The sequence below is a fragment of the Aythya ferina genome (genome assembly GCF_964211825.1).
Source record: "Aythya ferina genome assembly, chromosome: 1".
Classification (NCBI taxonomy): Eukaryota; Metazoa; Chordata; class Aves; order Anseriformes; family Anatidae; genus Aythya; species Aythya ferina.
The window spans coordinates 78,674,229-78,962,586 of record NC_140296.1 but is presented as its reverse complement, the minus strand read 5'-3'; the positions used below and the strand labels follow the sequence as shown (position 1 = coordinate 78,962,586).

The 288,358-nt window shown below is 40.5% G+C and overlaps 6 protein-coding genes and 1 long non-coding RNA gene across 32 annotated transcripts; 3 read left to right on the top strand and 4 right to left on the bottom strand.

Moving 5' to 3' along the window:
- Window positions 1-67,148: 67,148 nt before the first annotated feature.
- GEMIN8 (gem nuclear organelle associated protein 8) lies at window positions 67,149-92,528 on the top strand. Of its 3 annotated transcripts, none has more exons than XM_084508143.1 (5): window positions 67,149-67,294; window positions 68,032-68,083; window positions 71,596-71,632; window positions 74,437-74,863; window positions 90,486-92,528. In XM_084508143.1, exons 3-5 carry the CDS (start codon window positions 71,630-71,632, stop codon window positions 90,740-90,742), a joined length of 687 nt encoding a protein of 228 aa, XP_084364269.1. In that variant the 5' UTR covers window positions 67,149-67,294; window positions 68,032-68,083; window positions 71,596-71,629; the 3' UTR covers window positions 90,743-92,528. The 3 variants fall into 3 exon arrangements, with proteins under 3 accessions (XP_084364269.1, XP_084364268.1, XP_084364270.1); XM_084508142.1 differs by having other exon boundaries at window positions 74,431-74,863; XM_084508144.1 differs by lacking the exon at window positions 68,032-68,083 and having other exon boundaries at window positions 67,177-67,294.
- On the bottom strand, window positions 91,436-107,196 carry LOC311431053. 2 transcript variants are annotated; one of them, XR_014689210.1, is made up of 3 exons: window positions 106,797-107,196; window positions 106,303-106,406; window positions 91,436-93,835 (listed from the first exon to the last, which is right to left on the bottom strand). It is a non-coding gene; the product is annotated as an uncharacterized lncRNA (long non-coding RNA). The 2 variants fall into 2 exon arrangements; XR_014689211.1 differs by lacking the exon at window positions 106,303-106,406.
- An 840-nt stretch (window positions 107,197-108,036) lies between these two features.
- On the top strand, window positions 108,037-216,303 carry GPM6B (glycoprotein M6B). Of its 8 annotated transcripts, none has more exons than XM_084508065.1 (8): window positions 108,037-108,370; window positions 191,818-191,937; window positions 202,324-202,510; window positions 205,585-205,741; window positions 208,828-208,999; window positions 210,929-211,002; window positions 211,328-211,393; window positions 213,751-216,303. In XM_084508065.1, the coding sequence occupies exons 1-8, from the start codon at window positions 108,367-108,369 to the stop codon at window positions 213,898-213,900; spliced, it is 930 nt and encodes a 309-aa protein (XP_084364191.1). In that variant the 5' UTR covers window positions 108,037-108,366; the 3' UTR covers window positions 213,901-216,303. The 8 variants fall into 8 exon arrangements, with proteins under 8 accessions (XP_084364191.1, XP_084364188.1, XP_084364190.1 ...); XM_084508061.1 differs by having other exon boundaries at window positions 108,252-108,370; window positions 212,112-216,303; XM_084508066.1 differs by lacking the exon at window positions 108,037-108,370 and adding an exon at window positions 184,787-184,862.
- OFD1 (OFD1 centriole and centriolar satellite protein) lies at window positions 215,368-247,579 on the bottom strand. 4 transcript variants are annotated; one of them, XM_084507934.1, is made up of 22 exons: window positions 247,462-247,579; window positions 244,680-244,880; window positions 243,728-243,796; window positions 243,614-243,641; window positions 242,822-242,929; window positions 241,963-242,099; window positions 239,725-239,898; window positions 237,962-238,068; window positions 236,987-237,106; window positions 234,313-234,386; window positions 233,538-233,629; window positions 233,161-233,350; window positions 232,361-232,491; window positions 231,879-231,990; window positions 229,685-230,296; window positions 228,599-228,731; window positions 224,442-224,542; window positions 220,865-220,984; window positions 219,788-219,939; window positions 218,641-218,811; window positions 217,940-218,010; window positions 215,368-216,934 (listed from the first exon to the last, which is right to left on the bottom strand). In XM_084507934.1, exons 1-22 carry the CDS (start codon window positions 247,555-247,557, stop codon window positions 216,889-216,891), a joined length of 3,045 nt encoding a protein of 1,014 aa, XP_084364060.1. In that variant the 5' UTR covers window positions 247,558-247,579; the 3' UTR covers window positions 215,368-216,888. The 4 variants fall into 4 exon arrangements, with proteins under 4 accessions (XP_084364060.1, XP_084364061.1, XP_084364062.1 ...); XM_084507935.1 differs by having other exon boundaries at window positions 247,415-247,541; XM_084507936.1 differs by lacking the exon at window positions 247,462-247,579 and adding an exon at window positions 245,007-245,291.
- A 61-nt stretch (window positions 247,580-247,640) lies between these two features.
- Window positions 247,641-252,964, top strand: TRAPPC2 (trafficking protein particle complex subunit 2). Of its 2 annotated transcripts, none has more exons than XM_084508203.1 (5): window positions 247,641-247,737; window positions 247,899-248,008; window positions 249,739-249,887; window positions 250,816-250,897; window positions 251,539-252,964. In XM_084508203.1, the coding sequence occupies exons 2-5, from the start codon at window positions 247,916-247,918 to the stop codon at window positions 251,635-251,637; spliced, it is 423 nt and encodes a 140-aa protein (XP_084364329.1). In that variant the 5' UTR covers window positions 247,641-247,737; window positions 247,899-247,915; the 3' UTR covers window positions 251,638-252,964. The 2 variants fall into 2 exon arrangements, with proteins under 2 accessions (XP_084364329.1, XP_084364330.1); XM_084508204.1 differs by having other exon boundaries at window positions 247,652-247,745.
- A 3,596-nt stretch (window positions 252,965-256,560) lies between these two features.
- On the bottom strand, window positions 256,561-268,014 carry RAB9A (RAB9A, member RAS oncogene family). 4 transcript variants are annotated; one of them, XM_084508160.1, is made up of 3 exons: window positions 267,861-268,014; window positions 260,569-260,601; window positions 256,561-257,634 (listed from the first exon to the last, which is right to left on the bottom strand). In XM_084508160.1, exon 3 carries the CDS (start codon window positions 257,598-257,600, stop codon window positions 256,995-256,997), a length of 606 nt encoding a protein of 201 aa, XP_084364286.1. In that variant the 5' UTR covers window positions 257,601-257,634; window positions 260,569-260,601; window positions 267,861-268,014; the 3' UTR covers window positions 256,561-256,994. The 4 variants fall into 4 exon arrangements, with proteins under 4 accessions (XP_084364286.1, XP_084364285.1, XP_084364288.1 ...); XM_084508159.1 differs by lacking the exon at window positions 267,861-268,014 and adding an exon at window positions 264,475-264,585; XM_084508162.1 differs by lacking the exons at window positions 260,569-260,601; window positions 267,861-268,014 and adding an exon at window positions 259,669-260,303.
- A 2,940-nt stretch (window positions 268,015-270,954) lies between these two features.
- TCEANC (transcription elongation factor A N-terminal and central domain containing) lies at window positions 270,955-284,640 on the bottom strand. Of its 9 annotated transcripts, none has more exons than XM_084507991.1 (3): window positions 284,239-284,640; window positions 280,767-280,851; window positions 270,955-272,531 (listed from the first exon to the last, which is right to left on the bottom strand). In XM_084507991.1, exon 3 carries the CDS (start codon window positions 272,521-272,523, stop codon window positions 271,441-271,443), a length of 1,083 nt encoding a protein of 360 aa, XP_084364117.1. In that variant the 5' UTR covers window positions 272,524-272,531; window positions 280,767-280,851; window positions 284,239-284,640; the 3' UTR covers window positions 270,955-271,440. The 9 variants fall into 9 exon arrangements, with proteins under 9 accessions (XP_084364117.1, XP_084364116.1, XP_084364111.1 ...); XM_084507990.1 differs by having other exon boundaries at window positions 280,774-280,851; XM_084507985.1 differs by having other exon boundaries at window positions 280,745-280,851; window positions 284,239-284,638.
- Between the last annotated feature and the right edge of the window lie 3,718 nt (window positions 284,641-288,358).

Below are 288,358 nucleotides of genomic sequence, written 5' to 3'. Positions count from 1 at the left end.
TTTGCCTGTTATGATAGTTGTTGAGTGATGTCCCTGTCCTTGTCTCAGTCCATGAGCTTTTGCTCAGTATTGCCTTCACCTGCTGCTGAGTAGAGGTAGTGAGAGTGCAGCACGGTAGTAGTGTTTTTATATACAGACAAGTTGAGCCTATAGACCTGTAGATTCTTGGCACAACTGGCACTGGTGGTTTTCTTAATAGAAATAAATAAAATAAATAAATATATTATATAAATATAATAAATAAATAAAAATCTTAATAGAAAGAAAGAAAGAAAGAAAGAAAGAAAGAAAGAAAGAAAGAAAGAAAGAAAGAAAGAAAGAAAGAAAGAAAGAAGAAGGAGAAGGAGGAGGAGAAGAAGAAGAAGAAGAAGAAGAAGAAGAAGAAGAAGAAGAAGAAGAAGAAGAAGAAGAAGAAGAAGAAGAAGAAGAAGAAGAAGAAAGTGGCTCTTAATACTCTGAGATTTAATAAAAACAGATAAGTCTACTGCGGAAAATTTGAGTGGTGAAAATTGGTTTTGAAATCCCAACCCCATGGAAATTTACAATTTCCATTAACTTGAGTAAAGTTTCAGTCTCATTACCAGAAGTGAGCTCAGCTCTCTCTCTCTTTGGTTCACCAGAGATGTTTCTTCATCAGAGATGTCCACACTTGCTATGACACAGTGAGCATTTTAACCCCAGAGGCAAGCTCTTTATCCTTGCCCTCAGTAACCACTGCTGGTTGCTGTCAAAGATGCAGCAGAGGACTAGACAGCCCTTTTGTCTGAACGAAACATTCTTATGTTCTTAGAAGATGAAAATGCTGCATGTTCTTTAACACACCATTAACTCACAGGAATAGTTATCTTGCATCAGCGCAGATGGATTACCCTTGTCCAAGAGATTTTAATCACACTACAAAGTCACAATCAATTTAATGGGCCTTCGCTGGTACTTTGCTTATTCATGTGTCTTTTTAGACCTGTGGACATCTCCTGTGGTTCTTAATGATACATTATGCTGAGCTACTCTGCTCTTTTCAGTGAGGACAGTTTGGGAACTTATTTGTCTTTCTGGACTCACAGAGCAAATGGCAAGATGGCATTAGTGGAGCATTAGCTCTTGAAAGTGACTTAGCTAATATAAATGAAAGTGGCATCTGAGCCCAACTGGGCAGATTAATCTAAATATGAAGCATCAGTACACTTAGGTTGGAGCTAAAGATGGGAGAAGGTTGACATCCAACAACTTAAACTTTGCACTGAGGGCTTACAAGGCTCTAAAAGTTGAAAAATATGAACAGAAGAGAATATTTCGCTCTCTGAGAAGGAAACACATGGGTCACAATAAACAAACCCTCAGCCATCGCAGGTACCCACACAATCCAATCTTTTTCCTGCTCTGATCCATCTAAAAAGTATGTAGCTAACCCCCGTCATTCTTGCTGCAAGGCCTCACTGCATCTGATTGCCCTCTGCTTTCCAGCCCACATTTATTCATAGCTCCTGTATACACAGGAATGAAAATGTCAATGCTGAGAGATGTAGCTGCTAGCAGCTTGGAAACAAAAGGTCTTTTGCTTGTATCTGGGGAGTCCTTGGCAGATCCACATCATCATCTGGAAGTAATACATTTCACATATGATATGGATGATAAAATCAGTGATATACCTTGTGCCTGATCTCCAGAGACCTACGTGAAGCTGAAGACTGCATGAGCTGAGGGGTCTTGTTAGAACCATTTAACTGCAGCTGAAACCCAAAGCATGTTTTATCAGAGATTTAATAAAAACAATCACTTACTTAGAGGCTGTCTGTTTTGCATGAAGAGGAAATCATCTGCCAGGACAAGTCTGGTGGTTCTCACTTCAGCTGTGTCTGATGTATTAGGACTGAAGAAAGGGAAAAATGCAGGAGGCTGCACCATGAAGTTTACCACAAATAGCTAAGAAGCAGTGACACAAGCTCTGGAAAATAAAATTGGGTTTGATTTTGAGACAGAGGTGGAGTTACCCTCGTACTGGAACAAAGAACAGAGTTCCACAGGAACATAGTGAAAGTGCTGGGATGTGACCAGGAGGCCCTGGTGCGCATCCAATTCTTAATGGCTGTTGAGTTTGCTACCTTTTACAAGGCACATGGCAGTTCATTCATTTCTTACTCTTTTCACTTCATTTGCCTCGATGGCCCTAACTGCTATTAATAAATAAATAAAAAACTCAAACCAAACATTTACCTTATGTTGCCACCTGATGTGATCTAATGTGACATCCAGTGCCAGCTGCAATCACAACCTATATCCTAAAATAACTTGATAGCATATGTCATGACATGAAATAGGAAACGATGCATGACAAATTAATACCTTAAAAAGCAGCAGCAGCTGGATGTGAAATCCTTTCTTCAATCGTTCTCATAGTGCTCTTGCTGGAATAGTTTTCTGTTCTCAACATCAACAGACACTGCACAACAACTCAATTCCCTTCACAGTACAGCAGAACAGCACAAATCCCATAGCTTTGCTCCACAAATCCAGGTTTCTGGAGCTTTTACTTTTTAATTGGTCCAATACGGTTTGAACCTCTTACTGAGCACTTTCACAGTTCACCCTGTAGTAGGCAGCACCGATAGGACACTTGATTTTGGTACGGACTTTTCAAAGGCCACCAAGTTCAGTGTTTCTGCCTGGTTTCAGGGAGCTGATGTGAAGAACTGCACCTGTATTCTTAGCCCAAGGTATATTTCAGGGGCACTTGAACTTTTGTTTGTTTGTTTTAGATTTTGGAGTTTTGGCTTGCTTAGACTTAGTGTATCAAGGGTACTATTTACATATATTATGTTGTAAAGGGTATACAATACAAGTACAGTGACATTTTACCATTTCACACAAGCCAGCTGAACAGTAAAAAAGGGTGCAAAGGAGCATAACATTATGCTTACTATACACTGAAATCAGCTGCCATAAATTTTTTGGGGGGTGAGATAAAATACTTTATACATGCACCAAAACCAATAACTAATTACATAACCCATTCCCTTTTCAGGATAAAAGCCTTTGTACCATAGCAAAAGTGAACCCACTGCAATGACGTACATGTATATCTCAGCAAGTGGTTTGTGCTAACTTTCTTTGTTTTAGTTCAAATGAACTATGTGAATTTTTTTCCAGCTCAACCACTATAGTTTAATTGTTTAAAACTAAGAGGTCAAAACTGCATTATTTATCCCAAGATATTTTAGAAGCATTTTATGGTGAGATTTTTTATATAAATATGCATATACACATATTCTATTGAATTAATATGAAAAACAAGCATGTATCTGCATGTAAATATCATCACTACAGAAATTTATTTTCTGTTCACTTACTCTTTTTTTCCATCAAATGGGTGTTTCAGATGATCTAGAGTGCAGTCATATACCTATGTTGTCAGAGAGCTTTGAAATTTTGCTATCGGTAACCTCATTGGTTGCCAAGAAGGAATGCATCCAGGTTTACAGTTACATTTATTGCCCACAAGATCTTTAATCTCCTAGGGTGAATTTGAATCTCTCTGATATTTAGAGAACTGAATAAGTCAGTTACATAGGATTACATTCACTTTTATGGACTACCTCAGCTATTTCGTAAACAGATTATTTCCTAGCATTACTTTGTAGAGTCATGAATATTACTCACACTGGCATTACTAATATTATGTTCTCAAATCTCTCTCCTATGTCTGGCACATTTGTATGAGAACCTTGCGTCCAGAAGCGCCATCTGTTCACTGTAAACAAAGTTACGTGTAGAGCATTCAGCCTCTGGAGTTCAGAGCAATAAAGATACCCATATGCTCTAAAACACCAACCTCCAAGTAAGTCCTTCTAAGGCACGCTGTGACTGGCCTTAAACCACATCTGCAAATATATGTATATATATGCTTAGCAAGTTAGCCATGAAGAGAAAGGAGAAAAAGGAACTGCTGTTTTATTCTACAGAAGGTAGTGGGTTTGTGGCTAATAGATTATAAATTAAGCTTTCAAACTCTAAGCATTTTTCCTTATATAGCCCTTGCTGAAAATGGGAAAATCTACCTCATAGTTTTATAGAATTTTACTTTCAGTTTCAGGAAGAGGACCACAGATTCTGTGTCTTTTCCTACAGCACTTGAGAGCTACCGTGCCTTTAAAAGTGAGAACAAAAAATAAACCTTACTGAAAATCAAACCTAAAAAAAAAAAATAAAAGGAGTTGTGTAATACAGGCTTTTTATGAAAATGCTGTACTCTTTGTTCATTACCTGACACTTGAAAAGGCTTCATCCATCAGAGGTCATGCCAAAATACCAAGAAACAAAATGCTACCTAAGTCATCTGCAGAATTGTGAAGATGAATCAGGAATTGGTGGCTTTGTTAAGTACTTCAGAAAATGCTACCACCCAATGTATTGAGCTTTCTTCTTTGTACCTTCAAGAATAACAAATAACCTGTCATGTTAACTCCAGAAATGTAATTAGTATTAATAGCTACATAAAGTAAGCAATTACTTTTAAAGCATGATGGATGAAAGTATAGTTTCCTAACAATAACAGCTGAGGGTTCCTATCTAAAACTACAGCAATTCGTCTTAAATGACTCATGTAATACTACTACTTTTCAACCACTATAGGATACTGATTCAAACCTAGCAATGCCTTTGCTTTCACAGAAATAAAGTCCTCAGAAGCAGTTTTCCAAAACTAATATTCTTAATCCTCCTTATAACGTGAAACAGAATATCCATGCAATCACACAAAAAGTTTGAAATGTATGGATATAATAATACTCAGTCTGTGGAAATCTTTGGTCTCTGCACATATCCCTTCATAAATAGAAATGTTTGTGACAACCTTGGGAAATCTTCTTTCATTTGGGAATTATAGTTTAATTTTAGTATACTTGTCTTGGCAGAGGTCCTGGACAAGGGCTTAAAATTACCCCAAAATTCAGCAAAAATATAACCTTTCTTTGTTTCAAATTTAGAAACATTTGTATTGCATTTTCCAGTGTTTTCAAACTTAGATGTTAAAGCAAAAATTTTTTACTATACTGCATCCAAAATTCATCCATGTCTTCTGTATTATGAAAGAAATGATGGCTTAAAGACATAATGAAATACTTCTTGTAATATTCAGAAGTAGTTTTTGACCAAGTAACAAGATCTGCAATGTATACAGGTATACCCAGCCTAAAACATCCACACACACTGGAATAAATAATTTCATGTTGAGAAAATAACAGAAAAATCTCTCCATGATAAACATGCATAGTGTGGGAATGTACTGTCAGAAGGATCAGTTAGAAGAAAAGAACTAACTGTGGAAAAGAATTGTGAAGTACAATAAATACAAAGCAGTGGATGGAAACTGTGCTGGAAGATAACAGTGATTAACTGGAAAGGGAAGTTTATCTGTTTTATATGGCAGAGAATCTCTATAGGCATTCAGCCACTTATATTCTTTAGATATATGTTCTGTGAGTTTGTTGAGTTCAAATACTCAGAACCTCTGAAAATCTCTAACTGTATGGTTGCATCATTGAATTGCAAAATACACAGAAAAGACATAAAAACTCCTGCAAAGAACCTACCATATAAATAAAATGTTGAATTATCAGTTTTACTATGAGGTGAATACCTGATATCTTAATGACAGCAGCAGTAGATTAAGATTGTGCCCTTATTCTCTTTACCCTGTTGTTCTCTCCAGCTGGTGGACATAGAACCTATATGAACCAAAGGGTGTTGGAAGGTTAACAAATTTCACTGTTTTCCATGCTTTTCATTTAGTGGTTTACATATTTTCCTCCCTTATTTTCAATGATTTTTCATAATAATTTAAATGATTTATTTATATTATTTTATATAATTAATCTAAAACATTCCACATATTTTTATGAAGAGAAGTGAAAAGTGCTTTGGAATAAATTTACAAATAATAAAAGTATGTGTTATATATTGAAGAAAAGAAAGTGAAGGTAAATATAATGAAATATTTCTGAGAATAGTCCTCTTATTTCCCACTTCTTGTGTTTCAGTAACCAAAGACAAGCTTTTGAACACACAGAAAATGTTACAATATACTAGAGAATCAAAGGAAAGAAAATTTAATCATTTTATTATCATAAAAAACGTGCTAATGTTCCCAAAGGGACTCCAAGGAAAAAATAAAAAATCAGCAGAGGGTCCCTATCTCAGTAGAGCACCCTGTGATCTGTTCATGCCTTCTCCCTCCTCTGTGTCAGAACATGTCAAACTGAGTCTTGAAGCCAATAGGGTGTCATCAAGAATAACTTGTATCCTTTGGCTTCAAATATCTGCCTTTGTTGCATGCACATAGCTCACACTTCCCTCAAAGCACACTGCCCAGCTTGTCCCAAGTCTGCAGACTCAAAAGCCTCAGTGTCACATTTTGAAAAGGGGTGCTGCATCTGGGCAGGTCACATTTTCTGTGATCTACTGCATGTGCCATTCATTGGTAAGGCCACAACCATGCCTGATGTTTGCTGTAATGTTCATTGCACTGAGTTAGCTCTATACACAAGCAAGGTTTCATTCTATTGTATGGACAATTGACTGCAAGATTACAAATTGTGCATCTGTAAAGTCACTACAATTTTCCCTCCTGCAAAAACGTATCCCCATGATTGACTATACTAATATGAGAGGTTTCATAGAAACTACTGAAAGTGCTGAGCTAATGCACTCTGAAAATGAGATGTCTTTTATGATGTTGGAAGCTGAAAAAAAAAAAAAAAAAAAAAAAAAAAGTGAACACCATCATTTCTAAAACTTTAAATATTTTGGAATCTCTTCTTAAACCTACCTTTTTTTTCTGAAAGGAAAAAAGAAAGAAGAATTATTTTTTAATGCTTTTGTCCACAAAGAGGACAATTTCATTAAAACCACATGCATAGCAAGGCAGGTCACAATTTTGACCCAGTTTTTTGAACCCAGGAACTCCAGTTCATAATAAAATACATGGATATTTTCAGACAATGTGTGATAACACATTTGTAGCACTAAATTTTACTAGACAGTGAAGGTATTAACTCAAAACTTTGGTGTGAGCACAGAACCTAAACACTGTAAAAAATGCCACATGCTGTCAGACTTCTCTCAGGTGCTCACATATCACAGGCATTATCTGTTACTCTCTTGATTCAGTACTTAACTTTTCCAGTCACAAATTACTGTGAGACTTTACTGTATTTCATGGTAAGCTATTCCAATGTCAAGTTGCTCAGACTCTCACTGATAGCAGATTTGGGTCATGCCCCAAAAAATGCCCTATTGCAACAGCCATCCAACATATTAGCATCAGTTGGAAACACTAATGCAGATTTAGAGGACTCAGAATGCATTAAGAAATATGCATTGAAATAAGTCACGTTATAGAAAACAATAAGCAATGTAATATTTTAGCACAGTGTTTATTCTGGTATGCTATGAACTGTAATTGCTAAAAGAAGTGATGACACAAAGCAAAAGGATTTGGGCTTCGGATCCAGATCTGAATTAATTTGAAACTAAATGTGAAGCCCAGACCGTTTATATTTAGACAGTGTTGAAACCATCCAAGTGTTCTGGAGCTTCTCAATGGAAAATATAGAAGATTCTTGAGATTCCCCAGGGTGGAGGTCTTGTGCAATCCCACGTCTTTGCAAACAAGAAATAGCTGATATTCCTGCTGAGATTTTTGTCTTCCAAATGGAAAAAAAAAAAAAAAAAAAAAAAGAAAGAACAACTCAAGTAATTTCCAGAGTACCTGAAACCATATTCTTTTGAACTGTATGTCTTCCTTTCCCCGGAGAGTATCCTTTTTTTTTTTTGCCTGGAAATTTTGAATTTTATCAAAGCAGATTTTAAAGTCTATATGTATTTGCCTATTTTATATATGTATAGGTTTTAAACATATATATATATATATATATAGGTTTTTACATAGGCTATATAGAGAGATTTAAAATATATATATTATATATAGGTTATATAGATGTATAGGTTTTAATATATATGTGTAAATCTGTATTCTCAATGGAAATGATTGCTGTCACCAGCTGTAGTTGTCTAATGCCATTTTAGACACCCTGGAGTCCCCCATATGTCCTGCTGCTTCCTCAGATAGACAAACACCACAATGTTAAGTGGTCCTAAGCACCTGTGTGAAGGCACCTGATCTTCTTTTTGGATGTCTGATGTGTTGAGTGCCTCCACTCAGGGAATGCTGGAGATGGCTACAGCCCATGTGAGCTATGAGGATATCAGGATTTGTCATGGAAAACAGGTAAATATATCCAATATAGCTCTGTGTGGCTCTGACAAAACTTTCAGGAAACAGTTCATTTATTGTAGATAAGTTGTTTGCAGTATGGCTTTGCTGCAAGGATGGGCATGCTGCACGTGAGCTCTTCAGTCAGTGTGTGACTCCAAGGATCTCTGAAAACTTTATTTCTTGCACATCATTATCAAGCTCAGGTATATAGATTTCTATTAAGAAATTCCCAGAATGGAAGTCTTAGTACATGGGAATAAGTCTACAGAGATTACTTAAATTACCTTTACATATAGCCATTGACAAAAGATTACAAAGAAAGGGACTGAATCTTTGTCATGTGATTTTCAAAACAATTCATTTTATTAGTCGATAAGGAATTTGCTTCCACAGAGCGCTGGTCAAAATTTACATTTAAAAAGGCAATTTAATTATAATGGAAAAAATGGGAGGAGGAATGTGTCAATTAAAAAAAAAAAAATCTGATGAGGAAAAATAAATTAATTTGAATCATTTAAACTTTCTATTACTTTTTGATGTTAGAGCATATTGTTTCAAATATGATTAAAATCAAATTTGCATAGTGTTCATTCACTTCACTTAACTATATAAAATATGCAGACTACCATTCTATTATGTTACAATTATATAACATATTTTCCATTATAATATCTGGATGTTATCAGAATGAAACAAATGGTTCTGAATCATTTTTCACATTCTATGGGAAGCTGATAAGTGATTTTTTGTTTTGATTCTGAATTAAAACAAGTTTGAATCTGTTAAGATTTTCCACAAATGAAAGTTATCATTTTTACTAGCTCCAGGGAGAGGAGAGGAGAGGAGAGGAGAGGAGAGGAGAGGAGAGGAGAGGAGAGGAGAGGAGAGGAGAGGAGAGGAGAGGAGAGGAGAGGAGAGGAGAGGAGAGGAGAGGAGAGGAGAGGAGAGGAGAGGAGAGGAGAGGAGAGGAGAGGATGCTAGTTCTTCAACTATTTTCTGTAAAGTAAAAGCTTTCAAGACTGTGCATACAGTAAGTATGAATTATGGTATTTCCATCAAACTGAAATGTTTGTTCATACAATCCAGGTGAGTGAAAAAACATGACTGAAATATCACTTCTACTTCTGTTTACAGTCTTTCAAGTGCTGTTTATGTTACCGAAGAGCATCTGCTTACATGTGTATATGCATTTCCACTCATGTTTGTTTCTATAATTGCTTCTTGGGTTTTCAAATCTTTTATTATAAATACCTCTTTCTTCAAACTTAATTTCATGCAAGTATATAACATTTGCAAACCTACAGAAGCTTCCAGATAAAAGCAACTGCCTTGGTTTTAGACGTCTTTCATCCTTAGATGTTCTGGGTCTCTCTCTTATATCGAAAAACAAAACAAACAACAACAAAAAAATAACATAGGTCCATGGGGAGAGTAAACAATATCATTCTGTTAATTTTAGAAGATTTTGTGTTATTTCTGTGTGATGGAGAATTAGAGTGAAAACTATGAACTAATCAAATGGGCTTGAACAATACTTCATTTTTTTTTTAAATAAAAATAATGACCACAGTAGACTAAAACAAATCATGCTAATACATAATCATAAGCACTGTTATCCAATCTGATATCTAAACCTTTTCTGTGGAAAATTAATGCCTTCTCTTAAAGGACATTAAGAGGGTAATTGCCTTTGTATAGACACAGAAAAGGCTTTTCTCTTATGAAATAATCTTGAGAGGAAAATACATATTTAGAGAAAGGATATATTTGAGTATCATCCTGAGGTGACTCCAGGTTATTACCCACATACGTGGGTATTACGCATACCTAAACGGGAGAAGCTCTCCTACTCACCATACAGATGCATCCTAGCTGCTCAAAAGAGAAATAAATAAGTGTAACCTCTGAGCTACCACGGGGAGTCAATTGCTCAGACAAGTTAAAAATAGCCTCCTGACTTCTCTCCTGTCAAAGCAGATTTATTTATAAGGAAGTGAGACACAAGCATGTGATGAAACACAGTCTAGCTAATCCTTTTATTTGTTTAGGTAATTCTTTATTTGAACACACTAAATGAATGATCCTAATATGAGGATTTTCCTAAAAGGATTGTTTCCAAGTGATCAGTGTTTAAAAGGATGTCTGTTACTACAGCACCACTAAAGAAAGTTACAGAGAACTTAACCCTGTCAGAAAAAATAGGCATTGCTAACATCCCTGAAAGTAAAGGTGACCTGTGTAAAAAGAAGTTATATTTAATTAATTCCACCTATACCTCTTCACACAACCATGTGTGGTATGTGATATGATATCTCCAAATGACAGGAGCAGAGAATAAAAATGGATAATGAAATTAACATACATGAATTCTAGCTCACCTCCTATATTCCCCATCTAACTTAACAACAGTAATTGACAAAGAAAATTAGTTACATTAGTTGCTTGGCTTCCATGAGATGATAAGCAATGTGTTTACTTATCAAAGTTAGAGGGATTAGGGGATGGTGTCACTGAGTACTAGTGAACATTAGTCCATAATTCTGCATGCAAAAATATTCACAAGGACTTATATGCAGCTGAATACATAAAAGTATATAAAAGTGTATAAGGACTTATATTCAGCTGAATAATAAAACCCTCATCTGAACTATTTTGGGTCTGATTTCAAGCTGAAATGCACACCAGCACAGTCAGTACATTCATTCAGCAAAAATAATGGCTTTGCTGATTTATGGTTCTGCTGATAAAGTAGAGTAAGTACATAGTAAGTAGATAGTAGCCATCTCCTCCTGATAAGAATACAGAAATATGAAGATGCTATTTTGTAAACAGATTATTTTTAAAAAGAGTTTGTACCAAGAAATGGTAAACAATATCTGATTTTTTTAAAAAGCGCTAAACAGAAACATAAAAGGAAGGCTTTTCAAAATAAGAAAAGTCAGAAGAACTTAGACACTTAAATGTCATCAGTCCTCTCTAAACTTGCTATGTGCATGAGCTAAAACAAACAGTCTCACATCTTATAAGATACTTTTACACTCCTTTAAGTTTTGTTTTGGTTTGGTTTTGGCAAGTATTAGTAGTAATTGTACTGGAATCTGTATCCTAATGCAGTTTTCCTTGTGTTCTAGATAATACAGAAAGTTAAATGCCATCCAGTAGCTTCTACAAATAAGTATGCTCAATTTATGAGTGATAAAGTATGTTTCAGCGAGTTCTTATCTGAGGACAATACCTCAAAAAATGTAGCTGAGGCTGTCATCTGCAGCTGTGGCCTGCTCATAGCTTCTTAAAGAAGGAACCCACCATATAAGCTAAGAAAACAGAAAGCGTACTAAAAAAGAGACCTCAGCATCTGTCAGTCCATAACCTGGCTCCATGCTATATCAAGCAGGATCTGAAATGTGACTTCCCAGACTCACTTCTCTGTAATGCAGTAGCCCGTTTAGAAATCAGAGATGTTCTGCTACATTTACAACCTTCTTCAGAGGACAATACATAAAGTTGCAGACCACAAGTACCCTGTTATCCCTGGTCAGCTTTCAGCTAAACTGGCTTCTGTGGCTCCTCCAGCAAAGACCATTCCTGTACTGGGCACTAAGGTAATGCACATGATGGGCTGCTGGCAGAAGGGGTGCTCTGCTGTCCAAAAGGCACAGAAGTCTTCAATTTTTCTGGTCATAAAGTTCTAGGCAGAAAAAATATCCAGAACCAGGACACCATCCATCTAGCACCTACGCAGAGCCAAGAAGCCCACTCACGCTGCAGCAGCAGGCTGAAAGCAGGAGGCAGCCATATAAAACACTGGTCATGCAGCAACCTATAAACAACTAACTCAGCTCTCAAGTTCTTCGCAAACATTTTTTATCCCTATTTAACCCCTCTTCAGCTCCATTTCCCCATGGGTATCCAAAAAGCCAGTGGATGAGATGGAAAATACATTTCTTGCTGGCTCCAGCCTTTGCCAGGAACACAGGTGCTACGTTAGTAGCTCCCTGTAGCTGTTCTTCATGCCTAGCAGCAGCAAACAAATTTTTCTGACAGCAGATTAATTATAGGGAACTCCAAGTAACAGAAAAGGCAGGTGCAAAGTGCCCTGTTTTAACTTTAAGGCTGAAGTATAACCAGTGTTTGCTGGTGTTCCCTTTTCCCTCCCATTGTTAACAGTTTGTTCCAACTGTCTCTTCAGCTAAAGAAGAGAAAATTTCAACCTGATTTTACTCAGCCACTCTAGGAACATATTCCTGCCAGCAGCATTCAGTTAAGGTCTTCTAAAATCATATGAAATCAGTGGGATTTCTTCATACTTCACTAGGAGAGAATTTGGTCACCTCCTTCCTTTCCTCTGGTGACTCTGATGCCTGTTTCAGCAATCGTCGTAACACAGGAGAAGCACCTGTCTGAAAGACTCCGATATAACATGGGCAATTAGGTTTTGTCCTATCGGCAAAAGCTCCATACTGTTTGGCCATTTCCATAAAATTTTCTCAAGTGTTATATTTTGAGCAAACTGACTCAAAATACCATTCCTGCAGGAACCATGGATGGTGGATCTGAAACAGACAGCACTTTGATTTGGTCTGCACAACTTCATAGTGAAATGCTACTGAAGTTGCTATTTAAAACACTTTACTATAAAATGTAACCTCTCTGTAAGACATCTGTAAGGACAGATAAGGTGAGATTATGTCGCCTAACTCCATATATCAACACTAGTTATATTTGGAGCTCTTCATCATCTCTTTCAGATATTTCCTTTAGAGTTGGCAGAACTGCCTGTTTTTCTCCCTTGGATATAGAAGATTAGACAACAAGTGCTGATGTAGATGCCTATGTTTGGTCATCTGAATCCCCCTCAGCCTGCTAAGAGGCAATTTTTAAGGCTATTCCCTTTCAAACAAAGCAAACACTGCTTTTTCTTCTGTAATTAAGAGGAATCAAAATTCAGCCAACTGAGATAATCACTTTTGTTTCTCTTTCTTGCCATGGATGAAACAAGATGTTTCCAAGTCAGTAGTAGAGAAGAGCTGTGAAACAACACAAGGAAGGAAAGGGAAGAGGAGAAAACACTTGAGTAGGACAGAGAGGGATTTCTCTCAGTGTTGATGCTTCAGATACCACGTGGGTTCAGCTCCAGCAGAGGAAGAAGACATATCTTCTAAGTGTACAGAGTGGGGAATTCATATCCAAAATGGAGCTGTCCAGAAAAAAGGTAAAGCATGGATACTGTCAACAGATTTATGTCACTTAGGACACTTGAATCTGACATGAGAACAAATAGCACAAAAATGGGTAGGATAACTTGGAACTGTGCCTCAACTTGTCAGGGGCAGAGTAGCAGCTTTTTGTGTGGTGCTGGAAAACAACTCTGCAGCCCACAGCTCTCAGTACTATCCACTTTATTACCCAGAAAGGTCCAGGAAACCAAAGGGAATTCAGAGAAACAGAATAAAAAGGATTAGAGCTCCAGAGAAAAGGAACAAGAAAGAAAGTATGTAAGCAGCAAATGTGTATTATATCTGACTATATGATTTGGAAGATATCTTGAGGAGAAATGGATTTTTATTTTTTTTTAAGATGGGTGTTTACTGAGAACAGATCAAACAATTTTACATTAAATTGTGTGAAAGACCAAGAGAGCTACAAAAAAGACAAAACTGTTTAAAGAGAGGGTATAGAAAAAGTGGCAAAAAAATGCAAGAGAAGTGTGAAAAAAAAAAATGTCTAAAGCTGACATCTAGTAGGCTAAGTCTCCCAATATGGAGAAAAGTCCCCTCTTTTTTTTTCTTTTTTTTTTTTCTTTTGGAGAAAAGTCCCACTTGAGCTTATTTGATACCAATAAAACACAAGATAACATGTCTTAAAGAATACTTTTCCATGCTGGGAGAAGTATTTATATTTTGATGTTATTATTCTAACTTCTGCGTAGTTTTAGTACATAGTTCAGCCTTTTGCAATTTATCTTTTCAAAAAAAAAAAAAAAAAAAAAAAAAAAGTCACTTAGATCATTTTAATTGAATGCAAAAGGCTGTAGATTCAGAATGTAAAGGCAACTTTTCTGCCTTGTGGATCTACAGGCTAAAATAAAGTTACCTGGTTTTAAAGTGCACAGATTGTCTGCAGTTTCCACCAGCTTCACTGAGAGCAATGCAAAAGGCAGAAGAAAAACAAAATGAAAATGTTTCCTATGGGTTTGTCTCCCATGACACTTAAGGCAGTTGTTTTTTTTCTCCTTGTCTGCTGAATTTTGGCAGCTGCACCACCGGTGTCAGCTCCAACTTGTGCAGCCTCAGGTGGAGGTACCTTGGAAAGCACTCCTGTGACTTCTGCCAGGCCTGAGTCCAGTAGTGGGGACTGCAGAAGGGTGAGATGTACGCAGCTGAGATCACGGGGCTGCCCTGCACAAACGTCCTATGGTGGGAAGCCAGCAGTTCTCAGGTGGATATTGTCCAACGTATTGCGGTGTTTAGTGTGGGTAGGGATAAACAGAAACCTGGCTTTGGTGGGTGGTCTAGGTCAGCTTATACATTGCTTTAGACATCTAGATGAATTCAGTTTTGTAAACCATGAAAGGACTGAACAAACCAGAGAAGCTGAGGTGATTTCCATCTGTTCAGCCACTCCATGACCTCCCAGGGAAAGGAAATGGTGAGCTCCAGAAAGAGGAGCAAGGGGAACCAATATGGGTGAGAGTAATGGCAAAGGGTGAAGTGTTAAGAAATTAAGAAAGATTTCAGCCTGATGTTTAAGTCTGGCAAGGGCTGAGGTTACCCTTGGATCTGTCTCCTGTGCATGTAGGAATAACAGCCTTGCTATTGTGTGTTGGTCTCCTGCTTTTGACACCCCCCACTCCCCATTGTACTTAGTCTTTGTTACCAACCCTGAGACCCAGCCCTCTTGACCCCGAGTTTCTCAGCCCTCTAAGGTCAAATGGGGCTTGGTGAGTCTGAGCTGGGCTGTTTGTTTGCTTTGAACATGTCAGCTCCCTAACCTGATGGTGTTCTTTGTCAGAGCATCTCATTTTCCATAAATCATTCTTTTAAATGCTGGAGTAATCACTCAAAGTTTGGCAGATGACCATTCATGCAGAAAAGCTACACCAGAAGTCCAGGCAACAGATTCATTCTCTGGCATCTTGGCAGAGATAAAGAGACATGGGCTATTTCATAATTAGAATGGTGTTTTTATTTTTTTAGCCACAGATGAATCTTCCCTCTGCAGATGACAGCTACAAAAAGCAGGATTTGTCCATAGCTTGGACATTTCAAGTGTGCATTTTTAATCTGATCTAGTTTTCCTAGATGTTTCCTCCACCAATCATCAAAGCTCAAGTATATGTTTTAGATACCAAAAGTTAGAACAATTTCAAAAAGTCACTACCCAAAATTTCACAACCAATTAGGCAGCATAAACAGCATTACCAGATAACAGCAGTCAATGGCCACAGCCCTGCTTCCTGGTCACTACACTCTTTGTCTCCTGCACACCCAAAGGAGCTTGTCCCCCATCCACTCTGTCCCCACTCCAGTGATTCTTGCCAAATTACCCAAAACAGCACTTCTTCCCTAACAGCCACACTGTGTGAGCTAGAGTCAAGTAACACTGGACGGCTGTTGAGAACCTGGATTAAAAATGAAAACTGTGGGTATAAATTGGTTGTGACAACTGACTCAGAGGGTCTAGCTACGGACTCTGTGCATCGGGAAACTGGTGCCCTAATGAGGTAAGGAAGGACTTCTGAGTCGCTTTTGGCTGCTTTTTCCTCTTGCAGTAGAAGCTCAGTCAGATTTCTTCAGCATCTTACTGCTTTTTTAATGACTATAAATGCTTTCAAGCAATAAAATTATTCCTTTTTCTCCCTGAGACTTCATCTGGAAGTACAGTCTGTTTCTTCTTATCTCATTTAGAGACTGCTCTGCTGATTTATCTAGAATATTTGGAGCATCAGTGGAGCCTACATGGGTTTGGCAAGTGGACAGGCAGGGTTTCGAGGAGGATTTTTAGGATGTGTAAGTTTTTGCAGCTCTTCCTTCTGAGATATCTTTTGTCTGGCACATGATGCAAAGCTTGGTTCTTCACTGGGTGCACAACCTCAGTGAGAAGGACAAGGATCTAAAAGAGGAAATATTCAAGGAATTAAAACACACGCACGTTATCAAGACAATTGAAAATTAACGCTCCCCAAGGTATGTTATTGGGAAGACTGTCAGAGTGAATATAGCTCCAAGGAGCAGCAAAGACGCTCTCCAAGGAAGAATCAGATAAAACAGCTCAGCATGAAAAGCATTCACAAAGGCATCCCTGATCACGACAAGCATTGCACAAGAGAGGGATAAAATCCATGTTATATCCAATGTAAAATCTGCAGTGGGAGCTCAGAAGTTCCTCAGCACTGGAGGATCTTCCCTGAGGAGAGACTTTGCATAAACAGCCACCGTAGAGGAGCTGGAGATGCTGCCTGAGACAGCATGAACAAATTCACTTGAGAGATGCTGTATAAATATTTGAAACAGAAGAGGAATTTAGCATAAGAGCTGCTTCATCCATAAAAGAATACATCATCTCCTCTGGTCATCTCCATCTGATGAAATCAAAACAAGAGTCCACTCAGGAAAAAAACTAGCAGATGGACTTTGGGAGATGAAATACCACCCAAAATCCATTCTTGCTGAATTACTGGTCCAACATTGGACAAAATAAATGAATAAATAAATAAATAAGAATCATTTAAAAAAAAATAAACCACGGAAGTGTAAGGGGGAGATGGCCATTTCCTGGGAGGTTATTTTGCTGAAAGCAGAGGACCCACACAGGAGAAAGACTGCGAGGAAGAGGTAAAATGGGAAAAGCTTTCAGTCCAGCTTCTGGACTGAAAGCCCCTTTCTTCCTCGCAGAAGAGAGGCCAGGGTGAACCAGCACATGTTGACCTTCTGCCAAGTGCCGGGTCCTGCACCTGAGGCGCAATAACCCCAAGCAGAGATACAGGCTGGGAGAGGAATGGTTGGAGAGCTGCCAGGCAGAGAAGGACCTGGGAGTGATGGTGGATAGTCGGCTGAATATGAGCCAGCAGTGTGCTCAGGTGGCCAAGAAGGCCAACAGCATCCTGGCTTGTATCAGAAACAGTGTGGCCAGCAGGGCTAGGGAGGTGATCGTCCCCCTGTACTCGGCTCTGGTGAGGCTGCACCTCGAGTACTGTGTTCAGTTTTGGGCCCCTTGCTACAAGAAGGACATCAAGGTGCTTGAGGGGGTGCAGAGAAGGATGACGAAGCTGGTGAGGGGCCTGGAGAACAAGTCCTACGAGGAGCGGCTGAGGGAGCTGGGATTGTTCAGCCTGGAGAAAAGGAGGCTCAGGGGCAACCTTATTGCTCTCTACAGATACCTTAAAGGAGGCTGTAGCGAGGTGGGGCTTGATCTGTTCTCCCACGTGCCTGGTGACAGGACGAGGGGGAATGGGCTTAAGTTGAGCCAGGGGAGTTTTAGGTTAGATGTTAGGAAGAACTTCTTTACCGAAAGGGTTGTTAGGCATTGGAACAGGCTGCCCAGGGAAGTGGTGGAGTCACCATCCCTGGAAGTCTTCAAAAGACGTTTAGATGTAGAGCTTAGGGATATGGTTTAGTGGGGACTGTTAGCGTTAGGTCAGAGGTTGGACTCGATGATCTTGAGGTCTCTTCCAATCTAGAAATTCTGTGATTCTGTGTGATTCTCATCAGGCCTCCTTTGCTCCTACATCAGGGACAAAGTGTTTGGGTTCATGGGTGAACCCCTGGGGAGGGGAAGGCTTCCTCGCTCACACTCACTAAACACTTTGCAGTCAGAGGGGCAGAGAGCAGGAAGGTGAGTATGGAAGAGGAGCAAGATGAGCACTGAAAGAAGCAACTATGGCACCAGAGAAAAGGAGGGAAGTGGTGTAAATCTGGGTTTTCTCCATTCCTGGGTGACTGTTGGAATAAGGAGCCTAAGAGAAAGTAGCTGGTTCCCAACAACCTGGAGACACCATGGAGAGAGCATCCAGTCCCATCAGCTGAACAGAAAAAGAGGTATTTGAACTAAGGGGTGCAGGGAGAAGGTTGTTTTATGGAGGCAGGGGAACAGTGCCTCACTAATGCAAGCTGTTTAAAATGCTGCATTCCCATTTGGCTTCAGCTCTTCTTCCCGTCTATCCCACTCCTGGGGATTTCTGAAAATTGCTTCATTGGAAGCTGGAAGTCCCCTATGGAGCCAGTTTGCATTTTCTCAGGGCAGAATATTGAAATAACTTCTGTCCTGCATTATTGTAAAGAGTTGATATCACTCAAACCCTTATGAAGCCTAGTCTCTGTTCCTACTGAAGTGAATTAATTTTAATTAAAGAAGCTTAATTAATCAACACATAATGAAACTTAAACAGACTTGCATTTCCCACCTTTATATTGAGATTCAAGACATCGGAACTTTCTCCAACACCAACATTTTAAAACCTGTTAACCTCTTTTAAGACTCCATCCACCCCCAAAAGGGGAGAGACTGCCAGAAGAGGGATGTACTTGCCACAGCACGCCCCATGCAGAGTCCCCATGGGTGCTGTCCCCATGCAGTGCAGCCAGCCCATACCCATGGCCATGGCACCAAGCTCACCAGTGCTGCCTCTAGCAAGGAGCTAAAAGCTGACAACTCTGGCATCCTGTGTGATATGGTACAGGGAAACAACCTGAAGTTGCACCAGTGGTGGTTTAGATTGAATATCAGAAAGAATTTATTCCCAGAATTCACAGTGAGGGTGATCAGGCATACGTATACATATACATCACACATATACATACATCACACGTATTGATCCTCTGTTATTCATGCTATTCCATTATCCATGGCACAATAATCGTGTCCATAAAAATCTTCAAGATTGATAAAGACACTTTGCTTTTACATTTTGAAGATATTTTCCAGTTTTATGTTCACTGGAGAAATGCAATTAGGAATATGTATTTCTCTTTTCACTCAGAACCCTAAAAACTGAACTTTCTGATTTTAGATTTCCATAGTTTTTCATTTTAAGTGGATGTAAAACATAACTGACTTTCCAACTCAAAGGACAGTTCAACACACACTTCTGTCTGAACTTGCAATTTTTGTCCATGCACAAGTAGCACTTATTCCTGAATTTTTTTATAATCATAGAATGGTTTGGGTTGGAAAGGACCATAAAGATCACCTAGTTCCAACACCCCTACCCTGGGCAAGGACACCTTCCACTAGACCAGGCTGCCCAAAGCCCCATCCAGCCTGGCCTTGAACACCTCCAGGTGGGGTCTCACGAGAGCAGAGCAGAGGGGGAGAATCACCTCCCTCACCCTGCTGACCACACTGCTTTTGATGCAGCCCAGGATACGGTTGGCTCTCTGGGCTGCAAGCAGACATTGCTAGCTCATATCAAGCTTCTTATCAACCAACACCCCAAGGTCCTTCTCCTCAGAGCTACTCTCAATCCATTTTCCACCTGCCTTGTACTAGTGCTTGGAATTGCCCTGACCCAGGTGCAGGACCTTGTACTTGGCCTTGTTGAATGTATATGTATATGTATGTGTATGTGTATGTGTATGTGTATATGTATATGTATATGTATATGTATATGTATATGTATATGTATATGTATATGTATATGAAGTACTTGACCCTTATAACAATTCCAAAACACCATAGGCTTCTAACAGCTTTCTGGAGCATCAATACCACCTACAATTTCATGGACAACTAATGTAGTCTCCAGGTATCATATTCTAACAAAGCCAGAATTTGAAAGAACAACTGTGGATCTGGACATATGGCATCAGCTATGCCTCAAAACACTTTCTTTCTCTAAGTGATCTTTTCTTTCAGAGCTTGTATTCCATGACTGCATCATGGAATGAAACAGGTCTTGCTATCTTTGGGAATGCCACACATTTTTGATCATTTCCAAGATCATTAAGCACTGAAGACAGGCACCCAAACTCTGACCCATATGACCCATATGTGTTTTTCCATCACTGTTGCCAAAGAAATGTCTTTTCATAGCCAAGCCGCTCTGGTTTCTTATGCACCTCTCTTGCTTTCTGTGTCTGTGTTTGCCCACAGACAAGAGGGACATGACAAGCTACAACATGTTATTGAAGGTACATGTGCCATTCAGATCTACAAAACACCTCCTTTATACACAGAGAAACATATTATAGAATGTATTACAGTATTTATTATTTTGTCCCTACCATTTCCTCTCATCCTTCCTGGTGAGTGAAACTCTGGCCCTTCACCACAGTTATTTCATTTGTTCTGAGCATGCACAAGGTCGATACTGCTAAAATTCACTACCACAACTGAAAGCAGACAATAAAAACCTCCTTCAGAAAGAGACCTAAGGCTTTTGTATTCAAATAATTTAATTTCAGTAACTGCATTATCATTTCTCTTCATCTACAATCATTTCTTATCCTTTCTCATTTTTGCAACCAAGCCCACATTTATTTCTCTTGTGCCCTTCCCCTGTTAAGTCCCTCAGAACTCCTTCTCAAGTGCTTCTCTTACTCTGTTTACCCTACAGTCATGACTGACACAACTCCACACTGCCCAGCCTCCTTCTCTGAACAGCTATGGTAAGTATAGCTAGGCATGCCTTCTTAACATGCTTCAGGTTTTTTTTGTTGTTGTTCTTGTTATTATATTTTTTTATATTTTTTTTACCTAGAACAGCTGCCAATTTTTCTCTTATAAACTCTTGCAGCATCACAATATCCCCAGTGAAGCCATCTCTCATTGGGATCCATGTTCAGCAACCCTGTTTTCCAGATGTTCTCTTATTTCAAAATCACATGAAATCTCAGTGTCTTTTAAAAACAGTTCTAAGACAGTGCTGGTTACAAGTATCCCAATTCCCAGCAGTTATACATTTTCATGCCTAAGTGTCATTTGCTGAACCTGAAGGTTGGGAGCAATAATTCTCATGTGAGTACCAGCTACTCCCCCAGGACACGAGATAGTGGACCAGAAAGACCTAGAGGCTTGTGCATAAGGCAATTGCTGCTGTCCTTCAGCTAGGTGTTTGTAGTACAGAGACCTGTAGAGATCTTTGAACACTCCCTTCTGATACTTTATCTTTCCAGTGTAAACATCCCTGATGCTCTGTGATGGCCCTCTGGTGCTCTGCAGACTTTAAACTGCAGGATGCTGATCAGGTGAGACGACCACATCTGTACAAGTAAAGAGATACAAAACCAAACCAACCAAACAAACAAAGAAACAAAAAGCACTACTGAAGAAACACAAGAGAAAACAATACTGACCCTTAATTTAAACATATTCCTAGTCTTCCTAGCTATCAAGGTTTTGTCAGTTTACAAAGCAAAGACTTTTGAGGAAGAAAAAAATCCTTCAAATGTGCTTACCAGGAAATTTCCTTCTCTGGGGCCCTTTTCTTCTTAATAAGTTTATTAATATGAGGGGGAAAAAGGTCAGAAATGGTGACAAATGACACTCTCCCTGCAGAAATTTATCTCTGTCATCTCCGGGGACTCTCCATGTGTTCCAAAGCAATAGGCAGTGACATATTTACTTTCTCTTATTGATATTAATGTGAAATTAAATCTTTGAAGTTTTTTCCCCTTTCAGTTGCTGCTTTTTAAACTCAACATATCTTTAGGTGCTGGTGAAACAGCATCTTCTCTACTTGCCACAGAGAAAAATGCCCTAGACTCCTGACTGAGAAAATGCATGTAGAAAAAACAAACAAACAAACAAACAAAAACATCTGAAATCTAGCATTTACTGTACATATTATTATTTAAAGGACACTGGCTTTTTGAAACACAGGTTTTGGTCCTCTACTGAAAGAACTCTATCCTTATTGTAAGGCAAAGACACATTTAACTAACTTAAAATTATGGCAGTTTAAGTATAAAGGAGCTATATACAATATATTGGTAAGAAATAGGCAATTTTTAGATAATAAAATTGTCTGCTTTTCTTATTGCTGCATTTTTATTTTTAAAATAGATTTGATAAAACACTTTATATTTTCCATTATAACTCTTTCTTATTCTACATTTTAAAGAGTTTTGTTACATCGTGATGGAAAACGTGATGCTGTGAGGAATAGATCACTCTGTTTCTCATAGACCTTCTCTAAAATACATAGGCATTTGAAGAATGCACTCTACTCTTTCTCCAAAATTGCATACTTGTTATGTTGACATAGCATTCACTCTTACTGCACTAATGGGTAAACACTGTGCTGCTGCATGGATAGAAGATACAGCTGCATCTACAACACATATATTCTTATGCTAAACCATCCAGTTGGTTCTTTACTTTTCTAGAAACCTGTATGGGTAAGTTAAATCAATACCAACTGTTGTTTTAACTAAATCCAAATTGTATTAGGAACATATTTTCATGACATTCTTTTTTGTCTTTGCTACCATTTTCAAATCTCACAAACTATGAGGAATTGACCAATAAATAAATAAATAAAATAAAAATATAGATTCATTCCAAATTAATATATTTCCACACGGGAAAAAAAAAAAAAAAAAAAAAAAAAAAAAAAAAAAAAAAGTATGTTTATTACATCAGCATCTCCTAACCACATCTCCTAACAAGCAGAGGATTTTAAAAATAATTGTTGTAATATAGCATTTGTTCTACCTGTTGTAAAAGTAAACCAGTACACAGGGTTGGGCTTTAAGATTGCTTACTGTTATACAATTTTTGCAAACAGGTATCTTTAAAGTGTGTTTATACTCTTTGCTAGTAATCATTTACATCCACTTGTATTGGGTTTGTGTGGCAAGGTTTTGGTAGCAGGGGTGCTGGAGGGTTGGCCTCTGTGAGCAGAGTCCAGCAGCTGCCCCATGTCAGACCAAAGCCAGCTCCAGCCAGCTCCAAAATGGACCTGATGCTGGCCAGAGCCATGCCAGGGAGCAATGCTGGGTGGGGCTCTGGGAGAGCAGCCTTAACATTGAAAAAATACCTGCTGCACAGCAGCAGCTGGGAGAGCAAGGAGAGAGAAGCAGCCCTGAAGCCCCCCAGGTCAGTGCAGCAGGAGGGCAGGAGGTGCTCCAGGCAGGCAGCAGCAGTTCCCCTGCGGCCTGTGCAGAGGCCCCTGGTGGAGCAGGCTGTCCCCCTGCAGCCCATGGGTCCCACATGGAGCAGATCTCCACGCTGCAGCCCGTGGAGAAGCCCCCGGTGAAGCAGGTGGATGTCATATTAATCAAAAAATGTCTAGTTAGTATTTCTTACATTGCTGTTTACAAGGTCAATCCCACATCAAATGCTGTAGCATAAACACGAAGAGCTTGTCATGTGCTCTAGTATTAGAATAATTTTATTGTTAATACCATGGCTGGTAAGTATAATGTCAATATCAGTGGAAATGTCCAAACAAGATTCTTTATAGTGACATCAATCCAAACCAACCAACCATGTCCATGCCAGGACCATTTATATTAAAAATCCCGGGTTTCAGAAAGTTTCTCTTTTGGGAAATTATTAAGAGTACTAAAAAGTGATGCTCTTATTACAGCTTTCAGCATTTTTTTTTCTATTTAACCTTCTGTATAAAGACCTTCTTTTTCAATATCTAGCAGGCATCTGAAGACTGTTACACCTCCTTATCAGCCTTTCTGCCATCTTCCTTAGTTGTAATTTCAGGAAAAAAAAAAAAAAAAAAAAAAATGTGGGCCCTTGTCTGAGTGTCTAGGTGGTGAAGTCAGCAGGTGGTAAAGTCACCAGGAGAGTATGAAAACATTTCTTCCAAAGATGAGAAGTTCACAAATAAATAAATTAGCATCTATCACCCATTGCCACCAACTTCACTTACTTTAAACTATCTTCATGCCAGCATCCATTTAACTGTGCTTCACTCAGACCAGATGCATCACTTACATCAATATAGACACTTACACATACTTGATTCTTTTTTCTACATATTTTTATGCATGCATGTACATGTATTTATATATTTGAGAGGTCACATACTCCTTTGCATGTTCCTTACCTGCTGAATGCCCTAACTAGTCACACCCCACTGTGAATGTTTTTTTCTGGGTAGATATTTTTTATAGCAGCCAAGTCCAGACAGAAACCAGACACATCTGTATCCAAATGTAATTTGGGAAAAAACGGAATTCCTATATATCACACCTACTAAGGAGCAGACCAGAGATGTCAATAGGTTTAATCAAGAGCTTGCTTCGTTAGACCTATCTTATTAAATTGGTTCAATCAATTGCAATAGGAGTGCAGGCTTTGCTAAAAGTCTGAGTGATGCTATACATCAATTTTCATACATATCCTTTATATCTGCAATTTTTTCAGTCTAAGATGAGGTGCCTGGACATCTCAGCTCTTCACTGTGCCCTCTGGCAGTCCTGTTTCCAAGGTGAGCATGAAGCAGACATTAAGCACAAAGGAGACCTGAGGCATTACTGAGCAGCCAGGACAGATACCAGAGAATGGCTCTTCAGCAAACACATGCTGGGCACATAAAACCACCAGGTAATAGGATTGTTGCGTGGAAATACCCTGCTCCAATCTCTCAGGCTCACTTAGCTGCAAAATGACAATAACAAGTACAACATTGAGTTGCAGACAGACCAATAGAATAACACATAAAAGCGGTGTTAAACTTAAACCTGGCTCCCAGCCGGAGTTCTGCTGCAGCCTGCCAAGCACAACAGGGAAGAAGGCAACAAGGAGACTAGTCTGGAGATCAGAGCGGAGGTGTCTGCAAAGAACAAAGGATATCCAAATAGTATTTTTGGCTGCAGACAGCGCTGATAAGACAGGCAGCATTTGGAAATAGGCTCACATAAGTAGGAGGAAGAGAAAGAAACTGAAGGTGCCAGAGGAATAGAAAAGAACAAACTGGGGCAAAACAAAGGTAATGAGAAAAGGGCACTCAATGTTTACTGATGAGACATCTTTCAGATTATATCACAGACAAATCAGCAGGCAAAAATCATTGCACAAAAGAGGGCAGACAGTGCTGCAGAGTTCCAGATATCCCAAAGAAAGGGACTGAGGGAACTGAGACATACTTTAGTTTTATGGACCACTGGGACAAATAGCACTGTAATGAAATCCCACACTCTCCACGACATGCAGCTCCCCAAGATGTGTCCAGCCAAGTGGTCACGGACCCCTTTATGAACTAGCTCAAGAGAGCTTGTGTGAAAAAGCACCAAGATGAGGGGGAAAATTCTCCACTCATTATATTTCTCAGAGGAAAGTATTAGGGGATGTTGTCTCTTGCACCATCTAATTTTGGTCTAGACTGACTTGCTGAGGGAAAATAAAGACATGTTTTGAATTTTAAAAAGTCACGAGGAGTAATCAAAGAGGTTTATATAGTTTCTATAAAAAAGAGTTGGCTTAGAGAAAGGAGGCTATAGCCTTAAAGCAATTTAGCTCCACTTCCATCAGGAAAACCCTCACATTTCATTGCAAGCCTTCCACAATTACTTGTCATTCTCTGCTCTTGCCATACTTGTAGACTTTTAACACTTAATCAGATTTAATTTATTAGCAAAGTGAGTTTCAATTGCTACAAAGTAATGAGCAAAGATACACTCTAGCTCTTTATTTAGCTCTTTCCTAGCTAAATCACTTCTTCAGACACCAGCTACTAAAGGATGCATAAACATCTGTGTCATGTACTTTCACGTACCTTATCCAGTTCAGTTCAGTAGGGCAGACATCATGCTCTATACCCTCATGAGAACACTTACTATATGGATAAAATGCTATCAGAAGAAGAGAACCTACTTTGAGAAAACATACTTCTTGCTGTCTCTTTTGAGAGTGTTAAGCAAAATCAAATCTTTGTGTAGAATACAGTCAACAACAATAAATAAATAAATAAATAAATAATAAATTTCTTCTGAAGGTCTTTTCTAGGCCAGGATGGAATTTCCCATCAAAGCATTTCAGTGATACCAGCCTCAGGAACAGCCAGTCACCTGTGTCTTAAGTCATTGCTAAGGACACCAGAGGTCAGAATGTGTTTGGCTTAATTTATGTGAGGCTGGCACATCCTAAATAAGGAACCAAATCTCTGGACTGTTGTCTCTCCTAGAGTACCACCCTAAGCCTTTCCCTATAATGAAGCACTCCAAAGAATGTCTTGCTCTGATGCAGAATGACACACAGTTCCAGAAGTTCAATCGAACTGGAATTCTCTGAGGTCTTGGCCTAAAAAAAAGAGTTCCCCTGCTGAGGTACTGAATAAGCATATTTTTCTAAGCACTCTGGGTAGTGTTCTTTAGTCCTGATTCATAAATTATTGGTGCCTCCCTGTTTTTTTCTAAAGCCTCCTTCAGTGAAAGCCTCAGATCTGTGGCATCAAGTAACATGCAGCTGAATGTTCAGACACAAAATCTTCCCTGTTTATTCTTCAAAAGCGCCACATAAACCAAAGGCAATGAGGAGGGTTGTTGGGTTTGTTTGTTTGTTTTGATACTTCCCAAAAAATATCAGTGAGCTATTTTCTTTATATTCTCTGATAATAACCAAAAAAGAGAAGCATGCAGGTTGAAACTGAAAGCATGCAATCTGCCTGTTGTTCAGTTTCTCTTCTTTCTGGAAATCACTGCATACATAAAGATCCATAACTACGTACACTGTGAAAAGTTGCATTAAACAAAGTATTTCAGCTGCCCAATATAATTTTAAAAAGAAAAAAATCAGCATGCTCTGTCAGCTGGGTCCACTTCATTTGAGATAATCTCATTTTCTTCTTATTCACTGACTTCAGGAATGGCTGTCATAGATGCTCCACTCTCAAGTACTGTGAAGTTCTCTTCACCCTATTAGTCTCTGGGGAAGGATGTTCAAAACAGAAATGCAGTACATATAGCAAGTAGCTTTCAGTATGATTTGATGGGAATTAAACCATTGTGAGGATTCATTAGTTCAGTAAATTGCTGCTGCAGCATCTGTGCTTTCTAGTCACATTACAAAACTGATGCTTTCAATGTGAACCAGGCCAATAAACCATATAAAATATCCTATACCATTTTGGATCTAGACAGAGAACTGCTGTATGCCACAATCAGGCAAACAGAATAGATGAAGTGACCACAGAAGACAAACTCAGCAACTAGAATACACTTAGGCTAATTGGAAAATCTAAGTATCTGCCAATTCATGAACAGCTTGGCCCTTGCTTTTACAAACTCTTTTTCCAAGAGAATAGTGACAACTAACCAAATCTTGTGGTTTGAGCTCAGGAGTCTTATTTCATATTGTTTTGGTGTATGCTCAGCATTAATAAGTCACCATGTGATGTGAAATGTCAGACAACACAATACCGGGATAAACTCACATTGTTTGTTCTGTTACCATCCAGCTTTTATTCAGAACAAAATCAAGTTCTTTGGCTTATTGAGAAACTCAGAAATGATTAACTTTGTTCCTGAATGGTTTCAGATAAGGAAGAAATCAAAAATTACAGCTAAAATGGCATTATTTGCAAGCCATTCTCATAGGCTTGGGTATTTATTCAGGATCTTTAGTTCTGGGAGATGTCAATCCTACAGCTACGCTAATAAAAATCACAATGTACACAAAAATACTAGGATGATATCTATTTCCTTCTGTCATGCCTAAGCAGTTTTGTACTCTAATTAAAGACATTACTTTAAATTTGCCACTAATCCTATGTAAGCACACAATCATTTTTTCCCTGCAGTTACAAGAAAATATATAGCAAAGCTTTTTACATTTATTCTGGACTTTATTTCTAGACCATCACACTAAACTATTATAATCTGCTATTGTTTAAAGCAGTCTACTCTTGGTTCTTGGGTACTTCTCCACAGGAGTCACATTTGCTAGTTATAAGCGTATTAGATTTCCTTTTGCCATTCATGCATTGCAGCTGCTGTGCATTTGTTCTCCGCTGTAGTCCCAAAGGACCTCAGCACCATAACAGGCACACCAGCTACTTTCAGTCTGCAAGTACCTGAGATATGCAACATCATCCAAGTGCCAGGTCAGGACAGATGACACAATTCTTAAGGGAATGATAACAAAACCACATGCAGAGAGGACCTATCAGTTAACCAATGTAATGGACCAAGATGCCTTTTTTTTTTTTTTTGTCATTCTAGCTTAGAGAAATAAGCCTGTCCTTCTCAGAAAAATAGCTGGATTCTAGTTTTGTCTCCTTGAATATGTGACTGTTACTCTTTAATTCATACTTATACTGTCAGGGTGCAATATGTAACAAATATTAGCTTTTAGACAAGGGTCATTCAGTTCATCCTGCAAAAATGCAAATGAACGAAAGTCATGAGCGCAGGCTGCATCTTGCATTATCTTACTGCAGTGTTTAGTTGAATCATGTTTCCTACTGTGTTATGGGTTGTACTGAGAGGCACAAGGTAGTCATGGTATACACAAGGTGTACAACTGAGAGACAAAAGTAGACATCATCTAGTAGGTGTTTAGCAAGGGAAACATCACTATTTCATAGTTGAAAAACTACCTCAAACAGAAGCAGCCTTAATTACATTGCATACACTATACTGTATACACTAGCTAATCAAAAGCCAGATTCAATCAAAGTTTTAAGCTCCTATCTGTCCATTGCAATAGTTGACTAGGAAGATAGGACCCCACATGCCTTATAAAAAGTAAAGGATGAGCTAAAATGTTGCATTACAAATGCAAACTCAGTGTACCAGGGTTCCAGTCTTAGTGATACAGTCTCCCAGACTGAAGGGGTTATAATAAAAAATAGAGGTGCTTGAAATATTTGCAAATACTCCTCTGACTATGCATACTGGTTTGGGAATGCAGTTGTGAATATTTTCATTTCTCTAAGCACAAAATCTTGGAGAAAACAAAGGTCAGCTGCTATATATAGCTGTGCAAGCCCATGATGACCAGTGATTTTTCATCAGTCCCTTGTGCTGCCCTATAAATTTGTTTGTCTCTCCTTTTATACCTGGGCTTTAAGCTTTTTTGGATGAGGACCATTTTTTTGGCCTCTCAGGAAAGCATCAAGCACAATGGGATCTTGGTCCATCACTTAATTTCTGATGCAAATAACAATCTGGCTCTTAGATCTCGGATGAAAGAGTTTCAGAATCCTTTTAAAGGACAAAGGGAATATTGCTATTTCTGTAAGCACAGAAGCAGAACCAAATGGCAAAAAAAGAAGGCCAACAATGCTTTTTGCAGAAGCTTCGGATTATTAAAGGAGAAATCGCTGCCTCATATTACCATTAATTATGTATCTAACTACCAGGAGTCTTTTGTCATAACAGATATCAAAGTGGACCCAGGAGAAATGACCAAACTGATCTTTTGTGAAGCTGGGGTTTTGAAAGCTGTTAAAGGCAATTGGAAACAGGCATTTTACCTAACGTTAGCAATAAAGCTGAAGAAACAATTTCAAAAGAGTCAAAACTACATTAGGGTGGGAAGATTTTCTACACAGAATGATGATATTATTTTTGAGCCATCTGTCAAATCAGACTCAAAAGATTTCCAAACTTGTGTTGCAGGGAGTGGAAATATAATCAGACACTTTATTTTGGCTTTGATGCAAGGCTAACTGTGTTAGGTCATTGTCTCCAAGAGTCATCGTTTCTGCTATCTTACAAATCTAAAAGAGGGAAACAGTAAAAATTTACAGTGAGAGAAAAGCAATAAGAAAAGTGGTAAATTCTCTGTCCTCTGGTAATGCCAACATGTTCTTTGACTTTGCTTTGGAAAATAAAGTGACTCTAAGTCTTAAGTCTCCAAAGTACATTTCTGTTGATCCTTAAGAAATAATAACAAAGTTTTCAGTTGCACATATTCTGCATTTTCTGAATCTTGTAACTACTTATTGTAAGAACAAAAACAATTTGCTTAACACCTGAGTGTTAAACTACAGCCAAACACTTGCTGATAGCAAAAAAAGAAAACACTTTATAGAGGTGGCAGATCTTGCCAGAGACGATGACTCCCTTTGCCCTGGTGCCCTCAGCTTCAGGCAATGGAAAATTGGTAGCTCCTGGCGTGGAAACCAGTTATTGCAGGTAAAACACCCCCTGCTGATGCTCTGAGAAGGGTTAGGAGCTAGAGGCAAGAGAAGGTGGCCTTTCCTTCAACAGGAGATGCAGAAAGCCCTGGTCTGGTGGTGCCTCCTCTAAAACATCTGCTTGCTCTCAGCCTTTCCTTCCCCAGAAGACCAAACGGACTGGAAGGGGAGCAGGTCACCCCCATAATGCAGGAGGGACACTGGTGCCTGACACTACTCAGGAGGGTGGAAGTCCCATATCCCAGGGGGATATAGGAGAAGGGGAAAAGAAACAAAAGACACTTGCCCTCTTCTCTGCTCTCCAAAAGTCCAGCCTTTTCTCCAAATGTCCCGACACCTCTATTGCTCTCCAAGCTGAAGTCATCTGTATGTATGTTTCATTCACTGAGAATTATCTAAGTTTTATAAAACAAGTTGTTTAATCTCTTCTGCAGCCCCAAGGCTGCTAGGACAAAACTCATTGCTTGTCATTGCTCATGTTCCCTGTAATACCCCTGCTCATACTGCCTGTGTCTGAGCTGCACATGTGCCACCCTAGGTATGAATCAGGAGGCACATGGGGCAGGTACCCACACCCAGCAGATCAAGAGCAAGACCCACATGGCCACTGGGAGCTCAGTCCTGACCTTGTATACAGCAGGAGAATGCAGGTCAGAGACCTTACTGTTAAAACACTGCTTGAAATACAATTTTTAGACTAGGCCACCACATTTGCCTTCCCATGACCACAACATATCCATTAGGGTGGATTACCTGGGTGGATTTGCTTGGATGGGGAAGGGAGCAACAGACATAGTGCCCTGCTATGCAGCACAGGCAAAATCTAATTATCTGCTTTTCTGCTTTTAATCTGGCAGTCTCATTCTCTGTCTTTCAATTATTTCCAATAAACCTCAGTGATACTTTTCCTTATTTTTTTCATTATGTTTTTCTTAGACAATAAATGGGTGTCATGTATTTATATTTGCTATCAAGGTAAACAAAGCTATGCTCTGGTTTACAAAGGAAGACAAAATTCTAGAATATCATACATTTTAGGTAGAAAAAAGTTTCTCTTTTCTATTGCTTAAATATTGAAATACATTTTTATTGTGAAATATAATTTTCACTGAGCCCAAATGAAGTGAATCGGCTGTAGCTAAACTAAGAAGGTTCTAGGGAATATGGGATCAAAATTTTCTTAAATTATGAAACCCTTCACTCTGTTTTCATCTGTAGGAATAACTGAGTATATTAGACAGCTTTCAAATGGCTCTAAATTTGTGAAGTCTCCCAGACTGTCGCAAGTTAACATTTGGAATTCATGCTGTGATTTGATTTCATTGTTGAGCATGACTCTTGCCTAACGGTCTGCTCTGCCTTCTGCCTCTGCTTCATTTCTCTCTCTTCCCTTTTTTCAATAGAGGCATAACTTTTTTCCTCAGTATGAATTAAAATTTGAAGCAGGCAAGCCCCTCTTGCTGTTGTTTCCCAATATCTCCATTCCAGAGCTTGCTGCTTGTTCAAAGATATCCTAAAATCTGCCCCATCTAATTAAATATTTTTCCTTCTCCAGAGCACTTTCAAGGAGAATCATGTTTTTGTTTTTCTCTTGTAAGCTGCATTGAATCTGGTTCCCAAGCTCAACACTGCTTCCAGAAGTCTTCATTTTTCCCTTCATGTGGTCCTCTGTCACTGCCACTGCCAAGAGCAGAAGCTCTACAAGACAAGATCCAATCCCACAATAGTTTCTGAAGGTTTCAAACATCAGTGTTACAACAAAAGTAAGGTATATGGCTTCGTTATTCTTCCTGACAAAGGAGGTCAGAAACCCTTACTGTTATCTCCTGATGAACTCAAAGAGAAGGAGTATGGGTTCAAAAGCCTTTCCCTTCTCGAATGAATCCAGGAAAAATACAAGGAAATAACAAAGTGACCTCTTCCATCCATGATTGTTATTTGGACCCATATTTCTTCTGTGGGAATGTAGCAAACTGGAGCTGAGCTTATGTTTGTCATTTAAGGGTTCCACTGGTGTTTTTGATATGAAGCATTTCTCTTGGGTCAGGGCAGAATAAGGTTAGATAGGAATACCTACTTAATGTTCTTCTGTGGTTTGAGAAGATGCACTCCCTCCCACTGTTGAATGTTTTGTAAGTGTAAGCCTAAAAAAAGGATGAAATTCTTATCAAAATGTTTAAAGCCCTAAAATGCATGCTTTTGTGACTCCAGCTGGGAGTAAGCACACAAGCAGAGCAGCTTTCTCTTACTCTGCAGTCTCTGATACAGATCAGAATACAGGAAGATATTAAGTTTGTCCAAGAAACAGCAGGTGCTAAGTCTTCTGTTTTCACAGCTAATGTTACACTTAAAACAGTAGCCCAAAAAGCAAAGCTTGGACATTTGGGTTGCTTCCACATAGAATAAATTAGATTTAATATTAATAAAGAAGAAAAAAATGAAAACTGCATTGCACAGAAATCTTAATCGAAAAAAAAAAAGAAAACAGGACGAAATCCAAGAAAAACTTAGATCTGTGACAATTTGCACAATTTGTAAGAATGTTATGATACCCACTGGAGTATTTAGATCATAAGATGTTTTTCATCTTTAAAGGAAAATAAGTTCTTGAATGTTATATGATGTGCATATATGTACAAGATAAGTGTATGGATAAATACTATGTTTGGAACAGGCTTTGAGAGAGCTATTTTTTATGGATTTTCTACCAAACTGGGTGAAAATGTTTAAAAAATTTTTACAGCTTTAGCATTTTCATTTCCATACATGAACAGGTCCCCTACCCCCCCCCCCCCCCCCCAAAAAAAAAAAAAAAAAAATAGAGCAAAACCTAATGTTTCTATGTGACTCTTACTAAAAGCATAATAGCATGAACAGCTGGAGAAAAAAAAAAAAGTGTTCAAACAAAGTGAATAAGCCAGATATTTCAGGAACAAACAGAACTGCGGACAAAAATGCAATTGTTTATATGAGTTGGATTTCTTTTTCAGGACTGGATTTTTTAACCTCAAGCCACTCTGTTGGCAGAAAGGAGGTCTGGACCCAAAAGTCATGCCAATACTGCTGGATGAAGCATGCCCGAGGCTGCTCCATGACTCTAGGGCCAAGTGTCATGGAACAGCTTGTATTCACACTATTAAAATCTCATACCCAGTAAAATAGGGTGGCTGCAGCTACACTACGTTTGAGAGCAGTCCCTGGCCTAAGCTAACTTCTGAGCTGTTCATGGGAATCATTTGGGAGAGCACTCTTTCGCCAAAAGCAAGCCGGGGGGCATTTCAAAAATTTAACCAAATAAATAATCAAGTCCAGTGAGATGCCCTGGCACTGCTTCATTTATTAGAGCTGACACAGCTGACACAGCCAGCTGCTGATCCCTTAACAGCACCAAGACAGCACAGATGGCCTTGGACCACTCTCCTCTTCAAGCAGGGGTGCCGGGAGCATGCCCAAGCATATGCAGCGCTTCACCAGGGGCCAGAGGAAACCCGTTTGATGCAGAGTGAGCCAGGGCTCGTGCTGGTAGCAAAGCTGCTGCTTTCCAGCATCACTGCTTCCCTCCCCTGTGGGGCTGTGCAAGAAAACAAGCCCCCTTTTGCTTGCTCCCAGGTCCAGGGAGGGATGGAAGCTGCTTTTGTAACCAGCTGGGATGCAGGAGGAGGGACTGGAGTTGGTGGGGGTCCTTTTCCACAGCAGCCAGGAGGGTCCATACTCAGGAGTCAGAGGCAAAGCTTGCAGTGTGGGGAGCTGCTGGGACCTATGTGTACAGGAGCAGAAACAATGAGCAGGCTTACATTTGGGGGAGGGGGGGGATGCACTGTGTACTGTGATTTAAAGTACTTGGTTCTCAAAACAGGTGGCTTGTTTGTTCCTGAGTACTAGTCTAAGTGTCTTTGGTCTGCATTTTTTAAAAATTATCTTCTATTTTATAGAATATTTTCACTACTGGACTATTCCAATCATTAATTTTTAAACAAAATGTCTTGAAAAGCAGCAAGTACTTTTTGTAGGTCACTGGAAAAGCAAACAAACAGGGGGGGAAATACTTTTTCTTTAAGAATGGTCATGTCTTAAGATTTGTAATGAACTAAAACACAAACATTTAAATCACATAAAAAATTCAAAGAAAGCCATGCAAGTCAGCCATGCATAGACTAGCTTCCAGTGTTAGAATCAAAAAATAAGTAGTTTTTGTCTGTCCCTGTGTTTATATCTGGAAGAAAAACAGGCAGTTCTGAGGAATTCAACTGTCATTCCTCATTTGCCTCAAATCACTCTGCTGTGAAGCCTCCATGGATGAGACACATGTCATGGGCTTCAACAGTTTCTCAACTCTCCACTTAAGATTGGCTTTCCAAGCTCCTGGTCACCACTGGTGATATTTGGAAAGTTTGACCCAATCTTCCCATTACAGACCTCTGTCCTTCAGCTGTGTCCCCTGAATGAGTGCATCACACTGGCTGAGACAGGCAGCATGTAGGCAGCTTTGGTTAATGTACTGGGTTTATGTGGCAAGGGTTTGGTAGCAGGAGGGCTGCAGGGGTGGCCTCTGTGAGCAGAGCCCAGCAGCTGCCCCATGTCAGACCAGAGCCAACTCCAGCCAGCTCCAAAAGGGACCTGCTGCTGGCCAGAGCTGAGACAGGGAGCAACACTGTGTGGGCCTCTGGGAGAGCAGATTTAAGGAAGGGTGAAAAAAACTGCTGTGTAACAGCAGCTGGGAGAGTAGAGTGAGAACATGTGAGAGAAGCAGCCCTGCAGCCCCGAAGGTGAGTGCAGCAGGAGGGCAGGAGGTGCTCCAGGCAGGCAGCAGCAGTTCCCCTGCAGCCTGTGGAGAGGCCACTGGTGGAGCAGGCTGTCCCCCTGCAGCCCATGGGTCCCACATGGAGCAGATCTCCACGCTGCAGCCCATGGAGCTGTTTTTTGTTTGTTTTTAGTTTCTCACTGCTCTAGCTTGTTATCAACAGGCAATAAATTACTTTAATCTCCCTATGCTGAGTCTGTTTTGCCTGTGAGGTAACTGATGAGTGCTCTCCCTGTCCTTATCTCAGCCCATGACCTTTTTCGTCATATTTTAACCCCTTGTGCTTTGGAGGAAGGCCAGTGAGAGAGTGGTGTGGTGGTGCTACTGGTGTTAAAGTACTACAGTTACAGGTGCATGGATGTCTTCATGTCCTGGTTTGATTCGGATAGACTTAATTTTTCTTCCAAGTAGCTGGTATGCTGCTATGGTTTTGTCATTAAAATGATGTTAATAACATCAAATATTTTAGTTCTTGCTGAGTAGCACTTACACAGAGCCAAGGTCTTTTCAGCTTCTTGTGCTGCCCTGCCAGCGAGGAGGCTGGGGGTGCACCATGAGCTGGGGGGGAAACAGCCAGGACAGCTGGCCCAAGTACCTCGTGGTGTCAAGTGGAAGAATAAAACTGGGGGGAGCTGGCCAGTGAGGGGCCACTGCCTGGGGAGTAGCTGGGCATCGGTCAGCAGGTGTTGAGCAATTGCATTGTGCAGCACTTGCTTTTTGTATCATTATTATTGTTGTTGTTGTTGTTATCCTTTCCCTTGCTGGCCTATTAAACTGTCTTTATCTCAGCCCATGACTTTTACCTTTTTTCTGATTCTTTCCCACGTCTATCCCAGGGGTGAAGGGAGTGAGCGAACAGCTGTGTGGTGTTTAGCTCCCTGCTGGGTTAAATCTCAACACCTGATAAACATGTGCTGTGAAAAACGATCAGAGTTTGTTTATTTTAAGACTGTTTTTCATTAGTGTTCTTTCATGTTCTCCATCCTCATGTTGTAAGATAGCAAACAGTCAATTAATCCTTGTTCAACTTGTCCATGACACTCAGATTTCATACACGTCTCTCCTCTGTCCCCACATTAGTCATTTCTTTTCCAGGCTGCATATCCTTCTCTATGTAAACCTCTCATACTGAAAAGGTTTTGTGTATCTGGTAATTCTAGTTAATGTTCTCCATAACCCTGCAAGTGGGCCATCCATTCCCTTGAAAAGGATTCCTGGAGATGCCCTGTGCTTTCAGATGGCACTGGACTTCTCTGCTACCTGAGCACACCGTACAGCCTCCTTCTACCTTTTCAGAGGCCAATGTCAGGCAAAAGAGAAAGCCTGGAGTCCTCCCTACAAAGGCCCAAAAGTCACCTGCCCGAGGACAGATTAAACTTGCAGACAGTCTGACCTTATCGTACACTGTGGATGCCAGGTTCCAGGTCTTAACAGTATGCTGAGTTTTCAGGATTAGACACCTTGGCAGAAGTATAATGTAAATATAGACACAAAGTCAGATAATTGCAAAAGTGCTAAGTCAAAGGGACCTGGACGTCATCCCACGCACCTCCCTCTACAAGCAGGACTTTTCATCAACACTCTTTCAGGTCATCCACATCTTAGTTCAGCCTTTTCTTGAAAGCATCCCAGGACTGATATTGCAAAACCTTCCTAGGCACCTGTTCAGTGCCCTGTTCACTGCCCTATTGGTGAAACCACTTTTTCTGATGTCCAGTTTCAATATCCCAGCCACACTTTGTGGCTCTTGCCTCTTCTTATAGCACTGTATACCACCAAAAATAATTTGGCTCCACCACCCTTATAACTTCCCTTCAAGTAGGTGCAGGTCCCTATTAGGTACCCCTTCCACCTCACTTCATGGAGTATGTGGTCCAGCTCACTACTCTCTTGGTGGCTCTTCACTGGACTTTCTTCAATTTGTCTATATTCATCTTGAACTAGAGAGGTCTGAAACAGGCCTAGTGGCAGCCTTACCAACGCCAAGTGGAGGGGGATATTGCTTCCCTTGATCTGTTGGCCACACTCCTCTTGAAGGGGCTCAGCATGTAGTTCACCTTCTTTGCACCTGAGATAGCATTTTTGGTTCATATTCACCCAAGGGTAAATAATCCACCACAAAGCCTCAGATTTTCTCAGCTACAGTCAACTTAATTCTGGTCAGGTAATTCGTCACCCCAGTTTTAGTAAAATATATGGCATTCATTTTCAGGTGTGACGACAGATTTGTAATCTCATGACAATTTAAACAGCCTGTGGCACAGGAACAGAGAAACCTTCACACATACTAATGAAAGAAGGTAGTCCTTACTTCAGAAGAAGAAACTTAGACGACAGGAGGTATTGCATGGAAAATGAAAGTAAATAGTCGAACATGAGCTGACAGTGAGATACTGATGTTTAGTACAAAACGCAGCAGTTTCAGCATCAGCTGCCCATGCCATTATATTTTATTGAAGCCTTCCATGTCTGATCAAAGTAACCGGGGTTATAATCACAGAATCATAGAATCATTCAGGTTGGAAAAGATCTCTAATAGCATCTAGTCCAGCCTTTAACCTACTACTGACAAGTCCACCACCAAACCATGCTATCAATTTCTACACCAACACATTCCTTAAAGACCTCCAGGGATGGTGACTAATGGTGCCATGACAAAACTCCATCGGGTTGCCAGTCTCACATACAATGGTTTTTGTTTGTTTGTTTGTTTGTTTGTTTTAGTTTTTTGTTTGTTTGTGTGTTTTGTTTTTGTTTTTCACAGAGGCTAACAGAAAACAGCATGGCTTAAGAACAGGAAGATAAACACAACAGAAAGTTTTGCCACGGTAAGTCAACTGGAAAGAAGGAAATCCCCAAATACCTGTGGTGCTCAACATGTTCTCTGGAATTCCAGAACAATTTCTGCAACAGCTCCCAGAAATCTCCTAGGCAGGCAACCTGTGCTCAAGTGAGGCAAGAAGGCTGCTAGCTTTCAGCCTGGGGCTGTGTTCTTCAGAGTGCTCTGCCTGGCAGCCTCTGCAGGTACATGGGACTGCATTTTCTTTTTAACCAAGCTCACTGATCATGCCAGGAGCAACAAGTTCCTGAAGTTCCTGCACATCGCCTACAAACCTCCTGTCAACGTTGTCAACATGACCTCAGCAGTAAGAATGAGTGAGGGTGAGAAGGTAAAAAGCTGTAAGAATTTTTGTTAAATATCCATGAAAATTTATTGTGAGTATTTGAAATCCAATAATGTCACTAAAAATCAAGAGTAGTGAATTTTGGAACAATTAATTTTATGATATTTACTGTATATAAAGTAATTCAGAGGATTAGTCTGATCTCTCTCTGTGGCACCAGAGCACAATTCTCCTTTAAAAAAGGCTATATTCATAGGAATCTGAATAAATTCAGGACCATAAACATGTTACTGCATTTGCTGAAAAAGGAACAGCAGCCGAATCCGATCATATCTCCAACACAAAGTGCCTCATAAGCTGTGAAACAGGAAAAGGCAAACTATGCATTTTCCCTTTACTAGCCCAGTCTGCTTTTAGCAATGGTAAAAAATAAAAATATCAAAGAAGAGCATTTTTGGAGACTTAACATACACAGTTTTGTACCATGTGAATCCAAATAGTGCAGCAACTCACTTTTCCTCTCTGTGGACTGAAATCATTCTGTTCCTGCTCCAGTCACAATTAAAAATCCCAGTAGCCATAGCAACCGGACCACTGAATGTCCGAGGCAGGCCATATAAAGGTCTGGGAAACACTTCCAAGCCTGGAGCATATATGATTTAAAAAGGAAGCGTTCTTCCTCACTCCTTGACTACCATCTTCTTGTTGCTGAGGAAAGAGGCAGGACTCCTAACTCCCAATATGATATCTCTGTATATTAACTAGTTAGAATAAAGGCTAAATTCGAAACTAAATCACTCGAGCAGAAATTCAGTACCTAATTTACTCTAATATTAGGCCCTTGGCTCCTATTGTCTTCAGTTCATAAATGCAGATTGGCTGGAGGGACTGCAAAACACAAAGCAATAACATAAAATAAACTATTAAAGCAAAGGACACCGTGTTCCTTCTATTCTCACGAACACCCACACACAAACACCCACGCATGCAAAAGCTCCTCAGGAGTAGGAATCCTGAAATGTGAAAAGTCCAGTATGCAAGAAGGCTGTAAAGCAGATTTATTACTTTTTTTTTTTATCTACATGTCCTTTGTCATTAAGCAGCCTTCCCAGAAAAAAAGGCCATGGCATCTACATGCCTTTTTTTCTGTGCTGGAGAGGTAATTGCTTTTTCAATACATTTCAAGTTACTTGCTATACATTGAGTGACACACTGGACGAGGAATTTTGTGTTCCCACAACAGCAAATTAGAAAGGCAGCTGAACAACTGAGTAAGCACATGGCAATACTTCTCTCCCCTCAAGTTTCAAATTATTGCATAGAAAGCACTAAAAACAATACAAAGTCCAGCTATTGATTTCACCAGAGGCCATATTTCACCCCAAATTCTTCTGCAATAGTTCACATCTAAATTGCTTTTAAAAGAGTTTCAAGTGTCTAGAAACTTAAGCAAGAAAGTTGTTAAAGTTTGATTTTTACAGAAATCCCTTTAAAAAACATTAGACTGTTCTTCCATTTGGAAATAATTTCTTGATTACACTGGAGACCATCATTTTTTATATTTTTCTCCCTAAACACTAGCTCTCCATTTAGGCTTCTGAATTCAGATATCAGTCCCATTCACCAAACACTCATATCAAGCTGGAGACCTGACTCCTGGATAGCATATGCCTTCTAACAGCACATTCCAGTGATACTGTGACCGTGTAAATGGAGAATCATCTGCACCAGCAGAAAAAAAAAAAAAAAAAAAAAAAAAAAAAAAAAAAAGAAGAAGAAAAAAAAAGGCTTCCACCAGTATGATTCTTGCAATTTTTGTTGTTTTGTATTTAAATGAAAACTAACATGTCTAGAAACCACTGGGACTGTATCCTCACCTGCAGTTTTTGGAGAGTTCTCCAGCTGGCTCACCTTTGTAAACACATGGGTATGTTTCCATCTGGAGTTCATGCTCTAACTCACCCTCAAGCCACTGCTGCTCTCTCCAAGAACAACAAAAAAAAATACATTGACTCATCTGACCTGTGAAAAGAAAGGGCAGATAATCCCGGCTACACCATTTGCACAAGAATAAAGTGCTGTTGTTTTAGGAAGCAAAACAAAGTCTCTGGTCCTGGAAAGCTTGAACAGTTCTGAATAAGAGAGAGTGGACTACAGTGCTCCTACTGAAAGGCAGGGGGGCGAATAAACAACAAAGCTTGGAGCTGTCACCTCCATACTGCTTGCTAATGCATAGAACTGGATTCAATCTCGAGCTCGGATTACATCACTCCTCACATTTCATAAAAGATGCTTTACAACAGTGAGATAAAGAAAGTAGAGGAAAGCCAACTAACACCATGTTTATTATGAAGTATGTGGCCTTTCCTAAGGATTCTATGATATCTTCATATGCTCCACTTTACTTTCCCTCCTTGCCCATGCCCTCTTTCCAAAAGGACATGTGGACAGAAAAAAAAAAATAATAATAAAAAAAATAAAAATAAAAATAAAAATAAAAAAATAAAAATAAAAATAAAAATAAAAATAAAAATAAAAATAAAAATAAAAATAAAAATAAAAATAAAAATAAAAATAAAACAGTTTATTTTTGAAGGAGCCAGTTTATCTTTATAACATGCATTGACGATCATATGTACACTAAAAAGAAAACAAAAGGTTAACACCAAAAGCAACCAAAACCACTTCTAAATGTACAAATCTACAGGAGAGGCAAACTTCTGACAGAATAAATCAAAGTAATGCAAAAAGAAAAAGGAATATGCTGAAATCCATACTTCGGTACTCAGATAGAATTCATACAAAATTTAAAGCAAGCTTTGCAAGCAGTACGCTAACTGGTTGTTCAGACTCCACAACTTTCCATAAGTAAAATGACAAATATACAAGATAAACATCCAGATGAAGTACATTGGTTTTCCTGTCTGCAAGTCCAAGTCCAAAACAAATTACTTGCCTTCTGTGCTTGGATGCAGAATTAGAAATAAGTAGAGCTGGTTCACTTCTGGCTCAAGGGATTGGCTCTGAATTGGCTGGCTGAGCTAGACAGCAGCAGTAAGCTTTCTGTGTGTAGAATATAGTCTTAAATTTGGCACTTGTTCTCCCTGCAGTCCCCTTGCACAATGGCATCTATTCAGACCACCTAGTTTAGTTGCCTAACGCAAGTGCTGAACATCTCAAAACTAGATGCCTGACCACAGCAGGCATCAATAATAAAATAATTCAGAGTACTCAGCTTAGGGCTACTTAGCCTCTGGAAAGAGCCAGAACTGCATGAAAGACCCTGAGGAATAATTCAAAGCACTAAGCAAGATGCCAGCTTCCTCCTGCTGCCTGGAAGACCCTGAAAGATGAAGAAATAATCCTGAAGGTTTCCTTGGGAGTGCTGGAGCATCACAAATTGACAACAACTCATGGGAGAGGAGAAGATGGGCTCCCAGCAAGCACTTCTCTGAGAGTTTTCTGTTCAATGTTTGTATCTATGTGATTTTGGAATGGCAAACTGTCACCTGTGGGCCATAGGTAGGTAGTTTAGCACCACCATGCCACTCCATCACTGGCCCTCCTCAAAAGAAAAGGGGGAGAAAGTAAGATCAAAAAAGCTCATGGGCTGAGATAAAGACAGGGAGAGCATTCAGCAGGTATCATAATGGGCAAAACAGACTCAGCATAGGGATATTAATATAATTGATTGTCTATTGATAACAGACTAGAGCAGTGAGAACTGAAAGCAAACTACAAACACCTTTCCCCCATCCACCTTCTACCAATTTCTCCCCCTCAAGTGGCTCAGGGGAACGGGGAATGGGGGTTGTGGTCAGTCCCTGACGCTTCGTCTCCTCCACTCCTTCATGGTCACTCTCTGCCCCCTGCTCTACACGAGCTCCCTCCCGAACTGATCCTGCAGGGGCTGCCCACAGGCAGCAGCTCTCCAAGCACTGCTCCTGTTATAAGTTGCCCCCTGAATTAATTTTCAGAGAGCATTGCATTAATAATAGAAAGGAATTTATTGAGTAAGCAACAGCAAGCAAAACAGCGCTGGGCGGCTGGGGAGTCTTGGCTCCGCCAACGGCGCGCACCTGACCCCCGCCAGGGTCCCTTTTTATATCTTGGTAATTCTGGGATTACACAGCACATCCTGGTATATTCTGCGACTGCGCGCACTGTTGCTAGGGGGTCGTCTCTGTCCCTCTAGTGGTCGTGAAGATGAAGGCCGTAGTCTTCCTCAGCGTTGTGGTTCAACTTCTTTTTTTATTTGGTCATGTTGGCCCAGCATGAGACAGGAAGCCAGGATGTTGATACACTAGTTTAGCAACTTATCAGGAGATGGTTACATGAGCTTTGCAGCAGGGTCTTTGAACAAAAGAGGCAACTGAGATGCAGAAGGAGAGAAGGGGAGGGGGTTCTCTTTTTTGTTACATTAAGCAAAAGAATTTTCATAGTGTCTAGCCAAGCATTATACAGCTCCTTACTTCAGCAGGGAGTTTTCACAACTCCCGTTCCTCAAACAGAACTCCTTGTTTTTATAATACAAAAGACAATGAACAAACATTTATTGTGTATTACAGCTCCCACACGGCTCCGTACCACGGGGTCCATCCATCCCCCAGGAGCAAACTGCTCCAGCACGGGTCCCCCACGGGTGGGCGGCAGCTCCCCCCAGACCCCTGCTCCTGCGTGGGCTCCTCTCCACGGGCTGCAGCTCCAGCCTGGGGCCTGCTCCTGCGGGGGCTCTCCATGGGCCGCAGCCTCCTCCAGGCCACATCCACCTGCTCCACCGGGGGCTCCTCCACCCATGGGGGGGCTGCAGCGTGGAGATCTGCTCCATGTGGGACCCATGGGCTGCAGGGGGACAGCCTGCTCCACCAGGGGCCTCTCCACAGCCCACAGGGGAACTGCTGCTGCCTGCCTGGAGCACCTCCTGCCCTCCTGCTGCACTCACCTGGGGGCTGCAGGGCTGCTTCTCTCACATGTTCTCACCCCTCTTTCCCAGCTACTGTCACATGGTAGTCTTATTTTTTTTTTTTCCCTTTCCTTAACTCTGCTCTCCCAGAGGCCCACCTAGTGTCACTCCCTGGCTCAGCTCTGGCCAGTGGCAGGTTCCTTTTGAAGCCTTCTGGAGCTGGCTCTGCTCTGACCTGGGGCAGCTGCTGGGCGCTGCTCACAGAGGACACCCCTGCAGCACCCCACACACTACTGAAATCTTGCCATGGAAATCCGGTACAGAAGCCGTCACCCAGGGTCAACAGGGAGCTAAGTCCATCATTCTCTTTTCCCAGGAACATGCTATTTGCTGCCTTCTTGGAGGTCATCAAGTAGCGTTCAGTAAAGTAGCCTATATTCCAGCCTTCAGCTGCAAACTAGAAGCTGATGCAATTCTAGCAACACAATGAAACTTTGTTTCATGAAGAATCATAGAATCTTCCAGGTTGGAAAAGACCTTCAGGATCACCAAAGCCAATCACCAGACTGATCTACCAAGTCCCAACAATAAACCTTGTCCTTTAGTGCCACAGAATCACAGGTTCATATTATAGAATGGCTTGGGCTGGAAGGGACCTTAAAGACCACCTGGTTCCAACCCACTGCCATGGGCAGGGACACTTCCCACTAGACCGGGTTACTCAAAGCTCCATCCAACATGAACGCCTCCAGGGAAGGGGCATCCACAGCTTCTCTGGACAAACTGTTCCAGTGCCTCACCACCCTCTGGGTGAAGAGTTTCTTCATAATATCAAATCTAAATATACCCTTTTTTAATCTAAAATAATTCCCCCTTGTCCTATCACTATCTGCTCATGTAAAAAGTTGTTTTCCATATATATATATATATATATATATATATATATATAATATGGTATATATATGTACGTTGCATATGTATTATATACATATAATTGGTATATTTTTATATATTTATTATATATAATTTATATATAACATAATGAAGAATATATATACACAACATAAAATATAAATATTAATCCACTTTATATAGTCTTTTATATGTATATATATAAATATGTGAATAACTTTTTGTATTATAAATTACTTCATTTATTATAAATAGTATTATATTATTGTTAGTGTTATATTAATAGGATCATAAATAGTATTATATTATAAATAATGTTATATATTATATATTAGAAGTATATATAAACTGAGATCTTGTTCATTCAGAAAAAAAAATATAATTCGATATTTTGTCAGGCTTCTCAGCTTTACTCTTTGCAAGAATCCCTTTATCCCCAGAATGGGATGAACAAATTCAATAATAGTGTTCAATAAAAGATAGTGTTTCAAGGAAAATTTCATCAAAAGGTGGAACGATTTAAGGCAATCAGCTAAACTGAACCTCTACTTCCTCTGCTTCCATTTTCAAGTGTGAATATATGTAGTACAAATGTAGAATAAACATAACTCCTGCAGCATCTCCAATCCTGTCTCCTTGGTCTCCAAATTGTTTCAATTCGTGACTTGTATTCCCAGTGCTGCTATTCCAAATCAGTACAACATGCAGGCATTGTACATTAAAGAACTATAAAATGTACACATAAAGTCTATGCATACTTACAGTAAGTCACATAAAGCTAAGCTGGTCCGCTGGATAATAGCCTATAAAACTATCAGTGTGAATTTTACTCTGTTAGGATAGACAAATACAGACTTAGAGCAATTCAACTAGAATCATTGGATACTCTGAGCTTGTACTTGCCACCTAACACTATTCAGAAAGATTTAGCAGTATTTTTCCCATCTGATGAAGTCACAAATATTTTTCAGGTTGTCATCAGTGTGACAGAAAGAGAAGACTATGAGACCCACAACCCTTTTCTTCAAGGTTAACAGCATGCAAGATGTGACTTTACATCCTCTGAGCAATGTCAGTTCTCTTAAATTCACCCCAAGAGTCTTTCCATTGCATCATTTCTAGAACTTGCCTTCATGTTTCTTATTTCCAGTGAAATAGCACTTTCTTCCCCTGTGAAGTTGGTGGGTTGTTGTGGTGGTTTTACCGTGCTGGGCAGCTAAACCCCACAACCGCTCTCTCACTCCCCCTCCTTTAGATGAGGAGGGGGAGAAGTAAAGCAAAGAACAACTCACGGGTTGAGATAAGGATAATTTAATTAAAGGGAAATAATTATAATAATTAAATAAAGACTACTATGAACTAAACAATTTAACTAAGGGGAAATAAAAGGGAAAGGGGGAAAAAGGGAGGAAAACAAACAAACAAAATAAATGAAAGCTATATGGAAGTGCAGAGGAAAGAAATTACTCTCTACTTCCCACAAATGAGCGATGATTGACCACGTCCTTGAAGCAAGGCCTCAACGCACGCAGACGGTGTTCGAAAGGAGGACCGACGTCTTCTCAACGAGAGCCCACCCCTCCTCTCTTCTTCCTGTTTCCACCTTTTATTGCTGAGTGTGACACCACATGGTATGGAATATCCCTTTGATTGGTTTAGGTCAGCTGCCCTAGTGATGTTTCTCTCCTCACTTTTTTGCCCACCCCTTAGGAGGGTTAGAGAAAGGCCCAATGCTGTGCCACTGCTGCTCAGCAGTAGACACAACACTGGTGTGATAACACTGCTGTTCCAGCTACAAGTACAGAGTACGGCACTGTATGGGCTGCTGCCGGGAAAGTTAACATTCCCGCCAGACCCAGTACAGTTGTTTTGTTTTTTTTTGTTTTGTTTTTCAATATTAGCAAAAACATCAGAACATCCGAGGCAGTATTAAAAATGTGGTTGGTGGGGTATTTTATTTTATTCTTACCTTGTTCCCAGGATGCTACGTGCTTGGTGCCAACATTATCAACAAGGAAGTTAAATCCAAATAACCAAATGTCATGAATTCCTGGTTGTTTAGTACAGATATCCTACAGATCTGACCAAAATCATTTGTGGACTTGTATCTCATAGGCAACATAAATAAACCCCACTTTATCAAGAACAATAAATAGATGTCATGAAGAAAACTTTTGCTGGCCCACAATATGGCACCACATCTCATCTGTTTAGAAGAACAAGTTGCCCTGAACACATCAGGCTATAATTCCCTATTCTGGTGCCTGCTGAAAATAAATAAACAAATAAATAAATAAATAAATGCAAATTTAAATTAAATATATATATATATATATATATATATATATATATCCTACCTAGCACTGTCCTGCTGATTTGAGCATGCAGAGGACTGGCCTCGCTACCTCAGACCATGTCTCCTCCTGGTGGCTCCAAGACTTCCACACCAGGAAAGCCACAAACTGAGTGTGGGAAAGCCAGAGCAGGATTTTCAGAAGAAATCTGTCCGGATGGTGGGGGAGCCAGGAATGAGTCTCAGCTCTCCAGCTCTTCCACAAAGAATCCCATAAATAAGTGTTTCAAAATACTTAGACACTGCAGAGATAATTTATCAGAAAGTGAAGCTGTGCAGAGAGTGCTTGCTCATGCAACAGGGAGATTCCCACCTGTTGTGAATGTTCCTCACTTGCACCCTGATACACATGCCAGCTCCATCCAGCCCTGCAGTCAGACAGGACAAAATAGAAAGAGAGACAGACAAGAGATACTGTTATTATCCCTATGCTGAAGGCACTTTACAGGCATTCACTCGCCATCTTGCTATGGAGAAAACATTGACAGATAGATGGAAAGGAATTTTAACATAAATGACTTAACTGAACAACTTTATGGCACTATATGATCTATCACAAAAACATCTTCTGAATTTTCCACTACTTTGCAATTAATTGTTACTCACTAAAGTATTTCAAAAATAAAAATTTACAACATTTTTTTAATTTGTGTTGGATGAACTGACATTAATATACATGCTGTTCTCATGAAATTTAAGCTATTCTTATTCACATTCAAACGGATGTGTGGGAGTTATTTTGGGTATTCTAATAATAAATAAATAAATAAGGAAGAAAGAAAGGTTTCTACCAGTTCTTGAAGTCAATAAGAGCTAAAATGGTAAAAAGACAGGCAGAATTGTGTGAAATCTTCTAGCATTTAATATATTTTTTTAAGGCAAGTGATGATTTTTTTACCCTAAAAAAAAAAACTAGCAAGTTTACTGTAGGGAGAAGGCTACGACTTACAGTAATAAAGTCACAAAATTCAAATTATGGAGCTTGTAAAAAGAGGAAATTACCTTTGAACATTAAGTTACAACTGTAAGATGATTAGCATTTCACATTTATTCCTGCACCATTTATATGGCACCACTGGTGTGTGAAGCAGTATACAACAGCAGAGCTGGGGTAAGATGAAAAACTGGTCATTATGCAGAGTCGGTTGAAATGCATGGGCTGATACTCCAAGCTATAAAATAACGTGGGACATATTCTGGATATAGTTTTTAGCCTCATTTATTTGCATCCTCAGCCATGCCCAGTTTAGGCATACGTCAGCCTTTCATAGGCACTCAATGCATATTTTGTGCCAAGACATACATACCTCAGTGTCAGTATCCTGTGCCTATGATCTCCGCTTGTTCAGAAGTTACCACCAAGGCGTGCAATTCATCCACCTTATGGCTACCTTTCCTCATCAAATTTTTTAATGGGTTTATCATGCAAAAACATTGCTCGGTCTAAAATTAATCTTCAGTACCACAGAAGCCTGAAATGTGATTGTTGTGGGAATTCCTCCAGCTTTGCAGCATTTAAATTCTCAGCCACAATCCCGTGTTAATGTAGAATAGTTATTGTGTCTTGAATAGGTTTGTGCCTACCCAGAACAATGTTAGATTAGAGCGTAACAATTCTGTATCGCCCACCTTCTTGTCACATGCTTTTTTTTTTTTTTTTTTAGCAAAATTAAATCCAGCTTTACCTGGTACATACTAATGAGTCTAAGCTCCTTCCATTTACACGTGGGGAGTTTCCTAAGGCTTATGTTACAGGTTGGAAAGCCTATTGTGTGTTCTGTTTAAATGAAACAATGAAAAAAAAGCAGAGCTGAAAAATTAAGTCCTTAAGTAAAAAAGACAAAACTAAGAAAATTCCTCGGTCCTCCAATTATGAGCTTGCTCATTCAGGCCTTATGCATGGCCAGCAGACTACACACTGATAAAACCAATTTTAGATTATTTAGACTTGAGAAAAAAACTCTGTGAGTTTAGGGAGCCAGCATGAAAATCACTGGCATAATGACAAGATCCAGCAATAAGAAAATTCAATTAAATCATTACACAGAAACATAAGCACTGATGGAATTTTCACAGCTCTAATGAGGCTGGTATGGAGTTCATGACCCATGATGAAGAATGTTTAACAATGATGGGCCACTGAATGCCATTATTTATTTGAAGTTCTAAGAGGGAACCCGTCCTGCATTCTGGATGGGTCTAATCAGCACTAACAAATGATAGCCTAAACAAAAGACATCTCTACCTGTTTCAGCCTCCCCTTTACCAGAGGAGAAAAATGATAAAATGAGTTTTGCAGCATTCTCATAAACTGGGAACTAAGACACTGTTGGTGAATCAAGGCTCAGCTCTATCAGCAGGTCATGATGATGCTTTAAGGGATGTAGAAGAATGATTATTTTCTGATGACAATCTTTAAGAAAGTTGTCAAAATAGAAGAGAACTAGTGAACTGGGATTAGGGTGTACAAGAGAAAGAGCCACGCACATGAGAAAAGAAATGGGGCAAGAAACTCCAGAGTTTAGCAGAAATGCATGACCAAATAAATCCAATATATAACTGATGGTGCATTTAATGGGCTGAAACCCAGAGACTCAGACTTAGACTCAACACTGTCAGGCTCTGTTCTTCACAATGTGCAATTGTTGCAGTGTTACCTGTCATAGTTCTGGACCACTACAGCTAAGACTCCCCAAAATTTCTGGTTGTGGTTTAAAAATGAGTCTGGCTCTCAAGCATCAAGTTATTAGAGAGGACTGTTTAGCAGTGTGGATGTAGGGTGCCTCATGCTGCTCAGTAACAGCAGCAAGCAGCCCACCCAGGCATGTCCAGTTCCCTGGTACAGATATAACCAGAAAGTCCTACCTCTGGTGGTCAAATCACAGCTGCTGTACCTGGCCCCATTCCTGCTGCTGAAGGGAGAGGGCAGAAGGGGATGAAGTTGTGTCCCATGCCAACAGTCAAGAGAGTAAGATACTGGCCTCATTTCTTCTGTGCCCAAATCGTGGAGTTCTGGGAGTGTGGTCAGAGCTATTACAAGAAACAAAATAAAAATATATATATATAAACAAATATATATATATTTTTTCTTTTAAAAAGAAAAATCTGAGAGAGATTATTTGTACAGTCATTTTTTATTTCATTTGTCTGACTTGGATTTCAGATCAGCTCTTTAGAACACAAAGTGCTTTGGACTCCATATGAAGTCCTCCAGTCAGAATATGATTAAGACCAATTTAAACTCCCCCTTGTAGACAAAATCAAATCCAACACCAGGAAGAATCACTTACTTCAGTACTCATGGGAGAAGTGAAACACTATTAAAATAAATGCACAGTGGGTAAACACAGCTCCTCACATTCTCTCTCAAATTGCATTTTTAGAGAAATACTTTATTGAGGTTAATGCCGTTCTCAAAGCTGTTGTGGGGAGCTGGGGAGAAAATTATCCTCAGCTTCCAAAAATAGGCTTTATGGCCTTCAGAGGATCTTTTTTGATTTTTGAATTTTTAGTGTCTCCACCTACATCCCTCTGGCACATGCAGCCAGGACCCTTAGCTGAGTGTTTATTGAACAGGTACATGTTGCCCTGCCACATAAATACTGTTATATTGATATTTCCAATGCTAAATAAGCCTTTCCTTGGCTCTTTAAAATTCGCCATGTAATATAATAGTCTGTGCTTGCAGAAAGGTGTTAACTAAAGAGAAGGAGAGAAAGAAAAAAGAGAGGGAGAAAAATGCTTCTGGCAAATTTTCTCATCATCTTCATATTCCTGTAATTATCAACCCAAAAGATAGCAATAAATAAATAAATAAATAAAAATAATAATAATAATTAAAAAAAAGTCCAGAGCAAAACACTTTATCTAACATGTTGAAATAATAAAGGCCTGACTCTGATATTCACATATTCATGGGTATTGGTAAGAGGAAAGTCAGTTCCTCAGTATTCCACACCCTTCTCATGGCAATGCATAATTCAAAAGAGTTGGGACTTAATGACTTGTGGACATTAGCTTTATTCCCTCCCAGAGCCTGATCTTGCCTCTTTCCAATGTTCCCACTTTCATGTCAGCACTCAGTCATGTTCTTTGCATCAGCATCTCTGTTCTCAAGTGTACCCATGCAGAGGACAGTTTGTGCTCAAGACAGCTTGCTCAGTAGGATGCAGTATATTGTGCTGGACCATGTCGTCTCCTCCCTCTTTAATGAGCAGAGAGAAACATCTGTGGAATAAGCCTGATTTTCTGAGGAGCCAGAAGTAATTACTAAGAAGCAAGGCAAGAACAGAGAAAAAAAAGTGGGATAGGTCCAGGAGGGGACATTGGAGAAAAACAAGCCCTGAGTTGCTGTGCTTTTTATAGATGCTGTAGATGTAGAGGGATTGCCATTTAAATGTTTGCCAAAGTAAATCAAATATTTACAAAGGAAATTGCTTCCTTGGGTGGAAAACTGTAGCTTTTCAGAAGCTGTGATGCGCTTACCTGGAGAAAATGGAGAATTTTCTTTACATAATCACACATTATTTGGAGTTAAATCCATCTGGAGAGCAGTCTCCAGTGGTGTTCCCCAGGGGTTGGTGTTGGGGCCCATCCTCTTTAATATCTTTACTGATGACTTGGACAAGGGAATTGAGTGCACCATCAGTATGTTTGTAGATGACAACAAGCTGGGGGGAAGTGTGGATCTGGAAGGGTAGGAAGGCCCTGCAGAGGGACCTGGACAGGATGGGTCGATGGGCAGAGGCCAACAGGATGAGATTTAACATGGCCAGTTGATACCTAATGTCGCTCAGCTTCCAGCGTACACTTTTAAATGAGCTGTTGCCAAAATTATGGGTAACACCAGTAAAACAGGTTGTGTTGCACAATATTCCAATAGGGGGATTTCTGCTTCATCTTACTGCTCTAGAGCAAATTATTTTGCAAGTGTTTGCTGCAATGCCTAATTATACCTGACTGAAAGACTGAAATAAAATAAAATAAAAATAAAAATTCCTTGCTAGCAAACATAATCATCTACAAAATTCCAATTGCTATGTTTTTTTATCCACAAAAAGGAATCACACCATTTCAGTCTGAATGTCATTACTGAAAAAAATAGTTCTATGGGAGAAATTCCCAGTGTTTGTTTTGAAACAGACAGACTTTATCGATCCTGCCTCAGTAATATCCCTGCTGCAGACAAACTCTTTAGAAACTGGAAGGCATAATACAGAGGGAATCAAAGGATGATTGCATAAACTTATTTTTCCCATTACCCAGACTGAAAGCTGCTCCCAGAGACATTTTATGAAACTTTCCCACCAACCAGTTAGGTGCAGAATCACCTTGTTTTTGTTGGCGGTGGTTTTTTGTTTCTTTCTTTCTTTCTGTCTGTTTGTGAGAGTTTCTGAATTTGACGTAGGAAGGCACACTGGTGTACTTCTTAAAAAAGGCTCAGGTGAAGGGTACTGGAATGTTACCTATACATCACACTGCTTTCAAGAGCTTGAATAGAAAGTTAAATGTTATTAGGCTTTGGAAAAGAAAGGATTTTCTCCAGCTGTCCTCTGATTCCTTGTAGTTCCAGTTCAGCTCATTTATCGTGTTGTGGAACATGGTAATGGAAACTGTTGTTCATGTGAAAGCTCTGTGAACAGCCGGCATATTTTACGACCATTCCTACTTCAGGGTCATACAATAATTTGTGTGAATTACCATCATAGCTGAAAATCTTCTCTTGTCATTATGAGTTGTCAGATGTTTTGGCTTCTGCCTATAATAGCCTACATAAAGCATGCAGGAGCTGCAAAAAGGACTGGACATTTTTGTCACAATTGGAAAAGTACAAAGGGTACAGTTGCGAGATAATCCGTTTAAAGAGATGAAACCACTGCATAAGTTTAGATTTTGTCAAAATGTGTAACAAGAAAATATTTGATGAAAACTAGAAAGCTATTATTTCCATAACCATAGCAATGGCATTAAGTAGCTGGCAACTATACTTTCAAAGTTGTGTAACGTTTTAAATCAGAGTCACATGCGTCTATTCTTGTAATAGCTTGTCTACCCTCCTGTTCCCACGACCTTTATAAACATGATTACTTTCACTCAGCCTGGCACCCCTGCCCCTCCAAGTTGCAGGGTCTGTCCCAGCCCTCCTGAATGTAACAACCTTGACCTCCCTCGGGGCTTCCTGGCACCTCACCTCACCAAACCACAACATCTTCCTACCTGTTAGCCAGCGCTCTCTGCCCATCTACCCCGGCCATAAGCAAAACTACTCCTTCCCAGGTCTGGCTGAGTGGGTCATCCCCACCAGTTCTGGTGCCTCCAGCCATGCCCAGCAGAACTGGGCACCGCTGCCAGCGCCACCCCCCAGCTGCACTGCACCCCTGGTCCTCCTGGCCCAGCCCCTGCCTTGCCCTTGTGCTGCTGGAGTGTCTGCTACCACCTCCCTTGAACCTTTCAGAGCCTGGGCTGAAGAGGTAAGGAATCAGGGCACAGAGTTACTTTTGTGGTTAGTGCCCAGCGATGAAAGTACTATATACGTATATGTAAGTCTACATATGTCTGTGTTGTGCTGCAAAAGTCAAAGTGGTAGCCAGGGGCTCACTACAACATGGAGCATTCCCCATCCCACCCCACAGCCCTGACGCTGCCCAATTCCCACCCCAAGCCACACAGTGTGCTAGCTCAAAGTAAAGATGACGTTCTCCACATGGCTACCAAAGAGGGGTTACCCCAGCATTTGAAAGAGAGAAATTTCAAGAAGAAGAGGCAAAGAACACATCTTACCAATGCTTTTTACACAATGAATAGACATTCTGCACATCATCCCACCCCAGCATTTCCAAAATGGGTAGGCTGGGTCTTTTGATTGAGCATACAGTGTTATCTAGTAATATCCCACACAGCTTCATGCTGATCTATGGCAGTGCAATAACTATTTTTGAAAAGATTGTTTTATTTTCTTTCTAAATAAAAGCTGCATTCACCATGATTTTTAAATGTTTTATGACTTAAAATACTTTATATTGTTACCTCCCAAATAGTGTCATCAAATTTCCTCAAGTGGTGGAGAGGGAAAATATAAAGACCGAAAATTCTGACTGCGCACCAGTAAAGCCCAAATAGTATCGTGCTCCTCCTGTTTTTCTTCTTTAATGAAAGTTGAGGAATGTGCCCCAGTTGTACACATGTGAAATCTGCATCTCATTAGTTGACAACCCTCATAAATGTGTCAAAGACTATAACTTGTACAAATGTGCTATGGAAAGACTTCTATAACCATTACAAGATAATGAAGACATTGAGATCTCAGTTAAATCTATTCTAGGAAGATAAAATGAGCCAAAATTAATCTAAACTAAAAAACTTGAAAGCTACGTGTCTTGAAAGTTTGAAAAATGTAACATCCTACGAGCAATGCCCAGACAATCTAACACAATGAATTTTGAATAGTATTTTGATGCCAAGAAAAGGCACAGAGCTTTACTTCAAAATGAAAAATATCCAATTACAGATTTCTGTAAATTCTTGAGCAATAAGAATGGTAATAAGACAAATGAGAGGGAAGGAATGAAAGGGGAAGGAATTCAGCTCTTAGATCTTTATAATACAAAGCTTTGCCTGCAGTTTTTCTGTTCTTACCAGCATTTTTCTGGGGCTTGCATATTTGCTATTTCTCCTGGTTTTGCTCCTTCACCATGACTACTTTGATAGTTTACTTTCTCTGAATTCCCGAATCCTATTGTCTGGGGTTTAAGTGATTCTGTGAAGATATTATGTGCACTGTACAGCACTTTTTCATCTAGAAAGGTATGCCCCAGTAAAGACTGGGAAGGAATAAAGAACGTGCCTACAGGGCAGTCAGGGCAGCACCCCAGAAGCTTTGTGCCTTTGAAACTCCCCCCAGGGGATGCCAGCTCCCAGCTGCAAGAGATGCTCCAGCAGAAGAGCTGTCTCACTGGGAACAATTTCACACAATGACGAGACACAAGTTTCCTTACACTACCTTCACATCCCAGCACTTCCAGAAACAACGGTGGGGGTCCCTCTAAAAGCAGCAAAGCCTGCTTGGAAAAAGGTGAGATGGCCCACCCCCAGGCTGGACTGAATGTCAGGGGGGCTGTGCCTGGAGGCATGAACGTGCCCTACACATTATCACTGCGCTGCCTGGTTCATGGAGTTCAACCTATGACAGTCACAAGCCCCACCTTCACTGCAGTTGTACCTGCCCCTGATTACGGCATGAAAGTGCATCAAACAGCAGTCTTTCCTCTCAGCAGCAAAGCGACTAGAGGTACCCTGAGGATACACAACTCCTGAAACTGTTTGATACGAAGTTAATGACGGTATGTAGAGCAGACAATGTTCTATTAGCACCCCACAGGGCTGGCACCAGAGTGATGCATCAAAAATTATTTCTGTCCAAGCCAGCAACTGCATGTGGTAAAATGAACTGGTATGAGGATTATCCCCATACTCAAATAACTCAGACCGTGGCACATAGTTGAGGTCTTGGTGCCACATGCACCGAGCATAGCCATCTCCTACTGCTGGCCTACAAACATCGCTGTCATACCACTGCTTTCTCCTCTAATGCTTACACTTACAAATAAACATGCCTCTCCTCTTGCTGCCTCCTACCTGATTCTCTTTGTTAGCTTGAATGTATACTTTCTGAAGTCAGTGAAAGTGTTTCTACTGCAGGAAATGGTCTAAATTCAGACTAACTGTCTGCAAAGTGACTATCTTAGCCAGAGACGAATGCAGTGGAGACAAAGATGCTATGGAAACTACCACAGTCTTAGCTGAGGACAGCTTCCTTATTGTTCACAGTAATGACAGGTCATAGCCATTGTGAAGAAAGGATTAAAAGCTAGCAAGGGGGTTGCAATAGTTCATGAAAATCTCCTCTGAAAACCTAACACCATTAAACCAATAGCAATATGATAAGCCTTGGTAAATCTGTACAAGCTTAGCCAGCCAGAAGGACTCTGAGAAGGATTTTCAGTGTGTGTATTCTCATAAATTAATTGTTGCTTCCTAGGAATAGTATTCCAAAAAGGACAAAAAAGATCTTGACTAAGGAGTTTTATGGTGACCTCATAAACCTCCAAAATAACAATGGCATTATATGAGCTTTTTGTTTTGTTTTGTTTTTCCTTTGGTTAAGTGTGCCACAGAATGGTGATGTGTAAGAATGGAATTATTTTGTCAGGAATAAATCTCTGGAACCACCTCTGGATCTATCCACTTAAGTAGTATTGCATCCATTACAACAGCATTTGAATACCTTCCAGCTACTTGCAACACAAACAACAATCTCCATCTCCTTTCCCACAATAGGATTGCATTCATATTCATGTCTATGCTAGTAAATTGTGGATTTGTATATCTGGTGCATGTCTAGTGAATATCACAGCTTGTCCTGTGTTTCTGGGTAAAACATACAGTAAGTATAATACAAAATAACAAAAGTGAAGTAATCTCTGGTTTGTCTGGCAATATTGTGTGTATGCACATGCCTGGGATATTCAACAAGTAAACATTGAATTTGCTTTTGGAAGTGAGCATTATTTATCACACCAGAATTTCTCTCATTTTGTAGAGGCAGATTATCATCTCTACTCCTGAAGATTTCATGCTACAGTGAGTCAACGCCATGTGCACCTCCCTGTAAGATAAACCCTCCAGGAAATACTGGTAGTGAGATTTTGCTTTTCTCAGTCATTTAATAAAAAGTGCTTCATTATTCATTCTATAGAAGTCTCCCTGGAAATCGCAATCTCTCCTTGAACAGAGAGATGCTTCAGCTGTAAATCATAGGATACCAAACTGGGAAGATAAAAACCACAAAGAACATTTAAATTAACAGAGAACGGATGAACAATTCATAATTAATGATTTGGGAATGAATGCCACCTCAATTTATCATCACGTATTTGCAAAGGCGCTACATGCACTTATATGCCTTTTACTGTCTTTACAGGGCAATTACTGAACACTGGTCCAGTTCATTCCAGTATGACTGATATGGTCAGGTAGTTAGTCCTTCTCTGACCTCTCTGCTAAAAATTGTGCAAAGGATGACATCAGTAATAAATTAAATGCTCATTCTCTTAAAAAGGAAGCAGGAGTTTCAAAGCTTGTGCCTACGAACTCAGTCTGACTGGCTGCAAATTGTTATAAAATGCTTTGTGGAGTCTCTCTGTGCACAGTTTAAAAACAGATTGATACTATGAATTTGTGTTTGTGAAGACTGCAATTTCACTTCATATACAGAGTTTGTCTACTCTCTCTGTTGTTTGTGTTATCTTCTGATTTTATTTTATTTTACTTTATTGTTGGACTAATATTTCCAAGGATGGCGATTCAGGGCTAGCAACTATGCAGCGATGCCATCTTTCTGCCAGCATGTGTCACATAACCTGTAACAGAGACTATTCATCACTACCTTTCTCACTCATAAAATCACACATGCAGTGTCTCAGGAGCACAGCAAGGTCCCCCCTCTCCTGGGGTCACTCTGTGCATATCACCTCTGGCCATGTGGTGTGACTGTGCCTGCATACCAGGCCTCCTAAGTGACTTAACACGTACATTGCCAACCACAGCAAGAAGACCCTGAGCATGTCAGCTGGAATAAATACATTTCAACTGTAGCCCTGTGATAGGAAAAAAAAAAAAAAAAAAAAAAAAAAAAAAAAAAAAAACAAGAAAAAAAAAAAAACAGCTGAGTCTTTAGGAAAGAGAACAGCAGGGAACAGGCTGTGATATCCCAGAGCAATTAGTCCAGCTCACTTTAGGCTCTCTTGCTATCTCCAGGCTACCCCAGGAAAGATGCAGTCAAGATGAACTCCACAGACAGGCTGAACTCTTCTAGTCATTAAATTCTTGTCATCCACCACATGGAAATCTCAAGGGACGAAGAGCTCATTATGACACTGGCCAGCTTTTTTCCTAAACCTAAACTTCACAAGAGAAGTAACTGAGTGGGGGATCATCTAGTCGGACCTTGGATGGCATGTGAAGACTGGTAAAAGGTTTAATTGACATGAAGTACTTTGGTCTAAGGAGAGAGCACAGGTGAGTCCAGGAGATAAGGCAGCAAGGATAGGACCAGGATAGCATGCCAGGATAGAGACATTGCTGGGAGAGGACATATCATTGCTGCAGGAGGAAGGGGCCCAAGGACAGTTCCAGAGCAAGGAGAAAACTGGAGTAGAGGTAGATGTGAATTCGCTCTTGTTCTGATTTCTTGTGCAAGGTACTTGGAACAGTCATCATTTTTTTTGAAATGCTTACCAAGACTGCATCTGCTTGCTTCATCTTTCACATATTTCTTATAAAGCCACCATTCCCTCACAATCAGAGCTCTGAGAAGGAATAAGCAATTGGCATGTAGGGGGTTCCCAGGGTTGTACCAGAATGATAGATGCACAGAATTTGTACCAGAAGTACCCAGAAGTTCCTTTCTGAGAAAGAGGTCCAGTCTCTGCTTATGAAGTTTATCAAAGACAGCAAGGAAACAATAGCAAAATTATTCAGGTGGCAGAAAGCTTAAAAGCATGCAGGATCAAAAGGAGCCAACCCAGCAGCGGGACATGTACCCAGCTTCTTTAAAACCCTTGCTTCACAGTTAAGATCTTTGCACCCTTCAGGATTCTCAGAATTTGTCTGGGACTTCCAGCCAGAGTATCTCAGTCAAATGTAACCTAGCTGTAACGTGACCCAGAAGCAACACTCGTGGAACAATCAAAAGAAAAAATGTTTGCCTGCAATGTTAAAAGGCCAGTTCCTGTACAAAGATTGATTAATTTAAATTTACTTCCGTATTTTATTTAAATTTTCCAAAAAACATCTTGAATTTCCAAAACTAGTCTCTATCAATGTTTGCCATACCCTAAAGTTATCAGTCAACTCATATTAAGTTTGAACCCAGGCAGAACTGAGAAGAGAAAATGAAGTGAAGCCTTCAGAATGAGATGCCCTGTAGAGAGAGATTCGTGTCTCCCAAACCAGCAGTAACTGCATGCTGCATGTAAGCCATTTATCTGGGTTTGCATGCAGCTGGGTTCTCCTGAAGAAGCACATTTTTCTGACTCGGGAATTTTCCATGGAGAAAATCTCCAGAATATGTCCACTTTTCTGGGATTTCTGGACCGGCGTGTGGGAGGAAGTTCCAGAGGTTTTGTACCATGTGCATAACCCAACACAGCCATACCTGCTCAGCAAGATCCAGAACCAGACAGGGCTGCTGGAAAAAATAATATATTTGATGTAGAACAAACCTCATATGTCCAATGTGTCTTGTTTTTTTCTATATATAAGCAAATCCCCATAAACAGTGGATCCTACCATTCTCAATAACAGAGATCTTGCTTCATATTTAACATACGATGTATAAGCACATAATTCTGTCTGATATTTCCAAGATTAAAATTACATTGCTCCAGCCCAAAAGCAGAAATCAGCTTCCTATATATCACCAACAGTCAGATCTTATGGGTGAGAACTGAGAATAAATTGGAGGAGAGGCCTACATGACACCTCCCTCAGTCTTCTCGCAAATTTTATTGAGGAAAGTTGCTTCCCTTCTTATGCCCCCATAGGGAACAAGCTACACTGAGAACATTAACAAATATTTCCATGAAAACTTCAATCAACAAGAGCATTCTTACTGAAATAACATGATGGAGGTAATTACACAGAGAAACTGGGTCCAACTGATGATCAGACAAAATAAACAAGCTGTTGATGCTCAAAATATTCAAAGTTTATGACCCCCCCTAACACTTTTCTCATAATTACTCACTCCTACTGAAACAAACAAGTTATTTGTTTCCCTAAATTTCCAGTCAGTTTGCTTGTCTGTTGTTTTTTTTTTCTTTCTTTTTTTTTTTTTCTTTTTTTATAAATTTAAGTTGGCCAAAATATTTGTGTCTGGAGCATTGCATACCACTGGCAAAGCTAACCAAAAGACTCGCCAAGTAACGTCTGTGGAATTATACAAGCACTGGAATGAAAAATGAAATGCTGATGTTGGTCTATAAACTGGGGTCAGGCTTTCATGGTCAGCAAGAGGTAAACGGTTTGTTTGTTCTCCTGGGGGTGACTATTAAGCCTTGGAGGTTTTGAAAGGAATTAAACACACATCTTTCATTTTCTAAGAAAGTGATGTGCTCAGCGGGCCCTTCTATAATCAGAGGGCGCACATTCATCATGACTTCTCATTGCCACCTAAAAAAAAGAGTGAGACATCATTTTCTGAGAGAATAGCTGCAGGTAAAGATGTCTTCACATCGTGGTTTCCCCACCTTCTTGCCTACCCTTGAATACCCAGCAGAAATACCTAAGCTTATTTCTGAACTCTAAGGTCAATGGGAGCAGCCATTCCAGAGATCTTAGCTCAGAGATCTACGCTCTTCCCTGAGCATAAAGGGAGCATGGGCTCTTCATCTGGAAGCATAAAGTTGGTAGAACGAACCCAGGTCCCAGCACAAATATTTTTCAGATAACTCTTCTGGAGCACCCAGCTCTCCCCCTGGGTTGAACAGAAAACCTCAGACATGGCTTTCAGCTTCGGATCCTGTCTTGTGAATTAAGCATCTCGAAGTCATGCACTTATGTACTTTTCTACTACCTTTTTTTTTTAATTCTTCTCAGTGTTAATCTAGTCCTGAGTCAGTTTTAAGTTTCACAGACTTAATTTGACCCTAAAGAACTAAAAAGCCATGCGTAGTTCCTGGACCAGAAGAGACTTGTGAACAGTTCAGATGTGTTTCTGCCATCAGAGCCATGCCGCTCAGTAGGTTTGTACTGGCTCCACAGCTGGTGGTCATCTAAATCCTTGGCTGCTGAAAGAAGCAGCTGAGACTGACTTCTCAGGGTGGCTGGGTCAATCCACCTGTGCACCGAGCTCAGCTCTGACCCAGGATCGAGCCATTGCCATCTCCTGCCTTTGTATCCAGAACTTTCTGCAGCTCTCTGAGCAGTGCAATAGGCAACTCATCACTCTCAGCTATGTGGAGATTAAGCAATACACTTGCAGGATCAGGCAGCCTCCCCCTATTTGGGACAGGTCACCATCAGCACACACCTAATCTATATTCTGCATGGCTCTTCAGTGCACTTCTCGTCTCAGTTCAAAGCAACTGCAACTAAAGCTTTTATAACAGATGACAGAGACAACACAGAGAAAGCCTTTTGCTTCCTCTAAGCCCTCTTTTAGCAGAAAGATCGGTCAGCAAGCTGTGGTCTGTCTCAGGATGCAGGTGTGGCTATGGATATGATTATTTTCACCTACTGCACTGGGCACAGACATTTGCATTTGTGGAAATTCAAAAGGTCATAGAAACAGCATCAGTGAGGCATCTGCAGTAACAACTGAAAGAGAGCTACAGCTTACAAAGAGACAGCTTTAAGAGTTGTGGGCACAACAGGTAGGTACAAAAAATAAGAGAAATATTAAAAATAAATAAATAAATAAAATGATGGAGGGCAATGCTAATAAATGAAGCAGTTAAAAGGACTGACAAATATGTAACTGAGTGATTTTAACTGAGGCTCAGGTTGGAAATGAGGAGACATTTCTTCTCAGAAAGAGCAGTCAGGCACTGGAATGGGTTGCCCAGGGAGGTGGTGGCATCACTGTCCCTGGGGGTGTTTAAGGAAAGGCTGAACGTGGTGCTTAGGGACATGGTTAAGTGGGACATGGTTTAACCTGTAGTCAATCAAAGTTGACCTTCTATTTGAAAGATGATTTTTAAGCTTATGCAGAAATTAACACAAACAAAATAGTGAACAAACCTGATCCCAAGTCACAGGATTTGCACTCTTTCTATACAAAATGTCTATCAGGTGGAATTTTTATATCCATACGTCTTAGGCAATTCATGATATTTCAGAGATCGATGAAGGAATTCGGTATACAAATAAAAGCGCACACACACACACGCACACACACAAAAAAAAAGTTTGTTTTGGGAAGTCATCTGTATCCCTCATACGCAATGTTTGTCAAAAGAGGGGAAAAAATACTATTAAAATGATGAATGTTGTTTAAACATCATTGGTCAAAAATCATTTAGAAAGTATTATACCACATATTACTGAGTAGATAAAGTATTAGGTTGGGACATTAACTTGACATCATGAGTTTTGTGGGCTACATGCTGATAATTATGGGGTTTACTTCAGTATTCTTATGTGAGTGTTCCATATGCATTTGGGAATCATTTGGGGCTTAGTAATGTTATAAAAGTAGAAGGTGAAGGGTAATCATGAAGCCAGGTATAGTGCTGGCTTGTCCTACATGCAGTTTGACTCGACACTCCTTCTCAGGGCCACATTCAGGCATTAGTAGTTTGTATCAAATACACACTTTGTCAGCCAGGAGAACCGCTGGTGGGGTGGGAGCCACTCTGCCTGCACAGAACGCAGTACCATGAAATCACAGAATGGTTTGGGCTGGAAGGGACCTTAAAGCCCATCAGGTTCCACCCCTGCTGCCCTGGGCAGCGACACCTCCCACTGGACCAGGCTGCCCAAAGCCCCATCCAGCCTGGCCTTGAGCACCTCCAGGGATGGGGCAGCCACAGCTTCTCTGGGCAGCCTGGGACAGGGCCTCACCACCCTCTGAGGGAAGAATTTGTTCCTTATATCCAATCTAAATCTTCCCCCTTTCAGTTTACAGCATAAAACAGACTTGGTGCCTTCTCTCACCACTGTGGTCGCAGCCTTTTGGCTATACAACTCTGCCCTGCTCTGGTCAAGGCACTGAGTCTCTCCTTAGATAAATGAACCAAAACCTGGCCCACATCTTCTGATGGTTTCACTGTCTCCATCCTTACTGTGGCCTCTTCACGTGTTGCCTGCTGACTGCAGGCATTTACACAGAATCACAGAATGGCCAAGGTTGGAAGGGCCCTCTGAAGATCACCTAGCCCGACCACCCTGCTGAGCAGGATCACCCAGAGCACATCGTGCAGGATGACATCCAGGCAGGTTTTGAATATCTCCAGAGAAGGAGACTCCACAACCTCTCTGGGCAACCTGTCCCTGTGCTCTGTCACCCTCACAGTAAAGAAATGCCCCCTCATGTTCAGCCCGAACCTCCTGTGCTGAAGCATGTCTGACATTATTTGAGAGTTTTCTGGGTGAAAAATAAGTGATAACAAATGTGAAATAATTCCCATTTCTTTTTTTTTTTCTATATAACAGAAACAGCACGTTGTCCTTGTACTTCCTAATTAAAAACTTTAGATGCTGCTCTTGTATAATAATGGCAAAATTAACAAAGATATAAAATAGATTCAGTGACTAAAGACCAACAGGATAAAATTAAAAGACAAGAAGACAATGTATCATTATAGTGTTTTATTGTGTGTGTATACTGCATAAAATTAACACATAAAATTCTTATCTAAATCATCATAAGCTGCTATGCCAAATGTTCCACTGTTAAGCCTCTGGAAATAGAAATTAATTGAGCGCTCAACCCTTAGGGTGTTTTTTTTTTCATTTTTCAGGCTCTGAAAATCTAGATGGCACAAGGTCCCTTTGTTAGCCTTCAAGAAAAAGAGGGACTTCGTGCCATCTGAGAGCTAAGAGAAGACAGAATATTTTAGCGAGACAGAGCTACTTGTCAGGCCTATTTGGCAGAATTTTTGCTTCTCCTGAGCAACCAGTTCAGACCCCAGCACTGCTGTTTGAAGCAGAGGTTTGCGCATTACTATTTTACAATGCTGCCATCTATTGGCTTAGGTGGGGGGTTATGTTTTATACACAGAGTTAATAACTTTTTGCATTTTTAAATGCTTTCTCCATGGTTTTTATGTGGCTAAACATACACAGCTGTGATAACAGTACCCCATGAGAATTGCTTCAGGTTTCCTTGAAAGTCACTGGAAGAAATAAAGATTTCTGGGGTGTGTTTCATTCCCAAAGTAGATATCCAACAGACATCAGATATAAACAGTACCCAAAAAGCATTAGAGTGTTCTACCAATGTCCATAATGGGATCTCAAGAGTGACCAGCTCAGGTGTAGACATCACTGTCATGCTGTACATGTAGAAAGACAGCAAAGGGAATAGTAGCCCATAATCCAGTGGGGAAAGTCTTCAGAGGTGCTGCCAAATTTTAATTCATATTATATGAATATAGATGTGAAAATATTTTTATTTTATTTGGCAGTTAGACTGTCTCAATGATGCTTCTGCCTCTCTCCCCTGTCCTGCCTATATAGCCTGTTCCTTTCCCTTCTCAGAAAGTTTGAGCTAAGTAAAAGAAATCTCACATGTAGTTTCCTTCACACAGACACACACCAGAAAGGGGCATCAAATTTTCCTAGAAATGTTAAGAATTTCATATTGAGATTACACAAGAGCTAGACCCAAGTAAGTTTTGTTTTAATCCAGAAATAGAATTTGCATTATAGTTGAAAATCTGCTGCAAATAAAGCAATGTTAAATATGATTTTGTCTTATCAAAGGACAAACAGACAATAATGTAAGTGCTTTAACTGGTTAATGATTAGTCAAGAGCTTTAGGGGTGACTTATTTTGGGTTACCCCTAACTTAGTAGAGCAACACTAAAGCAACAGTTTTTGCAAAGTAATGGTCCGCATATGGATTTGCAGCAGTTTAACCCAACCACATATTTGGGTGTTACAGATGTATACTCCTTGAACAGTTGTGCAAGAAAAAGAGGTCAGCACCTAGCTTCCAACTTCTTATCATCGCCCCCCTGTGCTGGAGACTACCACCCTTTCAGATTTGATGACTACAGTACTCTTATAGTCTTATATAAGTGGTTAAGTATGTTGCAGATTTAAGCTATTTACATTTTTAACAAATCCCAAGTCGCTGTACCCCTTTTTTTCTAAAAGAATTAATTAATTAATTGGTCAGTTAATGAATCGGAGTATCTGGCAAATGTTCTCTAAGATGCTTAAACATGCAAATTGCAAATGCTGCTCCTTATGAGGTAATTGCCCTGCTCTCATAGCTGTTCTACTCTGGCATTTCATTTTCCTGTCAGGCAATCCTAATTTTCAGCCCAGTTCCCAGCTAATGCTCAACCATTGGGGCGACACTGAAAACTGAAAGGAACATAGCCATGGAAGAAAGCTCAAGAGGGTCCTGCTGTGTTGTGCAACACCACTGATAAAACTGTTAAGTATGAGCAAACCTACCCTGTAATGTCTCTGGTCCCAGACCTGGGAGGGAAGAGGTCATGCTGGAGTCAACAGAAGCCACCCTTTCTTCACCTGTGCTAGCTTTGGGAAAGAAACTGCAGGGGTGTGCACTTCATTCTAGACCCAGTTTACATGAAAGTTTACATCTTTCATGTTTCATGGGTGTAAAATAAAAAGATTTAAGAACCAAGAATGAAGAATTAACACAAGATCTTCAATTCTGTTGTGTTGTGTGAGGGACTGTGTAAGGGGGTTGCCTTTTTAAGCAAACCTTTCTGCTAAAGGCTTCCTTCTCTGATAAAAGGCAAACTTTAAATCAATGAAAAATATACACAGGCTTCCAAAGTAAACAGCTCTTAAAACAGCAGATATTTTGTGAAGTGACAGACTCAGAAGCGATCCATTGACAATGAGGTGAAGCAAGAAGAAAGAAATCAGTCTTCAGCAGGCCGATCTCCCACTGCTCACAAAACGTATGTAATTAGAGGTTTATTTAATATGATATCCATGTAGGTCCCATAAGACAGATAACTTTTAAAGTGCTTCCACACAGAATAACTGTGCAGTTGTAAAGATACTTAAGTAAGGTAGGTAGACGGAGTAAGTAAGAAGTGGTGAAATTAAGAGAAAATATGTCTTGTAACAAGTAATACTATCTCCCCCCCAACATAAATAAATAAATAAATAAATAAATAAATAAATAAATAAATAAATGGACTTCTAAACTGAAATATTACAAAACTAAAAGAAGCAATACAATCACTTTTTTTTTTAAATGTACACAGCAGCATTCGTAATATGTTACTTGAAGTCTCTGGTTGAGCTTGACAACCTGAATAAAAACAGCACAGATGCCATATCTTCGTGAAATTTGCCCTGATGATGCCTTTCTTCCACACAACATACAAAAATTCAGCAGTAATACATGCTTTTGCTTAAATGTATGTAACAAGATGGCAGAGTCAAGTACAGCTGGTATGTAACAAGATGGCCAGTGGCAGTGGTGCAAAGTCTAGTTTGTCGAGAGTCCTGGTAGACACAAAGTTGAACATGAGCCAACAATGTGCCCTTGACACTAAGTAGGCTAATGGTATTATGGGCTCTATTAGGCAAAAGATCACCAGTAGGTCAAGAGAGGTGATCCTTCCCCTCTCCTCAGTGTTGATGAGGTGGCACCTGGAACTTCTGAGCTCCACTTCTGAGCTCTCCATTACAAGAAAGACTTCGGCCTACTGGAAGGATTCCAAGTGAGGACCACCAAGATGGTCAAGGTACCTGTAGTACCTCTTCTCCTGGTACCTCCTTTCTTCAGTGTAAGGGCAGTGAGGCACTGGAGCAGATTGCACAGAGAAGAAGGGATGCGCTATCCCTGGAGGTGTTCAAGGCCAGGCTGGATGGGGCCTTGGCCAGCCTGATCTAGTGGGTGGCATCCCTGTCAATGGAAGGGTGTTGAAGTTAGATGAGCCTTAAGGTCCCTTCCAACCCAAGGCATTCTATGAGGAAATGCTAAGAAGGCCTCAGATTGCTCAGCTTGGAGGAGACTCAGGGGGGAGCTTATCAAGGTCTATAAGTACCTGAAGGGAGGGTGCAAAGGAGAAGGAGGCAGACTCTTTTTTCAATATTGCCCAGTGCCAGGACAAGAGGCAACAGGTTCAAACTGGAACACGAGAGGCTCCATATGAACATCAGGAAGTACTTATTTATTGTGAGAGTGACTGAGCGCTGGCATGGGGTCACCTAAAGAGGCTGCAGGGTCTCCCTCCTTGAAGATTGTCAAAAGCCACCTGGGCATCCTGTTCTGGATGTCCCTGCTTGAGCAGGGGGTTGGACCACGTGGCCTGCAGAGGTTTCTACCAGCCTCAGCCATCCTGTGCTTGTGTGATCCTGTGATTTTTACTGCACCCACTGAGCATCCAGTAATTCGCTAAGGGAATTCCTAAGCTGGAAGTGTACCTTTATGACGAATAGATATCCCATATATGACTTCCCCAATATCTTTTTTTACCTAGTTGACTCTCCAAGTTAACCTCAATGTTCTGCAGTCTGCAACTTTCACCCATCAGTTTGCCATGTGCGAAAACATGCACCCCCTGACACAACAGGCTGTGAGCAGGCTGCTGACATGCCATCCTATGAAAATCACAGCATCACAGAATGGTTAGGGTTGGAAGGGACCTTAAAGATCATCCTGTTCCAAGCCCCCTGCCATGGGCAGGGACACTTCCCACCAGCCCAGGTTGCCCAAAGCCCCATCCAGCCTGGCCTTGAGCACCTCCAGGGATGGGGCACCCACAGCTTCTCTGGGCAACCTGTGCCAGTGCCTCACCACCCTCTGAGTGAAGAATTTCTTCTGAATATTTAATCTAAATCTCCCTCTTTTAGTTAAAAACCGTTCCACCATGTCCTATCACTATCTGTTAATGTAAAAAGCCACATTTTTTAAAAGGACGAGGGCAGGAGGCTGCACTGGGACGACCCCATCCCGCAGGGAGTCTGCCGGGGGGCCATGGCCGCCGTCTCTCGGCGGCCCCACAAGATGGCGCCGCGGCCCCAGCGAGGGGTCGAGCGGAAGCCTCCGGAGGAAGCTCTGCTGGCCGCGCCGCGCCGCCCTTGGCTTCCATCGCCCCAGAAGGGAGCGAGGAGACACCGGAGGCGGCTCCCTTGGGCTCCCCTCGCCGCCGGACCCCCGGGGTGCCCGGGTGGGTGCGGGGATGGCGGTGCTGCTGCGCAGGCTGCGGCCGAAGCCTCGCCCCCGCGCCGGGGCTGCCGCGGGAGGGACGGGCTGGGGGAGAGCGGTGGCGTCAGGGGGGGAGCGAGCAGGTCGGGAGGGAATTAGGTTTGCTTTCAGGGCTTGGTGCCTTGTGGGGGGCGGGCGAAGGGTGTTTATTGCACCCGGGTCGCCGTGCGGGGTCGGGGCTTTTCCCTTCCTTGCCTCCGCAAAATGTCGGCCTCAGGGCGGCGGGGTGGGCGCCGCGCCCTGGCAGCCCCTCGGCCCCCTCGTGTGGCAGGGTCGGGGCTGCTCTCGGCCGGGCTTTGGGGAGGGGGTAACGCTGAAAGAGTGATCTTGGGCCCCTCGTGTGTGAGAGCAGGACATGGGGTTTGCGATTAAAAGCTATAAGGTTTCACCCGCTAAGCTGGCAAAGTCTTGTGAAACAAAAGCCAACTGGCACTAGTGGCTACTGCACGGCCTTTAGCGCTTCACTCGACCTCTTACTCTGCCCAAACAGCTTCAGGGTTTGTGTCTTGGGTCTCTAAGAATATTTACCATCTTTTAGGAAACAGCATAGGATTACTCTCTTGGGTAAAAAGTGTCATTATATATACCCTAAAGTTTGATCAGCATGCCTCAATTACAGGTGTAGTGTTTAAACAGCAATAGCCCTTGCAGTGAACATAATTTTGCCTTACGTGTAGTTTGTTTCCCTTCTGTTTGCAGGAAATATCACTGCTGGTGTAAGGACATTGGTGTGAAGGCATCCTAGTGATAGGTAGGTCTTCACAGCTCAGCTGCCTTTCCTGCCTGAGCTATGATTGAATCCTGAGTGCCAGACCGATCTTGTGTTTACGGCCATTCACAAACAAGAATTCAGTGGAAGCTGTTGGGAATTTTTACTGGTTTCGAGGGAAATATTTGTACAGCCAACTGTCTTACCAATCACAGGCTTACGTTTTTATGACTGTAACTAGGGCACTTTGGTATTGAAGTTAACATCATACACCAGCGATGCACAGTATTAATCTGAAGCACAGCACCAAAACACTGTTCAGACAGTTCCCCTCCTGGTGGTAATTCTGTACTAGGAGTAAGCATTAGAAATAAAAAATGAAGTAGGTGTTTGTGGAAAGATGCACACTACTGGTATTGCTAGATGGCTTGCTTTTCTTACTGAACTCATGGAATATTTTCCAAGAGTTTGAAGTCGGTGAGTTTGATGCACAGATTGATGTTTAACACATTAAATTATGAAAATTACAGCCACAGGATGTCATGGAAACCTGAGTTCAGAGAAGTGACATCTTGGCTTTAAATACCAAAACCATTTGGAAGCTTAAAAAGTATCTGAACCACTACTTTCAGAAATCAAGCTAAATGGATAAATGTAGCTGGAAAAGTACTTCCTGTGCGCATTCTCTGTTCTTCTGAGTATCTTTTACTACCTGTTGCCAGAAACTAGCTACTGAGTTAGGGAGATCTCTGGTCTGATTGAAGAAGGCATTTCTCACAGTCTGAAGGAACAGAGACACGAGCAGCAGGGGGCACGAGATGTGATCTGCTGTGTGTCTGTTGTTTTGGGCGCTTCTGATGTAAACAAAGTTTTCTTTTTGAGGAAAGCTTCATATATATTTTTTTGAAGTCTTCATGTTGTGTTTATCAAAAGCTCACCTTTCTTTAATAATATCTTATATTCTTATTTCAATACCATGGAACAGTTTAATTAATTTTCTGCTCATTGGTGTTCTGCATAAAGTCAAAACCTCTTCAATCCCACATTCATAGGTCTTTGAGCTGTACCTGTAGCTAGCAATATGGCAGCCATGTGGCAGCACTATATCCAACACACCAGAAGATGGCTTTGCTCCCATCGTATGTGTTGTATTACCAAGTCTCACAATACGACTCTCACAACTTCTGTTAACTCCAATCAAATTTAATGCTGATATTGCTTTGATCAGATATATTTACTTCCATTAATGCATACTTCCCTGAAGAGGACGGGCATGTTTTGATTAAAGACAATATATCTGTACTTAATTATCAGCGGGGAAATATTCCAAAACTGAGAAAAGGAAGTAATAAAACTTATCAAAAAACTTTTTCATCATTAATAATCAGTATAGACAAACATATCTTCATCATTTTAAACTATACATTTGCTGACACGTTTCATATGTGTAGTTGCTTTCATATTTTATTTTTAAACGTATGAATTACAGAAGTAGAGCTATCACATTTAGTTTCTGCTTGTCATATTTCATATCTTATGTAGTTTGTTTTCAAAGACTAATTCAGCTGGAAACAAACTCATTCTTTAATTTAGAGTTGCAGCTTGCAGCACTGTTACACTGTTTTATATTTCTAGTCATGCTTCATAAATAATTTATGAAAAAAAGTAAAGTTTCTGTGTTTGGCAAAGCAGGCTTTTCGTATTTGGTAAACTAACAGAGTCAAATAATTTCACCAAGGTTTTTCCCTCTTTCCACCTTCCCCTTCAGAGAGTGTATGTACAAGATATGTATTAAAAGTAATGTATCACACTTCACCACTTACTGCTTTAAAAAGTGTATTTACATTAACCTCTGAACCTGATTTTTATTTATTCTGAAGCTAGTTCAAAGAATCTTTTTGCAATATAGGAGGAAATAGAGTGATCATGAATGCATACCTATTTTTTCTGAAGTAGAAAATGGAAGAATTGGCTATCACGGGTTTCAGATGTTAAGCGTGAGGAAAAGACATTTATGGTGACCTTGACAATGTCCAGATGTGTATGGAAAAGGGACAGAAGGTACACATGTAAGTCATGAGAGTGGAGCTAAAAGTTTTGAAGAGAGTTAGGTAGCATGGGAAATGAGGTGTTTGAGATGAACAAAGAGGGACAGCCCACAAAGCTTATATGTAGGTGCAGGTTTTGAGTTACAAGTCACTGCAGTGTTTTACAGCGATCTCAGCTCTGAGTCCTATTCTTCCTCTTCCAAGCAGGCAGGAGGGAATACAATTAATTTACACATTTTGGTTGCCTAATGCCTCAATCCTTTTCTTGTATCAGTCGTTCCATTGATCGCAATGAGACTGCTCATGTATGTAGGGTTTCTTGTCGGTGTAACCGTGGGTTTATGGGTTTGAGCTTGGTGTGTACTGTGCAAAGGACAATAATTTGTCTTTGTGGTAGCTTCATGATTTAAATTTTTTTTTCAATGTAGCTCATCCTCATTTTCCTTTCATTCAGTATAACTTGTCTTAAGAAGCAAAAAGTTGCTGTTTCAACAGGAGCATTAAATGTGACACAGCACAAGTGGTCTATGTCCTGTATTCACATGCATTTTGAAAAATCCTAGTTTTATGCAGGTATAAATCTGCAACAGTTGTAAGTAAGCACTGTCTTGACCATGTCTTAGGAGTGGCAGTGATGGTTTAGTCTGCTGGGTCCGTTACCTTTCACAGGCACTAACATAACATCAATTTCGAGTTGTGGGTAACAGTACTGGGAGAAATGTGGATGAAGCAGCTAATGTAATAAAACAATTCTCAGGTAGCGAGGTAATTTGGAATATTTCTCAGTGATTCATGCTGGCAAATCACATTGAAAATGATGATTATTACAAATCCTGCCGACTGGTTACAGAAATCTTGGTCATGCCCTTGATCTTTCCCATCCTCCCCTTACCCTCGCTTTTCTTTCTTCTGCCAATTGGCCCTATTCCTTTCACTTTTTCCTCACATTTGAAAATGTGATTGCAACCTGACTTGGTTTGTTTCCTTTCTGTGAGGCATCATCAGGTGTCTGAAGAAAAAGAAAGTGAAAGAAAGGATTATATGCAGTTATAAGTGCACCATAAGTTACCAGAAAATGTAGTACTTAAGTAGAGTTAAGATGGGTTTAAGCGTTTTGTGGTAACTGCTATTTCTACAGATGTTCCTGTGCAAATGCTGCTAAAAAGCAAGAACGCTGTGTTTCATTTAAGCTTTTGTTTGCTTGTTTGTTTGTTTTGCATTTAATTTAGAAAATAAAGGTTTAATAAAAAAATAAAAGCATTCAGTCCCAGCATTTAGGCTGTGTTGTGGTAGAAGGCTCCCCTATTCTGGGTTGGGCTTTCTAAGGAATGTTGTTGTTTTTTTTAACTGGCTAATAAAAAACTATGAATAAGAGACTTTGGCTAGCCACAACAGAGAAGAGATATTTAATAGCTATAGGCCAGACTCAAGTTTAACAAAAATATATTCAGTACTTGTGACCTTGCATGCTTCTGTGAATTAAAAAACTGCTATTTTATTTTCTAGTTCACTTTGAGCACCAGAACAAACTCCACGAGAGATGGTAAGCAGTCTATGGGTGTCTGTATGGTAGCTTAGTCGTGTTTTATATATAAAATGCATATAAACACTTCTATTGAACTGTCAATACAGACATGTAAAAATTAGATATGAAAGTACCTAAATTGCTTTGAAATAGAATTCAGATTACAACAGCGAGCGATTTGTCTACTCCTTGTAAGAAAGACTCCAGAGACGTAACAGGAAAATAACAGAAGACTCTGATCATTTGCCTTAGATTTATAGCTTTTGTTTGCTTGAGGAAATCTCTTATTTCCATTTATTCTGCAGCTGAAAAAGCACAGACATAGACCTAAGTTGGACTTTGAAGTGTTCCTTTCCCTTTTCCACCCCACGGTAAAACATTTCTGTAGTTTCTTTTTTAACAGATGGATTTTTAAAATTCAAATGTAAAAGGGTTTTTTTTAAGGGTCACTTTCAACAAAAAAAAAGCCACAAAAAGTATTTGGACAGGCATCAACATCACAGTTCTGTCTACATGAACTGGCTTTTTGTCTTCCTTTCCCCTAAATTAACAACTGGAGCTAGTCAGCCAGCTGGATTCCAGAGCTCTCAGTAAAGTCACCAAGGGTCTTTTTAGAAACATTTAAGAACTGGAGATAATTTTTGAGCTTTAAAAGAATATATTGTCATCTTTGGAATTATATAGAATATGCAGCTTGACAGATCTACAATGTTTAAAAACTGGTTTTGTTTTTTTTTTAAAGTAGTGTACAAAATAAAATGTTCCGAAAGTAACCTGTGAATCTGTCAGACTGGACAACAGAATGTTCTCATCTGGCTGCTGAAGGATGAGGAGTCAGTGTGACATTCTTAAGCAAAATAAGAACGATAAATACATATTTTTTTAAATTGTATATCTAGCTTTTAGGTCATTGGATGATTAAGAGTGAAGAAATTCCATATGGAAGGCAGATGCTTCTGTTGCACCCACTCGTTTTAGGAATAAATCTTCTGAAATGAAGGCTTGCAGCAAAGCAATGTTAGACCAAGAGGAGAATCAGAGCTATGAAGTTTCACGTCCATGAATTGTTGCTTTCCAACAAGATCATTTGTCTGGGCTTTTCACTCAGATAGCTGGACCCTCTATCCCTTCACAAATAGGGTGCAATTTTTGACAAGAAGTTACTAAGGAATGCAAGTTTATTTTTTTTTTTTCTTTATGGACTCTCTTAGCAGGGGATCTTTTGTTCATGAAAGCACTTACCAATGACCTAAAAAGGTAGCATTGATGGACCTCTAGTGGAGTAATGAGCTTGATTTTGAAGGAGAGGGAAGAAAGAAGGGAAACATAGCAGATTATTGGTCATTTTGGTGGGGTTTTTCTTGTACTAATAATTATTTCTCCAAGTTGACTAGCATTTACATTATCGCCTGAGAACCAGAAAATGAAAACAAGTGTAAATAAATGAAATTAACCTTGCTTTGTATTGTTAGCATTAAATGCAAAGTAGTTCTTTGGGGTTTTGTTTGTTTGTTTGTTTCTGTTTTGTTGGGGATGTTTTTTTCCCAGAAGGTAATTCTTTTAAGGCTGTGGAATTGTGTCAGTGCAGATCAAGAAAAGAGATTTAAAGAAAATTTTCTTTCTTGTATGTCTTTTTTTTAAAAAAAAAAAAAAAAAACATTAATAAAGGGCTGTAAATGTCACATTCATTTCTGAAAACCTCTGCTAATCTTGCCATAGGTTGAGCATTTGCCAAGACATGGTTTAATTAAAATTCTCCTGATTTAACAGGCATTCAGTTTTGCAAAGAAAAAAAGATTTTCTGTGGAAATTCAGTTGGGGGTGGGGGAGAATGTAGTTTGTTTTACTTGTTCTAGATGCTGGGTTATTATATAGTCTTCTTTTAATAGCCTCTGTTATCTCCTCATTTTGACAGTAGGATGACGAGGGGGGTGAAATGGCCTGTATGAAGGGAGCTTAAGGCTAGAAGGACTGTGGGGCTTTTTAGCTGCTGATGAAATATGAACAGAGTAAAACCATGTTTTTTCAGGAAAACTCAGATTAGCTGGAAGACAGGAGAAGGTGTGTTGCAATATGTTTCACTCTATAGAACTATTTTTTTCCAGGCACTTTATCAGTGGTACTTTGTTACCCCTTTTCATATGTTGGTTGCTGATGAATACAAAAGGGAGATTTACTGGCAGCTGGCAGTTGGCTAAATGCAGTCTTGTTTTTGATCAAGGCCACGATGGATATATGAACTTGGCTGAATTGCCATCTGACCTTTTCTGAGAAACTTATTTTGGCAGGCAGATGGAGGAAATATGTTACTGGATAAAATGAATGCCTTTGTTTAATATGGAGGAATTTTAATCTCTTGTGTTTTCTGTCTGCGGATTTGGGAATCAGGTGTAGGTTGTAATACATACACCTTGGAATGATTCGGTTCTTACAACTCAGGGAAGGGTGAAAGGAGATGTGGAATATACCTACACAGCATTTTCCCTAAAAAGAACCCGCTTCCACCACAGCAGTACAAACACTTTGGGAGGGGGGAACCTCCTGCATGGTACAGCTTCTCTGTTGCTGATTTTTCATTGGTAGATGTGATGATTTAAAAAAAAAAAAATCTCTTATAAAAATAAGAAAGTATATTGCACTAGTACTGTGGTAATACTTCTCCTTTTCTATTAGCTATATATATGTGTTGTGTTTTTTTTTGTATTAAAAAAAATGACTGATGATTAAAATGCAAGCTTAAGGCTTGCTTTTGCAGTTTCTCTTCTCTCCATTGCTGTTTTCCTTTTTTGTGTCTGTGTGTCTCCCTTCCTGTGTGGATGCAGGAGGAAAAGGAGCCATGGTATTACCAGCAAGTGTACGCCAGGTACTGGAAGCACTACGACTTAGCCATGCGCTGGATGCGTAGGCACCAGAAAGCCTACAGGAAAGCCATGGAGTCCTTCTACTACCTACCATGGCCTCCTTCTCCAGCTTCTCCAAGCAGCCGCTACTCAGATTGGGATGGGAACGACTCCCCACGTACCCACGACTATTTTTCCAGCGATAAGCCTCATAGCAGAGCTCAGCACCATGGCAGAGCTCAGCAGTACGCAGATGCCCACCCAGAAATGGAGGATGCTGACAGGGACTCTGAAATGGAGGAGGACTCTGAGTCTGAAGGGGAGATAGAGTATGACCTGAGTAACATGGAGATCACGGAGGAGCTTCGCCAGTTTTTTGCCCAGACAGAGAGACATCGGGAAGAGCTGCGTAAGTCTGTGCTTGTTGTGTGTCTTTTCTGGTGTTTGGTGGCCATAATGTTGAGTGCTGGCTGGCTTCAGAGTTCCTGGGTTTTGTAACAATGCATGGAAACAGGCACCGCAAGTGAACAAGCCAAACAGAATAAAACAGGCAAGACTGATGGTGCAGCTAAGTGCTATTCATTAGAAATAAGTCTAAGAAAATATTTGACGGTTTTATCTGTAAGAGAGAACATAATTCTCCTCTTTGCAGTCATAATATGTTTGTATAGAAGACAATACTCGTCTTCAGTTCCGAAGGAAAACCTCCAGAATTTTTAAGGTTAAATCTAGTTAATGTGCTGTACGTCTGAGAGGGGAACCCAGAGGAAGTGCTTCATTACATCACTAAGCCCTAGGGTGAACCTCAATCTAGTTTATAATATGGAGCAGCCATTTTGTTTGTTCTTTTTTTGGCTAACTCAACAGTAAAATTTCAAGACTTTTCTCTTCTCCCCCTGCATCCCTAAGGTACTCTTCATTCTGTACTATACCACAAGTGTCTATTTTCATCTTGATCTGGAGCCAAGTTGTTAAGCAAGGAATATAAGCCAAAGACTTAATATATTTCTCAGGTCATGATCCTCAGAGGTATTGATCATCTTTTTTTTTTTTTTTTTTTTTTTTTTTTCCCTACCTGTGAAATCCCTTTAAAAATATAAAGGAATATATTTATTGGTAGCTTACTGCATAATAAATGTAGCAGGCCACAGATCAAATTTATGATCTGTTTTAAAAAAGTACTATGTTGAAATAGAAAATAGCCCAAATGAATGTTTAATAGACCTTTCTTTGTGCAGCAAAAGAAGGAAAAGTTCTAAAAATATGAGTAAGAAAGGCAATGATTGGGTGGGAGAGGGGAAAAACGTGTTAATCTAAGGTCTTTGATCAGAGAGTATCCAGTGAGCTGAGACACCTCAGCTTTCGCTTCCTGCTTGCTATCAGTGTGATGCACCATTTCTCCATTCAGCAGAGGAATGTGAGCTCAGGAGCTCAGTGGCAGTGCGTGACATGCCAAACCTTTCGCATCGTGCTTTACAACAGAGAACCCTGTGCCACTGCTGCAATGTTCCGTTCGTGAGGCACGGGATAACTGAAGATGCTCAACTAATGCTAGAGATGCAGTACAATTTCTTTGAATTTATTTTATTATTATGGTAACGGTGTTTGAAGGTATGTGAGTGATTGAAGAGGTGTCCTGGAAATTGGGAAATCTGGGCTCACATGCTCTTTGTCCCAAACATCCTGTATGACCTTGGCAGAGCTATTTAATCCCTTCCTGACCCCTCACTTGCTGCTCCTGCTAAAAATATGATTTGGTCCTTTATGATGAGCAAGTGAATCAGGAAGAGGTTTGTGATTTGTGACTCTGAGTACAGATTTTGCTTTTGTTCATCTGCCAGAGACACGTGGAGCCTTTTGGGATAATGAGGTTTCTGCTCTGTTCCTTATAGTAGCCTAGTTCTGAGTAAGTGTGCCTTCATTCTCTTCAGTGACACTATTCCAGATCTTTGTCCAAAGTTGAGCGGGATCTGGCCTTTACCTGCTGCATGCCTCAGTTTCTTTATAATTTGAAGTTTCTTTATGGTATGATAAAGTGAGGACAATGACTGTCTAATTCTTCAAAGCCTGAAAAAGTAAACAAGTACTGCATTTAATGGAAATACAGAAGTGCTACGGAACTCTTGGGTGACTGGTGCTATCCAAATGCTAATTTCATGAGTAATTAAAAGTACAGCATGAACTTGTTCAGAACTAATTTTTTCTTGAATGGTGGGGGAGAAGGAAAAATGAAAATAAAATGCATTTTTAATTCTGTTGAAGTTTCTCAAATAATGTAAGCAGCAGGCAGAGGGGGAAATCATCATTTCCCTCATGGTATGGAAATGAGCTGGTACAGAGACTGTTCAAGGCAGCATCACTCCATCACTCTATGAGGTAGCGTTGCTCGTTTTCTTGGATGCCTTCTCTGAACAAAATCAAATTTAGGGATTCATTAAGCTGCAATCCATAATGACACTATCATGTTCTATCTTTTGTACTGTGCTGAAGAACCATTACAGTTCTGTATTGATGCTCAAGACAATTGAGATAATGCAAATACACGAGAGAAACCCACAGTTACTTAATTCCCCTCTGATAGCTTTTCATTTTATTCCCGATCTGTATGTCTTGGGCAGTCCCAACACTTTAGGAGCAGATCTGCAGGGAAACTTGAGTACTATGAAGCTCAGTAATACCTGAAATGTAGGTGTCCATCTCCTGGAGAGCCATCGGTAAGGAGGTGAGAGTTTTAATGGGCACGTCAAAGGAGAATACCAGGAGTGACCCTGCTGATCAGGTGGAGTGTAAGGCAGCTGTTAGGGAGCATTAGGGGAAGGCCGTGTCTCAAGTTCTCTTTCCCCAGTGTAAATAAGGGGCTCCAGGTGGAGTTCATAGCCTTTGACCCCTGCACCTTTACATACATTTGGGAGCAGACACCTGGCTTGCTCTTCTTGTGAAATGAGTGCCGTGAGTGAGTTCAATATATGCATATGGGCAGCTCACTGAAGTGTGAGACATGAAAACAAGAGCAATGGGACAAACAGAAAGGGAGTTTGGGCACATAAGGAAGAGGATACTGGTACAAAGGGTGGAAGATTGATTTGGCTTTGTGAAGGATGACTGCCACTGGTCTGATGTTTTGCAAGCCCTGCAAAATTAGGAAATTTTCTCATATGTGTGACGAGAGCTTTGATGTACCAAGTTAGATGCAGCTGGTTCTCACACACGGTCTGTATCTCAGCAGTGTGTAGAAGAGTAATCGAATGGGTTAAAATGAATCCTAGCTGATGTCAGATGCTCACTTCCAGTGCCTGCTTAATTCCAGAGTCTGCTGGAGGTAACAGAGTGGTCACAGACATCAGAGGACAGTATCTTGCAAACTTTGTTTAGAAGACTTAAGAAGGCCTGAGGTGTAGGCGGGAAGTTATATTTGTCCGAATGGTGAAATCCAAGCCTTAACACTAATGGCAAAAAGAAAAGTTTCAAAGAGAAGAAAGCCATCACGTCAGACTAGCCAAGAAGGAGAACTTCAGGTTTATTTCATTTTTCAGGACCTACTGCAAACTTGGATAATTTAGGAGTGTGCATATTTAGCAGGTTTTTTTGTTGTTTTCACAAGTGGGCATTTGCAGTCATTGGCTGGCTGACTTGCACAGTAGAGCCTTCGAAACTGGCAGACTCTTGAGTCTTGCTGCATGATTTAACAACTTATGGGTATGGTTATTCACAAACAACCTCTTTTTTTTTTTTTTTTTTTTTGCCTTGAAAATCATATCAAATCTTCATGGCTTTTATATAATGTGGTGCAATCAAGTTATGTGTTCCTGGAAAGCCCCAAATTTATTGTGATCAGAGTTTTGCTGAGGCTGTATGAGCTCAGACTTTTTAATGCTCTCCAAATTTATCCTGTATTCTAGATGTGCTGTATGTTTGGTTAAAGCTCCTTCCAGGCAGTTTTAATTTCTTTCCACTTTAGTTGTTTACCTTCATATGCCATCACCATCACCTGGTGTATCTACTTTTTAGGGGCTTGTGTTGTCAGGGTAGTCTGTTCTGGTTCTTCATCTAACTGATAATTCTAGTACTCCGTGCTTCTGGGGGATGTTTTTGGTAGCATTTAGGTCTTCACTAAGGCTGCTGAAAATCATGAAGTCATTTCACTGAGTTACAGCGCCTGTCAGACCTAGACAGTGTACTTAATTCTCCAAGCATTAAAGATATTAAAGATACAAAGGACTGAATACAGTAAGTTGTCTTTTCATATTTGCAAGACCTAAAAGGACAAAAACCAAGAAAGGAAGGTTCACAAGCCAACCAATTCAGTAAGTTGTCTAATTGCATGTACTTTATTTATTGCGCTTCCAAATTTAGCCTTTGAAGCATAGTTTGTCTTTATGCAGTTTTCCTTTGTTCCCTTTTTACATACAAGAGAAGATGACTGCTCTAATTGACCAAATCCAGCATTACAAGTACATTGGGAACCATTCTGTAGCAGTCAACAGGCAGTAAGACAGTGCCCTTTATTTAAAGACAAAGCAAAGCAAAGGAAAGTACTGTCATGTCAATTCATTACTGCAGCATAATGGTCTGTCAATTGTTAATGCGATGACTTTTTTTTTCCATTAAAGCCTCTGTTTGTATTGCCTCCAGCTGTTCCCAAAATAATGTTGTCTCAACTTAAAATTTTCATGCCAGGGGAAAACCTTTTTTAAAAACTGAAAGGAAATGGTGAATGAGTATGTTTGTTTCAAATCTGCGATTGGTAGATATTTTTTTTTTCCCCCTTGGGTTTCTTTTCCTCTGAAAGATGACAGTTGCCACTGCCTCTCCTGTGAAGAGGGAGTAATGGAATTTTCCGTGTTTTTCAACTTGTCTGAATAATACCAGAACCATTAAGTTTGTGGTTTTGTGTAAAGCCTTTGTACTTCTTTGGAAAATATGGACTTTCATGCAGGTTGTTTGTCACCATGCATTTTTGCTTTCGCTTTTGGTAAATGCTTCTCCCCGTTCTTCATCTGCCTTTTGCTCCATCGGACTCTAGTTTTTACTCTTGTTGACCAACATCTTTTTTCCTGCTTCTCCCCTACCTGAGACAGCCAAAGCAGCGTGGATGGTGACCTCGTAAATGTCTGCTCCACTTCCTTGGCTTGGTCATCACACAAACTTTTAAACCTATCTTCATCATCTGCATTGCTGAGGTTTCCAAGAAAACTGTGAAATAAGAGTGCTCTCTGCAACAGGCGTGGTGCTTGTGAGATGCTTTTGAGGCATGTTCTTCCCTCAGCTGAAGGAGAAATGTGGAAAGCTCTCCATTTGTGCCTTGGACCTTGGATGCTGCAGACCACGTCTGTGCTCCCCCACGTGGGGCTGGGGCTGGAGCTCTCCAGCCCTGTCGGCAGGTGGCTGTACGGGGCTTGATTCTGCCAAGCAGGCCGTGGGTTGCTGGGGCTGCAGCAGACTTACAAATAGCAGCATGGGAGAAGCAGCTCACCTGGTTCAGTGTAGTTGCAGGGTAGCATCGTTTTAAGAGGAAGGTGGAGGTGTCAGCCATCTCCTTTTCCTCTTGCATTTGATAGAAATGAATGCTTCAGTAGTCTTAATATGAAAATACGTATTAAACTTTGGAAACCTGTGTTTTAAAATCTCTATCTTTATTTGTCTAACGTGTTTCCATTAATATGCAAAGATGGTACGTACCTCAGGTGGCTTGTTGAGAGGTTCAGTTTGTTCATCTTTATGAGGGAGTTGTACCTCAGGAGGAAGTAAGTGGAAGCCATAGGTGGCAGAAGAACAAATGGTAAGATGTGAAAAGAGTTGTTCGTCCCAGGCCTTTTGTTTAGTACTTAAGTTAGACGTCACCCCTGTGACCAAAAAGCATCCTTCTGACATCATCTTTACGGAACAAGAACAGGATTTGCATTTCCCTTTCTCCCAGAGAGCTTTTATCTGTAAGTTATTCAGGAGTCATTGAGGAGGGGTCCGGTAACTTGGCGTTGTTGCTTCTTTGAGTAAGTCAGTGCTCTGGTAAAATTCCTTGTGGCTGGAATTGGGTCTTGAGGGTAGGGGAGGAAGGCCTGCAGGACAGAGACCGTGGCTCCCCTCAGCTGCCCAGCTCCTTGCCATCCGTGTGCTGGTTCTGCTGTTGATAACCCTTGATAGTTGGTGGTCTCAGAAGGATACAGTGCAATCAGGTCCGTGGCTTGCTGTCTCATACATGGTTGCTTTCATAGGAGGCTGCCTCGTTTGGGAGCTGGTGCTGGCAATCTTCTGCAGGCAGCTCTGCCTGCCAGCTTGTCCCCTTAGCATCCACAGCTGCGCTGCCTGGCTCCCTTGGCCTTGTCTTTTTGGCCCTGCAGGAGGCCTGTGAAAGGAGCTGCAGCTGCTGTGGAAAAGAGCAGGTGAGACCACGCCGACAGCTCTAGGGAGACGCGGTATAAAAGGCGCTCTGTGCTAATAGGCACTCTCAGGCAGTCTGTCACCACAGTTCGTGCACTTCTCTGTTGCCCCTGAAATGCTCGGATAACTGGTCCTGTCAAGGTGCCACCTGCAGCGTTTCTGGATCTCTGAATGGTTTTACTTAGGCGAGAGCTCTGACTCTGTTCTGTGTTAATGAATCTGAATTGCATCTGAAATGAATGAACCTTCAGCACGATGCTCGCAGCCCTGTAAGAGGGCAGCGATGGCGCAGGCTATGAATTCAACGTTTTCTAACACAGCCTTTTATCTGTCTGCCTGGGGAGCTGCTGCTGTAGCGTGAGCTTTTAAAGTTTCGGGGTGTACAGCACTGGAGTGAATGTGAAAAGCGCTGTCACGGACCGAGGTGGAAATGAATGTAACCATGGTGTGTGTTTTCTGTGCTCTTTATCCACAAAATCTGCTCAGTCTACAGCAGAGCATGGCAGCAGTACATCTCAAGCACTCAACATTTTCGGTCTCTACGCTACAAAGCAAACCTCTTGGGCAGATTTGCTTAGTCATGACTTAGTCCTGCCAGTGTTAATGTGGTGGTGTTCATGCCAAAACTTCAGAGGCACCAGTTGCTTTTTCAACATCTCTCACTTTTCCTCGGTTTTAGCAGAAACATCCAGATGAAATTCTTGTTCATCGTCAGGAGGGGACTGTGGGTGCTGCATGGACAGAAACCGGGAGTTCAGAGACTTCCTTCTGCCTGGCTCTTTTCAAAACTCACCTCTTTGTGTGCTCAAAATTGAGTGAGAGAGACAGACAGAGGCTGTTAGGCTACCAGTCTCAGACTTCGGTGGCCTTTACAGGCTTCCATCATGACCTCAGGCCTGTCATTTGGGACTGGATCCACGAAAGCTTTCAAAATGGATGGAATTTAGAATCGTATCCAAAATAATCTTTCTTTCCCAACCATGCCTTCAAGAAAAAATTTCATATCTGAAGGGCGAGGTACCCTAAGCCCCCATGTGGAAGGGACTTTGTTGCTCTACCCAGCGGCAGGTTGAGCAGCTCTGACAGCTTGCCCTGTGGTCTTCTGTGAAGCCCGTTCCAAGGAATCTGAATCGCCTTCTGCTCCAGGAATTCGTGTCCAGAGCCCATTTTTCAGATTTGGGCTTGTTATACATGGAAGGTTTGTACGTCAACACACCCTGAAAGAGTTTTGCTGCAGCCATGTGAAGTGCTCAGCATGGATTGATCCAGCTGTTCATCGGTGTTACAATTACTTGCTTCCAAAGTACATAAACCTGTTTATCCAGGTATCAGAGCTTTCCCCTGATAATTTCAAGGACTTACGTCTCAAGCTGTCAAAACACTGCTCTGCTCTATGCTGAAATCATGGGAGCAGTGTAAAATGAAGAATAAATCTTAATTGGATATTTGTACTGAAATAAATAACATGGGTGCTGTACTGGTGATTGCTATTGTTCGCATTTAGCTGGATAAGAATCTCTTGGGTTTAATTTCACTTGTAGTTGCTGAAGTGGTGGTTGTTGCTCTAAAAAATCAACTCACACAGAAATTGGAAACTTCGCCGAGGAATGCAGGTCTCCAGAGAGCATGTTGGACCTTGACTTTAGTATGGCTATTCAATTAAAACAGAACCAAAACTGTTGTGGTCTCGTTCTGCACAAACCTTGCCGAACACCTGCATTATTTCTAGGAGCTCTGCAATTTCTGATGAGAGTGCTGAGAGAGTAGCAGGGCTGTGGAAGACTTGCCTTCAGCTTCATCAGTTGTTGTTGCTTTGGGATTTTTGGCCGCTGGTATGGTGAGAAAGAGCCCGAGAAATTGCAGAAGAGTCTGGATCATGAGGTGGCATCACAGGTGATGCATTGGTGGCAGAGGTGTTGAGGTGGCCATCAGCAGGGCATCTGTCTGGCTTTGGTGGAGTGCAGGGAGAAGTATCTGCTTTTTCTTGGTCTTCCCATTTCTCAGGAGGTAAAATCTGGTGATCTGTCATTAACTACACTCCCTGTTTGGCGTTCCTCCCTTGGCACCAGCTGCTGGCCTCTGTTGAGGGCAGGCTCTTGGGCTCGGTGGGCTCTCCTTAGCCATGAGAGTCTCACGGCTCTCCTCAGTGAAATCTTCTCTTCGTCAAGTCACTTCAATGCTTCTTTCACATTCAGCTTGCCCACTGAAGTCACAGGGGGGAGACGCGGAGCTCCCACTTGCCAAGTGTTAATGGTAACCTCCTGAAAGCCACGGTGCCTTTTGGAAAGGAGGCAGTGCGGGGGCTTCAGGAAGGGACTCTTCATTTGTTCCTAGTGTCAAACATCCCCTTTCTGCAGAAGGCACGCAGCTGCAGGTTTTCTCTGGCATGTTTTCCTAATGTTTTTGTTGTAGTTTTAATACAATCCGTAGCGATTTAACCTTGTATATTTAAGTAAATCTAATTTAATGTGCTCAAATGATGAAATCATGCTAGGTGAAAGGCAGGATAAGAAGCAGAACCAAGCCTTTAGTTTCTGTTTTTTTTTTTTTTATGCATCTTGGTATTGCTCTTAAACTATTGTAATGGCTTTAAAGTCCTAATTTGTTACTTTTTTAGCATAGAAGCAGCAAGAAACTCAGAAGGTTAGAAGAAAAGTGAGTTTGCAAAGTTACCCCTCAGCCCTTTCTTTTACAAGTTTTGTTTTATATATGTATACACTTTGCAGATTCCTTTAGTTTGACCCTCTTTCCAGATGTCTCTTACAAAATGATTGGTCAGGCAGCCCACTGTAGGCTTTTTGTCTTGTCTTTTTTTTTTCCCCCCCCTAACAGCATGGAAAAAATGCGTTTACTTGCTGAGATTAATTTTATCTGGATCAGTGATTGCTAATTCTGCATGGCTGCAGCAACGCTAACTTGTGAACCTGCTGGGTAACTGAAAGGTCAGTTCGTAGCCCACCGATGCTTTCTCTCAAAAAAAATTGGTGACATGATCACAGGATGCCTTCAAAAATCTTTGTGTTTCAAATGTTTTTGTTAACATCGAAGATTTCCCTCGTATTATTCCCGCGTATATTATTGTTATGCCATAGCATAACATAAAACAAACTTAAATTCAGCCAAGTAGTCTGTGGCTGGAGTCAAGAAGGAAACTTAAAGCTCTAATGCATGAGTTTGATTTAGAAGACTCAGGCTACGATTTAGTTTTTTTTCCCATGCGAGCACCAAACTGGCGGTGTCCTGTAGCCGTCTAGCACTCGGTACATCTCAGAACACTTTCTTCCCAGTGCGTGTGCCCGCTTTCTATTCAGGGCACATGTAAAAGCTGGCAGTGAAACATGTTTCCTCGTTGTTCTGGTTGGCTTTTAACAAAGCCACTTTTAATTTTGAGCGTTTCTTTGTTCCATCTCCTCTGGCTGCGCCCTATATGCGCGTGTATGCGCGGATGCAGTTATATATAGACTTCAGTAATCCTTCTGTTTACTCTCGCGCTGGTGTCTTTGTCTGGCGTCAGCGTTGTTGCCATCAGCGACAGATTGGGGCTGCTCAGGGGGATGGGAGTGCAGAGTCAGCTGGTCTGCGTTTAATCTTCTTGCTGTACTTGATCCTCACTAGAGGCAGCTGCCAGTGCCTGATCCTGTGCTCATTTCTGCGCGGTGGGCAGCAGCTTCCTGGCTTTCTAATGCTGTGGGGTGGCACACGGGTACGGCCCCGCTGCCTCTGATGCAGTTCATTTTCTGGTTGGGATAAGAATGTTCCCTCTTAAGTGCCTCATTGCAAAAGGTGACAGGAGAAAATAAAACAAGTTACTGGTCATTTAGCTGGACAGTAACCGCTGTGGCCCACTGCTAGGGTAAACACGAAGGTGAAGGCCGTATTGTTTCTGTCTGGGAGCTTGGAGGTTTGTTTTGGAGACCACAGAACAACCCTCTGGGTTTCTAATCCCATTTGTGAAATAGAAATCAGTCTCCTTAATTTCTGGTTAACCGTGTAACTTTCTGCCAGCTGCTTACCCCGCAGATTTCCAAATGCTGTGAGATAATTAATTCTTCTCAACCATCAGATAGAAAAGTATCAGGCTGCTTTTACAGATGAATTACACCGAGGCATGGTGTGGATGATTAACAAGAGCGATGCACAGCACTCAGTAGCAAACCTGGAAGTAGAACACCTTGGTGCTAACTTATTGCTGGCTTTCTGTTCATTTGGATTTCAAAGAAAACATCTAGTGACTTGCTGACTATTTTGCCCTCTTTCTACAGATCTTTGCTCTTCAAAATGTGTAGAAAAAGTCTGTTACTGTAAAAGGGACGGTGTCGAGCGGAGTACTTTAGATTTGCAAAATCTGCTTGCTGTCCACTCCGACAGCCTGTTGCCACTGCAGCTTCCTAGGAGAGCACACCGTCTTTCCTTAGCCTACTTCCTGCTTTTCCCGGTAAGCTTTTCAGTTCCAGTGAACGTTTCTCAGTGCCCAAGCCAGGTTAGGTCTTTTTTCCTCCCAGCCCATTCACTCCTGCTGCCACTTCAGTTCAGCGTGTGGTGCCAAGACACTGAACTGTACTGAGATTAAATACAACTCTTTTTTGTAGGCTGCATTATATGCCCCCTTAGGCAGTTGTACCGGCATCCTTGAGGGGCTTGGGAACTGGAGCATGCAGCTAAGAGAGGAGGGGAGCAGAGGCTGCACAAGCTAGTTTTGTTGCTGAGAAGAGAAAAATGTCCGTGGAGCCATGGTTTCAGCCTGCCACAAGCCTGCCAAGGAATCACATCTGCTCTTACTTCAAAGCCTGTAACAGAACATTTTATTTTTTTTTCTGGAGAATATTGCATTGCTTGTAGATATATGTGGTGAAATACTCAATTTCTTTAACTCGTTCCCTCCTCAGCTAGCAGATGGAAAATGTCAGCATAGATGCTTGGGTTTTTAATGCCTTCAGCGTTTTTGGTGGTTCTGTTCCACAGCAGTTGTCGTTCTGGTGACTGAGAGCTTATCACTGGAGGCCTTGCTCCCCCAAAAAGTCACCTTTATTCCAGAATAGTATTTTCAAGGCAGTTACTTGATTTTACTGCATCAGTTAGAGGGCTGCTGTTGTAAGATAAAGCCTAGTTGTCTCCACTTCTTTGAACATCAGGCTTCTCCTGTTAAAAATGATAAGGGAGAAGTTACCTCCTGTCACGTGTGATCCTTTTGTTACACTTTTTGCAAGCAGGAAGCTTTAAATTTGGTGAGAAGTTTAAACATAAGTGTTTTCCCTAAGCCAGCCCACAGCTAAAGCAATGCTGTTCATTCTCCTATAAAATCATCGCTCTCTTCTTTCAGTGCGTTTTCACAATTTCCGTAAGCTGCTCCAGTGTTTAAAAAGTAACCCTCCAGCAATCAAGACCCTGCTGTTTTCAGGAGCCCAGAATATGTTATCTTTACAGGCTCAGGGGTAAGTTGCAATCATTTGCGTGTCTCAGGCTCCCACCGATGGCAACTCCTGTCCTGCGAAGCCTTGCACTCGATAAAGAGTAATGACTGCAACGTCAGCTTTCTGGAAATGCAGAGCTCTGTAGAAATTAACCTCCTGGAATATCCTCTCCACAAATCCTTAAATTTAAATCCCTGTTTTGTTGGGATTCCTTCAGGTAAAGATTTGGGTTTTCCCCCATGGTATGCATGGTAAGTACAGGCGTAAGAAAATGGTCTGATGTTATCACTTCAGGCAAGCTCGTGTAAGTTTATGGAAAAGGTAGTTGGCTTTTTGGGGGAGGTGGAGAAGCCGGCATCTTGCTCTGAGAAGCCTGCGTGGGCAGAATTTAACACAGCAGATAGGCCTGTGGGAAGCGGCATTCAAAGACAGGGAACTGGGAGGCTTTAATCAGTAGAAACGGGTGGCGTGTTTAACTCTTGGCGTGGGTTGCTCGAGATCAGCTCAGGTAGCATTTAAGACGAGATGAGAGAGCTCAGAAAGCGCGCACAGCAGTAACAAAATCATCCATCGCGTGAAATAAGCAGGCAAATATGTGAAGGGGGTATGGGTCAGTCTGAAATCATGGAAAAGACAAAGCAGATCAAGGCCGGGGAAAGTGAGCTAATTCCTTGAAGAATAACGTGCTAGCTAAGCAAGAAGCTGCAAGTCAGCAAGGCTGTGTGACGCTCGGGGCAGGCAAGACCCGGGTCTCATGCCGTGGGGCATGAGTGGGGCAGGGTGGGCTGTGGGAATTGCCCCCAGAGAACTGGGGAGAGGGCTGCCCTCTATAAAGACTTGTCTCCAAGTAAGGGAATTTACTTGGTTTTGGTTTACAGGTTTCTTTTATTTATTTTATTTTTTCTTTTAATAAGAAAAGGATGAATTCCAGAGAGGAAATATTTTGATTGCTTCTTAAGCTCCTCAAAGGATATGACAAACAAAGAAGAGCGAAGGAGTTCAAACTTAAAGTATGTGACGTTCTCCTTTTTGGAAAATAGGAGAAACGAGACCTCTGAGTTTCTGAGGAGCCTATAGGGAAAATTGCTTACAGCTTGAAGGGCTTAGGTCACGGTTTTGCAGGAAGCATGCAAGATGATGCTTGTGTGCACGTGAAGCCACAAAAGCAGTGAACAGCTAAGAAGTTAGTTACCATTTATCCTGCTTTTGTCAATCCCTAAGGATGGATGTGGTTGTCTATTCATTCACCTTTCTTTTCACCTAATATACCTGAAATTAAATGTTGGTATCCAGAGCAGGCAGGAAAAAGTGAGCAGAAGAAAAAACTTCTTCCAGAAGGCATGAGTTGGGCAGAGGTCTCGGTAGTCCTGAAAGACAAAGAAAACGATGACTTACTGCAACTTTGGGAAGGAGGTCTCACCTGGTTCTGGCCAGGTCGCGATGGCTTCCCAGCTGAAAGGGACTGAGGAGGAACAAGTTAATTCTGAAAACAGCTTCAAGAGAGAGGAGACTCACAGGGACAAGAGGAGCTGGCCAGCGATGCTTATCCTTTGTGCGGTAACCAAACGCCGCCAGCGCCGCCTCGCCTGCCTTGTGAACGTTCACAAAGTGCTGCTCCACAGCTGGGGGAGGCTTGCCAGTAGGTGAAGCTGAACACTGTAAAGGAAAGCACGTTTATTTTAGTCTGTGTGAAGTGGAAGGAGGAACTACTCAGCATTGTGTAAAAATTGTTTCACGTTTATTGCTTGGCAGCACAATGACAAATGTGGAGTGTGGAGCTCCGATTGGAAAATGAGCTGGGGACTCCGTTGCTGCGGGCTGAGAACTATTTTTCTGATAAAAGCCCTGCTGCCTAATTCATAGGTGAATGTTTGGCGCTTGCTTCAAAGAAATGCCTGCTGCTTCTGCAGGTTATTAACAGCTTTAAACAGCTTACGGTTGTTTTATTGTTGTTTCCATTGTCAGGGACTTGTCATCTTTTTGATGAAAAGGTAATTGCACATGTAGCACAGGTTGTACTGTTGTTCAAGTAAATTGAGGTAAAGGGAAGAGCCCAGGCTGGCTAGAAATTAGAGTGGTTTGACTTCGAGCCCCTGTCCCACCAAAGGTAGATAGCGAGCATGCTATCTACCCGGAGCGAACTGCTCCGTGCTTCAAACAGAGATGGATGCATGCTAAACTGCAATCCACTCATCCATCATAAAGCCTCTGCTAGAATCCCATTTAATTTCCAAACAGAAAAATTCATTACGTATCTCCAGAGAAATTAATTTTTTCTTCAGTGTTACTGTGTGCAGTGAGCTATCGGAGAGCGCTCACAGGCAGGCGGGGAAGCAGCTGGCTCTAGCACGCAGCTACCAATGAGTAACACATTTCCATGGGTGATGCAGAGGTAGAGAAGGAATTATTTTTGTGGCTCAACAGAGTCAACAAATACAGGTTTGTTTCATTGCCCTGACGGAGTTTTGCTATGTAACCTCCAACAGGAGACGTTTTTCCAGCGTAGATTCTGGGGTTTTGTCAAAGAATATTGAGCGTAAGTTGCATAAATTGCACCGAGTTTGTCCCTTAAGCATGTTATCTGGTTGTGGGCCGCCTGGCGTCCCAGTAAGTTTGGGATGCAGGTGACCTGAGCAGCCTGAGCTGTCCTCCTGCTGCTGGGCCCTCTGCAGGCAGCGTTAGCACTTTTAATTCAGACCTTCTGCTTAAAATGGCCTGACACCAAATAAATCCGGCCCTTCCAAAAACACATGTGGACCTCTAATGTATGTTTCCTCCTGAGCTCTGGCAGTGCAGCACGCTTTGGGGGTGTGCCCTTAAAGCAAAATCACTGAAAGGGAAACATCCCTCAGGAGTAGGTTGCTCACGGCCCCTCAAGCACTCCTGCCCTTCCCCTACCGACACAAAGCTGTGGCTGGGGTTCGAAGTGGCAGGACAAAAGCGTTCCCAGTTCCTCTGCGACAAACAGATGCCAGAACTGAGGTTTCTGATCATGCTGTTGAAAGTACCTATTTTCTGTGCAGGAGGTACGGGGGATAATTCATTTAGTAAGGCTGACAGGCAGTCAGCTGGCTGCTCCATGCAGCGCTTTGCAGGGTAAGAATGAACTGCAGATGTTTGACACAGATATGTCAGGGTGCTTAGCTTGGGTTAGGGTTTGCAGATGTCATGTGTTTGGTAGAAGCTAAATCTCGCTCTTAGAGGCAGAGCTGGCAGCACCAAACACGGGGAAGCACGTCCTGCATGTGACTAACGCATCCTGACCAGGTGACTCTCTTGGTTTTTGTTGATGCTGTTTTTCTAAGAAAAATAAATGAATGAGTGCTCGCATTACTAATGTACTGTTTCCATGATGCAATTTAGAGAACCATCATTTGTTATTGCTAGGTGAAGGAGTTCAGTGCTCGCCAGGTGATCTTCATCTTGTAGAAGTGTTCCCCAGAAGAGGGGAGCCTTGTGTACCCTTTGCTGTCGTAACTGCCTACAGCAATATTTGCTCCATCAGAGTAGCTCCCACAAAGCGGAGGTATCTTCGGGTGTGCAAAAGCGAGTTCTTCCTCCTGGACTGGGGTTTAGCAGAGAGGATTTTTGAACACACGGTGGTCCAAGTGTTTCACCTCTCTGAAGTGTTTTAATCCTCTTTAAAATATGTGGTGCAGGGATCTGTCTCGGCTGTTGCTTTGCGTTGTCTTTAAGGCAATGGCAGTAAGGCTGTCAGTTCTGAACTTTGCAAGTCGTGAGAAATGGCTGAGGTTGGGCAGTTTATCTAAACACACTGCTTACAGCTGCGTTTCATTGGATACACTCGATGGCTGACACTTGCATGAGAGATGGGTTTGCTCATTTTCAAGGAGTAGTAACTGATTACATTTTCTGTTGGCTGTGGTTCAGCTAAAGTTGCATTGTCCTGTGCATTGTTTCATTATCTCAGCTGCTAAGTAATTTCTTTTGGAAACCAACTCTTATAGTGTGTTTTTTTTTTCTTTTCAGGGCATGTATATGTTAGGGAGGAAGTGAAGTAATGCTGATTTTCACTTTTTACTAACAGAGAGGTTTTCTACATTTTTTATGTTCAAATCCAGGCTCTTCTTCCCTTCAAGGAGTTGGCTGCACCCTGGAAGGGGTGGGTCTGGGCTGTTTAGACCCACCACAGTTGTGAATGTGTAATATTTTAAACGTTAAAATAAAACGTGATTGGTTGATAACTCAGTAATTTACATCTCTTGTGGTTTATTTGTCTAGGGAGACAGCAGCAGTTGGAAGCTGAGCAACATGAAATGTACGTGGAGGCTGATCAAGACCTTCACAGAAGCACGAGGCGTTCTGTGGAGCCGCCTACAGAAAGACCCGGGGAGAGACGAATGGTAGAAATGGAGAAACTGTATGGTGCTGAAGCTGCCAAAATCCTTGCGATGGAGACTGCCATGCAACTTATCTTTGATAGAAATTGTGACAAAAAACAGCCCAAATACTGGCCTATTATTCCCCTCAAGCTGTGAGTACCCGGGCTGTGCTCTGACCTGGCACTGAGCTGTAGGGATGGGTGCCTCTGGCTGTGCTGCTGAAAGAATAAATTGCAAATTTTGGTTTTGGATGGGCTTTGGGGTAGAGGCTGACTAGGGCACAATGTTCTTCTGCCCTATGCTCATTTTACACTGTCAGTGATGGTCACAGTCCATTCTACCTATATGCTGTTGCTGATTAGTAAAAGGAAGGGCTAGTAATATACCTATCTAAACTCAGTTTCACTCATTTGATTCCAGCCTACCTTTACCATACTGTGAGAAATGTAACAATACCTATACTTAGTGAACTGGGAAAACTTAAAAGCAATGACAAAAAGACTATAAAAATTGTCATCTCTTTCTATTTACAAAACTGAGTAGTCCCACTGTCTAGTCTTATTAAATGTAGTAGCGTTGGGATCCAGCTTAACACAGCACAACAGTGTTGTGTCTGATACTCCTTGATTTTTACTTTTTTGTTTTTTGTTTTTTTTTTTGAGAACCAGGAGCCCACTGGCCAAGACACAACATATCAGATTACTGTAGCCCAGCCGTTTCAATTCTTTTTTGAAGACTTATAATAAAGCAGGAAGTTTTTCTTACACGCTGATACTTGTCTGGCAGGAGTTCAACTCTAAAGCAAAATTAGATAGGAAAATGTTCTAATGAAGAGGGTGGGGGGAAGTGGGGGAGAAACCTGGTGTGGCCCAGCCTGTTAGAGATCTGTTTAGCATAAGAGATCCTTAGGAGAACAAAGCACTCTTGGGACCAAGCCAACAATGATTTTTGCCATTCTAATAAAAAGCATCTATTTGCCTTTAAGGTTGAAAGAAGATGTAGTAGCAGCCTGATAGACCGAGGGTACATCTGTGTACTCTGAGCAGAGGTCTGGAAGCCGTGTTAGCCCCAAGAGCTATGTTTATTTTGGGTTCAACACTCCTGTGCCCACCTGTGTTACATGCACAAGGCATAAATGTAGGCAAATTTACCTCTGTGTGTGTACTCACCCATCTGCACAGGCTGTCGGGCTCCAGTTCTGTCGCTCTCTCCTTTTGTGCAGTTGTGGTTGCCCCACTAAAGCTGACCTGCCAGGCTGAGGCACGCAGCCCGTCTGTGCAAGAGGGGCTGGACAGACACCTTAGTACTGGCGATCCCTTAGAGATCCCTTAGACAATGGCACCCTGAACACTTTCAAGGACTTTCTCTGAAGCACTGCTGCTATGAATCATATTGTGCTGGAGAGCTGTGGTTCGTATTGAGCAGTGCTGCCATACCAGGGCCAAAGGACAGTATGCTGTTTTAATTCTGACAAACATTCGTGAGCCTTCTTTGTCATGGAGAAAGTCACACCTGCAATTAATTCATGCCGGTTGTTTCTGGTGTCTCTCTATAGCATGCATAATTGTAATACACAGCAGTAGTTGCTGTGCCCTCTGCAGCAGCCAGCTACACCAAAGCAAGTCTGAGGTGTAGCTGGGAATCTCTTTGTTTCCACTAGTAGTTAGTATGTTTTTTCCACTCAGCATTTTCAGTTCAGTTCTACCTCCTTCACTTTAGATGTAAAGAGATCTGAAAATTTAAAGTCCTGATCTTCGAGGCTTGTTCCTGATGTCATTGATCTGAAAAACTTGTGTGTGACAGGAGAGGGAATAGTGTTATGAATTACAGTCCTGCATTCGTCTTCACTCTTGTTCTGTGGGGGGTTCTGTCAGAAATACACTATTGTGTTTGGGCTTCTTTGCTGACCAAATAAATTTTCAAATAAATTTTCTTAATAACATGTTGTAATTGTATTTTGTTTTTTTTTTAAACAAACTTCCATACTTCAACACTCCGGTTTTCATATGCTAGAGCCTTCTTTTAGCTGTTCAGAGAGGGTTGCGCTTAGAGCAAGCGCAGCTTTAACACAGTGAGAAGCAGAGAGTGTTGACAGGACGTTCACAGGAACATCAGGCAATGCCTTTCACGCGTGGTATGGTACAAAATGAATGGGAGAGCTGTTGCATCCACTGGGGGAAAACCCTGTCCCAGATTATGTGCATAGGTCTGTTTCTCTTTGGAATGTCTCCCGTGCATGGTTCAGTACAGAAGACAGAAGGGGGGTGTAGGACTGGGCTGTTCTTTCAACTGAGTTCTTGCTGTGGATGTTTCTATAACCAACTGGTTCTGCTGACAGAAGCAGAAATTCTGGTCTCCTGAAGTATCTGTAGAGACTTCAGACAAGACAAACATTGAACTCATTTCCCACTAGACAAAATATATGAGAACTTTCCTTGCCTTTGTTTCTTGTAACTATTTCTAAGGGGTTTTAGCTGGTTTGTGAAGTTGAAAGTAGAGAGACCTGGATAAAATGTTCCCTAAGAGCTATGCAGTAAGGCTTGAGAGAGAGGAATCCACTCTTGTGGACAGAGTTGCTGCCAAATAATCTCTTTACTGTTCCCAAATTTCAAGAGACTGGCTGTTGCTGGTAATTGGCCAAAAGTCCCATTTAGCTGGTAGTTCAGTGGAACTTGGAGATTTTTTGTTCTAAGTCTTATTTTGACTCCTGTGACATTTTGCAGTCCTAAGAAATATCTCAAAAAAGCACGTGATCATGGAAGTAATGCAACTGCATTTCAAAAATGCACGTTTAGTCAGAATCTCTGGAACGCTCTCCTCTCTTGCACATTTGTATTGCACTGAAATCCTCAGTCATCAGACTACATACCTTTTTTTTGTTCCCCAATTACGATGTTATGCCAGTCTCTTGGATAGAATGCAGCTAAGATGCTGCAGACTTAATTCTTCCTCGTCCAGAATATCCTGCCATCGCTTTCAGTTACACCAGCCGCTTTACAGTCCTGCACAGGGGGAATTAATTCTTCACTTGTTAGTGGTGCTGTTTCTCATGAGCTTTTCCCAGCTCCCACAACTGTGAGTTGTTATACAAGCAATTAGTCTTAATTTCAGAAGCTAGTTTCCCTATTTGCTCATCTTCAGAAGAAGATGAAGAAGAGCCTCATCCTCAGACAAAGAGTGTGTGTTTGGTTGAAGATGCTTTTGAAGATTGGAGAAAAATGGTAAGTGGTCATTTTACTGCAAGCATTCCTAAAAAGAAAATAAAAAAATACTTTCAGAACTGTCACAGTATAAATTTGACATATGGATGAAGCAATGACCTCTTTGTTTTCTATTAAAAGAAAAACTACTTGCACTTAACGCAGTGGTGACATTGTCAAGGACATTTGTCCTTGTAGAATTATTTCCCCATAAAGCAAGTGACAGTTTAGTATGTCTGTGTATACAGGTAAACTGAGAGGAGATTAAATAATTTTGACTAGCATAATTTTTCATCAAAATTATTGCTAAATATTTATTTGATAGTAGTCTTGTGTAATGGCTAGCTACACACGCCTAAGGAGCTTTAAAGTAAAGCAACTTAAACTTCTGTAGCAGCTTTTATAAAGGATAAATACCTTTATAATATACAAGGGATTTGTTCGTTCTTACATCTTTTGCTATTTGCAGAAGCTTCTCAGTCATTATATGAATATATTTCAAATATCATCATCATCTTAATCTATTGTTGCGTTAATCAGAGACCAAGTCTTTGGACAGGAAGCAAGACTCTGATTCGACTGCTTAAATCTGGGTTTATAAGTACAATTTTTGGCATGCTGGTCTGAATATTTTGGCTGAAGGAATTACAGAGTGGTCGAGTTTATTGCCTGAACTGCGAAATACAGTCTGGCAAAAGGAAACATCCGGAATCCTGTTGTCCTAGTTTCTTAAAAGTATAAGTTTCTGGGGAATATGCTATTTGATAAATGATACATGCACGCTGCAAAGAAAATGTTTTCATCTTTGTGTGTTAATTCATCAACCATCTATCCTGTCTAACCTTCTGTGTTGTATCCTATGGCTATGTCAGGATACTCCAAAGGAAAAAAGATTCTCATGGACTTTATCCTATGTTGAACAGCAGCCTGTGAGCAAGTCTCAGCCAATCCTGAAGTTTACATTTAAAGTATGAAGTTTGAGGCCTCACATCCCTTTGTATATTCTTGCATAGCTGGAATTGCTGAGCTAGTGGATAGAGGCATGTGCATTGGAGCTTTGGTAGGTGATGAACCATGATTGACCATGGCTTTGGTATTCGGGTATTCTCTTGGAGACCTAGCTGTTGTAGCAGAAGAATTGTCTGGACTTCATACATGTAGGTGAGCACATGAGCATCAATTTTAACTCTTAATTTCAGCAGGGCAGGAGCTTCTCAGAAGTCATTTGACCAGGAGTAAAGAAAGGCTTGGCTTGGCTTGAGCTGTGTGTATGTAATCAGGATTCTCTGTGGATGGATTCTATCAATGACATAGTCACAGAAGGATTTTTCCCTTTTAATCATGAATCATTTTGTTCTAAGAAAGCAAGCAAACAGAATATGTGGTTTTTGAAAAGAAAATACTTAACAGCCTACTGGTGCCAATGCCTCTGGCTGGCTTCCTAAACTACGCTGAGATCTTTTGCGTGCAAAGCCTTTTGAAAGGCCAAAATAGACAAAATTGCTATCCCCATGAATGCTGTATACACCCACCCCAAAGAAATACCATTGTGAAGAAGAAGGGAAAAGAAGAATGGAAAGGATTGATAGGGCTGCTTTCCAAAGTCTCTAGTTTCCAAAGTCTTTTTTTTCTAGTTTCCAAACTAGTCTTTCCAAAGACTAGTTTCTGACTAGTCCTCAATTTTTAAACCTCATTTTAAATAAAGTAACAGTTCACCAAATTCTGGGTTCAGTAAAGCTCTGAGGCAAGACTCTATCAAGGGCTGTTAAATATGGAGTTAAACCCTTGTGCTGGGACGATGCAAGGCTACACCTTACTGGATGCTGGGAAGGGATTAAAAAAAACGTGCTTTATTCATGGACTTCTCTTATACTGTCCTCTAGACAGCTGCTGTTGGGTGATGAGACCTCTTACCTGTTTTATTGTGATTTTCAGAATCTTCCCTTGTGCTTATACTGAAGATCAAGATGAAATACCAGTCATGAGAAACCTCTTTCAGCTGTCCCACACGTCTTTTCCTTTTCCTAGCTACAGAAATCACCCCAGTGGTTCAGCTCCACCAAAGCTCACTGCCACTTTGGGTCTTCCAGCAGCTCTCAGCTGTGTGATCACTCCCTAGCTGTAAGTCAAAAGGAGCTGAGTGCGAAGAGCCCTCTTAGAAAGCTGTTTAAAGCTTATTTGTAGTGAAAAGGCTTGAGGGAAGCACTCACTTGTCCAATCGGATGAGCAGATCTACAGAGGTGGCAAACTCCACAGACCTAAGCATTCATAAGTTAATGTTGCCACCACTATGAGAGGATGTATGAGCACATTTCACAGTACTTGCAGCCTTCAGGGGCTTTTACTGCTTTGGTATAAAAACAATCCCCTTGCACTGCTTCCATTAGGCATGTTGAGCTAGCTTTCTCTATTACAAATCATACAGAAAAATGTGCTTTTTTATTCTTGCTGCATATACAAGACATGCTTTTTTAGGCAAACCTATGAAGGGGTTTATCCCAGGTTTTCTAATTATTTTCTTCATTCCTACTTTTTCTGTAAAAGTTAGTTTCTGAGTTTGCAAGCTTGTAGACGCTGTCCCGAGGAGCATACTAAGGAGATTCTGGTCCATACCCTTTGCTTTGGTGTGAACAGTGGCAGGAAGTGGAGGCCCAAGATTCAACTGCTCAACCCTTTTGGTCTAGCCATGTACAAGCATCCAGCAAGACAAAGCCCATGCCCTTGTGTTTCATAGATTTTGACTCACATTACTAAGCTATACTCTCTTCCTTTGCATTGGACGGGAAAAGATCTCCTGGGTCATCGTGTCTAGTTTTTGTTACCTCCAGCAACCACATCATCTAATCCATTTCAGAAACTAATTAGGCTCCACTTTGAAACAAATTCCATTTCCTGCCACCCCCACTCCCACTCGTTTAGTCTGCATGGCCTGCTTCATATTTGCAGTGCACAACAGAATACGAGTGCTACAAGTTCGGATTAAGTTGTCCTTTGTTAGTTCCAAAACTCAGAACGGAGTTACAGGTTATGTACCTTGGCTTCTTTTTGGATAGATTGTGGTGCTGTGATATCCCCCACCCCGAGTGGAAGGAAAGGAGTTACTGTTGTGACAGAAGTAAATGCTTGAAGTATGTTTTTACTTAAGAAGTAACTCATCAAAGGGCACACTTCTCGTCTGCAACATATTACATGAAGTGATTGAGTAATGGCTGATGGCTCCTATCCCACTACCTTCCTTCCATGCAAAAAGTGGTGGGGTTGAGCTAAAACTTCAGCCAGTTAGGCTGCAATGCACTCGAAATACAGCCGTTTGGTGGATTCTCTACAAGACTGCAGGATATAAATCTGAACTGGACTGTAAAACAAAAGCAAACAAAACAATAGGTATCACATAAATGACACAATCTCTGGGGAGGTATTTCTATTCATTATATTTTATCACATTTCTACATATCTGTTGATAAATTAAGGTTTTCCAGTAAGGCCAGATCACCCTGCACCCTGACAGGTCACCAGAAAGTGTTTGTTTTACTCAGTCTTGCTGAGTACAATGTGGTTTTCATTTGCACTGCTCTGCCATGGGGTTACACTCGCTAGGTCTCAGCAGTGCCATGGCAGATTTCGGTCCTGGTTGGATTCCACAGCCCCAGGCACCTCCAGGGACACATGTAAAGACCTTCCTTAGCACCTCCTCTGAGGAGCCCTGCAGCCAAACTGAGGTCACGGCCTAAAGGGGAGTTGAATGCCAGGTCTTTGTTACTTTATCTTTTCTGCTGGCTGTTGAACTCAAAACATGCAAGCCGTACACCTTATTCCATGGCTTGCTCTTGCTCTGAAAGCCACGATGCTGAGTGTGTGTGATGGGACCGGGTCCCATGGCAGCAGGCTGTGCAGCAGGTGAGGAGTTCATTTCAGGAACACGCCAGAACGAACAGCTGCACTGTGACAGAGAACATCCTCCTGGTAGAGTAGCTGTTCTCCTCTACCACCAAAGGCAACAGAGAGAACTACTGACAAAATCAGCGCTTGGTGCTCCCTCCTTCGCTTGTTCTGTTGAGACGGTCCCTCTCCAGGTCACCTGCACCTCCGGTATTAGAGCATGAGCAAGTAGCTGTGGAGTGCAGAAGTGCTTCAACATAGTGCTTCTAAAGAAAAGCCCGTCTTTGCCCTTCCCAAGCGTGTTTTATGGCACAGACCTGCTCTGGGAAGATGTCCTATACTTTCCCTGTCAACAACACTTAAATCTTGTTTGGAAGGTGAAAAAATTGCTGCCTTTGGGTAGTCCTTTCCCTTCCACAGCTCTTTTAGTCTCTTAGTGTTACCTACATTATTCAAGTCTAGCAAAATTAAATTTCTTTCTACAGCACGGCTATAACCAAACTTTTTTTTTTTTTTTTTTTTTTTTTTTTGTGTGTGTATGTGTGTGTGTGGAGTAAATTCATTGATAATAATTAACTGCTCTAGTGGCTTGTGTTACATTGTGAAAATTGTCATTCAACGCATAGACTGCAGTGTCATAGTCCCCCTCTGCTTAACAGAGTTGTTCAGCTCAGCCCAAGGTGTCACATCCTACTGGAATAAAACATGCCAATAGTTCATACTGTTGAAACTTTAAAATGCCATATTAAAAAGTGGTAATTGAACAATTTTATTTAGCTAGTGTAAGTCCCTTAGTGCCAGGCTTTTGAGGTGTGAAGTGATGTAGAACCACCATGATGCTAGAAAGCATACAACAGGACCTCAGCTACAATGTGGATTTTTTTTTTTTTCTAATAGAATGCCCAAGGTTATAAAAATAATCATGAAGAAGTGACAAAAAGTGCTGAGTTTGCTGATTTTCCAATGTTATTTTCATTTCTTGGTTTCCAGAAATAAAATCGGATTATTTTATTATACTCCTTAACTAGGCAACCTTTAAAATGTTGAATGGTTTTAGGTAGCGGCGCTTGAAATAACATGTGAATGCACGCTCAGCGTAGGAAAAACACCTACACTGCCTCTCCCACTGCTGCCATCGCCACAAAGCTACCTGCAATTAAATGGATATGCACTGCAATGCATTTTTTCTGCCAATGTCCCTCATACTTCAGATCTCTGAGGACCCTGCTGAACAGTTTCCAGGTTTTTTCTTCCCCCCTGTCGTTTTCAGCTCACTTGTGTTTTCCTCTTTCTCTCTCATATTCTATTTCACCAAATTTCTCTCCCAGCTCTGACTTAGCTTGTATCCCTCCACCCCAACACACGCTTTCGGCAGCCAAAAGTCTCTCAGCTCCTGCACTCCTGTCCATCTCCCACAGGTAGGGGACGAAATGCTGCACAGACACCCAGCAGCCAGCAGAGCAAGAGAGAAGGACTAATCCAGATGACCAGAAAAAATGCTGAAATCAGGGTGCCAAGACCCTTACCACAGCATTGCCCTCAGCACCTGCTCAGCAGATCCAGCCCTGACCTGGCTGAGAGAGGATCACCCTCTCCTCTCGTCCTGGTTAAACCACAAAACACTCCCTGCCATGCCAGTGGTGGGAAGGGCGCTGCTGCCAAGCCAGCTCTGGGCAGATGCCACCTGGAGTAAATATCCCGCTTGTGTTAGCTACTGACCAAAGCCTTTCTACTGTCGCGGTGCAATGAAGCCACCAAGATCCTGTTGAGCACCAGGGGAAGCTTTTGAAAGATTTTCCCCTTAGTGGGAGGAATTACTGGATACAGAGCTTGGGCTTCACAATCCATCTGTTTAATTTGCAGTGTGTCTCAACAGTACATCTCTGTCAACTCCATCTCTTCAATGGAAAAGCCATAATTGTAATTTAGGAGCACAGCCATTTGAAAGACCAACCAAGCAACCATGATCTATTCCCACCCGGCAAATGAGGATGTTGCTAAGGCAGTTTCTCAATTTAAGAATCATTTTATCTCTTTTCTTCTCCCTTTTCAGCCCTCTTTGCCAGCTGGCATCCTGTTTCCCACTTTTGCAGCAGGAACTGCTTCAGCTCAGCGTGATCCTTAGGAGGGGGAGCAGTAGCCTATTTAGAGCTTAAAGCCCATGGGGATTTACTGGCTGGAGCCCCAGAGAACAACCTAGCAAGAGGCTGACGAGGGCACATGGCCAGATCGTCTCCAAAACACTGCTGCTAAAGGAACTTGATACTCATGTGAAGAAAGCATCAAATATGCAAAACGCAGCACACGTAACATGCAGATAATAGCATAAGGTAATGGGCCCTGTTTCGAAATAATAGCACTCTCATAACCACAGGCAATTCCAGTATTTTCTGTTCAATTCCAGTGTCCTCTGAACACGTTGTATCTGTAATGTACCAAAACTCCCACAGGCTCCAGCAGGACTAAGATGTAGTGTGAAACCCTGGCTAAAACATGAGGAAGGCATTTCTCTCACACAGAAACAGGCACAAACTTGGGAATAAATGTGATCCAGGAAGTGATTAGATAAAGCCATTGATAATTTCATTTGCATATAAAATAATAACAATAAAGGAAGCTAAATTATCCTGTATATACAGAAACCCTGGGTGTTCAGGATTGGTTAGTCATTATTCTCTTGTCATATAAAGCAATTCAGCCTGCAGCTGCTTTTTTGTTTTAGAAATCCAATTCAACCAAGAGAACTGAAACATCATTAGCAAACCCACTGATTTATCCACCGGTGAAGTGCTGATACAGGCGTCTATGCCTGCTGCTAATAAATTCTCTACACAGCAGCGTTTGCTCTCTCTAGAGATCTCCCCTTCTTCTAGTGGCTACTGGTTTCTAACTTTGCTGCTGGAACTCATTTTAATGAAATAAATCCTACCACCAGGGTCCTGGGCAGTCACCTCCCTGCTCCTCATGGCATCATCCCATTGCAAGGCACAACTTGAAACAATTTCTGTGTCCTTTTCAAGGTGGACACCAAGCAGCAAATGCCCAAGGTCTGTTAGAAGTGCCCTTGCTTTTTAGGAATCATTTCCCGAACTGCAGTTTCAATAACTTTTTTGACGGTGCTGGGTCATTTTTTTCTGCCAAGTTCACATGATATTTGGTGTACCTTTGGCTTTTTCATCTTTTAAATAACAAGAAGTTATTGCCTTTGAATATGGGAGGCCAGAATTAATGCTGTAGACAGCTAAGAAACACTTCAGTTTGGCCTGAACTTGATTTAAAATAAAACATACAAAAAGTAAGAATCCAAATCTACCTATGACAGTAGCCCACATTTAATATAGCTCTAATAAAAAGTTTTATTACGTTCCTCTCTTGAAATGGTATTATTTTTTTTCTTGCTGAGCATGATATTCAAGATAACTAGAATGAGATAACAAGAGTCCTAAGAGAGATCTTTGTCTTAAAAATACATGCTCTTCAACCTATCTTATGTATGCAATAGACGAAAGACAAAATGATAACTAATACCTGACAGGTTTACTTACTTTTTCATCTCTCAAAATGGAGAATGAGTATATATGTGTGACTAATACGTCCTACTTTTTTATTTCTAATCACATGCTCATGTGTTTCCAAAAATTCAGTGTCTGGGCTGAAAACAAGGGGAAAATGTTCGTGTTTGGAATAGATGTTTGGATTTTTTTTTTTTATTTTAATATGTTTTTTAGTTTGAGATGTCAAATTAACTTTCTAAAGCCAAGATTTAATATCGAATTTGATCTTGTTATTTTTCATGTTCTTCCGTTGCATCCTCAGCCTGGTTGGGCTTTCCTGGAGTGCTGTCACTCAGCTGGCCAGGATGGCTGATGCTTTTTTATTTCTGAATGTCACATTTCTGGCAGGTTTAATGTGTTTGTCTGGTTGCGAAGTCAGAAGGAGGCGAAGCGTTTCCATTATCAGCAGACCTGAAACCACTCCTTCCTTCTAAACCCACACTTCACAGAGCTGATGGAGGCCTTTGCGGCTCATCCCCACTTCTGCTATCAACCGGTGAAGAACCTGCAGGGCTGTAGCAGCCGTCATAGCTCACACAGCCATCTCCTGCAGTCTGTTTGCACCACACCACTGAGCTGCTGGGCACGCTGAGTAAGTTATACCACTACTGAGTTACTGAGTCACTCTTCTCCAACACATCCCATTTTTGCCACAAACCTCAACTCTGAGTATAGCCATTTGCTAGAACTGGACCGTGCAAGGCAAGAAGAACAGTAGAGAAGTAATAAAATGTAGTGGGGAAAACCAAAAACCTAACCAAACCAAACAAAAACAAACAAACAAACAAAAAAAAGCACCACCACCAAACCCAAACCACCATTTTGCTATGTATATTAGTGAACAACTAAAGCTGGGTAGCCCATTATGAGAGAATCTAACTCAGCTTTCTGACACTGTTTAAGTCTTAGGCACCATTCATGTTTACAGAGCAGAATTAAAACCTTCTGTAGTAAGTTATGAGCTTTTCCCTATTGACAGAAGTGAAAAAACGAGAACTAAAATGAAATCAGCTGGCTGTTACTCAACCTCCTCTGTCCAGCTGGATCCAGGAAAAGTGTTAAAATGAGCCCTGCAATTTTCCTTCCCTGCACTTTGAGTCTGATTTTCAGTTTGAAAAAAAAAAAAAAAAAAAAAAAAAAAAAAAGGCACCTGAGAATGTTCTTAAATGCTCTCTGTGACTGCCATCAAAGGAGTTTTCTACTTTGGAAAAAGAGAGAGAGCCTTGTCCCAGAATGTGCTTTTGCCAGGAATCCTGTCCTGATTAGGCTGCCTTGGAGCGATTTCTTGGGTGGGTGCCATGCTGAAGTTGTTGGACGGCAGCCATGTGTTCAGCACTCTAGAAATAAAGTCTATTCCGTTAATTTGCAACTCAACATAAAACTCGGGTTAAGTCTATTGATACTGCCGGAGGGTGGGGCCAACATACATATGTATGCAATTATTTTCAGGATATTGCAATGAGCACGTATATGGTCACACAGAAGTTGCTCTGAAGTCGAATACTAATGTTCCTTGGGTATGCATATTGCCCCCGTCTGGTTTCTTCATTTGCAAACTATTCCGAATTCAAACCTCCCCACTGGTCCTAATGAAAATGTTGGATAATCCATACCTTTGAGTCAGCTCCTCCCAAAGACAGCAAAGTGGCCTCTCTAGCCCACATGCTCCTTACCTCACAGCACAGCAGTAACTCAGCAAAGCACTTCAGTAAATGTTTATACCCAAGCCTGCTAGACTGAACACAACATCTTTGGCCAAATTCAAGTGCATTTCTGAGCCTAAACATGTTGGAATGAAGCTTGTGGAAGAATGCCTTCTCCAGGATCATTTTATTGTGACCCAGACACCAGGAGGTGGGATTTTTCTCTCCCTCCCTTGGAGGGGAGGTTGTCAGAGTTTCCCATGCACATTTTGCAGATTCATAAGGGAGGGGGAGGATAAAACCAGGTGGACTCCACATTGGAGGAAATTCATACCAGCTTGTATGTTTTTCTGTATAACACACATCAGTCCTCAGAGATGTTAGCTTATTCTTCTTCACTCACAAACTTTCGACTCCATAAAATGGTTCACTGAGACCATCCATTCACTTTCAGACCTCATGTTAACTCCTGCAAGGTTCCCTACCAGGTCTAGGCCACCTCCATAAAGTGCAGAGAGGTAGAAGTGCAGAAGAAAGTGTGTGAAACCAGAACAAAGACCATGGATGATACTCCTGTCCTCTTCCCTCCGGTCTCCCCCCAGACCCAGATCTCTCATGGACAGCCACAGAACACCCATGCACGTAAGAGCAAAATGCCATGCAAGTGAAGTCCAGTATGTAGAGCTAAGTGAAAGATGACTCTAGTTGCCCAAGGTCCTAATCTAAACACTATCCTTCATTTTCAATGATATCTTTTATATATATATATAAAAGATATATATATTTTTATATATATATATTTATATATATATATTTATATATATATATATATATATTTAACTTTAAAACCACAAAGTGACATTAGTTATTCTGCAATTGACTTGGGGTCTATGAGACAGAGAGAAGTTTATCTTTTAACACTGAAGATGTATTTAGTACTCTGTAATTAACACCAAAATGGTAATTACTAATTTTCAGATAAAATTAACTATGGTTCATTGGGAAAAATTATGCATTCTGTTGAATATATAATTATATCTATTCTAAAGCAATCACTGCTGATATTTACGTATTGCGGAACGGTTGCTGAGAATGTGACCTAGTTGGTAATAAGAAGTGGTTTTAATTTTGAAGAGTATTTATTCCATATGCTATTGTACCTGAATGTTAATTTCCAGGGGGAGTATCTACATGCTGGGTAAACTATCAAATCACTTCTCATTTTTCATCTTTCTCTTTCCATCTTTGTCCCCAGACTATGCAAGGCCAATGATCTGAAGAATTTTGCTCAGCATTTTGCTATATGAACTTTCCAAACGGCTCTGTGCCGTGAGGACTAAAAAGGGGTTTTGGTAGCAGCAGTTGGAGCCTAAAGCAGATCAGTGCCACATAAAAGGTACAAATGACACGGGAGAGCATGAGTCATTCTCCTTAATCTACACTAAGATGCTGAGTTCAAAGCACGGAAAGGTCACTGCTTCTTTGCACGCAGATGACAGTACAAAGTGATCCAATTGTCATCTTATTTCTCTTCAACATCCACGGCCTCTGTAACGCCACTTTGAATAGATCACATGGGAGAGAAAAACCCCAGCATGCCTCAACTGTATGGTGAATCAGAAGTTCAAGACAGAGAGTACTGCTGAACCCCATGGAGACAGGCCTCAGAGAACAGTCACCGGCACTAAAACGGGATGTTATCACTTCTGATTCCCTTAAACCTAAAATACACTCGTGTTAGCATTGAAAGGGAGGCTGCCTCATGAGCCTCTGATTTTACAAGGAGATTTACAGGATTTTTGTAAAATTGAGTGTATGAGTGGCATCCTACGTACTCCCTCTAATCCTCTGGAAACTGGAAATTACTGTTACCCATTGGCACCACTCATGTAGTAGTCAGAAGTAATATTCACGAGTAGCCACCGAGTTCCCTCTTAGCACGGAGGGCCATGGGAGGAGGGCTCACACACAGCCAGCAGTGGGACACCATGTGAGTGGGGATCCACCAACTCTGGTGTCCCACTGGAACACCTCTGCATTAAAACACTGCCTTTATTGCAATAAAACCACAGAATCACAGAATCATCTAGGTTGGAAGAGACTTTCAAGATCACCGAGTCCAACCTCTGACCTAACACTAACCAATCCTCTACTAACCCCTTATCACTGAGCTCTACATCTAAACGTCTTTTAAAGACATCCAGGGATGGTGGCTCAACCACCTCCCTGGGCAGCCCAATCCAATGCCTAAAACTGGAATGCAAATAAAATAAAAATAATTAAAAAAAAAGTAATAAAATTACAATTTTTATTAAAATTAAATTTATTAAGATTAAAGATTTTAATAAAAATTAAAATTTTTAGTCAAAGCTAAAACATGAAGTGGGAGCATACTGCTTTTGCTTCTGATTTTAATGGGGAGGACTTCTGTATGTAGGGCAATCTGTCTGGTTGCACGGCCCAAGGAAAGACAGTAGGATTGGAAAAAGGGGAAAGCAACTGTGTAAAGGCAGCCACCACACCAATCTGTCCACAAGGAAAATGGATTTGTTTTAGAGCTGGGCTGTTCTCCTGTGATAAAGTGGGAAGGCGCATGGAGCCTGGTAAAAACAAAACCAAAAATCAATGTGAATAATTATATACAATCAGCCTCGTTTGCTCTGGAAATTTGTTTCACCACTGATGGCTTACAATGATCAAATAGGGTAAATACCAGAGTTTCAAGCTAATACAGTGCCCTCAGTTACACCTGATGAGACATTCCTTTTCCTCCTCAGCTCCCATCATCATCTTGACTGACCTGGGCAGTGATTGCTGAGCTTCAATTCTCTCTTGCAAATCAAACAGCCTCCCTAAAACATCCCCAGGGAAGAGCATACTGCCCCAGCTTAGGTTACATGAAGCACGTTTCTACAGGGAGTGGAAGTGTTTCTTTAGAAACCTGCCATCACCACCCTGGTGCAATGGCTGCACTGCAGACACAGAAGGTTTTGCATGTTGTTACCCGAGCTGTGGAAAAGATTTCATGCACCCAGCATAGACAACGAATAACCTTCATCAACACAGAATTGGAGCCTTCATCTTCTCTTTTATGGACTAAACTTGCCACAGCACAAGCACACTGCTATTATCCCTCAATGCCAGGATTGCCTGGATCACCCTGGCTTTCCACATCATTTATAGCAGCCTTTTGCACAGCTACCAGCCGTAGCACCTGAGGAGTCCTTTAGCCACTGAGGCTTGCTGAAAAGCTGTGTAAACTAGCCTGACTTTCCTCTCTGTTATGTACTAGATAAGAGAGTAAGGGCAGGGAGCACGATCCATGCCTTTCCCTGACAACGCGACTAGGAAAGAATTCATAGTTGAGAAAGAATTCTTGCCTTCCTGACCTCATGGAGTACTGCAGCTTCCTTTCACCCAAGGAAAAGCCCTGTGCTCACCTCTTTGCTCATCAGAGACTCAGTTTGGTATCTCTGTGACTGGAAATCCTCATTGACTGCGGAGCCATTGCCAATATTTGGACAGCTGCTCTCTGCTGTGCTCTCTGGAGAGAAAAATGACCAATGTTTCTGGGGATGATGGAAAGCTCATCAAGGGCAGCGAGTGTCTCGCATTAGTGCATCTCACAGGAATGCTCCCCCTGTGTTTTGGTGCAAGCCCATAAACCCAGCCCAGATGGTGATGGCCCTGTTGGTCAGCTTCCCTTGAGCAGCTCTGCCCTCAAGTTTCCACAAACTTACTCAGAGACGTAAACACAGCCAGAATCAGGGACATATTTTTCAACTGCTCCTCTTAATATCAACTAAGTAGTGCACAGCCAGAGCTTCATAGAATGTAAGCTTAACTACTGAATGTATTAAATAAAAAAAAAAAAAAAAAAAAAAAAAAAAAGCCCCCACCAGCACACAGTGAAAGCACACCAAGGTGCTCTTACCTTTTGCCTTCAGCTCTCACTGTATTTCAGTGCCACTCTGCTTAAGGGTGACGCGCTATTTCCATAATTAATCTCGTTTTTCAAAGATGTGTAGCTCATCTACTTCAGTTCCCAGGGGGACTGGAAGCAACTTGCAGTGATCAGCTTTGCTATGACTTTTTCCTGTCTTTATAAAATGGGTTACTCAATCAACCCTCTTGTTGCCTCTTGGAGAAGCAGCACTTACTCCCTGCCCCCACACCACTCACAAGGTGTTGGGCCCATCGTTCTAAGGGAATAACACAGATCTTTCTTAATCAATGCAAAAGCCTCAAATGATTTTGCCCTGAGAGGGTGGGATTTTGCTTTTGGTGGAAATGAAGGCACAGCTTTGACAATGCAACTTTAGATGAGAGCGCAGGCACACTGCTTCAGGAGCAGGGGTCTACAGCTGCAACATGCAAACTGATTTCTCCGGAAAGAAGCATTCACACTTTTGCCATCCCGTTGCCTTCCGTCTTTTATTAATGTGTGTTCGGAAGCAATCTGTCTCATTTAGAGAGGAATAATAGGGTTGCGTACTTTAATGGATCATTTTGTTAATAATCATGGGAGAAGATGAAATATAGCCATGCAGTGCACGTAAATAACAGAAAAGGAGGCTACTGTTATCATGGCAAAGGCAAGGGAAATGTGTGCCAAGTGCCCAATTAATGTAAATCAGCACAGGCTGGTTGATATTAGTCCCCATTTATTCTGGCTGAAGAGCTGGCCTTTGCATCCTAAGCAAGCAAATTGCTGCTAATGGTGGGAGCCCAACTGAGAAAATCAATGCAGCTTTTCTGACTTTTCTGCTCTCTTCCACACGTCTCAGCTGCGACTGTGAAGACTTCTGCGTGACACAACTATTTCTGTCTCCAGTGCATCTCAGTGTGGCTTCACAGGTGAGCAGAGAAGCTGCCCCTATACTTCCAAAACCTCCTCGCTGGCTCTGTGGGGCTCCCTTCCACTGTTTTTTTCCCCAGGGCTAGAGTTCATTTCTCCTAATGTTTGGAGAAACATTCAACAAGTCCCTGCGTGCAGCCTTGTGGCTGGAACACGGTGCAAGCAGCGTGCATCCCAATGCTGTAGGACCTCATTCCGGGCTGGGAAGAGGCTGCAAAAAGTACGAAGCTGCGGACATCAGGGGAATTGGGTTGTGTCGGACACCTGAACCGCAAAACTCCTGAGCAGCAACCCGGCCGGGGAGAGGAACTAAAGTGAGCCCCCCTCAGCCTCGGGGGTCGCAACCGGGGCCCCCAGCCCCTCTCGGGAGACCGCTGCCGTGCCGGGTGGGCGCGGGGCGGCGCTGCTCCGCTCTGCCGTGCCCCGGGCCGTGCCGTGCGGGGCCGTGCCGGGCCCCCCGGGCGGCGCAGGCAGGCGGGGACATCCCCGCCCCTCTCCCCGCCCGAGGCGAGCGGAGCCCGGCAGTGGGCGAGCTGCGGCCGCTGCCCTCCGCAGCGCATCCCGCACAGCCCGGCTCGGCACGGCACGGCCCCTGCCCTGCGCCCCCATCCCATCCCCGCCGCGCCCCGCAAGGAGAGAGCCAGCCATGGGTAAGCGGGGAGGTGCTGGTTTGGGGGGAGGTGAGCCAAACCCGAGAAGGGGCGTTTATGGGGAGGGAAAGAGCCCCCCGAGTCCTCCGCGCCCCACTCCTGCCCTGCGCGCATCCTGCACGGGGGCGCCTCCAGCCGCGCAGTTCGGGGGAGCCAGGGGTTTCTGCTCCCATCCCTACTGGCTTTTGGGGGACCTCCTCGGGTTAAGCAGTGCTGGGGGTGCAAGGAATGGGGGGAAAAGCAGCGTATTTGGGCCCGCCCGGCAGCGCTGTACCGAGCGGCCGGTGTCCGTCCGTCGGTCCGTACGGGCACTCCGGTACTGGCACTGCTTCTGGTTTTAATGGAGAAAAGAAGGGAGAAGGAAAAAATATCCGTAATTTAATTACTCAGTCAAAGGAAGCTGCCAGAATTCCTTTGGTTGCCACTTGGTCAAATTAATTTGCATCGCCTAGCTCCGTAGTTTCTAAATGCTCATTAACTGGTTTGTTCCCTAGCTCACAGAAGATCAGGCTCCCATAGCACTGAAATCTTTTCACTGAGCTTTTCTTAACTTTCCAGTGCCCCTCTAAGTACATGCTAGAGCCTGGGTCCTGCTGCCTCTTCAACTCTGAGCGCTGGAGTAAAGAGAGCAGCTGAATTGTCTGTGCCAGAAAGCTTGGGCTCTGCCTACCTGATCTGCTACTCACTTTCTGGATTGTTTTTACTACATACACTTTTGAAATTGATGTTAAATGAAACTGTAAAGTTGACTGCCTCTCCCATGTCTCAGTTTACTTCCCTTAACAGAACCTTTTACTTCACTGCCGCGGACTCATGTCAAATAGATCTTCTTTCTCCTCTTCCATCCCCGCTCCAAAAGTTTTCTGCTATCTTACTAAGAGAAGTGTATTTGTCAGATTATAGCATCTTATTCGGGGATGGTGTTGGCACAATCCGTTAGATGGTAATATGTATAAAGTTGTTCTCAAGTCTTTGCTGCTAAGTTTGTGAAATGATCTTTCTGCAGTAAATTGCTAGGGATTTCACATCAAAAAGCTCTTTCAAGTCCTCATAGGTGATTCATCTTGAAGAAGCAAGCATTTAGTGCTAAAGCCTTAGAAGAACACAAGCGTCGGTTTTGCAAGGTGTGGGTCTGTACATAATGTATGGTTTGTGTCCCTATAGAATGTACAGTCCTGTTGAGAAAAGAGGAGTGGAAAGAAGAAAACATTTATTGAATGTTTTACTGGTAATAATGGCACAACCTCCCTGTGTCTGGCCTGCTTCTTGGTTTAGAAACGCTGTGGGACAGTCTGGCTGTGACCCGTCAGGAGAGGGGGCTTCATGCACAACCTTTAATACTTTACAAAGAGCTCACAAAAAATAAGTCTTTGTCAGCTGGTGAACTAGTCCTTCGTGAATGCAACATGCTGTTTGTGCTAGCACATAAACACCATTGCCTTGCTGTGGTGCAGGCTGAGGCTGCTCCAGCTGTCCGACCAGGATTTGTTAGGAGCTTCAGTGCTGTATCGAGCTTGCTGATCCTATTGCAAGGATGTGTTTGGCTGTTTCTAATTAGGACCATTCGAATTGTTCTTACTCATGCAAAACTTTTGTGTAAGACTGGCCCACTGAGACTGATCTATTTTTTTTTTTTTTTTTCCTTTTTGGAGCTGCTGAGAGCCCACTGCTGCAATTGACTGCATTGGGCTTTTGGCTCACTCAGCACTTCTGAAAGTCAGGCCCATTGTATTTAATTACGGGTTACATCGGCTCTAGGGTTGTCCTTAATAACCACCTTAATAACCCCTCCGTGCACAAAGAACCACCCATTAGCATCTCTTACATCGCAGCACAGATTTTCTCAAATGCCAGGTCTCACCTTGGGAGGCGGGAATATTTTACAAAATGAACAAAAAAAAAAAACGCAAAGTGATTTTGTTCTAAAAATCTAAAAAGCAGTGCACGAATGGCTGTGTGCAAAGTTTCATCACTTTTCTTCTTTGTGCTTCACCAAACTGTTGATTTCAAGTAAGAAGAGTGGTTGGAGCAGTGTGGGTACATACGCTGTGTTTAGTTGTTTTTGTTTTTCCAAGTTGCTGAAGCAAACACTGTGTGTGAACGGGGGGTGAAACAGTGCCCATCTTCATACGGGTGTGCGCAGGTGTTGTGAGCAACCACTGCCCTGCAGCGCCCACTGACCTCAGGAGGTTTAGATATTCCTCTGGCCAGGGTTTCTCCTTATAAACAGCTGGGGGCAAATCCTGAAAGAAAATCAGCCCTCTTTCTTTCTGTTCAGCTGTATGCTTTGTCCAGGCAGGAGCTGAAATCTTTTGTGAATCACAGTAATAGTAAAATCCGATTAGTATCGGTCATTAAGGGTGGCTAGATTTCAATTGCAAAGTCTTGCCGTCCATATTCTATTAAATCTTGCACCTCTTAAATATATTTAACCTTGTTCCTAATTTAAAAAAAAAAAAAAAAAAAAGTTGTTATTAAGTTTATCTTCTCTTAAAACCTGTGAAGTTGTGTTTTTTTTTTTTTTTTTTTTTTTTTTTTTTTACTGCGGTCCTTTCCCTATCTCTGCAATGCTTGCTTAGGCTATTAACAAGTGCTTAAATTTGCCTTCTTGCTGTAATCTCTCTTGTCTGAGAAGGAGGAGGAGAAGAAAATGTTGTGCATTTCAGATATTTCCCAGTATCCTAAAAAATCTGTGGTTTCACCATGCTTACAGGTTCTCTCTCTTCCTAAGTGCGTGGTCTAGTAATATAGGAAATCTGCTGTCCCTGTGTGAATTATATGTCTGATAGATCTGGAAATGTTATGTTTTGGAAAAGCACACTGGGTTATAGATTTTTACCCACTGGAGAGCTGAACTGTGGAAGTGCTTTGATTATCTGTCATCTTCAGTATATTTCTATAATTTCTTAAACCGGTTGAAACCTGTACGTCACTTCCAGTGCTTTAAGTACTTTAAACATTTAATTAATTTTCTCAAGCAAGGTATCTTTTCTCAAGGTTGCTTCTGTGTGTCATTTTGCCATCATTTGATGAAGCATCATTTTCTACACGGTATTTGTTCAACAGCCTTTGTTTTTCAAGATTATTGCTATCTAAAGTCCTTGCTATCTCACAAAAAAAAAAAAAAATGAAGAAAGAGCAATGTATGCAGTGAAATTTCACTGGGGGAGACCTCCTCCAAGAACGTCTTAAATAGTTTGTAGAAACCATGGCATGTTTAACTATCATGTTTAATTCATCACGCAGTTATTCCTGCTGAAATTTCCAGGTTTCTCTTATGGTTCCTCCACTTTCGCATCCTGCTGGATGTGCTGTTAACCCTGTCTAAATGCAAATGCACCTGGTGCCCATGACTGTATCTGTCTCATCTTAAAGGCTGTATGGGTATAGGAGTGATGGAAATCAAAACAGGTGAGTTTGGGTTTGAGCTGTGGTAAGCAAACCTAAGGAAAGAGTGTAATCTCCAGGTGGCAGCAAGGACATAAAAGATGTTGTGTTAAATGAATGGGTCACAGCTGAACCTGTTGGTCTCTGTACAGATGCAGAAACCTGTGTAGAGAACATTACTGTGTAAATACCCAACATGGGTAAAGGACAAAACAAGGGCAATGGAGTGTTAAGGTGGCCTTATCCAGTTTATACTCAATGGAGCATGTAACCTGGAGGAAAGTGACTCCAAGTGGCAGTGCCAGCGATGGATCCAAGCCTCATGGACCTCTCCATGCTTTTCTTCTGCAGTTAGGTGTGAGCATCTGGGCCTAGCTGTACCCTTTGCAATTCCCTGCTACCCATCCCCTATGAGCACAGCAAAGAGCAGTGGGGTACAAGGAAAGGTTCAGCATAACAGGTAGCACTGTATGCAATATTTAGTCCTCACTGTTCTGCTGCTTTCTATTGCTGCTCTGCTTTGGTGCTTTGGCAGTCTCCTTCTCCACAATTACTTGTCTCTTGGGTTTTAGGCTCAAAAGCTTGCATATGGAGCATTGTGCAAGCAATGAAAAAAACTATGAGAATTCAAGATCTTTTGTTCTCCGTGTTTTTCGAGCTCTTTGATTAACAGCAATTTCAAAATGTGAATGGAGCTTATGTTTCATTAATAGAAAGATGTGCCTGACAGAGCCATCGAGTGATGCAAAACAGTACTTTGCTGTGTGCCATTTGTGTGTGCGTTTGCTTTATGCTTTGATATCTGAACACGTGTGATGCTTGGAAACTTTAACCTAGAGGAATACATAAAGAAAACAACTTTCCAGGAGTGTGTTTGTACTTCGTGTTTGTTTTTTCTTTTTGCCTGGAGTGGAAAAATTTTGGAAAGGACTGTGATTCACAGGCAGTGAGAACATGGGTCATGAAAACTGAACTTACTGAAGACACAAACTTATTTGGAGTATCCAGTTTAAGACACAACACTCATAACTTTGTGTTTTTTATTAAGAGCACAGAGAAATCATTGCATGTTGCAGCCTCAAAATCTGTCTTCATACATGTTCCTTTGGTGCCAGTGAAAACAAGAGTTTTGCCCAGGTTGAATCCATACACATAAGTGGAGAGTAGGATTGCACTGATGGCAAATGGGGCAATCTTACTCTTGTACTGTAAGTGACTTAGGAAGGCGAGCAGCTAGCTTGCCTTTCGGATGCCGGTTTGTGAACTGGTGGTTAGGGAGGACACCTGGTGTTAAGAATACAGCTGGCCTAGAGTCTATGGAGATCTGTGAAACAGAGTAAGTGATGGGATTCCAGCCAGAGGAGGATTATGTTTTGAGTAGTGTGCTGTTTTTCTTAATATTGGAAACATATATTTGAGCTTATCAGTGTTTCTGCTGGGCTGGAGCTGCGGAGCATGTTGCTGATGGCTAACCGGGGAAGAATCTGCCTTCCTCCCTCTTCCAAGCTAACTTGGTCTCTCTAATAGCTGTTTCTCACTCTACCTTGTAATCTGCATTTTTGTCAGCTTGCGCGCTAGGAAATTCTTTGAGACGTCTAATCCTGTGATACATGGAGCGTGCACAAGCAAAACCGTGGGCGGGCATCAGCATTGCTTGTGCGTGATCTGTGCCCTGCAAGGCTGCCAAGGGTGGGAGTGGTGGTGTGGAAACTTGGTTTCTCTGTGAGAGAGAGGTTTCGCACTGAGATTTTAAACTCTCTGGGTTTATATGAGTTTTGCTTTATGGTGCAACACAAGTATTTTACAACCAAAGAGCTATAAAATGTTTTTAAAAAATAAATAAATAAGTTGACTTTGGTCAACTCAAGATGTCTTCTTAAAGCTGCTTAAATACTAAATTCTAGGAACCTCACTAGGGGTTTGCTGCAAGGAAGTCCTAAATACATCATGCCTGCAAATGCCGTGCAAGTCTGAATTAGTGCAGAGGTCTGGCTGGATCTTCAATACTTTATATCAAGTTTTTTTTTTTGTTTAAGGAAAAACTTTTCAAAGGTTTAAAATGATTGTTGTTTGTGTATAGTCTTATGCTTTTGCTGCCAGAACTGTGTTGACATAAATGTCATGTGCTTCCCCAAACAAAAGTGTAAAAAACGTTGTTGTATTTGCTAGGAACACAGCTGAAAATAAGTTTGCCACATGGAACTTCCCTTGTGGGAAATCAAATGATTTTCTTGAGCTGCTTAGGCATGCGTTACAAAAAATAAAAAAATTAGTCAGGAGTAAAGAGAACTGACTAGTGGGAGTATGTGAAGCTGAGAACTCCTGATGCAGGCACAGGGATCTGCTCCAGCACATCTGTCAAGAGCCCACGATTTGCAAGGTGGCCCAAACAACAACACTTCCTACAACATCTGCTCCAGCTCTGTGATGAGGGCTGGTGTAAAAAAAAACAAACAAAAAAAAAAAAAAAAAACAGGACTCTTGAAATCTCTGAGATATTTGTCATACCTTGCCAGGGGAATATAACAGAGCCTGTTGCATAATCTGTTATTGCCTGCCCACCAGCCAATGAAGTTCCTGGGTCCTAAGCTGACAAATGTTCCATTAAAGCAGAGTTTGATGTAAGCAAGTATGAGAAGGCTTTGTGATACTGGACTGATTTGGCCAGTGCTAGTAATTATTTCCCTGATGTAGTGTATGCCTTCATAGATGCTTCTTCCATTCCAGACTGAAATTAAAGTGGCAATTTCTCATGCTCAGTAATTGTACAATGAAAGCCCCACATTTCAGATATTCCTTTAAGTTTCTAGGCACTAATGACTTGGCATGAAAAATAGCCAGGAAAGTAATTCTGCTTTTATAGCCTGTTATTATTAGTTCTCACTTTAAATTATTTTTAAAAAGTTTGAAAATACCCGTTTTTCTTCTCAGCCTTGAGTTGCAAAAAGCATATAATAGATACTTAGTCTTTAATCACCTTCTCAAATTTTTCTATGAGATTTTCTGGTCTTGTCTGCCACTTACACTTGCAAAGCCATGTGTGAGAAAGTGTGGTAATCTATGACATATTCAATTCCTCTCATTCCTTATTGGAAATCTGGGAGAGGAAGAAAAGAATCAGGAAGGAGAGGAGCCACTAGGAAATGCTAATATTTTAGAGTAGCCATGACAGACTGAAGGTAACTATTTGGAGAGTGGGTGGAAATGAAAGAAAATGCAAATGAGATAGCAGCTTTATCAAGACTGGAATGATTTGAGCTTGTAACAGTCAGATGTCACTAAAATGATTTTTTTTTTTTTTTCCTTGTAAACACTTATCTTTGTATTTTCAGAGGTTTCCCATGACTGCTATCCTACAAAGTTCTACGTGTTTCCCCCATTACAGTCAGCTCCCCAGTGTGGCTTAGGTTCTTCGGATCATCCTCGCAGAGGGGAAATGTTGGATCTCATGGCCAAACCTTGTTCTGCTCTCCTTCGTATCTGCTCCCTGTGAGGTTTTGTGAGCAGGGGTATGTAGGTAAATAGGTAGTTCTCTGTCCCCATTATTCCTACTCTTTTTTTTTTTTTTTTTTTTTTTTTTAATAAGTAGTCTTAAATTTTCTTTTCCTGAAGACCATTGGTTTTGTTCGCTTTCACTTCTGGCTCATATTCATCCCTTAGTTGCTATGTGAGTGGGTATATCCCCTTGTGTAATTCTGTGGTTTTGTTTTCCTCACCATTTTTCCTTGTATAGTGGCAGGTTTTATCTTATCCATCTCCTCCTGCCTTTGGACAGTTTGGGGTTGACATTTGATCCTCTATTGAATGCACTCTTGGCCAAGAGCAAAATAAGTGATGTACCCATCTTAGAGAAAGAGAACAGTGGGAAAGCTTGGAGAAACAGCTTTAAAATAAACAGAAAGTGGGGAGATGCCCTATTAAAGCAAAACAAAGTGAATTCCTGGAGGGAAGTTGAATTAGGTGATCTTTAAGGTCCCTTCCAATACAAACCATTGTATGATTCTGTGAAGACTTGGCCTTCTGTTATCACAGTAACTGGAGGGCATGGTACATGTAGAATATTAAGTGTTGTTGTCAAGGCTAATGGGGATGTCCCAGCTGCTGTTAAAGCATGGTGTATAAATGTGTTAATTACTGTATGTTTAATCTTTTCTGTTCTTGTAAGAATCTACAAAGAAAATGGATCAGGGAAGTACCAGTGTAGTTACAGTCACCACTATCTGTTTCTTCCCCTGACAAAATGCTTTTAGTTGATAAAGCTTTTTTTCTTTTATCTTTTTTTTTTTTTTTTCGTCATGCTTTATTGGTTGCTCTCAGATTGCTATTTCTTGTTTGTAGAATCACCAAACTGATTAGTATGCTGGCCATAGGATGGCAATTGACTTTCTGAAGCTCGTCTGCCCCCTTAGGATAAATTCTGTTCAAATGGGTTGGAGAACTAGGAACATACTTTCTTCTTCAATGTCATTGTTACAGTTTAACTGAGGGATGAAAATGGAAATAAAACCCGAGTTTCTGTCAAAAAAAAAAAAAAAAAAAAAAAAAAACAACCACCAGTTTTCTGGGAACATGGTATCTCTGGTTATTTTTCCTCTGGTGTGCTAAATAGGTCCTTGTGCAAAACTCCTGGGGAGGCTCCTATGTGGACTTCGTAAGATGATGCAGAAGAGGAGAAGTAGTTACCAGCCACACCATGAGTTCCTTCTTCTTTCTTGTGGTATAATACAGGTTTGTGGATTCAAAATATGCCATTATGCCTGCTTAAGTTCCCAAGCACTATAATCCTTCTTAAAATACTTGATCCTTAACCCTTCGTTTTTTTAGGGAAGAGGCTGATAAGATCAGTAAGAGGAAAACATGCCTTTTTCCTTTTGTCAGGAAAAGTGTGACTGCTGTGCCTGCTTTCCACATGGTCAGTAGCCTGTCATCTTCTGTGTCTGTGAAATATCCCTTATGTTATGGCACGTACCTTGTAAGTAAAGTGTTTTCTGTTGCCTTGCTCAGAAAATATGTCAAACTTTTCATTGCATATACTTCTTTGCTCCAATACTTGTGCTTTGCATTTGCATCAGGTTATTAGATCTGTATGGAGAGTGATTTTTCTTTTCCTCACACAAATTTAAACACAGGAGAGAAACGATTACATTTATTTGCAATTTTGATAGTATTTTCTTGTGTCAGGCTAAATTACCGACATCAAAGAAGTATCCCAAAATGCAATCAATCCTGAACTGCTATGTGGTCACAAAGACATTCAGGATTTGGCTCATTGGCACTCCAATGACTTCTGTAGCCATGAATGGACTTGTGCTAGGAGCCTTCATCCTCTGCTGGCAGACATGGCCGGAGCTGTGATGCTCAAAGCCTTCAGGCTTGACAGCTGCTGTGTGCCTCCCTTTGTCCTGCAGGGGACAGCTGGGAGGAGCACCCTGCTGATGACAGCCTGCATCCCAGGGCACTCAGGACCTACCGTGCTGGTGCTTCCTGCCAGGAGATACTGGCAATTAATTTCAAATCCTTCCCCTATGTCATCAGGGCTTTTAAGGAGCTTTTGCACTTATTATCTCCAAAACCGCCTTTCTTCCTTGACCATGACCTGCCAAGACAGCTGTGTTTCTCTTAAGCACTGGAGTTAATAATACAGAATACGAAGGTTGAGATGAGAGCAGGATTACAGCCCTCCTTAGCTGTGTACCCACTGCCAGCATCCCTGGGAGTGTGGGAGACCAGAGTGAGCAGGAGCTTTTGAGGCTGCTGAACAAAGCATAAGACACGTTGGGCGTCTTTGATCATTTACACAATGGTGGTTTTTTTGAGGATGCTGCTGCTATATATCCTTTCTGGGCTGACTGTTAAACAAGGCTAGCTTTTCCCTTACCTGATGTCTGCTTTTTGCCTATTATTACCCAGATGCAGTGGAAAGGGCATTTTTTTCAGTAACACTACGTAAAATGGTTTCCCCTTGTGTTGTGCACACTGCTGACATACATTGCTTTTATAGTAAGCCCACCAGAGCAGGTGGCTTTGCATTTGAAGGCAATCACAACACCCCTATATCCAGTAGAGCAAAAGTTACTTGGTGTGGATGTCTGATAGTGCGCTGCCTGGGCTGCATAGCTCTTTCCTATCGTGGTTCATGCAATAACTGTGAACGTGCCTCTGTTCATGTGACCTTAACAGCCAATTTAACTCGATCTCTCATACATGAGCACACAGACTTTTTCATTTCCAGCTTTGTTGCATGTTTGGGATCTCAGTCTCCTGCTGTCTCTCTTTTCATGAAGCTGTGTATGGGCTTACCTGCAGCATATATGGTAGGAGTTTGCACTGCGAAATAACTTCCAAAACATGAACCTCAGCAGCCATTTCCCTAGGAGGCATGTGGATGAGGCAGTGCTGCAGTTCCAGAGAGCTTTACCACTGTCTTTTCTTTCCCTCATAGCTATGGTGACCCTCAATGTGAGACCAGGAATGTAAAAGCTGGAGATGATTTAAGGAAACGTGCAGCACTACATACTAATTAATTCAGGTCATGATGCTCATAGGATCAGCACAGCAGCTTCCTGCCTCCCAAGCAGTTGTTGTGTTTCTGATGTGAACCCCTTTGGCTAATGCCAGGAAAGAACTGCATGTTAATTAAAATTAACCTGAACAGCTTTAGAAGAGCCTAGTTTGAATTCGGGCATGATTATTGACTCTAGCAGTATTTTCCTTTGCAAAGTCTTTTCCTTCCCTTCTGTGCCACCTCCCAAAGTGCTCAGTAGCATCCACTGGGGAGTGCCTGTTCAGGTGCTGGCTGAAACCACCGCTCTCTGTAGAGGCAGTAAGGGTTTGGCCAACACATGCCACACACCATGGTGGGATGCTGTCTGAGATGAGGAGCCAGCTGCAGGCTTGCTCATGGTGACCGCTGTTTTACATAAGCCAAACTCCAGAAAACAAGGAGTGAAAAGGTAACATAGCTGTACTGAGCACTGTTCACCTTTTCGTCATCTGAAATATTTAGGTAACTAGGCTAAGACCACTTGGAGTTATCACATTAAAGTTCTTTGGGCTTTGAGGGCCTTGCTTTCTGTACATGTATGTAGCAGCTTCAGGAAAAAGCAGGAGACTGAGCTTGAATCTCAAACTGCAGCAGCTCTGAGTGTTCAGAGCCTCTTGATCATGGTTTTCTTTCATGTGACCTAGATGATGTGCCTATGTTTTCTTTATATGTATATGACACCATTTAAAAACATATCTTCAAGCTCTCTTTGTGGGCTGGTAAACTGCAACCATGGGTTTTCATCAGAAAACTGCAGTAAAGCATTTTAAAAACGTGTTTTGCAGAAGGTTGTCTTGTCATTAGGCCACAACTAGCAAGACATATCAAGGTCTGTCATGCTAAAGCTGTGCTGCATGTTTTCCAAGGCATTTTTCTGTCTGGTTCTACTGGAAGCTGCTGAAAAGTTTTTTCCCGTATTCTTCTCTGGGACAGTGCCTGGATGCCCTCATGGCCCTGCCTTGTGCTGTTGTGCTGTACAGGGGTGTGGTAAGGTCCTCCATATGTGTGCCTTCTGGTGATGGAGCAAATAGTCTTCTTTTTCCACCATTGTCTGTTTTCATAGCATTTAAGAAGCTGGTGTTGGCAGAAGAACAAAAAACAGTAGGAAACTTTTTTGTTGTTGTTGTTAATCCAGACAGGCAGGATACTTATGTTAGAAAGATCTTTCTCTGCTAAGAAATTGAACTGTCTTTTGTGGAAAAAATGTTTGAAATGTACATTGTGGTATAACTTTTTCCCCTCTGAGAGAATTGTCTCTGCAGTGAAATGAAACCAATCTTAGTTTCAAGACTCATATTGGATATTCCCCTGTCTTGGGAGCTATTGGAAAGGAAAGCAAACATGAGTTGCAGCGGTGTTATGGTTTAGACTGTTTTTTTTGTTTTTTTTTTTTTTTCTGTTGTGTTTTTTTTTTTATTTGTTATTTTTATTATTATTTTCTTTTTGTTGTTGTTTTGTTGCTTTTTCCTGGTTTCTTCCTCTGAAATTCTAACTTATTTTGGAAAGGAAGACAAATTAGAGGTTACTAAGCATAATTTTATTCACTCCTGTAAAATGGAGTGTTGATAATCTATAAACATGCCTGTCCCTTTTTCCTTTTTGAGAATAGCTTTTCTGGAAGATATCATTAATCTCTACTCCCCATGAGATGCCTCACACTACTAGAGGGTCTGCCCTGTTGTCTCCTTGCCTTCTATGCAGGAGGCTGATTAGCATCCTTCCATAGGGCTGTGGGCGTGTTGTTCTTAAGCACCACAAAATCTTCAGTGTCTGTTCTAGCTCCTATCCAGCCATTGTCTGTTGTAGTTCTTGAATACTCAAAAATCACAAGACACACTATTTTGGAGGCATTTGTTTACTGTTTCATTTCTGAGCACTTAGTGGCTGGTACTTATTTTTAATTTTCCCTCTTCCAAGTTTATTTTTTTCTTTTTCAAAACAAAAGTTGCAGTTTGCAGTTTTTTCTGCTTGCTTTAGGTCTTAAGGGCAGCACTAGACCTTGGTGAACACGGTGATGGCATTGCAAGGGGCTGTTCAACTGCAGCTGGCACACCTCTCTTCCGAGGTGATGCTAGTACCTTTGCACTTGCTTTGCTAGAGGGGAGGAAAAAAAAAAAAAAAAGAAAGAAAAAAGAAAAAGGCAGGCTAAATCTGCTCCACACCACCTGCTGCTTCCAATTTTACACTGCTATCTTTGGTATATGTCCTGTTGCAGGTCCATAAGAAACCTCAAACCCTAGGCAAACCTGGAGCTTTTAACACACATGAAAGACCTGTGTTTTAAGGGAGCACATCAGAAATGAAACTGTGAATGAAATGGAGATCATCTTTTTGGTAGGTGATGCCTATCTGGGTAGACTTAGAAGAAAAGTGTCTCCTAATGTCACAAGGATCCAACGTTTTCAGTTCTCCAAATACTCTGTGCTTCTTCCCTGCCTTTTCCTTGTAGAGAAATAAGCTGTAAATTTATTTATGGTGTTTGAGTGTCTGTCTGATGCTTCCATGCATTCCCAGTTCAGTCCCTAAAGAGACTCCATTAACTGCTGTCCTTTTTACAAATGTTTAATTAAAAACAATAAATTTGAGGGTGGGGGAGCAGGGAGTTTCACAGAAGTGTCGTTAAGGAAATCCTTGCAAAACTGACGTAAGTGTCATAATTTTTTGTTGTGCAAGCTCTGCATGTTTCAGGCAGCCTTTGCCATAACAGAGTAGTTAGGAAGCAGTGGTTAATGGGTCAGACAGGCCCAGGGGGCTGAACGGGGTTTCGCTCAGCCGAATGTTAGTGCTTGTTAATCAACGCCGAGTTCTGTGTACAGCGCTCTTTTCCTTCCCCAAAGCCACAATGAACCAAAAACGGGTGTTCAGCTGGGTCACACACAGCATCTGTCCTTGACTGAGACAGTTCAGGAGCTTCTTCCCTCGCCTACCCACCACTGGGGCCTACTGTGGGCAGCTCCTCTTGCAGGCCTGCCTGCAGGCCCCAGCTCCCTATGGAAGGAAGGGTAGCATTCCCTCCCTTTCTCCTGAAGCCTTTTTAAGATGAGGTACAAAGCTCTGATAAAGCCCCGTCCCTAGAACTGGATGTGCAATTAATTTGTAGTGCTGTGAAATAATTGCAGAGATCTCTTTCTCTCTGCACAACTTCCATAGGTGTTAGACTTGCTCGCATTAACGAATTGTCTTTTCAAATCTTGCTGCTGCCACCTGCTCAGTCCCTCGTAAATGTAATTAACGTGGTGGTAGAAATGCTGGAGGCTATGGATTCTCAACTCTAAATGGCTTATATATTCCCTACCATAGGCAGTGTGTTAATTGGGCTATCCTGGTAAGTTTCAATTTGCCTTGATATAGGGTTTTTCTTTCTTTTTCTTTTTTTTTTTTTTTTTTTTTTTTTCCCTTGGACAATAATCTCCATGCATGCCAATTTCATAAAAAAAAAAAAAAAAGTATTTCAGTAAAAGAGCCTCAGTGGACATCTAATGCAGGCATCTTTAATTTGAGGATTTTGCATTTAGCTAAATGTCTTCCAATTAATAAACGCAAAGCAGTCTGAGCCAATGGTGTATTTAAAGCTAAAAATTAACCATGATTTACTAGATACTTATTAGTGGCTGCTGTAAAGGAACCTAAGAGCAAAAAATGGCAATTTTCTTATGTCCTGAAGCAGTTCATTCAGCTATCTTCTATTAGAGGAAATAAGAGGACCTAGATCCAGGTGATGTTGCCTTCATGTTGCAAAAAAAAACAAGAGAGGTAACTTATTTTTGCTTTATTTTAGGCAGAGAGCTTTAAAAAATAAAAGCAGTAATTGTTTTTAGAGGGTTGTTGTCCACTAAAAGTTACTTTAGGGGATGACATTCTCCTGAAACTTCCAATACAAGTTGTTTTAAACATAATGGTGAGTGCTCTAAAGGAGACAAGTTGGCTCTGGAGATCTTGGAAGCACTGCGTCTTCTCACAGTGCTCCAAGTTGACTTCTCCTTCCCTTGTTACATGGCAGGCTGCAGGGAGAGGCAGTGGGTGCAAATGGAAGTGTGAAGTGACTATTTGAAAAAATAGGCTAAAATGAGAAACCAAATGGACTTTTACTTACATAACTAATCCTCAGACTTTGTGTCTAGTGGTACAGTTTGTTAGTAGCACATACTTCTTGTTAACAAGGTTTTATCCCTGTTCAGAAATGCTTTAAGATGTTCTCTTCTCCTTAGACACACCAAGCAGCAGCCTCATGTTCTTGGCTGTAGAACATTTAAGTAGCTTGACCCCATATGTGACTGGTGTCTGTATGTGTGTGCTTGTATTAAAAAGAAACTTAGGAAAATATACATGCACAGCATGCATAATTTAGCCAATTTGACACTTTGCAGCAGTTGCAAATTACAGTTGTAAATGCTTGCTTTAACAGACAGGAAAACTCATATTTTGTATTAGACTTAGAACTGAAAGAAAATGGTTTGGAATGATTCATAAAACATGTCTCGGAGTGTTTTTGTTTTGGCTGTCCCATTCCATTAAAGACCAAATAAAATATTTCTTTAGCTTCATCTTTCAGGTAAGCGGTTACAGAAGCATGCATTACAATAATCAAAAGTGGTTGCTTTTTTTTTTCTTCTGGATTATCAAATATTAAGATCTACAACACATTTTTCATGCTACGAGCGCAATCTTGGAAATTGTGATTGAAGATCACTCCTATGGCAGGAGATGGTTCTCATGGAAATGATGCACACTGCAATGTGGATTCAAGAGGTTAATGATATGTATAGAAATAACACATGAAAGCATGATTACTGGCTTCTAACATGATTTGGGCTAGCAAGGGGCTAATATGCATAGAAGCTTTGAGTTGGAACTTTGTTTTTCAGAGCAACACAAACTTTCTATTTGCAACTCTGTTATCACTTTTTAATTTAGCAATCAAAATCATTGTAATAAGTAAAGATCTGTTCTGTAGTGGAGATTGTAATAGAAATGATGTTCTTTTATAATTGTAAGTATAATTGCAAAAGGTATACTGTTTCAGTTACAAAATAAACTATATGTGCTTATACTTACTAGAAAACAGTGCTTCTCCTAGAATCATGAGTTGTTCTGAAGCGATAGATTAATCTCCAGAACTACAGGGGAACATGGCGGCTTTACTTCTCTGAGTTGCGTTTTTTAGTCTTCATTACTGAAAAATTAACAGGCATTTGGGATTTTCTTTACATTTTTATTAAAGTAGTTGTGAGCACTTCAACTACAGCCTTCCGAGGTGATTGGTCTTGGTAGACGGCTCCCCTTAAACGTACACTTAGCACTACGAAGTCATGCTTTCATACACACAGTATTTCAAAACTGTGTTATATTGTCCGTAAACTTTCATCTCTAAAATGCTGAATCTCCTTTAGATATAGGTGTGCATAAACCTACATGTAGCAGCTAGGTGGCAGAAACTGTGCCTTTTTAAAATAGTGGTACTATAAATGCAGGAGTGTTGCTTTGCAGTGATTGCTCAGTTTCTTCAAAAGAAGGATTTTTTGATACAAAATGTGTCCTTTGAGAAGAGAAAAGCAAATAACTGTCTTCTGTTTTATTGGTGACATCTTTTTGCTAGGTGCCTAAGTGGTCAGAAATATCTTCTGTTGCATGCCTACTTTCTAGGTACCCTCTGTTTAGAATATAAATAGCACATCTGACAGATATCACTTTATACTTCTGCCACTGTGGCTTCTTTACTGTCATGTCATTTACCTGTCAGACTCTTGTATAACTAAATATGTATATCAAATAAACTACTCATGTGAAAGAAGGTTTGGTTTGTGAGTGTACCTGTACAGAACAGAAGCTAAGGGTATGAAAAGCTGGGAGTAGGGACTGTTCATGGTTTTCTATCTCACTCATCAGAGCTGAAGCTCACCCTAATTGTGTGGCCTAGTCCTCTTAGTTTCAGCAATTATAGGACAAAATATGGAGAAAACACTTATTTTAAGATATGCTACTGCTTCACAAAGAATGCCTTATCATTTAAAAGGAAAACTACCTAAAACAGAAATGCAAGTAGTAATGAACACTACACCCAACTAGGAAATTTTCTAACTTTGGATGACAATGGCAATTTCATGCAGTTGGTTGTCCTTTGCTGGGCACTGGTCACAGGCAAAGGTGGTAAGCAGTTTTGGTGCTCTGCTTGAAATTCTCTGACCTTCCAGTCCCTTCTGTTTGGTATCTGCTGCAGTCGAGGTAAGAAGCCAGAGAGGACTTAAGCTCCCCTTCGCATGCGTTTCTGAGCTTCAAGACAGAGCCACTGTTAGCGCTGGCAGCTCTAGGACTAAAGCATTAAGGCAGTGAGGGTGAAGCCCTTGCTTTTCTGGAAGAGTAAGGAGCGTACTCAGGCTTCTTCAGTTGCTATCATGCTGCTGATACCAAGAACATTCACATGCTTCAATTAAAGGAAGTGTTAGAAAACATCACAAAAGAAATAGTTTATGAAAAGTGGTGGGCCCCTCTTGCTGGGTTCTTCTTCTGCATAACACCTTGGGTTGGAAACACGTGAAAGGACTATTGCTGCTCAGCCTCCTGTTGTTGTGGCAGCTTCTCTTGTCTGAGCAGGCAGTCTTCAAGCTACCTGTGCTGTGTCAGCGGCGTGAGAAGTACTTTTGAGTGCACGGTCTTATCAAAGTTACACAAGTTAATTTGTTTTAAGAAGAATGTAGCAGGCTTACTGAAGAAGAAGCAGGTTATTTTGTGTGATAAGTTGGGAAGTAAATGCTGTGTTACAAAACAGGGTGTTTAAGAAAAGGCTTGAGAAGGGAGAACTTACTGTCCTCTCATTAAAAAAACACTATACAACAGCTCTCTTAACTCTTGATTTACCAAAAAAAAAAAAAAAAAAAAAGAAAAGATTCCTTAATGACCAACTCTGTGGGACTTTGGAACATACAATCTGGAGGACAGTTCATTTGTTATGATGTTTAAACTTCACTAAACATTACAATGTAATTTTATTGGACTCAGAAGACAAATTTTAAATTGTCAAGTGCATGGTGTCCTAAAATGTAATGGAAGGGATCAGTGGGTCCCCATGCCTGTATTGAGCATTGACAAACACAAGTCATATATAGCAGCTGGATAATTTGTAGGGTTACTGTAAAGCCCCTTCATCACTCTAGCTTTTTAATGTCAATTTTGTGTATTTTAGCCAGAGCCATCATTGTGCATTTGACTATAGAATGTGCAGTCAGATAAAAATGTTTGTGAGAGCCTTCCCAAATGCATTTTTACAGGAGCAAGCATATTAACTTAGCAAAATGCTAAGTTGTTCGTTAAGGCAATATGTTGTAGTGGCAAATGCCAAGTAATTTACGTGAATTTTCAGTCATGTGTACTTGTTTCTTGGCTTAGTGGCTTTGCGCAAATGGGTTGAATTCTTTCATTTCGCTTTTGTTTCATTGGCTTATGTATTTGGGATACTTAAAGGGTAATTATTATCTTCAAAGTGCTGTCGTGCCTAAGTGGAGGGTGGAGCTGAAGAGGTTTATTTATGGGAAAAGAAAAATGACTTAAAGTTGCAGGCTTCATTCATATTTGTTTTTAACATTGTCAATTACAGTGTGTTTTTAAACCCTCACATAGAGTAGTGCCTAAAAAGGCTCATAAATCCCCTCCCTTTAGTTTCTCCTCTTGCATTCATAAAGCAGAAAGTTGGAAGAAGAAGCAGGCTGTAGCTGAGGAGAGAGGCAATGCTTTGCCTTTCGGAAACCAATGTCAATTTTTTCCTGTGGTTTAGTTTCCTGCTCTCCTGGGCACGTTATCTTTTCTGCCTGTTTTCATGTAGATTTGTCTAAATACAAAGGAGAAAAAACCTTATCCTTTTTTCATCATTTAAAGAAAAATCAAAAGGAAAAAAAAAAAAAAAAAGAAAACCCACTGCTGTTTCAGATTTGGAGCTGTCTGTGACTCTGCCATGCCTGGTGCTTCAGAAGGAAGAAATATGCCCTGGCTGCAATCCAGCCCATTACTGCTTTCTGTAATTTCACGGGTTGGCTAAATTGCACCTTATGCACCTTAATATGAGTGGTGGAGGAACCTCTGCCCCTGTTATGTGGCAGAGAAAGGGCTGGCTAACAGTGTTTAGGCCTTTGAGAAGAGTAACCGCGTTTCCTAGAGTTTGCATGCTTGAAGGGTCTTGAGTGGAGGAGCTCTGCTACTCTTCCTTGGCCCTGAGATGTGCGTTCCCTTCTTGCTTCATTTACACGTCATTGAACATGAATTCTTCCTTGTGATCTGCAAGTGAAGTTAGCTGTACTATTAGAGGTAATTAAAATAAGGCAAGCACCCCACATCTGGAACAAGGAAGGGGAACATCTGCCGCAAGCCCTTAGGAGATGCTAATCCCTTCATAACTGGGGGCTGCAGGAACGTGGCGGAAGAGGAGAGGGGGTGGACAGCAAGCAGAGGGATGGCGAATGAGATGGGAAGGGCTGTGCATGGGAAAAGTGGAAAGTCGTGGGAAAAGCAGCACTGCATGCATGTGAGTTTAAAATAAAAAAGAGGTCTCAATGGGAAGCAAGGTCAAATTTATTCTTTGGACCCTTTGGGCCCTGTCAGCACATATTGATGTATTCCCGCATACAACTTGCATAAATAGTTTAATATATTTTTATTTCTTTGGATGTCAGTAATTAGGTATCTAATACCACATGAAGCATAAATTATCTGGAATTTAAACCTCTGTTGTGTCCATTACACAATTTAGTACTTGTTTCCACTCTTAAATTATTCTGAGCTGTGGTTTAATTCCATTTGCCCAAATCAGGCTATGTGGCAAATTATGGGAGAGAAAGTGTGTGTGACTCATTAAGAATTTAAGCAAAAGTAATCTCTCTTTCTTTCTCTCTATCTCTAACCCAGTTCATGAAATAATCTCAATCTTATTTTCACAGAGGCTAATCTATGTATTCAAACAGTTTCTCTCCGAAGAACCCTCTTCTCTAGCCACAGGTAATGGTTGCTTATGAAATAAGGGATTCATAGTCCAGACGAAAGGAATTTGGGACGCTTTGTCAATACTGCACCTTTCTCAAGGACATGGGGCACAGTGTTTCAGGACAGATCCTGATATCCCTTCTTAATGAATGGTTTTCACTGCAGCAAGGTCCAAATCTAAACATTGAATGCAGCAGATCTGACAAAAGCAGCAGAATTTGACCCCTTTTTGGCTCATACCGTGTCTGCTGTGAACTTCAGTGATGCTTTTTATGATGTTTGAGAGATAATCCTGTTTTTTTGCTGCTTGATTTATTTCTAACAACTCTGAAGGCCTATGAATATGGCATTTTCTAGAATGAAGTGCGCGTTTAGAGCGGGGGGAGGAGGGGGGGATACTGTCAAGCTGTTTTTTGTCCTTTTGTTTTTAACCCTTCTTCCATAGAAGACACAGTGTCCTACAAACAGATAGAACAATGCTATATTCCATCGTAGCACAGAATCACAAGCGGGATCTTTGGAATTAAATTTGGCGAATTGCCTGGATATGTTCAGTTTTTAACAAGCACCGCTTTGTACATTAGCACCCTACGCTTCCTCCCTCCCTCCTCCCAACTCTGCTACTGAAGAGAGGAGGAGAAACAAAAAAAAAAAAAAAAAAAAAGAATAAAAGCATCTGTTAGAGCAAAAAATGGGAAAGAAAGAAGGGTTGAAAAGAGGAGAAGAGATTTATTCCATAACAGCTGTCAAATTTGTCAAAAGATCTGGACATAATTTTTAAGTTAGTCACACTCCTGTGTATCTGGTTACATATAACTTTTTATTTATTTATTTATTTACTTAACATTTGGTGTGATGTAAATGCAATGCTATTTTTTTGCAGGGAATGCAGCTCAATTTTCAGCAGAATGTTTGAACGCTTTTTTACCAGAACTTTGAACCTCTGCACGAATATCGGAATATTTGTCACTGTCTAACACTTTCTTCTTTTTTTTGTGTGTACATGATTGGAGACATGCTGCAGTGAAGGATATAGATTATTATTGAGCATGGTACCTAAGTAAGGCTTTTTACATACTTTAAGGTACATGTTAAGACTGTATTATATTAATTGTTGATGTTTGTGCTGCTTTTCTTTTTTTTTTTTTTCTTTTAATTTGCCAAAGGATAAATGGAAGTGTCAAGCTGAAAGGATTATTTTCCTTGAAATAGAGACCTGTGAAAATATATCATAGGACCTGAAAGCAGTAACCTTTGAGGAAAAGTACTGCCCTACTGTTGGCAAGATTGTCATTAACTTATTGATGAGTCAGCAGGCAAAGATTTCCTCCCCACCCCTTTGTATCCACTTTGTGGTTAGGTTAAAGAGTGTGATTGATTGCAAATCACCATTAAGGTACAGCAGCTCAGCTGGAAAGTGTTCATCTGCTACATGTAATGCAATGCATTGTTTCAGTTTATCTACAGAGCAAAATCTCTGATTTAGATGAGGTTATGTTCTTAAAATTAACTGTTATGCAGTGGCTGAACCCAGTGCTCTATTCCTAAGAGGAAGTAATCATGAATAAGCTAATGGTTTAATAAGAGAGGCAAATAAGTCCTCTCCAGCTGTGCCCTGCTGGTAGGGGCCTGGGTCACTGGGCAAAGCTGGAACTGAGAGGTGGAAAACTGAAGGCAATTCTTGTAATCCTCCTGAGCTGTAGGCAAAGCTATTTTGCAGCGGATATGTATCAGCTCAAACGTTTTAAATTTAGAGAGTGAAGGGAAATCCATAGTGAAGTAAATGGCCATAACACATTGCATGTGCTTCTGCGTTTGTGTTTTATTTTTGATCTGGGACTGAGACTCTGAAGCAAATCTCATTTATCCTCATGCACTGTGCTTAGGTTCAAGTCTCAGAGCAGTCCTGGAGTGCACGAACTGGATTCCTTTCAGATGAAATCGAACTGAAGCATGGGCTCCAGGAGGGCATCTATAAAGCTCCTGCTACTGGGGGCTGCTCTGTTCATGGGCTCAGACCAGAAATGCTTTGAAGTGACCTCCCCTCCTGTCCTCCTGGGAAGAAATATATGTTCTGTGGATACCCAGACCTCAGCAGCAGTTGTTTTTCCCTACAAGTCTGCTGCTATTGCTTTGCAAATTTATTTCTCAGTTGACTCTCCAGTAACCACTTAAAACATGTTGACTGAGGTATAGATAGACTTCTGACTGAATTTGCACATGTTTTTGCTAGGCACATGATATGCAGCTTTATTTTAAGAAGATGCATAATCTGTGAGTTTCTTAATTTATTAGAAGGTGAAGGATGAATATTTTTAAACAATAGATCAGTTTAAAGTCAGACTTTGTTTCAGTGAAGACCACGTCCTTCTAATGCACTTCACTGCTTTGAGTTGTTATTTGGCTAAAACAAGGTTAAATAAAACTGTGTGTCAAGCTTGCTGTAAAAAGGGAAGCATATGTGTAGCTAGTAAGTAGAAATATTTGCATCTGATCACTCTTGATTACATGTATGCTATATTTTAAACCTGCATGTGTTCTCCCACATGCTGCTAACAGTACACGCTTGTGTTGATGCAAGTCTTGATAAGATGGTGATGGAGCTGGTGCGCTTGTCCCTTTGCATGACCCTGCCCATCTCCAGGCAGGGTCAGCTTTAGGAAGGACCTCCTGGTCTGTAAAGATGAGGGCCAAGATGGTGTTTTTCCAGGCCTAAATGATTGGGATAGTAAATGCACCAGAATGAGGTAAATGTTTAAACTTGTATTTCCCTGTGGTGGTTCAAGCCCCAAAAAAGCCATTTCAGTAGCCTCTAATTCTGTGCTTATCTAGTGACTGCCGCTATTCTGGTTTATCTGTCTTTGAAACGTGACAGAAAGCATAAGCTACTTGTGTATATGCTATACATAATAATTGTGAAGATGCTATATCAGTGTAAGCCTCCATATAGGTTTTGAAAGCTCAGAAGTAGGTTTGCTTTTGAAGAATACTTAAGGAGGTCTTCCTTTTTTTTTTTTTTTTAATTTACTTTTATGGTACATCCCTGTCATTCACCCCCCTTCCCTCCTAACTAACACACAGCCCCCAAGCTGTGCCTGGGGAACTGACCAGGTTTTGGGGTAGTGCCAAGAAACCAGCATATGTGAAGTATGAACACTCAGAAGACAAAAGGTATGCCACAAGGTAGTGAAGTTATTGCAGCGTACTCCCTGTTGGCTTTTAGCTGTTTGATGCCTTTCTGATTTGCTGCTATAGCGCTCTCTAAAATTTAGTTTGTAAGTGAGAGGTAAGGAAGAGGTAAAATGGTGCGATACTAAAATGGTGATGTTGAATACTAGAACAACTTCTGAGCTTTCAGAGGGACTACTCAATGTAGTATACTAAAAGGATACTTCATTATTTTCAGTCAAACTGATCACGTACCACAGCTTGCTACAGCCTGATAGGTAAAACCCCACATCTCTTTCTGGGGCTGATTAGAGCCACAACTGCTGCCCCAGTTCCTGGTCTGTGCTGGTTGTATGCAACCAATTGACATAGCCCTAGGTGGCCATATCCTACATGAGCAAGTAGTGTGCCTTGTTAGGGTGGGATCTGTAGGAAGAAGCTGTTGTTAAGGTCCCAGTGTCCTTGCTGGGGGGACAGAGAGTTATTTCAAATTTTCTGTCATCCGAGCTTGAAAACTGAATTTAGTTATGTAGTTGGAGTGCATTAAATGTGCTCCTGGAGAACACTTTTGTTTTGTTTTATTTTGTTTTATTTTTTAATTTTATTAAAAAGAAATCCAGTTTCTTTGTACCAAGACTACGTTGCAATGTAGACCCAGGTATGGTAAAGGGGGATGGCTGGGAGGCTTGTGTCAGAAGGGCTCTTGTGATTTGAACTGCAATAATAATCTGTAGGGTTTGTTGTATAGGTGCACCCTAGCTGTTCAGTCCCTGTGTGTTTTTGTAAGAGGATGATAATCTTTTTTCCTGCGGAATTTAGCATTAGTGTTCCCTGACTATTAAATGTATTCCTGCAATTTCCCTAGCGTTTTTTCAGTCTGTTTTTAACTGGATCATATCACTTTGGTTATAATTCAGATGGCATTGTCTGTCACGGCTAAACCGCAGCGCCGCCTTTGTCAAAACTTGGCGGCAGCTGTTCAACAGAGTGGTGTGAATGGTGTTTGAGTGTGCACATCTGGTCATTTTGGAACAGGTTTAGTACATTCCTTTCGGTGCTAGAGTTTAATTTGCAGCTGGAAAGCAGACCAGAGCTAAACTAAATTACTCAGCTTAAGATAAATGCTTTCTTTGTGACTGCTTTGTGAAAATAATTTATGGGAAGGTTATGTATCCTGCTATGTTTCTTCCCCTCTTTTTCCTCAACCGCCCTGAGACTAACATGCAGCACCTTGTGTGTTAGTTTTTGCATCTGCTGCTAAGTATATAATCATTACCTAAACTGAAGATACAGACCATATAATTAAAGCAATAAACTGGAATAGAAATGTGTGCTACAAAATCGCGTACCATTTAGCAGTTGTAGGAATTGAGAGGAATGAAAAACCAAACTTTTGCAGATAAGTACCAGCAACTTGTGTGTCATGCACTTCAGGAATGTTTTTGTAATCTGTTTCAGTGCTCATGAAATACAGCTATTTCAAACTAGTAAAAGGGACTTTCACTGGCTAAGAGAGCCAAAAATTGATTCTGGGCAAGCAAAATTAGACCGTTTCCCATAGAATTGCTCTTGAACGTGTTGTGATTAGTAAAGCCATCTTGCAGAGGGGGTGTACGTGAAGATAATTACTAATCTGGTTTAGACTTTAGTGGTGCTCGTACACAGCAAAGCTCAGTTTTCAGTACTCATGATAATAAACTGGAAGTACTTATTTTCCCTTATAGTCTCAGATCCTGATATTTCTTTCTAAGCAGCAAGCAGAGGAGAAATGGATGGTGTCTTTTCAACACAGTTGTATTTTTTTTTTACTCTGCTCAGCTGTTGACCTTGTCATCATTAGTATCTTTACATCTTCCTGTGCCTATGCATGAAGATCATAAGGAGGTACCTGTTTCCCTATTTGAACTTTCTAAATATGAAGTATCAAGGTAATTAATTTTTCTTTAATAATGATTAACCCATATTAAGTTGTTTTGAAATCATTGTCAGCAGAAAGTATCATTTATTCTTGAAATTTGAGCAAAGAAATTTTATCATTGATAGTTACCTGTATTGTGGAGGTGAAAACACAAGCGTGTGCGCATGTATGCACACATTTTGACAAGGTGGAAAATGTCTTTTAGAATGAGTTGGACTTTTTTTCCTTCTTCAGCTCACAGTTGGCTGGTTGAGAATGTTTTTTGTCCTTCCTGTCCCCTGTCATTCCCTACCTGTTTTGTTGCTAGAACCAACTGGTGCAAACTGTTTACATGTAACCATCAGTTTGCTGCTTTAGCGTTTCTCGGGACAATATGCACAAAATAAGTGATGTTTCCAGGAACAGTCAAAACTGATGCTAAAGCATTAAATGGAGAGATAGTGGGAAGTGTGGATGATGTAGTCTGCTAATTGCCACCTCATCTGAATTGTTGCACAATGGTATTATCACTCTTCATTTGGGATGCAGAAGGAGAGCTTACTGCCATTTATCTATAGTCTGATCTAAAAACCCTCTCAATTTCATTCTGCCTTCTCAAGTGGCTTTGAAAATAGCTGCTTTGGTTCCAGCAAAGTGGAAACCACCTAACTGTTTTCTCATTGTACCATTTGGAAGATGGACAGTTGAAGTGGAAACACCAGCATGCTTGTGTTGTGCTTCCATGAGCACAACAGATCAGGCGGTATCTTGAAGAAGCTACTACATATCTATCTGAATTTTCTCCAGTCAAGTATCACTGCACAGCAATCTCTTGACAAACTTTTTGTTAGTGGAAAAGTTATTTCTGTTGTGCATGTGTTTTTCCTCCACCTCAATACAACATGAGTACATTCATAATTATAACTTTAGCATTATAAAGCTTACTTTATTTTTTGTCTTTATTGCTAACTTAAAAGTGATTAAAATACACTTTCTAAATAAATCACGGAAATTGAGTGATTCTAAATAAATTCCTCACACTTTGTAGGTTTCTTTTACAGCTCGTAATTAAAAATAGTAAATTCTTATTGTCCAGCAAGTTTGGTTTTGATCCAGATGCTGTCTTGGTGTACCTCAACTGTTTCCACATTTTAATTACATAATTATATATATTGTGTTTTTTGTTTGGTTGGTTTGGTTTGTTTTTTTTTTCTGTTACGGTAGAAGACTTTCAACAAGGGTGGTGGCTTTCACCAAGAGGTCAATGAGATGGAAGTTGTTGATGACCAACCCAAGTTGCAGGAAAAGAAGAGCAGGCCTTTGGGTGCTTTGTTATGGCTACTGCTTGTTCAGAACGGAATGTGTTGTTGCTTCTCCCATGTCCTCTATAGTGGAAGCACTAAAATATTCAAAGCAGATCAGTAATGACATGCTGCTCCTTGAGTTGCAACTTCTTTGTTATTGCTTGATTTTGGATTAAGAGGTCTGGAAAGCAAGTCCAGCAGAAATCAAGTGAAATGTTTAAGGGGCTGGTGTGTATGACAAGAGGCTGAGGGAAGGAAGAAGTCTGGGGTTGAGGGAGCAGATCTAATTTGCCAAATGATAATGAGGGAGTTGTAGAGAAGATGGAGACAAATACTTTTAGATGTGCACACCAAAGAACAGGAGGCAATTGTTATTTATTTTATTGGACATAAGGAGGAACAACTGCAATGAGAGTTGTTATGTGCTAGATGTTGCCCAGAGAAGTCGTGGAAGCTCTGTCCTTGGAGATTTTCAGCACTCAGCTGGGCAAGATCCTGAGCAACCTGGTCTAACTTTGAAAATAGCCTTGTTATGAACAGAAGATTGGACTAGTTCACCTCTAGCATTCCCTTTCAAGTGGAATTATTTTATGACTCTTAATTTGCACAGTTCAGAATGTATCTTTGTGTGTGTGTGTGTGTGGTCTTGTTTCCCCCTAGCTCCGTTTCTCACCCTGTGCTACAGGAAAATTAGATACGTACATGTAACTGTTGGAGAGAAAACCCTGACATGAAAAAGACTTGGTATGCTTGTTATCTGAGTTACTTGAGAAGGTCTTGTCAGACAACTGATCTTTCAAACTACTGCCCAGCTTAATGGGGAAACTTGTCTGTGATGTTTCATGACATAATTAGTTAAAAAGATGCAAGTCAGATATGAAATAGATATTTAATATCAGTGGAAACATGTTCCTATACCTGTTAGCAAGTTCTATGACATGACATGGTCACATACGTCACTTTTCTCAATATCCTCCTCGGAGGTGAAGACTCTGCAGTGAGTGGTCAGGTTTCAACTCTGATTCAATACCTTTTTATCCTCCCCTCCCCCTTACAAAATCATATAGTCCTGAAGCCTGTTACTTTTGTTGATGTCCAACATCTTCTGAGTACTTTATTGATGGAAGATTTAGTATGTGTGTCTGTTTGCACATTGTTTAATGAATTGGGCCGTTTTATGGGAATTCATGGTTGAGTGTATGTGATCTCTGCATAATAGAAAGACCAAGCAACCTTAGAGGCTCTTTCATCCCAGGAGATGGAAGTGTCATAAGACAACACAAGACAATTTCCCTTGTTCACCTTGAAACAGCAAACATTTATTTTAAAGGGTTGATGAAATTTTAATCATGTCCCCGTAAAATAACCAGTGAAATAACTTGATTCATATGTTACTATCTTTGCTCAAGGATCAGATCACCATGTAAAGAAGCCAGTATAAATAATGTGGCCAGTTAATTATCCATTTTCTTCATCTTGAAAAAACAATCCGTTTAAGCTAAAGAATTTTTAGTTTTTTGTCACTTTGAGCAATCAGTGACAATTTTGTGTTTCAATTAAAAACAAGAAGTAAAAATACCCCAACAGGATGCCTACTGCAGTGCTGCTCAGGAGTCAAGAAGGTTGGGAGCTGAGAAATTGTTACCCCTACTCAGTCACATACTTTTCCCTATAATCCTGGTGTACCAAGGATCTGTGGTAACTCAGTACCGTGCTCCCAAATATCACATACGTCAGTGCTCTAGTTCTCAATGCCACCTTTCTCTCTTTAAGCACATTAGCTATCTAATAAGGGGTGAGACCAGAGAGCTGTGGATGCACCCCAGTCCTCTGTGCTCAGTGGATGTTCTGTGTGTAACCCTACAAGTGCCCAACTCTACGATTACTTCCATGTACGAGTGCAAGTGTGCAACATAATCTCCTTTATAGGCACAAATAAAATGTTTAAAATTAATATTCAAATTATTCAATTAAAGGCAGTACAGATTTTAAAAGTGTTTCCTTAGACACTCATTTAAGTATTTTCTGATATTGAAGAGAGCCATGGAAATTCTGGAACTTTGATACTGGGTTTTAGCTCCTTGTAAAAGCGAGTCTTAAAATTTATCTGGTATTTTTGGGGCAATTTGTCATTGAAACTTAACCACTAATGTGGTTAAGGCTATTGTATTGTAGTTCATAACTGGAGTTTTCCTGAATGGAAAAATTGCTTCTAGAAAGTGTATGGCCGAATAGAGCAAATACATATGTTCAATAGTTACATTTAGTATAGTTTCATTGGAGTGCAGCCAATACCAGTGAGTGGAAAGAATTGTATAATTCTTAAGAGATAGTGGAAAGATCTGGTCACTAATGAACTATAAAAGACTTTTAAAGATTGCTGGTATTATGTTTAAATTTTCTATTGCTTTCTATGACAGCTTTAAGGACACAGATGCCAAAAATCTGCGGATAAAAGCTGTTGCACATTATCCAGAGCATTATGGTACCATTTATTTAACTACTTAGTTAAACAAAGAAAAGCAACTTCTACAAAATTTCATTTTAAAGGATTAATGTACAGATGAGTATGAAGAGGGAAGAAAATAGCTTAGTTGTATGGTCCTTGAGTCGATTAAAACCAAAACAAAACAGTGTCATCAATCTTCCTGTGTACTGACTTGGAGAAATATTTGTTATGCTTTCCAAATATTGATCTTTATGACTGAACAACAAAATACCAAAGGAGGTTTTTTTTTCAGTCACTGACCATCCAGTAAAAGATAAATGGATACCTGAAACTGGTGAAATAAATTTTATTCCCTTTCAGTCCTTGGATTTAAAAAGAATTGCAATATCTCTGTTTCTAAAAAGCTGTGAAATGCCTGCTGATGGGTCTTTGTGTTACTCTGAAACACAGGCAGCATTGTCCAAGGAATAGCTCAAAGTCATGAGACAGGCAGTGGTGAACGGTTAAAGGTCAGAGCTTCTGCTTCTCCCCTTAAACCTTTTTTAAGAAGTCCTAGATTGTCAGTCACCTCCAGCGAGTGTAATTCCTCTAAGTAGCACCTCCTGTCAACAGTTTAATAGATACATGGCTGTGAAAGCACTCAGACAAAAAAAGTGAATTATATCTGATAATTGTGACACTGTAGGAAAGCGTGTCGATGTATCCTCTAGCAATTCCCAGGACACATTTGTCTCACCTAGTCTGGGAAGATTGCAGAGACTGAAACTTTGGGCTCCTTTGGGAGATCTGTGCTGCTCCTTATAGTTGGGGGTCATATATTTTTTTCTTTCCATTATTCCTCTTCCCTCAACTGCCTGCTCCCTGCAGTTTCCTAATAACCAGTCTAAACTTCTTCTTATCGTCACTTTAAGCCAGCTGTACTGCCTGTCCCTGGTGAATATGGAGGATGATATGCTCTCATCCTGTTTGCAGAAACCTTTCACATGTTCAAAATCTTTTGTCACGCTTCCTTCTTTTCTTTATAGACTGTTGGTTTAATGACAGATGGAGGTCTGAGTAGGAAAATAGAGATATCTGTGAATCCATGGGTGTGCTCAGTAGCAAATAGGTAGTGGAAGCAGTTGGGAGAAAGGGCATATGTGCTTTTTTTAAATCTCCCTAACCTTGATTTATGTGGCTTTAACCCATAATGTTCAATTAATGATGCGCTCTGTAACACATAAGTAGACAGTGAGGAACGACTTAGAAATAGTGGGCAGCTCTCCTTAGCTACAGCTACTGGTTTATACGTATCTGTTGGGTCCAAGTTTTGCCCGTGGGTGAATCGGAAAGGTGTGCTTGCTCTGTGATTGCTGCATTTCATGAATCTCTGATGTACAGATTGAATCTCTGATGCACAGATACAGAGCTGTGGTTGTTTAGCTTGGAGAAAAGAAGGCTCAGTGGAGACCATATTGTACTTTACAATTACCTTAAGGGTAATTGTGGCAAGGTGGGAATTGCGCTCTTCTCCTAAGCACTAAGTGATAAGACAAGGAGAAATGGCCTCAAGCTGCACCAGAGAAGATTTAAATTGCAAATTAACATAAATTTATTTACTAAAAGTGTTGTGAAGTATTGGAACAGGCTGTCCAGGGAAGTGGTTGAGTCACCATCCCTGAAGGTCTTCAGGAAACATTTAGATGTAGGACTTAGTAGCATGTTTTAGCGGTGGACTTGTCAGTACTAGGTTAAAGGTTTGACTAGATATTCCTAGAGATCTTTTCCAACCTGGATGATTCTATGAAAAATTCTAGGTGGCATTACCTGAACACCTTACTATTTCAGAAGATGAAAAATGTCTTTTTAATGAAAAATTCTAGATTAAGCAAGAGTTCAAGATATTCTTAAGGTCCATTCAAGATTTGCATCTGCTGGAGAACATTTTCAATTTGATATGTATGCAGAAATAAGTGTATCTTATTGGGATCTTTGATCACTACTGTAATAGAAATACTAAAAAGTAGGGGGGTCAGTTGTGTGAAGGAAGTCATGGAAAATCATTAAGAAAAAATTATTAGTCTTCAGGTGTTTTGATAAAATAAATGGTCTAGGTTAACTTACAGGCATACTGGTCATCTGCCAATGCTATTCCTGATGCCTCAACATGGACGTGCATGTCAGCAGAAAAGTGAGAGCTGGACAACTGCTGTAGTATTTTAAGTTGTGATATTTCTGCAGTATATTGGTAATAACAAGGACCAGATCACCTTGTTTGTAGCTAGTTAGAATTTTAAGCTTTTTTTTTTTTTTTTTTTTTTTTTTTAACAAGTCACCCTGCCCTTTACTCCAGTTTACAGTCTTCACTCAAGATCATCAGCCAAAAATACATCCATCTTCCCTATACAACTTCTCACCTTCAGAAAGCATGCTTGATGACTGCCTTATCTTGCATTTCAGACTGGAGTATAAGGTAGTGTTTATAAGCTCTGCAAGAAGCCTTGGCTTGAACTAGTCTGCTCATACTGTGTTAGTCCAGTGGCGATTTATAACTGTTAAGCTGAAGCAACCTTGTTTGGTGGTACAGATGGGATCAGCCAGCCTGTCTAGTTCTGTGCACTTCAGTCAACCAGTAGCTGTTTCCACAGCGTGAATGAGTAGGAGGATGGGGACCTTTATGTGTACAGAAGTTTGAGGTGATGACTTAACTAAGAAGAAAAAAAAAAAAAAAAAAAAAAAAAAAGAGGAAAAAATAGCTAGCCTTTATTGGTTTCTGCTAGAAGAAACAGGCCTTGAAATCAGTAGATGAGGCTTTATTGTGAACCACAAGAGGTTATAAGGGCGTTGATTTAATTCCAGCCTCTCTTAGTAAAGATTCACTGGGATTTCTCCTTACTTAATGGCATAGCACTTTCCACAACACACAGAAAATATTGTATAGTTCAGTCTTTTTCCCTTGTGCTCTTCAGAGTGCAGTAATGAGCTTCAAACTGAAGAAGAGAATAAAAACCAAAACTGTGAATAATGCATGAAGAGCTTCTGCCGAGTGTCTGTGGTGAGGCTGGCTTTGATGCCATGTTCAAACAGTGGTCTAGACAAAGTTGAGCCCTAATCCCATTCCCAGCCTCCTTTCTGCTTAATATGGGTGGAACACAGGCACAAGTCTGTTCGGTTTGAAACTTGCTCAGTTGGGTTTGTGGTGTCCTCTACTGGTCCTCCAGTGCCAGGGAAAGCAATCATGAGATCTGTTTGAGCTTTCCCTCCTCAGCAATGTAACCAGACAGAAAATCTGTCCTCTGTGAGTGAAATTTTGGGGTAAAAAAATCCTTTGAGGGTATTTGCTGTTTTGGGGAACACTTCAAATCAAGACTTGAACTCAAGAGTACAACTCAAAGGCGCACATGTTATTCTCTTACACATAGCAATTTTGTGGCCTTCATGAGCAGAGGTAGCCTGGGAGAAACTTCCCCTGAGCCCCAAAACTTGGTGCAGGTCCCACAAGGTTTTTTGGCAGTGGACGTGATGGTGGTGGGGCCGCACTGTGAGCGGCTGGGGACATGCAAGAGCTGGCCTTGCCAGTGCCCGAGTGGCCCAGCATGCCCCGTTATGAGTGGCTGGGGTTTGGTGTGCTCATCATTGAGGCTTGCTTGCTTCGGGCTGGGAGCAGAAAGGTGCTTTTTCTGCTGACTGGCTTAACTTCTTCCTGCACTTTCAAAATAATTCAAAGTACAGCTGCTCAGAAGCCTTCCAGCTGTCTTGAATTAAGTGTAGTGGATAAAGTAGAGAGACATTGTGATCTGTTTAGTAAGAAACACCATGCCTGCTGGGTGAGAATGTGTGTAGGTGGGTTGTGTGCTGGGGAGAACGTGGAGGGGCATTTCATAGGCAGGGAAAGCTAGAGCATGGAGCAAGAGATGTTATGGCCATGAATCACTTTGTATTTCATTTGTCCATCCTCTTCAGTCAAAAAAGCATGCTGCTTTGAACAAAAGGTGTTCTTGCTTTGGGTTTAAATGGCTCTTACCACGCTGGTGAATACCAAGCCTCTTCCTCAGTCTATATATAAATCTCTTTTGCTAGTAAATTGTCAGCGGAGTTATTTTTTGGGTAGCTTCTCCTTTCAGTGTGTTTAGTTTTTGATAGGAACTAGAAATTTAACTGAGGTCTGGAACATTCTGTTCCCTTCCAGAAGTTGTTTTGGTCTGAAGAAAATGTGGGTTCTTATGTTTTGGGTTTTCTCTGTGTGTGTGTGTGTGTGTTTGTTGTTTTTTTTATATTGGATCCTCAAAAGTTGAACTCTGGAGCTGGTAGAGCGCTGTGTCAAACCTTCTAAACCAAATCACTGAGGACATCTGTTGGGTTTCCAGCTACCTCATGAGGACGATGGCCCAATACAGACATTCAGGCTCTCAGAAAGTCATGATCTGAAACTACAACGTTTGTTTTTAAAGTATGTGCTTTGGGTTCCTTGTTTTGCCTGTTTGTTAATTGTTAAATATTATATTCTGAGGCTTTTTCTCGGAATAAGTGGAAACTAGAAAATTTATTATTTTGTGTTATTTTTTTAAAACAATTCATATCTGAGGTTTAACAGTTAAAGAGCTGAAGCCCCGAGAAAAGCACTGAATATCATGAGACTTGAAACAAAATCATGAGATGGCAGTGTTGCTACTAGGCAGCTGATCTTTTTGGCAGTGCTTCATTTTCTAGGTCTCTGTGCAAATGCTTTTTGATTACTAAAGCCATATATTGACAAATTTCAGCCAAGACTAAATGCACAATTATTTCCACTATCTAACCTGTTTATCATTTACGTGTTATGTCTGGATTTGCCAGATGAAGTTCTTGCAGGCACAAATTCCTGTACTCGTTTTCCTGGCAACGTACAGGTTTTGAATATGGTTAAATATGTTTAAATTAACCTGACATCTGGAGATGTGGGTAGTGAGAATGCGTTTCTATGTTACCAGCTAACTTTAGATGCATAGCTGAGGAGCCTGGTCCATCCAGGCTTTCTCTGCAGCTAAGCATGAGGGGCGGTGGGAGGAAGCTCGTAGGAGAGAGCTTTGGAGAAGACAATCAATGCCAGGCATGCCCTGGCAGTGCTGACCTTCAAGGCAGCCTGAAGGGACTGGCTTCTTGACTGATGGCTTTGCATTTAACTCAACCCATTACAGCCACAAGGGCATAATTGGCCTGACAACAACCAAGGACTTTTTGACACATATTTGAGACCCGACCTCCATGGGCTTGTCAGGTGCATCAAAACTCAGCTAATACTTGACACAAGGAGAGGCTTCCTTGAAACAAGTGTTGTCGCTTTCTTATCCTGGTCTGGTAGCATTATAATAACACCTCAGTGCCTCCAAATCTAGCTTAGAAAAGGTACTAGCATACTTATGTGGCCCTTTAACTAGGATCCAGTCCTAAGATCTTTCTCCATAGATCTAAGGGTAACTATTCCCTTTATGTACTTGTTTTTCCCCTGGGTTTTTGTTCTCATCCCAAGGCTTTCCTGCAGCTGATGTATTCAAAGGGTGACGTTTTATTGCTTTCAGCCAGAATAATGGCTACTCTCCCTAAACTTGAATAACACTGGTGTCTTTTGAGCAGGGGGAGGCAGAAGCATTTCCTGGCTAGACAGCAAACCAAACCAGCTCAGGGAGAAGCTTTTGAATGGTTTACTTGCTGTGTGGGCAACCCTCTCCATGGACTGCAAGGGTGGGAATTTAACTTCAATATGTCTATTTTTTTTTTTTCTTTATAGAAAAACAATCTTACTTTATGTGAATGTGTTCAAGAGAAAAGGCAAGGGGTTTGTTACTGGGTCTAGACTGAGGCTGAGCACAGTGGTAGCAGCTGCTTCACAGCTGTGGTAAACTTTGAGTGACTGAGCTGGCCTCTGCATGGTACAGTGGTGGCAGCCTTTCAGGGCCTCACGGTGCTGTACTCCTGCTAAATCCTTGCAAGTATAAACGGGTCTGGTAAGCTCATGGACAGACACTTGGATTTCAGTATGATATTGTGGAAGCAATTAAATATTGTCTGAGAGCAAGAACTCAGGAGAAACAGTTACAAAAATGGTACATTAAAATAGCTTAATATCATGTTAAAATGTTATTTCCTGGAAAGGGCCTTTCTGCCCTTTAGAATGGAAATAAAGACAGCACCTACATTTTTATCTCAGGATCCCTGGTGCCTGATGGCTTGGCTTCGGTGATTTTTCAACTTAGAGTTGCTCCCAAATGAAGAAATAGGAATGGAACTAACTTAAAGGAAGACTTTTATCCCTTTTAAATATACAAATAATAATAATTATATATATATATATATATGTAAATCATATATATATATATATATATAATTATATATATATATATATATTGTTGAAGGGACCTGCCTGTGTCTTGTTTTGATTTTTTTTTTCATATCCCCGTAATCTATGCACTGCTGTTGATCAAGCTCTGCAGCCTCTACCACAGCAAGGGTTAATTTTGGAAGGCTGTAATTTACAGGTAGGAAAGGATGAACAATTTCAGGGAAAATTTCAGTGGTAAGTTCCAAGTACCCACTACCTTCTTTAATATAGCAATTCTGTATCCTCAGGGAGCATAGGGAGAAATTGCTGCAAAAAATACAAATTGTCAGGTTCGCATGATCTTTCTAAGTAGCATCTGCTTTTGTCATTCTGAGTCAGAATACTAGACTAGATGGCTATTGCTCTGACACAGCTGGGCATCATTACTTATATTTTTAAGCAGTGTGAAATTCCTTTTCCCATGTTCCCACAAACATCAAGCTATATATATATATTACTTCCACAAGTAGTGCATGTGCATGTGTAAACAAAGTAGAAAAGCCAAGGCTTTCCTCTGTGTATATACATGGACATGTTTCTTTCCTTGGGGATGGATGCCCCCTCACAGTGCTTATCTTCCTGTGTTATTATTTCAAGACTATGTGATGACTGAGAAATATAATTCCCCAAACAGGAAGGTGAAGGGGCAAGCAGAATGTTGTTGCACACAGAAGAAACATATTTCTAATGATGTAATTGTATCGAGATATATGGATATAATCCATGCTGGAGACCGGATATATTCTCCGTGAAAACTTTCTGATTCTTCTGACCCTTCACTGGTAGTCTTCTTAGAACTTCCTCACCTTGTTCTCCGAAATGTCAAGCCTGGAATTTCATCTTGTTTTTCTACATGGATTAGCCCTGGCATAGCTTTGATGCTACTCAATCTGCAAGGTGCCTTCAGGGTTATAGTGTCATAACAGTGTCAGTATTGTTCTCAAAATATGCCTGATAGCCATCTTCAGTTTTAACAATAAACAAAAGGAAGCTAATACATGTAGAAAAACTTCTAAGGGAACTTAAAGTTCTATCACAACATAGAAACTTTTAGCTGATGTGCAATTCTTTGTACTATAGACATTATAGTCTTTGTTGTTTCTGGTTTTGATATCGTGTTTCAGAAACTGGTGCACCTAGTTGACAGTCAATATATATCTAGTTTGCTTAGTTTTAGAACCAAAATTCTAGTTCAAGGTTACAAAGAGTTGTGACACAACATTAAGGTGGGACTCCCAAATAACTCAAGGCATTTATGGACAAACAGCTGGAGAAAGGGAGGGAAATCCTGCATTTATGACGGATGATGGGAAACCTGAGTTGAGTTCTCTTCATGGCTTTGTGTGACCTTGAACTTCTTGTGTGCCTGACCCCTCAAAACTGAGGATGGATAACACTTCCTTCACTGATGAAAAGGAGCTTTGGGTAGATGTTGTTTTAGATGTGCAACTTCCTTCCACAAACAGCATGGTACAGTATCTGTCAGGCTTTTTCAGGTAACAGCTGACAGTGTGTTGCAAAGTGCAGATTAAAAAAATTTTAAACCTCACCTTAAAAATTGTTAAAATTACTGCTGTTTTAGCACAGGTATTAGCTGTTGCAGTCCCACTTTGGGATTAAGTGTTATGATTCAGAGATGCCATCATATCTCTTACAGTGCTGTTTATCCATCTGCACTGACAATTTTCTCTTAACTCTGCAGAGGGATGAAAGGGAAAGACAGAGATCTAGATCTGGTGACTGACTCTATAATTCTCGTACTTCAAAGGCTATTGCTTGCTCTCGTCACCTCCTGCACTATTTATGTTGCATGTAAATCATCTGATCCACGTTGTGCTCCTAATAATTCTCGAGCTATTTGCCAGAGCTGCTCATCACTGTTCTTGCTGCCATGGAAACAAATTGTTCCCAGCTTCATGGGAGGAGTATTTTCTCTTTCTGTGACAGCTTTGGTTACCATGCATCAGAAATTGTTAGGTCAGGCTTCCTTCTCTATAGCCAGGTGCTCTAGAAGAGTTTTTGGAGGAGTAAAGGAGAGGTGATGCTACTTAACGTTTGTTGTTTGTTCTTTTCGTAAAATCAAGTGAAAAGGGGAGGATGGGCATTCATCGTTTTATCTGCTTTCTGTTAAGGGAAATGCTGCCCCAAAGTCTTGCTGCTACACGTCATTTTAAAAGATAAATGACAGACATTGTCTTTCTCCCGTCCTTTGCTCCTTCAAGACAGTGTGACTAGTGTGTGCCCATTGGCTTCTGGTCTGACAACATGTGGTGGTTTTACCGTGCTGGGCAGCTAAACCCCACAACTGCTCTCTCACTCCCCCTCCTTTAGATGAGGAGGGGGAGAAGTAAAGCAAAGAACAACTCACGGGTTGAGATAAGGATAATTTAATTAAAGGGAAATAATTATAATAATTAAATAAAGACTACCATGAACTAAACAATTTAACTAAGGGGAAGTAAAAGGAAAAAGGGGAAAAAGGGAGGAAAACAAACAAACAAAATAAATGAAAGCTATATGGAAGTGCAGAGGAAAGAAATTATTCTCTGCTTCCCACAAATGAGCGATGATTGACCACGTCCTTGAAGCAAGGCCTCAACGCACGCAGCCGGTGTCCGAGAGGAGGACCGACGTCTTCTCAACGAGAGCCCACCCCTCCCCTCTTCTTCCTGTTTCCACCTTTTATTGCTGAGTGTGACACCACATGGTATGGAATATCCCTTTGATTGGTTTAGGTCAGCTGCCCTAGTGATGTTTCTCTCCTCACTTTTTGCCCACCCCCTAGGAGGGTTAGAGAAAGGCCCAATGCTGTGCCACTGCTGCTCAGCAGTAGACACAACACTGGTGTGATAACACTGCTGTTCCAGCTACAAGTACAAGTACAAGTACAAGTACAGAGTACGGCACTGTATGGGCTGCTGCCGGGAAAGTTAACATTCCAGCCAGACCCAGTACAGCCACTGCTTGTTTAAGCCATGTTCAGGGAGCTTTACATCCTTCTGAGCAAGAGCAACCCCTTTCCTAATTGCATTATCCAGTGCCTGTACTAGCGGGACCTGGTAACGATGTATGGTGGTACAATGCCAACTTTCATCTGCTCTGAGCTAACCTGGTGCTGGAGGATTAGTAAGTACCCAAAAACACAGAAAACAATTAAAGCGTTTACCCCCGCTCCTTTTTTTTTTTTTTTTTTTTTTCCTGTATATGTTAATAAACAAGGTATTCTGTCACCAATCTGGTCTTAATATGAATTCTAGCTCAAACAACTCTGTTGACTTTCATTATGTGTATTTTTCATTTTTTTTCTCTCCCCCCATGTGCATTCAGGTTCTTTGGTGGTCTACCATGTAGCTGTGGAAGGAGTTCCCTGTATGGGAAGGTGATTCTTATCCTTCTCATCCCTTTTCAGGGTGCATCTTCCCCAGCAGTAACAGGCCGGCCACGATCTCAACCATGATAGCGAATCCTCAGGTTCTGATAGAATGTGCCCTGATTTTTCTGTACTTTACCCTTTTACTTAAGGGGTATTCCCTCCCATCTGTTTCTTTTGTATAGTTTCTGCAACTTGTCTATATACTGGAAAATTCAGTCCGGGATTACAGCAGTCTGCTTTCTTCATTTCTGACATGCCTAGCACAGCAGGAGCCTTTTCCCTAATTGTGTCTCATAGGTGCTAATGCAGAAATGCTTTTGCTGATAGTGACAGCTTACAACATATGATTACATCTCAGCAAAATATGAACACCCTTACCAGCAAGGTACACTGAGCAGGTCAGCTTGCATTTCTTCATTCCACCAGATGGAGCAAACTTGCATCAAAATATCTGCAACTGCCCCTCCATGCTACCTTTAGTCAACTGGTATTTTGTCGTGATTATATATGCTCTAGTTTTTTGTATCTGTCAGCAAAGTTATTGCAGTGTGTGTGCCTATGGGGAACTCGCTGTTGGTAGACTGAGGGCAAGGGAAAGGGCAGAGAAGAGATAAGGATCATTTTTGGCCTATGGGGCTTGCAAGCAGATCATCAAATGACAACTGAAACAGGCAGAGGAGAAAAAGCTCCCTCACTTCCACTCTGTCTTCTTCCTTTGGTAGTTTGGACCTTGAAAGTATATTGCTTTAAGCATGTCTAAATTAATAGCTCAATTTTTCATCCTGACATTTAAATTCAGCAGGAAATGCTTCAGAAAGAACGTGCTGCCTGCCACAATTGCTGCTACATGCGTGGGCCATTGTGGGTCTGTGGACATTTAGCTTGGGTCTGAGAACAGCTGCTTTGGGGAAAATCAGCTTTGTCCTAATTTATTCTCTGTGGATTGAAATCTTGCATCGATCCAGACAGAGCTATGTGTCTATGTAATTTTGCCAAATACAGGTTTGTCGATATTTATTTCTGCACTTTGAAAATGTAAGTCATACGCAATGCCTCAGTCCTGACTAAACTGTGTGCCATTTGACAGGCCACACACAAAATTCTTTATTCAAAAAAAGCTTAAAAAATTTTTTTTAAATCTTTTTTAGGGGAGAGACCAGTGGGTAAATCTAAATGACAAAAAAAAACAAACAAACAAAAAAAAAACTCTACAACATGACTTCTATTAGTTAGGTTTTAGATTGGTGGGCATTTGGGGATTTTTCCTTAATTGGAAGGCAAAGATTTTCATTATTTATTTATTTGTTTGTTTATTTTTACATTTACTTTTTTATTTAAGAAATTTTAGAGACCGAGAACAGGCCACAATGGAGTCCTCCTCAGAGAGGGCTTCACAATTTTCTCATGAATTTGGGCTAAGTACATCACAGTCTGCTGCCATTCCTTTATTCTAAGATCCTTCCAAGGATGTGCCTCAGCAGACTATATGTTAAAATAAAAATTTAGAAGCAATATAATTCAGCTTTTCCTACACTGAGTGTTTTTTTCTTTTTTTTTTTTTCCTTCCCCAGAGGAAAGCACTTTTTGATACTGAGGGTTATAATGTAGAGACATCTAATGAGGACAGAAAATTTGCAAGCAAATCATTGTTATGTACCAGATAATGATCTGTGCCCATCCTACACTTCACTAATTGTCAAAGTAAACCTTGATACTGGACTTGGAAATGAAAATGAACTCTTTTTGTGGTCTTCCTGTGATTTACAGCCAATGAAACTTGACTGTAGAACAAAAGAAGAGAAAGCTATCAAAAATGCTCTTTTGTATAACAGCATAAGCAGGCAAGAGGTGCCCAGTGCCTTGCCAGGAACATTTTTTTAGTGTAGCATGTGCTGTGGTTCTCAGTGATCCCATTTTGAGGCAGATCAGGTGCAGTGCTCAGCGGCTGGGGGCGAGCGGGTGAAATAGTGACTGACTTGTGTTGGCAGATGGGAATTCAGGGATTCATTAGTCATGCTATAGTCTCTTGTTTTTCTGTGTGTCGTGATGAAAAGAGAGAAGAGAGTTGCCTTTTGATAGCTGAAGAGGGCTTTTAAATATCACAGACTGAAGGCCGCTGTGTTTGAGCGATGTTGTCTTCCACAAGAATTGATCATCAGGATAGTTGTATTGCAGATGAGGGAGATGTATGTGATGGGGTTAGGATTACTGGGCCCTCTTAATTATGGACAGTGGACTTGCTGAACCTTATTTTGCAACAATCAGAGAGTGGTCCAAAGAGACATCCATCTTAAATACCTTTTACAACCACAGGGTAATCAGGCGGTACTATAGTTCTCACCAAACTATTTGGGTCTGTTCCAGTAAAAATCAGGCAACTGGAAGAGAAATGCTTTTTTATTTTTTCAATGCATTTTATGTAATGGTACCTTTATGATACCCAAACTTGGCTTCTACATCAATATTGTGGCATTTTTGCCCAAGGGGGCTATAGTGTCCTTTTTCAGGAGAAGATTTGCCTTGCTTTTCATCAGTCATTCATTCTGTGGGTGGAAATTGGGTCTAGACCTGTGCTATCTGTCAAAGAAGTGTATGAGGCACACTGTCCTGGTCACATCATTTTAATTTTAGATAGCAGGAGGGAGGAAGAAGACAAGTCTTTCCAGCCACCTACATCTTCAGTGTTGAAGTCACAAATGTCTAAAAGGGTGCTAGTGGAAATGATTAGCAATGAAATCATCTGTGGAAGTTAATAGACGGGTAAATACATGATGAAGTGAAAGATGCTATAAAATTAATGCTTGGAGAGAAATGAATATTTGTAACCTTGCTAATGTCTGTGGCAAAATTAATTTTGCCTGAATAAATTGGAGTAACAAGGAGAGGAGTAAGCTTATTAAAAGTCTGAAGTGTGTTCTGTCAAAATTGGACATTTCTCAGTCAGGAACATTTCAGAATTACGTGAACATGGACAAACCTTGAGAGACAGTCAGTCCAACAGGAAACCGAGTTAATTAGTGTGAGGCCATTTCGTGTCTGTTACTTGGTAAAGAGGTGGGTGTGAAAGCCCTGGACATGGTGACACTGCTTTAACAGGACTGAATACTGGCAGCCCTGATGCTAGAGCCCTCTGAGCTTGCTTTTGTGCCCTCTACTGAAGTGCAGACAAATAGAAAGGTTTAAAATAAGTGTTCCTCAGTGTAGCAAGTGCAGTTTCAATGAAGTTCTCCCATATTTTGTCTGGCTTTTTAAATGTTGTGTTGTGCTTTCCTGTTGCAGTCTTCTGTCCCTGTTGCTCCACAAGGATTGGAAAAATTTCATGTTATCAAGTTAGCAATTAGTCCTTTAGTTGTAGTGCTGGTCACACAGAGCCTCATGTCTCTTTAAGAGAAAAAGCTTAAACTGTTCTTTTTTTGGACAGCTCAGGTAAGCACAAAATTTGGAGGTGATCCAAGCCAGTGATGTTTTTGACACCTGAATTAAGGGGGCTGAAATTTCGTCTGTTTGCTAGCTGGGAGCATCCAACTGAGCAGCTGGCTGCTAAGCCTTTCCAAGGAACGGTGCCTTTGGAGCACCTAAATACAGCTCGAGGGGGCAGGTTTGGGCATCCCTTAAGGGACTGCTACTGCACAAACACTGACCAGTGCCCTTGCAATGCTGCTGAGAACCAGCCCAATAAAATCTGAACCCCCATTTCGAATAGCTTCTGAATGTATGTAGAGTGCAGGAACAGCTTTTGTATGTGTGTGGGGGGAAGAGCTGAAGCATTCGGTATTTCCAAAATGTTCTAACCAGATTGTCAGTGTTGCTTAGCAGCAGAGGGTTTAAAATAGCGGTATTACTCAACAGTGTGAGCCGCGTTTGCACATGGTAATGTTCTGTGTCCTGTGCTGACTTGCTGCAGTATAGAAGTGCTAAGTTAATGTAAGGAAAGTGAAGATAGCTCACCTCCTCCTCTCTTAACTTGATGAACAAATGGCTGATCAGTGACAGGTCTTCCTTATGGTTTCAACAAGCAAATGTCCTGTACAGGCATGCCACAGTGTTTAGGTGCACATAGGTTTTTGTGTGTAGGCATCACTTGGATGTAAAGACCTTTCATACCGTGGTCACCCATAAGCAAGTTTAGCTCTTGGCCCAGCAGCCTGTGCTGACACATACGAGGGCTGTGATATTAACTCAGCATCAGTTGTTTTTAGGGGTGCTGGTGAGGAACAGTGGGGACAAGAGCAGATGCAAGTACCGCTCAGTGACCTCTTAGCAGCCCGACATCCTGGTCCTTGTCAGCACAAGTTCCTGCTCCCTTCCTGATAGGGGGGCTGGACTAGATGATGTCCAGAGGTCCTTTCCAACCTCAACCATTCTGTGATTCTGTGATCTGCTTTCTGGTTGGTTTGGTCATTTGAAGTGATCCTAAGAGTGTCTGGGGAAGAAGTGCGTGCCTCTTACCTGCTGTCTGTGGAATCCCAGCTTGTCCCTGGAGCAAGTCAGAGGACTTGCAGGAGCACAGCTTTGTTTCCTGTCTGCTCCAGAAAAACAGAATTATGGTGATAATGGCAATAAGTAGCTTAATAGATTGTGGTGGCCAAAGTGAAAAATAATGTCCAGGTATCAAGTGTTTGCTTTGTTCGAGAGTTTTGTCCTCTACAGTATTAAACTAAGAGTGGATAAGGGCTAAATTGTATGGTAGTCTGCTGAAAAATAATATTTGTTGATGCAAGGGTGAACAGCCCTATATATTACATTTTACCTTCTTTGAAGAGCTTCAATAGTTGCATTAGAGCTATAGAAATACTCCCTTAGCATTGATGATCTTAGCATAATGATCTTCCTAACAAACATGATTGTGTGTTATTGTATCAAAATAGGGCCATATTTTAAAGCCCTGAAGTAAATTAAAATAGCGTCTGGATCTGTCGTTAGTGCTTTGCATGCAGTACTGTGGAAATAAAATGTTTATCAGATGCAGATGCTTGAAACCTGGCCTTAAAATTAGGATCTTAAACAGATACCTTCTTTTTTTTTTTTCTCCCCCCAGTATTTAAAACCACTGCTTATTTCATCAGTGAAGGCAAGGCTCATAAACAACTCATCTTAAATTGTACAGTTAGAACATCATTTCAATTTATGGTTGCTTTATTCACCCTTTGCCTGAAGTATAAACTATTTTATGATAGGCATTGCATCAAGATACATCGACAGTGGAGAGTGTGTTCATGAACTTTTAATCTAAGAAAGTGAAATACTCCACTCAACCACTTGCAGTTTGGAGGGTTGTGGTATTCATTGTTTCTAAAAGAAATCTGGTCATGCTGGAGACAAACAGCACTGTAGAAATTGTGGAAAATAATAATAATTTAAAATTCTGGCTTATTATTTTTGAGAGCCAAGCTCAGCACAAGTATAAATGAAGTCAACTGTTTGGTGTTGGGCATAGCAGCTGAAAACAGGTTTGAGTTTGGCCCTCTGTATTTAAAATTTATAGCATTTCTTCACTGGTGGTGATGGGGATTCCTCTCACCTTAACTTTCCACCTAAATTTTAGGGGTCTGGGTTTCCTCTGCAGTTGGTGGAATGTGATAGGTGCCTCCCAGGGGAGACTCGGTCCATCCCTGGATACCTGCTAGTTTTATCTATTCCCTATGGAGGAAGCCTAGATAGACAGGTAGATTCAACTAGGTGCTGTGCTGTAGATGACTGGACTGAGCAAGGGCTTCAGAAAGTAAATGACTTTTTCTTGGATAATGCATTATAAAGCTGTGTGATTCATATTTTGCATGATATAGAGTTTGAATGCTGAGGGTGCGCTAAGCATTAGCTGAATGTGAGGGAACTGCTGAAATTAAGTGACTGCTAAAAAGCCTAAGAGATGAGTATATACAAATACTGCTGTACAGATCAGATACCTGGAAGAGAGTGTCTCTTCATACTGATAAAAGTGTTAGTGTATAGAAAGCTTAGTCTGAAGCCAAGATATTTATTTTAATTTTTGTGTTCCCACTTTTCTAGTGGAAAAACCTAGGATGGAAGTTGGGCAGCAAAACATACTGCGTGTTTGCGATAGCTTGGCTTGGCAAGTGATTGCCTGATGGCCAGACCAGGTGAAAATCTTGGGTGAAATTTTTCAGAAGCTTTTAAATGATTTAGGACCACAATAAAAGTCAGCGGATTTAATACTTACATAGACTTGCCATTGCTTTATCTCAGCAGAGACTTATGATACGAGTGATAAAGAGACTGAAATAAATAATTATGCTACTAGTTGCTTGGAAAAGCAATGTTTTTCAGTTGTTGAAAGAAAACAAAACAGATGTCACATTTTAGTCAGAAAAAAAGGACACCTGATGTGCCAAGGGCTGATGCTTTTTTTCTTTTTTCCTCCCCAGAATGATTATAAAAGACATAAAGGTCATATGACAGGCCTTGTATTTCTCTGCACACATGCTTTGTACTTCAGAAAGCAGCTAGTCTCATGAGATGTCAGTCGCTAAGAAAAATATGCTTCTGTTTCCAATTAGGCAAGCAGGGTCTTGTGAAACCATCTCTGTGCAACCTACTGTAGTTAGGTTTCAAAGTTCCCGTCAGCAGAGGATGGCCATGGGACCCCCCCACATGTTCCTGAGGTGCATAGGAGATGGTGCAAGTCATGTCTGCATTACTGTATGGGCATGTTGGAGCCATATATTACCTGGTTGGTATGCCCACTGCCACATGCAGACTGAGGATGTTGGCATCCTGTGCTGGGTTTGCCTCTGAGTTGTTTGCTTCCTCTGAGTTGGAAAGGAGTTTTAGTGAGTGTGATTCAAGGGTAGCACTTAAGGATCTGATAAAAAGAGGAGAGAGCTTTTTGATCTAGGATCAGTGAATTGACTGGAGTGGAAGGAAGGAGAGCTGGAAAGAAAGTATTCGGTCCAGCTATACTTTGTGTTGATATTATTTACTGCTTCTGATAAGCTTTTCATTCCCTAAACAAAATGTTTTTCCATATATGCATACATGTGCATATACATGTGCTATAACAAGGCCTTGAAATGTTTATCCTGTGCTTCAAGCGGGTCTTATTCTTGTGGTTTCTAATACTTGAGCTTATCTGTGACCTGTTTCCTGGACAGTTTCCAATGAACACAAAATATATTTAGTTAAAAGAAAGCAGCTGAATGAAGATTAGCTGCACTGTATTCACCTTCTTGTGACAGCCCCTCCGTACTGGTAAGTGTCCCTCAGAGATGCGCAGTGTTTGTTCCATTTGTTGTGGATGGAAATCTTATTAGAGCTTGAAGTTGCTTACAGGTTGGCAAAATTAGCTGTCAGTAGCCTTGCAGAGCTCACCTGGACTGGGATTTTATCCTTTGAAAGTGTTATCTCAGTACATGTGTTTGAAATACTCATAATCTTAGGGTTGCGTGTTGCCTTGAGTTATCAGCTCATTACCTCTAAGACATGATGACTCTGCAGAAGAAGGAACAAGGTGCAGATTCTTCCTGCCACCTTCCAAAATTGTCCTAAAGGTTAGTTTCCTCCTTTTGGTTTTCATTTCCATGCAGTGTAAGGATAGTGAATGTTAAAATCTCAAGCCAAATCCTGCATAAAGGAGCAAAAAGCTCCACATTCAGGCTTTCACTGACACAGCACAGGTTTGCCACGAGTGGCTCACATTAGGCTCTGGGGCTGGGCCAAGAAAAGAGCTACATTTCCGGGTTCTGCTTGGCTTTTGAAACTAATTTTACATCTGGAGAAAATACTTCAATTAAATGCTTATTCCCTTTGGGCAGAGACAGATGTGAACCCTGCATACCGCCAAATACCAGGACCCGGATGTTTGCTACGCTTGGCTCAGCTGCTCACTGGAAAGCTCCCCAGCTCCCATGTGGGTGTCTGGTGGCGGAGCTGCTCAGAAATGTGGTGGCGAACATTTCAGGGCAGGCTTTGTACTTTGGTGGGACCCAGAATGGGACACTGGTCTGCATCTGCTGTTACACCTAAGGGTGTCTAAGATTAATTCACATGTCTACCAGATAGGTGATGAATAGTGAATGTGGTGGTATTTCTATTTGTGACTAACTGTTGCATAAACCAGTGAACAAATTAATTGCTGGTGAGGCCTATGCACATGCCTGATCCACGTGCCCTAAGTGCCAAAGATGTGTTCTTGTGCTTTTGCATCCTGCCAATTCAGTACCTAAATAAATAAAAGCAGATCTCAGCTGCATAATTCTGACTCCATTTCCCAGAATTTTGGTGATTTCCCATCTCGGGTTGATTTTCTTCTCTTTGCCAACCTTGCTGCCAGCAGCTGCAGAGAGCTCTCACACATGTTGTCTCCTGACCAGGGACAAGTAAACCAGTTGCTCTTCCTGACTTCCCTTTCTTGGTTCGAAAGGAGTTTTTCTTCATTTTTTCCCTACAGACAGATGATCAAGGTAGCTCTTTTGCTTCTTTCTGTTTAATCCTAGGTATTCTGATTCCTAACATGGATCATCTTTGCTACCCCGGAGTAGCAGTTGCTGCTACCTGAAAAAGCACTGAGCCCAGGTGTTTCATTAGTGTGTGCTGCTTAAATATAATTGAAGGACAAGCTAGGGCATGGCAAGCTGTGACTTGTTTTGTTGCTTTGCTGGCTGCCTGGAAGTAGCTGATGTCCAAAGCACCCATCTTATTGAGGAAGAGCTTGGGATCTCACTCAGGTGCAGCTTTTCCCCATCCAGGGTTCTTGGGAGCTCTGAGCTCTCCTGACAGCATCTCTAGTAAACCAGTATGGCTTGGCAGGAAAAGACGATCCTGATGAAGAGCTGGGATCCATGCTGAACTGCTGACTTTGGCATACTGTTTAATTCCCTATTTCTTAAGCCTATGTTTTATTTTTGGTAGGTAGAAGTGTCTAGAAATAGATCCAGGAGCATAAGCTTTGCATAAGTCAAGGCAGTGCAAAGTCCACTTAATATGCAGTGGATATATATATTTTTTCACCTGTCTGCATATTTCCTGGAGGTATTTCCACTGCAGTTTTAGATTTCTCGGAACTACCAATATTTTGTGGTGTGTAAGAGCTGCAGGATCGCATAATGTGAGCAATGCAGTCCTGGATGTCTCCTTGCTTCTTCCTTCCTCCTCCAGCCTCTCTCATGTTGCTGTGGCAACTCAGAGCACCTACAGGTACCAACTAGTTGTTGCCTATCCTTGCCTTCATGCTTAGTGTCCCCCTATTTCTGTGCCTTGAAGTTTACTGCATGTTGTGGGTTTTGGAGATTCTTTTTACCAAGGCTAGAAACTGCTAACACTTTAGGATGACAATTATCTTACCTAACAAGATGTTTTAGATTACTTTTGGCATGCTGTATCTTGCAGTGCTTGCATTGTGTTTAATTAAAATTCTTCAGACTTCTTTTCTGAGTAAAATGAAGCATGTGTTATGCAGTGTCCCAATCACACAGTAACAAAGGGCCACATTACAAGATTTCTTTGGAAGTGTGTGTATATCACAGCTTCTACCATTTCCAACAAGAAACACACAACTGACCCAAGGGAAAGTCAAATATGCGTACACTGTTGTCAAGCTATCTGCAGCTGGCCTGGAAGTGTTTTTGCAATCACCATCCTATGTTTTGTTAAATATTTTCTCATTTTTTTTTTTTTTTTTTTTTTAATTATAAGACTTTTCTTAGTTTTATAAACTATTACAAAGATTGGGAATTACACAGACTGTATTTTGCTGTCACTTTCTTCATCTAAATACTTTATCTTTCTCTAATTAAGCTTTTTATCATGCGCCATTACAGTCATCTTACAAAAACAATTGCCAAAAGGTTATCTTCCTTTAATAAGAGAACAGAAAATTGTGCTAGGGATTAGAGGCCTGGTAGATGTTTGCCAATAAATCTTCTACGTAAAATATTTGTAGTCTTTGCAATTGCATAGTGTACTTTGTGCAAATGCAGAATCACAGTCTTGAGTTCATCAAGACTAAATCTTAGGGCTTTTACAGTTGTGTATGTGTTTAACATATATTTACCAGTCAGAAAATAGATTGAAATAATGTAGGAGAGGAAATGGCCTGTGTTTTTGCTTACCTCTATTACTGTGCTACAAGCAATATCCACACAGATGCAGATATGGCACAGTGGAGGAAAAGGTGCTTGAAGTGCTGTTGCAGGATATGACTGTAGAGAAATTGCAGGCAAGACTGAAGGGTGTCAAGTTATATTTGTCAAAGGAATTCTTTCCTATGAGGGCAGTCAGACACTGGAACAGGCTGCCCAGAGAAACTGTGGGTGTCCTGTCTCTGGAGGTGTTCAAGGCCAGGCTGGATGGGGCTTTAGGCAACCTGGTCTGGTAGAAGGTGTCCCTGCCCATGGCAGGGTGGGTGGAGCCAGATCACAGAATCACAGAAAGGTTGTGGTTGGAAGGGACCTTTGGAGGTCACCTGGTCCAACCCCTGTTTAACCCGGAGAAGTCTGCCCAGGACCACAGCCAGGTGGTTTTTGAAGATCTCCAAGGAGGGATATTCCACAACCTTTCTGGTCAATTTCTGACAGTGCTCAGTCACCCACACAGTAAAGCAGTGCTTCCTGATGTTCAGAGGGAACCTCCTGTGTTCCAGTTTGTGCCTACTGCCTCTTGCCCTGGTACTGGTCACCACTGAAAAGAGACTGGCTCCATCTTCATTACACCCTCCCTTCAGGTATTTATAGACATTGATGAAATCCCCCTCCAAGCCTTCTCTTTTTTTGGATTACAGTCCCATCTCTCTCAGCCTTTCATCATCTCATAGGAGAGGTGCTCCACTCCCTTAATCATCTTTGTGACCCCACATTGGACTCTTTGCAGTATATTCAAGTCTCAGTTGTACTGGGGGTCCCAGAACTGGACACAGTGCTCCAGGTATAGCCTCACTAACACTGAGTAGAGGGGAATGATCACCTCCTTTGACTTTCTGGCAATGCTTTGCCTAATGCAGCCCACAATACCATTAGCCTTCTCAGAGGCAAGTGAACACTGGTGGCTCATGTTCTACTTAGTGTCTACCAGGACTACCAGGTCCTTTTCTGTAGAGCTGCTTTCCAAATGGGTGGTCCCCTGCATGTACTGGTGGCTGGGATTGTTCCTTTCTAGGTGAAGGACCTTGCACTTGACTTTGTTGAACTTCACAAGGTACTTGTTGGCTCATTTCTCTAGACTGTCAAGGTCCCTCTGGATGGCAGCATGACCCTCTGATGTATTTGTCACTCTCCCTTGCTTTGTGTCAGCTGTGAATTTACTGAGTGTGCATGTTTACCCCATTGTCCAGATCATTAATGAAGATGCTAAACCACAGTGGGCCCAGTATTGATCTCTGGGGTACTCTGCTGGCCTCTAACTAGACTTTGCACCACTGACTACTAGTCCCTGGACCCATCTACTCAGCCAGTTTTGGATCCACCTTACTGTCTACCCATCCAGTAGGTACTTCAGCAGCTTGTCTGTGAGGATCTTACTGGGGCAGTGTCAAAGGCCATACTGAAGTCCAGGAAGACAATATCCACTTTCCCCCCTCATCTCTGATGCTGGTCATTTCATTATAGAAGCTTATTGGGTTGGTCAAGCATGACTTCCTCTTGGTGCATCCATGCTGATGACTACCAATGATTTTCTTGTACTTAACATGACGGGAAAAGGTTTCCAGGATTAACTGTTCTGTCAGCTTCCCAGGGACTGAGGTAAGGCTGACCCAGCCTGTAGTTCCTCTGTCTTGCTCTTCTTGAATATAGGAGTGACATTTACCTTTCCTCAGTCTTGGGTACTTCTTCCATTTGGCATGCTTGACCAAAGATCATCGAGGATGGCCTCGCAGTGAATTACATCTGCCAGCTCATTCAGCATTCTTGGTCGATAGACTTACGAATATCCAATTTGGTTAAATATTCCCAGACCTGATCCTCTTCCAGATGACCTTTGAGGGTCCCTTCCATCCCAAACCGCTCCATGACTCTGTAAGTAGATTCAGTTGCACAGGGACTGCAGTGAAATTGCCTTTTGTCCTTTGTCTCAGGTGTAATGCCTATGTACTTGAATTTGTACAACTTGTACTTGCATCTCTTTCCTTGTGACATAGCCTGTTGTTAATAACAACAAAGGCTAGAGACATTCTAATTTGTGCATGTCTTCCTGTGCTACCATTATGCTTTTGACAATAACTTGTACTAGAGAAAAATGTATGAAAACTGTCTGGGTCATTGAATTATTCCAGTCATTCCTCTTCCAGTTTACTTCTGTTGTTTGGTTGCATATATTGTTCTAGCCAGAAATCCCACAAAAATAAATGTTGAGTATTAGAATATTAACAAATGTTATTTAGTTTTGCTGCTTTTAGAATTAATGGAATGCCCTCTTAATAATTAAGATTAAGCATATATTTTTTAAGAGGGTCTCTTGAAGAGGATTTTTACTTTATTGAAACTGTCAAAACATTTGTTGTGCAGCTTGTTTTTATTTATATTCTCTCTTTCCTCATTCCCCTTGAATTATCTTACTTAATTTGACTTATCTGTGCTGACAAAATGACACTATTTATTCCATTCTGGTTATCCAAAGTGTCACTCTGGGAGTGTGCACTTGAGTAAGCTTGCCAGGTACTATGAGATATAATTTCAAGAGTATTTCTTATCAAGAGCATGCATCAAATTCTTCTTCATGAGTGACTTCTGAAGGGCCAACATTTTTCTTTTTCTCTTGCTTGTCTGCAAAAGCCATTTTTACCTCTACTGTAGCAGTCAGGGTCTCACTACCATGATAAGCCGTTACCTGGTTTGGATTCAGTAACTGGACAGAACATCACCCAGCTAGAGTTCAGGTGTCTTCCTATGGACCTCAGCTGTTGCTGGGTGCTGGGCTAGGAAAGGACTGTATTGAAAAGAGCTTGTTATGGAGAGAGTTGGAGAAGAGAAAAGAAGGGCTCAAGCATTATACTGGTGCTGTGTTCTGGGGGAGAACTTCAGTCAATGAAATCTTGAACCAAGTTTGCAAATACCATTAGTTCTGAAGCATGAATGTTTCTTCTTTTATGAGTGCTGTTGTCAACACCAGGAACCTGACTAAATTGCAGATTTGGTAAATATTTGTTGCACTTAGTGGCAGTTTTCATGCAGTTCAGACCTGGATGGTGATGTTCAGTGCTTTATACATACGGTCATGTTATTTTGGGGCACGATGTTGCCCCCAAAGGGATGGAGATTTGATTCAGAGAGATCTTTCAATGGCAGACTGCTTTGCTAACTTTAACAATTGTGCATCCATTTATAGGAAGAACATTGCTGGTGATTAAATGCTTAACATCTAATTATTTTTGTAGGCATGCAAGAATAATGTACACCTGTATGTAGGTGACTCCCACTGCCATAGTTCAACCATTGCCTACTCTCCAGGTAGAGAGCAGGTTTTGGAAGAGAGGCTCTGAAAAAGTTTTTCCTGGCTAGTGTTTTCCACACCTGGGTCTGCAGTGTGCAGAAATCATTCTCTGGGATCTTAAAAAGCTTAGAGTGGAGGTTCTTTTTTTGTCATGCAGTGTGACTATGCACTCATGTCCCTGTCTAGTTGCCACCCTACAAGCACATATCTTATCTTCTGCAGAGCCTCCCTACCTAGCTCAAAGTACCAAAGCCCAGATACCTAAAAATTGACCCACTTCTTTGTGTTGGCCAGGATGGACCAACTGCACCTATTAGCCACCTGCAGCTCTACATCTTGCAGTGTTTAATTTGTCATGTTACTGGCAGCAGGGCATGGAAGAAGAGGTGTGTGCAGTGGTGGGACGAGGGTAGATCCCACTGTATGCCTTGTGTAGCAGATCTGTTCTGCAGCAGAGCCGTGCAACCTGCAGACTTCTTGTAGCCTTAGCTCCTCCTCAGCTTTCCTTCACAGATAACATTTTGCTCCAGTGCAGGTTGGGTGCCTTCTGGCACTTACGTGGATTACGATTTTAGTAGGCAAAATGCATTCAGGAGTGTAGTTTGTCCCTTGATCTAACTCCTTTTCTTTAGTGTGTAGGGAGCTTTTTTCTCATGTCACACTTATTTAAAATTAAAATCTAGCATTTAAGATTGCCTGCAGCTATCCAGTTCTAGTGCTTATCTGAAGATACAAAATTGAAATAAATGCTAAACTTGAGGTTTATAATGTATTAGTTAAATACAAAGATAATGTTTTCCAGTCTCGATTACAAACTTTTGAGTCCCATTCTTCAATGTCTCAGCAGGTCCCTAAATCTGCTATGCTATGCAGAATGAAGCTACCAGCTACTCTGAAGCCAAAACTGCTCATTATAAAACCTCTGTAAGCTGGCTGCCAGCCTCAGAGTTCATTATGAGGGAGGTCATTCTTCCTTACAGGAATGAATGTAGCTTTTGAGTACATTTTTAAAGTTTCATTTAATCACAATGTGGATGAATTGTTTTAACCATGATCGCCTGATGGGAAACTTTCTTTCTTCTTCCTGGAAGAAAAAATACTGTGTTGATTCTTGCAGCAGCTTTTAGAACTACAGGATGTGATTTACTTTTTTGAAAGAGTTGAAGATTTTGGCACTAATGGAGGAAATTTTTCTCCCTTTCTCTGCTTTTTCTTTAATACTGAGTAGTCAGTTTTCTTTTCAAATCTATGAATGCACAGAATAAGGTCTTTAACAGGGCTCTTACTGAAGCATCCTCTCAAAGAGTTTTTGTTTTTGTTTTTTTTTTTTTACAAATATTTTCAGCCTTTTCATTATAGCTCTGAGATTGCAAAATGATTTGATCACCATATCAGTTTTGTATTTGGCTAGAACATATAATATGAGGGAACATATATATGAGGGAAAGAGAGTATATGCTGGCTGTTTGTTTTTCTTGGTGGATCTTGGTGGATAGTCTTTAGACGCTTATGGGAGGGTTTGGAGACGAAGCAGCCAGGCTCTTTTTCAAGATGGGTGGTGTTAGGATGAGAATCCACTGTCTCAAGCTGGAACATGGGAATTTCTGATGAGATCCAAGGAAATCTTTTTTCCCCATGAGAGTGGTAAAACACTAGTATGGGTTGCTCAGGGAGATTATAGACATGCCATTCCTTGGAGATACTCAGATCTGAACTGGACATGGCCATGAGCAATCTGCTGTGGCCAGAGCACTGGACTAGAAGCCACCAGGGATCCCTTCTAACCAAAGTTATGCTATGAATCTGCAAAGTTACTTTTCTTTGTGTGTGCAATATCTTTGGTATTGTGCAAGTATGCTCTTCTACTATATGATCATACTTTTTGTATGATTGCTGGCAGCTGAACAGAAATGTGGAGAGGTGATTTTGTAGAGAGGTCAGAAGCATAGTGGTTTAGTAGTACTTCAAGTTGCCACAAATTCAGGAAATTATCCTGCAGCCATGAAGTGGGGTACATATGTGTACATTACTCATTGGCAACTGTCTGTGGATTGTAATGTTGTAAGTAGCTGTGAAGATTTCTGCTCAAGATTGATTTTAATTACGTGCATGAAAATACATTGGTGAATGAAAATAGTGAGTTTAAAGTACTGTATAGCTTTAGTTTTCTCTAGCCCTTTGCCAGGACTGGTTTTGAAGAAACCTGTCTCATATCGCTAGTTCCTGAATACTGAGAAAAGCAAATAGTTGTGATTTCAAACACCTGTCTCCCAGAAAAACTCCAGGACTTTTTCCAAGTAAGTACTTGTATCAAAACATTTTTAAATGTTGAATTTTCACATGGCTTAAACTAAACACGCAAAGTAGTAGGGGTATCCAGTTCTAATCCGCTGTAAACTTTTTGATTTGCTTTTGCTGGAAAGGATATTGATTGCCTGTTGCCAGAGAGATTTAAGATGGGCAAAAAGACACCATATTGTAGATGCTCCCCAACCCAGAGATGAGAAGTGGAAAATTGCTTGGATTTAACTATTAAATATTTCAGCAGAAAAAAAAAAATGCCTTCCAGAAAAAAGTTGTGGTCTCTGTTTTAGATATTTCCTTTCTTGCTATTTCAAGTGGATTATTCTTTATTCATTAAATGTCTGTTTTCATGTCTTAATATAGACATGTTAGTGTTATTCTGTTGCAGGTGCACAGAAGTTCTGGGCCATTGATGTCAGAGGGGTTCTACACATTTAGGTGTGTGGTCCAGACTGGAAGGAAATGGGAAGAGTATTTGTTTTCCTGTGACATTCTACTCATTGGTCTCCTTATGCTTATTTTTTTGAAGTGGTGGATGACTTGAAGAAGATTATAGATCATAGAATAGTAGAGTGGCTTCAGCTGGAAGAGATCTTAAAGTTCATCTAGATCTCATGAAGCATTAGGCAATGTTCACTGGAAGACTAAGTGTCTTGTTTTGAGATATCTTTGGAGAATCAGACTTTTCTGGGAAGAATTCAGACAACTAGTGTTGAGACATACCTTGTATACTCTGTAATGCTGAAGAAGCCATTTAAAACTGTCACACAGCTGGGCTGAGATGAAAGTTTTCTGTAGCTGTGACTCAAAAAGCAATACCTGGATTTTTTTCCTCCCTCACATCACCTCTAAACATGTGAAAGTGATTCACTTAATTTAAGTTGTCCCTGGAGTACCTGGGCTGCATATTCCAAGAAGTCTAATTACGGGTAAAATTCTTATTTCCCAATAAATGGGAAAAAAATGCATAAGAAAATCATACTAACAGCATTAAAACTGCAAAGAAATGCTATTGAGAGTAAATGATATACTTTATTGCACAACATAAAATGAGTTGATAAAAAAAAACAATGGGCTTCAAGTATTTTTTTTTTTTTTTTTCTGAGGGGACATGGGAGAGGAGGATTATTTTTTCTAATCAATTCAACCATCCAGAAATGATGAAGATAAATTATTAATACAGATACAGTCTCTTTTTCAAGTAAACCAAGTGTAGGTTACTATCCTAGAGGAGAACTGTGGTTTGAAAAGCACATATGCTTTGTGATGGATAATGAAACATGAGCTTTAAGCGTAGCATACTCAATAGAGGAACACAGCTGATCCCTGCTTCCAGGAGTGATGAAAATTCAGTACTGTGTGAAAGAGATGGATTGAAAAGAGTTGCATGGAGAATGGTAGGTCTAGAAAAGCCGTGAGGGAGTGAACTTTTGCTTTGATCCAAGAGAAGGTTAAGCTGTTTTTAGGTCAATCCATAAGTGGGAGACTACTTCTGAGAGGACAGAGATTTGACTCATAAGGCAGTGGCATAACAGAATTTGATGTCTGGAAGTTGAACATAAAATGCATGCTACTAGTAAGTAATATTATTTATTATGCTGATGATTAATTTATAAAAGAACTAAAGCATTAATTTGGTAGGTCCTCCATCTGGTGAAATCTTTAAAGACATCAAATTAACTGTTTCTCCCTGGAAGAAGTGGTGTAGCTCTGTAGCAAAGGTAGAAGGCAGTGAAATGAGGCAGGACTCACTAGGTGAAGTCTTGTGGGCTATAATAATCTGGAAGCTTTGTGATCTGGAATAAATCTGTCAGGAACTGGAGTGAGGCCATCGTTTTTTTTCAGATAGGCTGCTGAACAGCTGTCAGACAGTAGCTGCCAGTTAACATAAAGAATGTGTCCTACATTGCCAAAATGTCTAAGTGGTTTTGGCAGTGGAAGGATATGTGGGCTTGCTTCGTAGTCTTTTCACCGCAGGAATGGATGATGTACATTATAATCTGTTCTAGCAGAGCATTTGTTTGGACATCAGAGGAAATGAAAGAAAATACAGAGCAAAAATCCAGGTCAATACCGTGCATAGAAGGAAGGGAAAGACTAGGATCTTGTAAGTTTTTACATGCAGTTAAGTTAAACTCTGGGGAACTTTTAGAAGAAGCTTACCAAATCGTGTAATATTTTCTGTTGACAGTTCTGACTTGTTTAAGTTGTATGTGTCACTGCTTGAGAGTAGCTTCTTCTGGACTCACCAAGTTGCTGCTGTAGGTTAGAGATGGGAAATTAGTGTGCTTTTATATACCCACTGTCCAGTAAGCCTTTCTACTGTGCCAGTTTAGCACTAATGCTATTTCACAGATGTCAGACCTGAATATCATCGTCCTTTGCACCCAAACAAGTGCTGGCCTTGTGCTGACTCTCTTGTCCCCTTTTCCAGCCTTCTGAGGGTTCTACTTCTCTAATGACAGGTGAATATGGTTTGGGATGCAAAATGCATGACCATGTAAATATTGAAAGGGTAACTGAAATCTCTCATGCTCTAAATCTTTTCTCTTTGTTTTCTTCACTACTCTACAGTATTATTTAAGCATATGTCCTGTAGGTTTTGAGAGCACTAGGCTCTATGTGGTATATATTTGCTTCATCTAAATAGTCAATAAGAATGCTATCTTCTAATTTGTATTCAGTCTCGCTCCCCTACCTAACTTGTGACACCCTGACCACCCTGACCAGGTGTTGGGATGGTTCAATGATTTGTCTCCAGCCTATTGGTGCAGACTGAGTTCTCCAGTTGCCAAATCTTCCTCCAAAGCCTTCCACGTGATTATCAGCTAGCCAGGTTCAGTGATTCTTCATTACCAGCCCAGTCATCACTCCTTGCAACTGTCTTTTAAGAAAGGGATAGAAAGATGGCAAAGATGTCAAACTTTCAAATTCTGTTTCCAGAGATCTTTTTACTGTCTGTAGATATAAAAATAAATATTTATAAGAAATCCTAGATAGTACTTAGACCACTGACTGCTGCCTTGTTCCTGCTTGAAGATACCTCACCTGGAGAGAGACTTGAGGAAAATACATGGTTAGCAGAAATAATCAGCATACAGAGGCAGTAATTCCCAACTTCAGAAGCTAATATTGAAAAATTATATAAAGATTTACTTAGTAGTCACTATGTTAATGAATAGATTATTAGGAATTGAGAAAGGTTGACTATACTACATAAGAATAGCATTATTCACATATTCACATATAAATATTCACATATTTATTTACAATGTAACTTTTCTCCGAACACTGAGAATCTGCTGCAAGTCAGTCTTAAAAAAGAATCTATTGCAATGAAGCACAGCAATGCATTTCGAATTAATTTTCTCTCAAAATAATTGGTAGACATATGTAATTTATGACTACTTATATCTGTAAGAGACTGGAATCTCTAACAAAACAATTCAGTACAGTTGACAGGGTTAACTTGAGAGGGTTTCAATGCACTTTCAAGTAAATTTATTTGCTGAGCTAAAAATAAGCATATGCAAACATTGCAGGGTTCAAGGGGAAAACAGTGAACCAGCTAGCATCTAAGGGAAGTATCTTACTGCCCATCTGCTTCCACAGAAAAGCACCTCTAGCCATCACTGTATTTTAAAGAGCTGCTGTTGTTGGGAGCCTTTTTGTTTTGCAACTGATGTTTAACCAAGAGGTACTAAGAAAGGTTTGTTAATAGTAATTCAGGAGTAGTTCAGTACCATCAAAGAAGAGTAATCAAATTAGATCCTATCCCTCAAGTTCCATTGTTGCTGTTGTTGCTGCTAAAATTTCACTTCTTTCTGTAAAGTACCTGCTCTGCTTTGCTGAAAACTCCCCTACGTTTCACATGGAAGGCCTGCTCTGCTAACTCTAAGCTGTGCCTGTAGGTCAGATATTTTCCTTTATAAACTGGTATATTGCAACCCATCTGGCCTTACAAAATTCTCCATGAGTTTGCTATACTTTTCTGCAAATGGGGCTGTTTTCCAAAGTTCTGCATGGTAATATGTGGAAGGAGGAGAGCACAACTTCAAGTCCTCCTTTGCAGGTATGTTGATGAGGAACCCCCAGTGAGGTGCTCAAGTACTCTGGTTACTTCTGAGTAGTGTCTTAAGCTGGGGCTCTGTATGTGCCTTATGCTGCTTACTGCTACTATGTGAGAAGGTGAAGTAGTGAGACAAAATCTGGGCAAAATCTGACCATCTTTAATGAAAAAAAATACTTTCCATACTGACTTTGCTGAGGCTTTAGCTTGTATTAATCCTTTTTCTCTTTATTCATTTAAAAACAAGTTTGCTCAAAAGCAATTCACCCAAGTACACTGTGGTACATAGCAACACGAGGCACATCTGTGTATGAGATGATCACTTCCTTGGTGATGTGCTATCCTTGGGTTTGGTGACTGGCTCTGAGATCAGCAGCATGTCTGAATCGCTGGCATTGTAACACATGGCTGGTCTGTGATGGTGCTTTTGGTGAATGTCTTAGATATTGCATCCCCCATACCAGGGGGGTCCCATTTTCCACTGGTAGCAAGACAACTTGCTCACCAGAGATAGTGAGAAGAAACCTACTGGGAAATTTGTGTATATGTATGTTGCTACACCTGCATTTGCAAGAAACAGAAATTTATCCTATAACAGGCAAAGAAATTAACTTTTTTTCGTCTGATGAGAGAACTGAAAAACAGAGGTTTCTACAGCACAATGATCTTCCTGCCGTGGGACAGGTTTTTGTATCAGATACTTTGAACAGGCTGAAATTATGTGTAATTAATGACTGCATAAGCTGGCCTTGTGCTAGAAGGCCATATGTTCACTTATGTAGACATGGTGAAGGCAGGCAAACAGCATCTGCAGTGCTTCTGGATCTGTCTCAGGCCTGCTTACTCACTGCAGAGCACTGGATGAGGAAGGCAGCCCCGGTGCCAGCCACCTGAAGTAGCGCTGATGTTCTCTGATGATTCATGAATCGATACAACAATATGTGAATATTCATGGCCCATTGCTGCCAGCAGCATTTTGGCCCTATGAGTCCTCAACCCGTCTGCTGATCAGAAGCACCTCATCTGTAGATGGTCTGCATCCTCGTGTAAAGGCTTGAGCATGCAGACCAGCCTGTGTATGTGGCATTGGCATGGCAGGTAATGTATAAGAACGAACTTATCCTTATAGAAACAAGGGATCCACTCATCCTAAAGATGAATGCCAGCACATACATGTACCTCTGTCTGAGAAGGGATAGAGGGGTATGCTTTATATATCTTCTATATTCCACTTGTGTATTCCACATGCACCCCACAAATGAGCTTTTCTGATCAATTGCAAAAAAAAATTGGAGAGGTTTTGGTTGAGATTTTAGTATTGCTATGGGTTTTGTCCTTAATTTGGTTATGTGCTGAAGCACATTTGTTAAACTTTCTGGTGTACTTTGGGTTCTTTCAATATCTTGAATTCCACTTGAATGCCTTCGAAAGGATTTGCACAACGTATGCCTTTTCTGGGAGTACAGGCAATAGCCACAGTCTGAAACAAGTGTGTGGTGTTCTGGACTTGACATCCACGTTGTTATCCCGCAAGTTGGTACGCTCTGTGCTGTTGCGCAAGGTTATCTTGTGTCAGAATAATAAAAACTGAATGCACTAAAAGGCTGATAAGCCTGCCATGAAGGATCACATTGTTCATGTTCTTCTGACTTAACATAACACCTGTTGTTTCACTGGCTGGTGCTGGTAGGGTTGTATGCCTAGTAGTGAAAAATGTAACAAATAAATAAAATAAAAAGGCATCTTTAAAGCAGTTCAGATCCTAGCCTTAGCAGTTTGAATTTAATAGTGTCTCTGAGCCACTCTTACACAAAAGGACTGAGAAAGCAAAGCTGTTTTGAATTTCTGCATATTAAAAAAGGACAAAGCCACTTTTCACTAATACTGCTTATAGCCTTGAAGGACCAAACATGAAAACAAGTGCTCCTTCTGTTGGCAGGTGGGAAGTTTGATCCCTTAAAATGTAGAATAAAAATAATGAAGTACGCAGGCATGGGGATTCAGAGGGTCGCCTGCAAGGAGGGGGAAGAGACGAGGTCCCCGCAGCTGCTGGCAGCGCTCCTGCACAAGCCATCAGCCTGCTCCCAATGGCCTGGTGTGCATGGGGGGAGAGGGGAAGTTCAGCCCTGGTGCTGTAGCTCGGCACAATGATCCCCTTTCTGGGTGCCGGGGTCACAGCTGCTGTCTGGGGATTAGGCACAGAAGCGCTCTTCTTTTCGGGAGAGCAAGGTTTCCTGGAGGATTAAGTAGGGGCTGGAAGCAGGGGGAGCTATCTGGGAGGGAGACAAAGGAAGGCAGCCAGCAGCACGGGCAGGCCACAGCCCTCGGGGGAGGAAGGCTGTCAACAAGAAAACAACTGCTAGTAGTTGCTGCTTTGGTGGGAGAGAGTCCAGTTTGGGGTCCTGAGGTGGTCTCATCGAGGGGAGAAGCCCACCATGGGTTGTGCACAGCTGCTGGCTTACAGGACTTGTAGTGTCATGTGGGAGGGGCCGCTTCCCCAAAGTCGCTTCTTTGCTCACCACTTCATGTTCATTTTAGTCACTAATTTATAATTCAGAAATAGTGATCAGTGTGGTAACCGGATTCCCCATGTCAAGGTACTTTTGCACACACCATCTGCTCTGCTTTTTGTATTCTCCTTGGGGTTAGAGTGCTGTCAACATGTCTTCTGCATCTGATGCATCTTCTGCATCTGGTGCAGCTCCCTTCCCTCTTCCCTTCCCTCTTCCCTTCTCTCTTCCCTTCCCTCTTCCCTTCGCTCTTCTCTCCTGCTATTTCACCTCTTGGATGCACACATTCCCTGGAAAGTATCAAGAATAATCCTTCTACCCACGTATAATGTGCCAGCACCCCTATTTTGTGTGGGCAGATCTTCTATATTTGAAGCCAGGGCCATCTGCTTAGTTTCAAAAAAAAAAAAAAAAAAAAAAAAAAAATAAAAAAATCCCCATAAGGCTTCTTGCAGTTTTCTACAAGGGCAGTGGCCACAGTTCTTCTGTATAACTTTAAAAGGAAAATCCAAGTCATCCTATAGTAATAATATTTGAAGCTTATCTCCTATTTATCACTTATCTCAGAAGCTGAGACTCATTTCACTTACTGGATCAAATTTCCCACAGTTGCCATATGCTGGTTACTTCTTTTTAGTGGCTTCACAATCCACTAACGCTTTTTATAATCTGAAACAAATGGGCACTGCGCATAATGTAGCACAGGGGAGGTGGAGGCAGAGGAGGCTGACAATGAGTGCATTCAAATTATGTGAAAATGTAAGTGGGGAAAATATGACTGTGTCAGTAGAACTTGTTGGGGGGTGGGGAGGGGTTAAGGAATATCATGTAATAGCAAATCATTGGTATTTTGAAGGCAAAAGAATGAAACTTCTTAAAAGAAGCAGGATTCCAGAAAGACTCTAATGAGTAAGTATTTGGTAATTACCAGTGTTTAAATGTAATGTCATAGTCTCTAGCTGTCATCCCTGCTGCATGGGTATTTCCTAAGCGCAGGATGACTCTTAACCATCTCACCCATCTCACTTTTAAACCATATTTCCAGTTTCCTCTGGATCTGTTAAATCGTTAAATCCTCTCTATAAAAAAAAAAAAAAAAAAAAAAAAAAAAAAAGAGCATTATAGAATAAACTGATAAGATAAAATATGCTGCTGTTCTAGCTGAAAGTGGTTCATGTTTCTGAGAATATAAGCATAAATATATGGTAAGCAATACAAAATCTATTGTTAAAAGAAAATTGACAAAAGCTTAGTAAAGGTGTAAGGTAGAAACACAACCTGTGTTGCTCACTTGAGTCCCTGGTCTATAATTTTCTTAGAACAAAATGCCAAAGAGTACTCCCTTGCCAAGGAGGAACCGAAGCAACTTCAGTATTGTTTTGAATTACCAGTTCTTACTGTGAAGAGTACTGTTCCCTGTCTGCATCTGGAGAATGGAATAGGGATCTAACTAGAATGAAAAGCTTAGGAAACTTTCATAAAGCTTTAAGATTAATACATGAAAGAAAGAAATGGCTTATCTAAAAATCCAGAGAAGCGTTACTGAAATGTTCCTTGGGCATAACCTAATGTGGCTTTCCTGTTTCTGAAAGGTGCAGCACACACAAATGGTAGCCTACTTTTTTTGTTCAGATAATTTGGTGTGTTTGAAGATACTTGTTGGATCTAATTCACCTCTGTAACCTAGAGAGTTCGTCTAGAAATATAGGCACATACTGCGAAAGATAAAGTGGGTTCAGTGCTTGTAAAAGAAAATTTTCTGTACTAGTTTATGCATTCGAAAGGATAATACACCTGTTCAACATTTGTGGAGTGTCTCAACAAACACAAAAAAGGCAGTCTGTTTAGTTTATGTACTTCATTTTGCAAGACGGTGCTTTAGTGGTAGGTTTCCAAGCACAAACATGCTTTCTCTTCTATTCTCACATTCACATCAACAATTCTGTATAGCAACAAAAGGTTAAAATTCAGGCTGAAATGTGGTGCAAAGAAGAGATGGAGGCATAAATTCCTTCTATAACACCTACTGTAGAGAGAGAGAACTTCTTCCCCCACGTCTCTAAATTTAAGGTATAGATATCTTTGCCAAGAGGCAAAGGCTTTTCAGAAAAGAAAATGACAAGTTGGGTAGTAGAAATTACAAATGTTTTAAGATGGAAATAGCTGCTTTTATGTCTTTTCTCTGTGTAGCAGTTCTGACTATCTGCTCAGCTTTTGGTGTGCAATTTACTTTTTTTTCTGTAGGATTGCAGGGGGCTTATTTGCAGAGGATATTTATAGCGGTGCTTCAGCTCATAGAGGTGAAGAGTAGGGACCCTATATGTATTGGTAATAGGTATTTTTTGTCCCGAGGAAAAATCTTGAATAGCTACCATTTTGGAGCAGCGTGTCTAACACTTCAGTAGGTGATTCAAAACTGTGGGAGAATTACATATGACTTCAGTTCTGTAGGGCATCTTACTTGTTTGATTGCTCTATCTTGGATTAATGTGTTGTTTGTTTGTTTGTTTTTGTGTGTGTGTGTTTGTTTTGTAGGAAGTCCCAAACCCTTTTTCTTTGAAACATTTAGCAGACATGAAATTTTGTCAACATCCATCGTGATGTGACATTACAAATATATTGTAGGTAGGAAATAAAGAGGAGTATGGCTTTTGGAGAGAGGAGGATTTCTGTGCTCTTAAGCATGCAGGCACTCGAGTCTTTCTGGAGTTGATACACTTCAGAGCTACATATCTGTGAGGAAGCCTCCCTATAGTTGGGCACAGGATATTCCTCTCCTCCCCAGTGTGGGATCAGCCCCTGCAGTACGCCTGGGACATGTGAAACTGCCTAGGAACTTGGCTTGAGCTCTGCCCAGCCCTGCGTAGGATGAAATGTGAGGAAGCACTTCCTTCTCTTCCTCACCCTGCTCCATGCCAACTTGCATCGTTATCCCTGCAGTCCTTCAGACACCTGTAAGCCTGTGCCACAGCATCTAAAATTCACGTCAGTAGTGAGCACGACTAAGCCAGAAGAGATAGAGTTATCGTCAGCACTATGGTACGCAGCCAGCAGCATAGGGCTTGCCTTGGTCTTGATGTGATTGGTGGCCCAGCTCCAGTACTTGGTGTTCCCAGCTCTTCAGCCTTGATTTTAAGGGGGTCTGCTATTCTATGGGGGTCTGGTCCTCTATCCCGGGACAGCCGTGAGAGCCCAGGGTGCTGTAACATATGGGTATGTGTCTGACTGAGAGCTGGGGAATCTTACATTTAGAGCAGAAATTTCAGACTCACAAACTTCTACCATAGCCTGAAGATCATCTCTGCCTTAACTTGATACCTTCAGCCAGATTCCCCCCATGAGGGAAGTGTTTAGAAAGCAGTAAAATTAGTAACAATCCAGGAAGACAATTTTGCTAGGCTGAGTTAAAAGGACAGGAAGGGAAACGTGAGGGACTCATCCCACTTTGTAGCAAATCAATCTCTTTTTGAGTGCCAGTAGTTTGGGGGGTTGTTTTTGTGAGATTAATATAGAAGAACAGAAACTATTTCTGCCTGGAGGAGCAGGCATAGCATGTCCTGAACATTTTCTGTGGCTTTCTCTTCTCACTGCAAGCTGAAGCGTGAAACATATTCTGAGATACTTGTATGTTGTTCGCTTGCACAGAAGAAAATAGCAGTAGGTGGGATACTGGAAAAGTTAATAACACTTACTCAATGTCGAGGTGATAAGATAGTTTTGTTTCTGCAAGATAGTGACTCATGATGTCAAAATGAATGCAATAAGTGTGGTTTTTATTTTAGCTTAGATATCGTACCTGTTGAGGTCTGAGAAAAAACAAGTGAACCTTTGGTAGGAGTAGTGTCAAGGTTCAATACCCTGCAGTGATCTGACCTGTAAAAACATGTCACATCACAAGAGAATACAGAGCGCCCTTTCTGGGGCTTTCTGAAAGGAAGAGTGGTGCCATTGTTTGTGGGGTGCTGTCTGGTGCCAGCGTGCCACGGCGGATGGCGGGATGTGCAGTATATTTATTATTTGTCTGAATCTATTGAATATGAAAAATAACTAGAATTTGAGAATGTGTACTTGATGGGCAAAGTATTGTGATCGAGCATCCTTGGGGCATTTGCAACATAATATGTGCTGTTTTACCCTGCTCTGTCTCCTTTTACTTCCTTCCTTCTCTTCACCCCAGCTGTCCTGATGAGAAGTTCCACAAGTGAGATTTAATATCTTATTATCATTGGAGGTTTTTTTTCTTAGTCTTCTCTTTTCTGGATCTAAATTCAGTTATGTGACTATTTTACCTAAGGTTTCAGTTGATACACCCTCTCCCCAAGAAGCCTAAAATCTCATTTCTGAGTTCACTGGACCTTTTCAGTGGACACTTCTTTTGCTGCCTTTTTGTGACTTGTAAGAATTGTCATGGTGCAAATACCTCCATTTGTAAATGGAGCTGAAAATTTTTTTATTTAACTCTGTGCCAGGCTGTCATGGCAGTCAATTGAACGCTTCCAGAGGACCCATCTCAAAAAGAGTTCTTGCAAAGTAAAGCTCTGCTCATCCTTTTATGAGAGAGAAAACCCATTTCCACTTTGGTCTTTAATTCCTCTGTCTCCTGCAAAGGTTGCTTTATTACTCTATTAATAGCTAAAAAAAGGCCTCGGAAATCCATCAGAAATCCTTTCTCTTTTTGTTTTGCATAAGGCCTTTCTGTGGTGGCATGAGGAGGTCTTGTCCACTTTTTTTATACCAAGTTATGAATTTTCTTAAAGCTTGGAAAAACGTGTGTCCAGCATTTAGAGATAATTCAGAGGTGGTAGTAGAGAAACGCTGCCAAATAATGTGCAGTATTCTTCAATCAGATTTCTTTAACCCCTTAGATCAGAAAATCATCATCAACACACTTGTGCCCCCGAGTGCAGCGACAATATTGTTGAAGTGAATGTGTGTCTATGAGAGATGATGAAAAAGCTTACCAAAGGGAAAAGCACCAGGAACTCTTTGTTTATGGCGGAAATAAACTGAAACACCCCTCCTACACTAGGTGATGCAAAAGCCACTGGGCTGGCACCCAACGGGAGGAAGCATGGCACTGCAGGGACCACTTGGCACACGAACAGGTACAAATAGATGCTTGAGAGAGATCTGCTCGTGTGCAGACTGTTGAGTATCTTGAGCCTTACCATGAAGGGAAGCAAGGAGTGGAGATGGATCCTAATCCTCAGGAAAACCTCCTGAGGAACAGGAGAGTCTGAACAAAGAAGGCATTTCTTCTGTGAGATGCTTTCTAAAGGCTGCATCCCAGGCTTCACAGGCTTTTTTTCTGAACAGTTTTTAGATCTACCTCACTTGCAAGATGCCTGGGATCTCATTGGCATTCTGATTTTCTGCTCTATTCTCATGCTGTTAAGGAGCGTGATTTTTGTTCTTAGCTGTGCCGCATATAGAAGATTACATAAATACCTTGGAAATCTTTTTTTTTTTTTTTTTTAATGACCATGTAATCTGTAATCTTAAATCTTCCTCCTGGAGAAAATTCTGTTTTACATAGGAGAGGAGGGAGGCAGCCATGCTTCTTCATTACCAAGAAAGCCACCAACCGGCTGCCTAATTGCCCTGCTGTGCTAATGAGCCATCCCAGCCAGACACACAGAGCTGAGGTGGATCTGTTCCCCTGGTAGTTGTCTCCCAAGGATGTTTTGATATAGAAGTGCTTTGCCCTGTGCTGAATTAGAGTCATTTCCATCTCCTTCCCCCCTGCCCTGCTTCTCCTGGTAGATAGGTTTTCAATTTCTAATTTGAAGCTGTTTCATAAAGGGGTTTGTGTCTGAGATTTAGGTCTGCTCTTCATAACCCTCAAGTTAAGCCAAAGGGTAACCCCAGGAGAGGGGTGGCTTTTTTTTTCTCCCTGCAGTATAGCAGTTTAATTTGTCGTAGAAAACTGGTATTTTCAGCATCATGCCTGTGGTACAAGGGAAATTGAGCTGTGGGTACAGGAGCCCACGTGGCTTTATACTGGGCTGTGTGAATGTCTTTTAGCTTGGAAATCCTCCATGGTGGGGTCTGCCCCAATGCTTGGGGCACCTCCAGTGTGTACTTTGGTGAAAGCACAGCATGGAGCTGATGTTGCTCTTTGCTACATTGAAAGAGTGGCCTTCTTTTATTGTTGTTGGTTTTTTTTTGTTTGTTTGTTTGTTTTCTGAAATGTATCAAATAATATAATTTGCTAAAAAGATTTTATCGGCTGCACTTTCTTCTTTTCAGAAAGAGTGAAAATTTGTTAAATATGCTTGCAAACTGGGAGAGAGGGAGGGATTAAAACTTCAAACAGCGCTGCTAAAAACAGCCCGGGCTGCTTTTGTTTAGACTTTCAAAACGCAGCAGCTTAATGCCTCCATTGTACGGCGGGGGAAATATGCTAATTCGAAGCACATTTCCCATCAGAAGCCCTTTCAGCCGTGTCATCGCCAAGATATGAAGGATGATAAAAGCGGGGGGCAAGGGGAGGCCCCGCATTACGGGCATGCGGCCGTGCCCCATTGTACACGGGGCTGAATGGGGCTGACGAGCCCGGTCACCCGTGAAGCCCCCTGGCCCAGGGGCCGGGTGGGTTCCCATGGGCGCCCGCTGCCCCCTGCCCTGCTGGGACCCCCCCGCTGGGGCAGCCTCACCTCCTCAGCCCAGCCTGTCTGCATGAAGAGAAAAGCGAGCATCGGTGTTTGGCGTGTATTAAAAATCTATAAGCGCTGCTCTTTTTAAACACTTTGTGGTATATATATATCTAAAAGCTTAGCTTTTCCTTTTTCTTCCTCCCTAGAGTCATTAAGAGAGCTTTCAATTGTGGGTTTGGGCTCAGGTGTCTGACCCTCTTGGTTTGGCGCTGGGGAGATGCTCAGCTTACCCAAGAAGACTAAATTAGTTTTTTTAACAGGAGCTGCTGTTATTTTAATGTAGAGAATTTGGGATTAAACAATCTCGAGGTTCTGGTAATGTTGCTATGATATTTGCTTGGAAACGGTTTGAAATGGCAATGAGATTTTTAGCTCTAGCTGTTTGTTTGGCTCTATAAACCTGCCGTATACTAATGGTGAATTAAACCAAGAAAATGGGCTTTTGATTGCATTTGCAATCTGGTGATGTTCCATCTGTAATAGAAATACATGCTACGATCAAAGAAACAATTAGTTTAAATACTGCTGAGGACCATGGCTGAAATTATTTCCTTAGAAATACTTTTAAAGTGGAGGTTGGTCTTCAGTTTCTTAGCTATATTGCTAAACTTATGAACAGGCAGATGGGACTGGTTGGTTTTGGTTAGGCTTAAGAAGCTGAGATCTTCTGCAGCCTGTGGGAAAGACTGTGAACTGCAGTGAGGGGGAGACCTCTGTCCCTGTTGAGAAACCTGCCTTCGGTCACCTTCAGGACAGTGGGCACACACTTGCCAGAGTACATTTTCTGATACAGAAACACAGTTTCTCCTACAGACCAAAGAGAACATCTTAGCCAGAGGCCTGTCTGTTGTTTCTGCCTTGTGCTTTTCTCCTTTTTTTTTCAAGTATTTTTTTTTCTGTATAGCCATCCCTTTTCCTTTTGGCAGGTCCCTTAGCTCCATCCTTTTCCTCTCCAAATGGCACAGAGCAGTGGAGCAGATGATGGCACTTTGGGAGTCAGGAGTGGTGATGAGAGATGTATGATGTGTCTATAGTACTACTGAGAGCAAAAATACTCAAGTGCTGCTTTGTATTGCTAATGCAAGGGTCTCCAGAGAAGACACATGATGATGATGCTTAGTGTTTACACTTGGGAAGCTCTGAGTGCAAGAGGGACCGTTACAAATGTGCTGAAACCTAGAGAACAGAAATAAAGTGGGATGGGAATGACGCGAGGAACAGGTCGAGGAAACTAGATGCTAAATGAATTTCACTCTGACTCATGACAAAGTGCCGAAATTATGGCGTTGAGCTACTTAACCAAATGAATGTTGTGTTTGGAAAGAAACTGGAAAGCAGGGATGTGACTAGGCAGTGTCAGGGCAGGGTCTCTCAGAAGAGGGTCTGGGTGGTTTTTGGAAGGGCCCAGTGTAGCAGGACCTGAGGATCCAGAGTCAGGGATCCAGCCCCAGCTCATTTTGGAGGAGCTGCTCCTCTGTGGGCTGCCGATGGAGCCTGGCCATGTGAGGCCACCACTGGCCTTTGTGTCAGCCCACCTTTGTGTCAAGCTTTGAAACATCCCAAGGCTGTGGAAAATGGCTGTGCCACCGGGCAGCTCCACCGCTAGGCCACCCAGAGGCCCCCAGCTCACCATGCCTAAAACTGAGGGGAGACAAAGTGTTGGAAATGTATACTGTGGGGAATAATCCTGCCTTGGCAAAGGGATTTTGCTTGACAGCTCTCTGGGAATTCAGGCTGAGAGCTGCTACTTTGTCCTTAGCTCACCCTATAGCGCTTTTGTCTCAGAGCCCGCTTTGTATGCAGGATCACCCACCACCAAGATTCGGCAAAATGGAGGCATGACATGATCCAGACGGAGCCCCAAACGCTCCTTGTTGGCAGGTTAAGTCCTGTGCTGTTTATGAGGTGGAGGGTGGGTGTTTTTTCATTTCATCGAGCTCCCTGAGTGCACACTTAACTTTCTGAGCGCGCCAGTGAAAGCCCTGTTAAACACTTCAGGGGCCGCCGTTTGTTGCCCACCAGTGGCCGTCTCAAAGGCTTTGTGGAGTGCAGAAAGAGCCCTTGCGTTATACATGACCGGGCTCCCAATTTGGGGCTGCTAAAAGAGTGGATTGGGAAAGCTGGGCTGGTTGGAGTTGCCTGGCACATATTTAGCGGATGAGTTAATTGGACACCCTCAAAGTGGAACTTGTTAATGTCCTGCCGCTCTCCTAATGAGAATATCTGCACTCGCAAAGAGTGTGGGGATTAATTGGGAAGCCTTTAGTTGGCGTCTTAACCAAGGGCTTCATGACCAGTGTCTTGTATGAGAACAGAAGATATATTTGCAATTCAACAGGCTGTCCATGGCCACAAAACATAACCAGGCCAGGATCCTTCCCAAAGTACAGTTTAATTGCACTGGAATGGGAATTTTCAGTAGCAGCAACACAGCTATGGTAGGTGACTTACAAAATGCTGAAACTTTAGACACTGAATACCTCGTACCAGACATTACACTGATGCTTTCTTTTATGTCAACATTTTGACTGCTGGATTAGGTGCATTTTTCTAAAGCATTGATGTGTGACTGCCCAATAATCCATGAGTGTCTTGGAGTGAGGAGTGGCTGAGACCAGTGTTGGTGGGGCCAGTCTCAGCCCGGGATGCTGAGGTGAGCATGCGGTGGGGGCTCTCAGTCAGTGCTCTCACCTTATGGCTCAGCTCTGCCACAAACTCTGGTCTGACTTGGGATCACACAGTCCTCTCTGCCTGGAGCAAGAGAAGCAAAGAAGTCCTACACAGGGGGGAGCAGGGACCTCTATTGGTGCTCTCCAGCCTTTCTCTGGAAGAGACTGGGGAAAAGCCTCCTTCATGGCTCTGTAAATTGATTTTTGCTCTTCACTGTAGTTCTAATGATAGTGATAAGGTTTTCTGCTCAACAGAAATGTGCTTTCTTTATGCATGTATTTATACAAATACGTATGGTTTCTTACATACACACATATCCATATGAATTCTGCATGCTACCCCTCAGGAAATTCAGGAGGCATCTTCACCCCTGTCTCTCCCCACACCCCTCCAATGTGGGGTATGTTTTATAATGAGTGCCTCTGTTTCTTTTTGGGGAGCAGGCGGGTTTTGTGCGCCTTTATACTTCTCTGCTTTTTCCACGCTTTGTGAAAAGACTGGACTGAGGCCAAGACTGAAGAACAAAACGAGCACTGAATAGATGAGAGATTGTAGGTGGGATGCTGAAGTCTATGCAAAGAGTGGGAGGGCAATTTTCAAAATCAGAACTGGATGTAAAGTTAACACAGGATTGTCTGATGAAATCCAACTTTGTGGAGCAGAAGAATAAGTTTGTGTCAAGGCTGAACTCAGTGAAGTTTCAATTTATTTATAGATAGTGGGGAAAGAAATCAACTCATAGCCTCCCAATACTGATTCTGTTGCAAACTTTTGTGTTTTAAGACTAAGCAGTTTGTTAGCAGGAATGTGTTATAATGATACCTATGCTACCTTCTACAACTCCAATAGAAATAGCTCTCTTACATGCACAAGAGACATTAATGTAGGTATGGTAGCAAGTGTGACTTAAACATCTACGATGCTATTTCAGTATGTCCAAGTATTAACGAATTCTTGTTAGTCTTCTGAGATGGCAGCAGGATTTGACAACAGAATTGGAGGAAAGGGTTCACAGCAAAAGAGGAGTAGGTTGGATTGTCCTCTAGGCACAGAATTAAGGGGGTGAAGACAAAGGATGCGAGTGTATCAGTTTCCTGCTGCACTGCAGCATTCCAGCTGCTGAATGCATGGCTCAAGGCAGAGGGATAAAGAAGCAGAAATGACAGCTGAGAACCCCCGCCCCTCTGTTGTGAAGGTGACAGAGAGCACAAAAAAGGTGAGATGTGTGCCAAAATAAAGAACCTAGCCCTTAAAGTGATGGAGGAATCATAAAAGTGTTTGAAGCACCGTTCAAGGGCTTCATATATTAGTTATGTATGTGAGGATGTTGCTGCTGCATGAATGGAAAATATATGTATGATCAAATAACTCAATGCCTGGGTTTGCTGCCTAATTTTAAATTTAAAGCATTTGAAACCTGCCATACATTACACTTGTAGGGAGCTCTGCATGCTGCCATGAAATTGTTGAGCTGGAGGAGAAGCTGAGGATGACTGTCAGGGCTGGTGCTCTGAATGGTGCATGCTGAATGAAAGCTGCTTCTGAAAGAAATATTGGGTTGTCTTTTGCTTTTGTTTTTTTCATAGTCTTTGTCATCCCCAGGTGGTGTCTGCTAAATCCCGGGAATGCGTGAGAGTAAGGATGTGACTGCACTTGTTTTCACTGTTTGAAGGATGTGAGTGACTATGAGGTGATACCTGCCCAGCCTGTAATATGATTTGAATGTCTATTACAGCAGGCAGTATGTGCAGCCAGTCTCTCATCTCTTCAGAATATCCATTACATTTCTGTGTACTGGTTTTAAAAGTCCCATAGGGGAGAAGATTTCATTGCTTCCTTTAGAGGCTTGTTTGATGTCAGGAAGTTTGCCTGAAATTTAGTCAGAGTTTTCCCTTTCAAGTGCATCCTCTTTTAATTATGTTAAAGTGGTTTTTCCCTTCTTAATATTTATTTCTATTCTGTGTACGGAGGATTTTCCTAGTTTCTCTTAATTCTTCACTGAACTGTTTCTACATTTCTGTGCTCTACCAGCTGTTGTGTAAATGGGCTCCAGTTTGTCAGCATGGTTCCGGCTCTGGCTCAGCAAGAGCGTGGTGCTGTTCTAGGCACTTGTGCACCAGAGGAGTGCAGGAGGTGATGTTACTTCCAGGTTAATTTCAAATGTAGCCTTTTTTATTTCTATTGCTTTTCCCCAAAAGTCTTCAGTGTGGTTGAGATTCCCATGTTCTATCTCTCAGGGTTCTGAATTATTTTTTTCCAGTCTGTTTTCAAATGACTACAGTTCTTACTCACCCCCATTCTCCCTCCCCTCCCCCCCCCCCAAAAAAAAAAAAAAAAAAAAGTGTTTTAAAGCCATTACTTTGGATAAAGAAATAATAACTAGCAAATATATATCATTTTTTAAATTACTTACATGTTATTGCCTGCCTCTCATAAGCAGAAATGGATTTTCCAGCTGCTTATAAGAACATCATCTACTTTTGCTTTCGTTTTGACCTTGATTATAGCTCTTTGGGCTTTTGTCTTTGGTAGCTTTCACATCTCTGCCATTTGATTATTTTTTGAGACTAGGTCTTGAGACTGTCCAAGGCTTAGCTACTGGAAAAGCTATTTAGAACCACCTATTCAGTCTTTAAGGTATTCTTTTTTTCCTTTATGTTCCAAATAAAGCCATCCATCTGCATTCTGGTTCAGGCCGTTTCCTGCCTATGATTCTCCCCAGTGATGATGATTGCAATGGGCCAAAGCTGCAGTCCAGCTGGAAGCTAGCAGGCCAGCCAGAGAAATGCATGAAACCCAACAACCGAACAACATCTCCTTTGCCTGCCTGCTTGCTGCCAGGCGTTTAGCTTGGCAGCAGGCATTGCCATCTTCACGTGGCTTCATGAAAGGGGTCACAGGACTGGCACCTTCACACTGTTAAGCTCTACTCATCTTCCTGGATCACCTGCATCGTTGAATTCAGCATTTCCTTAGGTTGCAAAGATAACTACTCTCCATGCTTAAGTCTTCAGTTTTGCCCCTGCACTGAAATCCAAGACTGAGATCCCTAAACTGCAGTGCAGGCTCATATTTTTTTAATAGTCTGTATTTTGTGATGTGGTAAAAGTGCAGTTTCTTTCCACCATTATTTGTTCATGAGATCACTAATTAGGATTTCATTTTCCTAGTAATCTAATATGTCTGAAGAATGGGTCCCAGACTTTTTTTTTTTTAAGTAGTTGCCAGGTACTTGACCGCTGCACAACTAAAAGCCTGTTTTCATGCTTTAATTTCATCCACATGGAAAATTTGCTGGCTTTTGCATGAGCATTCAGAGTGGATTTTATACTCAAGCCTAGGTAACTGCTCTAAAACAGGTCTGACTGTGAGCAGTTATACTGAGATGCACCAAGTGGCTGTATGTGTATTTGTTCCTTCTCTTGAATATTTTTACATATTTTCTAAAACATGCACGCTACAAGTGTCTTTAAAATTAGTTGTTTGGAATACGTCACTGTGGTCTGAGGAACAGCCTCTGAATTTTAACTTCAGAATCTCAAATCTCATAGGATGATCTGAAATTGTTCTTGAACTATCTGGGAACACTCTTTATTACAGCTCTGTGAAGGTTTTGTAGAAATGGCAAAAACGTGCTCATCTCCTTAAACCTAAAGAATTTTCCCTAGCTTATGATAGAGTTCTTTAGCCTTCAGGAATGTAAACTAGATTCAGTGACATTAAAGATAGATGTTTGATAGAATTGACACATGAATGGAATTGGATTTTTAATATCATTTTAACCCATGCAATTGTAGTGCTTTACTTGACTGAGCAAAATGATTAAATGTGATTTATTTTTATTTTTTATTTTTAAGCTAGATAAAATAGATTAAAACCTCTTTAATGCTATTTTGTAGTGAGTGTCACTTGGTCTGCAGTGCCTTCTCATATTTTGCTCCATTGCTGTTCTTCATGGGGTCTGGCTGTACGTTTTAGCTGTGTTGTCTGTCAGGATTCTGAATTACTTTCCCCAAGTCTGAATGATTTTCCCCAAGGACATGTGCTTTAGCAGCAGAATCCCTTGCTGCTCTGCCCTTCTCCTCATTTTCGTTTTTATTTTGGTCTGCAAACAAAATGCTGGGCTGAACTAAAATGTAACTAGCTACCTTTCCTGGTCACTCGTTATCTAAATGAGCCTGGTTGGTACAGCAGGTTTTTGTTAAGTATCAGTCTTCTCAGTCTTCAAACGTGTTTGTTTTTTTGTTGTTGTTGTTTTGTTTGTTTGATTGCTTGTTTTTTATCTTTTGTTATTTTCCACCTTTGTGTCATTGTCTTTTGCCATTTTGTCATAGGCATATGTCTCCTGGTTTGATCATGCATTATGAGAATGATATATCTGATTTGGAGAGGGGGTGATGGAGGAGAGAACTTGCTGAGATTAACATGTGATGTGCAAGATCCACGCTTGTGTTAGCACTGGAGGAAATAGCCTATGGTTTGTTCTGTCTGCTGTGCTTACCAATGGGGGGACAAGGAGTAAGATTAAGAAATTACTTAAGATGATAAGTACATAAAACCCATCATACATTCCAGCAACCTGGAAAGCAGTAAACAGTGGGGGAGAACAGTGCAATCATGCATCACTTAGAGCTTTTAGAGGATGATTTAGTAGAATTAATGCCTCTGAATAGTTTAGGTTGATGGCCTCTGAAGTCTTCGTTTCAGGGTCTCCAGGAGTTTTGGTACCATGCTCTTACTTTTGTATTGCTGGTTTGCTGAAGGGATTATCCTAAGAGAAAGTAGGGGAAAATATTCTCCTGGCTTCTTAGTTCTGTCATGCTTAAAAAGTCCTGAGCCTGCCCAACAAAATCTGCTTGGCAGAGGGAAAGCATGCAGTTGTTTGAAGGAGTAGGTGTCAGTGACCGAGAGAAAGGGGTTTGGTACATGTAAAGGGTTTCTTCCAAGGACAGAACCAAAGATTCATTGAATGTACTTTCTACTTAAAGAAAGGAAGTTCCAGGTAACAGTTGTATTTTCTGTGCATTTATACTACTTTGGAATATTAATGTTAGAGCTATCAGATTATTTTCTGAACAGGGTTTTTGTAACTCGGGGCAGTCAGAAGTGAGGTTTCAATCCTTTAATTGTTTTACCTTCCAAAGTGAGTGAAGGTCATTAACAACCCAAGGTGTAGCCTGTCACAGCTGTGAGCTTCCAGAAGCACAGACTGAATGATGAGAAGTTCCAAGAAAGGAATTTCAGTGTCAGGAGCAGTCAATTGCTTTGACCAATGGCTAAAATCAATGTGACTTCCAGCAAGTAGGGTGTGTTTGCTATGTATTTTCAATCTTACGGATGGTAAATGGTAGAAAGAAACACACTTTATAGAAGGTTTACTTTGCATAATCATTATCCCAAATTCTTTTTCCTTGCTGACTGCAGAATTTGAAAAATATTTCGTAATGGGTTAAAGCAACACAGGAAATATGTCACCTGTGTTTTCACCATTCAGCTGCTTCCTTGAAGGAGCATGTTTGCATTACATGGTCTCGTTGGGGCAGGGATTTTAGTGTCTATGGACTGATGTGTGTGTGTTATAGCAGGCTGGCGAAATAAACCTTGCATGGGGGGTGAGGTTTCTGCTGGGGCTGCTGATTTGATTACCTGCAAGAGCCTTGCACAAGGGTTCCTGTGGAAACTTCATCTCCTCTACAAATTAGCTTCATCCTGCTCATAAGACATTCTGTTGAGATGTGAGCTTCAAGCACAGACTCTTCCTGGACTTCAAGAAAGGTTTTTAGGCAAATGCCTAGCATCAAGTTTTGGTGCTGTGCTGTGAAGTCTTAGGATGGGTGAGGAGCACAAGACCTCTTGGCAATGGGGTTGGGGCATGATGTGCTTGTTACTTTGTTTTGGGCATTACTGCTCAGCTGCTGCTGTGGTGACACTGGTGAGGGAGGAGATTTGTGCACTGCTTTCTTGCAAATGAAGGGAACTTTCTCTAAAGGGTCTGAGGTTTTTTGTGCTTTTCACTAGACATCTATAGAAATAAAAATGCACAGCAAAATTGTGGGTGTAGTAACTTCAGTCAGAAAAGGCTGAATTGCAGCTACAAATCCTTGGCCTGCTTCCCTCTTCCCACTCTCTTGGTTGAATGCGCTATATGGAACATGCAGCGTGTAGGTTTTAACATCTTCAGCATTCGCTGAATCTTCTTGGCGCTTTTGCAGCCTGCAGGATCTGCCGCAGGGGCTCAAAAGTGCTGAAACCTGCCAGATTACAAAAAGCCCATCGCTTCTTGGTTGCTCCGTAACCCTGCACACAGCGAGGGGTACATTTGGGCACAGCCACCCTGTGCAGCATGGCACGCCACAGGCCACTGAGATGAGCAGAGTGGTGGGCAAGGCTCGTGAGCCTCAGTACTGTGCCTTGGATGTGTAGGCTTGGGATTTGGATGCTGAATAACACCCGTGTGCATGTTGGCTCCCCAGAGCAGGCTGGGGAACACCTGAGGTGGCCCTGTACGGAGCAGCATGGCCACGGCCTGGTTTTGCTTTGTGCAGAGCCAGTTTGGTGCCATGCCATGGGCTGTGCTGCATGGAGGGCAGCCATCGCACCCGGCCTTCGCGGCGACGATGCACTCGTTTCTATGCGTAGCTTTAGGTCTCAAATGGCAGGCATCCTTTTATAACCCCAAGCTGTGTTTTTTTCAACATTTCATCCTTTACAGTATTGCACACACGTTTTAGGTCACTTCAGCTTGTCTCCTTTCTGCCTGCTGTGATTTTTATATGATTTTTTTTTCCATTGTGCTCACGAGTCGGAGAAAGAATTTAGATTTTTCTTACAGATACAGGCACCCTTGCTCGTATGCTTCTCCCCTACGTGCTTTTGCCTCATGTGAGCGGGACTCACTCAGCCAGGGGAGCAAACAAGCGGTGCCGACCCCTCGCCCCCCGTCCCTCACAAGGGCAGGGGGCGTGCGGAATAAATCAAAATGCGCGGCGTGGTGACAGGGTCCCACGGGAAAGCGAGCCCTGCGGCTGTGCCCCGGCCTGCGCTCCCCTCCAAGGCGACGAGGGGGGGCTCCTTTCTTCCTCACCCTCCTCTCCCCTCCCCATCGCTCGCTGCAGGGGAGCGGTTCCCCTATGCCAGGGAGCGGGGAAGGGGTGCAGGGGGCTCTCTTATAGCCGGGGCCGGCGGTGACGTACGGCGGAGCGGTGGCTGGCACGGTGCCGGGCGGGCCAGTGAGCGGAGCGAAATCGAAGCTGACAAGAGTCTGGGCGATGTGGAAGGGGCTGTGATCCACGGGAGGGAGAACAGAGGCGCTCCGTCACCGCCGCCCTCAATAGGAGACGGAAGGGAGCGCGAAAGGAGGCGAGGAGAAAGAGCCTGTGCCGGGGGGGCGGGGGGGCGGCATTTTTGGTGGATGGTATGAAGCCAGCCATGGAAACTGCAGCGGAGGAAAATGCAGAACAAAGCCAAGAGAAAAAAGGTACCCGGGGGTCGAACAATAGCCTGTTTAAATCCGTTCACTGAGGGCGCTGAGAGAGGTTCAGGCCAGTTGGGTCACTTTTCAGAAGGGATCTCAAGAAACCCTTAGCGCATCTGCTGGCTCGGCAGCGCGGCGATGGAGCGGCGGTCTGTCCGTCTGTCTGAGCATACGGTTGCTCTGAGCCTTTCCTGAGCGGACCAGAAATGATTTTTTCTGTAAAAGAACTCTTGTCATTGCTGCGTCCTTGATAGGCTTTGGTGAATTTGGTTTGGAGGGAGCGTGTGGCTGTGTGTTTGCGTGTCCTTTTTGGAGCCGAAACCCGGCGTTTCCACCGAGACCTGCCGTGTAGCGGGGCTTGGCAGTGCGGGAGACCTCAGCTATAGAAACATCCAGGAGACTCCAGTATCACACTACCTTCCTGTAGCTAGCTTGTTGCCAAATACTACTCTTAATTTTAAATTCCTTTTCATTTTCTGTGGTGTTTTCTGGCATGTTTTGTTCGTATTGAGATCTTTCTGCTCTCTGGAAATGGAGAATAATGCCATGAGTTTCACAGTGTTAGGTTTCGGGATGTGTTTAACCACCAAGAATTGCTCTTTAATGGAGAAAACAAGCTGGTGGTAGCCGTTGTGCAGAAGGGAGGTGGCAGTGCATGAGAGAGGTGCTTTGCTCATCCCAGCGGTACAGGTGGTGCTTCTGGTCCGGAGGGCTCAACTTCAGGGGTAGATGCAGCTACCCAAGGAGCATTTTATTTCTGCATCATGTAATTCATGCCAAATAAATCTCTCCTCATAGAGTAGCAGGCTATTGTACAACTCATAGCAACAAGGCTTTTGCTAAATAATACAAAATTATTAAAATCTCCACTGCCTTTTTACATGATTCATGCTATTCATGCTATGTTGTGTGCTGTTTGTAAGCAATTTGAGTATCTCATAGGCATATGCAGCTGATACACAACTAATAGGTTTCACTGAGAAAATCATTTCGTTTATTGTTAAACAGTTTGGATACAAACGTAATGATAAATCTGATGCTGTCCGGTACCAGATTCTGTTTTGCTGCTTTGAATCTGATCCCTCCTACACACTTTGTATAATTCAAACCTAGCTTCAGTTTCAAGTAAATGAAATTTGTCAAGTGATTAGACATAGTACTACATAATCCCTTAGGGATTTCACAAAAGGAGTTCCACTGATGAGAGATTAAACTCTGAAAGCCATTAGTGTATGTGGGCAGTAACCCACCTCGCTGCAGTTTTTGAGTAATTAATATACAAAATGTCCTAAATATCTTGGCTATTAAACCACCTGGAGCTCACAGATAATTCTTCAAAAATTACAGTGATTTCTTTTCTTATGACTGATGAGTTTCTTTTAAACTGTTAGAACTCATGACAATAAAAACCAAAGTTATCTTTATGTGTCAGCAGCTGTGCAAAACAAAATGTGTTGCTGAGAGTGTTTAGGATGAGTTTATAGTTTCTCTTTTTATTTTGGCAAGGGTGAAAGCACAACATGTAGAACAGTAAATCTGTTACCAAGTCAAGGTGGTTGATCTGTTGTTTTTGTAGGATGCAGCCTGGGGAATTTCCTATCTTAATTTCACCACCATTTCCTGGCTTTTCTGTGATAATTTCATACTTTGGCTATGTTACTTAGGTATGTTTATGTAACACTTTGGGGCTTTGTTCATGACAGTTCCTTAATTTCTGAAAGTAACACATGGTCTCCCACATTATGCTCTTTATTTCCATTCAGTTAACTTCCAAATATGTTTCACAGCGAATTAAAATGCAGAAAGCTGAAACAGTCGATTCTACTTTTAGTTTCGGTAGTAAAATAGCCCAGGTCCCCATGAGGAGTTACTGCCATGAAGCGCTTGCTGATGGAGGAGGTCTGCAGAGCTTTTGGGGGGCAGATGTTCCAGCATGCTGAGATTGCGTGGTCCAGCCGGGTTTCAGATGGGCTCAGCAGGCATCAGGTGCCTCAGGGAAATGGCAGGCTTATGCAAAAGGGCTTTTTCACCAGCAGCCCTTGTGGTGAAAAATGGGCTTTTTCTTTGTGTGGAGAAACTTCCTGGAAAATATTGTTGCTTTGTTTGGGTGTGCAAAACAGCAACTGACCTCTTCAAAAGGGGACTGGATCTCCTGATCGAAAAGTTTGCCAGGCTTGCAACACCTCCTTGTTCCTCTTACATCACACCTGAGCTTACTGCAGTAACTGCCCTTTATGAAATGCACTAGGTCCAGTGGTTGCAAGGCAACTATAGCAGCTTGGAGCAATGGAAGAGCTGTCACAGAATATTTTAACTCTTCCTTCCAGAAATGAATGGCCAAGTACAAGAAGATGTTGTTATTGCTAAAACTGGGCAAGAAAAGATCCTGAGAACTTCACGTTGGATATTCAGGTCCACATGCAGGGTGCTTTGCACTGCCAAATGCAAATACTTTGAGGAAATGAGGATACGATTGCATGCTATCTATGTAAACTCCTGTACTCCAGAGGGAAACACAGGGGAACAAAACCACCCAGGCACTGAGGTCTGCTTTGAGTTCGAGCACCTCATACAATCACAACTAGAGAGAGGTGTCATGTAGGTACCAGTTTGTGTTTCCCATCCCTGTGGCAAATGTGGAAGGCCTGCTATTTTGGACGGCAGTATAATTGAGACAATTTACGCAAGCTAATGGCCTTTATGAATATTTACGGACTGGTAAATGAAAAAGATTGATCTTATTTACATTTCCAAAGTTTGCTGAATTGTATGTGAAATCCAGCTTTGTATTTTAATAAGGATTTTTGCAAGCCCCCTGCCTGATTCAGGCAATGATACTGCCCAGCTGTTGGATTCAGTGCTTATCAGGCATTTGTTCCTCTGCACCCAGATGAGTGGCTGCTGCCCCAGTTTTTCAATTGGAAATGGAACAACGCCCATGTTGATGGAGATAAGAAGCAAGTCAGCTTTACATTGCATATCAGCAGCCCTTATCAGAGAACACCATGAGCACACTCAAGCAAAATGTTTAGCAGATTCTTTACAGGGCTGCAGGACAGATTGGATGCATTTTAAAGATGAAGGTTTACAAATTATTACAAATGACAGGGCTTATCTTGCAGGCATTAAATTAAATCAAAACGTGAGGACTGGGCAGGCAGATTTACTGAGGTGGAATAAATAAGAAAAACGAAATGCCTTTTTGCATCAGCAGTGAATGATATAGATCCTGATACACATCAGCAGAGACAAGAAGTTCCCCTTTCCATTTAACTAAGAGGAATATTACCAAGCTGCAAAATTCCCCAAACACACACCAAAAAGATTAAAAACAAACAAACAAGAAACAACCAACCAAAAAAAGCTGTGGATGGCCACAGTGAATTTACAATTTACACATGGAAGAAAGCTATTATACTTGGAAATAGTTTCCTTGTATGGATACATACTATGTACAAATTGCATTTGCTATACTTAGGAATAATGAAAGCCAACCTCAACAGCTGTGTCAATGGTTCATTTTAATTGGCTGTTGCCTAATAAGATACTCCCTGAAATACATCTTTGTGCACAGGAAGGGCTGTGATCTTCAATTATTATATTCATGATAATACAAAGCGATGTTTCCAGTATTAAACTCTAACTAGGTAAGTATGTGCTAGTCAACAGCATGAAGAAGATACTTTGCTTAAACACAACTGTGCAACTGTGTTTGCAGTGTGAACAGAGATACTGGGGTGTGACTTGAGAAAGGCCTGAATTAGCATGCTGTTTACTTCACTTTTAGTGTAGTTCATTTTGTGGAGTGAACTTATGACATTTTGATGCATCACCAATAGATGTATTTTTCATTATAGCAAATTGGAAAAAAAATCATCTTTTTAACATACGTTATAGTTATTAGCCAAAGTTTTCAAGTGCACTGCATGAGCTTAGCATTAGGGGATACTTTCAGAGCTATCAAGCCATTTAAAGATTTTTAGTGTACTGCATGTTTGTTCCTGTTTCAAACAATTTATTGGTGTTTCAGATCCCCAGAAAATAATAACTGCTTTAGTATAAGTCCTTGAAGAATACAACTGTAGAAAGAGGTCCAGCCCAGGGAGAATCTGGGACACACTATATTCTGGGGATAATAATTTGGCAGGCTTAGTGATTTAGGTTTTAATGAATAGGATTTGGCTTCTAAATAGGAGGGGGTTGAAAAACGCTCAGAGACTGTACTCATACTTGCCTGACTGACCTCATGAAAGCAGAAAACCTAGACATATGTGCCACAGTATATGGTAACATAGAAAGAAACCCAGATGGCGATGTCTGTGGACAATAGACTGCAGCAGGAGAGGGGAGCAGAGTTGTTGGAGAGGGGAGCCCTATTCTATTTCTCCAGCCTTTCCCCATTTTCTGACCAGCCCTGCTGCTGGTGCAGTATATATCACCAGGCTGTCAGATCATAAACGACCCAGTGATAACCCCCTCTTTGCTCCCATGGACCACACACTGCTTCGTTGGCTGCCACAGGTGAAAGTCCAAACTGTTTGTTTCCTCTAAAGCCATATGCTAGAGACAGCAAGCATTGAGGACATTGGACACCGCAAATTTTATTGCAGGCATGTGAGATGATTCATCCAAAATGCATGTTGAACGCCCCAGTCGCCATCAGAGTGTCTGCACTGTGTGACACACAAACACTGTCAGTCCTGTAGCTGCTGGCTCTGCGTGGGATCCAGCACAGGATGCCTTAATGAGCACGGCTGTGCACAGAGAGCATCTTCACCTACACCTAGAAATGCAACTTGTATCGTTAGTTCCTCAAAAAAAAAATAAATATAAAGCAGTTGTCATCTGAATTTTTGGGGAGCAGAGTTAAAATTCCTTTTTTTCTGTACTGTGTGTGGTGTTTGTTACACCACTGAAGCCTATGGAGCTTCTGACCTGGTGGTGATTTTGCACAAATGGACCTTTGTGGAGCCCAGAGAAGTCACCAGAAGATACTCTCTGGCTTCAGGAGTCACATCATGCGTGCAACGAAGGCCATAAAGCGGCCAGCTGCTAAGTGTCTCTTTGCAGAGCAATGGAAAAACTGAGATTCTTCATGCAATTTGAACTACCGCCCTATGAAAGGAGCCCTGTTTTTCCAAAGCCAGAAATGACTAATTAAAGACAAAAAAAAAAAAAAAAAAGATTATTTTTGCTTACAGAAATGATGCTGCAAAGTTTGCGTGCTAACTCCACGTTTTGGTGTTTGATGCTGGTTCCACAGTAGGCAGTGACTGTGCCAGCATCTGCTGCTTTCAGCAAGTGGTTTTTGTAGATGCCACAAGAGAAATCTCAAATTGTGGGTTCTGGCCTAGCAGGATAAGACCTTTGTGGTGCCAAGGATGTGATCTAAATGCTCCTGCAAAGCAATTGAAATTGTTTTTCTTCCCAGAAGTTTTGCCAGCTGGTTATTATTATTATTAAAATCTGAATCTGTTACTCATGTCTAGTAAGTAGCTTCAAAAATATGAGGGAGCAGGGAGGGGGCAGACAGTACACAGTACCAGCAAGCAGTGCTGTTGTTTTCCAGTTTGTATCAAATTCAATTATTACGGTGTTTTTTGTGATCTCATGAGCGGGATTGTTCCTGTGTAAGCAGGAGGAGATGATATCATCACGGAAGTTTTCCTGAGTATGCAAAGTCATTTTGGAATGATGGCTTCAAGACGTTCTAAATTTGGATGCCTTCATAAAATGTGGCGTTTGTCTTTCCAAAGAGGAAGGATAAGCTATGCAAAGTCAAGCAATGCCTCTTAGGAAAGACACACTGCTTGATGGTTTGCGTGCGAGTACTGGAAAGGGGACAAGTAGCAAACCATGAAGTGGCCTTTACTGAGCCATTGGTACTATGTCTGTGTCAACCCAAGAGGTTCTTTTAGCACCAGAGTTCATTCGCTGGTGTAGGAGATGGACAAATTCCTGTTGGAAACCTCTAGATCCACCATTTGGATTCAAAGCCAAGATGTTTCTCTTCTGACGTATGCAAATGTAGCTTGTGCCAAACTCACCAGCAACAAAACAAAACAACCTGAGAGAAGGACCGGGGCCCTCACAGCCCAAAAATGTATGGCATTCCAGCTCCTACCCCCCAGAAATTTGCCTTGGACCTAATTCACAATACATGGCTTCTGACATTGTAACTGTCACTTCCTCCACTTACTGAAATGCTGTGAAGTCATACTTATTTTGGCCAGGGAGGGTGATTACCTTTGCATTTCACTGGGGCTGAGGGGGCTGCAGTGCATTACAAGGAATGGCCAGGTCATCCTGCCCTGACAGCCCGGCAGTGCCGTGAGGGAGGCGAGGGGGAAATGTTGATGCTGTGCCTGTCCTCTGGGCCCCAGAAAGAGGGGTAGAAGGATAACAGCTCCTGCTCCCTCCAACCCTCGAATAAGCCTCTTTTAACTTATTTGGTCCAGAATTTTGGAAATCAGCAGAGCCTATGCAAAACAAAACCCACATTTTTTTTATGTAAAAAAAATAACAGAATGAGCTTTTGTGTTTGACTTGTCTCGACATGTGATATTAATCATTCTCTTTGTCAGATTTGGAATTTTTAGGAACCAGATAACATGTTTTGCCATGGCTATGTCTTCTTTCATTCCCTGCCATGAACAAGGAGGGTAGAAACGGGGTGGGGGTGAGGAGGAATGACCAGCCACTGTAACCGAGGTCCTTTTCCGTGGGTTTAATTCAAATCCCAGCTGGAGTTCCAGCTGTTCAACCCTTCTTAATATTTGTATGAACATTTCCCTGTTGTTTGTCCCCCCATCCTCTCCCTTGTTTTGGTAAAGTTACATTATTTCAGTGATGAAACTACAGAGTGTTTTTATGGGCTCTTATTTTTAAAGTTAAATGACTGAAAGTGCTGAACTACAAACTTTGGTGACACTGACTTTTTACCACCTAAAATTGGCAGTGATCACCAGACCAGAAATGGAAATTGGCAGGTACCACTGGATGTACAGGAGTTCAAGGCCACACCGGTACCATCATGTGCCAGCATTGAGAGGCAATGTTAGTCCTTTGGGGATTCAAGGTAAATAAAAGGCGGGGTGAAACTGGAATGGAGAGTTCAGAAATGGTAGCATAAGCCTAATGCTTTGCAATAGTCCTAACAATTTAAGATAAATGTTCTTCTGCTTTTTTTGTTGTTTTCTTTGTTAATCCTGTAAGGAATCTAGTTCTTTTATACGAATACTTGACGTATGTTCAATTTTGGTTGTTAATGCCTTAAAGACAATGATGTGCAGTGAGGGATACCTCCCTGTTAACTGTTCTGCCTGATTATTTCAAAAGTGTTTTCAGATGAGATGACTTGGTACGGTTTTTGTATGCAGATGAATCTACCCAAATGATCAGCCACAAATGCAGTGATTGACAGACAGTAAACCAGTGACAGCACATCTGGTTTATCAGTCTCCTACAACACATTTCCTAGATAATATTCTGTGGCTTTCTTTGCGTTTTTTCCTTGCTAGAAACAGTAGTTTGTATGTTAGATCTTTGAAGACAGAAGCTGAAGTTTTAAAAATGGTTTGGTGTTTCCACATGTCTGGGCTTTCAGTATCTGACTTGAGTCCTTAAAAAGATATTTTGTTTTCCCAAAGCTTTGTTTTAAGGATCTGGGGGAAATTTAGTTTGTAAGAATCTCAGAGAGGCACCTGAAGTCAAACACATGACATAGCATTGGAAAATTCCAGCCTGACCAAGGGTTACGGCAGTGAAGGACAGAGACGCTCAGAGAGTGCATTTGCAACTAACTGCATCCAGCAATCCTCTTCTTTTCCTGGAGCCTAGCGACTGAAGAGTGTGTGGCAGCTTGTTTGCTGGAGATGTCTGCCTCAGCATCAGAGACTTCAGCAGCAATTGCACAGAAACATTCACCAATTGACTTCCATTATATATTCATACCTGTTGTTCTTTAGAATTCAAATGTTTATGTATTTCAGAATGGCTTTTTTTTTTCTTCTTCTTTTGCAAGTACTTAGATGGCAAATCCATCCATCTACCATCTTCAATTATCAATATTATTTTGGCCATATTTTATGATAAATGACCCTATGACAGACTTGGGGCTGCCAAAAGACGTCAGAACTTCAGATCAGTGCACGTGGGATCTTTTGTACAAAGGAAAAAGATGTGGGGAGGGACAATAGATTATGAATGCTGCCTTCCTGGTTGGCACAGGGCATGGAGGGAGCAGGCCAGGTGCCTGGTTATCGGGGTCTTGTGCCCCATCAGCTGTCCCCAGAGCTGCAACACGTCCATATGTGCTGGCACGGATGAGCCAGGACGCAGAGGAGACTCGCAGCCTTCTGTCATGGCAGCTGGGAGTCTGGCACCTAAAATAGGGATAGAAACCCTTGTTGAGGCAATGGATCCCTAAGTAGGCTGCCTTGGGAAGCTTCCCGCAATAACATTCGGGTAAATGCAGTGCCTTGTCATGGGGGGTTGAAGAAGAAAGGGTTCTTGCTGATGCAAACCAAATCAAGCCAAAACAAGCCCCGGAGATGCCAGTTCAAAGAAAGGTGCTTTAAGTGGCTGCACTTAAAGAAATTAAAAGGTTTCTAGGCAGCAGCAAAACTGCTCTGAGCACGTCTTGAGTAAGACCAACCTGCCAGTGATGGATTAGGCACAGTGAAAATATTGATCTTTCCCTCAGATTGGAGGGAAAATGTGGCTTTAATCACAACACACCTGCTGTAACACACCTCCCCTCAGTACTGGCATGCAGCTCCCTGCTGCTGGATGGCATTGGCTGGAGTGTAGGGGTACACGCTCAAGCTGCTTTGAGAAGCTGTGTTATTTCATGAGTGCTGGAGCAGTGTGGATGTTCCTACCTTTCCTCCCTGTTGGTGTCAGTGTGGACATCACTAGGAGAGCCCCTCTGGGGCATCCTCATAGCATTTCACAGGATCCTCACATCTGACACGGTCTCTTCAACCATTTAAAGCTTTACTCTGACACTTGAGCAATAATGGTAAGTGTCAACATGGTATTTGCTGCAGTGTTCAAGCCAAGGCGTCCTCAGAGCTTAAGCTGCAAGCTTAATGAGCCTTTAAGTGCCTAAAACATTTTTTATTTTATTTATTTATTTTTCCCCAGGATGCATTTCTGTCTCTAGAAAGAAATACTTAGCACTGGCTGTTTGATGTAAGCTTAGCAGTAGGCATTCTTCCAGTGGCGGTGGGCGTTGTTTGCTTTATAGGAATCTTTTTTCCTTACCTTCCCCCAGATTCTGGGAGGTGTTTCAGCTCTCTTCTGTGAGCGTGTGAAGGTTCGCAAGCATGGAGCATCTTGCCAAAACAGCTTGCACCCCCTCACTGAAGTAAGCTGAAATTTGGAAAATGGCGTGGTGGGCAATCAGCTGGGGAAATACCTGCAGGACAACTGCTGCAGGACAAAGGATTTCTTTAGTTGCAGTTCAGGTTTCTTACTGCAGGTTTCTTACTACTTCTTTTGCTCCACAGCAGGGTGAACCTCCTCAGAAGATCTTGGCAGCCTCAGTTCTCTCTGAAAATGGGAATTTACCTTCTGAATCTTAGACCTGCTAGGCTGAATTCCCCCTGCACACTGTATTTGGCCCTCAGCTCTAGGGAGGGGAGAGGCTGTGTTTCTGTTTGCTTCTGTATAGCTAGGGAGGATACATCTGGGGAAGCAGTTTTGTAGCAGTGACTGAAATCCAGTGTGGTAAATGTCTTACTCTCCAGTTGTGTACTGATGGCTGATGGAGAGTGAGGTGAGTTACAGCTGCCAGAAGGGTGGAGCTAAGACCCACAACTCCAGTCTTCCAGGTAAGATTAAAGTTAAGTCAGCTTTAGAAATGGTGTCTTCCAAGTACCAGGTGGACCTGAAGGATGATTTAATCGGGGAGACCCTGATGTCTTTACAGAAGGTTTCACAGAAGTAATGAAGTGGCCATGGCACTGAAGTGCTTAGGTGCTTTCGTGCCTCTCCCAGCGAGTGTGCCTGGATCTCTCCTGGTTCTGAGTACCTCTGGCACCCTGCCCATCGCTTCATCCGTTTTACTTCTTTGTCTTGAGCTTGTCCACAGTAATCACCTGGGCTGGCACCTACTGAGGCAGAAATTATCTCATGTTCACCCTATTGATTGTTTCTCCAAGAAAGCAAAATAGGGGAACCAAGGGGAAGGAGGTCAGGGTGAGAGTGAGCAGGAGGCATGTCTTCAGGCACATTAAGTGGTGAGCTGATGGTCCATCAGCTGAGAGTTACAGCGCAGTTTGGACCAGAGGCTGCCCTTGCTGGTGCAATGAATTTGGCCTTTAAACTCTATCAATGTGCCCTTCCACATGCTCAGGCTGTGCAGGAGTCCCAAGGGGCTGCTTTAGATAGTAAAACACTAAAACGAGTCGCTAGGAGGAATAATGCCAAAGCTTCTATCAGTAATGCTTGAGCTGTTCCTTATGTGAGAAGTCTCTTTTTAAATCATCTACTTATTTTTTCTTCTCCAGGAGTAGCTTACAACTACAAAATATCCATTCTCAAGGGGACCCTTATATACCTGTTGGAGTATAAGGCATTTTTCAAGCATAAATTAAATATATTTTTCCTGCTGTGGTTTACTCTGTTTCACAGGCTAAAAGTAAAACAGAGAAGACATGAATTAAAGCAGACAATGTTTTGCCTGACCTTTGTGCAAGAGCAAGTAAAGCTGGCAAGAGCAATTCTCTTGTCCCCTGGCCTTGTGGGGTGGCAATACCCTTCCCATGCAAGTCTGGCTCCTCGCTGTCAGAGAGCAAACAGCCAGGGATGGGTGCTTGCAACGCGCGTGGAGATAGTGATTCATTTTATAGATTGTGCTGTCTGAAAGAAACGCCTTCAGAACACCTGTGAACTTAATGAGCCTTGCAGAAGGCTGGGAATAATATAAATGGGGAGTGTGTGCATTTCAATAAATTTGAAGATGATAGACTGGATGGGATCTGTAAAAAAATAAAAAAAAATAAATCAGATCATCTGTTCTGGCACTAAACAGGTCTTAGAATTTAACCTGCTTCTTCCTGCCGTGGGAACGCTTATTTTTTCCTATAAGTGACCATTTAAGAATGAAAAAAAAGGAGTTATGTTTACTGCTGTCTATTCTTGGAGTCTTCCCTGTGTCATTTAATAGTATCCAGAAGAGAGAAATCTTGCCTTTTCTCCAATTTGAATGTCGTTTTCTTTAACGAAAGGAAAAACAGTCAGCTTTTCCTGTTGATGAACATTAATAACCTCTGCAAGGAGGTTATATTACAAAAAAAAAAAAAAAAAAAAAAAAAAGGTGCTTGATTTTAATCCTGTTTACTCTATTTTTGCTGGAGTATTCAGGTCCATCTTCTTACTTTTATTCATATAGTACCACAGAGATGCCTAGTGCTTCATGGATTTAAAAAGGAGTCTTGCAATGGTGCTTTCAGGCTCCAAAATGCTTGTTCTTAGTGTGCACCAGTTCTGGCTTCACTGCACCACTTCCAGCACTGGAGACAAGAGCAAAGGTTTTTCTCTGGTACACAAGAGTATGGAAGCATCTAATGAATCTATGCATCTAATGCTAAGGTTTAAACTTTGCTCTTCAGTCCTTCAAGTAGCTCCTAAATATTAGAGATCAGGCTAAGAGTGACTGGTTGGATCAAACTACCCCACATCTCACCGCATTGTCACTTGAAGCATCTCACACCAGCCACCATGAAGAATGAGAGTGGTGGTCTTGTTGGATTTCAGGTCTAATCTGTTGTGGCAGCCCTGATGGCTGTAGTCTCCAAAGCTCACATCATCTTTGGCACAGATGCTGTGCACGTTGCTGAAGAAAGCATACTAATATATTGATTTACAACTTGATCTAACTAGACTGAAGCAGCATTGCATGAAGTTTACTGGCTCTCAAGAAAAGTTCATTTTCAGTAGAAGTTAATTTTTACAGCCCTTCTGATTTGGGGAGGACAAAAAGGCAAAATTAGGGGGAGAACCAAATGCAAAATTTCCTAGAAAGGTTGGACTTGAAGAGTTTTAAGAAGAAAACACAGGATGTGCTCTGTTTGAGCTCATCACTTATTTAGTCTATTTAATATACTTAATCCATACCTGTGGTGAGCGAGCATTTATCATAATTGCTGATGAAGATTTTAGCTTTGTGTCATATTTTGTAAATCAGTAACATTTGAGATGAACAGGAACAGGTAACAGCCGAGCTTTAACAGACTTCTGTGATTTAACACAAAGCCTTTTCATTTTAGTGCCTCTGTTAAAGCAGGGAGAGAAGTTTGTCACTTGCTTTAAAGTGACCCTCATAAGATTAAACATTTTATCTTATTGTACTGCTGCTGGCAACCCTTGGCAGCAGTTGTGGGTGACAGGTGTGAGAGTGAAGTTATCTCACTGCTAGGTACTGTCCTATTCTCACACAGGAAAGGAAGAGGGAGGCAAATGCCATGTTTGCTTCCGAGGTATTGGCATATTCCCACATCCCTCACTGCTTCCCCCGTAAGTGTCAATCATGCTGTAGGGTACAAAACTGTACATCCTAGCATGCATAAGCCATTCAGAAAGGAGATTTTTCAAAAATACAGTAGGTGGCAGAAAGTGAAATTGGCATTTGCTTTCATTGACATAAAGTTCAGTTTCTGACAAAGATCCATAGCGGTTTAAGATTCCCATAGTATTATGCATGCTTGGCATTAGGTAATCGTCAGCACCGGGGAAAGAGGAGGTGAATGTAAAATATTGAGTTCTCCTCTTACTTTTATATGTGAATTGGGAGTAGTGATCCCAACACCAGGCTCACGTGGATGTGTAATAATGAACCTGATTTACAAGCAATGACTGCCTTTAAGATGTTATCGAGTGCTTTTTCTTCCCTTGGGTCTCTTGTAACCTTCTTGTTTTGAAAACAGTTCCTTGGCACTTGCTTCCTGAGCCCCGTGCTGAACACAGGAGAGATGGTGGTTCTGGGGCAGAAGAGGTTGTTTCATTTATTCCATGTGGAAACTGGACAGGTGTGCCATGTGCCAGGATTTCTAAAAATGCAGTACAAAATTACAGGCAGTAAGCAACGGGGCGGGGTGGGGGGGGGAAGTTGCCTATTGCTTCATCTTTAAGAAAAGGAAGACAGATTTATGTGAGGAGAATAAATGAAACTTCTAGGGAAAAGAGAGTGGGAGCCAACTCAGAAAATGGCCATGGGAACCAACCTTGAGGTTTAATTGCCTGAAATGGAGAGCTTTTCCAACCCCATTTCTGGTTTTCTTTATTCACTGTTTTTTTGTCCCACAACAACCTTGAGTGGCCTTAGGGTATCAGTGGTTTGCACTGGGGATACACTGAGGCACTAGTTCAATCTAGAAGGAGTACCGAACATTAGAGGAGAGGTGGGCTTTCTGTCCAGGAGGTGTTGTGGACACTCATTACATCATGTTTTCCGTGCTTTGTTTTGATTGATGGCTTTATGAACATACATCTGGCACAGCTTTTCAAGCCTGCCCTTCAAGAGCTGATGTGTTAACTTCCTAGACAAAGCCCTGGGACTACCCAAAACACCTACCTGATGCCATTGCACTGCATTTTGTCATCTCATTAGCACAGATTTTGTCGTTCCAGTCCATCTCAACTTTAGTAGGATGAGTCAGAGTCTGAGAATTGCTTTTTTCTTTTTTCTTTCTTTTTTTTTTTTTTCCTTAAGACTGCTTTCCATTAAATCTGCATTACCTTGCTTTACTGAGTTTAAATCTTAAAGCTGTACTTAAAGGACCAAAGACACTTTAGCCACACAATTGCCATTTGACATGGGAAATTGAATGGCTAAGCCCCTGCATATAGTCTGTACACTGCTGGATAGATTATATAATTATTCTTCATATATTAAGCAACCAATTGCTGATTTGTGTACATATGTTGGTTCATCCTTTACCAATTTCCTGTGACTGATAGTTTCCAGGAGATTAAAAGAATAGTTGGTTCCTGTCCCTTTTTTCTTCTCTTTATTTTTGTCCTTTAGCAAGAATATTTGTGTATGTGTGTGTTTAATAGCATTCATTCCCTAGAGAATAATCTCAGTCCTTGTTTTAGCTGGCCTCCTTCTGAGAGTGTGTTAAATCTGTAGCCAAGATCACAGGCAGCCCTGGGCAAATCATTGGGCTGTTATTAACCTGCCGCCATGGCAACTGCTGCTCACCAGCCTGGGGACAAAAAATGTTTTTATTCTGCTGACTTGCACAAAAGGTTCTAGTGATGCCTTGTACAAAATGGCCATTGAAAGGGGAGATGCAGCGATGTGTGGTTGTGCTCCACAGTTTCATATTTAAATCATTTTACTCTGCTGTGTTGGAAGTGGATGTACAGCTGAAAGCTTCAGTGCAGTGGCTGTATGGAAAGTAAAAAGTAACAGAAAATGGGAACTAGACCTTTTTTTAAAAATATATATATACTTTTTTTGGTCAGCTTTAGTTTGCAGACAATCAGGGTGCACTTGTCATCAGTGTGTTATCAAGCTATTTTTTAAAAGTGAGTATGAGATAGGCAAACGTCATTGTGGTTTGCTGTATACTGTATGAAGATACTTGCTGACTTGGGGTTACAGAAATGAATCATAAAGCAGATTGCCTAGAAAGCTCCCATTTTGAAAAGAAATTTTACCCAGCTGGGAAGCTGGGTACAAATATCCTAGTGCTTGATGAACTTCTAATTTTAGCTGTTTTTTGAAGCTGCTCCTCTTTAAGGTTTGAATTAAAATAAATAAATAAATAAAATTAGAAAACAGCTCTATTGTTCAGGCGAGGCATGAATTTAGGGTCCTCACAAAGCAAGGGCCTGGCAGCCCTAATCCCAAGATGAGATGCTGTCCCGCGGGTCACGTACCCTCTGGCAGGAGACTCTGCAGAAGCTGTGGTGTTGATCTGGATGGCAGACAACTGTGCATGTATGGGTGCTGTCTCATGGAAACGTGCTGTTTTGGGACCTTGTGTGCACTTGCAAGCTGGCAGTGTGCAATTTCCCTGTGAACTGAAGACCCTCTGCCTGCATGTTGAGGGTTGCTGTGAAGTTCCTGCAGTTCCACATTCGGGCAGTTTCCTCTGCCTCACTCAAAATAGTGTGGTTGCTTAAGAGACCTCTTAGGGTGTCCCTTGGCCATGGTCTGAAACAATAAAGGCCACTCAAATTGTTGTGGTGTCTTCTTACTTGGGCTGTTGGGCTGTAGAATATGAAGAGTATAGCCACAAAGATGCTATGTGCTACTGCCAACACCTTGGAAGAGAGGGGGTTTGCCACCATCAGTCCGTATTCAAGGGTCTTTGGATGAACAAAAGGTGTTGCGAAAATGTGTTGGGATAAGATATCCTTCAATTTCTCTAAGATGGTTGTTCTGCTAGTAGCTTGGGCAGCAGGCTGTGCAGTGTGGGGTACCAGGGAGACAGGTGCCTAGCTGGGTGACATTAATCGTTAATCCTTTGTTTACACCAGTTTTGAGAGTTTTGTCAAGCAGGCTGCTCCCATTTTCTGAAACAGGAAGCTTTTCTTGCAGACCTTGTCAGTCTATTGGTTTTGTTTCCAGCTGTTTTTATTTCCCATCTCTGGTGGGATCCTTCTGTGAAGCGATCAGCATGAGAAGGTGATTGACCTCCTGCTCACCAGGTAGCAAGCTGGTGTTTGGTTTCCTCCTCCTTCACAAGTAGGACCCGGGAGGCCGTTTTGTGCTGGGCTGTAGCCATGTCAGTGCTGGGCATGCTCTGCTGAGCTGCCATGCTGTTAGGCATGGACAGTCCTTTGCTGCTAGCCCTGCACCAGATGCAACAATTCCTGGGATCAGCTCTAGGAGATGTGGGCCTGATGCGGAGGCAGACACTGGTGGAAGCGAGCCAGCCTCACATATAGGAAATGTTGAGTCCGATGTGTAGCTTGGGAGCTGTGGTAAAGCTGAGGTTTGCTCTGCAAGGCCTGGTATATGAACTCAACCCAGAACCTCTGTGATAAGACGAACACAAGAGATGATTTCCTCTGATAGCACACATCTGTGTTTGCTTGCTGTGCTTTGTCCCCTGAGTGCCCAGCTGCCGTGTCTGTCGGTGCTGCAGGGTTTCTGTCCTGGAGGTAGCTCCCACTGCGCGGCTTCCAGCTGCGGGCTTGGCTATGGATGTTTCCCAGGCTCACTCCCATGCAATTAAACCTTGCCTGCAGCCAGCAGAGTGGCATTTTAAGTCATCTCGGTGGTGATAGCTGCTTGAGCCTCACTGGGACATTTGCCGGTGGCTCTCTAAAAAGATAATTTTATACTTATGATCTGGACTAGGACTTTGAGGAAGCCGGGATGTGTGGGTTTGGCTGTCCCATACCCACGCAGGGTTTCTTAATTTAGTGCCATCCAGCAGGAGCAGTGGGCTGTGGCACTAGGCCCAGCGCGCCATCGAGCGGGGTCCTAATGGCTTGTGTGCGTTGCGCAGTTGTATGAAACGTACCTTAATGGAGACAGCTTAATGCCATCACCCCGAAGTAATGAATTGGTATGGATTGCCATTACCATTATAACGCGGTTAAAAGCTGTGTTTGTTTCCGATTTACATTTCCCAGCTCTGCAAGCAGATGGGCTTTCAGGCAGGGCGGTCGGGAGGAGCCTGGTAATACGGCTGCCACAACCTTATTGCAGTGCTTGCCGAGCAGCAGTTCTGGGGGTTTGTTTTGTTAGCTCAGACTGCCTAGACAATAAATTTCATTAAGACTATGATTACGCTACTGCAGACTGTACTCAGGGATCACTGTAAATCCAGTGCGTCCTATAAAGCTGGAAATGTATAATACTGCTCCATCTCACTACTGTCAGTAAAAATTGCTACTTTTTGGCAGCTACTATTTTTTTCTGCTGATAAATATCTGTATCTGTATAACCTTATATGGATTTACACAGAAAGATATGGAAGAGCACAGAGTAGTTAGGTTTCACAGACCTAAACATGTTCCCCTGTCAATGAAAGCAACAAAGCATCTTTCACTTTTCCAGAAGGCTTCGTTGGCTTGAGCGCTTACTTCTCTGGCTTCCCAAGCAGTGCTAGCACCTGGTGCTCGTGTCCTTAATACCAGTAATGCTGACATGTGATGAGCTCTGTGTCAGCAGCTGAATTGCAACGGATCACTTCAGATAAACAGCTTTTTTTCTTTTTCCATTTCATAGGCTGTCTCATCGATCTCCTCTTGATCCTGTAGAGTTAGGAGCACTTGGCCCACTTTCTGGGCTTTGAGCTCACCCTGACAGATCTGTAGGTCACTGTTTTAGAGGGTGATGCTTTCTTGCACCATCTATAGATTTTTGCTTAGCGCAACGTCAATGTCTGGGCCTTTTATTCCCCACGGCTTTTGTCAAGCAGAGAGCGAATATTCTTTTCCCTCATTATTTGCTTTTTGCTCATAACGTTCCTTTGGCTTTCTTTCTTCTGCTTAGGTTGCTTTGAATGTTGCATTAAGTGCCTAGGAGGAGTGCCATATGCTTCGCTGGTGGCAACCATTCTCTGCTTCTCGGGGGTAGCCTTGTTTTGTGGCTGCGGCCATGTGGCGCTCACAGGCACGGTGTCCATCCTTGAGCAGCACTTCTCCACGACTGCCAGCGACCATGCTTTGCTGAGTGAAGTGTAAGTATGCCTCCCATTGCCATTATTCATGAAGAACTTCCACCACAGCACCCTCATGCTGGATGGGCAGAGATGGGTTCAAATCTCAGTCTCTATCCCTGAGCATTAGGTTGCCTGTTTCTCCAACACCTATAGGTGTTTTTCAGTGTTTACACTCAAAGAGGCAGAGTGTGTATCCTGCTTAACCCATTTGTATTCATTACATCAATTTCATGAGCATCAAGAGACCTCTAAATAGGTGCATTATACCTACTGCTCCAGAATTATACCTGACTTTTTTCAGTCATCAGAAAACAAAGGTGCACCCAGAGTGGAGAAGCAGCTTTTTGCACAGGGCAGGATAAGATCCTGTGCTTGAATTAGATTCCCTGGTAAATGTGTTGAAAACCAAAGAAATAGTATCCAGCAGCAATACAAAGTTTGAAGGTATAACAGAAATAACTGTGAAGCATTGTTGTGTCCATCGCCCATCAGAAGAAGGTGGATGGGTATTGTGCACTGAGCAGAAAAGCAGGAAAAAAAGGAGAGAGGAAAGATTATAAATAGTATAGATGTTTGTCTTTGCTACTTTAGCCTTTGCAAATAACCACCAGTGAAATGTTAGGGGATTTTGTGTTCCTGAGCTTTATCAGTGAAGCCTGTTTCAGAACCTGCAGCCAGCATCCAGCCCCACTGGAGCAAACCTCTGTTTTCCTTTAATGATGAGGACCGTGTAGACCCAAGTGTTCAGTACTTCAGATACCTGGTCTTTGGAGCATCAGCTGGGTGTTACATGTCCCCTGAATCTGAAGCTGCTGGTCCTTGAGAAGACTTCTGTTCAGTGGTGGAAAGGAATTTTGATCAAGCTGAACTTAATGGAAATTGCATGCCAGTGTCAAGATGCTAAGGAGTCAAGGCAGCAGGAACATGGGCTCTACAGCGGGGCCTGCCCATCTGCCAGCTTCTGCAGAGTTTTTGTTTGTTTGTTTGTTTTTGTTACTTCATTGTTTTGTTTTGTTTTTCTTTTTCCATAGCCTCCCTTTTAGCTCTTGTGGACACAGACCTGTCAATCTGCAGGCACTGAGCCTGATGACCACCACAGCTCCCCCCTTCCCATCCTCTGAGAGCACTGACTGCAGGCCTGCAGCACCATTTGGGGGCTTTTCCCCCTCCCAATGCCTAAAGCTGCCCCATGGCACTGGGATTGCACCCAGCCACTGATTCCTGTGCCCCCTGAGGCTGAGCACCACGTCCCCAGCTCTGTTGTGTGAACCACAGGGATGCTACTATTAGCATAAAAATTTAGAGAAAAACAATGAGCAGCTGTTCTTAGAATTTGAAAATGAAATTGCAAAAGTAGCCACAACAGGCAGCAAGTTTTGAATTTTGGAGAATTGTTGACAATGTTTCTTGCCGAGGCAGCATCAGCAGCTGGGGGGCTGTGTAATTCCTACCAAATTCCAGCTGTGGTCTCTGGCTCTGTGGAAGTCAAACAAGAAAGGCAAGGGAGAGGAGATGCCAGAAAGGGGCAAATTATTTAAGGCCAAGAGATGTAATATAAATGAAAAATATATTAGTAGGGCCATCATTTGTAGAACAGATTTTTAACCAGGTTTTGTATTACTAATTTCTAGTAATGTACATAGATTGTTGGTGACAGTGAAGTATTCTTTTATTCTCCATCAAACGCTGAGTTAATTTTTTCATGCTTTATAGTGCAGGTGCAATGGCTTTATCCTGTTATTTTGAATCACTTTGGAAAATAAACATGAACACTATTTCACTTCCCACATATAATTTTAAATGAGCAATATCCTATTTTGATACAAGGGGTGTGCTATCTGTCTGGATAACATTTAACTGTGTAAATGGTAGTCATCAGTTTTCTTTAAACGAAACTAAAACATGCAGGTGCTCTTTGAAGAAGCTAGCTGGGGGAGAGTAGTGAGAATTGAAAAAAAATCTAAGGAAAAATGTATATGCATTTTTTCCTAAAACAAACAAACGAAAGCATCAGTATAGATCTACAAAGTTAATTTTCCTGTTATGTGAATATATTCATCTGAAATAAATATCTCAATAAAAAAAAAAAAAAATTTTTTTTTTTAAAGACATTAATTCTGGAGAAGTTTGCAATGAAGTATGATTTTTGGAGACCAGCAGAATTGTTGTATAGAAGATCTGGCATTCTGGTCCTCCAAAACAGTCAGATTCACACACTGAATCCATAACTGGATTGGTAATACTAGAAATGATACCATTTACCAAGAGTAAAAATACCATAAGATTTTCACTGCGATGGTATGTTTGTAGGAAATCAAGAACCTTCTCAAATAAGATTCAAAGGAAGCTCTTATGCCACATACCATGCGATCTTCTTCTGGACAGTTCCAGACTACCTCAAATGGAAGGATTTCCTAAATATTTGCTGCAGGTTTTTAACCTTAACTACATTTAAGGGAGCTTAACACAGCTGTGTGACTTCAGGCACTGAAGCTCACTTGGAAGTACCCTCCTAGGCTGTGGAGCAGACCATTCCTCAGAACTCTCTGCAACGTTTGTTGAGTTTTGTATCAGAAAAGTTCCACACAAATTTCTGTAAACATATGTTAACTGGATTTTACATGTCAAAACAGTGATTTTTGGGGTCTACTTCCTTCCCCTAAGCCAAAGGAGCCACCATGGAGTGTGGTCGTTCAGCCAGTAGTTCAGCTCCAGCCTTTTCTGCTTCAGTGCACACTTTCTATGCTGTAGCTATTGGACATTCCCTGAGGTAGGTGTCAGGGTCAGCCACAGGAAAAATAAAATCTCCATGGTGGATGCATGAAATGGAGTTTCCAGCTTGTGACTAACAGCAGTCAGGGTAGGAACTGCAGCACAAACAGTGGGTGCAAAACTAACGGGCATTGGTACTGCTTACCTGTAGAAGTTGTAGCAGCACTTTCCTGCAGCCTACATGCTTAAAATGCTTTAAAGAGCATAAACTGTGTTTCTAGAAAGTGAGTTGATTCATACCTGTTATGATTAGGGAAGACTTGCTTTGTTTTAAAAGGAATTAAATCTAATTACATCCTTTTTTTTCTTTTTCATTTTAGAATACAGCTAATGCAGTATGTAATTTATGGCATTGCATCATTTTTCTTCTTATATGGAATAATCCTTTTGGCAGAAGGCTTTTACACAACAAGTGCTGTGAAGGAGCTGCATGGAGAGTTCAAAACGACAGCTTGTGGCCGCTGCATCAGTGGGATGGTGAGTAGCACTAGGAAGGGGAACGTTGTCCTTCCTTGCTAAAACCTGTTGGGCTTGGCTTGACTCCTGTGTCTCTGAACCACAGTGTATTGCCAGAACCTCTGTTTAACTCCTTATGGGTGAGCCAGTGCCTGTTGCTGGTCCCTCTCTGAACTTTGTGGATGTTTGGTCAAACCCAAGTTCTGCCGGTTGACTGGTGGGGTGCTACCGCGGCCTTCCCCTCCTAAAGCTGAACCCACTGTTTGAAACTGGTGGAGGCTGCTGATTTTGAAAAATTCTGTGTGAGACAAAATGGAATTTGCACTTTTGAACACAGAGTACACTGATAATGTTCAAGGGCAGATTGTAAGATGGCTGTGGTTTGCAGAGCTATTTAAATAGCAGACTGCAGTTCCTCTGACTTCCATAGTCTATTCTACATGGGAACGTCTGGATCCTTCAAACAAACACTAATGAATGAAGCTTCACAACATCTTTGCACTTGAATCAAGTATTTCTGTCTTGCTTTTGCAGATGGCAAAAGGCATACAGATATAATAATGAGTCTTTTTTGCAAAGCTGAAACACTTAGAGCCTTAAAGTTACAAGCCATCTTCCCTTCAATATACTTCTGTATTAGAACATCTTAAACAAAGTTTAACTAAAAATAAAACTTCAGATTCTCACCCACATTGCCCCCTAGGGCGCACTCTGCAAGAACAGAAACATAACTATGTTTCTAAGACAGGATTTCAAAGTTATTTCTGAAAATCTGAATTCAAAGCTTGTAATTCTGGAGGAAGCTAAGCAGTATGACAGATCGCCCACGGGAAAGTGTGGGTGAGAAGAGAAGAGGCTTTTGATGTGATTGTTGCATTTTAATATACAACCTATATCCTGTACTTAAAAAATATGTACTTTCAGCTGGTTAAATACAAAGAAGATGCATGTTTATTTTCAAAAGGGTTAAGAATTTTCCACTGTGCTGTCGGATACTTACTGAATTTTTCAAGGGCTAATAAAAATAAGACATTCAATCATTTTCTAGTTAAGTAGCTATTTTCTTGCTCTTTTCTTTGAAAGTATCATCTTCAGTGAGGAGCAAAATTATGTCTAAAACAGCATTTCTAAAGATCCAAAATACAGTAGAAGCATACACATCTTGTTACTGCAAGGGGTAGTTACTTGTTACTGTTGGGTAGTTGGAGGCACGTCACTGTCAGCTGCTTACACAAATACCAGTGTGACACACAGACATATGACACAAAAACATGTTTTCATGTTGTCCTGTTTGTCCAGACAATTAAAGAGAGAGTTTAACAGTTCAGTTAAGACTTGAAGTTCTGGTAAGACATCTCAGTGGTTAGTGGCGACAGCTATAGCATATGCCACTGTCTCGTGCTAGAGCTGCTTAAAACACCAGGCTTTAGAACAAGGTTTGTGAGGAGAAACAACATCCTAACAGACTGGTGGTGCCTGCAGACAGCAGCTTTTAGCCATCCACTGTGTTTTTCTGCCTATTTAATCAAGAACACTTCTACTTATTCCTCAGTTACATCACCAAGCTGGGTGCAGTCCCTTCCGTGTTGCATAAGGTTACTACAGAAGATAGTCTTTTGACTTGACTGAATTATTTCTGTTGGCTGTGGTAATGCAGAAGAACTGTTTCCAACATTTTATCTGTGTTGTATGTGAGAGTGATTTTTATTTTTTTCTTAGCTATTTTAGGAGTTAAAGGCTTCCCATTCTCCTTCTCATGCATATTTCGAATATGCACATGCAAACCCATGTTTTATGTATAGTGTATCTATAGAAATCCTTTAAACTGGTCTACTTGGTTATTACCAAAACCCACTGAGAACTTCTAGTGTCTGGCATGATGTAGGGTATTTTAGCTCAGTTGTATTAATTCAAGACTAGCAGGTTTTCTGTGTATGTCTGTTTTCCAAGTGCTTCCAACTTCCCACCTTCTTTCCCTCCAAAATCTAACCAGTTACTTCAAAGTTGCTCAGTGTGTCTGGACACACCTCTGAGGATGCAAACTTCCACTGCTGCAGAATTTGTTCAGGCCGTCAGTTCTGGGGTCAGGCTAAGACAACCCCCACTTCAGTTTCTTTCCCATCTCTGCTGCTCTGGCACACAGGCTTCTGATAAGAATACAGTGCTCTACTGGAAAGTGAAGCCTTTCCAACCCACTTACAGTCAAAGAATGGTGATAAAGGAACACACAAAATATAAAAATGTTTCCCCATTTTGCAAGGGGAATCCAAACCTTAGCCTCTCAAGGAGGGGGAAGCTAGGAGCTGATGCCAGAGCTCACAAGATAGTATTTCACCATAAAACTTAACATGGAAGAATAGGAGAGAGCAGAGGTCCAGTGGGAGCAGAAAGCTGGAGATATCTGGAGCCGTGAGTGAGTACCTGATAATCTTACCAAAGAAAATGTATGTAATATTAACAACAACAACAGCAAAATAAAGCAAATTTTAATAGGAAAATCCATGATCATCTGAGCTGAAGTAAGTAATTTTTGTCTTGGCAATGTCTATTAGTTTTCTGATCTGCTGTAATGAACATGGTGTGTTTTCTAAAATAGGTATTCTCAACTGTTACATTCAAAATTGATTTCAATAAATCAGGGAGTACAGAAGAGTTCTGCATACATCAATTCACTCTATTGTTTTGATTTGCAAGTTGTATAGAAGTGCTAGTATATTGCAGATAATAAAAAAAAAAATCCTTAAATTGACTTTTGTTGGAATTTTATTGGTTTTAGCCTACAACCTGCTTAGCTGAGACTCTTGAGAAATTAATGAACTGCTCATTCAGGAGGCCAAGCTGCTTGCTCAAGCAGCCAGATGAAAAAAGAAATGTCTGAATTACTTTCTCAGAAGCACTTAGAGTACCAAAGTATTTGTAAGCAACATAAGCAATGCTAATGTTGTTAGTATGTATGGAAATAATGGAATAATTTAATGGAAATTAAATACTTTATTACTTAATTTCTGAAAATATGTTTAAAGACTGTACTGAAGCATTTTTTTAAGGAAAATTCAAGTATTCTTTTCAAAGAGCAAATATGAAGTGCATGTGTTTTCTCTGCCCAGTTTGTTTTCCTCACCTATGTGCTTGGAGTGGCCTGGCTTGGGGTCTTTGGCTTCTCCGCTGTGCCTGTCTTTATGTTCTATAACATATGGTCAACTTGCGAAGTCATCAAATCTCTTCAGACAAATATGACAGTTCCAGGGGACCAGATCTGCGTGGATATCAGGCAATACGGTACTTATTTAAATCCTGATTAAATGCTTTATCCTTTCTTCTTGGTCTATCTTCAGTAGTTTTGTTTCAGCTTTATCAAATGAACCAAATGCAAAAGCATCTTGTGTCCCTGAATGTGCTATTACTTTTCTAATTAATTCAGATTACATTGATCTCTTTCCAGATGCAATCAGTTTAACTGAACAGGCAAGTCATTTATCTAAAATGATTTTGTAGCAGTTTCCAATACCATAATATTGGGTGTAAAAATAGATCAGCCTCAAAATAAAGTTCTTAGAGACAAAGCTGAGAGATAACCAGAATCTGTTTTCTTAAGCCCATTTGTATATGTATTTTCTTTCAAAAAGCTGTTTTTACATTTAATTATGAAGTTAATGCCTGAGTTTTGCTGTAATGATTACTTTCAGTGAAAACCAAAAACCTGCAATTGAGGGTCTGCCTCAGATATTAATGAATTAACTCTGCTTTCTAATTACACACAGAAAACTGGGGGAGGGGTGCAAGTAGCAGAGCAGTGGGGAAATAGCTTAAAATATTGTCTGGCCTTTCAAATACTTTAGTCATTAAAGTGAATTTTTCCTGAAGTTAATCTCATCTTCCTCTGTGCTGAAAACCTTCTGTCACAGTTACTTTGGGCTTCATTTTAGCTTGCATTTTCTGGGTATGTTTGTTTCTTTGGACTAATTAAATCAAAGCTGAGGAAACTGATTCACAGTCGAGAAAGAAAGCAAGCTGGGTTTTCCTTTCCTGTCCTGTAGGTTCAGTAGGAGAGAATAAGATGTACCAACTTTAAAAGTAAGAAGTCCCAAATCAAATACTTGCATCCTATTTCAGCAGCTGCCACCAAGAGGCTGGGAAGTACCCTTTTTCAGTAGCAAAGCCCAGGAGTGCAGGGGAAAGGTGCACTCCTCCACCCTTCTGCTTCTCCTGTTTGTTTTGCAGCTGTGCCAGGGCAGTGAGGGGCTGTGTTTTTCCTCTGATTGATAAAATCATTTGTCTTTCAATGAGTGGCGGGAGGGAGCAGCTTCTCAACGCGCTGCTTGTGTCACTGAAGTGTCTTCTAGTTCTGGGTGGAAGCAATAGCTGAATGCCTTCAACTGTATCTTGCAGTTGCAGAGAAGAAACTGGCTTTAAAGTAAATCCTATAAAGTCTTTCTGAAAGCCATATTGTCCTGAGATAGTTTCAATGACCTGCCCCTTACAAAGTTTCTAATTCCAACCAGCCGAGTTTAAAATGTGAGTTGTATCGAGGAGGAAAAGCGCTGTTTTCCTTTTTCAAGCCATGGCTTCTGCTTAAGCTTTACATCTGTTACTGGTCTAAAAGTTTAGGTTATTTTAAACTTTCTAGATCCCATCGACTTTTCAGATTTTCAATCATGTAAGAAAAGTAATTGGGAGTACGTGAGGTATAGCAGACCAGATTCTCTTGTAGCAGCTCTCACTTAATGCTTTTTTACCCTCTGGAACTTAAATAGAAGAAAATTCTTGTGTAGTTCTCCCCTCCAGCTCCTCATTCACCCTCTTCTGCAGCAGTTGTTCAAGTAGCACTTAATCTAGTGAGGAATTGCACAATAAGTGCTGTCCTGAAAGATGCCAAGTATCTCTGAGATGCAGATGATCCCTTTCAGTCCCCAGTCTCGGGGAGCAGGCAGTATGAGACTGGACCTGAAGCATAAAAATCCAACCATTTGGCTGCCATATGGGAAAACCACATCTGAGAACATATCTTGGCAGTAAGCCTTGGTATAAGGAGAAAGTGCAATTTTAGTGAGCTTTTTAATTTCTCCTGCCAACTCAAAGCTGTACTGGTCAACACGTGGATGCCCAAAATGGGAACACAACTGGCAAGTGGGCAGAAAAAATAAGAAAGGAACAGAAAGCATGTGTTGATTGCTAAAATTAGTGGTTTCTTTTGCTGTGGTATTTCAGGTATTATCCCGTGGAATGCTGTACCTGGCAAAGCCTGTGGTCCGATCCTGGAGAACATCTGCAACACGAATGAGGTACACAGGCATGGCCCATGTGCGACTTATGCCTCCAGGTCACTTAGGCACAGCATAATAACTAACTTGGTGAAAGTTTGTGGAGGGAACTAATACTAAGAGTAAAAAGAAATTGATTTGGGCAGAATATTGAAACTAGTCTGGCTTTGATCATCAAAAAAAAAAAAAGTGTTTTCTAAACAGTTTAAGTTTTTAGAGCTTTGAACCTCTTGCTATGAAGACAGATTTATTATCCTTATTCTTTAAAACAGCTGAAATGCATGTTATACTATCCTTAGTTATGTAAACATTTTTAACATCTTGTTTTTTCATCTTTTTCCCCTAGTTCTACATGTCTTATCACCTGTTCATTGTGGCTTGTGCTGGAGCTGGTGCCACTGTCATAGCATTGGTGGGTAGCATTTTTATTTATTTTTTTATTTTTTACTGCGCAATGTGTTCCTTTCAGACTTAAGATGCTTTAAGATCAAATTTTATGCATCTTAAAAATGCTGATACTAGACGTAAAAGAGGGTGAGCTGTAATCACTGTTACTTTCTGCTAAGCTTTGGGCATTCTGAGTCAGCAGGTCCAACACTTCTGCTTTAAGAAGTCATCTTAACTCACCTGCCCTATCCTTAGGAAAAAAAAAATCTTTGCATGTCCTTTTAAAATCCTACTTCTACCCACTGTTGATATTTTTCTGTTCACTATTTCTTTTCATTGTTGTAGTTTATTTGATCAATAGCTTGTAACCTCTTGTTCTTTTTGTCTGGACCCAGGCAATTTGACTAGTCCAGCCCTGCAATGCCAATCACAGGTAGCAGTTGGAAAAAGGGATGTTAATAAGATGACTTTTTTCATGTGTCTAACACTTACTCTAGCTGCCAGCTTCTAACTTCCTATCAGCCCAATCCAGGTGTAATGGTGCCTGCTCTTAGGCAAAATAGCCTTAGGTCTGTGTGTAGATTATACTCAAGGGACAAAAGGCAAGTTAGTTACCTTGCATCTTCACCCTGGAGGAAGCTCGGAATAGCATCTGTTGTAAAAGTATCAACGGTTGCCCAAGTGGGCTTGAGCCGTCACCTTGTTTGTTTCTTACTCTCCTGTATTTTGTTCTCTTCCACCAGCTGATCTACATGATGGCTACTACATATAACTATGCTGTTTTGAAGTTTAAGAGTCGGGAAGATTGCTGCACTAAATTCTAAATTGTATAAGCCCAGTAAAGAGCTGCATTGCTGTAGCTTGAAATACCACTGACACCCTAGGCTAAAAGTCTAGCTTTCTGAATTTTGTTACAGTAATTGTAAATAGCTTCAGTAAGCCTCATTTAGCTTATCAGATTAATAAAATGACTTCTTGTATATGAACTATGATGTGGATGAGATCTGGCTATTTTTTTCCTGTTGAGAGGATTCAGTTACTGTTGGACTGTTTATAAATCGTCCTTTGGAAGATGGGACTTTTTCATTTGAAGTCTCCATTTGCTTTGTAGCAGTCATCTCTAAAACAAAGACTGGAACAGTTCAGGGTCAGAATTACTCATCTATTCTTCATCCTGAATGACAACTGCAAAAAACTCTGAGCATACAAATATATATGATACAAAATATAAAGAGTAATAAAGTTGTGCCAGTCTCTTTTGGCAGAAATCAGAAGCCCCAGTATTATGAATTAGTCGGCTTGTCTTTCTGGTGCATGGATGATTAAGTTGATTATTTTCTTTTACTTCATTTTCAAATAACTGCCAAATCGTGCTCTCTCTGGAAGGAAATACATCCTTGTATTAGCTCTGCGTAAAACAATCACATTCTGGTTTTGGACCCTAAACTTGTAAAGAAATAGCATATAAATAGTTTCTGTTCTTGTATGACTTGCACTTTAGTAACTGATTTCTCAGTAGCCAGATCTCAAAAATGTAAGTATGACTGCACGGGAAGCAAAACCATGCATAGATCATAGAGACATTTTTACACTGTTGGGGGAAAAAATAAAAAGAAGTGAATCAATATGTTCAGATGTAGATTTTTTGCATGAAGTATGGTGAAAAGATGTTGGGAAGAGATGAATTCAAAAACCAGGAAAAATCCACACAATAATAATGGGAAAAAAAAAAGCTAATTATGATGTAAAACTTTTCACCTGAAGTTAGACAATGAGAGTTTAAAATGTAGTTATAACAATACATGATTAAGACATCTTAACCCAGAGATTGCATGCTTTTGCTTAGTTTTGGACTCATGTTTTGTTGTTTAATTTTTCAATGTGTTAATGTAGCCTTGTTCACGTAAATAAAACTGTTTACAATTTCAGGCTTTTTCCAGGGGGAGGGTGGAATTCTCATCTGCTTGTTGGGTGAAAAGAATTACCAGGATCTGGGCTTGAATATACATAAACACCACGACCTTAGAAACCAGTTCTTCTGAGCACCTCTTAGTATACATAGGATCTAAATTGCCACATACAAAAGTTTTTTTCCCTGCTTCCCCCCATTCTGCATTTTAATTGATCCGTACAACTCTTCAGCTCATTTTATTACTGTTGTACTAACTTTCTCTAAGTTGTGAATAACCAACCTAAATATTAGCATGCAAAATTCTAGAGATCTTTGAGAATAGCCTCTGTGCTTGTTTTAATAACAGAATGCTTATTAACGTAGAATAACTTTTTTGGTCATTATTGTAAAGAGCGTCTATTAATCTAACTAGCAGCTTGCTTTGCCTCTTGACATGCTCACTAGCCATCATGCTCACCCTTCTCTTCCAGATCCACTTCCTCATGATACTGTCTTCTAACTGGGCCTACTTAAAGGATGCAAGCAAAATGCAGGCCTACCAAGATATCAAAGCAAAAGAAGAGCAGGAGCTTCAGGATATCCAGTCTCGGTCAAAAGAGCAACTCAATTCTTACACATAAATGTTTGCCACAGTAATTCAGCAGAAGAATTCTGTAGCTCTGACAAATCAACAAATAGCTGCTCTGCAGTACAGATGTGTGTCTACCAAACAAAATTATAGAGAAGTGTAAAAGCTTCACGTTCAAGCTCCTGGAACACGTTCATAGGGAAATCTTCCCATGGGTAATCTTCCATCCTTTCATGCAGAGAATGGAGGTTTTATTCCAGGCATTTTAAAAGGCAACACTTCACAATAAGTGACCAAATTATTCTACTTTGAGACGTTCAGAATTTACTATTTGACATGCAGCATGAATTCCTGCACAAAACTGTGGCAGGTGCTCCAAACCAGCAAGCAGTAGATGTTTGTACAGACCTTAGACAAAGGCACGTGTAAGATGTGTGATTTAGTATCTCAGTTTATATACCAAATGGAACTGTGGCTGGCTAAGATTTCTGATAGCCTGTGCTTATTCGGAAGCACAGTTGCAGCGTTTCAGCGTTTCATAAGTCCTAATAGGGCAGCCTTTGAACACTCTTTACATGGGCCACAGGAACAGCAATCTACTTTTGTGCCACAGTTTTTTACAATGAACAGTCATTCTCCTGTGCTTACCTGAGTGTTGAGCAGATGTCCCAAGTTTTAATCTTTTTATTAACTATTTAATGGAATGTAGATGCTTGGATCTGGATAATGATCCCCTTCTTTGAAAATAAATGTCAGCTTTGCCTTAATATTTATTTTCTATAAATGTCTTAGCATTTATATAGTGGCAGGAGACCATTATCCTTCATTTTAAGTGAAAAGTGTTACCTTATTAAAATGACACTGATGTGACTATTCCAAATGAGCAGATGACGAAGTTTGCAGAGTTTTACACAATAAAAATGACAGCCATAAAGCAGAATACAGGATGTCCACCTTTTCTCTATCTTGGTGCTTAGCAAATTTATAGTCAGTGCTTATGTGTTTTCCTTTTTACAAATTAATTAGCACATTAAGAAAACGTGGTGTTCAGAAAAAAAAACAAACACAAACTGGTGCCATTTTAAAGTCATTTCCCATAGAAGTCTGCCTTCTAATTAATGTTTATTTCAGAAGCTTTCAGTGATATCTTGAGTATTAGTGATGGTATATTTGGTGTTTGTTCTATATGATATATATATATATAAATATAAATGTCGGGGGAAAAGTAAAATACATCAGTCATTTGAAAAAAACGAATATTCAAGTCATACCCATGTTAAGCTGACGTGTGGTTTGATCGTTTTGACTGTTTGCTGAATATAAGTAAGTCAAAGGAAGCACAAAACTTCTTTAAGTCAGTATTAAGAGAAAAGGCATTTTGGGGGGTATTAACTTCAACTATAATTTTTCTGTTAAATATTGAAGTCTAATTTGACAGTTTAAAAAGGGGGCAAAGTTGATCCGTGTAGAGCAAATATGACAAAATAGCCTAGTGTATGTTCTTACCTGTTGCATGAAGGAGACATTTCTACAGCAATGCAGGTGATGTTCTAGCCCAGTGTTTGCATAAGGGTAATAATGGAGGCAGTGTCTTAAAGCCTAATTCTTTTCTAATTCAGTGTAGCTATTACTGGGAGTTTTTGAAGTTTTGTTTAAGTAGTCTAATATTTTTATGTAAAGAGCATTAAATTTTGCTATGTATAAATTTTTGTAACCTAACAGTGAATCAATATTTTCTATCAGTGCCAAGGGCTTCCTGTAGTTACATCCAAGTGTTAAAATAAATATTTGTAGATAATAGACAACACTTGTGTATGCTTATTTTAAAACAGACCTACAGCTACTCTATACTAGTGCATCTCTGTTTTATATCTCTATCTGAAGTTAAACACATTCTGTTCAATATTGTCCATTTGATAATGTACTGCAAAAGGCTGCCCTGTAGGTGTATGCTTCAGCATGGTAAGTTTTTCTAGCATTAACTACTGATAGTTTGATAGTTGTTCCAGGGCAGCATAAAGCAACAAGCACTATTCAGCCCGTGCTTAACATCAGACAAAACAAATTTCTGAGGAACTTTGTAAATTCCATCTTTGCTGCAACACAAAGTTAATTTGGCAGCATGTAAAATTAGACTATCCCCTAACTATTTTGTCTTAATTTAAAAAAGAAAGTGTGTCTCATTTATGGTACACCACATTTCAATCTCCAATGAATTCAAGAGGGAGCTTCAGTTTTGCCCCTAAATTCTGTCAAACTTGGCTTCATGTTCCTGTAGTTAGGTCAAGGTAAGCAGCCTCAAATGCAGTGCAAGTTGTACTATATGCTGCCGCCCAAAATTACTTCATTGATTAAAAAAAAAATACTGTATTTTATACTGTAAATAAAGTTTAATGATCTTGCCTATAATTTACCTACAAAATGCAAAGCTTAAATAAAGATGAGTTAAATAGCATTTTTATTTGAATCTCTCGGTTCTGGGCTGGTTAATACTAACAAAGCATGAGAAAAGGCTGCTTTTAAAAGTGTTTCTGATGCTGTAGCAGTAAAAGGGGCAAGTTAACGTGGTTCTGTCTCTGCTCTCTAAAAAAGCAGAAGCCAGGGGTTTTGATGGGATACCTTTAAAAACATGAGATAGCCTCAGTGTAATAAAAAGTTCAGCTGTTACTTTGACTTACTGTTTGTTACATTTTGTGGGGGAGGGGAGGAACAACATTTCAAAAGCTGTGGATGTTTCTAGGAATTCAAGGCCAAGCCCATCTACCTGAACATACACATTCATTTCTTTACATAGCTTTGGCCTTTCTCTCACCATGCTCCAGGGCCTCCTGCTGGAATAGTAACACATCTAGACTCAATATTGAAATTTGGTGACTAAAGGGGTAAGACTTCAATAGCAGCCTTACTCATTTATAATTATACACCCTGCAATTCCTCTGCCTAGCATTTATTGCAACTTCATTTACGGTCAGAAAGCTGTTTTAAAAACATTTTATTGTAGTTAAAAGAGAAAAAGAAAAACAAAACCGGTTGCAGCTGTTCACCAGAAGCTTTCATCATCATCTCCATGAGAAATGCCTGCAGCACTGTAGTGGGGATAGGAAAGGAGAAAAAAATGGCATTAAGTCTGAAGTAGTTTCTTGTATGAAGCATACGTTTGTTTCAGAGAAAGTTAGTTACACACAACTTAATAGAGTGCATCTAATCACAGGCTTTAGTCAATGACAATCCATGCTGCAGTTTTCTTGCTGTTCCAAAAGCAAGCCTTTAAGAGCGAGGATTTGGGCCACCTCATCCATCAAACAGCATTACTATCTACTACTGTGGTAGCACAAAAGAACACTGCACAGATATAATTCAGGAGCGCCAGCATAGGGTCTGGTGTGTAAAACAGCACTTTAAGGGGACAGATCACACTGAATCATTACTAGCTACAGTGTGAGTCACTTTTAATCAGCTCTATATTTTTTGCTTAGATATATTTTCAATTCTACATCTTCAGATAAACTGAAAGATTTGATTGATAGAGATATTTTCCCCCCATCAAGAAACTAAAAGCGACAAATCCTTATTTATTGATCTCTAGAGATAACCACAGGCAATGCCCTAGCTGTGGAACTCTATCAGGCTGCCAAAAACCCCTGAAATAAGATGTGTGAACTAGTTTGTTAAAAGTCCGTGATGCTACTAATAAATCAAAGCTAGATTCAATTCAAATAACAGACTGTATGCAAGGTACAGCACAGACAACCCTTCACAGAATCATTACTGAGGAGGAATTCGTTGTGTTTCAGCTCACCATGAAGGAACTGAGATGCTGCTCCACTGCAGATAAAAATTTTAATTGTGAAAGCTATGGAAACAGATCATCAAATATAGTTCCTAGATACTAATTCAATATTGTGCCTAACTTACCTGTATAAGAATTGGGAGGCTCATCAATTATTCCAACGTATTTACTTTTTATTACTAACTTTTTAAAATCTATTTTGCTTTTTAAGAGGCAAACGTCTCTTAACCATAATTCATGCTGTTAAGTATTAATTAGTAGGAAGTAATAGAAGTCATTTGTAGTAATGTATGAGCCTTACCTGTCATCTTTTTCACTAGATGTAATTCCCTCTATGAGTGATATTTCTTTTATTTCTTCTTTTTTTGAATCCTGGCAGCCAAGAGGAAGAACCAGTTACAGAAAGTGTATTTTAAGTCAAGGTTTAAGTGACTCTAACACCTAATAGTTTTTGAAAATAAATATCTTCTGAAAGAGCCAGCCTATTTCTAGAAATGAAGCACTTCATCTAGAATAATGAAGCTTTGGAAAAATGGGTTTGGACAATGCCTGAATAAAACTATGCTGCAGTCTGTAATCAAAGTAATGTTCACACATGTAATTGTTCTTTAAGGTCAAATTTTCCATCCTGCCAGATTATATTCTATCAACTTCATCAGTTGTGTTACTGGAACACAAATCAACCTGTATAGATTAAAACTGATGTATTTTAATTAGGATCTCAAAATACTATAAACATGGACTACTAAAAAAAATGAGGACGTATTTCTGTTTAAATACTGTCAGAGTACCTAAGAAAAAATAAACAAACAAAAACCCCCACACATTTGAATCAACACATTTCTGCAATACAAATCCAAACACTCATTTCTGCAAGTTGTTACATTAAAGGCTCTTAATGGAAAAAAAAAATAAACGAGATTATTATTTTCATTGTAAGCATAGTTAGCAAGACACCAATTCAAACAATATTTTGGGGGGCCCAGTTTTGAGAATAATCACCTTGTGTGCCAGTTCCTGCTCTCTTCTCTGCTGAATTATTTTCATATATTTTTCTAATGGATTTGGAGCAGAATCCTTTACAATATCTTCAGCAGCAGAATTACCATTTTCCAACTTTTCTCCCTCTTCATCTTCTTTTTCTTCATCTATTTTCATCGAATCTTGGATCCACTTTAAAACAAAAAAAATCAAAATTAAATACCAATCAGATCAATGAAACTACCTTTATACCTAAATACTTGCAGGATGTAACATTAAACTTGGTAAAATATGGCAGTGTAAACAGCATTAAACATGTTACATGCGGTTCAAGATGAAATGTTACGTTATCGCTTGAATTCAGGAGTGTCATTCCAAAAAAAATCCAATCAGTTTGTATGCCTGAAATGCCATGAGGACTGAAATCCTGGCTTCTGCATATGGCTAGATCTACACGTGAATTGAAGATGAGCTGATACAGGTATGCAAGTTTCTTGAATGGCCTCGTTTGCTAGTGTGAAGGGCAGCATGATCAGTACCATAGAACTGAATTGAATTAACCAAGGTTTGAGTGTGGGAAGAGGAAGAAGAAAGGGGAGAGAACAAAAACCAAATTTTATACAGTACACAAAAATCCCAAACATTATTTTGACGTGCTACACCAGCTCAAATGGTTTTAAACAAACTCCATAGAGTCTCCTCGTAACTTCTGCTCAAAAAACAAACAAACAAACAAAAACAAACGAACAAACAAAAAAACACCACCCTAAATACCATCATAAAAGCTAATGAACAGGTGGACATTAACATTTCCTGGTGATGTTGCACTCACAGCAGTCCATACCGGAGCAAATGTATAGCTTGTTCCAATAGCCTGGTGACATCTGCATTTTAACTTCTTAACATAAAACTGTAGCTTCCAGTTACATGAAGCATGGAATAAAAAGCATCCATTTCCAGGGAAAAAGTTACTTGGCATAAGAGGAAGTTCTAGCAAGACTCTTTGGTTAATCATACAAGTGCTTAAAATAACTTAGCCTTTACTACTTTCACCTAAAAAAAGCGTAAAATCTATTTTTAACCAACATCTATTTTAACACAGAGCAATCCTACACTAATATCACACTGTGAAGCTACATTACTGTCAGAAATTAAAATACTAAATCACCGTCTCTTTCTTAAGCTGTTCCACTTCGTTTTGCTCTCTCTCCAAAGCCTCCTCTTGTTCTCTCTCTCTCCTTTCTTCTCTGGTTCTCCTTTCCTCTTCACAGTTTTTGTCTTCTTTACTTTGTTCTTCAACATGTCTTTGATCCAACACAGCTGTGAAAAATTATTTCAACATCTATGACATAATTTATAGATACTTCAGTAATCTACTATGGTAGCATACAAATAAGTAACAGCTTCCTGTATAACATTGAAAGGAAATGAAAAACAACTGGAAATATATATACATATATATACATATAATACATATACTGGTGTTATTCTTATGTATCTGGCAATGTTTCTTTCCACCTCAATACATTTCAGTCTGGTATATGACTGCCTAAGAGTTGAACTCTAGAGACAAAGTAGAGTCCAGGGAATTGACAAATCTCTCTGCATTTCTTATTTCCAGCACGAACTTTCTCATGAAGTCTGTTATGTTTAAATTCATGTTGCTCTATTTTTTCTCTCTATATAAGAATTATCTACTATACAGAGCAAAGTAGAAAAGCCACACACACTGCACTGAAATCATTCTCATCTATCCAAAGAATTAAATCAGCATTGTGACAATGCAGTTTACAAACTGAATCAATCAGTCAATCAATCAATAAATAAATAAAAGCCAGGCATGCAGTATAGAAAATGCTTCAAAATAAAAACTTTCAGGTCTTACTTCTATCAAGAACAGAGGCAATGTTTAATTATCATTATAAAGAAGGGGAAAAGAAACGTCAGAATCTTCCCTCCAGAGGCTGGGTGAAGGGCTAGGGCCAGGGTGGGGGGTGGGGGAAGCATTATTAAAAGTCTTTAAATTAAAAACACATTTAAACAAAACTGGGGTGAAAAAGTCATCCTCGTACAGTAAAGCAAAAGAAAAGATTCTCTTTTCCCAATTACATAATTACCACTTTTGGAAAAAGTTTTCATTCACTTTGGCTTATATACCTACAGAATGTTAAATATTTGGGGTTTTGTTTTACACATGTGACATCTAAAAAGAGCATTCACTTTTGTTTCTGAGCTGAAAACTCACTCAAGTCCTGCAGCGAAGTGGCTGTTGCTCGCATAGTGGTTGTGACATGGTTTTCATTGACAATGTCCCCAGATGGATGCAAGACATCACTTTCACACTGCTCTGGAATGTCCCCCTGATCTGGAGAAGAAATTTGAACAATGGCTTCATTATTTTGTAATTACAATAGTGGAGCAAAGGAATGGACACAAAGTGTGGGAATGGCTGAATTAGAACTCATAAATATAAGCACTAATTGAGCATTTTCCTTCCAACTTGACCATTTCCCTGAGGATGAAGAATCACAGGCTGTGCTTGCTTCTTTAATTACAGAATTGTTAGTTTTTAAATTAGCTATTGGAACACATCTGTTTAAAGAGCCAAAAGAGAATCATGAATAAACATACAATAGAAAACCAAATGTTTTCATTTCTTTACATAATCACGATACAGATCACAGAAAAATTACATGTCCAAGCTTAACTCATCCCTTTCATACACATAAAACAACCTTTAAATTACTTGATCACATACTATTTCTTTGTTAGGATCCTTGCCCTCTTCAGTGCACGGGATGGATACCACTAAATCAAATATTCTACACTGTATTTTCATCTGTGCAACCACGGCACTGAATTTTTTAAAAAAATAATAATACTGTACTTCCTCTGTGATCATCACTACTACACTCAACTGCTTCTTAATGATTTATGTGCAAACTATGCAAACTGCTGTTAACCCAGTGTTATGGAAGAAAGCAGAAAGAGATGAGAAGTCAAATGCTGCCAGTAGAGTTTTAGGCAGCCAACGCAAAATACTCAGAACCATTTTCCAGACAGGTAGTGTAAAATAGAACAGATACTTTATGCATCTCCTTCAGTTTTGAGTAAACATTTAAGAATACAAATTCCCCATCCTTCAAATATTATCAAGGCTTCAAGCATTTCTCTTTCTATTTTGTAATAAAAACTGAAATATTTTGTATGGTGATAAACAAGACACCCAGACTAACCAGTCTCTCTCTCAGAATGATCCGAATCCCTTCGATTCAAATTCTTTTAAAGGAATTTCAGATGAAGTTATCATAGAGAAGTTATGCCAAACTACCAATCTAGCAAAGTTAGGAGGAAGTTTTCAGTTTCTTACAATAGCAGAAAGAAGTCTTACCAGGTTGCCTAGGCAAATAAATTCTATGTATGTTTTATATAAGACCAAAATAATGGGTTGTCATGCTTAAAAGACAACTTTCCTTTTTTTCTCTCTTTCCCCTTTATTTAACTTTAAATTATAAGGTTTTCAACAACAAAATTATTTCCATATGAAGCATGAATATGTTTCAAGGTATACATGTATGTAACGTTTAAACAGTCAAAAAATTCCTACCACAAGTAGGTTCCTGTTAAATATTATATCTAACTTCTAAAAGCCTGTCAACCACACAAACAGGAAAAACAAATAAACAAAACAATATAGTAAGAACCATTTTTACATTTACCATTTTGCAAAGTAAAAAGAAAAAAAGGGAACACTTCATACACCTTCATTTCTTTACATAAGGGTGGACAGCAAGAGATGCATTATATCCTTAGGACGAGCACATAACTAAAAGCAATAACTGCCAACAGAAATCCCAATTTTTTCTTGCTAGAGCAAGTATTTATCTCCCATACACCATATTCTGTGGTATCTCCTTCCCTCCATTGTTTTTTCCAGTGTCGTCAACCTTTCTCCTTCTCTCGTTCCTTCATTATACTCTATATACTTAGATTTTACATTCTTCTCCTCCCCCTAATTTCTCCTGTGTTATCTTCTCCCCATTTTAGCCATTCTGATTTCCTTCTACATAATGAAAATGTGTTTTTTTTGATGCAGTCTGAATCAAGTAAAGTACTGCTAATTTAGAAATCATTGGTATATGCAATCTCTTACAGTTATTACTTCTGACTACGGCATGTCACTAAATGATACAGTGGTAAGCTATTTGAGCACAGCAGCTACTCAGGCCTAACTGCCAAGAAAATGCCAATCTATTCATATGTGTGAGAAAGCAAAATTGAAATATTTAATGTGTTCCTAAAAGTCTCTAATGTGAAAGTCAACAAATGAATCAAAATCCAATCAAAATATGAGATGAGTAGAAACCATTAGTGGTTACAGGCTTGGTTCACATTAAAATAATGCATTTGAAGCTCATAAAAAGAGTACTGAATGAGGTAAATTAAAATAAAAATGTACTGAGTAAAACTTCAAGGAGAAATGCATAGATCAGTCATCAGCTTCCACTAGTTATCGCTGAAGAGTAACAAACAGCACATTCGCTGTGTACACAAACAATAGCTTTCTTGTTTGGTGGATTTGTTTTTAAAATACTGACTGCTGCATTCTCACGGGTTCGGGAGAGTGAGCAGGGGCATCGCTTCATCTTCCATATGACCGAACTGCACCCAAAGGAACAAGCTAGTTCACTCACCAGTTTGCAGTATTTTTTTCAAACTCAGTTGTTCTCTCTCCCATATAATAATCAGCGCCTCACCAACTATGAATTCATGAATGATGTATGACCCCTCTCTCTGTCAGTCTCAAGAGTTTTTAGGTGTAACAAAATTTGGATATGATAAAGGTTTTAAAGCATGTTGTTCACATCCTTCTCATTGATAACTCCACTTTAAACCCACAGTTTCATGGGAGATAAAGCTGCTCAGGCCTACCATTAATGGGTTATTCAAATGCTGAAAAACTAGGAAATAAAGCCAATAACTTTCCATTTCTGTCTTCTATAAAGTACATAAACTTTTATAATCCTCTTCTTTACAGTACCTTACTTACATGCAAAATTTTCTAAAACTGACTCTGCATGTCTAACTCCAGCATACAAAAAAAAAGAAGGAAACATCTCTGTAGCACACAAAATAAAACACAACATAATGCCAGAATTCCTCCGGCAATTTAGACCAAGAAATGTAAATAAATAAAATACTCTGAGATGGAAAAAAAAAAAATACATTCACATTTCAGTAACTTAACCATACATTCCAAGTGCACTCTAAAATATTCTGAAGTAACCTCTAACTTGTAACACTACTTAATCTCTGGTTACGGAAGGAAAAATCAACAGAGGTACTAATTGCTGCAGAAATTTATCTTCACAGCTACAGCTTGGTAACGCTGCTCTGGTATTGGTCCATCAAAAACACTCCTTGTAATTTTATTTCATGCAGCAAATACATGTATAATAGGGCCTCGGGTTAGTTCATATACTCGTATACTTTGCTTTAAAAAGAAAAAAAATCCTACAGCATTTTAAAACGTTCTGAAGCAACTGTCAGACCTGCATGCATTAATCAGAACAAGGTTATGCAAGATTTCTGAACAAAAAGTACGTTCCCAAATTTCAGAACCAAATGGATTTTAGTGTCTACTTATTTCTCCATATCCTTCTCCTCTAAAGATGCAAATATGAAGAAAAATAATCTTTCATCACCTGAGACAGTTTCTTCTTATTTTCTTCAATTATAGCCTTATCCTGTCAAGACAATTGTCTTCCAACTGTTAAGCCCTATGGTGTCAAATAAACCATTTAAAATGCACTAAAGCTTACATTCAAGAGAAGAAACGTGTTCTTCAAGGTCCTCGTATAGCAGTTTCTCTGGTTTGGGGTTACTGCTGAAATCTTGGTTATCTATTTGTTGATTCTGAAGTCTGAAAGACGAAGGAAGAGAGTAAATAATTTGAATAAATACAAACACTAAATCCTTTAAGCAAATAGCTACCAGAGATTTAAATACAAAGCTTACTCACATGCACAGCACTACGCCTAATGAAAAATCCATACAAGCACAATGCTACAACTTTCTGCCTCCAAAGTCAAGGTATTTAAATACAGTTCTCTAACTTTTACCAAATGACAGCTCCATCACTCTGATAAGATGCTACCCCTGCAGCCTTTCCCCAAGGCCTATGTGTGACATAAAGCTATTAGATTAAAACAATATACACACTCAAAAGGCATAAAGAGGAATAAGGAAAAAAAATAAATAAAAAGAAAAAAAAAATGAGAAATACAACAAAGCGTGACACACAGTCAACTGAAATTTTTTAAATTGCCTTTTTTTGGCTCTGTGTTAATCTAATTCCCCCTTTCATGTCACTTTAACAGATGTGTTTGAAATGTATTAGGATTAGGTGTCTGGCAAAACATGTATTCAGGGGTGAAAATCTGGGTTCTATGAAAAATGGGGTTAGTGCCCTCATTCTAAATCCCCGTTTATCTAATCAGAAAGATGATGTGAAAGAACAATATCAACCATGTGACCTTGCTACTAAACTGTGACCAGAATCAGAATAGAAAAATAGTACAGGTCATGAATTCATCAGCAGCTCTTTATAAAGGAGCTTACTTCACACCAGCTGTTGCTGGTGTATATTGTTCCATAAATATGTTTGTGTTTATAATTTCTAAGCAATTCAAGACATCCATGTGGGCGAAAACAGAGAAAAAACAAAAACAAAAAGACATACCCCAATAATGAGGCATGTTCAATAAAAACAGCGAGTTTGGGAAAAAAAAAAAATAGATCTGCATTTTCAGAAGGATGGTTCAATAACATCAGTGGCAAAAAAACATCCTGTAAGTTTAACATGGCAAAGTAGGTGAAACTCCAAGTTTTTGGAAGTCCATGTTTTTAGTCTCAAGAACATGCATGCCAAATTCTTCAATACTGTATCCTGTAACACTGCTAGGAAGACACTCAGTACACTGCCGTGGATTTAGCAAAGAGAGGAAGAGCCCTGCATCATTAAGTCCATCACACACATGTACTTCCAAGCAATTTTTCCAAATTTGTTTTGTCAGAGCTGAGGACAAAACCCTGGACAGTACCTTACATCAATGCTCCATAAAACAATATTGATGTGCCAATCAATGCCAAATAAATAGCAAGAGTTATACTTAAAATGACTGCGAGAGTCAAAAAACGACCTCCACTATCTATTTTATTAATGTCTAAAATTAACTTTTTAGCCTAAAGCTGGTAAAAACCTTCACAATCAGCTTCTTCAGCCCCACATGAAAAAGGAATGGTTTAGATAATAATCTGCCTTCCTAACTCTAGTCTTCCTGTCTGTATTTATTGGCTTCCCTCATACCACTCATATTTTTAAACACAAATAAACAAGGATCTCCTAGTCACAGAAGCAATTGTTGTTCCCCACTGACAGAGGCCTAGCTTAATGGCTTACTGGTGTTACAACATCTTCTTTTCTTTCCTTTTCACATAAATTCCCATTGCCAATTAAAATCTGCAGGTCATAAACTAATCCCACAATGCACATCAATGATGTGGCATTTGCTAATAATGAGAGTAAATAACTGGAAAAGCCCACACATGCATTTCTCAAATATTTTGTGCAAGAAAAAAACAGTCCTAGGCACAAGAAATTCCAAAATGCTCAACAAAAGAATGTTTTCCCTTTTAAGAAAGTCTTGGGAAAGCAGCAAGTCCAAGCAAGCTATTGGGACTATATATCCTTGCTTTGTCATGAGGAACTCAGGAAAGCAACTACCACCCGTAGTCCCTGGCCTGTTCTCTGTAGCACAACTTGCTCATACTGCTTACTGTTCCCACAGTGTATTTACTCCCTTTTGTAAAGCTCAGACTACACAACATCCTACCAAGAAGTATGCTCCCTCACAGCACTGAAGCATTTTCCCAAATACCTTAACACGCAGGTTAACACAACCTTCAGTTTGTAAGTTCTGTCATAACACAGCAAATCTGATGCATGCTGTAGAAAATGGGAACAAATACACAAAGAAAACAGCCACTTAAAGCCAGACACCAAGCTAAGGCAGAACTAATCTCATAGTTTCTAGAAATCCCAACAGCTTCTTTTCAAGGTCAAGAACTTAAAGGCTCTCCCCAAATTCTAATGATAGCAGAGATCCTCTCTACATTAAATCTGCATTTTGGACTGGAGAGCAAGAAAATAAAGCCCTGTGAATGCCTGATAGAGCTGCCCAAAACAAACCATCTTTCTTCAACCATCACACCTAGAGAGATGGCTAGCAGGTTAAGACTGATTTAAGTGTCTTTTCCTAGGAAAAAAACACATCATATATGAAATACTCAAGCTTTTTCTGAAGACATCTATTCAAGGTTCTCAGTCTTGGAGAGTGAAAGCAGTAGTAACCATTGATAACAGAATAATTTCATACATGGAAATAGGAGATACAGTGAGCAAAGAGAAGATACTTTTGTGCAGCTTACTTTTTTGGAGTTATTCATTTACTCAGCATAGATGTTAAAATGCATAGTTAATAAGAAAAGCTCTGCTACCTATCTCCTTTCCACATGCAAGGGAGACTGTAGATTTCTATTCTGAAAGAAGTTACACAGGCACAGGAACATACTTTTCAGAGAAAAAGCATTAGCATTGCAACTTGCTACTGAAGTGAAAATGTACAGCTGTCTTGATTTACATTCTTAAACAAGCATCAGAAACTACTGAGTTTCAATCAGCAAAGGAAAGGTCACTGATGTGAAAAGCAGAGACACAACGGAAGAGAACAAGAATTGCTCAATGAATTAGTGGTGGTAGGTTTTTGTTGTTGTTGTTTTTTATTATTATTATTAAATGTTTTTGTGTGTATCAGATATAACCTCGACAGCTTTTGGACATCAAACATATGCAAAAAGACTGGTTTGATATGGGATAGATGAGAGATTATCACTACTTTGGACAGGAATTTGTGATGAGTTTGTCATTGAAAAAATAATTTCAAGTCATTGAAACATGAAGTTTACCCCTCTCAAGTCTCAACATTGTTTTCTGAAATGAAGTTTGTTCTCAAGTCAGTCCACAATTTCAGCAGGACTTCTCACTAGTCTTATCAGGATCATAGATATAAATGGATTACACAGAAGCCTACCGGAAGAATCAAAACTGCTAAATCCCAATAGAGCTCATGAAAGCAAACTGCTAAAAGTACGTTCACGTTCAGTTAATTCACAAAAGGGCAAAGACATACCATGTGATAATTCATTGGCCACTTCACATTTCCCATTTGCAGCATGTTACAGGAAGATTGTCCACAGTCACTGGACACCAAGAACACTCAGATATACCTCAAAGAGCTTCACAGTGAAAGTCCTTACCTGCCAGGCTGAACTGAACCTACCCATAAAGATTACCATATCTAAAGTCACTCACACACATTCCTCACACATTTAAAAACTAAAATTTCTTATTAATCAAAAGTTTTCAGAGCTCTTATACAGAGTTAAACAACTGACTTGCATGCCACAGACTTACTTTTAGAAAGCACCCTTTCCAAAATTAGTGATTAACTGAATATTAATTTGTAAGCAACAAAACTTTAATTCAGATGTCTGAATGTGACCTGCTGCGTAAGACTGATGGTCTAACTGACACAACAAATTTCAAGCACTGCACAACTTGCAGCACTCTTGAAATACAAGGATCCATACCACACCTTGCTTAAGGTAACAGCATCCAATGGTTTCAAAAGTTCTTCAGAACACTGACACATGAAAAGTTTTAAATGGAAAAAAGGGAAAGGGATTAGGAATGGGAGAAAATATTCTAAAGACGAAAATCCTTACCCTTCTTTAGAACAGTTTTAACTTATAGAATCATGGCTTAGTTGAATTATTAAAAGAGCTATCACCATGAACAGATGTATGTTGTTGTTGGTTTTTTTTAATAATAAAAATGTTGCTTCGTAAATGACATTACCCGATTTTCTCTCTGTGACTGGATGGTGAGGAAGAAACAGACTCAGAACATGAAAGGATATGTGGCTTTGAAATAGGAGAAAGCACCTGGTCAACACTATGCTGGGAAGAGGCAAGGTACAAGTCACTGGCATCTGCAGAACAAAAAAACATATAGTTTATATTAGTCAGTATTTACCCTACTACTCAGATAAGACTGGTTTTCACAACATGTGCATAATTGCACTATGCACACACTGCCACTGTAGGGAAGTTAACATCCAGACCTATACAGCTAAATATGAATTTTCTTGTACTGGTTATTTCCAACAGGGTAGGACCTGGTATGAAAACAGCACATTTGTTCAAACAGCAGACCCTGTTATTTCAAATCTGCTGGTGACTCACATATAAAGAGAATTAAAAAATATATATTAAAAAGGAAGAATTTAACAGAAGCCAGATGAAGCAGTCTTCATGCCACATGTTCATATGCAACTAAAATAGCTACATGAAAAGAGAAGAATATAGGTAATTAATTGTAATTACCTAGTTTTAATAATGTCCCAAAGTAGTTATACTGAATATCAGCTTTTAAAAGAATCTCTGCATATCATAGGATTACACTTGTTGCAATAATATGGAATAGTCGCCTCTTTAATGCTACCTGAATTAAGTGCAGTATGTGCTTAATGTACTTCCTCAGTGACTGTTTCCACAAAGAACTGATACTCCTAACAGCTAGCACACTTTGTCTCTGACTTTCTCTGACATCAGGCAGCATGTCTTTATTCTGAGGGTGAGCAAGCACTGGCACTGGTTGCACGGAGAGGCTGTGGATTCTCCCTCCTTGCAGATCTCCAAAAGCTGCCTGGAGATGGCCCTGGGCAGCCTGCTCTGGGTGTCCCTGCTTGGGCAGGGCTTGGAGCAGGTGACCTCCAGAGGTCCCTGCCAGCCTCAGCCTTGCTGTGATTCTGCAATTTTCCTGCCCCCTAGCAAATAATGAATGAGGGAAAGACTATCACTGCTAAATCTTACTGTTCCAGTCATGCAAGAGGAACAATAAGCACAACTCCAAAAACGTCCCATATTAGCTATCATAACTTACCATCTGAAAGTTTCTTATTACTAAAAACTCTTTCCAATTTGGAAACAGGAGTAGAAGAAAGGCATCTTGAAGAAGGTATTCCCTTGTGTGGTGGTGTTGAAGGATTTTTAAAGCCCTCAGGCTGCCCATTTCTTCCAATGTATTTTTCACCTCTTGGGCTGCTCACAGGGGAATGCTGGGAGCTAGGATTATCCTCTAAAAGTTCATGCTGTGTAGTCAAGGGGGCTTTACCAACAGCACACTGTAGAAGTAAAGGGGACTGCATCTTTCTTGGCGTTCTGCTTGCAGCTGCATCCTGCATTACTCTGTGTTGGTAGTTTCTGTAGGCTTCTTCCAAATACTCTGCCTCTTTTTCTAGTTCCTTTATTCTAGCCCGGGTTTGTGCCATACACTCCAGGTCAGAATCTGGAGAAGCGCTGCACGTCTGCAACTGCTGATGGTAGCCGACTCTTGGCAGAGCATTTCCCTTCACGACATCATTCATAACGGGATTCTTCAGGAACACACTGTCCACATAAATATCATGAGGTACAATTCTATCATCAAGGAAGTCAATGACAGAACGATCAACAAGGGAAGGCTTGGGGTTCCGATATACTTCATTTTCCAGAGCTAAATGACCAAGAACATGAGTGACAGTTAAGACAGAGAGATGCACATAACTGAACAGAAATAATAAAATGTGGCATTTAAATTCTAATTTGATTAAAATGATTTTAACATGCAATTTATTTAAATTTCAAGAGTTTAATGTATTGGTTTAAATGTGTATTTTTATGTAGTTGCATAGCTGCAAGTTATCATTGATATTAATTAATTGTATATATAATTATTTCATGTAAAAATCTACCTGAAAAATACAGGCTTACTAAAAAATCTAACACTGTTCTTTCTTAAATCACATTTAAAAGAATAATAAAAATGCCACCACCCTGGACACATTACATCCAATCATGTTGTTAAAGGGTGATGGACACCATTTAACAAGGGCAGGCCAAAAGTCCACTTCTATTTAGATCAAAAAGAACTTGGGAAAAAGTAACGTAGCATAAATGTAATAACATAATGTTTTACTATTATTCTTATTATTTTATTTTATAAGTATTCCTCAAAAATTATCAGTTAAATTGAAATTTTGGGGCCTTTCTGCTGCCTGGTTTGCACTTGTTTTTTTCAGAAAGCAAAAGACCCATCTACAGGTCTGCATCTATTTTGGCAAAATGACCACATAATTTTCATTTTACCTAAATGGTTTCTTCAATGACATCCTTAACTCTGCCGCAAAAAGAAAGTCCATGCAATACTTTGTCACTAAATTAAAATATATTTGCTGTTTTGATACTGATGAATTTCCAATTCCAAATGGTACTGAGAGTAATTACACATATGAAGATATATACATATTGGTCTAAACAATCATATAAAGTATTGCATACACTGAACTACAGTGCAACATGCAGTGTATGTAATGTATAATCATTGCAGAATTCAATTCCGTATTTTAAAATAAAAGATATGTACCAAAACTTAAATTTATCATACTTGATATGAATTTGACAGGCACCTTTAGAACTCCACTTCTTCAGCAGACTGAATTGCTCTACAAAGCACCTTTGTCTTCTTAATGTCTATGCAAGGTGCTTAAGTTATTAGCTTTGGTAACAGCTGTTTAAAAGTTAGATTTAGAATTGTGAGATATGCAGTACAATTTCAAACTGATTAGTTTTATTATGAACACTCAACAATCAAAATGCATTAAAACACAATTCACCCCCTGGAAAAATGTGATTATGTTATCACCAAACTTTAATGTCTTTACACTGAGCGAGAACATGGACAATAAAAAAAATGCAAGTGTTTATCGATATGGTGAGAAGCACTTTGTATGTATAAGTATATATCTATATATCTCTATATATATAGATATATATAAAAATGATCAGGGAGGAACACTTTCTCCTTCCTCTTATATGCTTGCTTTCTGAAAGGAAGGAAAGTTGTAATCAGGCTGCATTTTAAACTGGTCTTTTAAATCAATTTTGATTTTAAACTTGAAATGTTTAAATGTTTAAAACTTTAAACCACTCAATGGTGGCATATTACTTCAATGCAACTCTAGCTCTTTTAAGCATCTAGAAGTTCCTGGTTAGGTATGTGAACTTCATAAAGGACTTCTTTGGTATAAGACACAAACCTGCCTGTGTTTGTTTCAACTGTAGTTTCAGTTCTTCAACCTGCACATTTAACTTCCTGACAGTAGCTTCAGAGTCCAACAGTTGGGTCTTTAACTGAGCAGCACGCTCAACCTGAAGAAGACCAGAGGAAACAAAAAACATAATTCAAATAAATAGAATAACCTGAACTGTTTGAATAGTTGTGGCCTTCTAATTGTTTTTCAGGTCCAGCAAAACCATATAGATACATAGTATCCCACAGAAAGCCAGAGCTGACAACTTAGTGGCTTAGAAAGATTTACTTTGGTTGGCTATTTTATTGGGGGTGTTTTGTTGTTGTTGTTGTTGGTTTTTGATTGCTTTTCTAGGTTGTTTACATAAAAATAAGCAGAGTACAAACCATTCCCATAACTACATGCAGAACAGCCTTCACAGGTACACAGATAAACGTTAACAACATGACAAGAAGAAGAAAGAACTCAATAAATAAAGAATCATTTACCTCACTTTGTAGCTGCTTTTCCAAAAACTGCTTATCACTTTCAAATTCATCTAGTGCCAGCCTCCTGGCACGTTCCACCCTCCTCAGCTCTGCCTGGCAGGCCAGGTGCTCCACTGAGGGCTGGGACAGTTCTTTCCAAAAAGAAATACCAGTCAGACAGAGAATGACAAGCCTGCGCTTTTCTATAAGATACACCTTTCAAACTTAAAGATGATTTATTTTCAAGCACAACACAAGGTCTTTTAGAACTAGGCTTTGTTTGAATAAAGTACCTGAGGATTATTTTTTTTCTTTTTACAAAGGACCGAAGTTTTTTTTTAGCATAGTTGCTTAAGGACTAGACACAGATTTTCCTGTTATGGAAGAAAAATACACATTCCTACCTAACTGGGTATATACATCTCTATCTCTAGTAATCTTGGATGCGCATTAAAAATATACGTCACTTGTTAACTAGTCACTTGAGTCCTTAAGAAAAAAAAAGGAATGTTCTTTTTGCCATTACTAAGCATGCTAACACTACTGTTGGAAATACTGTTCTTCTTTTTTCAAAAGATAAAAGGGATATTCCTTGTGTTATTGTTACAGCTACCACTTCGTTCGGGATTTCTATTATATAGACATATTGAAGAAAAACTAACATCAAGGACTTTGATTCATTTTACACTAACATTATTTGGGGTTCAGTGCAAATCACTAGTAAACATAATACAAAGAATGTATTTTAATGAAGATTCATTTCTAAAGAAATACCTGTAGGGAAACACAAACAAGAAAATTACTAAATTATTCACACTTACTGTCTCGAAGATGCTGGTTCTCACTGCGAGTCTCATCCAGCTGTTGCCTAAGTAGTTTATTCTGCACTTGGAGCTCCAGTTTCTCCTCCTTTAGCAAAGGATAGTCTGATACCTCTTTCAGTTTTTCTGTCAACAGCTGATTCTGTTTATTTACCAGCAGAACCTGAGCTTTCACTGACTCCAAATCCAGCTGCAGAAAAAGAACAGTTTAGAAGCTTATGAAGATGTTTCTCAAGAAAAACTCTCACTTACTTACTTTTAATTTTTTTTTACTTACTTAACAGTGAATTTTAATTCACTTTTTCTTTTATTTTTTTTAACGTAGTTCAAATGCACTCATTACAATACAGCTTCTCTAAATTCATGCTTACAATTACCTCAAGCTCTTTTGTGCGCGATACAGCTTGCTTGAGTTCCTCCTTTTTTGAATTAATAGCAACGGCTTCTTCGTGCAAAAGCATAGCCTTCTCTGCAGGAAGAATTACAAATGCTGAATTAAATTAAAATTATATTGAAAAACTGCATCAGAAAAAAAAAAAAATAGTTCAAGGTGCTGTCCAACATTCAGTTTAATTCAATGCTTAAAAATGACTGAATGTCATGTAGGTTTACACACACCTTCAAAATCAAGTAAATCCCTGTGTGTGCGTAAATATATCCATGTGTACTACTTCAGAATTAGTTAAATCAAATTCATACACACAATACATGATTTCTTTCGCATGATCCTAACTTAGAAGTCTAAATACGCTATCTGTCCCAGCTCTCCTCTCAAGCTTCACTTAAACATCTTGTGCATAATAAATGTACAAACTGGCAACAATTCAACCAGAGTGTACCAGAGTTCAATTACAGAATGAATGAGCTGCTAGAACTTCAGAGGAATCTGGGAAGCTGAAGAAGCAGGAGGCCTTGCAGCTTTCATGTGAAGCACCAGCTCATGGTTCCCACTGTATATTAAACTGTTAAACTGCAAGGAGTTGCTGATCTGCCATCGGATGCTGCTACATATTTTTCAAAGCCTAGGTTAATGACTTTTTTGCCACTTACGCCAGCATTACTGAACACTGTTACTCTTTAGTAACAAGTGTTTTGATCCTAGGTAGTAAATGCTGTAAACAGCTACTTTATTAAACTCAGAGAGATGGTTACCTTTATTTTTTTTCTCATCTTCAGTAACTTTATTACTTCTGGATATGTATTCTTCTTTTAATTCAAGCTGATATCTAGAAGTAAAAAGAATTATGTGCCCAAAGTACTTGTGTATACATGCACATGTACTTCTGTAAATTCTAGTCTTTGCCAAAACTAAGCTATAATCACACAATTATTTGCTGATAAAATCAGTTAGGACAGTCATGTAAACAGCTGGAAAGGGTCCTGCCAGTCACTTTTTTCAACCACCTGCTCAAAAAGCAAGTCAATCACCAACATCAACCCTGGTGAGCCATGTTTTGTCCTCAACAACTCTTGAAAACCTCAAAGGATGTAGAATCCACCACCTCCCTGGGTGACCTGTGCTAATGCTGCGCTACCCTCTCAGTAAAATAAAAATTTATCTCTGTCCAACCTGAAAATCTCAAGCCACAGTTTATTGGCCCAGTCCTGTTACATTGTCTGGCATTTGCATGCTACAAAATAATTGAAAAATAGCTATAAAAATGAGTGGAAAAAATCAAGCAGCTGTGGGGTACTTCCAGATCATCTAGGCTCACCTGCAACAGGCTAAAGAAGCTGCATTCCCTCAAATTGTCCTCATAGGTCACATCTGGTAGTCACATAAGGGTCTTCACAGACCCTTACCAGGCACTCCCCAATTTCTCCACAACTCTATTGAACTGAGAAGCCTAAAGCTCAACATAGTATTAATTCCTACTGCAGCCTTCACCAGTAGCTTAAGGGGACAATAACTCCCCTCAGTCCGTTGGCTGTGCTGCTGCTAATGTCACCCATCATGTGGTTTGCCTGATTTGCCAGAGCATGCGGGTGGATCACAGTCAGCCTGGCACTCACTGTAAATCTTGTGTCCTTTTCAGAAAGGCAGCTGCTCAGTCCGTTCCTTTTCCCCACCTGCACCACTGCGGAAGGATACTCTGTCCTGAGTGCTGAGCTTTGTGGTTCTCCTTGTTAAAATTCCTGAGATGTACGTTGGCACGATCCCCAAGCTTATCAAAGTCTGTCCGCATTGAAACGCTGCCATTTGTTGTGGCAGCCATTCTCCTTAATTAAGCCTCGTGTTCAAAGTTGCTGAGGATGCACAGTGTCATCATCCAGATGACAGATGAAGGTACTGGACAGTACAGGACTGTACTGGCCCCAAGGGTGCTCTGCATGCTATCAGCCACCAGCTAAACACTGAACACTGCCCGAATTTACTGCTCTTCACAGCCCAGTCAGCCAACTTCACTGGTCAATTTTATGGCAATCTACAGGAGCTAAGAACAAGCAGCATTTTGTATGACTGGAACAGAAATTATAAATGCATTTGTGTAAATGAGCCGGACTAGTCAGATCCTTTTTGCAATTATTGCTTTTAAAGTTTATCCTAGAAATAAAATATTTCTTTCCCCAAAAAACATCATTGTTTCTATACAATAAATAGCAGCTCTGTGATACTTTTCATTGAGGATTTGGGACAAGGATTTTATCTTTCTGAGCACTTGCCGCTTGTCTAAAACACTTCTTAAATTGATAAAATAAGGTAAGCAAAAGTTCATCTGTAAAATAATTTCCCTTTCCTCATGAACCAAAAGCACTTTACAAGTATTATCTGTAACTAGCTGTCAGTGGCTAACTGGATAACACAAGGTAGGAGGGTGAGTCAATTAGCTCAGCATTTCATTGTTCTCTGACAAAGCCCTGTTATCTACTCAGTTCCAGCTGAGAAATCCTCCTTATCAAAACCTACTCTTTACATCTTTCCTCTGCAATTTAAATAAAGACACACTAACAGAGATTCTACTTGCAGTTTACTGATGGCTGATACGAACAGTCGATACTTGGCTTGCAAAAAAAAAAGTCATGATACATCAGTCATTTGGTTTACTTTCCTAACTGGAAGATTGTTTCGTGCCACGATATAAGCACAAGCAATAACATACTGAAAGCACCTGCCTGCATTGAGACATCAAGGAACCTTCAAGTGACCACAGCACTCAAAGGAAGTGCAGTAGCAAAGGATATACCCACTGCAACACCTCAAAAGTGGTCACAGATGAGTATTTTAAAGAGCATTTCCAGGCAAATTCTTTGAAACCATGTTCAAGTAAATTATAGTCATTAAGACAGGATGACCTACAATAGAGACCCCCAAAATACAGAGGCATTAAACCTTAATGAAGAACTAATCTGTCTTTAATACAGGCTGGTGTGCCTCGCACCCCTTTTCCAAGAAACCTCTAACACCTCTTTAACGTTAATTTAACTTCGATGCTTTTTCTGTGTCCATGGAAAGGTCAGTTCTTTAAATTCTGGTCAAATAAACTCACTAATACTGGTTTAAATCCTCTTGTCTAAACATACGACTTATCTGACATCTCTTTCCCATATAACAAGGCAGAATTTAAGCCACAAAAATAATGTAACCTATAATCAAAAGAGAATTATTTTCTATAGCAAGTATTTTCTGAACCTTAAAGAACATTTTGTCTCACTAGCAAAGAAATAATAAAATATATAAATAATTGTAGCCAACTGAAACAAGAACATAAATGAACATTTTAAAGTCCTTGCTTAGTTGCATTAGTCAAATAAATCCTATAGAGTGTATTATTCTATTTTCATAGGAATTAGTATGTGTTCTGTTAGAGACAAAAGAAAAAATTACTTTAGAAGTTCAGTTTTAAGCTTTTGGTCATAACTCTCCTCTATGTTCTTCACAGCAACCTCCCGACGTCGAAGTGCATCATCAATAGATTTATTTTTCTCTTCCTGAAGTTTCTGAGTGCTGAAATAATCATAAATATACAAAGACCAATTACAAAGCCAAAACTTATTTCTTTATGTATATTATTTTTTCTTAAAATAACACTTAGCAACATCAAAGGGTGATGTGTGTGCTAGGAACACCTTAGAAATCCAAAATTATGATCAGAACCTGTCACTGTAATTCATTAAGAACAAGGAGATGTGACACAAACTAAATTGCCCTAATTAAAATCCAGTAGCAATCAATTATGCAGCTATCCCGGGGTAACCCTAGTTCAGCTTCCCACACCAGAAAGCCTTCAGAGACAGTGCTGAGCACTATCAGCACCCTCTGCTGGCTTTTTAAAAAAAAATAAAAGCCACAAGTTGTTAGCATGATGCCGATTTTGCTACATAAAACAGATGACAGAGCAATAAAATTAAGTAGATTAAAAACCTAGCCAAAACTAGTTTAATTATTTTCTTATTTAACCAAGTAAAACTCATCATATTAAGGATAACAGTCCTAGCAGTAGAAAAAAAAATATGACTGAAGAAGCAAAATATCATATACGTGCCTCATGACTGTTAGAATTACATACTGTGTTGATTGTTTTGTTTTGTTTTTAATTTAAGAACTTAAAAGCAAACATATGGTTCCTTGTCTCCAAAGTCATGCTGCATTATTCTAGTTGGATAAGAGGGAACAGATAAAAAAGCTTCTCTTTGTATGGGGTAACTCTCATAACAGAGGCACTGTTACAAAACTGTTCAAAATGCAAACACAGCTTATGGGATATAAAAAAATCTATTTCACAGAAGCAGCAACATCATGAAGCATGCTTTCTAGATGAAGAACAACACGTAGCATTGTATATGCCCTTCAGCAACTTACATTTCAAAAGCCTCGATTCTTTGCTTCAGTTCTGCCTCTCTTGTCCTCATGACTTCGATATCTTTCAGCAGACTCTGTCTCTGAGCATATACTTCCTTTGCTTCTATCTGAATCACAAAATATTATCTTTAGTTTTACTTCACACTGTATATGGCATCTATCATTGATCACATTCAAACTTTCAAGGACCGTCTTGAAACCCTCAAGGAATTCCAAAAGTTATTAGTTGTTTATATTTTATAATAGTCGTAATTTTATATAACATCCAGAATCTATTATAATTTAATTCCCCTTTTCCTTTTACTCTGAATAAAAATGCTTCAGATAGAAACACTACTGGCTGCCTGCAAACACTTTCCTTTTTAGAAATTATGTTGACTAAAACATAGGTAAAAGGAAAAATTGGTTAAACAAATATTTACAGAATAAACGTTCATACTTCTCAATTTTTAACAATTTTGCATGTTCTTTTGCATGTTTTCCATAAACAAAAGCGAAAAACATGCCCAACAATTGATAAAACGTGACTTGATAAACTGATAAAACGGTCAACTAGCAGTCTGTTATTGAAATTTAATGTACATAATCAAATTGTAAAATTCAAGCATGAACATGCTAATACCAAAATCCATATATCTTTTTGTTGTTATTTTAATTACTGAATTGATTTCATGTCCACAAAAGAAGACTGATAGCATAGAACAGATGGTTTTCTTGTAAGCTTCTAAGAGCATAACAATGAAAGAATTTCATATAGCACTGATAAAATGTTTTATTTTCAGAAGGGAAAGAGGTCAGTAGTAGCTACACATATACATGTACACAATAATATAAAAACTTGAATTATAGTTTTGTTACCATCACAGGCTCTGAAGAAAAAAAAAAGCGCAACCACACACGAGCAGAAAGGTGATAGCAATTGTAGATGACTAAATTATTTGGATAGGAAGGTCTGCTGCAGACAGCAGGGAGATTGCTAGGCAAATAGGCAACAGAATAGCAAGCAAACCACTCTTCTGAAACTGAAAAGTAATAGAGATGGAGTGAAGCAATTTAGAACTACATACAAATTATTATATACTGCAGTAACAGTTACTATTCTGGCAAAACACCAAGAGTTAACAGCCCAAAGGAATAACTCATCAACAAAAAAAGTGTGGAAAGAGAAACAAGGTATCAGCCTATGGCAGACAGTGGCTATTGAAACTCCTCAACACCTAATGACATAGAAATGTCGTATCTGTGACATGTGGACTATATATTCCCTTTAGTTTAAAGTCCTTCTTAACAATTGAAAGAATTTATAGCATAACTAGAAGCTATGTTTTTCAAATAAAAGAGTAAACAGTCCTATAAACTATTAAAAACATCTCTGTGATCTGAATTTAGCAGTTATTAAAACGGATTTAAAAGTACCTATTACAATTCATCCCTATTTAGGGGAACTGCTCCTTTTCCAGACAGCTTTACTTAAATACTTACCCATACTCATCCTTTTATTTGCTGAATGTGTTTCCCTATTTATTTACAAAAGTAAATAAAATAAGTTACTAAATAAAATATTTACTTTTGTAAATAAAATAAATAAAATTTATTTACAAAAGTAAATAAAAGTTCCCCTATTTATTTACAAAAGTAAATTCCAAGTTTTCACTAACAAGCCAAATGAGAGCTGAAGGTAAATCTCATGAACTTGAAAGAACAATTTAATCGACTCACGAATCATTTTGTATTAGTTTAAGAAAAAGTATTTGGAACTTTACCTCTTGTTGTTTCTGAAGCCTCTCAATAGCATTCTTTTCACGAGAAATCAAGGCTTCGGCCTTTGCTTGATGTGTCCTTTCTAACTCATATCGTAGCTCAGATATTTCTTTCTGGGTTTGCGCTTTCTCCTCCATTTTAATCTTTGCTATTTCAACTTCTTTAAAATGTTCTAGCTTTTACATAAAGGGGGAAGAGAGGGTTAAATAGTGATTCTTTCAAAAGAGCAAAGACTATCCCTCCTCAGACAATTCTAAATTTCACTCTGGTATTTCCTGTTCAGATATTTCATCGTAAGAAATAGGATGAAAATAAAATACTGTGATAAAAGTATTTCAGTAGCACACAGTATTTGCATGCCTCACATCATTTCCATCCATTTACCTAGCATCCCAAAACAGTTCTTACAAACAAGAACAGGTTGAGAAAACAGCAAAACAGAGGCCTATGAAGAAAAATACACTGCAGGAGTGTTGCTCTGCTTCAAGGTAGGGAATGGCCACTCTCTTTGATTCCTCCTCTGACACAGCCTCTATTTTTGCCCCTTTTCCAAAGAACTGCTTTTGACTGGTGCTACTAGGAACAGAAGAGGCTGACATCCAGAATCACTGAGGGACAACAAAACTTTGTCTAGACACAAAAGAAAATGCAGAATATGTACCTCCACATGAGCGGAGAAAGAGAAGTCCTGACTCACACACTTCTTAACACAGCTGAGAAAAGTAAATGCATGTAAAAAGGAAAGTATGCATTTTGCAAGTGCACAGAAGAATCATAGGAACCGTGTGTCCCTAAAAAGTGTGAGATGCAATATATGCAAGAACTACTGGGATTATAAAGAATTAGAGTAAGATTTAATAAAATAATAAAATTATTATTATTTTAATAACATTATAATAGAATTTTGGAAGAAGATGGAGAACATAAAAGAATAAAAGAATGTGAGAAACAATGAGAAACAATAGAAATGAATGACAGAAAAAGTTTGAGACTACAGAAAACAAGGATATTAAAGAGGAGGAAAAAAGCACACTAGGAATGTCTGATCAAGGAACTCAGTCCTATTGGTACAGATTTGTGAAAAAGTAGGAAAAAATGGTAGGTCAGTACAATCTCACTTGTACATACACAAACTGGGCTAGAAATACCCTATAGTAGTTCACTTCACATTGCTAAGGAATCCATGTAAAGTTAATAGAATTTAGAAGTGATTTATATTTGTTTAAGCCTCCATACTTCTGCTTTGCTTAAACTGAGATGAACTTAACACACAAATTAGCATTTCTTACATAGCAAAAATACAGCTCCCACCAGGGATTGAAGACCAAATGAAAAATGGAGATAAAATGCACTGGCTTTAGTTTAAACTCTCCATCTCTCTATTTTTCTATCTTAATAATTATGGCTCAACTGTTTTTCTCAAACAGTTTGTATGCAGATGAGCACCTTTAAAAGTGTCCCTAAACATTCTAATTGATTATCAGTGAATTTTTTTTTTCTATTGAAATATGCAATTCATCTTGACAAAAAATCATGGAAAAAAATAATTAGGTAAACTACAGTACATTCTATCTGCTCCATTTTACAGATGTAAGTATTAATCAACAGACTTTGTGAAAACAAAACAAAACAAAACAAAACTAATTTTATTCCTAAAGTAAAGGACAAGCCTCCAAAAGAGCTCTGACTTTAATTATAGGAAGAAAAAAAATACGGAATAATTCATAATATTGTGTCTGTTATGATTTTAACATTTCTGTGCAATGTTTTGAAATAGTATGTAAATTCTAATCAGTATTAAAAAAATAAATTGATCTTTCAAAGTATACAGCAGCAATTCATGCCCCTTGGTTGTAATGCATTATGCTCAAATTCAAGCTTCAAGATCTTAATTGGGAAGGAAAATAAATAGTATAACTATGAAAAGTAAATATTTTCCCATAAAACAATCAAAAAGCAAGTGAAATTTACCAAATTAAGACAATCAGAATAAGAAAAAGATGTGTTTCCCAATTAACACCAGAATAAAGAGATGAACTGTATACATTAATAAAAAGGTAAATGACAACATACACATGAAATATCACCAAATTAACAAATGGTATTTGATTAACTTAGCCTTTTGTGTTTGATATAATTAATGATGAGACATTTTTCTTCAAGTTACCTTAAGTATTAAAAGTTCGTATGGTGCAAAAATTCATAAATTTCTCCCTCAAATTCAATCACCAGAGCAATACCTTTTGAGCCATTTCTGCTTGAAGCTGATTCTCTATTTCTTTCCTATATTCATGAAGTTTTGCTTCTAAAGATTCATACTTATAATGCTGGGGATAGGAGCCTGCAAACTGCTCATCAATCAGCTGAAGCTTCTCAGCTACAAAAAGAGCAACATATCCATCAAAATTTAAAAATAAATCAGTCATCACAACTATCCTACCAAAGACTGTGTGATTCTGTGTCTGTATATGAAGGACCTCAGTGTACATAAGTACCACCTAAGACCTATGTGGTACAAAAGCTGTGGCAGCACAGAAATGTCATTTAAAAGCTCTGTGCCACACAACATATTTGTAAGAGGAAGCACTTAGCTGTTCAGGCATAATTTGGCATATATAGTCATATATGGCATATATAGTTATTCATCCTCTTTACAGAGGCTCTAGAATTTTCTTTTGCATGCAACTTCTACATTTTTGTATTACTAATAGCGTGCATATTATAATTCAAAACCCAGTCTATGCACAACAGAAACACCATCATACAAAAAAAGCAATGCATGCAGTTATAATTATGTTTTCCAGAACATATTTCAGCACTTAACATTTACAGTACATCTAAGAAGTTATAGCTGTTAGCTAAACACCTAAAAAAACATCTGTGTAATGAAAAAGAAAAATAAATTAGCAGGACTTTTGTCTTATTTTAAGCAACATTAGGAAAAAATGTAGAGTGATATAGGTATAACCTTTATTTATCATTACTTTAGGTTGCATTTGAATAAACAATGATTTAATACCATTCATACAATTTACTCATCCATATCATTCACCGATATGAAAATATTTGGGGAGACTTCATTGCAAAGACTGTACTTACCAAGAGAGTCTCTGTAAGGAGGTGTTGAGGTTGTCTGAGTTTCTGTGTCATGACTTTCCTTACTTAGATGATGCTCTGTAAGTCCCATCAAAATCTGCATGAGAAAACCTTTCAAGATCCAATAGATTAGTTACTTCTCATGTCATACCAAAATTCAGTTTTCATGCCAGTAACTAATGAAGTAATTCTCACTACACACAGAAAACCTACCCCATTTACTGAAAGAACCCAGTGAATATTAAATAAAAATCAATGCTAGCAAACTATTGATTTTTGTTATAAGCACTCCATCTTATTCTGCAAAAGCTGTGCTTTTACAACTTTTCCTTTCTTCTGTTTCTTTTTATCTCATTGACTTCATTGGTCATTTTTGAGAGCAGATTATTATTACTGTAATTACAATGACATTAGGGAACAGTGGTTTCTGAAAACCAAGTTACTTCGGGCTATTTAATATAGATAGGCTTCATCATGCAGACACATGAATTATTTCTTACATTAAGAAAATGGAAAGCCTACTAAATCTTCAGCTAGTGTTTGTAATATACAAGTGTATAATCTAATACAGTCAGTTATAAACACAAATCAAAATTTGAGCTTGTCAAAATTAGAGTGAAAAGCTTCCACAAAACATTACCTCTAGTATTTGGTGCACTACAGGTTTCAAAATATTAAATCCATACTATTCCACATCAACACACACTCAAGGAATCTGAATATCTACTTCTCACATCTTAATAAAAATGAAGGTGACATAATTATCAGTGTGCATCATGTATAAATATTGTGTACCTTTATTTTCCTTCTGAGTTCCCAAAGTCTGTAAGAAATAAAAGACAGCCTTTTAGCCAGGCTCTTTCACCACAATTGTAATTTCAGCTTATCTTCAGAATCAAAATAACTCACCAGTGATTTGTAAAAATTGGATTTCGGATTGATTCTCATTAATTGAAGAAGATCTTGCACAGACAACAGCTTTTAGGAAAAATAGATAAATAAATAAATAAATAAATAAAATTGAAAAGGTTAACTACTTTAAAAAAAATACTTCAAATATGTAATAGCCACCATATTACAGTTGTAGAATGTTTTAGATTTGAGAAAGATCAAAATAAATAATCACCTTGCAGAACTGTTTTCAGACACTTATCTGTTCTATAGCTCCATTTGCTTATCTGTTACCTAAAACACATGGCAGTCAATGCGTAGTTTCATGACCACCTGAAACCATGAAAAGAGAGGACTTTGTTTCCTCCCAAATCTGGATGCATGCTCTTGCTACGTTCCCTGCCTCTATTTTGTTTTACCATATGAAGCAGATGAGCTTGCTAATCAAAATGACAACTAGCTACTCACCAGCTCAAAAAATTAATTTTTGGTTAGAAAAAATTCATCACATTATCACATACTCATAGAAGATAAACAAATACAGGGCAAGGACTGCCGTTTTCATGCAGAACTTGTATTTAGGAACAGTTTAAACCAACCATGAACCACACTTTCAGAGAACTGAATGGCCAAAAAGAGGCTAGCTTTAATCAGGATCAGTTCCCCAAGTGGCCTGCCACTTGGCTCTGCAAATTGTCACACCAAACAGAATCACACAATCACACCACAGCTTTGGGTGAAGCAAGCTGAGGTTAAGAGGCTGGCACTACATCTTTCCTGTACGTCTTATTGTGAGTCTTCATGCAAATGGACCTGAATATTGATATCTTTTATGGAGATGATTTGAAGCTGTACTTGCATCTGTATTTCACTGTCACTAAAGTGGATTTTTTTCAATTCTGTTGGAATATAACAAGCCCCCAGAAAACAAAACTCCTAGAAATCTTAAGAGAGAGATTGCTGAACTTACCTTCTTCTTCTCTAATCCACTTTCTGGAAAGAAAACAGAAAGTGAATACTCATAGCCACATCTCTGCAGATGATCCGCCACCAAACTGTTGGAAGCCGTGATCAAAAGTGAACTGTCATCACTTGGAACAGTCTGTGGCTGAAGTTCTCCACTTAAAATTGGGTGCATCAGTTCGTGGATTAGCTGTTTTCGGAGCTGTGTCTGACACAGAAAAGAAACAACAGAAGAGTTAGTAACAGGCAACCTGGGACTGTACTAAGAGCTTTATTTTTCAAAAACCATGGGGATTTCATTCTACTTTTACATGTTATAATACAACCCACACACCAGAATTGGGCAGCCTAATGTTGGCAGAATTTAGAAGAGTGCTTTTCTTCAGAATATTCTTAATTGCAGTGATCTTTGACTTTCCCTTAAGATGTATTCAGTGTAGGGCTGAGAAGTATTGTTCTCGGTCAAAAATTTCACATAAACTCCACTCCAGTACCCCCAGCTTCAACGTTACATCACTGCTTTCGTTTTCTCGTATCACTCTTAAACAATGCCCATCTGATGTGGCTTCAGCTTCATGTGTATTTGGAAAAGTCACTTGTCCTCTTCTGAGTCCTATATCAAAAAGCTGTCGATTCCATCCCAACAGCAGATGGGAAAATAATGGGAAATTCAATGTCTTTAGAATTAATTATTTTGTAGGGAAGCAAAAGAGTACTACTCAAAAAAGCCTACAGGCACTAACAATAAATTGTACTTATTATAATTTGTTTCAGTTATATTGGTTACAATAGAGAAAAAAAAAAAAAAAAAAAAAAAAAGCAACCTAAGATCAGAAAGTCTCCCTACTGTAAGAAGAAGAAATAATCATTTTCACTATGTAATTATAGAAGTTGCTTAGGGCACGCTACCAAATCATGAGAGAAATAGCATTTTAAGCTTTCAACAGCACTATGCAACAGTGACAAAGTTTCTAAAGCTAATTAAAAAGATAGTATGTTACCAAATGGGATGAAATACTGCATGCTTACCAAAACTTACTAAAGCTAGATCATATCGGACTACACTGATATTTAAGCATGGCTTTCTAAGGAAACAAAGCTGATAATAGAGAGAAATGAAGAAAACTGACAAAATCATTTCCCTTAATTTCTGAACTAGTCCAGTTTCAACTAACTTTGACAATGATGAAGTCTCAAAAACAACGGAGCCCAGAAACCTCTTGCACATCTTGTGAAAAACCGCAGGGGAAAAACACAGGGCTATATCCCTGTCCCTACTAAGGGAAAGAAAGGCAAAAATCACTTGTTATACTGTCATGATTCTTTTTGGCAAAAAACTCTTGGCCATTCGGCATGCCTGCAGCTTCAGATCCGGCCTGCCTCTTACCAGCAGAGGTAGTCAGAAAAGACCACGGGAAAGTTGAGGGCATTCTTGTTGGAAGATACAAGTGTGTTTGCAGGAATCTGTAAGAAACGCAACCATACTAGTTCTTCAGCTCAGAAAAGCTACAAAATCTAAGACAGATAATCTTCTAGACAAGGAAAACTAAAGTGGGTAAATGGACTTAGATAGCATGTCACTATTAGTTAAGTCAAACAAGATGGGAAATGGTCCAGTCATTGCAAGCTTACTGTAGAAACTGCTGAGGGAGAAAACAAGTTGTCTTGAACAGGAAATTCTTAGCCTTGAGATTATCAGTTGTATTTTTGAAATATACAACTTGATTATTATTTTTTTAACTGTAATGAATTTGACATAAAAAGTAGGAGCTAAAAAAAAATCACTGATGACATAAAGCTGGGAATAAAAAGTACACCAAGATCATTATGTCATAAAAAAAATACATTCAGAGATTTAAACACCAGCAAAACTGGAACTGCATGAAATACAAAATTTCAGCATTTAAGACTTGACACAAATTTCTGCCGTGGGACTGCTTGGAGAAAGCAAGAAGTGGATGTGTCACTCAAACAATGACTAGCAGAAGAGTTGTAACATGCCTCAAAAAAAAACAAAAACAAAAAAACACACATGCAGCCTTCCACAGAAAGAGAAAAGAAATAACACCACTCTAAGGTTTATCTGGAAAGCTCAAAATAATCATGATCTAATTCCTTCAAGACACGGGGGACACCAATGCAGAGGGCTACGGGGATAACAAGCAACGAGACTACTGCACCTTGGCTTGCCCAGCGCTGTAAAACAGAATGCTGAAGGTATGGTTGCTGCCTATAAATTCATGAAGAGCTACTTAAACTGAAGGATACTTTCAGTACAAGAAAAAGAGGCAGAACAACTGCAAATAGGCCACAAATCAGAACTAAGTGTCGCTCTTGAACACAACCATCCTCTGAGACACTCTGCTGAACAAGTCCATACTGGAAGACCTTTTCCTGAAGAAGCAGACAGGAGGAAAATAGCTCGACTAGTTTTAAACAGCTTGGGACTACAGAACTGGAAGAAAATTAAGAGAATAACTCATGCAGCGTGCTTGCTTCCAGGAGTAAACAGGCAGATTCTGGGACCCAAGAGGCCCTTTTTGATCCTCTTTTCTCATTTACTCCTCTCTTCCCTGCCTGACACTCTCCCCAGCACGGTACGTTTAAAGACCTGCTCTGGGCCACCAACCTTCCTGACAGAGAGACTACCGAAGGGCACTTGTGCTCATGAAGCACCCGTTTCTGGCAAAAAGAAGAAAAAAAACACACAAACTGTTCGGAATTATGCCATAGCACCAGCACCGTTTGCCCAGCGCGGATTTCGCCGGTGGCGGCGGGACCAGGCGCACCTTGAGCGTGTCCAGCACCCCTCGCTTCTTAAAAGCCTGGTACAGCCTTTTGCGGAGCTCATCCTGCGACAGCGCCTCCCTGCCGGCCGCAGCCATCCCGAAACGAGAAGAAACCACCCAAAAAAAAAAAAAATAAAAGAACTCGTTAACCCCCCCAAAAAGGGCCGTTACTGGCGGCCGGCACCCCGCCTCCCCGGCATGGCGTCACGGCGGCGACGGATGCGAGCCGAGCCCTTCCGGGCGGCCATAGGGAGCTGTTGGGAGCCGGTAGGGCCGGTAAGGAGGTGAGGGGACCCGGGGAGGGTCGGGGTGCGGTGGGGATGGGGTTGGGGTCGGTTTTGGGGTCGTATTCGTGAGATGGCTGCGGCCCCCGGGGGCGCTGGGCGCGGCCCCCGCTGTGGGGCCCGCTTCAGGTCCCTGCCTCCCCCCCCTCCGAGGTGCCCCGCTGTGGAGAATGTCCGGCAGCTTCTACTTCGTGATAGTCGGCCACCACGACAACCCCGTCTTCGAGATGGAGTTCCTGCCCCCCGGGAAAGCTGAGTCCAAGGTGCGTGTTTCCCCCATCGCGTTGTTCTCTCCTTCCCTTTAATAATTTGAGCGACCCGCTGTGGAAGGCGTCCGGGGCTTGCTTCTGGTCCAGGCACGTCGTGACAGGGAGCTGAACTCTGCAGCACATAAATCTCCTAAAAGATCTTTGCCAGAATGTACTAGTTCTGCATAAAACGCTGTTTCCGTAAATATTTGATGCTGTGTTGTGGGGGATATATATGCCAGTCATGCTTCAGTCATTGCTCGTAGCGTGTGCTGCTTTTATAGCACCAGGTCATTATACACAGCTCTTTAGTGTCGCTGTTTCAAGGTATCTGTTTATAATAATAAGGTGAAGAAAGGAACTAGTGTGAAAACTCCATCAGTTCTTTATTTTTTTTGTGGAGTAAATCTGTATTTTTAAAACTACTCTCAGTACTCATGCTTGCTTTAGGTGGGGAAGGTTTAAAACTTGTAGTGATAAATATGCTTGAGAATATGAGAAATATAATGAGAAACACCAATATATAATGTTTCCATTGGGGGGGTGGAAACAAACAAATCTATTCTTTTTGATACTATATCAAAAGAAAAAAGCAGACTTCAGAACAAAAGTGCATGCATTTGTGCATGCATACCAAGAAACGGAGGCATACGCTGCCACTGGTGTCATTTGTAATTTGTATTAGCATATCACAAAAGATCATAAATAAGACCATTCAGACTAGATTTAGCAAGTGCGAGGATGTCAGAAAGTGGAAAAAATATTCTTGTCTGGCTAAGGTTATAGTACTAAACTTTCTCTTAAGAGAGAATCTAAACATGATGTGTTTACGCTGAAGAAAAATAAGGCAACATTGATGTGTTTTGGTAACTATTGCTCCCATTTCTGAGACATGCCATTTAAGGGTGAATTAAGGGCATGTACACATAAGTCAGCACAAGCTTTTGCCTCTTAAACTTCACTACTTAGTCTCAGTCGCAGTGTGGAAGTGGTGAAGCTGTTAATGTACTGAGCCAGGCTTGACTTTAGCTGGGGGGGAGCAGCACACTGAGAGGTGTGAGGTTGGTTTTAACAGCATCCCAGTATTATAAGAAACAGTGCAAGGCTACTTATATAGGAGCTTACAGAATTACCTAGTCCTATGTTTCTTCTTAGCAGATGTCCTTCAGGGTTCTGGGTAGTACACAAAGTAAATGACTCTTTCCCGGCACAGCTCTTGTAGTGTTAGGGTCAAATACCGTGGATACTCTGTGAAGGCCATTCATGTTTATTATACAAAAAGTTGAAATTTATATCTGCAAGCATATATTTAACACCGGTTGCAGGATTTTTTTCCCTAGTAGGCTCTTAGGATAAAGAACCCCCTCAAAACAATAAAGCAAAATCCAATGTTTCTAGGCAAGTATCCCGGAGGGAAAAAAAATAAAAAAATCTTTAGTGATAACATTAGTATATCTGTCCTCTGTATACCTCTGCTTTCTCTCTCTGTCCACCAGACTCTGTCTTCAGACTATTTCTGTGATGACCTCTGTATTATGCACTTTCTCTCCCTTGAAACCAAGTATCATGACGATATGTGCAGGTTTCATTTAATCACAGGATTAATTAATATGTGACAGAAATAAGGATATATAGAATTTTATGTAACTTGAGCACTAGTTTACAAACTTGAGCAAATTATTATTTGTATTTAACTCCCTTTATTGAATTACTTACTAATTCTCTGTCTTCTGGAAATGTATTAGGATGATCATCGCCATCTCAACCAGTTCATTGCTCATGCTGCTCTTGACCTAGTAGATGAGAACATGTGGCTTTCTAACAACATGTACCTGAAGACTGTGGACAAATTTAATGAATGGTTTGTTTCTGCTTTTGTCACGGCTGGACATATCCTTTTCTCATCTCTTTCTTTGTATATATTGAGCCTCTTGTCCAAAAAGTGATAAATTAGTTGAAATGACATTGTAGCAGATTTCTCTGATTATTCACCACCATTATTGTTAGGGTTCCCATCTTCAAGATGAAGCAAGTTGGGAAGCACAGCAGTTCTTTAAGATTGGAACTAACTGGAAAGACAGATTTTTTGCTTTTGGAGAATCTGAAATAGCCTAATGAAATGTGGATTTCACAGACAGTAGAGGAGAAAGGCATGAGAGGAATAATTTGATGCGTTCTGAGCAAACATACATGATTCTCTGCTTACATTCCTTAGTGTTAAAGAGGAGAAGCAGGGATAAACATACTTGATGTCAATTGCACACATCTTGAAAATACAGTGTGAAGGCTTGATCGTATGTGTAGATAGTCCTTAAAAGCGTGTATTGTAAAACATTTGTTACACATAGCGAGTAACACTCATTTCAGGGATGTATGGGAAAGGTACTGAGAATATCATTGATATTCACAATTGTCTAGTTTTAAAAAGAATGATCTTAAATAGCAAGGTGATGCTGTTTTCAAATAGGGAAATTTAAAAATATAAATGGAAATGTACTGCTTTCTAAATTTCAGTGCTTCCTTTAGTTCTTTAAATGCTTACTCCTATAGAGTCTCCTCTATTTCGTGGTGGAGTCACCATCCCTGGGGGTGTTTAAGGAAAGGTTGGACCTGGTGCTTAAATACATGGTTTAGTGGGTGACTGTGGTAGTAGGGTGATGGTTGGACTAGATGATGTGGGAGGTCTTTTCCAACCTTAATGATTCCATGTACAGCTAAGTATTTCAGGCATATGCAGAATTAGGTGTAAATGCTTATTTCAGAATATGCTAAATGTTGTATCTTATTTGTAAAAGTTAACTGTCCTTAATTGTTTTACATATGAGATTTATAATGCTTCATGATGTAAGACAAGAAGATGGAATTAAGAACTTCTTTAATGATGTATATGAGCTGTATATAAAGGTAAGAACCCACTTCTTACAATCTCGTGGCAGTACTTTTAAATATATCCTGCTGTTCATGCTGAGGCATCCCTATATAATTACATTTTCTTATGGTGGACCTCTGTAAGGGGAGAAGCACCCTTGCAGTCCACATTGGTAACGTGTGACATGAAGGCTGCATTTTCTATTAAACAGAAAAGTCGTTTCCAAATTGTTATAGGTTTTGTGCCTTCCAATTTCTTTTTAATTTTAATGATGTAACACTGCCCCAAATTGCTGGATTAATGTGATAATGAAAGCAAAGGGCTGTCACGGAAGTCTTGTCAAGGTGCTTCTCTCCTCACAAGTCACCCGTTGCCACAGCCTGGCGCTGTTTCCACTAGATGGGGCAGTTGCGAGCCCTAATGGGCAGCTCGGCCTCCTACAGCTACTCAAATGATGCCAATTTCTGAAACAAATTTCCATCAGCATCATGATGAATTTTTTAGGAGTCCTTACTATGAGATGGCTGTGCACATAGTATGGGGCCTTGAAAACATATGACTACTTAGGAGATCCATGCTTTTAAATGGCACTACTTAAGCTGAAAGCTATTAGTAGTTTTCATTTCAAATAACATTTTCCAGTTCTGGACATTGTGCTTATTTCTTCTTTCCTCAGTTTGCAATGAATCCATTTTATGAACTCAATTCACCAATTCGATCCAGTGCTTTTGAAAGGAAAGTGCAGTTCCTTGGGAAGAAACACCTTCTAAGCTGAAAAAATAGCTTTCCTGAGTGAGTGCTTTTTCGTACTTTCCTGATTTGAGCTGTAGTTCTGGTTAGTTCCCAGCATGTTTGATACTCACCTTTCTGAAGACTGACAAATTGGATGCTGAAGAAGCTTTTTTTTTTTTTGCTGATACAGATAAAATAGCCAGCTGCTCTGGTTAAAAACATATCTTCAGGAGTTTTTGTTCTGTCTTAGGAAAACTAAGTTTTAAAATGTCTGGGCTGAATAGGTACGAAGAGAGACACAGATGTCAATGCACGTGCAAAAGATAAGCCTCTTACACAGGGTGGGAGAAAATCAGATCTAAACACTAGATATCTCTAGTCATTTATTTAATATGAGCAAAAGGGAATTTTTGATTGTTTGGCTGAAGTGGTTGATTTTTGCTATAAACCTTTCTACTTAGAGTTCTTTGCTAGAGAACTCACTCTGCAGACTAACCAGACTAACCTTACTGTTCAGGATATTAAATAAGGTCTATATAAAGATTGCAATGTATAATATATTTATTATGACGTGCTAAATAAAAAGGATCCATCAGCAAAGATTTGTGTTTGGTATTTCAGCAACTTTAAAGTAAAAACCTGCAAGTTTTAAAGCTTAAAATTGCAAACTTATCAGGTGTTTCATGCAATACGTGTTTAGCTGCAGTGTTGCATCAATGAAGTTAATAAAGTAGATCAAAACACCTCTCTCTGCCCTGACTTTAAATCTAATTCATACGTGGGGGGGAACAACACAACTAAATTTACACATTCAAACCCACATTATTTCCATTAGTTTTGCAAGTGCTGAAATATTCTTTTTGAAAATACATTTAGACTAGGATCTTTGAACCATGAAAGTCTAAAGTCTATTTGATGAGGTTTCAGAAAGGCATTGCTTGGCCTGTCAGGCTACCATCTCACTCTAAAATGTGGTTAGGTGGTCATCTGCAAAACTTGCCACCATTACAAAATAGTAATTTTTAAATGGGTTGTTTAGCATATATGTACCTAGTATCTTGGTTGATTTCATCATCTTTTACATAGTTTCTTTATGCAGCAAATCTATATAAACTATATTGGATTTTTTTTTTTGGTTTAAAATGGGATTTCCAAAGGAAGTGGCATGCTATTCTAAAAAGTACATTTTATATAGCTTGTATAATTAAGGGGACCACATGTATAGGCGCTTTAAATGTATACTCGGTCATTATTTCTTTGTAATCTACATTTACTGCTAAAGCCTCATTGTAAAATATTCCATGAGAAAAGCAACACTATGCTATATATAATTTCTGATATTTACCTTAAATAAAATGTGGAATAATGCAGTATGGATGCCTGTTGACTGTACTTTAATTGATTTAAGAGAAAAGTAGATGATCATGATAAGGCTTACCTTTACTGGTGGGGTGGTCAGTGAAGATGGGAATACTTGTGCTTTCTAAAAACTGCATTCTACAGTATTTTGAGAATCAAACTGATTATTTTTAGGTACGCATATGAAATAAATAGAAATACATTTACAATAAAGCATTTTTATCTGTATAGCAGGTTGCTGTTAGGCTGTTTCCTGTCTCCTCCACGGTAGCATAATGGTTGGGGAAAATACAAGCAGTTCAGGTCCACTGAGGAAATACATGCATTAAATAATCACGCACGTGACAAAGAAGAAAACTTAGGGCAAAGGATTAGTACTAAAAGTTTCCACTCCTTTTAAAAAGGGTGGGTTTTCATCATTGCACCGTCTCATGCCAGCACACAGTAAAAAAAGGAATCCAGGAACTATAAATGGGAAAGGCAGCCTCATCAGTCCATTTGGACTTCATGAAAACAACTGATATTGGCCATGGAAAAGGGAACTAATTCTTCTCATTAATCATTTTAGGGTTTGTGGGGAAGAATGTTGTCTCTAGACAGAATTTCAAAGAACCTTTGTTAGGTAGCTGCAATTTCCTGTGCACTGAGTACCCCTGAGTTGCAACTTTTGCAATAAGCTGAGAGATTTCTACCTGCCACTTGCAGATAGCAGTTATCTTGCGTTCAAGTATGGTCACAAATCTGCTCTACGTCTGAAAGATGCAGTTTTAGCATGGATGAGGCAATGATTATATCCAACACTATGAAGATCAGTGGATAGGGCAGGAGAGATCTCCTTTGTGTTAGGTTTGAACCCAGTCTCAGAGGCTTGGGAATACAACTTCACATGAAGTCAGTTGCAGCATGAGAAAGAAGCAAATAACCTGTATTATGCAAAGGAATCAAAAACATTCTGCAAGTGAAAGGGACCATCACTAACCTGCATGGTCCAAAAATCAAGCACAAGGAAATAAGAACATTAGCACAGGCTAAGAACATCAACCACCCTCCATAAAACTAGGCAGGAAATAGAGCTCCTAGACTTAGCTTTCTGCAGTTTTCTGTTACTGTTTATGGAACTTGTCTTCATTATCAGATTCACTGTAAAGCTAAATCAGTTTAAGGAACAGAAAATCTAACACAAGCAGCCCGGTCCTGGCAGCAGTCTTGCACTAAGCATCTATGTACTCTGCTGGAACATGAGCTCTGTGTCCTTGCTATTGCACACTGCTCAATTTAAGCAGAGAAGCAGTCCCTTGTGCCCATCCTCTTCCTAGTTTGTTGTCTGTTCCCTTATACATAGCCTACATCAATCCCACCCATTTGCCATAACAGCGTTCTCACTCTGGCTCCCCCCCCCCCCTTTTTTTTTTAGACCATATCCTACCAAGGCTGGTGGTTGAACTTTTTTCTTCCTCCTTTGAAGTGAGGCCTGGATTTTTTGTATATCTATTTTTATTTTTGTAGAACTTGAAATACTGCTAACAGGACCCCCCCTAATACTTAAGGTACATTAGTACCTGAAATGAATCAGTGAATTCTAACATAAACCACAAGTGCCTACCTTACCTTCATATTGAATAATAAACATTAAGCCTTCACAAAGTACAGAAATGCATTTGTTACAAAGTATTACGAATGTATTGTTTTGGCACCTTATCTACTGCTCATCACAGGACTTATTTCTTTCAACTGTGTGTCCGTCTCCCTCTCACACCAAAGCCTGACCTCAACATAGGTTGCACTGCGTTACTTACTATAGCACATAAACCTCCTTTACTACTGTGGTGAGTGTACAGTTGTGGGGACAGCATATCACATGGCACAAGCACTTTTATTGAATTAAGTTAAATATAACTTTATTAAACCTGCTTCTCGGACAGAGGCTGGGTAACCATGATGTCACGTGGAAAGAGTACAGAGGAGAAAACACAGGTGGGCTATGAGGCACCAGAAAGACTACTACAATGGTTCTCATCCTTTGTTTCCTTTTAGGGATCTTATGTAAGTATCTGTAGTACTCACATGGTAATAACCTACTATTTTGTTTCGACCTCACCTCCACTAAAAGGAAGGTTCAAGGAAGCTTTAAGTACATAAAAAATTTCCTGTCACCAATGGCCCCTAATGCATGCAATCTTAGTTTTTAAAGCTTTTTGCTCTCTCCACTTAAGGTTAGGAAGAATCTAGCTAAGATTCTTTCTTCACAGATCTTTCATTCGCTGACTTGAAATCTAAACACTACAGAAGTAGCAGCTCAACCTACATTAAGCAGTTCAGTGACTAAAGCTTAACCAAATTCTGTTGCTGTATATACAGGACTGTAAGAATGAAGTAGATGTTAAACGTACAATTAGCAAAAAAGACGTCACTTTTAAGCAGGAGCAGTACATCCATGGAGGAAAACAGCCCTGTACAGGTTCAAGCAAGAATACAAAATACTCCGAATTCTAAGTGTGTAAGAGCAGCATGACATTAATTCTGCAAGCTTTACCTCCAAATAACATCTGGTACAGAGTGAACAGATAGGTTAAGAGAAGACTCCTGCCATTACTGTACTATCCAGAAAAGCTTTTCCATTACAACAAAAGAGTTGCAGTACAGAAAGCAGAGTCTGTGTTGTTTAATGAATAACATGGCCTGTCCCGTAGGCATTTGAATTCCTTTTGAGGTCTACAGTGTGTTAACAAGCATGCCTGTTAGCAGTCAGACTACACATTGAAGCAATAGTGCACTATCCAGTTTGCTGTTAGAAGCATATTGAGTATTCTGAGAGCCAGCTTTCAACAACTTCTCATACAAGTATTTTACCATTTAACAATAAAGAGCCTCAAACACCTGAATTACTGCAGAAAAACTAACCATTAAATATGAAACTGGCTTCTATTCATTGTCTGTTAATGAGTACAGTAACATTAAAAACTGTTAAATGTTTAAATATATACCCTACAATGGCAAATTAAATACAGATTGAATTCAGCTCAAATACTAGCTGCAGGTATCTACTTGTACTAGAGCTGAAAGCTGTCACTATCTGCTGTGAGTTAAGAGCTTCCTGAGTTCTCTATGTATTGCCAATCCATAGTTTCACAGTACAGAGATCACAAATAAACACATTCATAGCTCAGGTCAACAGAACAAGGAGTTCGGAACTTTAAGGCTGCATTCAAAAAGTCTTCTTGGAAGTCTGCCTTAACATGGATCCCTTCAAGTACTATTAAAGCTGACTGAATAACATTTTATTTTCCATAACTAAAAATGGTTATACTTCAGTTATCCAGATTTTTTTTTCCACCTGACTGATCAAAACATGCCAGAATGGGACTTAAGGCAAAGACATATTAACTTCAAAAAAAAAAATCAGTATTTTGCATTAAAACAGCTGGAAAAATTAGTATGGCTTTAGAATTGTAAGTGAAAGGAAAATTAACATGAAATAAGTAAGAAAATTATCTTCTACTTAGGGACCTATAGTGACACATTAGGCAATTACAGAAGACCTGAAGGTAATTTATGTTAACTTACAGTAAACACATTAGAGATGAAGTACCACTGACATCAAAAGGAATGTAGTGAGACTAATGTTTAATATCTAGCATTGTTAAGAAACTGACTTCTAGTGAAACAAAAATGGAATGCTGATTTCATAAAAATATATATACATATAAAAGTTTCTTTGTGTCAATTCCAGAACAGTTTCTCTAAAGTAGTGCTTCTAGAACTTCAAGTTTTAATTATAATCAAAGTATTTATCATTTGATTAAAGTTGGCAAATTACATTCTTATATTAACATTTGTACTTGACACCTTCCTAAACAGAAAGTATCACTATCTCAATAACGGGTCACTCATGAATGGGGATTTCTCTTGCTCCCTCAAGAAAGCAGCAGAATATTACAACTTCAGTATTAGAGTGGAACCCATGTGTTACTTTATCTACTACACCTTTCCCACCCTCTTACAGAGCCAGCTAGTCAAAAGTAACTTGGCCAAAACAAAAAGTCAACAACAAGATGAACTGGGTTTCGGTTTCCGATGAAGGTTTACGGTATCTGTTTGAATAAATTGTTCTGATCTGTCTTCAGAGGCTAGGACTCGTCTAACTGCTTCTTCAAAGGCTGCTGCAACATTAGTGGCATCTTTTGCACTGGTTTCAAAATAGGGATGATTACCGTTATTCCGGCACCAGTCTTGGGCTTCTTCGGTAGAGACTTGCCTTTCATTGATATCAACTTTGTTACCCAGTATCACAAATGGAAAACTTTCAGGCTCCTTGACATCTGCATAATAAATGAATTCTTTCTTCCAGTTGCTTAGGTTTTGGAAGCTTTGAGAGTCATCCACGCTGAAGGTAAGCAGGCAACAGTCAGAACCTCTATAGAAAGGAGTCCGCAAGCTCCTAAAACGTTCCTGCCCTGCCGTGTCCCATATCTGCATTGTAACAAAGTGTCCATCCACTTCCAAATCCTTATTTAAGAACTCCACGCCTATTGTATGAAACAGCTGTGCATCAAACTTGTTGGTGACGTATCTGTTCATAAGGGAACTCTTCCCAACTCCGCCATCTCCTAGCAGTATTACTTTAAGGAGCGATGATTTTGTTGCCATTGTTACAGGAAGAGATCCTCCTAGTTTCCTAGACCTGTAAAGATCAAGAAAATGGTTAAAAAAGGAAAGTTGGGAGCACAAATTTTTATACACAAGTATCTAGAAAGTGTTAGAAGTCCTCCAAAATCTGCTTCATGAAAAAAAAACAAACAGGATAACTATGCTAAGCAAAGTGTAGGTACTCATAGTAAGAGCATCCACTTACGAATGTTTAAGAGTTGTCTCTTGCACAGACCACAGTCTGCACGGCACTTGTAAGCAGTGTACTGCATGATTTACCAGTCTGTCACTTAAAACACTTCTCCCCAGAAAGCCTCCAACATCTGTGCAGAAGGGGTATTACAGCAGATCAGTGCAAGGATTCATTTATGTTCATTGAAAGTGCCATAAAAGAATTGAGGAAGACAAATTTGTAGCACACGTGCCTTTAATACTCACTTCAGTCCCACAGTTCATTAGCAAAGTTACGCTTTATTATGCAGAAGTGAAGAGGAAGCTTTATCCCTAACACAGGACACCAATTTTTATTAGAATTATTGCTTATTTACTGGAATTACTAAAATCAATTTGAAGGGAATACTGTAATCTACAGAACAAATAAGAGTGCTGTAATTGGATTTTAAAAGTCACACAACTTGCTTTTGTCACAGCACTGGTACACGAACATTCAATATTTTACAGTTTACTCCGTGCAAAACAGCTATGGTGAAATAAATTCTTATATTACAACTGCTACAAAAGCAAATTCACTGCTACTACTTCAAACAGTACTCAAGATGCCAAATACCTGGGACGAGTCTACAATGCCAGATCACTCGGTATGTGTAGGCTTGCCATAGTAAAACATAAAACCCTAAAGGTGCTAGGAAAGAGTCTGGCTGCCTGCACGGGGATGGTCAAATTTGTGGTACAATTTTTTTTTTTTTAATAATATTAAATGAGACTTTAGCATTAAAGGGTTTTATTTATTTATTTGAAGCAGTTTGCTCATCAGTGATTTGGCCCAAGGTTTGCTCTTATTGCACTAGTGTCATCTAATACTATTTAGAAGTACTTTAATCACTAAGGGGTCAAGGTTCATTTTAATGAGCCAAATATAAGTTTCTACACAAGGAGAACCGCTGCTCCTGTAAGTTCTTTTAGTATCTGAGTGGTAAAGTAATTCAGCCAAAACAGGCTTTTGTGAAAAGAGTGTCTATTTAAAATGGAAACAGGTCATAGGCAGCCCAGTCTGTTTCCTCCTCTGAAGGAAGGAATGTGGTCTTGCTAGTTGTAATTACTGTTGCTGGCATATACATCACCCGCAGAGCATGGTTATGGAATTAATACCTGATACAAGCTGGCATAGGAGTCATATGACTGTGTTCTGCCTTAGAATCAAGGCCTACAATAGAAGCTAGAAATTTCAGGAATTTTTTTCATCCCTAATTTTCCATCTTTGAATGTGTACTTGTTGGACACAATCTACAGTAAAACACAAGAAATGCTTTACAGTTTGAGAGTAGCTGAAGCCTCAATGCAAGAAACCTTCAAAATACAAGGAGGAATGTCTGCTCTCATTATAAATCTGTTCAGAGGAAGCGGTTTAATTCATATTGCAAAGTTAAAAATAATATTTATAAATCCCTATACAGGTTTGTATCACAACAGTTTTAACATTGCTTAATAACCACAAATGGATCATGCAGTTACCTTTCACAGAACTATGGGGTAATCGCTATGGCTCAGGATACGAGCACATCCCATTTAATACACGTGAACAGCCTTCTTGGAGTCACTGGGCTACTAGCATGTGATTTCCAGGTTCATGGTGAAATCTTTTAAAATGGTCCAGGTCTTCATTAGTCTCCCTAATTCCTACCATTAGTTAACCGGTTATTTGAGCTACTCTATTACATAGTAGCAATTTCTTAATAAATAATGCATTCATGAGAGCACAGAGTACTGAATGTTTCCCTGTTTTTCCACTTCACTGAAGGGAACACCTTACAATATTTTATTTTTTTTTTCTGTCCTATGAAATCAAACATACCATAAGAGACAAAACATGAACAACCAACCAACTTACATAGTTCTGACTGGTATCAAGCACTTGTTTCTTTACCTCCTATAGTTTAAAGAACTGTGGTTAGACTGCAGTTACTGTCATGAAATCGTTTAATTTAAACCAAAAATAAAGTAAGGAAACTGTTACGCAGTATCTGCTACTTTTGTGCATCCATGATCTGTTAAGTTAATTTGCACACCTTGAACTATCTGAACTACTGCAGTGAGGCCTAGGAGACTGGTGACCATAAAAACACTCCAGCCAGGCACACAATTTGGTATCAGCCACAAACCATAAAAGCGTCTCTTCAGCTAGAGCCAAACCCTGGTGCTTCTATACCAAGAGCTACAGAAACCAGGACCGATAAGACCAGCAGTTAACATTTTTGTCAAGTTTTTAGTCTGAAAAGTAATATTTAATGGATATTTTTTTCAGTCATTTAAATATGAGCTTACAAGCTGTATTTGAGGCTCCAAAGAAATATATTTAAACGCAGTAAGAAGCATTTTTGTTTGGAAGCAGCAAAACTTTACACATTTACAGGTTTTGTTTACTGTAAGGGACACGTCTGTGGCTCAACTGATTAAATATGCAGTTCAGAGCATCTGCAGAACCTGGATGGCAGTTTCCAGTACAGTAGGCTGCCGCATTTCTTCCACTTAAACATCTTTCAAAACAATTTAATATTTCTAAAATAACTTCATTTTTGGAATTGTTCAACCCCCCCTTCCCAAGTAACAAAGTCTTAACACTGAAAAAAAAAACCTACAACAGAATCTTTCAAAGGCTGAGAGAATTTAGAGAATTGATGTTATTTCTCCTATTACATATTTTAAACTTATCTGTGTAATACATTTTTGACAATCTTTTCTGGGGAAGAAACAGTCAATATCTGATATAATATTCCTGAGAATTTATTACCTTAATTGTTCAGTTTAAATCATCATTCAGCACCTGAAAGCAAAAGAAAAAACTTAATTTCCAATGTGCATCTGATAGTTTTAACCAACATCAAAAACTGCAAGACACCACAAAATTACAGACAGATTTGTTCCAGTTACTTCTCGCTGTGCTGCACACTTCATCTAATGTAAAAGCAGTCTCAATCTAGTGCACGGAGAAGTCTGCAAAGAGATTTTTCCCTCATTCCAATTTTCAGTCCCAAACTAGAAATCCAAAACAAATAAATAAAAAGCAGCCCCACTGCGGTGCATTTTGGTAACCACTTCTGAATTTCTTCTTCCAGCTTATAAGGTCATAAGCTCTTAGATCACTGACTTCAGTATTCCTGTTAGAAGCAGGGAAGAGTTTCTACTAAATGCCATTTCTAACACGATCATGTACCATAACGCAAAATGTTATTTAATTATTCCCCTCCCAGAATCCTCCTTTTAAACAGTGAACTGAATTATAAGTCTGAAACATTTTCATTAGCAGTCCAAACATTTCCTGGCAAGACTGAAAACATGCAACTTCAAAAAAATAAAACCAGTTTGCATTATAAAATCTTTGATTTCCAGCCCTTCAAAGATTATTGGACAAGGTAATGGTGTTTCTCTATCTTGGTTTTCTTAATTCCATGATGACGGCTTCATAACTGCCTTTTTATTTTGAGTGCAGCTACCTCTTTCAGCAATTGGATGTTGAGGCAACACTCAAAAAAAAAAAAAAGAAAAGAAAAGAAAAGAGCAGCAACATGCAACCAGCCTAGGAATTTGCCTTTTAATCTATTAAGTTATTTTCATAATAAAGGGGGGTGTGCTTATACCACATACTGCCAAAGGCCAAAAGAAAACAGGTGCTGACATATAGACAGCACAGAAACTGCATAGGATCTGATTCCAGCAGGTTACAACCTCGCTTAAAATATTAAATGAACAGCATCAACTGCACTTCTACCACGGTGGGAACATGCACAGCAACACACCATTAAAAGTGAACAAAACCACTGCAAGTTAAGTTAAAAAAATAAAGTGAGGGTGCAGATAAAATAGAAACCAGCACAAACCGGATCCATCACAACTGGCCCACTGACTTCTCCCAGCATTCTTGAAGAACCAGATGCAAGTGACACTTGCATTTTCAGCCTATTCTTTCTCCTCTTATACCTCCTCTCTGACTTGATTATTTTAATCATGATTTTCAGCCAGCAGTCACTCACGAACCATCCGCTACACATGATCAAAACTGAACCCAGAGGTTTCCTTGAAGATATGCGCTGCACTGTCCTTGAGGTCATTCTTTACACAATTTTCTTTAAACTACAAGCCTGCAGTTTTCCAATACTTGCTTAAAACTAAAGTTCTTAAGAAGTACCCATTTGACTTGGGGAGAGAAAAAAAAAACACAGCATGAGGCAGACTCAAGTTTGTATTGGGCTGTAAATAAGTGTGATTAGGTAGAACACTTTCAGCCAAGCCTTCTGAGAGGAAAATGTTAACAAAGTTAACTCTGTTAAAGGTTAACACCTAAAGGAAAAAAAAACCAACACCATCTCAAAGGCACTGACAAGCACAGTCAGTACTTCAGCACTTCCATAACTGACATAACAGAAACACCAACATTTCAAAATCTCCTATCAGTTCTCAAACTTACACATTTACAGCATACCCGTGGCAGCTTTGAAGCCTATTCATAGTTTTCCTTGCTAAGCCATCTTTGACCAAACCACAGATATCAGACATGGCTAGTTTAAAATGGCAAACCAGCATTTCGAGTATCCAGTCAGGCAAAAATACTTGCCTTGTGGTAACGATGTAAATTCACTTTCTTGGTTATTTTTTCTTAAAGCTAGCTAAGTATTTGACAATATTGCTCATATTAACATTGAAAAAACCCTGTCTCCTATGTTTTTTAAGTTGCAGTGGCTCATCAGATAATGACACAAATTACTCCTCTGGAAGATCTCTGGAAAAAAAAAATCACAAGGACTAGCAGAGCTGCAAGGGCAGGGGCAAAATCCACAACGAAGTGTTAAAAGCTACCTTATGCTCAGTGTTTGTGGAGTCTTTAAAGCTCTCAGCCCTCAGTTGCTGCCGTGTAGCTACATTTACCACCTACAGTAAGTCTGAAAGTTACCACAAAGCTGAAAATAGAGGAGAGAAGCAAATTTACCTCATATTTTCCCCCAGTTATCTAATCCTCACCCACATATTTAAAAGGTACTGCTTTACGTTTTGGCCAGTTAAGCAGCACAAGAACTGCTTTCAGCATGTAAGAGGCCACAAGCCTGCTCAACCTTGAAAGATTCTGCTTTAAAGTTTTGTGCTGCGAATGCATCGCAGGCTCGGCCATGAAGGCTCTAAATCAACCCTCCCCTCCTGGGGAGGGAGCACACAAGAGCCCTGGATCAGGACCAGCCCTTCACGGGTGGGCACTCACCAGTGGCCCCGTTCTCAGGAAGCCTGGCAGCCTTTCAGTCGCGTGGCTTGACCTACTGAGATCCTAATCACCTTGCAGGTCTTCCTTCCTGCATCTACGATTGCAACACTGCACCATTATCACAGTTTGTGTTTTGTGCTGGATAGATTAATTTGATGACGAGTTATCTGAATATCATCTCTACTCGTAAGCAGACTGGTTACCTAACAGAAGAATAAAACTCAAGTTCATCCCTGATAATTTGTAGTATGAAAACAATGCAAAATGGATTGACATTAAGCTGCTGCTATTCATTTGTATGACTAAAAAGTTACATTTTAGGGTTTATTTGTAAGGTTACTTCTAACTCCTGTTCAGCACTCTACTTCCAGCAGTTGCCCGGCATGACTCAGGACAATGAAAGCAGCAGCAGCTGCCAAGAGCAGGAATCCTTTAGCCTGCATGACCGTTGGATCATGAAGTCATCCCAGTGTCCACTGCCAGAATCACTTTATTTATTATAACTTAGATCTAACCACAAACTCAGTAAGAATAACTTGTCAGGAGAAATGCCTACATTTATAACCCTGGGAGTTTCATCTTGTATAGAGCCAGCCTTCGCTTTCCATCTCATTCCCCACTTTCAAGCAGAACGAGCAAGCTTGTTTACTCTGACTTAATCTGAGTTGACATTTCTCAGTAGCTCACAGTAGAGCATCTCCCAGCTTAAACATCCAGTGCCTTCAGCCGACTACAAAACAACCTTGGATGCTACTTGGCCCAACACCTCTGAGAATTCACAGGATCACGTTAATTGACATTCACCTTGCGACCCTGTTCCATTACTGCTTCCATTCTGTCAGTAATTTACCGAGCAACTATTTCTGCTCACCTGTGCTCATCTTTCTTCCCTACATTAGTTTCCCTTTTCCTCCAAGGACTCTTAGCAGTAGCAACCCACACTGGCCAGCCTTACATTGGGAATACGTGCTCTTCCCTATACGAGCCTGTGACCAAAGCCCATAAGTGTCTGAAAAAGGCTCTGGATATGCCTGAGGAGTAACTCTTTACCCTGGTCTGCTGTTATAGCTTATCACCTTATAAACTGCTAAAAAAAAAAAAATAAAAACACACATAAAAGTCCCATCCCATCTCCCCCCCCCCCCAAAAAAAATGCACTAAAAAACAAACAAACAAAAAAATAAAACACTAGCAACTTCAGATCTGTACAATACTTTAAAGACAGCGGCACAAATGCCCCTGGAGCAGGTTTCAGCAGCCGGCCGGCTCCCTGCACCCCCCGCACCCCCCGCACCGGGCCTGCGAGCGCGGAGCCCCCACCCCAGAGGGGATCCCCTCGCCCCGGGGCTCCCACCCCCACACCCGCGAGGCTCCTCCCGGGGAAGGGGAGCCCCCCCAAGGGCAGATCCCTGCGAGGGGAGCCCCCCGGGCCCGTCCCGGCGCTACCTGCCCGCGGCTGGGGGCCGCCGCTCCGAGCCCCGGCTCCGCCGCCGCCACCGCCCGCCGCCCTGAAGGGAGCAACAACATGGCGGCGCTGGGGGGGCGGTGCGGTCACGTGACGCGGCCGCGGGCCCGCCCCGCCCCGCCGAGCGCCCGCCCCCAGCCCTGGGGTCCCCGTGAGGGGATGGGGAGGGGGGGGGAGGAGGGAAAATGGCCACCGGGGGGGGGTGCAGGGGGAGGGAAGGGGGTTTGGGAGCGCAGCCCTCTTCCCGCTGCGATTTGTTTTCCTCAACTGCTCTGAGTTAACCCTTCAAACGCCTTTATCGAGTAGCCGCGGCTCAGTTATTTGTAAACTGCAGCGGCAGCGTCACTGCTCCATGCTTAAGGGTCCCGTATAAGCAGACCCGCAATGGCAAGGCAGCTTCGCTCTGCAGGTCGAGGTGTTTAAAACCACACAGGTTTCAGCGAGGGAGCTGAACAACGCCCAAAGAGCACTAATTGCAAACAATAGTCAGACACTTCGCTCTGTAGCACCTCAGAATGAAGTCCTCTGGGTGCTAAATCACACTTACGGGAAAGCAATCTAATGAAACTGGAGATAGGATACTTTCTGTGTTCTTACAACGTGTTATGAGGATAGGGCAAACTGTAATTAAAAATGAAAAGAGCAGAAATGCGTTTAAGTGCGTTTGAAGAGGCTCCCACATCATCAAGAGGGATAGGTGATTATAGGCTTGAGGGAAGAGCCTTTGAAATACCAGCTTGCTCAAACAGCCATCACATGCTGTGGGTCACAAGGGAGATGCAATCAGACAGGATTTGCCACTTGCACAGTCATCTGGGTTTGGATCTGATGTACAACACGGCCTAAGGAATGGAAAACAAGATCTCAGTATTATCTAAAGGAAATGTCTCCTACTGACAGCAGCAGGATCTTTACAAGGCCACCCATGCTAGAGGCAAATCTGATGACACTGAGCCATTCTTAGTTAACAAAGCTGGACTTTGAAAAATTTTCAGTACTTGTTTCCTGGAACCTGCTTTCATCCAACACTGAAGTAGAACAGAAAGCGCTGGGTGGGTAGAAGACAGCATCTTTAAATGGTGATGATCCTATGACACAAGTTCTGATCATAATTTTGTGATTCAAAAAGAAAAAAAAAAAAAAAAGTCAGCTTTTGGACTTTTGGAAGCTGAGGAAATATTTTTTTTTTCCTTTTGGGGATGCAGCTACCATTATTTATTTATTTATTTATTTATTTTTAGACAACACTGATTCTCTGGCATTTAGATACATTTAAGGAAGTTTTAAAATTTGAGTTGGGAACAAAATTCTTAAATTTAGGAGATGAGATGTACCTTTGTTTCTTTTCCATAGGAACATTCAAAAATGTAGAAAAGGAGCACGGTGTAATCATGCCTGCATTTTTGCAATGTTGTAAATGGAGCTACTGTTATGATTAAGCTTAAAACATACACACAGGTGCTTGAGGGTCAGGAATGGATGCCCCTTTTCCCTCAGTTCCCCCCGTTACTCTTATTTGTGTATATTACCAGAAGTACTTGCTGCAGCACGGCCAGGAAGCCCAGATGAGCACTGCTGCTGGCAGGGCTGTGTGTGCAAAGCCAGCCTCAGCAGCAGGCCAAAGGAAATGCCTGGCTGAGACATGGTTTGGCCCATGCACACGAAAACCGCTCAGCTTTCAGCCTTGGGGCTACAGTGGTGCCTCAGACCTTGCCCTAGCCCCAGGCCAGCAGTGGCCATGTTGCCACCTGGGCACGGCCTCCTTGCTGGAGGCTTTGTGTCACCACCGGCCCCTGGCCCTGCTGCCTTGGCCAGGTGCTGCAGGAGGGGCACCCGCTTCCTGGGGTCTCCATCCCAGTCGTGTCACCCCTCCTGCGCTGGCAGTACTGGGAGCGGATGGATGGGTGTTCCTGTGCCGAGTACCATTGACGTGCAGCAGACCAGTGTCATGGCTAGTGGAGGACAGTGGGGTTTTTCATGCGAGAGAAAGTTCTGTGTCAGCAAAGCTCTCGTGTAACGCAGCTCATGAATAATGCTTTTTACCATCCGTAGCTGGCAAGGAGACTTTGTCCCATCCTGGGAAGTGATGGCAGGGCCTCAATAAAACATGACTTTGTCATCTCCTGGCTGAATCACAACAGTACAAAATAAGGGGATGTGAAGTCATCTGCCTTTATTGCTCTGCTCATATCCAAGAAATTATCAAAGCGCTCTTGTTTCATTCCTTATCTTCCAGGCACTCAATGACCTGGGCCATTACACCCTGAAGACACCCTGAAGGAGTGTAATTCAACATATTTGCTCTTTAGCCATAGCCTGTGACCAGGTAACTTCTCATTTTGCCAAGGGGATGGGAAAAAAAAAAAAAAAAAAGCTGTTCTATTGTAAATACCATGGGGCAGACTGAAATGAATACGTTTTAAATAAACAATAAACATCACCATTTCCTTTTTTCCTTGGAAAGGAAGAAAGAGTTATAAACTATAAATGGCTGCAGAGCAAGGTGCTACAGGAAAATGGTCATGAGGGAAAAACAAAAGGCCCTCAGCAGGACTGAGTTAAGTGGATCCTGACAGTATTATCTCCAGGAACCAGGAGGAGTGTTGTCATTAATATTCACTCCCATTCATCAACTCCTATTTGCAGAAAACTTCTCACGGTAATATCTTTGCTTCTACATCAAAATTTGTTTGAATTTCAGTGTTAATTTTGCTCTCACCTTCTGAAGAGACAAGTCTTACAGCTACAGGTTGCTTAAACTTTGAGTGCAATCTACATTTTAACACTAACTTATTGCTACTATTAATTCATAGGATAAAGGGAGTAGCTAAATTTACAGTTTTTCTGGGGGGGGAAAAAAAAAAAAAGAAAAGAAAAGAAATACAGACCTTATTCAGCATACATTTGCCTGTTTGAATTCCTTCTGATGTCATGCCTGTTTGTAGAGGAGCATCATGGATATGCCAAACATCATACCAAAAATCCAAAAATAATAGTCTCTGCTTTAAGAAATTGAAAGCTTTTTTTTTCTTCCCCTATCAGGAACAAACTTAAAAGAGAAGACTTCGACAACATAAAATAATCTCACTTTTCAAAGCTGTCTTCTTAGTCTTGTTTTGGGACTCTTGACACTCCTTGTACTCAGTAACCCAGACCCTCATGCTGTGTGATTGCAAGTTGACTTTTTAGAGCCATTTTGAGCCAAAGCATATAATCTTATCCAGTCAAACATTTTAAGCCTGTGCAGTTACACAATCTAGGAAGGGACAACATAACCTATTGACAAACTGCAGCCTGGAGCAGTACTTTGCATAGTGAAACTGAGACCGCACCTTTTTTAAATAAGAACAAAGTCTGCATCACTTACCCGAACAATTCTCTCACATTTGACACTGCACGTCTGCACAGTATGCTGATATATAGCAGCACATGACACCACATGACACTTGCTTTCTACTAAACCTTTCCAGTCATGAGGGTAGGATACAATCGCAGATGGAAAAAATGGCTGAAGTAGTAATGAACTCTGTTAGGTGAAAATAAGATGTGTAAGATGATCAAGAACATAATAAAATAATTCATGAGTTTATATTGTTTCATCAACGGTTAAATGCTGATTTGCCACACACTTATCAACGTGAACTAGGCATGAAGTGAAACTGAACCTGGACAAGTTTTTTTCAGCAGCACTGGAACAAGCAAGGCCTCATTTCCTATGCGTGTCCTAAGCATACTTAACAACGGACCCCATTCACTCTCCCTGCCTCCCAATACTTCCTTTTCCTTTCCACCAGGACTACCAGATCTCTTCCTTGTCCCTGGCTTATTTTGTGTCTGGCTTTAAGGTGTGTTGACTGGGCGCTAGCAGCTTAAACAGACTTGGTAACTCCTGAATAAAGCGAAGGCCTCCAGCTCTTCCAATAGGAACAGAAACTCTCATAACAATTACTGACATTTACAAAATTTACAAATATACTCTTCATACTTGAATGTCTAGGTTTTTACGAAGTCCCGTTAAAAACAGCTATCGGGTTCAATTGTTACTGAGAAGGAAGGCCCCTTCTCAGTTGTGTTGGGGTGTACAGCTTAGCACTGTACACTTAGTGACGGGCAGATCAAAAGAAAATGTTACACGTTACGCCACAAATGTAGTCAGTAGGACAGCTACACTGTCTTACTGCTGAAATTTATTCTGACAAAAAGACTGGCCAGGCCTTGCAACATTTTCCCTTCCCTAGGGCAAGCCTTGGATGAGCTGTACATTACTGGAATGGCTTCAAAACCACCTGCAGGCAGAAATTATTTACACATGTTCGTTGCTCATGGATAAAGTCAAGTCCCTTGCTGGAGGAGGTTCTGGGACAGCACTGCGTGGGTGCCCAGCTCTGCTCAGCAGCACCGTGACCTGCAGGGTGGCTGCAGAGAGCTCTGCACTTACTGAGAACTATGGGAGTATTTCTTTGCCTATGGCTTTACTGAAACCAAAAAATAGTACTTATAATCATCAATTCCAGCTCGTGTAAGTGCTGACAAAGTCAGATATAAGATTGGTTACATATATGAATGTTGAGGGCCTGTCCTAATGCTTTAATATTTGTTCAATCCCACCAAAACACATTTTCACATAATAAAATCTAGGTAATGCCACAGTTAATCACACTGCTGAAGGTTAACTATTAACACTTTATTTCACAAAATGGATTTTTTTTTTAATCAATTAATTCTAAGTAGCTCTTTTAACATCAGGTTGCACACCATTTTCATCATATACAAATAAAAGCCCATTTTCTCTTTTCATTTTTTAATTCACCAACAACGTTTTTCTCACCTCATGCCCCTACCTCCTTTCTCTGACAGGTCACTAGGCTGGAAAGCTCCACAAAAGTGCTGACAAGGCTCAGCCACCTTACGGACAGATGCGCACAGGAACTGCCCCTAGCTCCTCTGGCAAGTCACTCAGTAGGTTTCTCTGCTCAGCTGCTGAGTTTAGCCTTGAACTGCAAAATGCCTGCTGTGCTTTTGTAAAAGATAACTCCCTTACAGCCAACTATGCAGTTTTAATGTGTTTATACAACAGGGTGAACTGAAACAATTTCCTTTGTGCCTCAACCATGACATTGGCAATTTATCGACCCATTTCACCTCCTAGACCATACCCCAACAAGGAAACTCATTATGAAGTTTCCTACCAGTTATACTGCTCTGCTGCAAGACCCTCATTTCTCAGACAGTGCAGACATTCTTCACTGTGTTTCCTTAGCCCACATCTTGACACATTCATGTGCTCAGAAAATTAGGATTCACTGCAAGACCCATTTCCTCTAACGTGTAAACATTTAAGTCAAAAATAATGAAATACATGAAGTTGGGACACACAGTATAAACAGTCTTCCACAGATCCATACACAGCTGTGAAATATACCTGGACTTGGGTGGTTCTCTTAAGTTCAGAAAATAAGCTTTCTTATTAAACTTTTTATCTCAACCCACGAATTTTCTAACTTTTGCTCTTCTGATTTTCTTCCCCCATCCCACTGGTAGAAGGTGAGCGAGTGGCTATGTAGTACTTAGCTGCCTGCCAGGGTTAAACCACAACCCATGCGCAGTCTTACATTGAAAATCTGAGCTTCAAATGGATAGACTGGCAATTTTTTTTTTTTTTTTTTTTTTTTTTAATTTTTCTCCCAGTAGATATAGAAAGATAAGGGGGAAGTTCATTTTTGCTTCTATTTGCTAACTGCCTTCTTTTACACTCCATTTTTCATTACTTTTTTTCCTTTTGGACATTACTCCTCAAAACAACTTAATAAGCTCACACTCACTTGCAAAAAGTGACTTAATTAAGGAGCTGAATCCATGCTGAACTTTTTGCATTGCATACAAGTATGTGAAATGCAGCTTTGGAAACAGTCTGTTTACTGTAAACTAAACTTACATTCTGCAAAAGAATTCCAGCTAAAGATAATGAAAACTCCAAGTACACAGTACCCTGGGGAAAGAACAACTGCAGTACTTGGAATATTTTTAATGGGCTTACCAATGAACAGTCCAGTCTTAGCTGCAGAGTTACCATTTGTAATAGATTTTTTAAACACACCAAAATACATACTTAAAAAACAAAAACAAAAAAAACCCACATTTGTTCAGAGCATCTTCAAAAATAACTTAACAATTTTTAAAAAACATTTTTTGCAATTTGTAATTGCAACTACATAGTGTCAACATAAAATCTTAAATTACGCGGTTTCAAGAGACACCTTCTCTTATAAACATCTCTCAAGTACTTCTTGAAGAGGGACATGTGGAGGTTTTACTCGGGTGGGCAGCCGAGTTCCACCACGGAAGCTCTTTCACTCTCCCTCCTCAAAGAGGAAGAGGGAGAAAATATGACGCAAGGAGCTCAAGGTTTGAGATAAGGACAGGGATCAACAATTATTGTAACAGGCAAAACAGACTCAGAGTAGGGAGATAGTAGTAAGATTTATTGCCAATTAGTAACAATCCAGAGAAGTGAGAAACAAAGGAAAGAAACCAAAAACAGCTTCCCCCTATTCGCCCTCTCCCACCTCCTTTCCCCAAGCAGTGCAGGGGAACAGAGGAATGGGGGTTATGGAGCCCACTTCTTATCCGCTGCTCCTTCTCGGTCACTCCTGTCCCCTGTGCTGTGGGGTCCCTCCCATGGGATGCAGTCCTTGGTGAACTGATCCTGCGGGGACTGCCCACAGGCAGCAGCTCTCCAAGCACTGCTCCCACACGGCTCCGTCCCACGGGGTCCATCCCCCAGGAGCAAACTGCTCCAGCACGGGTCCCCCACGGGTGGGCGGCACCTCCCCACAGACCCCCTGCTCCTGCGTGGGCTCCTCTCCACGGGCTGCAGCTCCAGCCCGGGGCCTGCTCCACAAACTCGGCTGCCCACCTGAGTAAAACCACCACAGGACAGGACAGCCTTACAAACAAACCCATCTGCTGTGATACCATTGTTCTCCACATTCGTTACAAATAACGTAAGTCAACATTTGTTCATCTGGATTCGTGTTTCGCACCCAACCTGGAAGAAACAGAGTTCCTCTGGCAATCATAGTGACAGTACAGTCAAATTTCTCACAGCGCCTACACTTTATTTTGTTTGTCTGAGTGCCATTAATAACTTGTGGAAGCTGATGTTCCTGCACAGATGACTCTGTGTACAGGGCCCTGAGCTGTTTCAGTTCATCACTGGCCATTTCCATCACTGTCATCTCAGCAAAAGCCTTTGGACTCAAAGTCCCTGAAAAAAGGTTACATTTTAAGTGGCTATTTTTAGGGTTCTTCAGGTTAGAGACTTTACTTCTGATGCAATTTTTATACTTCTTGTCATTCTTAGAATGAAGAGCAAAAACATGTTCTTCGATTTCTTTAGATAGCTCTAGCCATTTATCAGTTTCTTCTTTGTCTTTGGCAGAATCACTCATAGCTTTGTAAAGAAGATCTGCACATTTACACCTCAGAGCTCTCATTTGATCCTGCTGCAAGCTTGCTTCATTAACAGGAGGTTTAGAATCTTTGCTATCAATACATTGTTCCTCAAAAGGGGGGAGCTGTTCCAAGCTGCCTTCTGAGTCATTGCATACCACATTTTTAACAGTTTGTGACAGGACCAAAACTTGAGAAGGGGCAGCACCTAATACTTCCTGCTGACTTGGCCCTTCAGACAGCAACTGTTCTCTGGGAGTCACACCGAGATGTTCAGTTTCCTCTTTTACATTCCCAGAAACTGGCTTCTTAACTTGCACTGACTGAACACAGTTATTCTTGTAAAGTGCTTTCCACTTTGACAATAGCTGCTTTGCTTTCTTCTTCAACTCTACTGAAGGGCAGCTCTTGAGTACTCTGTATACAGCCTTGGTAACTTCTGTCCCCTGAAGATATTCAATAGTCATATCAACATCTCCAAGCTCTTTAAGATGATCCTCAATATCTTGGAAATTGTTCCCAGAGAGTAGCTTCTCGATACAATGGGCTCTGTGTACAATAATTCTCTGGTCAGACATTTTTAAATCTGAAAGCCAAAAAAATATATATTTAATCACATTTACTACAGTTATGACATTTATTAAATCATTTTCTCTATATTCTCACAAGTGCATTTTTTTTTTCCTGTATGTTATTTGACACTATTTTATCTGCATAATATCACTGTTTGCCAACTTTCCCTTGAAATGGTGTACAGTGGAGTTTGCAGAGCAAATGCAGAGCACAGAGGAAGCTGGGTCCTGGGCAAGTGCACGCAGGCATGCAAGTCTAACACATGCAAGGAAAACACTGGCAGAAAGAAGAGACCAGGGACTTCTGATGAGGCAGAGTTAGAAGTTTTAAAAGTAGGGCATGACAATAATTTTTAAGGAATAACCAAAGTGTTTTGCCAAAAATCACACCAAGACACTGACAGAATAATAAGACATTTGTCAAACTACACACACCAGGAGATTGGCAACTGGTGCAAAGAGACAGGTAACTACACGACCACCCTGCCATTTGAGATTACAGGTGGATTTTGCAGCGTTTCATGCATTAGCAGACTCGTACCAGTGGCCTACCAAGGATCAGTGAGTTCTGAAACTTTGTATTTTTCAGTAAAGGCACCAGATGAACACTTGTTGATGTTTAAAATGTTACCAAATATTTCCCCTCCCAAGTCTTTATAGGCAATGTATCTCACCCTCTTTACACACAAAATAATAAAAATAGGAGTAGGGTTTTCACAGTATTGGTGTCAACAAATTGTGTTTACTGAAAATGCTGATTTTGGAGAATGTTTGTTTTTCCATCACACAAATTCAAAACCTATGAAAAATTAGGTCTATTAAAAATCACGTCTGAGGCCTTCTGCTGTAGCAGCTATTTGAACAACATCATGTCCTCACACTGCTGAACACATTCTGTACTAGCCTCCTGATAATCTCCAAGGGCAGACTTGTAAGTAAACACTGCACTAATTTAATCTGAAAGTTGCAGTGACCTGAAAGTTTACCCCAAACCAAGGGAGATGATTGCTGCCATCCTTCCAGAATTCATATGCAAAATAATCCTTCTCAGAAAAAACATGATGTATGTCTTAACATTTGGGAACCTGCATATAAACATCTTTTTCTACTTTTCACTGTTTCCAAGCATCCGACTACAAACTCAGCACAAGCTGCAATGGTACAGAGTATCAGGAAAAGGGGAGTCCAGAAAATCCACAGTGTTTTTTGTTCTATTTATTTTAAATCAGTTATCCCTGTGACCATACCTTAATTTGGCAAGATTTTTTCACAAATCATTACACTAAGTACTGAGATGTTTGGCTATCATTTAGTTTTTAATACAACAAACATATTTCCATCTGGTTCCTCATAGTTCTTCTTTAGTTAAAATCAACCAAACAGGTGTTGGCATTAGAAGACTAATTTGGAGTAGGAAGCCACATGGAGCAAAGCTATGTTACTTCAAAAGAGTAAAATTAACCAGCTAATGCGGGAATGGTATCTGACTAAAAAATACTGAGCTAAGTAACTTTTTCAAGCACCTGCTGAAGATGTCACTTTTCAGGCCTCCTGAGGAACTTCAAAGACCACCATAACTCCGCATGAGGAATTTCTTAACAAACAGTAAGGAGCTGAACACATTATACTGGGAGCTACCAAGCTATGGTTTGTGGCTACTCTGCAGCATGGTTAAGCAAGTGAGACTGACGTAACTCAGTGGATCTTAAGCCCCAAACCACATTCTGTTCCTCCGTGACCCACGAGCCTCAGCAATAACTCAACCTTTCACTTGTTATGCAAGCGATCATGTGTTATCTTTCTTCCAAAAGCTTCTCGTTACAGCTGCTAGCAGAGAGGCAAATCAGCCTAGTAAACTTTTAACAGGTCCTCGTTGTTGCCCTTTCCCTTGCTAGCTCTGTCATCATGTTACAGTTTGACAATCAAGGCCGGGCAGCTCAAAAACAGCGACACCTACAAGCCAGTGGCTGAAGCTGAATACATCCGATTCTGCTCTAGAAAAGGCCACTTGCAGTTAGAGACTGACAGGAGGCCAGCTACACACGTGCACATTCAAAGGAGCCCATAAGCAGATGTCTTGCACCATCACTGTTCCCATGATGAAATCTCCTGAGAATGAGGGAAGAGGAGGGAAAAGAGAGACGGGTGGATAATTTGCACGCCCTGCTGCTTTCAATGACTACTGGGCTAGCTGACTTGTTCTGTGTGTGCCAGAAATACGTTCAAGCTTTAGGCAGGGCCTTGGAGCTCCACAAAAAAAATAAAAGGAGAGAGAGATGGAGAGCATAAACCTTCATTGTGTTTCTGTAAGCACAAACTACAGACCAACCTGACCTCCACGGTGAGTGCTCTCTGCTTGTACTTACCCTGTCTTTAAACAGCTCGTTCTTGCCTGACATTTTGAAGTCCCATGAGACCTCAATAACAGCTATAACAGAAACTGATTTGCTAAAGCAGTTTCAGAAACAGGATACATTATTCAAATACACTAGCTGAACTCTATGCATTGCCATACTGAAAAGCACATAGACTTGCATCCTGTCTCATCTGACCAGCCACGTAGAACTTGTGAGAGTGGAAGAGTTGTTTTTTTGCAGGGTAGCCACCATTTCAGCAGGACAGCTCCCTCCTGTCTCCCAAACACTAAGCAGCTGACGTTATTAGTCAATGATCTGCTGGCATATACTGTTTTTCATCCGACCTAGGGCAGAGGCAGGTACACTTGCATACTCAGTCAGTGTGATTGCCCTGTGCCTTAGATTCAGCTCTGCTCCTTCTAACATGCCTTAAATGTAATTTTCTTCACTGTTTGTACCTATTAATATACATAGTGTATTGTGCTACACATAGCATAAAGTACACTTACCCAAATGCAAGATGGCTCATGAAATCTCTACATCTAGTATTTGGTACGCAGGTTAGTAAAAGCCATGCCTTTTATTTTGGTTTATCTTCAGTCTTACTCCACCGGCACGTATTTACAGTGAGGAAGAGCCACATGGATAGGAGCCTGTTATATAAAGCTGTGGTGCTGCAGAGCTCCCCTACCTCCCACTTACTGTATCAACAGCTTCAAACATACAAAATTACTACGCACAAAGTGCTCTGGTGATAATTTGGCCACACATACTCTTTTACCCTGTGACAAAGGTGTGGTATTTTATCTTTCACTGAGAAGTATGCTTCATAAAAGTTCCTTCTCTAATAGTGCAGGTGAGGATCTGTATATAGCAAATGCCATGTGAGGTCAGTATCAGCTGCTTTTTGGTAGTAGTCCTTGCTCATGTTCATGCACCTGACCCTCAGCAGCCCAGCAGGGTGGCGAGGTGAAGACATGCCCACTTCTGCGGCTAATTGCACACAGGTAAACTGTAAGGCTGAAAAAGCTTCCTTCAGCTCTACGGCCACTGGCAGTCACTTTCAGAAGGGGTGACTGCCACAAAGCCTCTGAGGGCAGCTGGAGCCCACACAGCGGCACGTGCAGCGAGAGCTCAGCTTGCTGCCACACATCACACTGAATTACCTGACACTTAGCTATGGACACACACAGCTATTCAGAAGGAGCTGACATACGCTAATTCATTACCCCACAGTATGATGTATTTTTTTCTAGTAGGCAGATCTAAGAGAACCAGGTACGTTTGTTTTGTTTTTTAAGCCTGTAATAGATATACAAAAGGTTGCTTTGATTTAGATTAAATGTGGTATACACAGTCTATGTTAAAACTTTTTCTGTGCATGCACACTACAGCAGTAATTAAATTCGTAGAAATTTTAAGATCTTTGTAGTCATGTGTGTACTTTTTAAAGTTTATGCGACATTAAATTCAAGTAAGCAGCAGTTAAACAAACTGAAAATATAATATGGGCATGAAAATATGAAAAATGATTAAAAACTAATTTGGGAAATTCAACTACTTAATAGACTACTCACATTTATGTCAAAACAATCAGTTCTGAGGAAATGCTTTCCTCAACACATATGAAAAATAGCAGAGAACTAAATGACTCCCCTATTCAGCAAAGCTACATAAAAGAAAGAGTAAGTCATCAAAATATGTGACAAGAAGAGAATTGAAATCTGTAATTAACAACTCCGATGGAGTGGAATATTCATTGGCAACTGACAGAAACCCAAGCAACAGCCAGCAGGGAAATCACTAAGTAAACAATAAATATGTCTTTATTAATGAAAAATGGTAAGGCTTCTAGGGGGTAAGCATTCTTTGAATGTCACTGGCTTTGCTGAGTACAGCTGTTTTGCAAAGGACTTTAAAATACTTTAGGATGAAAAGTGATACATACTTATAAAACACTACCTTATCTACTCAATCATAAATTTTAGTTTTGTTTCCAAATTAAAAGACAGTGTAGTGAGAAAAAAATGTTTATTTGTTGCTCCAAATCAAGCAGCAACTGGATTTTAATCCGTTTTAATCACTAAGACTGATAGCGAGCATTATTTTTACACGATCAGAAATTAAACAGATTACTGATCTATGATCTTACAAAGAACATAAAAAGGTTGTTTTACAGCTTCAGGCTGTTGAAGGATGAGGTAGGACTCTTTCTTAACTCCGGGAACCCTGCATAGCATTTCACGTTAATACACGATGTCTAGGACCTCTTCCACTTACAGAATCAAAGTACAACAAGATTCCCTCAGACAACTGTAGTAAACTTACTTTTCACGTTCTTACAGGGATAAACAAAGAATTACTGGTGCGGGGGTAATACCAGAGTGAATTTTGTAGCACAAATTCACTGTGAACCAAAGGAGAACAAGCCTGACCTCCTTCTTATCACACTCCTGTTCCTGATGTTGAACACTGATGTTTCCGCTGTGTAACAGGGTATTGATGCTTTGTAGCAAGACAGCAAACAGATGACAGCAGACAGGCTGCTGCCTGCTGTCAAGGGATTGGTATTTTCAATGTCAGATACACAAAAGCATTGTTTGAAAGAAAAGTTATTTAAAAAAAAAGGAATTAACGTTTAAAACAACTCTAGTTCATCTACAAATATTCATCATTCTCCCTAGTTCGCAGATGACAAAATTGAAGCTTATACAGTGAAATGTCCTGCCCAAGCTGGTTCAGCAGGTCAGGTGCTGAACAAAGAGCACTGTCATAGCCCTTTCACCCACTGCTCTGTTCCACTGATAACCCCACAGTTCATAGTTTTCAACATCTGAGGAAAGAAAGGGCAGAATAAAGAGGAAGTTGGAGAAAGCCTCAACGCCTTTTGAAAAGAGAGCAAGTGTTTCACAGAAAGTGAGCTGCAGTTTTAAATGGGAAAATATTTTACCACTTGAGGGAGCTGTAGTATAGCAAACCCATGCAGTCTTGTGAAAACGTGCATAATGAGGAAATCCAGACTATAAGGAAAAAGGGAAAACTATTTCCTTATGACCTTCAGGAAACCTCACATTTTTACGGTACCTATTTGCCTAAATTTGGAAAACAAAGAGTATGTCCAAAGGTGCCAGGACACGGAAAGGACAGAAAAGGTGCATCCCTCATCTAGTCTGCCCTGCACACTGCTCCTTCATTCAACATTTTTAAAATTTAGCATTAGGCCACTTCCCTACCTGATTTAACGCTATTTGACAAATGCTGCTCAACAAACATTGGTAAAATTAACTGAATCACACAGTCAGTGTTCTGCTGTCTTCCTAGTACAAAGAGGTAAGAAATCCAAGAAAAAGGTGAGCAGACAACAATGTTCTTTTCCTGGTGTCACAAAATTCATCGTGATTTTTTGGTACTGCAGAGATGCAAGAACAGAAGTCTGAATGCTAACATTGCAATCTTGTGCTGTACAAAATAAACATCCCCATCTCTCTGACAACTACACAAGGTATTTCCATCCTGCCTAACTTTAGCAAAGCAGGAGAACATCTGTTTGAATTTCAAGTGTCTATTGAACAAGGTAGAGACTGGCTCGTGTTTACAATTAGACTCTGTAATACCGTGCTGATGAGGTACTTGCCAAATCCTTAGGACCTCTCACACTGACTGCATGGCATGAGTCACTTGTGTACACAGGAACAAATGACAGTGATCAATAAAGACCTTTTAAGTCAGTTTGCTTCCAAGGAGGAAAAAAAAACCTACAGACTACCTCAGGTTTGAAATGCGTCACCTACTTCACCTTGGTTTACCAGCAGGAGTTGGCTGCACTAAGACAAACCCCAAAGGCATCCACGTAAGTGTAGATGAACACCCTGGAAGGGCAGAGCAGGCTGAGCACCAGTCCTCTTCTCCCTTACCCCAACCCGAAGCGTAGATGATTCTTCGCCGGAGGAATTCTATGCAATTGCAAGAAAATTGGGATCACAGCCAAGACAAAGATCAGAAGCAGCCAAGTACTCCTAACAGTGCAACTAATTTTCTGCAAAATGACACGGTCAATGTTAGAGCAGAGACGGTGCACTGCACCTGGTCCTGGTACCATATTTTTTGCCTTGGGCAACCTAAATTCCCTATAAACAATGACAATGATCAAATGCTATTTTAAACTTGGAGCCTAAGAGGAATCCAGAGAAATCTCAGAGCCAACCCCCAGACCCCAAAACATTCCTTCATCTCATCTACAGCAGGAAAGCAGATATCAAAGATGTCACCAATAAATCATTTTCCGGGGCTTTTATTTCATCTTGGCAAAAATCAGCGCTCTTCCTGCCTCTCAGCAGGACTGCCTCCCACCCCAAAGACTATAAAGAACTATACAGAAATCCATCTCCAATGCAAAGCCACATGAATAAAGCAGACTTAATCCAATAATAATTGAAATAATACAGCAGTGCTATTGCCAGATGTCCATGACAATCCAATAAATGACAGTTCACTGACTAAGACAGCCACCTTTTGGTCACTGGTCTAGTAGAAGTGGAGTACATGAGCTCAGAAACACTGCAAAATCATTCCCCCAAAATCTCTGCTGCACTTGCACATGGAGTAGAACCACAGTGAGGAAAAAAGGGAAGAGAAAATTAACTGAAAATACTATGTAAAACATGTTTTCAATACATTTTCCAGGACAACAGCTAGTATAAGAGCATGTGAATAATAAAAAGTAGTCTGACAGAGCAGTAGTCTTGTTCTGCATCGTCTACACCAGTGACTGAGCAACAGTACTCTTAACTGGTCTGGAGCTATAACCTGTGTCTACCCTCTATTTTGCCCACTGGACCCATTCTCTCAGGCTTTCCTCCAAGAGAGGGAGATTACAGGGAGAAAGGGCAGAGCACACTGCATTCATGTGATGATGCAGCCTCTTAAAAGGTAATTTTTTGATCCCTATCTGGAGTTGTTTCTCCTAGAACCCCTCAATTTTAACTAAAAAATAATTTTATTTCCTTAAAATAATAATAAAAGAAAAATCAATAGACTGCTTAATGAAGTTACCAAGCCTCAAGGACAAGAGACTCATCAGCACATTTTTCTGATATGATCAAACAAACACGCATGGATTTAATGAGAAAAGAAAAGCTGCAGCCCTCAAACTGCTTAGCCACTAGCTTTGATCAACTTCAGTATCTATATATATATAAGCTGGAGCTCAGAAAAAGACTTAGAATACTACGGCTACACCGGATGAATAATAACAATTACGCTTCTCACAGGCAAGAACTAGCTGGAATTTAATTCATGAATTTAACAGCTACAGCTCTTTTGTGTTCTGGGAGTTCCAGCTGATGCTGCCACGGAAGCACACACCCTAATCGAGATGCTGCTGTGCTAAATGTTACAGGTAACTAATTATTCCACTGATCCAAAAATCTTAATTTCTGTTAATACAGTTGTTCCTTTTAATAGAATATTCCTAAGGAGTTAAAAAATGACAGAATTCGGTATCAAGTGGAGGTAGCAGCTAATCTTCACAATAGGACAGCTATGCAGGTTCAGAATGTATTCTGAAGCATTATGAGTCACTAGGGCAACAACAGAATGTTTGTATACCTCAGAGAGATTTGTCATTAATTACTTCAATTGAAATTACAAGCAAACAACATGAGCTTCCTTTTGCTTTAAGATTGGCACCACTTCACATAAAGAGACACGTGGTTTCTCTCATCTACAGTCACATGATTTTTCAGACTTAACTAATTTTATTATAAATTACACTCTCCGGTTTGGATACAAGGTCACGCCAATTTTCCAGGTGTTGTCTGTTTTTTCCAAGTCTCTATGATAAAGCTGTACCAAAACTGGCAGAGGAATACCTTTTTCTTGGCCCTTTTCCACCTCTTGCCTGTACGAGGTCCTTGCTGCGTTCACTGGTGCGCTTATTCTCTCCCCTGCTGGCGCTTCCAGCAGCTCAGAAGTCAGTCTGTGGACAAATGGGATATATTTTCAAGACATGACTATTATTTTGGCCACAAGTGACAGGTATATATAGGAAAAGAAAAATGCTGAATGAAATTGAAGCAGACGATTCAAACGTGAATCAATACTACCTAGGGACACAGATTATGACATATGTGTTTTGTGTTAATTAACCTTCAAAAAGTCTAAGCCCTTTGCTTTAAAAGGGTTATACTTTTTTTTTTTTTTTTTTTACAATTCATACAATAATAAATTAACAGAGTCTCTTACAACCTACACAGTATAGTTTATCATCTTTTCATAAAAAAAAAAAAAAAAAAAAAGCACAGGATTGTTACATTTGGCATCTTCACAACGCAACTCCATTCTAAAGAACAAAGTTTACCATGGGACACGAAGAAAATGCCTATACCTTGCTGATAACATCACCTGCGTTAGTACCCAGCCAAACCTTCACTGTGTGGAAGTATTTACTTGCGCTTCGTGAAATGATTATTTCATTTCCTAACATTGTTTTTTCCAATATTAACAGACTTCAAAATAAAAAGAATTTATCATTACTATAATATTTGTAAGACAATATGAAGAATGATATTTTGCCATTTTTCCACAGCAAGAGGATGCTGTAAGCATTTTTTCATCACTTAAGAAACGTACCAGAAAATACCAACATAATTGAAGCAGCTTAGTGACATAGTTTATTAACTCTCTAATTTAATTAAACACCGTTAGTCTCCTAAACTATTCATCTGGATGGATGCAAGCAATCACATCCAAATTCTAATCACTTTGGACAGCAAACCAGCAGAACAATTCCAGCAAGGCTGCAACATCTTCCAAAAGGAAGCTGTTTTCTTCAAAACGCATTGACTATATTGGCTGATTGTACATATAGGTAATGCTAACAGTTCCAGTTCATGAAGCTCTCTCCCTCTTGCTATCTTTGGGATTGTATCAGACATCTGGACTACTCCCTCCATTTCATGCCTGTGCAGAAGACACATTCATAATGCTGTCCTCCAAACATTAGGAAATCATAATTCAAAATCTCTAACACACTAAGGTGGGCCTATCCCATATTTATTTATTTGTTCATTTTGAGTCTGTAATCTCTAGTGGTCACATCTTTCCTTCATAGCAAGGATGGCTAGTTTATGTGTTTGTTTTTTACAGAAAGATAACACTGCCACATACAACATGGCTCCACAAATCACTACTTGACAAAATTAAAGTTTTGAGCATTCTGTAGAACTCCTAAAGACTGACCGTGCTTTCCCTGTTCACATCTAATGATGACAGTAACATTAACTCTCATGATCCTGCCCAATAGCAGAGCTTTGCTTCACCATTTTCTAACTTCCTTGTGAATTTCTAGTCCTCTTGCTTTGGTAGAATCAGTTGTGATTTTTTAAAACCTTCCAGTGAAGTGAAGAATTGGTTGTGAGCTGCAGATTTAGAGCTGGCACACCTCATCTGACATTCTTGTTCATCTACTTCTTTTTCAGTCTCCACAAATACTGTTATTATTCTCTTGCAGACCCACAGATTTTAAACCTGCACAGCCTCAGTCTAAGCAAAGCTTCCCCACCTTTTCGTAAGCTTCTGCACTGGCAGAGGTGTCTAACAAGACACACTGGCTTGCAGATAGGAGCCTAAATCAACAAGTAAAAAATATACTTACCACAAAACCTATCTATGCAAAGTACATTTGATTTGTTCATTTAATACTTTAGAAACAAAATATGAATAATGTTTGGAAAGAACAAGCAATTCTTTCTCTAGAATATGCATTTCCTTGCCAAAAAAGCTTTAAGATTATTCTTAATCACAGAGCTAGCAATGACTTCAATTCCAGCACAGTACAAGCAAAAGTAAATGTTCAGTCTGCATTGTCTTTTTATGGCAAAATGTACCGACAAAGTAGTATAAGAACAGGACACGTAAGTAATAAAAATCTGTTTTATGCACTTTTGCGAATGACTGCTTTTTCTGATCATTTATCAGATAAACACAGACTTTGTACTGGCTCTAACATTCAGTTTCTTGTTAAGTCTCAGCTTGATAATATTTCCGTTTCTTATTCAGCTGTTAAGGACACAATTCCATTAGATACCGCTTTATCATTCTTTTACAGGTTTTCCGCTCAGAAATGATATAACCTTTTCCCTTTAAAAACGAAACAAAAAAAATTTACTACTTTTCTACATCCAAAGGAACATGTTCCTGATTGATTTAAAGAAAAAAAAAATGTTATTAACAAAGAGTATTTGTAAAATATTATTAGCACCCACTAAAATTCCTTCTGCTGAACTATGTGATAAAGCCTAAACATTTGAGAGTCTTGATCTGGACACTTGACATGTACTGACTGAAATAAGATATGAAATACCCTTGAAATGAAATGGATTTTTATGTATTTTATTATTAAAAACAAGACTACATTGAGAAGGGTGAATTCTCTAATTACTTTCTCAATTTGTGCTGACATTTGACTCATCTCTAGTCAACCACTGCATGGAGACAAATACCTAAAAAATGGCACCCACAACACTACCATTAGTGATATCCATCCTGCGATTTCTACGTTAAGAATTATAGGTGTGTATGATATAAATCAGTAGGGGGCCTACAACAGCTGAGAGAAGCAGGCCAGCCTTACGCATTTATATGAAACCAGCTGAGACATTCGCCTGTTGCAGAAGGCAGCAGCAGGTGACAGCTTATACAAGGAGGTTTGGAGTCGCTCTAGGGATGCCAGCAGCCAGCTACCATCACTGTAACCTGGCCACCACACACCAGCATAAGCCACGAGACGGAAATCTGAATGCCAACTTTTCTGCAAGTGCTCCCATAAAACGGGTGGCCCACTTCAACTGTGATCATGCTCCCAAACACCACACAGGGGTACACTAACTACGTTTTTTGGTTTTTATCCCAATTCAAACACCACCCCCTCACGCCTGCTCCTCACGCCCACCTCGCTTTAGGCTGCACACGGCTGCGTTGCTCAGTCCCCATCCTTCACCCTCTCCCCTTTGGCCTCTAGAGCCCTTAATACCGCCACCTCACCGAACACAGTGCCCCAGAGGACACCAGCACTAAGGAACAGAACAGCCCCAGGACGAAGGAGCCGCTTTGTGTCCCCCGGGGGTGGTGGCAGCGGCGAGGTACGCGGCTGCCCCATCCCGCCCGCTCTGCGGCGCCATTTCAGGGCACTGCGGGACCCCCCGCCGCCTGCTCCCACTGGGTCTCACCCCTTCCCCCGACCTCACCCCCAGCCCCAGGAGCCGGGGAAGCATCTCCCCGGTGCTGCCGCGGAAGGCGAAGGCTGCTCCGGTGGAACAAAAAGAGCCCTCGGCCCCTACCCCGGCACCACCGCCGGCGCCATTACCTCCGCGCCGCTCCGCAACATGGCGGAGCCCTCCCGCTTCCTGCGCCGCGCCTCCGCCATCTTAGCGAGCGGGCGGCCGGGGGGTGAGCTCCTGTGCCGGCCCCCGAGAGAAAAGGAGATTAAAAAAAAAAAAAGGGGTTATAAATCTTACTGCACGCGGTGACGGGTACCTGCGTTGCATATACCAGATTAAGCAGTAAACGTGTTTTAAATAAACACCGCAGCGCTTTCATATGCATTCTACACTGAGCGTTTAAAATGTGTTTGTGAAAGGTTAATATTTCTGGTCGGCTCTGCAGCAAATGTACGGGTGTGTGGTGGGGGTCATTCTCAATTACAGCAGAAAACCTGCGATTTTTAAGTAAATGCTTTTGGTTTTATTCACTGATGTTTATTTACTATGTTGCCCTCTGCTGTCAGTAAAGGTTCCTGCCTCAAATTATCAAATACGATCAGCATAAATGCCCTTGTAGGGCAGGCACACCCCTTTTCCCCATTTTCACATAACGAACATCACCACTACTTATAACAATAAATAAATAAATAAATAATAATAATAATAATAAAAATATATATATAAAGTCTGTATAGACTGTAAAACAAACAAACAAACAAAAAAACAACGTATAAGCAATTTATTATATTATTGGAATGAGACAGGGATCAGTATTCTCATGCTATCAAACTGTTAATCGGTGGTGCTGCAGCAGTTGCATTATACACTGTTAAGTGAAGAATCCTGAATGATTGCTAATTTCCTTTAATACTTAACTCACAATGTATTTGTGTCAAGCTAATGAATTTGGAAGTGATTGAGTATAGGGTACAATGGCCAGCCCTGTTCCACATCATGTATTATGGACAACTGGTGATTGCAGACGAGGTAGGACTTCCTTTTTGCTACGTCGTTGTGGCTCATACAACAAAGCATGCAACAAAGCCTAACCCAAAGAATCTGTAGTTTTATGGAACAAGAGGAGATGAAGAATTGGCATTCCAGCACTGGTGCTGAGCTCCCTTGGCAGAATAGACACAAGAAGGAGCACAGCTCGCTCCTTGTGATTAGGCCTCCTATGAGCAGGGATCAGAATAGTTGACACCTGTCTTTCGAGGCAGGTTCCTCACTCAGACCTTTAATTAAACCATTTTTGGTCTAATGAATAAGGAATCATTGTTCCAGTTTCCCACATATAAAAGAGACAACAAGGCTTTCTCAATTGCTCCTGAAGTAAAACAAAACTAAAATATGATAATCATTATATATCTGTTATATATATATGTGTATACATGTAATGGTATATGTGCACATCTTAGTGTTTACATGGTTTTCCAGGATAAAATCAGTGTTACTGTAACAGCTTGTGTTCCTTGAGACTTCAGTGTTCACTGTAGTAAGTATTCACTTGTCTAAAAACACAGGCTTCTATTCAACAGCGTGAGATACTCTGCCAGCTGATAAAGTGTAAAATATGCACGGAAATAGTTGGAAAAATGTTGGTCAAACAATGTTCATTATAAGATTCTTGCACAGAATAGCATATTTAATAGCTTCCCTAAAATAAAAGATTTTTTCTACAACAATGGTTCTGTTTGAAAAAAAAAATATCAAAACAAACTAGATGGGTGATATTTACTCTATACAATTTATATATATATACACACACACATTTAATTGTATCAGGAGTAACAATACCTGATGTTTTATAATGTAATTTAGCACTTTATCATATAGTCCCATAGTGATATAACACATCATTTTGGACATATAATAATTTATCATTACTGATTTTAAATGATCTATCATTTTCCATTTTCTGTATGTAATCTACATAAAAGTCATTAGCATAAGAACATGTGAACACTTCGGGCATGCCATCAAGCAGGAAAATGGCAAAATTGCTAGAATAATTATTTTGTTTATTAACCTAGACCCATACCTGTGAAAGAGATTGCCATTGCTGAAATCAGAACAATGATAATAAAGTTTCTTTTCATGAAATAAAAAGCTTTCTTCTACCAGTTTTGAAGATGTGTATTGATAAGGTATTAGCAATGAATTATTGCAGAGTTGTACTCCCGTTCACCAAATATATGTAATGTAATTATTTAAAACAAAATATTTATGAGTTCTCTTAAAGTCTTCATTCTTCCAATTGTTTTTCAAAGGGATAAGCTTTAGTCTGTGCTTTTTATTGTCTGTTCTTGGAACTGTAACAATTACCTCTTCAGAATAGCTCAGAGAAAACATGTTTGGGTGGGAAGGACTGATGGATAGCCATTTCCTGTAAAATCTCTAGACACAAGCACTGGAGCTGTGATTTAAACTTTCTGAAACCTTGTGCACAGGTAATAGCAGCAGCTGTTTCTTATGAAGTGGAATCAGGGAAATTACATCCTTCTTGAAAACCTAAAAGGGAACTGGTGAATGGTCACTTGCTAGAAATTCTTCTAGTGGGGGAGGCACGCTCAATACCAATGTTCCTGGTAAACAGTATAGATCAAAGCATCAGTAGGGAATCAGATGAATAATAGATTTACATAAACATGGCAGAGAACAGAATTTGTCTCCCTGTCTTCAGCAGGAAGCTTAAACACCAAAGCTGTGCTAAATGATAAAAAATACTCTTGCTTCCTGAATGAAAATCAAAGAAAGGCAGAATTACAAATATCACTACTAAAAATACTATCAAGTGTGTAGAGAAATATATATATGTATATATAATTTATGCTTCATACAGCATTTTATAGGTTTTCAAAGCACTGAATTGGCCACAGGATACTTTTGTATTAAATCTCCATGATAATATGACTGTAAAAAACAAATGTGAGGTGGCAACAGTTCAGAAGATCTTTGTTAGCATGACTGAATAAAACAGATTTGTTCAGAATTATGGCACAGACTCTGAAATATTATTTTTATTTTTCTGTGTCTTGACTAGAAAAAATAGATCAAATTACCCCTGGAAATCTAGAAAGCCAAAGATGATTAGTAAAGGCACTGATCAATTAAGAAGGATCCCTGTTAGTTTAGGGTAAGCCTTCACTGTTCACCAGCAAGTATGACAATCCTGCACACAATATCAGTGGTTGAAAATGGTTTCTAAACACTAATGAGAAAGTTCACCCAATGAGAAGGAGATGTGACTGAAATTTTGCCTGTGATGTTACTTTAGATTTGATAGGGAACATTTTATCATTCTCACTGGGACTGCATGAAGATGAGAGCAAAAAGGTACCTGTGGTGTTGTGGATCCTTGTTCCTATGACATGTTAATTGCACAAAACATCTGGTGATGGCTGAGGAAGGTATGCTTTGTAGTATACCTTACTCCTACTCAGTTTTTTAAGTGCTTAGTGAATATTTTGCCATGCAAGGCTCTCAGTCAAAGTCTTGATTTGTCCTCCAGACTGGTATAAAACATAATGGCTCTGAAGTCTCAGTAGACACATAGGCAACAATTTGCTTGTAAGAGATTCCTTAGCTGTTTAAAGACCGAGAGGAAGGTTGGCCTGATTGTTGTTAACATTTGGTTAACTGTTTCTCCTTTTAAACAGTCATGTGAAGATTATGAATATTATTACAAGCAATACTGCATGGTTTAATGTAATATTTCCTGTATTATTAACATCACATAGGGATTTCATCAAGTCCTAGCAATGTGTTGCTGTATTCATAATCTTTTTGTTCTAGTGAAAGCAATGAAACTAAGAGGAAATCAGTGGAAAAGAGATTCTTTCCTTTATAAAAAGAACCTCAAATATACTCAACCCCCCACCCCTGAACAGTTTCTAAGCAATATTTTAGTTGCGTGCTTTACATCACACCTGGTATAATTTCTAGTGCTTAACATACACAAACAGTATTTTGACTTTGTAATATCACTGAAGTCATAATCCTATTAAAGATTAATTTTGCAAGCTTCCCGAGAAACACAGTTTAGGCTCAGAAGTGGCTAAGCATAGAGCTTCACTGCCTTTTCTCTCCAACGGGGAAGTTGATTTATGAAGCTTCAGTTCCCATGCCTCTGTCCCAGCTCCTATTCTCCAAAATGCAGGAGTTTGCCAACCATTTTAATTTTGTTTTGTTTCTAAATTGGATCATTTCAGTGATGCAGTTTTT

What these genes read in the sequence shown, in the direction of transcription:
- GEMIN8 (XM_084508142.1), top strand. An exon ending in GAGACATCGGGAAGAGCTGC is followed by an intron (nt 74,864 to 90,485) that starts GTAAGTCTGTGC and finishes TTATTTGTCTAG; the next exon opens with GGAGACAGCAGCAGTTGGAA.
- GPM6B (XM_084508066.1), top strand. Translation starts at nt 184,802, where the DNA reads ATGAAGCCAGCCATGGAAACTGCAGCGGAGGAAAATGCAGAACAAAGC. An exon ending in ACAAAGCCAAGAGAAAAAAG is followed by an intron (nt 184,863 to 191,817) that starts GTACCCGGGGGT and finishes TAAAATTGGCAG; the next exon opens with TGATCACCAGACCAGAAATG. An exon ending in TAGTCCTTTGGGGATTCAAG is followed by an intron (nt 191,938 to 202,323) that starts GTAAATAAAAGG and finishes TCTTCTGCTTAG; the next exon opens with GTTGCTTTGAATGTTGCATT.
- OFD1 (XM_084507934.1), bottom strand. Translation starts at nt 247,557, where the DNA reads ATGGCTGCGGCCGGCAGGGAGGCGCTGTCGCAGGATGAGCTCCGCAAA. An exon ending in AACTCAGAAGGAAAATAAAG is followed by an intron (nt 242,930 to 243,613) that starts GTACACAATATT and finishes GGATCTTGAAAG; the next exon opens with GTTTTCTCATGCAGATTTTG. An exon ending in GTTGAAACAAACACAGGCAG is followed by an intron (nt 230,297 to 231,878) that starts GTTTGTGTCTTA and finishes TTGGTCATTTAG; the next exon opens with CTCTGGAAAATGAAGTATAT.
- TRAPPC2 (XM_084508203.1), top strand. Translation starts at nt 247,916, where the DNA reads ATGTCCGGCAGCTTCTACTTCGTGATAGTCGGCCACCACGACAACCCC. An exon ending in CCGGGAAAGCTGAGTCCAAG is followed by an intron (nt 248,009 to 249,738) that starts GTGCGTGTTTCC and finishes GAAATGTATTAG; the next exon opens with GATGATCATCGCCATCTCAA. An exon ending in TATATGAGCTGTATATAAAG is followed by an intron (nt 250,898 to 251,538) that starts GTAAGAACCCAC and finishes TTCTTTCCTCAG; the next exon opens with TTTGCAATGAATCCATTTTA.
- TCEANC (XM_084507983.1), bottom strand. Translation starts at nt 283,865, where the DNA reads ATGGGGACTGAGCAACGCAGCCGTGTGCAGCCTAAAGCGAG. An exon ending in CGTGTGCAGCCTAAAGCGAG is followed by an intron (nt 280,852 to 283,824) that starts GTGGGCGTGAGG and finishes ATTTGTCCACAG; the next exon opens with ACTGACTTCTGAGCTGCTGG. An exon ending in GGAAAAGGGCCAAGAAAAAG is followed by an intron (nt 272,532 to 280,744) that starts GTATTCCTCTGC and finishes TTTGGCTTTCAG; the next exon opens with ATTTAAAAATGTCTGACCAG.